General features: G+C 49.2%; 7 protein-coding genes and 1 long non-coding RNA gene across 32 annotated transcripts; 7 read left to right on the top strand and 1 right to left on the bottom strand.

Moving 5' to 3' along the window:
- Positions 1 to 29,348: 29,348 nt before the first annotated feature.
- On the top strand, positions 29,349 to 31,521 carry LOC130594783 (uncharacterized). Its single transcript, XR_008971167.1, has 2 exons — positions 29,349 to 30,225; positions 31,342 to 31,521. It is a non-coding gene; the product is annotated as an uncharacterized LOC130594783 (long non-coding RNA).
- A 6,705-nt stretch (positions 31,522 to 38,226) lies between these two features.
- MYT1 (myelin transcription factor 1) lies at positions 38,227 to 97,531 on the top strand. Of its 8 annotated transcripts, none has more exons than XM_057400911.1 (23): positions 38,227 to 38,357; positions 59,178 to 59,278; positions 66,898 to 66,952; positions 68,498 to 68,528; positions 71,632 to 71,694; positions 72,428 to 72,675; positions 73,531 to 74,400; positions 75,022 to 75,156; positions 76,497 to 76,587; positions 78,151 to 78,264; positions 79,652 to 79,866; positions 82,340 to 82,464; positions 83,138 to 83,407; positions 83,799 to 83,953; positions 85,757 to 85,819; positions 86,021 to 86,089; positions 89,035 to 89,097; positions 89,693 to 89,776; positions 93,266 to 93,487; positions 94,418 to 94,509; positions 95,337 to 95,440; positions 95,559 to 95,702; positions 97,372 to 97,531. In XM_057400911.1, the coding sequence occupies exons 1-23, from the start codon at positions 38,333 to 38,335 to the stop codon at positions 97,510 to 97,512; spliced, it is 3,480 nt and encodes a 1,159-aa protein (XP_057256894.1). In that variant the 5' UTR covers positions 38,227 to 38,332; the 3' UTR covers positions 97,513 to 97,531. The 8 variants fall into 8 exon arrangements, with proteins under 8 accessions (XP_057256894.1, XP_057256892.1, XP_057256893.1 ...); XM_057400909.1 differs by having other exon boundaries at positions 82,259 to 82,464; XM_057400912.1 differs by lacking the exon at positions 38,227 to 38,357 and adding an exon at positions 42,479 to 42,733 and having other exon boundaries at positions 82,259 to 82,464.
- Positions 97,532 to 111,518: 13,987 nt separating this feature from the next.
- On the top strand, positions 111,519 to 120,985 carry PCMTD2 (protein-L-isoaspartate (D-aspartate) O-methyltransferase domain containing 2). Its single transcript, XM_057400942.1, has 7 exons — positions 111,519 to 111,567; positions 112,261 to 112,455; positions 114,564 to 114,887; positions 116,120 to 116,222; positions 117,900 to 118,071; positions 118,919 to 119,042; positions 120,537 to 120,985. Exons 3-7 carry the CDS (start codon positions 114,581 to 114,583, stop codon positions 120,917 to 120,919), a joined length of 1,089 nt encoding a protein of 362 aa, XP_057256925.1. The 5' UTR covers positions 111,519 to 111,567; positions 112,261 to 112,455; positions 114,564 to 114,580; the 3' UTR covers positions 120,920 to 120,985.
- Positions 120,986 to 126,888: 5,903 nt separating this feature from the next.
- LOC130594773 (peroxidasin homolog) lies at positions 126,889 to 168,311 on the top strand. 3 transcript variants are annotated; one of them, XM_057400908.1, is made up of 23 exons: positions 126,889 to 127,255; positions 136,929 to 137,000; positions 144,248 to 144,319; positions 144,574 to 144,645; positions 146,703 to 146,774; positions 148,261 to 148,332; positions 149,817 to 149,989; positions 151,638 to 151,755; positions 153,313 to 153,482; positions 153,959 to 154,231; positions 154,382 to 154,498; positions 156,019 to 156,177; positions 156,346 to 156,458; positions 157,692 to 157,848; positions 159,407 to 159,515; positions 160,270 to 160,427; positions 161,414 to 162,917; positions 163,377 to 163,511; positions 164,145 to 164,353; positions 165,156 to 165,270; positions 165,600 to 165,693; positions 166,056 to 166,173; positions 167,499 to 167,701. In XM_057400908.1, the coding sequence occupies exons 1-22, from the start codon at positions 127,092 to 127,094 to the stop codon at positions 166,149 to 166,151; spliced, it is 4,224 nt and encodes a 1,407-aa protein (XP_057256891.1). In that variant the 5' UTR covers positions 126,889 to 127,091; the 3' UTR covers positions 166,152 to 166,173; positions 167,499 to 167,701. The 3 variants fall into 3 exon arrangements, with proteins under 3 accessions (XP_057256891.1, XP_057256888.1, XP_057256889.1); XM_057400905.1 differs by lacking the exons at positions 126,889 to 127,255; positions 136,929 to 137,000; positions 144,248 to 144,319; positions 144,574 to 144,645; positions 167,499 to 167,701 and adding an exon at positions 167,770 to 168,311 and having other exon boundaries at positions 146,545 to 146,774; XM_057400906.1 differs by lacking the exons at positions 126,889 to 127,255; positions 136,929 to 137,000; positions 144,248 to 144,319; positions 144,574 to 144,645; positions 167,499 to 167,701 and having other exon boundaries at positions 146,545 to 146,774; positions 165,136 to 165,270; positions 166,056 to 166,175.
- A 2,476-nt stretch (positions 168,312 to 170,787) lies between these two features.
- LOC130594777 (tyrosine-protein kinase Srms-like) lies at positions 170,788 to 179,340 on the top strand. The gene is made up of 8 exons (XM_057400935.1): positions 170,788 to 171,548; positions 173,778 to 173,899; positions 175,053 to 175,219; positions 176,103 to 176,241; positions 176,834 to 176,992; positions 177,948 to 178,129; positions 178,299 to 178,455; positions 178,802 to 179,340. Exons 1-8 carry the CDS (start codon positions 171,193 to 171,195, stop codon positions 178,993 to 178,995), a joined length of 1,476 nt encoding a protein of 491 aa, XP_057256918.1. The 5' UTR covers positions 170,788 to 171,192; the 3' UTR covers positions 178,996 to 179,340.
- Positions 179,341 to 182,963: 3,623 nt separating this feature from the next.
- Positions 182,964 to 185,748, bottom strand: PPDPF (pancreatic progenitor cell differentiation and proliferation factor). Its single transcript, XM_057400943.1, has 5 exons — positions 185,597 to 185,748; positions 184,630 to 184,712; positions 183,980 to 184,057; positions 183,513 to 183,609; positions 182,964 to 183,323 (listed from the first exon to the last, which is right to left on the bottom strand). The coding sequence occupies exons 2-5, from the start codon at positions 184,682 to 184,684 to the stop codon at positions 183,212 to 183,214; spliced, it is 342 nt and encodes a 113-aa protein (XP_057256926.1). The 5' UTR covers positions 184,685 to 184,712; positions 185,597 to 185,748; the 3' UTR covers positions 182,964 to 183,211.
- A 5,717-nt stretch (positions 185,749 to 191,465) lies between these two features.
- Positions 191,466 to 204,218, top strand: EEF1A2 (eukaryotic translation elongation factor 1 alpha 2). Its single transcript, XM_057400936.1, has 8 exons — positions 191,466 to 191,622; positions 192,901 to 193,111; positions 196,697 to 196,876; positions 197,738 to 198,034; positions 201,361 to 201,511; positions 202,442 to 202,698; positions 202,775 to 203,009; positions 203,871 to 204,218. The coding sequence occupies exons 2-8, from the start codon at positions 192,968 to 192,970 to the stop codon at positions 203,996 to 203,998; spliced, it is 1,392 nt and encodes a 463-aa protein (XP_057256919.1). The 5' UTR covers positions 191,466 to 191,622; positions 192,901 to 192,967; the 3' UTR covers positions 203,999 to 204,218.
- Positions 204,219 to 215,122: 10,904 nt separating this feature from the next.
- Positions 215,123 to 279,387, top strand: KCNQ2 (potassium voltage-gated channel subfamily Q member 2). 16 transcript variants are annotated; one of them, XM_057400930.1, is made up of 18 exons: positions 215,123 to 215,501; positions 236,818 to 236,908; positions 238,090 to 238,216; positions 239,399 to 239,574; positions 240,604 to 240,729; positions 243,347 to 243,457; positions 243,896 to 243,991; positions 244,664 to 244,758; positions 247,801 to 247,824; positions 252,068 to 252,136; positions 254,006 to 254,035; positions 259,314 to 259,367; positions 266,503 to 266,726; positions 267,250 to 267,358; positions 267,861 to 267,992; positions 270,686 to 270,793; positions 275,769 to 275,892; positions 276,554 to 279,387. In XM_057400930.1, exons 1-18 carry the CDS (start codon positions 215,206 to 215,208, stop codon positions 277,256 to 277,258), a joined length of 2,697 nt encoding a protein of 898 aa, XP_057256913.1. In that variant the 5' UTR covers positions 215,123 to 215,205; the 3' UTR covers positions 277,259 to 279,387. The 16 variants fall into 16 exon arrangements, 15 of the variants coding, with proteins under 15 accessions (XP_057256913.1, XP_057256900.1, XP_057256915.1 ...); XM_057400917.1 differs by lacking the exon at positions 270,686 to 270,793; XM_057400932.1 differs by lacking the exons at positions 247,801 to 247,824; positions 259,314 to 259,367 and having other exon boundaries at positions 266,539 to 266,726.
- Positions 279,388 to 280,311: the final 924 nt, after the last annotated feature.

Genomic DNA, 280,311 nt, shown 5'->3' with positions numbered 1-280,311 from the left:
AAGACCAAGTAAAAATAACCCTTCCTATCAAAGAACATGTTTCTGATCCCCGCTGCCTTCTGCCTTTGGGACTTGGAGGGGAATTAACTCCTACGGATTTGATTTGCTTTGAAAGACCATAGTTGCTAGATTGGGAAGCAAGAAATCTGCTTTAGTGTTGTTTAGGTGGTTGCTATTGTTTGCTCTGCTCTTTCGGAGAGGGTTGAGTCACCGCCTGGAATCTGCTCTGTTCCAATGGGGCTAAAAAGTCAACAGAACTGATTTCCATCCAACTAGAAGCAATTTGTGAAATCAAGTCTCATTTGTGGCAGTATGGAATAGAAATCACCCCCCCCACACACACAATGCCCCTCTCACCAGAGGGAGTTGTGATTCTGAAAGGAAAGAAAGCAAACAAGGGAGCTCGAGCGAACACCACCAAACTGTGGGATAATCTCCAGGATTATCCTTTAGGTATCGATCCCAAGGAAAAAGAGGAGCAGCTGCAGAATCCTCTCAGGGCACAATAATTGTCTGAAAGCTTGTTTGCCAACTGATCTGTATCTGGAGCAAAGGAATGGGTTTGCCCTTTGGAAGGGGGGTAAATGTCAGACATGATAATTTAAGATGATGCTGGGAAAGCCTTGCAGCCCGCTGAGCTCTGCCTACCTGGGGCTGCTGAGTTTGCTCTCAAATAACCCTTATTCCTTTTACTTTTTAGCCCTTGGAAAAGCCCTATTGTCCTGTTCCCTTCTTAGCTGTTTGTGGAGGGAGCCGATTTCACTCTGCCAAGTCCTGGCACCGCAGGAAATGATGGTGCTCGCACCCCTCTTGGGTCCCTGGGTGACCAGTAGTCTCTGTGGAGCATGAAGGATGCTCCAGGTTTGGGCTCGGAGCAGTCAGGGCAGAGCGCACATGTGGGTGATGGTGGCTGTTGGGCTAAACTAAGCTGGTATTAGGGCTGAAACTGGGGACTTGGTGGTTGTCTGTAACTGGAGGGAGGAGAAGCAGGACGGTGCTGCAAGAGGGGCAGCTGGAGGAGGGCTGCACATCTGGGGGAGATGCTGTGTGCTCCCTTTGTGCCAGCCAACAAACCTGGCTCTGTTGATGCAGCTCCGGGGCTGGAGGAAGAGGGAGCAGGAAGGAATATTGCCTGTCCTGGAAGTGGGAGCGCCACAAAGGCTGCATTGAGGGAGGGGGCTGAGCTCACAGGGTCTTTTTTTTTGTCCTTGGAAACTTTCCCAAGCAAGTTCGAGGCACTTTGAAGTTGTCTTTGCTTGCTAAGGAACCATTCACGGAGCCTGACCTCATTTCCCCCATAGCACGCACCAGTGTGCATCCTCTCTGCTTTATTTATCCTAAAGCATCATCACTCATGTTTGTTTGAACAGTGTCGTTCCCCGCCCCGATCTTTCCCAGGCAGGGGCTCTACTGCTTTTTCCTTGTGTGTCCCCAAAATAAACCAGCTCAAAATTAACTTGGAGCCATTTATTACTGTTCTGTTCCAACCTCCCTTGGGTTAGAAGTTCAGGTTAGATTAGATGCTTGCTCTGTCTCCTGCTGCATCCCTGGTCACGCAAGGTCTGTGTGACTCCTTGTCATCTCATCGTGGCTGGAACAGCTCTGCCGTGCCCTTTCAGTGTGGTTTGAATTCCTCTCTCCATCCATCCCACCACCCCGGGAGCACAAGGAAGGAGGAACAGGAGATGCAAATCAAAAAGCTCTCTGGAAAGGGCGAATATGAAACTACGCAGAGGAAACCAAAGCGACGGAGAACAGGATTCTTTGATTCCAAGCCATGTGGTTACTCAGCCATCTTCCTCCTCCTCTCTTTCCTGCTGCGAAAGCTTCTGGTGGTGCCCAAGGAGCCGCAGATGTAGGGATTCATCCCTTTGCCATCAGCTAGTCCTGGAAGAGGACGTGCGTGAGGCTAAAAATGTCAGTGTTCCTGGAGCAGGAACAGGCTTAGAATCCCATCTGGAGTTTGTAAAGCAGCGTTCACAGCTGAGGTGGTGCCATGGGGAGGACGCTGTCCCCTCGTGCCCTCACACCTCTCCAGAACACCAGAGGAGATAGAGACCGATCTGGCTCCAAAATCACGGTGAGAGAATGGGCTTGTAGCTTTAAGGAGGAAAGGGGAAAGGCAGGTGACTACCCCTGAACCTGTGCAGGGTCTTGTCTCTGGCGCATTGGCACAGCAGAGCTCTCTTCACCTTCTGCAGCGACAGGGTAACGCTGGAGAATCCAGCCCAGAGCAGTGCCTGAGGGTGCTGCAGACGCTGCCCTTTCCCTTCAGCCAGAGGAGAAGCCACCGAGCAGGACGTGCTTTGCACCGCATCATGCTCAAGGCCAGCTTTGGGGCCCTTTTAAGAGCAAAGCTTTTTAAAGCAGGGACCAAACCGCGTGTCCCAGTTACCTCGGGCCTGTGCAGCTCATCCCACCTCATAGGCACTGAAGTTATCTTCATCCCTGCAGCCGGGCTGCTGCCGAGAGCATCCCTAAGCCTGGCCCTGCGTCCCTTGCATCAATAGATGGCAGCACATCCCCGGGTGCTGGTGAAGGAGCCTGAGCTTGCGAGAGCTTTAACGTTATCGGGGGTTGAGCCTTTCTCTTGCTGCCTTGCCCCTGGTTCCCAGCCTCCTGCCGCAGCCCAAACTGCAGATGGCAGCAGGGAAAAAGGTATTCCTATTCCTTTGCGATTGGATAGTGTGTTCCTGCTGCTGGTCCCATTGGCTCTGGTGTTTCTGGACACTCGCAGCCCGGTCCTGACTTCAGGCCAGTTTGCTGGATGGGATTAAAAGAGCTTTCTGTGTGTGATCTGTGCGAGGTGTGCACGGGAGACGCCAGTAGGTGAGGAGGGGGATGCTCCCACCGAACTGCACATCAGAGCAGTCTAAAAGTTAGGTACCAACTGGGGCACCCCAGCCAGGAGGGAAAAGTGGCTCCTGCCTCCTGTGAAAGGGGGCAGTTTAAGCAACAGTCGTGCTGGCAGAAAGGTTGTGGCATCTCCATCCTTTACAAAGCTTGACTGGACAAGGCTCTGACATCCTGACTTCATGCTGAACTTAGGCCTGGTTGGAGCAGGAGGTTGGATCAGGGATATCCAGGGGTGTTCAGTGCTTGTCAGCCTGATTTGGCTGGACAGGGTGCTGGGACATCTCCCCTAGGTCATGCTTTGCCTAGAAAGGCTGGACCAGATGATCCTTGAAGTCGCTTCCAACCTGGGATTCTCTGATCTCTGACCCTCTGGTCTGCCTGTGCTCTTCATACTCATCTGGGTTAATGTAACATGGTTTTTCTCTGCATTAGAACTGACTGCACAGAGCCTGTTACCTCTTGAGCTGGGATGGATGAGTCTTCAGAAGCATCATCCAGGCTGTTTGACACCTTCTAAATAGCTGTCAGTGTGTCCTAGATGTGTCAGTGTGTCCCAGAGCCTGCATCTGTATGTGTTTCACAGGTACAGCCCTGCCCAGGCTTCCTAAAGAAGCAAAGAGGAGACTTTTAACGTGATAGATGCCAACTAGGGAAAAAAAACCCAAATTAAGGTGAATCATAGAAAAAACTGACTCAAAACGAGAGCTATTAGCTATTAGAGTAACTCGTGGGGACAGAATATTTAGGCTATTTAATGCACCATAAATTACATAGGGAATTCTCATGCTTGAGCTCAGTAGTCACTTGATTTAAATCTGCTTCTTTCCTCAGCTTCCTATAATTACAGCGTAGCTGTCAGCCACATCCCAGCCACCTGCAGCGCCTGTTCCCGGTGAAAGGCACTCCCAGATGTTCTCCACCTCTCCGTGCTGCATCCCACATCCATGGGGTCTCTGTGGCAGAGCTGCTGATCCCCGTTCCCAGCTCTCAAACCTCCCGGCTGCTTTTCACACTGCCGCTCTCTTTGTGGAGCTGGGAAAGGATCCAGAGCAGCTGTGTTAGGACCTGTCAATCTCAAACTGCAAAGTCATAAGGAGGGAAAATAATCATCGCCGTAATAATAATAATAAAGCCATCAACTTGTCTCACCCTCCAGCAGAAAAAAGGTTTTGGTTGGAGGGTTTGCATTAGTTATAATTCTCTCCGAGCTGATGTCTCCCGTGATGCCACCATACAGCCTATAAAGGATGCTCAGGCAAAATCTCCTCTGACATTCTTCTCTGTTAACAGAGCTCATCCAAAAAGCAAGAGGCCTTTTCTTCACTTTGCTCAGCATCACCACGACTCGGTGGCCGAGGTGTCAGCCTTTGATTCCTTTGGCTCTAACCGGGGATGCCCAACACCTCCCGATCACCAGAGCCATCCCAGCGCCCATCCTGCAGGTGAGCAGCACCGTGTCCCCACGATGGGCCACCACTGCCCTTCTTGGGTCTGATATTGGGACCTGCTATTTTGTCAAGGGCAAAATGCAGGTGGAAGAAACTCTGGCAAAAGGATGCTTTATCAGAGCTTGTGCGATCAAAATCACCTTCATTCTCCCTGCTGAATGGAAAAGGCTTCTCATGAAGGACCTGGAGCAAGGGGTCATGAAGCCCTTGATGGGTTAACAGCAAAGCTGAGGCTCTTGTTAGCTCTCTTGCCTGTTCACTCTCCCATACACCACCTTCATTCAGCTGAAGGTCAATGAAGGTGATGTGTGAGAGCCTCTGCTCCAATACCCATGTCTTTTAGCCAAGCAACTTCTACTTGCAAAGCCCACTGCCCTGGGTCAATCAGCTGCATGAGGTCCGAGCTGTGCTCAGATGAGAGCTCTGTTAACAGCCCCTCCTAAGACTCCTGCCCATGCATTGCTGCTAAAGCTGCCAACATTTGTTAATAGCCCCAAACCTGACTGTGACAAATGGAAAAGATGTTTCTCCTTTTCCGGTTTTCCACCCAAAAAAGAAACCTCATTGGAGCTGTGCAGCATACTGAGGGAAAGGAGTGAGGTGAGGCGAGCTCGGTAGGGGACTGACAACGCATCTTGATGCCTTTAAGTCACTCAGATGAAGTTCATTTCTCCTTGTCTGTACAAGGTTGGACTCTTTGCATTTTCATGGTAAATTTGTTTACCGAGCCGTTGTTGAAATTCTGGAAGCAGAGAAAATGCATTTGCTCCATAACCTTTCCGGATCTGACAAGTCCTATAAAATCTATTAAAGCCTTTAATGAAATCCCCGCTCAGAGCCAGCTCCCATGAATGAATGTGGAATCAGAATTTAAATTAAAATGTTGTTTTTGTAGTCTGTGGGCTTCAGCCTTGACAGGAATTAAAGGGACAGTTCACATTTGGGGGGTTGCTGCTTTCTCCCTTTCTGTTTTGTATCACCACCCATGCAGGGGCTGGGTATTTAAATCTCTGCCTCTCACTGAGAGTGAGGCCAGTTGGGAGCACTCAGCTGCAAGCACAAAACCTGGAGTACTGGATAATTTCAATTAGAAAGGAGTAAATTGCTTAATAAGCAGCACTGTCCTTTAAATAGGATGCAGAAGTCTCATTAGCAAATGGAGGGATGTTGGGTCCAATCTCCCCCTCTGAGGTGCGGAGCTGGCCAGGCACAACGTGCTCTTGCTGCAGGGGTAACCACAGTGCCAAGGGCACCATGGTCAAGGGCATCTTCAAACACTTCCCTGTCCCTTTGCCATCAGGCACCTGGGGGCACGCTGTGGCTCAGCCCCCAAGTCTTGGGGCTGTGAAGACACTTCCAAGCAAGCTTTGGTAAGGAGCCTGCTGTAAATCCATTGGATGTGCTTGGCTTTGCATAGCCAAGGATTTCATTTCCATATGTAAATACAGGTCTGCATGTGCAGGGGGTGTGCAAGCAATTCATTAGTTTTGATCTCTTCTGCACTGAGCAAAGTGCAATATCCCACAGTGAAACATGCGTGTCTGAGCCGCCGGGAGAAAAGGCTGCTCGAGGCTTTGATGGCCTATTCCTAAGCCTGGACCCTGTGCCAGACTAATGCAGCACAGCTCAGGGATGTGCCAGGGTTATGTGAGTCCCTGATACCTCCTTCCCTCAGTAAAAGCTTGCCAGGATTCACTGGGTTTGGCTCCCCATGGCGTGCTGCCTCCTTGGGTGTGTGTTTTCCAGCAAGAATTGACAGTCTGCTTTTGTTTCCTCACGCAGGTTTGCTGCTTTTTGGCTTGTTTTGGCTTTTCCTGTTTGCTCACAATGGCTTCAGCTCCTAACCTGGGAGAAGAGAGTCATCCATCCTCCTGTCCTGGGAGCCAAAAGCTGCCCCAGCTCCAATCCCTTCAGCTGCACCACTCATCCCTGGGCTTAGAGGCGACAAGAGGAGCCTGCAAAAGGTACCTGACTCCTTCCATTTGGGGAATTTGAGCTTTCCGTTCCTCTTTTCCCAGCTTGCAACTCTTTCTGTTTGTGTTTCTCCCTTTTGCAAGGGTTTTATTTACCCAGAGAGGCCCTTAGCATCTGTGCTTCAGCCTGGATTTATGCCATGCAATGGGCTCCCCTTGCCACGTGGCAGGTTGAGGAGTCCTACCCCATGTCCAAAAGCACATTGAGGAGCCCTCAGCTGGGGTTGAGGGTTAATCAGATGCTTCCTTTTTTCCCCTTTCATGAGGGCTGCTTCCAGAAATGCATCCCTAGCTCCCTGAACCCATTTGATGTCAGGCTACAGAATAGTAACTATTATGAACGAGGCATTACAAGCAGGGCTGCAGATCACAAATAAGTGCATAATAAACACATGTAAACAGCCATTTGGTTCATGGCTGATAAACTTTCATGGTCCATTTTATCACTGTCTGGGCAGGGGTGGAGGGCTCAGGAGGCTGGATGCTGCTGGTTGGCTGTGGACCAAACTTCTCCCCTCTGCCCTGCCACCAAAGAGGTTTGGGTGTGATGCTGAACTGTGGTCTCTTTGGGTTCATGCACCGCTTCCTCCCAGCACTGCCTCTAAAGCCTGGCAGGAGACCAAGGGAAAGGGTGATTTCTGGCACGGGTGATGCTATAGGGAAAGGTTTCATTCTGCAGGATGCTCAGCACACAGCAATAGAGAATGAGGCTCCTCTCCCAAGGAAGGGAAAGCAGTTGCTGCTTGTATTAAAACCTTTTTGGGCTGGGAGATGCAGCAGGCTGAGCCCTGGACACAGGGATTTATCCCAGCTATTGTGGCAAGGCCAAACTTGGGAAGAGCGTCTCTAGAAGGGAGGATCTTGGAAGCCGGGTGAAGGCGAGAGTCTGTTTTCAAGGCAGAAAAGGAGGGGAACTCATTAGTGCAATGTGAATTGAAACAGAAAACACTTAAATTTGCTGGCAAAATGGCAGCAGGAGGGAAGGAAATGCTCTTTCCATGTCAACGCATTGCTGGAAGGATGGGGAAAAGTTTGTTTTGTTTCGGTGGCCGTCAAGCCTTTGCATTTCTCTCCTCCTTTTTTTTGTCCCCCCCTAAGTTGGGTTATTACAAAGCGATCCATGCTGTTGCGAAGCAAAATACCATTAAGTTGCATTTTGATAATGTCAAAACAAAATGTTTTGGCATTTCCGAAGTGAAACATTTCATTAAAAATGCTGCATCTGAGTGTTTTGACATTTTTTACATCCGTTCTCCTCCTCCTCCCCTTTCCTCAACCTAAATTTGCTCATATTTTTAGTCCTCCTAAAACTTCATTTTCCAGCGAGCGCAGTACTACTTCCAGTCGCTGCCTGGTGTAGTTTGAAAGCGATGAGCAATGGGAGACCTGGGTAGCTGAGGTCGCCGCTGTCTTACAACCTCAGTTGTCATTTCCATGTGCAAAGGGAAGGTGAAATCAAGTCATTTTCTAGTAAGAGCTTGATTTGCTTTTTATTCACTTAGAATCATAGTGGTTAGAATATTCCAAATGCAAACATTGACCTGGTGGAGGGGAGCAAAGCAGGAGCAATTTGGGAGCTGGGTGAGGATGCTGATGTCGCTTTGCCTTCCTCCTATTCCCTTGCTGCACCCTTAGTTCAAGTCTGGCTGCATCAGAGCACCCAAAGGACTGCAGGGAATTGCCTTGGTTGTTCCAAGGATGCCAGCATCCACCAGCACACTTCAAACCCCCTGGGCATGCACTGGGGTCCCTCCAGCCAGAGCAAACTGCTGCTGCTCGGAGACTGTTCATAGATCAGCCAACTCAAACGCAATCAAAAGCTGCTTTTAAAGTGGTGCTTTCTGTGCAGCAGAGGGAATAGCTGGCGGGGCACATCCCTTGTGGCAGAGTGTGATAGTCACCTACAAAGGCTGGAGGTGTTTGTCAGAGGGGATGGGGAAGCTTCTGAAGCCAAGAGATGCTTTCAAGAGGAGAGTGAGTGAGCGCGCGCTCCGCTCTGCGCCCCATCACTTGGAGATGAAAGGATGCGAAGGCTCTGCTGTAGTGCATGCTTGTTGCCACAGCTCTGGTGTGCAGCGACTACAACTACACACCCTTGCCCTGCCAAAGCCTTTAGACTGCCTAAATTAGGATGAAAAAGATAAGAGAACATGGAGTCTTTATATTTGCTTTCAAATCGCCTGACCTCAGGGGTTTGGGTCTTGATGAGCATGGTCAGTATGGGCTCAGAATAGCACTGGTAGCTTGGCTGGTGTCACTGGATAAGGGAGAAATCAAGTTTACACCCGTTTACTTTCTTGCTGCAGCACCTCCCAGTAATCTGCTGGTGGATGAAACAGCAGCCCCACCAGCTTAAACCAGCAAATACCAGTTACAGGTGGGAGTGATGGAATAAGTCGGTTTTGCTGCGGAAACGCAGAGGCAGGCTGGGTCCTGTGTCTTGAGCTCTGCCTTTGCCATTCCCTGCTTAGTTTGGTGCTGTTTCAAGGATTTGGATGAACCACGTAAAGCTGAGCAGGTTCAATTTGTGAGCATTAATTTCCTGGAAAAAGATATCCTCTGGCCTTACAAATGTCTATCTGGAGGCTTTCCCAGGGCTTCAGTGAGACCCAGAAGCTGCCTCAGCACTATGAAATATTGACAATAATCCTAATCTGCTAAAGAAAGTTCCAGGTTTGATTTTAAATCAAGTTCAGCCAGTCGTCTTCATGCAAAAAAAAACCCAAGCTTGTGCTTGCTGGGAAAACTGCTGATGGTCTGGCTGGCTTCAGCACTGCGGTCCCAGCCACTGCTTCAGCAGCCTCCAGACAGGCTGGGCAAGCAGAGCACCCTTTCAGTGCTGGCAAAGGGGGAAAACTCCTTTTGGGTTTGGAAAAGCACCCTTTTCCCCCTCTCCTATTAGCTGCATGTTTAATTTCCACATGGTGGGAGCGGATCTGGCTCTTAACACTAGCAGGCTTCCCAAAATCACCCCACACTTCTGCTTTGGGGGATGCAGTCATGCTCAAGGGTGGATTTTCCCAGCAAGCACGAACTGCACCATGATAACCACCTTGCTGTAGTGATGTCCAACTGAAACACATGTAGAGATGAGACACCAGCAGCTTTTATAGGGGTGAACTCAGGTGTGGGGACAGATCCAGGCTTGGGCAGCCTGAAAGATGGGGTCTGTTAAGGGGAAAAGGGGGCAAATTGCCTCTGGTCTCCTCATCCCTTGGGTAATTGCAATTCAGTCACTCTTCCAGCCTCTTTGGGATTAGTTGCCTTCTCAGGGCATCACTCCAGCCCAGACCTCTGGATAGATGACCTTGAAAGGTCCCTTCCAACCTGAACCATTCTTTAGCTGCGTATCCTGAGCTCGCACATCCCAGAAACCCTACAATTCTCCTCTTTTCTAACCAACCATTAAGAGGAAAGGGCAGAAGGGAGGTGGTGGAGGTGGTGGTTCAGGAACATAAAGACCCACAAAGAAAATGGTCTTCCTTTCACTCGAGTTTATCTGAAAGCTGCTGGGTTGCAAAGGCAGTTCTGTTGATGGCACTTTCGGTCCCTGATTATGCAGTAATGGAAGCATCAGCTTCCTTCCTCAATTTGAGTTTGCTCTTCATCCCGTGGTTTCAGGCTAAGGAGAAAATGGTCATTTGGAAGAGGAAGAGGGGAAGAAAACACACAATGTTGTTTATCACCCTTTCTTTGCCATCCTGTTTTATAGCTTGGCCATTGGAAAGCTCACTTAGCTACTACTGCCTCATACACGAGCAATAAAACCTGTCACAGGGTAAACTTTTCCTGGGGCTGAAAAGTACCTTTTTGTCTTTCTTACAGAAAGAAGAATGCTCACGTGGTTCCTCACACCAGGAATCCCAGGTAAGAAGATGACATGGGCTCTGAAGGGGTTTTCGGATGGGTTTTCAGACCCCACTCAGTGGGTGCTGTAATGAGGGTTGGCGTCACAAGAGATCAGAAGGGATCAATGGGAAGTTTTGGTGATTGAGGTGACCTTGTCCATCCTCTTCCGTTCAATGCTCATCCTGCAATAGCTGGGATCACTTAGGAGGGGATTGAGCATTTAAACCAACTGCTTTAGGTTTATTCTCTCTGCGGGAAAAGTAGAGTCCCTATTTTAAAGCTTTATCATACGCGTGCACATCTATATACCCACCAGGATTTATAGTGATTTGTATAGGTATGACTGATACAAACATCACAAAATGGGCAAAATAACTGCAAACTGCATTTTTTAGGGCATCACAGATGAGTAAAGCCTGAGAATTTGGGGTATTGGAGCTGTGAGGGTGCCTCTGCCTCCCTGGCACTTCATTGCTGGGGGGAAGGCAAAGCTTTGGCCATCCTAACGTGCTTGGGACGCTGCTCCTGCTCTCCCTGGTGCACCTCTCGCAAGGGCTACGCACTTTTCCCTCTCATTCCTTTCTTTTTTAGGACTCCAATCTGTTGGCACTTCTCCCCCCCCCCCCCCCCCCCCCCCCCATTGCCATCCCTTAGGCCTTCTGAGGAAAGAAAGAAGCAGCCTCTCTGGTTTTAATCAACCTAATTAGTGTATCTTTAATACAATTAGAGGGAAATCTTACCGCTCGCCCCCTCCCCGTGTATCAATTAAAGCCCCACAGTTGGAGGGTAAATTTTTAATCCATTTAGGACCATCTCCCCTAGTCTCACATCATCCCCCCCATCCTCCTCCTCCTCCTCCTCTTCCTCCCGCCTGGCAGAGCTCTGCTTCCTCCTCCGTTTTCTTTAGGAGTCTGTTCAAACAGCACATTGTAAGGAGTAAATAAATTACTCTCTGCCCCCTTGCCCTCTCCTCCACGGCAGCCGGCCCCGTTCCAGGCAGCTGCCCTGATTGTACAGGCAGGAGTTAGGGGGGAAGGGGCTTGCACAAAGCCAGGGCTGCACGCTCCGGGTCAGGGGGGGTCATGCTGTTCATCCTCCTTTCTTCTATTTTTCATCCCCTCTTCTTCATCTTGCTGGGGTTTGGTGGGGTTTGCTCCAGCTCTGGGGGTGTTTGGAGGGTGTTCTTATGGCTATGGTCAACCCCCCCCCCCCCAATGGGTTTTTCTCCCCTTTGGGGTCAGGATGGCTTGGTAGGTTATAGCCCTGGGATGCTGCTTTGCTCCAGCTTCCACTGGACTTGAGCACCCATCCCAGAGATCTGCTTAATTAGCGCATGAGAAGAATTAATGGCTTAGGACTGGGATACCCAGCGCGTGGCATCCCAAGGGAAATCACAGCTGGGAGGGAGCAGGAAGGATGAGGCAGGACCTGGCTTTCTCCCCCTCCTTTCGCACATGGGTGAAAAGCAAAGTGATGGGTGCTGTGGTGCTGACCGTGCGTGGTGCCTGGCCAGTGCCCCAGCATGGGGGTGATGGCCAGGGCACCCCACTGCAGCCGGTGACTGAGCTGTACTGCACAAAGTCCTGCCAGTGGCTCGTTATCATCAGGGCAAACACAATTAGTAGCTTTGTTGCTGCCTTTTCAGGGTAGATGGGTGAGACTTCCCCTCTCTGCATCTCTCTCTGGCTGCCCCATGACTACAAGGTCCTGCCTTTATGGATCACTGAGTCCCGGCGCTTTCTTAATGAACCTGCTTTTAATGCTTGACTTCTCTGTGTCATGTTTAATTACAGCAGCTGTAACTTCCTCGTTGGTTGGCTTGAAATAATATCTAAGTGCTTCTGAGCTTTAGAGCCTTGTTATTCTTCTATAATTAGAGTTTTAAGGCTGGTGTGAGCCATCTCTATAAAATAGGCAGCTTATTGCAAGGCTGCGGGTTTCCCATAGAAGGGAAAGAGATGCCGTGGGAGAAAGGTGGGTCTGGGGTGCAAAAGGTGGCAGATGTGCTCTGTGCATTGATGTCAACGGAGCAGCTTGCTGAGCATTTCAAAACTCAAATATCATTGAGGGATAGATACAAATAAGTTCCTCGGGGTGTATCTGATGCAGTAGTGTGGTCTTTCCTCTACTTAAGGTTGAGTTTGCCTCCTTTCATCTCTGTGCTGCTTTTGCTCTGGGAAGGGTTGAGGTTGGAAGGATTTGGCTGCCCCTTTGTGTGCACTGTGCTTTGGTTATGGCTGGTGTCCCCCAGGTAACAGGGGACAGGAGTGAGATGGGGACAGGGATGAGCATCAGCCAGTGTGGAGGGTCTCAGAGACCTGAGGTGACCCTGCTGCCCTGGGAGACGATGGGTGACACAGCAGCTAACATGCAAAACAAGTGGCCTTTTAGGACCTGCCAACTTGGGAGAGAAGGGGGCTTTGAGAGGGTAGAGATCACCCCATTGATACCACATCTGCACTCCCAGCGGAGGGGCTGGGAATGTTCCCCCCTCTCAATCTCGGCCTCTATATTCGCTGCCTTCTGAAGGAAGGGTTTTATGCCAGCAAAAGTGAAGGAATTGATGCCTTTTGCTTAACTCTGTGTTTAGCTACCTGGGTGCTCAGGCAGCTGCGGTGGGAGATGGAGCCCAGCTGGAGGGGTTTGTTCAGGCCATAGTGGGGAACTGAGCTGCAGTGACCCCCTGGCTGTGTTCTTGCTCTGCTTGGGGGAATCTGGGGGGGGGGGGGGGGACGGGACAGGGATGTCTCAGCTTTGGGACAGCTCCAGTCTATGTTTGTATGGTGGGTTCCCACTCGATGGCATTGCAGAGCTGGTGGAACCCCCAGAGACAAGATAAGAAGAACAATAACAATTCTAGGTTTTATTAAACTCATCCACTTCTTAAGTTCCCTACACCTGAAGGGTCTCATTGCCCCCAAATTAGGCAGAAAAAGCCACAGCTTAAGCAACCTGCTCTAGTGGAAGGTGTCCCTGCCCATGGCAGGGGGTTGGAACTGCATGAACTTTAAGGTCCTTTCCAACCCAAACCGTTGTGATTCTATGGACTTTGAGCCACCAATGGGGTACGGTCTCAGCTGTGGGTACGTGTGACATCTGAGCTCCAAGGCAGCCAAGTTCCCCACGGAATGGGACAAGAACCTGGAATTAGACTGGGCTGGAGATGTCAGGGTAGCACTGGGCTTACCGGGGCTGGGGCAGCTGGAGACAGGGCACCCCATGGGCCAAAATACAGCAACTCCCTTTGGAAAGCAGTTCCTTAAGAAGAAAAGGGCAGCCTGCTGATCCATCCCTAAACTGGGATTAGTCAAAACAGGCAAGGACAAAGCGCCTGGATACATCAATTTACGCTGCAAACTCTTCCCTGAAGCATCTGCCACTGGCCACGTTTGGAGGCAAGATCCCAAATCGAACAGGATTGTGTTCCTGTTCAAGCACGACAGGATGAGACCAGAGAGCAGGACCTGGCACTGGTGGCTGTGGAGAAGCTCATCTTGGGCGATCCCCACTATAGTACTTGTGTGGAGCATTAAGAGGGTTTTTTTTTCCAGCGAGAAGGGGATGGTGAGGAGTGACAGTCTCTGAATTGCAATTTGAAACGTTTACAGCCCAGTCAATCCTAATTCATTATTAGCTGTAATTGTTTCAAAGAAAGTGTCCACTGTTATGTAAAATGCAGCCCCAGATGCTCCTAATGGTTCAGGCTCTCTGATTGCTGTAATTTGCAAAGCTTTTGCCTTCTTTCCCCCCCCCTTCCCTCTGTAGTTATGATGTGCCTTTTATGAGCCAGCCAGGAAGAAAGGGAGAAAAGCAGCCATTAGAGGAAAATAATAATGTTGTACCTGAAAGGCCATTAGTGAGTCTTATATGAAAGTATGCATCTGGTCTGTGCCCAGCCTGGCCTGCCTGCTCCAGCCACTGCTTGGGGGCACGTGGAGCCTGTGGATGGGGACACAGGGACAGGTCTGCAACTGGATGTGCAGCCCAGAGTGATGCTGCACTAACCCGAGCATCAAGATATGTAAATATCCAGTGCACTTCACAATTGATTTTTCACAATTAGGCTCTACACGGGCAGGGAATCAGCTGGAGTGAAGCAGCTTTTGGCTGGTAAATGGACTGGGGGGTGATTTTGCTTACGGGGGGGTTTGTCTCTTTCTTTGACAAGAAGGAGACATCCCTTTCCCACTTCCATCCTCTGATGTTGCTTTGTATCAAGGCAGAACTGCAGGGATGTCTCTCACCAGGATACCCAAGCTGCGCACTATGGGGCATTTCAAAGCTCCTATTGCTTGCTGTCTTTTGCCTCCACCTCTGTTTTCAGCTCAGGTATTTGTTTCAGCCTGTCTGTGTTGATCCTGTCACCAGGAGCTTCTTAAGTCCATAATATCAACCTAATTTAAAGAAGGCTTTACTTGATGAGACAGGTTTCAGCCCCTGCTGTGTGCAGAGGGAAGAAATGAAGGCTGGCTCGCTGTTTCCATCATGTCCTGCCCAAGCCTGAGCTCTCACGGGATGAGGTGTGATCCTTGGGCTGAGTTTCTCAGTGCAGTTTGCCTGGGTGAACTGTGCTAGATTGGTGTCAGACAAAGCGAGGTACTTTTAGTGCTTTTTGGAGTACTTTTAGGGGGAAAAACATAAATCAGAATGTTTCAGTTGGGAACAGACCTACAATGATCGTCTGGGCCTGAATAATACCCAAACTTACGATGAAAGAGGCTAGAGGACTGGATGCTGAGATTAAGTACAGTGTCCCCCGTGTCCGGCAGATGCTGCATCCGTAAATTATCCGGGAGTGAAAAACTCCATGAATTACATTGGTTTCTCCTTCTTTCTGAGGCCAGGCTGGGGGGGAGCAGCGGGATCGGGAAGCAAAGGCCAGGAGGAGTGCGTGAGGGCAGTGGGGAGGGAGGGCTGCCCTTTCACCTCTGCTCTCCCGCATCTCCAAACCTATCCCTGTGTGACCCAGCCTCACCGCTTCCCACCAGACAGCCCTGCCCCGGCCCCCTCCCCAGGGCCTGCTCCCCCAAGACAGCCTTTGTCTGGGGAAGATTGAGAGGGCTGGTGGAGCAGGGTGGATGCTTTACCATTCACCTCCGAGGAGGGTGGTCCTGCAGGGTCATTGCCGGGGGCACAAGGGGCAGTGCGATGGTATTGTCTGCTTAGGAGCTTCAGGATGGGCTTTAAACAGGGCAGAAAGGCACATAGCACCCATCCCAACACCTTGCATTTAGCAGCACCCATCCCAACACCTTGCATTTAGCAGCACCCATCCCAACACCTTGCATTTCACAGCACCCATCCCAACACCTTGCATTTAGCAGCACCCATCCCAACACCTTGCATTTAGCAGCACCCATCCCAACACCTTGCGTTTAGCAGCGTCCATCCCAACACCTTGCATTTTGCAGCATCCATCCCAACACCTTGCATTTCTTAGCACCCATCCCAACACCTTGCATTTCACAGCACCCATCCCAACACCTTGCATTTAGCAGCACCCATCCCAACACCTTGCATTTCTTAGCACCCATCCCAACACCTTGCATTTCACAGCACCCATCCCAACACCTTGCATTTAGCAGCACCCATCCCAACACCTTGCATTTCACAGCATCCATCCCAACACCTTGCATTTAGCAGCACCCATCCCAACACCTTGCTTTTCACAGCACCCATCCCAACACCTTGCATTTTGCAGCACTCATCCCAGCCCTTTGCATTTTGCAGCACCTTTCCCAGCCACTTGTATTTCTTCCCCTGTCCTAGTGCTGGAGAGTTCCTGGTGTTGGGAATAGAGGGAATAACTTATTCATAGGAAGGATTTACTTTGTGTTAACTCAGGGGCTGTGGGTTCAGCTCTGGCAATTAGCAACGTGCATGGGCTTGGAAGTGTCAATTAGGCTCTTGAGCTGTTGTTTACTCATTAACACAAGGTCTCTAATTACCCTGACCTGATGCTATGGGGGTGCTGAGGTTGGCTAATCAAACATGTACATCCTTTAAAAGGAAGCTAGGGCTCAGCACTGAGTGAAAATCCCCTTTCCATGGCTGAGACCACGTTGTTTGGGGATTTACATCAACATCCCACTCTCCATCCCTGCAGGGGGATGGGAAGGAGGGAGAAGCCAGCGGGACTGACATTGCTTTATTGCCTCTCATGTCCGTGGCTCCATGGACACGGCAGCCCTGGCTCCTATGGGATGTGTTAATGCAGGTCGTGGCGCGGCCAGACACACCAGCTCCAGTAGGAACGAGGACGGATGTGGTGACAGCGGCCAGACAGCTCACTGCATCAGGCAGGGGATGGACGGGGAAGGTAAGGAGCTCTGGTTTGCCATCCACCAAAATGATGGTTTTGGGGGCTAATTGAAACACATTGAGCTCCCCAAATCAGAGCTAGGGAAAGGATGCTAAGAGCGTGAGCACAATGGTCACACAGGAACCAAAGCAGCCTTTCTCGTTCGATTATTTTGTTTCCCTCCATCTCAATTAACTCACTTTATTATTTCATCGCGGAAATAGTTTGTGCCTTTAACGGATGGGAGGAACACTTGCAAATGCTTTTTTGTCTGAAGGCAAAGCTGTTTGGTGTTGCTGAACTTCAAGGGATCCTCCCCTGTTTCCGCTCCTCTCCCTTTCTCCGCTGAGGCAGAACACGCCGTAACTTAAAAGTCAGTGATTCAGACTGCAATTATAACCTAAAAGCACAAATAAAAGATAAGCCGGCATCCTACTGTTCCCCATTTGCATCCGTGTCACATGGGATGAAGGGAAAAATAAAATCTGCTTTTAGAAAGTGTTGAGCCAAAGAATCTGGTCCAGCAGAAAGAAGGAAATAAACAGATCCCCTGAGGCACCGGCTGTTTGAGTTGCAAATGACAACGCGGTTGGAAGACGGCACCAGAGAGGCCCAAGGAGTTTGCACACAGGTTTCCCACCCCAGCTGGCCATGTGTGGAGCTGAACCATCAGCCTGACACTGGTAAAAAGCCACCTTATGGTGGTTTTTGCTTGTCCTGTGAGCACCGTGCATCTCAATGCGAGGGTTGCCTATTGCTCCCCAAAACACTGGCACAGAGGAGCTGTGGCTGCCCTGTCTGTGTCAGTGTTCAAGGCCAGGCTGGATGGAGTTGGAGCAACCTGCTCTAGTGGAAGGTGTCCCCGGGTTGGAAGGTTGGAAGTGGATGGGCTTTAAGGTCCCTTCCAACCCAAACCAGGCTGGGATTCTATGATTTCCAGTGGTGAGAAGGGGAGGTGGTGCCATGGGGTGGCTGTGGTTTGCCCACCCCATCAGACAACCATCCCATGTAGGTCCTCAGGGCCAGCACCTCTAACATAATACTCTATTTTGGGGAGCAATGGCTCATTTTAGCATCGGCAGAGATTTCCAGTGCTCTTCTCTTGGGAGACTGAAAAATCACCTCCCAGGGTGTTTCAGGTTGCTGTGTTTGCAGAGGCTGTTGGGAACTCGCTGGGGCTCTGTAAATGCTTCTTGCTGAAAACAAACAGGTTTTTGAGACAATGGGCTTTATATTGAGACCGTGGTGGGTTTCTAACAGAAAAAGATTACCCGAGGAGAAGGCAGAAGGAGGGGGGTTTTTGGCTGAGATACAGAAGAAAAGCAAAGCTATCGTATGTAGGAGCAGGGAGGGAGCTGTGCTTTGTGTCTCTTGGGCTGGAAGGAACTGAAGTCCTGCCACCAAGTCTCAGCTGCAAGAATCTGTGTTCCAGGCTGGGAGCAGATTGTTCCCCAGCCAGGCACTGAGCTGGACACGAGGAGCCACATCAATACGTTTGGTTCCCCAAACTTGGCTCTGTCGTTTGCTTCTCCCTGCCTGTGGGGTTGGAGCTGGATCATCTTTAAGGTCCCTTTCAACTCTAACTATTCTATAATTCTACCTCCCTCTTCCCTTATTCGAACGCTTCATAGAAGCAGGTTTTATTTTCCCTTGCCCATATCCAAGACCTTTAGCACCGCATTTACCACGGCTGTGGGATGGATCATTCCCTAACATCATGAAATGTTTTACTTGGTGTTTCCATATCCCAAGCCCCGCAGTGCAGGCAGCCGGAGCGGCTCCTGCCCGGCCCCGGGAAGCAGAGCAGCTGTGCCAGGGATGCTCTGAACAAAGTCCCTCTCCTGGTGCTGGCAGCCTGTGATTTGCATACAGATGCGTAGGAAATCCTGGCGGATCTCAGCATCAAGGGGGAAGGGGATCGCTGGTGAAGGCGAAGAGGTAAGGATGCACAATGTGCACCCCCAACAATCTCCACCTTATTGTGGCAGGCTGGGGGACCCATCAGCAAAGCGGTCGCCACATCCACCCTGGTGTGTGTGGGATCAGGAGCAGCCTCCAGCCAAGCAAGAAAGGAGGTGCAGGATGGTCCCCCAAAGGCAACATTGTCCTTGCCTCTCTGTTCCTCCTTCTTCCCTTTCCTGCCTCTTCTCTTGCTCCTCCTCTTCTCTTCTTCATCAGCCTGTTCTCATGCTTTTCCCCTCCTGGTGTCTTCTGTTGGAGATCCAGGGTAATGCTTTAAAATGGTGTTTAGATCCTGCTCACTGGCTGTCCAGCAGCTCTGGGTGCTCTGCGCTGCCTTACCCGGAGCACAATCCCACCTGAGTGTGCAAACAGTGTGAAACCCCATCCCCACCACCTTGAGTCCCTATCCTATGCCAAAGGTGGGTATTCACCAGAAGCAGCGCCCCATCCCTGGCAGTGTTCAAGGCCAGGTTGGATGGGGCTTGGAGCAAGCTGCTCTAGTGAAAGGTGTCCCTGCCTGTGGCCGGGGGTTGGAACTGAATGAGCTTTAAGGTCCCTTCCAACCCAAACCATTCTGGGATTCTATGATGTTGCAGCCTAAGGAGGGTTGAACAAAACCTCCATCAACAAGCAGAGAAAAACTACAGCCTGCAATCGCTTCACCCCCACTCAGGAGGGTTGGAGGAACTCCAACTGGAGACTGCTGCGGTCCATAAACAGTCTGTTTGCTTTATTTTAAAGAAAGGTTATCTATCAATTGTGTTTGAACAGCAAATAAAGGCAGAGGAGCTGTGAGCGGCCATGAAGGGTCCTTGGGCAGAAGGGGAGGATGACTTTGTCAAACCCTCTGTTTGCACAGCTGGATCTCTGGGTGTTTTGCAGCATGGAGAACGCTGAGGTTGCATATGGATAAAACACTGAGCTCACCACCTACTTTTTCATGTCCTTCCCCAGGTGCTGTTGGCTCCACGTTGCCTTTGCTGCTGGACTCCAAACCCCACTTGACATGAGGCTGGCAATGGAAGGACCGGCAATGGAGGAAGGGCACATGGCGATGTGGGGACACACACATCGACTTCCCAAGTGTTGTGAAGGTAAACCACTCAAACCACAAAGCACTGCATCTCAATGAGCAGCCCAGCAACCTCCTCCCCTTCCAGTGTGCAATTAGAGAGAACAAAACCCCAGCACCATGGAAGCACTGGAACCGAGGCAGCTTCCTCACCATCCGTGTAGCTCCCGTTATCCAAGATTGTCCACGGCATCCCAATTGCATGACCTTGGCAAATGGCAAATTGAGTCTGTCTGTCACGTGGCTCCTTAAGAGGTGCTTGCCTGGTGAATGGCCTTGGCATACATTAAGTGAATAAACCGCCCCATTGTTGGGCTCCTTCAGCCGCCCTGCTCCGTTGACCCATTCAATAACTGTTTGTTTGCACAGATTTCCCTGTACAAGTGCAACAAGCTGAACCCTGGATCTGAGCAGATGTGTTTGGAGTAGGCTCTCTCTCGCTGCTTCCTTCCCATCAAGGTGTATTGTTGTGTCTTTTGAGAGCCTCATTCAGGCAAGATTTCTGTGCTGCTTTCAGGGGCCCTCCGGGGTTTCCAGGTGTGATTTACCTCTTCTGGGGCCATATTTTGTGTCAAACTAACCCAAAACTTCCTCTTACGTGATTTCTTTATGTTTTATAGCAGCATATCTGTGCATGATGAAACGGGAAATGAAATGCGGCATGGGAAAGGTGTGCAGCCACTGTTTGAAGCCAGAATTGAATCAGGTGTGTCAGCATCTCCTCTCCGAGGCTGCTGGGCTCTGGAGAAGGTGCCCTGAGCAACTCTGGGACTGTGTCTATTGCAGGCATCCTTTGCCTTGACCTCACTGCACTGCACATCCCAGCCCTTCCCAGCAGCCTGGAGCTCTGCCTGGGCTTACAGGTAGGAAATCCCCAACTTGATCTTCTGGGATACTGTGAGGCCAAACTGTTCTTGTAGTCTGAACCCTTGTGCTAAGGCAGATGCCTGCAAGTGCCTTTGTTTCAGGAATTCCATTTCCCAGACATGGGATATGGAGGATTTTCCCAAAGAAAACACCTCTCCATTTTAAAGACATGGTTTGGCCCCTAAGTTGTCTGGTATGCATAACCCACTGCTGGTAGCTCATGTGTTCTACCCAGGAGTAGCAAAGGGCTGTGTAAATACCATGAGTTCAGGCTGCTCAGGCACAATCTGCCTTGATGCAGAGACCCAACGGCTGAAAGGCTGATGGAAATACACTCTTTAGCAGTAAAAGTGAAGGGATGACCCCACGTGTTTTAAAAACGCGGGTATGGAGTAAAGGCACATCCGTCAGCACAAAGAAACTGTGGCAAGCTCTGGAGTTTGCGGTGCTGCTGCCTGAAATCAAAGTCAGCTCGAGGTGAGCTAAAAATACAGCAGGCACGTTCTGCGGGGCTGCGGATGCCAAGACCCCATACGCTATTAAAGTTCTGGAGATGTTCAAACCCTTTTTCCCCATTGATGTGTCGCATGCATCGCAAATACCCTCAAACGAGCCATGTGTGCGTCTTCCTCCAGACGGAGCCGACAGAGTGGGGGGATAAACTAAACGCATGCAAACATGATTTCAGGGCAGGCTGAGATTGGGTGGGGGTGAAAGAGAGAAGTTAAACACAGAAGCATATTTATTTCTGCATAATTTTGTCAGCTTTCTGCTGGCAGCGAGAGACTAAACCTGGGAGGAGCCTGACCTCCGGATTAGCCGAGGGAAGACATGTGCTCGCTGTTTCGGAGTCACCATCTGTGAGGGAGATACCGGCGAGCGAAGACGCGTGGCAGGGAGACGGCTGCAGCAGGAGGGGGACCGCCGAGACCCTCAATTCCTGAGCATCCTCCTAGCCCCGCCTGTGCATTTATCACTGCAACGAGTTTCTTCGTGACAACGGGGGCTCTTCAAGCTCTTCTGTGTCTTCCCCACCTCCAGGGGAACTTTTCCCCCTTTCTCCCGCAATCAGCCCCGGCGGGTCCATTTGCTTTTGTCTCCCGTTAATTGCTTGCTACTTTTCGGCGCCTGCTCCTCCCCCTCGGAAAGAGAGATTTTAAAGCCGGAGCGGGGTGGAGAATGGCTGAGCCCGCTGTTATTTTTGACATTCGCCCCAGTGACAGCTGGACCTTGCAAGGCTGGGGCCGTTCGCACACAAAGCCTATTAGCTGTGCCCACTCACTTAATGAGGCCTGAAGTCTGGAAGGAAAATTTCCTCCCCGAAGTGTGGCGGAGCCCCTTTGTCATTGTAAACAGGCGCTGCTCGCCCAGCCCTTGCCTCGCCTTTCTCCTTCCTGCCACCGTGGCTTTTCTATTTACTCAGGAAACAAAAGCGGAGCCGTGTCAGCGTGCGGGGAGGAAAATGCACCCAGCCCCTCGGGTTCACATGAGCGCCGGCCTCTGCCACCCACCCACCTCGGACAGGGCTCCCCGGTGTCACCGACACCATGGGATACCCAGGGAATGGGCTGCGGGATGGGGAAGGAGGGATGTGCTTGGGCTTGATAGATCCATAGGAGCTGCTCCCTATAGGAACAGGCTGTACAGGTCAGAATGGCAGTGGGAATAAGAGCAAGATGCTTCCTCTAAAATCCTTTACCTAATCACAGTGATTTGGAGCTCCAGCATTTCCTGTGCTATCCACAAAGTTGCTTTTGAGGGATATTTTGTTCCATGAATTTGCATCATTTTCTTTCTTGTGCAAGGAACTTCCTTCCCAGCTCTGCAAATAATTCCCAAAGGAATATTTCCTTCTGCCTCTTTTGAGCTTGAAACCTGCCCAGGTTGGGAGCACTATAACCCCAACATGTCCCATTTACATTGGGAGTCACTAGCCCACAGTATAAAACCTTAATTTCCTATAAAGCATTTTAGGAATGGGAAAACTCTTGGTGTAATTGGTAGCACAAGTTATTGAGGTTATTAACAATATACAAGCAAAGAAAGTGGATCCCCCCCAACTGCTTTCCCCCAAGTGAGACCACTTTGCAGATGGTCCTTTCTTGGGTTAAGGGTGACCAGTCACTTGACATAGACCTTGTTGTCAAGGGCAAGCAAAGTTACTGGAATGAAAGCTTCGGAATATAGGTGTTGGTTTGATTAAAGAGATGAAATCTGCAGGTCTCATGATTTGGAACATAACCTTCAATGCCAGCCAGGTGTAAAACAGAGCTGGAATATCTGCCTGGTCTTCATCCAGGCTGGGATAGAGGTGAGAGGTGTGGGCTGTCCCTTCTTTGGGGTGTTGCTACCAAAGCCTAAGGAGCATTTGAATACCCTGCTTCGAGTGGTGCGAGGGCAGGCTGAGGCTTCTGCCCACATCACAGCCTGCACGGGAGCGATCTGCTTTGGTGGTTCAAGTGGGTATAGGATGCTTTGGGAGCTGGACCTCGGAGCATGTCCCCCAGGCATTGTTTTCCTGGGCTGACCCTGGAGAAAACTTCTTGGAGGCTTCAGAAAAGCAGCCCCCAGCCTGCAGTGTCTGTATCTGCAGACACCCCTTCCTCCTCTTCCTTTTTGTTCCTTCTTCTCCAGGGTTTTGCTTGCTGGTTTTTAAATATTTGCATATTTCAGTGCTTGCTTTCTGTTGGTAACTAAGGCTGTTTGGGGAAAGCTGAGCCGTTCTCTAAATGGGAGTCAGGCAGAAATTACCTTTTTTGTGTGCCTTGCAATTATCACAGCAAAGCGATTCCTTTCTTCCTCCCGGAGCCAGTAATTTATTTCTTAACAGAAAAAAACCTGCAACGTTACTTGAAGAAAGCCGGGTTAATGCTGGCCTTGTTTTCCCTGTGAAGTTAAGCTGGCTTTGTGACTGAAGTGTTTGGCTTCAATTTACCAAATTGCTTGTGGGTATGTCCCACTTTGGGAAGACACAAGAGGCATTCAGGAGCGCGAAAATCTCAGGTTCCAAATTGACTGTTTAGTAACAAAGGGAGGGAAAAGACCAATCTTTACCCTGCGTTTCAAACTTGCCTTTGCCAGTGTTTCTCCAGTGGCTTTTCCTTGTTCCCTTCATAAATCCTAAGGTGTAAAACTGACTGTCAGGAAACTTGCAGTGATCTTTGATCATCAATCTCAGCATCTCCTGCTCACTCCTTCAGTTCCTTGCCAGCCCATGAGTGGAAGGACTCCTGCACTCACCTGATACGGCCTCCCCTGAGCAATGCTGCATCAAGGGATGATGGAGGAGGAAGTGGAATAACTAATATTGATGAGAAGTCAGCAGGTCTTTCCCTTCCCACAAGCCCTTTTGACCCATTTGAATTTCAGCCTGTTTTGGAGATCAGGGAAAGAGATTTTCTGCTTGCCCTTGGCTTTGTGTGAACTGCTCAGACTGCAGCAGCTTTGGTAGAGCTTCTCATTGACCATCCCAACGCCTGCTGGCTTGGGCCAACACCACTTCTTTGCAGCAGTTTAGTCTATCCATCTGATGGGTAGTCAGGTCTTGGTTGACAGTGATGATTTGGCAACCCAAGTCTCCCAGTTTAATGAGCATCCAGGTTAGGGAAATGTGTGTAAATGCTGAGTGCAGGGTAGGAATGCGAAAGTTTGGGCTGTAAGAGTGATGCTAAAGCACAGCTTTACTGTCTGCTTACCTGAAAGCCTTTCAGCCACATTTCTCCATAAATCCTCTGGTATTTTCCCTAACGGCAATGGGAAACTTCCTGTTGCACAGTCACCTTGCATAGGGCTGCTCTGGAGAGCAAGGAGCCTGCTGTGATCCCCTTTTCTTCTTGAGGTTCTGTGTAATTTCTGTGTAAATTGACACAGACAAGTCTGCAGAAGCCCCTCTTCCCACTGACATCCCCTTGTCTGTGTGCAAGGGGATTAGGACATGGCAAAGGAACCACCGAGATCAGGGAGGAGGTTGTGCTATGCACTAAGGTGGGGGCGAGGAGCCTTTCTCCATCACTGCGGCCTCTTCATCTCGGTGTCCTTCTAATATCTGCTAATCGGCTTTTCATTTGTAGGCTCCGTTTTAATTCACCGGTGTTCATACCTCCGACATTAAGTTGGCAAAGCTCGTGCTTGTGTAAAGCAGGAAGTCAGGACTGGGCAAACGGCTCCAGGAGTGCCTGCGAGCTTGGCGTGTGTCAAGGGGATTTGCATTTTGAAGACAGAGCTAATCCCTTTTCTATGGTCTGCACTTGTAGGCAGCTGCCCCAGAAGCGTTTTGCCTGTCCTCTCCTTCACCCTCCCTGTTGATGGGGATTTCAGAACAAAGAGGGTGGTGGGTAGGGCTGGGAGCACCAACCTGACGTGCAGGAGTCCTGGCTCCAGCCCTCTGCTCTCATGCAGCCTCCTAAGGTGACCCCGGATACGTCCTGCAGCCTACACTGGGCTTACACATGCGAGCACCCAACCCATCCGTGAAGCTGGCCTATAGCCCAGTGCGGGTGGCCAGCCCAGGTAAGGAAACCTGCTGGGGGGCACAGCTGGAAATGGGTAAATGCATGAACACCACACCAGCGCTTCCAACCAGCCTTTTAAAATGCAGACTGCGTCTACTCGGCATTGCTGGGGCTGTATTTTGAGAGCTCTGTGAAAATCTGGACACGTGTTTCTGTTCCTGTGGTCTGCAGTGCCTTCTAAATAGCTGGTATTGAGCGAGGGTTAGATTTCATATCATCTCGGCTTAAAGATGCACAGGCAGCAGGAGCCGCTCTGAGGCCAGCAGCTGACGGGGGAGATGTCGGAGATGTCCAGAGGCCCTGGATCAGACCACGGTTTCCAAAGCCAGCTGCAGGATGTAGATACTCAGCACTCACTGAACTGAAAAGCAATGTTAAATCTAACTATTCAGCTGGCTTTGCCAAGTGAATTCTTGTGAACATCCCTTTTGCCACTATCTCATTAGGAGTATTAACCTGGAGATCTGGCCTGAAGGTAGGAGGATTGAATGCCAAGAAATTTGTCCGGATTTGACTTTTGTGCTTCGTTTTCAGAGTCCAGGATGATCTTTCCACAGTACTGGTGATTATTTGCACCAACCCTGCTCAATGACTGTCTTTTACGCAGTTGTGACGAGGAGTTTGGAAGCTGAGGAGGAGTTTTTGGACCATTTCCAGTCCCTTCTGTGTGAGTCTGCAGTGACCTGACAAGATACTTTAAGCCTCAAAGAGGCCAAGCTCCCTGTTAGCTATTGTAGAAGAAGGAAGATTTACAACCCCAACTATGGTCCATTCCCTTTCCACCAAATCAATATTTTCCAGTGATGGGGGAAAATCTCCCACCAACTTTACAGCTACAGACCACACCAAGTCCATCAGTAAGTATGCGATGGAGGTGTTTGCAAGTGTTTGGTCTCTGATTTCTCCTCTTAGAGTGGGAAGATTTGCCCCAGAGCAAGCAGCCCTCACCTCCATCTTAGTCCTGGGGATGAAAGCCCAGCGCTGGCAATCTTTGATGTGATGATTTCATATCATGAGGTTGGTTGGGCAGGTGGATGCTGCCAGAGCAAGGAGCACAGCTCGGTCAGGTGCTCTTGTTGGCCATGCAGGAATGCAGATTCCCCCTAAGCAGGGAAGAAAACAGAGTTGGGTTGCATTTGAAATAAGGCTCGTGCAAAAATTTGCATAATAACACGTAGAAAAAAAGTGATGTGAAACTAAATATAGTGCAGTGCTGTTTTACCAACCTCTGGTTAATCAAAGTTAACTGCATCCTAATGTAATGCATGTTGCCTCACTGCACATCAAATTGCCATTCTTCCAAACCACCGGCACGTTTCTGTAAAGCAGCTCTATAGAAAAGTACAGTGGAAAGTAAAATCCCAGCTATCCTATGCTTCAAATTGCTGCTAAACTTGGTTTTATCAAGTTTTGATGGTTTACTTTAAGCCTCACCACATCTTACGAAGCAAACCTGAGTGCGAGCATCACTGCCTCGGTGAATCCCCAACTCCATATGGGAGGTAGCGGTGGTGTCGGATGCTCCGCTGGGCTCTGTGGTGTTATGTCCCAAACAGACACGTGTGGGAAGCACGTGGGTGCCTGTGTGCTGAGTGGAGCTCTCCCCTTTTTGAGCCAACAGCTGATCGATCGCCCTCACCCGGGGTTTTAAGCCACGAGGAACGCCGGCGTTCGGCACGTTCCTGGAAACACCCTGCTCTCCCCATTCAAAGCCCCTGTGGGTTGAGCTCCTCCACGGCTGCTGTTAATAGGTTAATGAGACCCTCGTCTGGCAGAGTTAGAGTGCCTGGCTTTCTAAGATAAAACTATCCAGCGCCATGAGGAGGTTGGGCCTCTTTATGACTGCACGCCATTCATCCTGAGTACACAAGAGCTCGCAAATTTAATAAGCAGAATCCATTTCAGCCCCGTGGCCTGCCATGGCAACAGGAGAGAGGGGCTCCAGCCTTCGCTGCTCAGGCATCATTATCTCCAGGGCCATCTGCTCCAGAGAAGCACAATCCCAAACTCATTTAAATAGAGCCAGCCTGAAATATGTGATGATTTTTCCCAGTCTCCCCCCCTCCCCGCCGGCTTCCCCCCGCTACACCTCGGCACACAAGCGGGAGGAGATGTAATATTCAAAGGGTGAGGAGAGGGTGCAGGAGATAAGATTATAGCGATAATGAACGGGGGGAGGGAGGAACTTTCCTCCTTTGGCTGCCGTTCCCCGGGAACGCGAGAGGTTGTGATAAATTATAAATGTATTTTTCAAGTCATCTTCTTGGAAGAAATATTTCACAAACAATGATTCATCGCCCTCCCCAGAACTCAGCCTCTCAGGAACAATTAAGCAGTGAAGAAAACTAACGCAGCTAATTCGTTTCTTCCTCTGCTTTCTGACTGACAGCACGCTGTCCTCGTCACAAATGGGTGCAATAAATTACCCTGCCCCTAAATGCGTTCACCCCTTGTAACCGGGGACGGTTTGGAAGGGTTAAGGGGAAGAGGACTCAGTCGTTGCCCTGTGGGGCTCAGATGATTTGTACTCATGGACGTGCTGCCTTGTATTTAGGGGCTTCCAAGACGGGGTTTAAACAGGGACCCATAGCAGCTAGCTGAGATGTGCATCCCCAATGGGGATGGGGGGCTTTGACAGACGGACGTAAACAAGAGCGTGCAAGGTTGCACCGTGCCTCTGCTTCTGGGCAAAGTCATTTCTAATGCATCTGTTTTATTTCAGACGTAACTCACTGCTCAGCTGCGGGAGCTGTAAGGAGCACCGTGAACCGACGCAGGGGTAATGGGGGATGCCGGCGTCTTTACTCCAACAGCGTGTAAAGTTTGAGGAGCACTTTGGGTCGTAGCTGGGAGGAGATGGCCAAGAGCAAGCACCAAGGTGAGTAAGGGTGTTTCTCTGCCCAGCCCCTCCACTGTGGCTCTGTGTGTGATAGGAGAGGTGTCAGAGCCAGAGGGGAAAAGAGGTTACTGCAGGAATTCCTGGAAGATGACATTTCTCATTTGTTTTCTGTCAGGGTCTCCTGACCTCCACTTGCTGGGTCACGGGAATAAATCCATCATGGGCTGAAGGATGGGTTTCCTCTGCTGAACTGAATGCAGCACCCATCCCCTGAGCATCCCTGTCCCTCCCGTGAGCCTGTAACGTGTGTGGAAACACCTGCCTTGCTCTGACGTACCTAGGTCTGCAGCGCACGTGCCCCACACAGCACATGTGGACTGGGGCTGCAGATGGGATAGGATGGAACAGGATGGGATGGGAAGCTGCAGCCCCCGTGGCTTTCAGGGCAGGTATGCAGTGGGACGTGGGACTTTGCCAGCTCCCGGTTCATGCATGCGTGGGGCTGGGGTCTCCTTCACCTGAAGCTCCAACCTGCCAAGTTTCCCAGCTCCACTCCGTGGCATATGGAGTTTGTGTAGATTATACAGAGCGAGGCTGCAGTACATCAGCGAGATCAAATGAAAGTGTAGAAATGCGTCTGGGGTAGGAGGGAAATGAAATCATATATATTCATTACATTTATTTAGTGTGTTAAGCCTCCCAGTGCCCATAACACCCTGTGTACTCTGTCATCCTTCACCTCCAGCAGAGGCAGCCACCTCTGGGAGAGGTGCCAGGAAACAAAAGCAGCATCACCGAGGCAGGGATGTGATGAATGCTTGCAAGGATGGACATCACCCCTGGCCCCATGGAGAGCTGAAGGAGGCAGAATGGGATTATACACCTTGGAATCCAGAGTTTTCCACCATCAGCTGAGTCCTGGGATATTTCTGTCTGCTCCTGTGGGTTTCTGTAGGAGTAATGCTTACTCAGGTGAGGAAATCATGGTTTTATTGCTGCTGCCACCCCGGGGCAACGCAACCACATATGCACAAGATATCTTGGGTGACCAAAGTGCCCAGTGTCCTCTCCTGGAGGCCAAACCTGCTTTAGCCACATCCCTTACTTTGCACGGATATCATCTTTAAGTGTTCCCTAACTCAGGTTGTCAAGTCATTGATTAGGAATGCAGACTCAGCAAACCCCAGGTGATAAATAGCCTATGACATATTAACTTGCACAGAAAGTCTCTATTGCTCGGAAATCTTTTTAGGTTGATAAATTGGAGGATCTACCACAAAATCCATAATAATGTGTTTTTCTCTGTAGCTCAGTTAGAAATAATAAGGTACCAAGTGTTATCAGAGATGAATAAGCTCCAAAGTATTTGCAGAAGTATTTTAATTTATTAAACCTGCAGAATAGTTGAAATATTCATAAGAATGGTTTTGCTGCAAGTTTCTCAGCTTTTTTGTCTCCTGGACTGGATAATGCTACATAAAGACCTGAAGCTAACCAGGCCTTTGAATTCTCATCACAGACACATTTGGCATACAAAAAGACAAACAAATCCCCTTTTTGAAGACAGAAGTTCAGCTCCTGTTCTCTTATTTAGAAGAAAACGTATTTCCTTTAAAGATATTTCAGACCTTTGCATCTCCTCATGTAAATCCTTGTCGGAAATGTCCCAGGAACATGCAGCATCCACTCCAGATGACAGAAGACCCAGATGTCTTCACAGACAGGCTGATGCTGCACACTCCATCTGATCCTCTGTGAAATCTCAGCCTGGAGTTCCACGGGCCCCCTTTCAGCAGCCAGCCTCGACTCTTGCCTTAAGCGCACACATTCAATTATTTAGCAAGGAAAATGGGCTCCTGTAACTAATAAAACATCTGATTTAGCCCCTTAATCCCATTCTAACATCTTTAAACCAGTGCCAACACAGGTGAGACCTCTGGGAGAGGAAAGCTAAATATTGCTCTCTGCCTCGTGGCTTGCTTTCAAACGTACATTTCATTCCCCCTCTGTTGCTCAGAATTAATGTTGCAAGGAGAGCAGCAGAGAGCTTTTCTAGGAAAGCATGGCAAATGCCCAGCTCCAGCAGAACCCAGCCTACCGCTGTGCGGATCCGCTGTACCACGGGTAATTCATCCCGCATGGCAAAGACCTGCTCTTCTGAAATGCTCAGCTGTTAGCAAGCTGAGGAAACCGACCCACGGGTCAAAGCTCTCGGAGCAAACCTTCCTGCCTTGTTTGTCAGGTTTTTAAGAGCTAAAACCCAGCAGGTGGGAAGCAAGAGATTGAAGGGGGCAATTTTTCATTCTTCCATAAGCAAATTCCTGGCCGCAATCTCTGCAGCTCCTGGTGGGGTGGCCTAACGGAACTAGACAGCACAGCCCAAAATCTTGCCTGCGTAATTGTGTGCTTCACTGGACTGACACCGGGAATGAATTTAGCTCACTTGAGGCTCAGCTGGAGATGGGGTGGCTTTGGAGAAGCTTACGCTTTGTCCCCCTGCATCACCCCTCCTTGACTGAGCACCTTCTCTGCAGGCTCTGACAAGAGGTATGGAATTATCATTAAAGGTGCCCCTCAGAAAGGCTCTAAGACATATTCTATCAGATTTATACCTGGGAGTATAAATCTATCAGATTTATATGAGGAGTGAGGCGATAAGCATCTCCTATTGCACCCCATGGGCTGATTCTGCAGGGGCTGGGGCTAAAGGGATAATGGTGTGGGGGCAGCTTTGGGCTGGGAACCTGTGCCTGGGAGACCAGCAAATCCCAATGTTTTGGCCTTAGTCTGATACAACTCAGCTTTAATTCTGATCACATTATCAAGAATTCAAAAAAAACAAAAAATAAGGAGGAAATTTGACATTTTCTGACCAAATAAAAAATAGCATTTGAATTGTGCGTAGTGACGACGCATTGAGTGAGGAGTCCAGGAAGATTTGGGGCAGGCAATAGCTATAATTGTACCTAACATCCTTCCTGGCTTCTATTTCACACGCAGCCTTGTTTTCTCTCCTATTTGCTATTTTTGTGTTCTGTCATGGGTTTGAGCCGTGGTATTTTGAAAAGCTCTTCCCTGCGCACAGCAGCAGCTGCCGCCGCGCCACCGGCCCTGTTGCCATGGCTGAGCCACAGGGCTTGTGCCAGGATCTTGTTGGTCAACAAGCCTCTGTCAGCGCTGCCGGGCTGCGTGTTTCCATAGCTATCCCTGGAGAGGGGCATCCTCAGGTGAAGTGATGCTGCATCTCCCTTCTGAAGGACTCATCCTCAATGCGCTCTAGGCTTGTAGTCCTTCAAGTGACTATTTAGCACCCTACCAGCTGAGCTCTTGCCAAATGAGCTCGAAAAGCAAGAGGAATGGTTTTTAACATAGAGCAGCTCGTTTGTGCTCATCAAAAGGGAGCGTTCAGCTTGAAAATGTCCCCTCTTCATGTAATACATGGGCTTCAAAAAATCAGTTTCCTCAGACGCAGGTGCCTTGAGAACATCCGTTTTTAACACATTTGAAGGAGTGAATTCCTCTCACTGGACTTAATTAAGGACAGGTACCAAAGCAAATGGAGGAAGAAGATCTTAGGAGGAAAGTGGGTCTATTAGGGAAGGACTGTAGGGCTTTTTAATTAATGCCAGAACAGCTGTCCTTAAACTGTTTCTCTCCTAGGAGCAGATTATCCCAGCGAAGGCTAAGAGGTCATGGAAAACAAGGAGCAAGTTCTGTTCAGAGCTTCTGCTTCCCATTTGCATCACTGTCAGCGGCAACTGCAGAGCATTTGTCTGGTCCTCCCTTGGATTGCAGCGTATTTCTGTTTTCTTACAGTATAGACTCATCCCAGTTTGTTTCTAACTGAATTGCTTTTTTGTTCGTGTTGCCTATTCCCTAAACAGTTGTATTAGTGGTGGCAGCATGTCATTTTGATGGTGTTATGACAGTGTGACGCCAAACTCGTATTAACATAACATTCCTTTTTAAAGCTTGTCTGAAAACATATTGTTCTCCCTTGCCAGCACTCCTCTGCTTCTCTCACCCTTTACCATGGGTTGCCTTTTTTGGTTTAACTCCATTGCGAACAGGCTGATACACAGCATCTATGGAGGCGGTTTGCTGATCATTCAGGTGATGAGACCGAGGGAGAGAAGAATAAACCCCAGGGCTGAACAGAAGGAAAACCCCAAGCCCACATTTCTCTGACACCCTCCCTTTTCTTATGCTTCACCTCACTCAGATTTATTGAGTTTTGATTTATGATGTTTAGGTTTCAAGCTCCCCATTGCTACCATGGAATTCTTTATATTTCTTCCACCTTTCCTTCTCCAACCTCAGTTAAAAGGTGGACTCTGATGTCCCCCAAATGGTGAAATCAGTATTAAATTGAGAAAGCTTTGAAGAGGGGAAAACTATAACTCAGGGTACGAGGAGCTCTCTGTGTGCACAAAGGGGGATGAGTAGATGCTCTGACTTGTTTGGATATCCCGCTTTTCTGGTGTGAGGTCTGTGGGATGCTCACTCAGGGATGGAGTTGGTTTGGGCTGGAGATCAAAGCTGTTTGCTAAATACCACACATAGCTTTTAGACAGAAAATGGAATAGTGATGGTCTCCCAGGGAAGAGTTTTATGTTAGAAGTGAACATTAGGAGAGCAAAACTCACCTCCAGTCCTTGTGACACACACAGGCAGCAAGATGCACGCAGAAGCCTGGCTGGCAAACGCTGGCCAATCCAGGACCCACCATGCGAAGAGCTTTTCCATTGTTGGTTGAGAGGACACTGGGGACTTCACCCAACTCCTCTCAGCTCCCCAGTGGGGCAAATATGGTCCAGATTGGCTTGGTGTGTTGCTGGCTGCAGGGTTTTCCTGTCCCTTAGTGCTGAAGGAGGATGGGACTGGGTTCTGTGATACAATGCAGAGTAAAGCTCCCCAACATCGCACCCACGGGTGTGAAACACTAGCTTTCCAAGAGCACAGACCCCATTCCCATGGCCCTGGATACCTGCACCTCACCGCTCCTCCTTCCTGCCCCTTGTCCCCAGCCCCTTCCTCACAGCAAACCTTTGCTCGGGATTTATCTTTGCCTGTTTGTTTTCCCATCCCTCCTCCTGCTCCCTGACCTGACAAGCGCTCCTTTTAGCAGGGTATTAATTATCATCGCAGTGCTGGGACTAGTAATTATCCCTCCCTTGTGCTTTATGGGCTTCCCAGCACGGCTTGCAACAAGGACAGGGTGAAATGGCTCAGCTGGCAAGGGGCTTGTGGTGTGTGTCTGGGAGCCGTGGTAATTGTCCTGTGCCAGAGACGAGGGAATGAGGGGAAGAAGAAGGAAAAGGAGAAATCAATGGTGAATTGGAGAATTCAGCTTGTAGCCTTTAACCAGGGTGGTTTGGCTCACAGTTTATGGTGGAAAAGAAACATAGGAGGAACCTGAGGCTGTCCGCCTGGAGATGGAGAATCCTGTGAGGGCTGAGAGGATGATAACCACGTTTGTCAGTGCTGAGAAACTCCCTTGCAACAAGAAGCATTGGGAAGTCCCAATAGAGACATACAGAGTGACCACAGGGAGAAGATTCCAAGGATGCAGCACAACTGGGCGCAGTAGCACCCATCCAGTTCTCTCACTGTATTGAGTACCATGGTGAGCCCAGCAAGGAGGCATCGTGCGGGACAGCCACACTGGAGCGCATGGAGGTTGGAGCCTTGGTGCCTTCCAAGGCACAGCGCTACCAGGAACACAAGAGCTCCTTGTCAGGAATAGGGTAAAAAAAACCCAAATTATCCTCTCTGGCCAAAACTGTTGATTTTTTTCTTCAGCAAAATGACAACAATCTGCTGGTGAAAATTGCATTTCATTACAGTAGGGAAGGGAAAGGGAGATAAAAATGAAATAAGCTGTGCTTTTCTTCCCTTTATGTCCTTTTTGCAAACTATAAGGATTCTTTCTGTCTTCCCCCCCCCCACCCCGTTCCTGCAGGAGTGTGAAGTTTTATTACAATTTACTGTGTATTTGTCTAGGAATTTAGGGCTCTCAAGAAATGACCACTCCAGCGTGGCAAACACTGCTGATGGACGTAGTGAGAGGCATGGTGAACTCTGAGCACCTCTTACTCAAAATACAGAAGCCAAATGTCAGAGGGAAAACGGATGAAGACATTTCCCCGTGGGCACCCTAAAAAACCAGTGCCAGGAACAGAAATGAAATCCAGCTCTCCCATTTCCTTGTGAGAACCTGCCTCGTGGCATTAAAGATTAATTGTGGCAATGGGATGCTGGAGTGATAAGCTAGAAAGCAGCATCCTGTCCTGGCTGCTGCTCTGCCCCATGCCTAACACTTAGACAAGTGGGATGGGTGAGACCTAAGCCGTGCAGGTGTGCACTGACCCAAAGGACATTCCCATGTGCAGCATCTTGGATATTGTGGGACCAAGCCCTGCAGCTTCTCCCTGTGCTGGTGCAGAACTTGAGAGGTGCTCGACTTTGGGTAAGCTTTGGAGGCCACATTCCACAGAGGTGAATTGTGCAAGTAAATCCTCAGCCTATCCAGGCTGGAAACTTTGACCCTGGAGAATTAGGCACAGTCATTTGCCCATCATTAATGGCCACTAATTTTGGGATCATCCTTACAAATATAGTTGTCCTGAGAAACTCAATCCTCAAACATGTAAGCGCTGCATCTCTGCCTGTGCAGCAAGGGAACTCTGAGCATCTCTGATACACTGGGGCCAGCTGGGCTTTGGGACCCTGGGCTAAGGAAGGTGATGCTTAGCTCTTCACTCTGCTGGTCTCTGTAACCTTGGTCAAACCGCTTGCCATTCTGAAGAGGGTGGAAGACGATTCCGTGCAGCAGCTCCCGAGGGCGGGCAGCCCCAGCTTTCCATGGGCTGCAATGAGCTGCAGCACCCAAACCGAGCTGCTGAGAGTGCTGGAGGGCTTCACCCTCCTCCCACCTTGTGGCTGGGGCGCAGCGCTGAGTGATGGGCAGTCAGCACTGACTCTCCCTTTCTTGGCCGCTCCGTGTCTGGCTCAGCAAAACCAGCCCAAGCATGGTCCTGAGTCACCCCGTGCCTCAGTTTCCCCATCTGCTATGGGAGGTTGATCGTCGCGTTTAGTTTTGCATTGACAGCATCGCGCTGCCGTACAGAACCGAACGGGAAAAGGCTTTTTCAATGAAGGAGAGCAACACCCTGGAGCTGAGCGGCTCCCGCGGTCGGGCTGATTTTGGGCATGTGCACATCCCTCCTGCACAGCAGCCAACGAAGCGGCTCAGGAACCCGCATCCATCCTCCGTCTCGTTGGAGGCAGATTGCTCACGGGTGGAGGGAATCTCCTGGAGAGTGAACCTCGTCAGCAAAAATGCAAATATTTGGAGCCGGAGCGTTCATTACCGCAGAACTCGATTTCAGGGTCAGCCCCCTTCGCAGCAAATTGTTAGCCAGCGAAAATGTTTATTGTCACCACACTCCGGCAGTTTTGACAGTACCTATCAAGTTGAGCTTGACAATATCTGCATACTGCTTCGCTGGCTTCCCCTGGTGCAGCCATGAGAGAGGTGCTGCAGGGAAGAGACTGGAGGCAGATTCCAGTCATCAGATGACTGGAACTATCCCCTTTGTGAAAAAGGCAGGGCTGTTATTGGGGGGGGGAAGTATAGCACAGGCTGTTGGGAAGATGGTGTTTGAAGACAAATGTCTTGGTGATTTTATTTTATTTATTTTTTATTTTAGTTCTTATCACTTTATTTTACTTTATTTTATTTTATTTTACTTTATTTTTTATTTTACTTTTTATAGTTTTATTTATTTTTGATTTTGGTTTTTATTACTTTATTTTACTTTATTTTATTTTACTTTACTTTTTATAATTTTATTTGATTTATTTTAATTTTTAGTTTAGTTTTCATTATTTTTTTTACTTTTTTTTAGTTTAGTTTTCATTATTTTATATTTTATTTTATTATTTTCAGATACAAAACTACACACATGGAACATCAAACTCCCTCCCCCCCCCAGCCTGCACAGGACTAAGGCTGGTGAGAAAAGCATCACACTGCTGGCAATGCCAGAGGAATAAGCTCCCATGTCTTTGCACTGTGCACCAAGACCAGGGGATGGAGGGGGCCAGGACCAGCTCTGCCTCACCAGTGAAGGGGGTGAGGAGGCAGTGCATGAATATGAGGGGAAAGAAGAACCAGGATGAGATGCTGGTGAAAACACCAAGGAGGGGACAAGGCAGCTGCAGCCTGATAATGACATCTGGGGGCTCCCTTTGCTTAACGAATGTGCTTTCAGCTCAAGGATGGACTAATTTCGCTCTGCTTTTTGCTCCTCCACAGCTTCACTTTTTCTCCCGTTAATGCACAGGGAAGGTGGGCCAGGCTGGAGCTGCTGTGAATGAGTTTTATTTCCTTGCTTGCGGGAGCTGAGCGAAGGCTGTTTCATCTCAACAGGCTGCTCCCAACACCCCTTAATTTGAGATCTCCTGCATGCAGGAAGCGATGGAGTTGAGTGACCTTGCTGAATCCCGGCTGCTGCAGCTGCAGGAGAACAGGAGAGGAAAAGAAAGAGGGGAGGAGGAAGAGGCACTTTGCTGTCTCCCATTGAAGCCCCAAGAGGCTGAAGATAAGAGAGTGAAAGTTTCAAATTGCCAGAACACCATTCTGAAAGGCATTTTCCAAGTGCGGAGCTCTCTGCAATGTCACCTCTCATCTTCCAAAGTGGGGATTGAAGGGACAATAAAGCACAGGATATTCTGCAAAGACAGAGTTGTTAATTCAAAGATGGAAGAGGTGGCAGTCCCCAAACAGGCTTTGGTGTACCCCCTTTGGTACAGAGACTTCTTCAGGCAGATGTAGCTGTACAGGGGGCTGGCTCCAGCTCCTTTCCTGAGCCGTATCCCACCTGGATGAGTGATCTGGCTGAAGTAAGCATGGCTTATCCATGTCCTGCTAAGAGCAGAAGCCCACATATTCCACAGTTACACTTTTAATTTGACTCCAATTCCTGACTTTCAATTAAATCCAATGATGATCGTAAAAAGAAGGGGGGGAGTGAGTGAACGAGTTACCTGACTGGGTTTAAACCACGACAATTATTTCCTTTGACATTGCTGACACCAGCAGAAGACCTTGATGGATGTGCAGAAGAGAAGGTGCACTTTGATATTGCCCCAGCCAAGCTGTTCCTCCCCAATCCCTCTTCCATCTCTCTGCCTTCAAAGAAATCTGGGTTAAGGAATTGGATGTATTCAACAAAGAGCTCTGGATCTTGCACCAAAGAGTGAATTAGCCTCTTGCTCTACATTCTTTGCTGACCTTTATTCCAACTGCATCCCCCCTTATGTTTATAAGATAATAAAACCCCCCAAATACACAGGCTTGTCCTGCTGAGATAAATTGCATTCAACTCTCCTTAGTTAATATCAGCTTTGTTCTGGGCTCCTTATTACTGGTGCCACCTGTCCCTCCAAGCACAGGCTTCCCCCCCTTTCCCAAATTACCCGAGCTGAGGCTTGGGTGGGCTTTCTCCCTGCAAATGCACTTATTTGCCCACCCGGGTCACAATGCTGAGATTGACACTGATGATCCAGCTTTTTGCCAGGCAATCCCTCCTCTCCATTACTTTCAGAACGGGAACTTTCCTCTCTCTGCAGGCCAAGGCTGACCACAGAAAGAGCTGGGCTTGGTTTTATCCAGGGCAATGAGCAGAGCACGGTGGGTCACACAACCTGGGAGGGCGCTTTGTCAATGAGGTAACAAAGTTCACTGCTATCATACATGTTAATCACAATCTTGGTTATATTATTATTATTATTATTATTATTATTATTATTATTATTATTATTATTATTATTATTTCCTGGTAACTATTTCCCTGCTTTTCCATCTGGAAGGCCAGTGAGAGTGTTCTTCACTGGCCTGTAGCCAGTTTTGTCCAGCTGGGATCAATTCAGTCCAATGTTGCCATCTGTCCTTTGAGGCAGAGGGACATCTTCTTCCATTTCAGATCTCTCCCAGAACCAATTCCCCCTTTTCCTTTCCCCATGCACCCTGGACTCAACCAAAGCCTCAAATGTGTGGCTAGAATTGGACTTTTGTGTTTCTAAGAAGACATTTGCATGTGAGAGGTCCAGTGTCCTGACTGCTGGCTGCTCAGAGCCACACGGTAGCTCAGCCTAGGGTCAGCTGGGGAGGATTCTCACTCCACAAGCACATAGAATGCTTTTTGGGGTCTCACTGACATAGTGGATGTAGATCAGGCTCCCTGGGGCTGCTTTGCCTGGATAGGGGGTCCTACCCCCTCCGGGATGTGCATGTTATCACTTCACCTCTCTCCCAATGAAAGGCAGTAGTGAGCCCCTCACACTGCTGAGGATGGGTGCGCTTCCCCATTTCCCTGCCCATCCAGGGGGGATAGCGGGGAGGGGAGGGGGTCAAACACACACCCACACACCCACCCACACCCCCCAGGGCCATTGTGCGGGGCCCCCGCGGATTGGCCGCCGAGTGCGCCGCAGTGATTTTGCGGCGAGGTCCCATTGGCCGCCGCTGCACATAAGTTTTTGCTCCGGACGCAACTTTTCCCAGGGCGGATGGAGTAACCCCACGGCGGCAGCGGCCCCGCTCCCGCCCGGACCCCCGGGCCACGGCTCCCGCCGCCTCCCGGCAAGGATGAAGCTCTGCGGGACCTTCCTCGGTTCGTAGCCGTTCGCCGGCAGAGTGGGGAGGGGGGGGTGAGAGTGTGGATGTGTGCTCCTGAGCGGTTCCCTCCCCTGTTTCCCCTCTAAATCACTCCAGCAGCTTAATTCTGCTCAAGCCACCCAAAAAGGGGGGGGGGGTGCGGACGCAAAAAGTCCTCCGTTCCCCCTTGTTTTATGGTGTTTTATCCCCGGTGGAAAGAGGTTTCGGAGCGTGTTTGCCGGTACCGGGCTCAGCTGTGAAGGGCTGGGGGGGTGTGGGGGGGTGGATGCTGCCGCTCCGGGGCACCGGCGGGGCTTTGTCTCCGCTGCTGTGGGTTTCACCTAACTACAAAGGACTGTGTGGGGAGGAGGGAGCAAATCCTGTTTTCTGCCGCTTCTGGTCACACTTCTGGGGGTGGTGGTGTTCGGTTTGCTTTTGCGTGTTAGTTTATTTTTATGCCCCACTTGCATATTGCTGGATAATGAAAGGGTGAGGAGGATGCCATTAAGTACCAAGTTGTTTGCTGCCTGCTCAGCTGAATGTGTTTTGGTGCCTGAATTAACCCGGGAACAAAGGAGTAAGTTTAGGGATAATGCGAGCAAAAAGACGGTGATTGCTCCAATTGTTCTTCGGGGAGAAAAAGAGCTCAAGGTTTGGGTGAGACAAAGGCGTTGCCTCTTCGGGAAGGAGCCGCCCAGATCGGGGGGAAGGGGCGCTCTGGAGAACGAGCAAAGGGTTATTAGAAGTTTTTTTTTGTGCCTGTGCATGTTGTTCCATCTGCCAGGGGCCTGTAGTGGGCAGGTTTCTTCGCAACCCTTCAGCTGTTCCATATACAATATTAATGCTGGCCATTTCTATTCGGCATACAACAGCACTAATTGTAGTCTGAGGCATTAAGGCAGTCAGCCCATCTGCATAGAAGCTTTCAGAAAGAAACAAGGAAGGGGGGGGGAAAAAGGAAGAGAAATCTTTCACCCCCAGCTGGTAACCGGAGAAGTTGGTGCCAATTACAAATGCATAAAGTTTGAGATCTAATTTGCTTTGAAACGGCCTCAAAGAAGCCAGCGAAATGCAATGTGGTGGGTTTATGCCTGTATTTACACAAGCAAAAGCAGCTTTATTTTGAATAATCTCAAACTTGAAACGCTTAATCTGAAAACAGGAGCAGAGCAGGATTATTATTATGTTTGTTAATAAATTGCACGGGGATGTGTGTGCGAAGTTAATCTACTTTTACAAACCCTTCTGGCATTCGCTTCTGCAGGGGACAGGCAGGCAGCGACCCTCTTGCTCCTGCCTCAAACAACGCGAAAACATGAATATGTATTAAATACCTCTCTGCTGTGCGGCTCCCATAGGGAAGCGGCAGCTCTTCCCGACCTGGGACCACACAGTAATTATTTCCTCCCTGGAAACTGCTGTAAAGTGACTCTGGAGAGGTCAAAAAACCCCCAAATCCCCCCCCAAAAAGGTTGCAAGAGGGGGATGAGCGGTGGGGTGGTGGGAGCTGTCCGCGGCCGTGGTGCTGACCCGCATCCCACACTTGGCCTTGCTTCCCCTTCGGGCTCCTCCAGCGTGGGGATGGTGTATGTGTGCCCGGAGACATTCGGGCATTGAGGAGGGATCTGGGGGCTGTGAGATGGGAATTTCTGCCGGCCGATGAAGTTGGAGGTGATTGGAAACGGTGGGTCCGGTGCTGGGTGTTTGCAGTGTTTTGGAAGGGTTTGAGGGGAAGGGGAAGTCTGAGTTTGGGGACAAAGAAACACCAAACACTCTCTTGCAACCCAGAGCTTAGGTGAATGGTATCAATGCCGTCAGCTGCCTTAGGGATCCTTGGTGAGTTGCATGGTAATAAATGCAATGACAGTGATAAAAATTAATATGTACTAACAGCTGGAGAGGCACAGGTATAGAGCCATAGAATCCTAGGTTGGAAGGAACCTCGTGGATCATCTGATCCAGCCTTTCTTGGCGAAGCATGACCTAGACTAGATGTCCCAGCACCCCATCAAGCTGAGTCTTAAAAGTGGAATCCACCACTTCCCTGGATGTTATTCCAATGGCTGATTGTGAAAAATTTTCCTCCTGTGTCCAGATGGAATGTCCCCAGGAGATGTGCATATTCACACGCATGCAGTGTGTGTGTGCACATAAATATGTGTGGAAGCACGCAAGTAAACATGCTTCTCTCCTGCCTTCTATCCTGTCTATTGTGCTTTTGTTTCTCAAGTTTTAGCATTGTGTCTCGAAATGAAGTAGTGGTGGAGGGGACCAGGCAGCATTGTGAGCAGAGAGGAGCTGAGTCCACCCAGCCCTCCCTTTGATTCTATCGTGGGTGCAGAACAATGGAGATGCGGTGTAGCACCAGGCCTGCTGCCTGCAGATAAGAGTTTAATAGAATTTCTGAATGCCAAAGGTTTAGGATGTAAAATATCCCTGTCTTTCGTGGTGTGTCCAAAGGAGATAGAAAGCGGCTTTTCAGGAGTACTCTCTGCTGAATGCTTCCTTTATGTTAATGGTCTAGGAGCACATCAGGCTCACAAGGCATGGAAAAAAGGCATCCTAAGAGTCTCCAATGCTGCCTCAACAGTTTAAAACTAGTACTTCTGTCACCTTCTCCTCAATAAAACACCTGAGATGGGGAATTGACTCGCTCCCCCCTGTTGTGCACCCCAGAATGGTCTGTGGGTGAGATGGGCTACACGCAGCTCTTCCAACGGCCCACACTGCCAGGCAGAAAGCTCCTAACACATGGCCTGAAAGCTCAGGCAGCTTGAGAGGTTTTTTTCCCCCTCCCGACTGTGCTTCACGTGGCCTGGGCAGGGGTGACCTGGAAAGGGGTGGTTGGAGCTCTCCTGCAGCTCTGGAGCTGGAGTTCCCTGCAGGAGAGCCCATCCCCGGCAGGATTCAACTCTATGCCAGGCTCTGCCTCTGCTCTCTGAGCTCTCTAAAGGCTCCTGGGGTTTCTATCCATTTGTGCGCTCCTGCACCTTTTTGGAAGCCTTTATTAAGATGACGGTAAAGTCTTAATCATCCCAGTGATGCTGGGGATGGTGTGAGGGTGCAGGGAAAAGCACTGGGTAGAAAGGTGATCACCCCCTGCCCCCCCCATATCCAATGGGGCTGCCTGTGTGTTCCCTGCTGCTTCCAAAAAGTTGTAATCCAAGTGCTAATGCTCCTGTCTGGCAGGGGACAGGCAGGCAGAGGGGATGTGCTAATGCCCTTCCTGCTGCATGGGGCCGGGGTCTGTCCCCAGAGCATCCCTCCAGCTTGGTGAGGGCTTTCTCCTCCTGGGTGGCCAGCTCTCCACTGAACAAAAGCATAATAGTAGCTCCTGGAAAGTGATGTAATGGGAGAACACACACTTCACTTGCTCAGAACCAATCCCCAAACTATTTTAGTCACAGTTTTCTTTTAGGACTTCTCCCTGTGTTATTCTCCTTCCCATCACAAAGTCCAAAACGTAACCACCTGATCCTCAATCCATCTTTCGTGGGGTGAGGTGATGTCTGCTGGGGATATAGTCTGACATTTCTTATTTAATTTTAAGGGGAGGAGGAAAAAACCCTATTTATATACCTTTTAACCACTTGCTTTTGAATATGTATATCAGCTAATAGGCAATACTTCCAGGTTCGTAGAGGCGATAAATTTCCCAGTCTGTTCTTTATGGTGATAGGTCATCTTCCTAACCACCAATAAATATTGTAAAGTACTTTCGCTGGAGCTATGCTAACCCAGGGCATCTGTCACTCGCTGCTTGCTGCTATTAGGAATTATTGGGCCGTACCACGCGCTGGGATGCGCGGAGGGGGGGACACACACGCCACGGTGCTTGTCGCCGTCCTTTTGTGTGCCTGCTATCAAAGGAGCCCCGAGCCTTGTGCATATTAATTATGAATCAGCTCGGGTAAAATCCTTCACCTTCTGCTGGGGCTCGGGGAGGGGGAGCAGGAGGCAAAAGGGGCCGGGAGAGCCCCAACTCTCGGCGCGCTCCAGTCCGCGGCTCCATCTCTCTCTGCCTCTCTCTTTGATGCTATACTGTAAATTTATTTCACCTCGGAGAGTAAACAGATATATTGCAACCCCAAGGGTTCATGGGTAGTGTATTTACAAAGGGAAGGCGCAGCAAGCCCCCTCTGTGCCATTTCCATTAATGAGAGCGGTCATTAAGTAAATGAGACATTGCCTTTAGCAGGCTTAAGAGTTCACACACTAAGGAGTATCAGATATTTAATTGACACCAACAACCCGTCTTACACGCGTGTTACTGGTGTAGGGAAGTGGGCTGCCCTCCAAGAACTCTCCCCCCACAACCTCCCCCATGTAAATTTCATGATTGGTTTCCGTGATGTCATTTTGTAAAGGGGCAGACAATAGCTGTGGGGAAAGGTAAGTCAATATTATGTTCTTTCGCTGACAAAGGCAGATAACGCTGGCTTTTTTCTTTCCCTTTTTTTTCCCACCCCTCTTCTTCCCCCCCCCCCCCTTCCCTCCCCTCCCTTGGATGGAGACCGAGGGGAAAGGCTTTTGGAGCGCGCAGTCGATGTAAACAGACGCAGGCATTTCTCCTTTAGAGCACGGAGCCTGGCTTGTTGTTTGGAAAACTGCACCGGAGAACCGAGGGGGATTTTCCTTTTATACCATGATCATCACGCTCCCAGGTCCATCTTTGCTCGCTCGCTGCGAGACGCGAGTGGACAGGATCCGCTTCTGACTGGAAAGAGGTTGAATAAGATGAGAAAGGAGATTTGTTAAAGGGGGGGGGGTGGTGTTGTTGGGGGGGGGGGGAAGGAGAAAAAGGAAAGGAGAGGAAAAAAAAAAAGCACAACATTGCCTTCAGCCGGGAAACTTTGTGAATCCCCCTGGAAGAGGATGCTTGCCGGGTGTGTGGACCGCGAGCTCGGTGGATGCTCGGCCGGAGGGAAGCGTGCGCGGGGTTAGCAGAAGACGCTCCGGCGGAGCTCTCGGAGGTGCTGATGGCGGTGTGGGGCCGGGGCTCCGCGTGTCCCTCTCTCCCCCCCACCCCTTCCCCTTCTCCCAACCCCTTTACTACGGAAACTCCAACCCCAGGCTGCTGTTTCCCACTCCTCGGGCTTTGGGGAGCTCTGGATGCATGTGCGGGGCGCTGGTGGTGCCCGTTGGGTCTCCTGCTTGGGGTTTGCTCCTGTCCCTGGCAGACTCCTCTTTATTCCTCCTTTTATTTATCTTTCTTTTTCCCCTTTTCCCCAGTACCACTTCAGAGTTCTCTATTTATAGCAGCGAGGACCAAGGGCCGTGTGCCATGTTGGTGGATTTCTCTCTATACATTGACCACGACTGAAATCTGTGGGTTCTTATTTTTAGCTGGGAAGAGGCTTTGCTTGGCTAATCTCATTATCAATTTGAGCAAAGTTTTTGTTGTTGCTGCTGCTGTTCTGTGGGTGATTTTTGGGGGGAGCATGGAGGGAACTGGGGTCCTGAGGAGGTGTTTGCGCTGTGATTGACCCTGCTGAGTTTGGCTGAGTTTGGGGTGCAGTTTGCCGGTGGGTAGGACAGACCCTCCCTGGGGGGGGGGGGGGGGTATCAGTACCCTAGGGGGCTCAACCCATACAAAGGGGTGGGTTGAGGGGTTCAGTCCCTTTGGAGCAGGGGCTTGCAGCACGCCAGTCCCACCTGGAGCAGCTGTAGGGCAGGGGAAGGGGCAGGCTGCCCTCTGCCCCCTGCCATCCCGGCTCCCCCCAGTGCTGTTGAGTCCCTTTGCCTTGAGCAGCCACTGAAAACAAGTGCAAACCCTCAGTTAAATCCTCACCATCGCCCTGCCGCTACTTTGAGTTATTTATTTCTTCTTTCTTTCCCTTTCCCTCTCTCTCGTTGCCTCATCTGCTGTTATTATCAGCCTTTTCCATATGGCCACTTTAATTAATGGCAGACAAAAGGGGGTTGGGGGGGGGGGAGAGAGAGAGAAACCCAGGAATTAGAGTTTATAGTTGGTTTGTCTCTGATGCTGTCATAGAAACCAGAAGCAAAGATGCCGCCTTTCCACTTCTTTGTATGATCCTGTTTATTGTTCCCGAGCGGCGCAGATTGGAGCAGGCGCGTGTTGTGCAAAGCGCAAACCATCGCCCGCTGCTGCGGCCCGGGCACAACTTGTCCCCTTCTCCCCTTCCCTTCCTGCTTTCTCCTCCCAAATGGGCAGACAGAGGAAAACTCACTTTTGCTCATTGTATTCCCTTCCTGTGAGTGCTGCAGGGGGCTCTGTGGGGTCCCCACCGCACAAAGGCGAGAAGAGTAGGAAAACTCCACAAAGTTGGGTTTATCCCTTCCCTGAGAGCAGGCGGGAGCTGCCTCTTGTCTCCCGGTGGATTTAGGGTCTGTGTATCCCAGAGCAGCAGGTCCGGGTCTGCAGCACAAGGGGACCAACCCTGGCTGTGGGTGGCAACTCCCCGGGGGTCCCATCCGAGCAGGCAGCTTCTGCTTGTCCCCTGCACATCCCTGAGTAAGGGGCTGTGATTTCCCACCCCAACAGCAGTGCTTGGGGGGAGCGGGAGCATCTCGAGCTGTAGGAAAGCCAGGAATACAGCTCTCAACCCCTGCGAGGAGGGGGGGTCTCTGGGGCTTGGCACGACTTGAGGGGTGTCCCGCAGTGGGACAGTGCTTCAGGTCAATGCCAAGGATGGCGTTGGTGGCTCTGGGACAGGGGTGACCCCTCTGCTTTGGGCTGGGAGTGAGCAAGAATCCAAACCTCCCCCTTCCTTCTCTCCCCCCGTGGTTCCCGGCAGTCGGATGCTGAGGGCAGGGCTGACTTTGCAAGACGTAGTTCAGCGTCAGAGCAGCTGCCATCTTAGCAGACAGTGATAAAGTCCCGTGTCCCCCCCACCCCGTTCCCCTCCCGGACATGTGGGCTTTGGGGTGATGCTTCCAAACTTGGCTTCTCCATGGGGCACGCTGCTGCTCTTGGGCTGTGGGGGAGCAGCGCATCCTGAACTGGGCTGAATTGAACAGCTTTGGAGACTGGGAATACAAACTTCTCCCTTCCCCAAAATCCCACGTTGATTCTGCATCAGTGCTTGGGGGTAGGGGGGTGGGCAAGTGGGTTTATACTCCTGAGCCCCCCAGAATCAGTGCAATGCAAAATGGTCCCTATCTAGTGAGGGATGGAGCAACCTGGGGATGCTTGGTTTGCAAGGGGTGCCGGTGTCTGCCTCACTTGAAAGCCTGGGGGACCCTGTGCCCCCCAAGAGCAGGGCGAGGAGGGGGAAGCAGCAGGTTTACAGTAAAGGTTGGAGTGTGTGTGGGGGAGTTGCCACGGCTGGGCCGGGCTTCCCAGAAGAGATGAAATGAGCCATGTGAAGGGGGGCAGCTGGGGAAGCATTGCTGTACTGCTAGGAGGTCAGGTGGGAGAGTTTAATGGCAAAGAGGGGGCAAGGCCCCATCTCCCCTTTGCTTTGTGTGCGTGTGTTGGGCTGTAAATGGAAGGACTTCTTTTTGCACTTGTGACTTGTGTAGCTTAGTTGCTAGAGCTCTTTCCTTCATGACAAAGAACATCTCCTGTCGTCACTTTACAGCCGTTCCCCCTATACATGGGAGCTGAGGGTGGAGAATCCACGCTGTAAACTTCCAGAGCTGAGAAGCCATGGAGTGTTGTTATTCTTCCCCCAATAAATCCCTTCTTTGAGCTGTTTACTTACGCCGGTTACTCCCTGGCTGTGCAGAGGAGGATGCTGACAGCAGCAGGGAGGCTCAGGTGGTCCCGCATTCCAGGTTTATTTGTCTTTTTAGGACATAACCCCTTTCACACAGCCACTGTAGGGTTATCAGGCTGGGATTAATTCCCACCCATGCTCTCAGTTCCCAGGTGTTTTTCCAGCTTGGACAGGGAGAAGTTGCTGTCAGGAAAACTCACTCTTTCCGCATCTTTTCTCCTGTCCATCTTTTCCATCTTCCTCGCCTTAAAATATTCCTTTCCTCTGCAAATATTCTCTATTGCTTCTGAGGCTGCTTCTGTTTGCAAAGCAGAAACTTGATCCTGCACCTAGTCCTTAGAGAGAAGATCATGGTGTGAATGGAGAATAGGGATGATATGGATATGCCGTGGAGTTTCTGGGGTGGGAGAGATGCCATAAAATACCTTGCTCCTGAGGTGGAATGAGATTTCTGCTCCGGGATCTGGGAGCCAGGAGTAGTGGCAAAAAGCAGGGCTGGAACGTCCCTTCTGCTTCCTTCAGAGATGGGAGGGAATTCTGTCACCCCATCTCCCTGCAAATCTGTTCGCCAAGGAGAAAAGGAGTTTGTGTCTGTCTGGAAGAAGGAAGTTTCCCCTCTTGGCAGGTTAATCCATTGAAGGGAATTCCTGGAGGTTCAGCAGGGCTGAGTTGGATTGGCTCTTTGGGATGGGGCTGGGACATGGAAGGTGAAGAGCAGACTCCTCCGGGTTCAGGTTCCATGTGTTTCCCCTGCAGGGCAGCAGCAGTGTAGGGTGGCTTCTCATGGCTTCTCAGAGCTGCTTTGCTGCAGCATCCTGTGTGTGTGTTTTAGTGCTATGGGAAGCGCTGGAGGTGGGTCCTGAGATGAGGACATCTCGGGCATGAACATGTATTGAATACTTATGTCTAAAGACTGTAAATATGAGAAAAACACCTGAATAGAGGAGCTCCTCAACATGTTTTGTGGATTTTCTGTGGACTCTTTTATAGGAGGCAGAAGCTGGAGTTTTAAGGAAAAAAAAGAGCTAAAAGAACTAAAAATACAGCACAAAACTAGTGTTTTTCTGTTGTTGAGGTTGTTCATCCCCACAACAGTTCTGGGAGGCCTTGCTGTGGTTTTGCAGGTGGGGATGGGGAGGCAGAGCAAGTTTCTGGGCCAGGAAGGTCCAGACTAACAGCCTGGGATCTCAGTGTGAAAAGTTGGTCCCTTAGAGCAGGACTTTACCATTGGAGCGCCTGTATTTTGAACATCACTGCCTGCTTTTTAAAGTGATGCCTCTGTGCTGTGTGAGTCTTTGGTGAGGCAGAGCCTGTGTGAAACTGGTCCAGCAGTGCCCAGAGAGACTCAGCACTGGGAGCTGTGGCTGTTTTCAGGCAGACCCAAGAGGGTGAAGGCACACGTGGCTCTGGCTGGGTTACACATAAGAGCAGGGAGAGAATAAGGGGTGTGAGTGTGGCTGGGGCTCCATCCCACCTCCCTGATACAATCAGAGCATCCTGGTCTGTCGAGGTTCATATGCGACTCAAATGTCCCATGTGTTTTATAGCAGTGAGGAAATGAAGTGAGCTGCGAAAGCTTGTCCAGGGAAGGGTGCGAAGGGATGTCAGGAAAGGGGAACAGTGAGTTTCCAGGCACAGCTTGGTTGACGATAGGGTGGTTGGGATTCCCTTGTCCTCCCCAGCAAGTGTCAGTCTTGGAGCAGAATAAACTGCGATGCTCTGCAATGCTCTGCTTTTCATTTTGTTTTGGTTTAAAAGCCCCGCAAAAGATAAAAAATAGAATTTTCACCTGAATTAAAATACTTTTGATCTTTGTCTTTCCTTGAACTTTTTGCTTCAGAGAGAATAGATTAATAAACACTTTCAAATGGAAAAAAACCATCGTTTGGAAAGGACCCCCTTTTATCTTTAACACAGCTTTAACGCTAACCTGGCTATAAGCTGGCTGTCCCTCGGTTCCTTTTGTCTTGCTGGTTTTTATCTTAACGCCAATAAATGCGCTTTTATTGTGATCATTCTGGTCTTTCCTGGTCACTTTTTATTCTTTCCCTCTTATTTTGAAGTCGGAGCATGGAGGGGAAAAAAAAAAAAAGAAATAAAATAAATAATTGCAATGTTATTTTAATCAGCCCAAATGAAAGAGCAAATCAGAGCGAGCATTTTAATCTGCCCCAAGCAAAACTGCCTTGTACATCTGTCATGTCGGGATTAGTGGAACTCTTTAAAGAAGCTGAAGACTTTTGAAACAAAGTATTAAACATTTGTGACCTGATTTCCATTCTTACAATATTCTCATTAAGAAGGGTGCAGGCTGGAAGACATCTGTTGCCTCCTATTTGTTTTAAGAATATTAAAGAATAATAAGAATATGGGATGAGGGGGTGGGTGCAGGAAACGTAAATGTTAATATTTGGAGCTAAATCTCTAAGCTGCAGTTTGTCAAAGTGATTCTGTATCTCACTATGGGCAGGGTAGGGGGAAAACGCAAGTCTTGGTGATGCCCCTCAAGGGGGATGCCCTGTGTTGCTGGACTTGGTCACTTTAGGCCGTTGGTGCTTTAGGCTTTGCTGTGGCTGTGAGCTTTGGTGCATTGATAGTGGAGATTCCTGGCAGAAAATCTAGTCTTAAATGAAACCCCGGCGGAGACGCAGCCTTAAATTGTACATAAATACAACTTCTATGTGTGTGGCACCTGCATGCGTTCAGTGCTGCCTTGGATCAGCCGGAAAACAGAGTAGGAAGGGAGAGAAAACGTCCTTCCTGGGTGTGCAGCTTGTGTTTTGTTTGATGCTAAGGCAGTTAAAGTAAATGGCTCAGCTTGGATCCCTAAGGAAGAGAAAAAAGCCAGGCATGTGGTCGGTAAAGTACTTGCTGAAAGAAGCCTTCCCCTGTAACGTGGGTATATGGTGGAAGAGAAGGTTGCTGTCGACTGCAATCTTTGCATCTTGTTTATGCTTGCTGGGTAAAATATTAACTAAAGCATCTGAACATAAAGTTCTGGTGTGAAAGAATATCAGCAGGGGAGAGCCATATGGTGCCAGCCTGCTAACAAAATACCAAACGCTGGAGATTCCTTTTTGCAGAAGACTGAAAACTCTCGTTTCCCATACATAATACATGAGTTCGTGCCTTTGATTACTCTAAACATTAGTCCAAGCGGCACAGGCGTCTCTTTGGAGCTAACACAACTTAGGGCACGCAGTTCTCTCCCCCCCCCCCCCCCTCCCCTTTCTTTACATAAAAGAAATCGATGTTGAGCTGTTAAGATACAAATATCCAATACGCTGTAAGACAATATGTTTCTGAAACTGCTGCGTAAGCTGCCTTTCCTCTAGTTAAATATAAGCTGCTGTAGAGACTCGGGTTTCTTCGTTCTTCCATTTGAAACCATTTGGCAAGTGCGTGGCTCTCCCTAGGATGGCACCTGCAAGCCGGGGCCGTGCCTGGTTTAGGGAAGCCTTTTGCTCCTTGTGGATCAGACCCGTTTGGTGCTGAGGACCGTAATCGTGTCTGAGCAGCAGCTCGTGGGCGCGCTTACCTGAAGGCTCTCTGTGAGCCAAGCAGTCGGGTGCATTCCACAGCAATGGGTTCAAACCCCGCGTTAGGAGGATCCCCTGGTGAATGTTCTTATAAGGTACAAGAGGAGGCTCTGGGGGAGCTTTCATGCACACGGTGTTTAAACCCCACGGTACTGCTGGCAGAGCGGGCAGGTGACACTGAGCGCTTTGCATTTCTTTTCTCTTCAACAATCCCTTGAAGCCCACAGTTTGATGGTGAATAACCCTGCCCTGCGCTTGTCGCCGGGCTCCCCAGGAGCAGCTTGTTAAGGTCTGTGATGAGTACCCAATTACCTGTGTGTCAAAACACCCACCTTGTGCAGAGAAACCACCCCAACAGCTGCCTTGCCTCAACCTATGTTTCAGAGTCGGAGTTGCTCCCTGCTCCTGGTGCTCTCCAGCTTGGAAGAGGCAGCTCTGAGGGGTGGAAAGGGATGTCTGTCAGGCAGCCATGGGCTTGGGGCCGAAGCTTGACTTTGAGTCGCCTGTTTTAGCTCTTGGACATCCAAACCTTCTTGGAAGAACATCAGGTTTAGCATTTAAATGCAGAATTGGGCTTTCCTCTTCTGGCACTGGCTCTTCCCATTCTGGCTGTACCGGTGATGGGATGGAAATGAAGTTGGCTGAATGTCTGGTGGACGTTTTGGGGCAGGGAAGGGTCATGTCTAAAGGGGAGGCTGCTGGGACAAGCGAAGGTGTTGGACGGGCTTTGAGAGAAGCTGCCTAATTTCAGTAAAGTGCTTTGAAAACCCTCTTGGAAACGGGGCTTGATGCCTAAGCAAGAGGCTTCCTGTAGCATGTGTTTCTAGGCATCATAAGATGGTTTGGGTTGGAAGGGGCCTTAAAGCTCCAGTTCCAACCCCCCTGGCATGGGCAGGGACACCTTTCACTAGACCAAGTTGCTCAAAGCCCCATCCAATCCCCAAAACCCAAGTGTCTATGCACGAACGAGAAGACAAATCAATTCCTTTCCCTGGTAAAGGCAAAACATCTTTCTTTGTGAGAAATCCAAGGCCTTGGGTGGGTGATATTCTGGCTGAAGTTATCTTGGGCGAAGTTAGCCCAACTCGAATGGCTTTGCAGAGGGGAAAGAAACTCCATGCCTCTGAAAGCTGATGTGGCCATGAGCGCGCCTGCAGCCCCGGCTTCTCCTTCTGTTGCATACATCTCTCCTCCATAACTGTGAAGCTTTGCATCTAGCAAGCTTCTGGCAAGTGGAGTTAAAGGTTTGTTTGTTGCCCTCAATATTTTGATGTAATTAGTCAGCAAGCAACTTGCTGCTTTTGCCCAGAGAAACGCTCTCTCCAAGAATGGAAGAGGCAGAGGAGGATTAATGGCCTTCTGGAGAGAGCTGCTCCGTTTTATTTGTACTTAAAACAACAAGTAAAAATAGTGCCTGGGAGCAATGTGGTTGCTTTAAAAATACATGACAGTCTATACAGTTAACTTTGCCTGCAGTGTCTGAGGAGCACGGAGTTGTCAGCTCTTCTCCTGTATCCCCTTAGTAACTTTGGGCTCCCTCCCATTGCTGGGGTGGCAGGTCACTGTGGAGCAAGCAAAGTGGCTCTGGCAGGTTGGCTGCCTCCCTGCTGTGCAGGGAGCATTGTGAGGAGAGCCAGGACACCCCTGGAAATGGGAGGATTGGGAAAAGAAGGATTTGGAGTAGAAACTTCCAGCTTATGGGAGAGGAGCTAATCCTTGGCTGTGGGCTCCAGGGAGTGAGCGCATCACTGTGGGGGGAACTTGGCTTTCCTGGCTTGGTACTGGGACAAACCCAATGTGTCTGGAAGTGGGGATGAAGGCTGCTCTGCTCCAAGAGTACTACTCATGGGCACACAGCTTCTGCCTCATCCCTCCTCCTTGTTGTCCCCATTTCATAGTCATAAGCCAGCGCAGGCTGCTGTTGGAAGGACAGGAAGATATCACTTGGCTCTTTAATTTCAGTCACACGGGGTCTGCAGGAGCACTAAAAGCAGTGCTATAAACTTCACATATTTGATGATTCTCCTTTTCAAGCAGGTAGTGCACAGCAGCCACCCCATTCAGTGGTGATAACCCCAGGGTTGGGGGGACGACTGTGACCTTACTGCTGGCAGGGTAGAGGCTCCTTTTGAACAAAGCCATCTGAAGGGTCAGCTAAACTGCCCCACTTCATGGTGGGCAGCGTGGTACCCTATGTGTACCCCTGCTCCGGGAGCCTTGGCATGGCAATGGGCTTCAGTTTGAGCTTGCTGAGCCCATGCTATGTAAGGGGAGGCTGGTGGGGGGCTGAGAGCCAGCAGGCACTGTCTGGTGCTGCCTTTTACCCCAGGGGAGTTGCTGCTGCACGATGATCTCACCTCCTTTTATGCCTTATTGCTTCTGTCTCTCTGACTCCGTGTGACACACGCTTACGTGTCAACTTTTCACTTCTTATACGGCAGCGGAGAGGAAAGGCTTGGTATCGTAAAGACAAGCTGGCAGCTGGGAAGTAGCCCATTTAGTCATCTAACTTTGCGTCACAGTTGCTGCCAGCCTCTTCCATGGCTTTTCCTGGCAGCTTCTCCCTCCTCTGTTTGACCTGGCTTCACACGTGGTAGAAATCCCTATCCAGAAAACCATCTGCTTGAGTAAGCGCTGCTGGACCCTGGTCTATAGGGAAGAAGGGTTTGTGTTGCTCAAACACCCCTGTGTGCCCAGCTTGGCCTTCAGGCAGAAGCAGTGTGGGGTTTGCAGCCTTTGTGGGTTTAGGGTGAGGTCCCAGAGCAGATTCAAATTCACTTGTGCTGGCCAGCTGGAGGTTTACCTTTCTCTCAATGGCTGTGAGATGCAGTGATCTAGGGGGGTATGGGAGCTGAAATTCCCCGAATCATAGAATATTTAGGGTTGGAAAGGGCCTTAAGATCATCTAGTTCCAACTGTCTGCATCATCTTATCGTTGCCCATTCTTCAACCACCCTCCTCATCGCTCATCTTCAGGCCCCAGCATCTTAATGCTGCCCCAGAGTCCCTTTGTACAGCACAGAAACACTGTGCACATACACACACGACCCTAAAGGTCTTCTCCGAGCACCTCGGGTGGGGAAGGGTATCCATGTCCAGCACTGGCAATGCCAGTGGTCACGCTTCTTGTGCTCACCCCAAAACCTCTGGGACTCTCACGGGTTGGTTTCCCTTCCTGAGGGCTTCTGTGTTTCAGCAGGAGCATGGGAAGGGTTTTACAATGCTCTTGTAACCTCACCCAGAGCCACCACCAGGTCATTCCCTTTGGCAGCAAGGAGCTGCTTCCTTCCCACTGGCCAAAGGCATGGTTATCTAAAACCATCTCTGAAAACTCATCTGCCCTGATTTCTCCTGCTGGTGTTTCCACACACGAGCGCCATGGAGGGTTTCGATTTGGTATGAAAAGTAATTATGACTGGGGTGCAGTTTAGCAGTTGTGTTTTACGGTGCTGGTAAGGTTAAAAGAAATAATAATAATAAAAGAAAGCCTCAGCCAGAGTAACTGCCTGCAACGTGCTATTTGCCTTTTTAAGGAAATACTTCTTTGAGACAGCTCGGGTGAAAGGTCGGCATTTGCATATAAATGGAAAAGAAAGTGTGTGATGCTGGAAGTTACATCTATATTATTTTCTCAGCAGTGAGCTGCCTTTGCGGAGATTAAGGGACGCGGTTTGCATTTGGCTCCTATTGAATAGAGAAGGTACCAGGAAAGCCAAATTAGAGCCAAATAATGAGGGGAAATGTGCAAGAAGAAAGAAGCAGCATCCTGTTACTGGGAGATGCTCTTCTGTGTGCCTGGTGTGTTACATGCCTCTTTGCACACTTGCTGGGCGCACGCAGATGAGTGCTGCTGAGCAGGGCTCCCTCTGTGTGCACATAAGGATGGATGCTGGAGATGAAGCCGGTGGCAGGAGTGGTCCATGCTGTGGGTAAGCCTGGCAGAAGGGAGATGCTGGCACTCATCCTTCGGAAGTGATAAACGGAGGCTTGCTTGTATTTTGTTTCTTATTTTTAAAATGTTAATATTATTACTGTTATTATTAATGATTATTTTTGTACAGGTTCAGGTATGTTTGGAGGGGAATTAATCAGCAGCTTGTACGAAGTTTCTATTGCAGTAGGAAAACACACTTTGGGCAGCTCTTAGAGGCTGGCAGTGCAAAGGCAGGAGGCTCTGGGGTCTTGATGTTCTCTTGGAGAGGGTCAGCATAACCTCAGCTGGGGAAAGATGGGATGCTGAACGATGTTCACTCTTTAATCTTTCTGATCAATATACTTAAGAACAGTGCACAGGCAGCAGTACTGCTGTGGGCACACAGCACTTCTTCCTCTCTTAAAGACTGAACAAGTGAAGCAAGGATGGAAGGTGAAAGCCACCTTCTTTTGTCTCTTCTCCTGTGCAGGATGCTTCTGCCACTTTGTAGAGCAAGAAAAAAGACTCTAATAAAACGTCTTGTTAAGTGGCCATGAACACTGGAGCGTGAATATTGCTCTTAATGAGGAGAGACTGTACCCTCATTTGCTTCCTTTGCATTGTAGGTGCACTGAGGGCTTCAGCTCCTTTAGTTCTGGGTGATGGAGAGAAACAGGATGAAATGCTGGTCCTTCCCTAGAGCACTTGGACTCGGGGTGCAGAGCTGCTGGGCAGAGATGGAGAGAGGGACCTGGGGGAAGGATGGCAGAGCCACAGCCACAGGGGAGTGTGGATGCCAAGTCCCATGGCAAGGTGATGTGCATCCCTTAATTCTTGTAGACCTTTAACCTGCTGCTGAACCCCACTTTTGAGGGCTTTGTTCCCTCTCCAAGGGTTCTGGTGCTTCTTCCCTTCCTATTGCAACGTGCTCTCATGCTTGGGAAATCTGACTCTTCTTGTGATTAAACCAGTTGCTCTGTGTCCTGTGCCCAGGGCTGTGGGGAGAAAGGATGATTCCCTTCTCCCAACAAGGACATGGCAAAGTGAGCTTAAAATCATCCCAACGTTTCAGGTATCGCAGGGCAAAGCATGAGCTGGCACGGCTGAGGTGGCCACATGGGCTGACGTGGCTGCTGATGGCGTCAAAAGCAGGATGAGCCAAGAGGGGAGGTGGCATGGGGCTGGGAAGGAGGACATGAGTCACTTGTACCTCATGTGGTGCTGGGAAGGGAGCTGAGGTGGGGGATGCTCCCTGGGCTCACCTCCTCTCCCAAGACATGTGTCCTTGGCCACACAGTGCAGCAAGGCATCACCCAGCTTTTTGCTTTGGCTACAGGGGACATGGCTGGGAATGATGTGGGGATGAGGAGCAGCAAGTCCTGGGATGCAAGAGCAGGATATGCTGGGTTAACATGGTGATGGAGATGGGAAAGGGAGCAGCAGGAGATGGAATACTTGGGTAAACTGCCCTGGAGACCAGCCAAGGGCATATGGACTGGGATATACATATCCCTTGTCAAGGGCAATGGCATTTTCAACTTGCTTCAAATAAAAGGAACCTGGTCTAGTGGAAAGGGTCCCTGCTCGTGGCAGGGGGTTGGAACTGGATGAGCTTTAAGGTCCCTTCCAAACCATTCTATGGTAGTCATGGGGCCAGGTCCCTGCAGCTTCTCCCTAGCTTTATAGGAAGAAACTCGACATGGCTCCCCGATTTCTCCCTTTATAGACTGTAAACTCAGTGGGTCTTGTCAGCATCAGCTCTGCAGCTGAGAGCATCAAAGCTCAACATCTGCTTGGTGATTGCCAAGCTCCTTTCCAAACAAGCTAAGGACAAGTACCTTTAGGTCCGCAAATGAACACCCCGCAATCTAGCTGGCCATGCTACATCTCCCATCCATACATCCCATCCTAAGCGATTATTAAATCAAATTTGCTGATAAGTATGAGATGTAGTATCTATTACACAGCTGTTAAACCTCAATTAATATGTTTTAATGATCAGTCGTTTGCTGTGCAATACACAATTAACATCCAGTATCAGATCTGAAATTAAATGCATGTTTGGGAAGCTAAATCTGAAGCCCTGAATGTCGCTGTGCCACGGTAAACAGTGGTAATTGCGTTGAATAGACAGTATTTCTGTGCCCTGAGAGGGGCTTAAACCAACACTTCTGCCATCAGAAGAGGATGGAGGAGAATACCTAACGTAAAACTAGGTTTTGAGAGGGTTTTGGTCTGGTGTTTGGCTGTTTTAATTCATACGAATGATGGGGTTCAAAGGGTACCCCTGATCCCTGACACTGCTGCTGTATTTGCTCTGAGCCTGTGTTGTCTGGTGGGACACTGAAAGACCCAGCTTGTTCTCAGGCACGTTGTTGCTGCCTTAACACAGAGTTCAGCTTTCCCATGGAAAATGTGCCTGCAAGAAGAGGAAGAGAAATCTCACTCCCTTTTTCTTGCACTTGGGGGAGCAAACGAAGACTGATTTGGTTTCCTTCTAGTCACTTAGTTTAAATACTCGGTGAAATGGAAAGCAAAGCCCACCTGAGTCTGCTTTACACCCTGAGTTGTGCGTGTCCATCCCAGCTTTCCTGTTTGGAGTTGATGAGGGTTTCTGAGGCTTCACAGAACTTGCTGTTTCACGCCAGGGTTCCGCACATCTCAGTGCATCATTCCACCACTGACCTCTCTCTGTAGGCATTTCTGAAGGAGGGAAGGGGACAAATTGATCCAAGGTTTGGGAAAAGAGCCTCATTTGGAAGAGGACGCACTGATGTTGTGGTGGGTTGTCATAAATGTTGATGGGGAAAAACAGCCTGTCTAGTGAGGGTCCTCTGTGTGTGGTCCAGTCCTGGCTAGGTGGTGGGTACAAAGGATGGAGCGGATTTCCTTTGGGATGTGAACATCAGGCAGTGATCCATAGTGACCTAGACCAGCTGAGCATCCAGGTTATTATTCATGGATGCAAGCGCTCCTGACTGTGAGCTTTCGCGTCCCAGCTCTGTGCAAGGAGGGGACCTCAGGATGTGCTGAACTGCTCCCCATGGGGGGAAAAACTTGCATTTAGGGCAATACCCTGCATCTCCTCTTGGGTGGCCCAGGGAGGGGTTAAAAGAAGTGTCCTTCCCATAACCAGTGAGCTTCGTTTCTGCCGAACCCGGGGTGCAAAGGGTACAGCCAGCAGTGCAAACTGATCCTCTCCAGAGACCACATGCATTTAAGCAGCAGGGAGCAGAGGAAACCTGACTCGTGTATTGACGGAGCTGCCTTGGCCATCTGAGCTGGGCTGGGCAGAGGGACAGGAGCAAGCAGGAGGGTGCTGAGCTGGCATGGCCAAAACCCCTTTAGCCTGGCCAAGGCTCCTAACCCCAACACACAGCCCCTTCCCTCCTCTTGCTCACAGGGATGAAGGTGTGGAAGGCTGGGGCTGGCCCCGTGGCAAGGACAAGCCGGCATCTCGAGCCAGATTTACCATGGCAGCATCCAGAACTCACCCTTAGTCTATGACTTAGGTACACGTAAGCTAAACAGGCCCAGAGGATAAATGTGTGTATGTGTTATGCTGTTTTTAACACCTCAGGGTTGAATCTTACCATTTCTCAGCCTTTCAGAAATCTTCTAAGCTATCTTTAGGGTTCTCTTGCATCCAGGATCTATTGTTTCTGCAGTTTAACCCACTCTCTGCTCCTGCCTCCGCTGCATCCCAGAGAGGATGCTCCTGCTTTAAGACGCACCAGAGAAGGATGCTCAGGGAAAGGCTTCAGATAAGCAGGCAGGCTGCGCTGCCCTATGAATATACTATGGAAGCATCTTTATTTCTTCTTATTTGATGCCTTTTCCTCTTCTTTCCTCTTTCCCTTTGTAGCTTCTTCCCCACATTTTGCTTGGTTTCATCAGCTGCCTTGGCCATCTGTCCCTCGCTGCGCCTTTTCCTCAGAGCTTCTCCAGAGCAGAACCATGTTTTGGCATCTCTCGTATTGTTTCACAGCCCTGTGCCTTTTCTTTGGGTCCAGGCTGGAACAAGGTGCTTCAGACAGGGTTAGGAGGGAAGTTTCTAATGCAGAGGTTTCTCCCATAAAACCTGGAAGAGCCCCCCCCAGGTCTCTGAACAGTTCTGCTTTAGGATAAATACACGAAGGTGATTTTCATAGTTACTTATCTTAGGCACTAACTTGGACTGGACATCACCATAGGACTGAATTGTCCCAGACTTTCAATGTACTTATTGCAAGAGCACGCTGGGACATACCGGTTGTTCCTTAATGTCTTGTAGATGGAGAACAGACACAGGCAGGGGAGGAATAAATTCCCTAACTACTCTCTATGTATTGTCCTAAAAGCTGCTTTGCTGCAGAGCAGATGGAAAGTTGCTTGGCTGGTGTCCTACACAGTCAGCAAGTTATCCGTGGCTTAAACACCCATCTTCTCAGGCTTCCTTTAGCATGTGTGAGCCTTCTCCCTGCTTCCCCTGTCTTTGAGATCACCCCAATAAAGAAACATCAAGTCAAGGAACCTGTTCAGCAGTGGAAAGGAAACCTCTGCCCTGAGCTCTTCCCCAGGCTATTAGCAGCCGAGGTGAACGAGCCTGCTGGCATGTGTGTATCCCCTCACGTTGGAGGATGCTCTCCTTTTCCCTTTGCATCAGTGGTAGATGAATGGAGCCGGGCTTGGAGAGCAGGCAGTAAATTATTCAGTGCTCGGTGCCAGAGGGAGCTGCAACGTGAGATGCCAGGGGGAGGCTCGCAGCAGCGGTGCCCGAAGCAGCAAAGATGCTGGGGGCCTGGAGGCCACAGTCTGGAGGCAAATGGTCACTGTGAGAGGTAACTGCGCAGCAGGGAAGCTGTGCCGTGTGCTCCTGTGCCATGGCAGCTCCTCCGTGCTGGTCCAGCTGCTGCAGGGCCAGTATCAGCCCCTTAAAGGGGTTTGGAGTTGTATTAGATGATGCCCCATCCCTGGCAGTGTTCAAGGCCAGGTTGGACACAGGGGCTTGGAGCAAGCTGCTCTAGTGGAAGGTGTCCCTGCCCGCGGCAGGGGTTGGAACTGGGTGAGCTTTAAGGTCCCTTTCAACCCAAACCAGGCTGTGAGTCTGTGAAGGGAAAGAGCCCAAAATCTGCTTGTAAAATATGCATTTCCCACAGTATTTCCCCTTGGATAGAGGTTCCTCTCTGCCTGCTCTCCCTTGCTCCCAAAGCAGCTCTGTGTCTGAGAGTTTTAACTTTGAGAGCCTTGTTTTGCACCTTCAATGCCTATTTCTGTAATGACTCACTCCCAAAATACTGATGTCACACAGGGCTGTTGTGGGGACCTCCCTGTGCTGCCAAGCTAATGTGTCCCATCCACCCCCATAGATGTGCAAATGAGCCTTAAGAGGACAGTGTAAGGGACAAGCCCTTTGCCAGGGGCACAGGAAGTCTCCTTGCCCAGCCCATTGGTGGCACTGTTAATACTCTGGTTTCCAACTGATGACCAAGCTGAGCAGCATTCAGGGCAGGCTCAGGGCGCACAGTCCTCAATGCGTGGGGCTCTTGGCCTTAGCAAGACACCCTGGGGTGCTACTGAGGGCACGGAGACCCTCAGGCAGGATTTGTATGGCCATTAAAGAAAGCAGGCAGGGAATATCTATTGCTCTGGTTGAGGCTGCTGATGGGGTGCTGGGCTCCCGCTGTGTCCTGACCCTGTGCTCCTCTTCCCCTCCCCAGAAAATGAGTTTCGGGGTGAGCTGCTGAACCAGAGGTGGACCTGTGGAGAGAAGATCAGCAGCTGCGAGGGAGCCGCCAGCCTGCACGGCGCACGCATCAAGGTGAGCAGAAAGCATCTGGGTCCCCCCCCAGTGTGTACTTGAGTGGGGTGACCCCCTGCCACAGGATGCGCTGCTCCATCCCTTATGCACCAGGTGGTTCCTGGGGGATGGAGCCTTTCCGGTACCCAAAGTGATGGGCAGGACTTGGAAGTCTCTGTCTCCTTCCTACAGCCAAACCTCCTGTGTGGTGAACTCGGGGCTTCCAGCTGCCAAGATTTGGCTTTGAATCCAGATATTTAAATCCTTGCCTTCCTCTCCGGTCCCATCCTTCAAGGGCGGCTCAGATCTGGGTATTTAGGTCAGTCCCAGGCCTGTTAAAATGGGCCCTTTCTCCAAGGCGCCGGCTGGTCGGAAGGAGCCCCTTGTACACCAGGTGAAGCTGTGATGCCTTTGGAGGAGACAAGGGGGGCATTCATCCCCACCGGGACCCCGGCAGCTCCTGGGGGCTCAACAGAGCTGCTCATTTACTGCTGCAGCTGTGGCTGATGAAAGGGGTCCAGCCAAAGCTGTCAAACCTCCTGGCAGATTCACTGCCAGCAGATTAGGAAGCTTTAATTAAGCATAGAACTGCGCTGCTCGCTACGCAAACAGCACATCCTGTCCCATTTTGGCCTCTCGGTAGTAAGGCACCATCTCGGACCCACCTGGGTGCTGGAAGAAGCCCTCTTTGGGTGACCGATGTTACTGATGCTTCCTGTATCCCTGCATAAACCGAGCGCTGGGAAAACCCCAAACCAGCAAAAATCCATCCTTAAACCTCATCCTTCTTCACTAACAAGCTGTCAGCTGCAAGCAGGTGTTGCCAGGAAAGCCCTCACCTTCTTAGAAAGCAGAGTAAGCAGTTGTTGCTATATTTAAACCCAGCTCAATTAAGGCTTTTCTATTGAACCTGCCAAATAAGCACTTAGATTAGACTTAATGAGATTGTTGTATGTTAATAAAGCAATGATTATAAAAGGTAATATTCCTGGTACCTGGTGCTCATCTAGTGCTCTGCCTCTGCCAGGCACATAGCTAATATTGACTGTTTCTTGCTGCTTATCTGTATTCTAACACAGTGACTGGCCTGGGGCACCAGGAGGAGGTGAGAAGGGGGGTTTGTGAAGTGGGAGGGGAGAGTTTGGGAAGCTGCAGCTTTTGGGGGTGGCAGCGCTGGTCCTGCAAAGCATTCAGAGTCACGTTGTGGGATGCCAAGGGTACACATGGGCCTGATCCTGCGCATCGCTGCCTGCACGGCTGAGGTGCGAGTGAGCAATAGAGGAACTCTGGTCCCTTGTTATAAAAGCAAAATTAAACGTGAAAGGAAGAGGGATGGAGGAGGCTTTGATAAGGCTATTGCCACCCCTGTGAGCAGGTTTCCCCATGCATTGCTTTAAATCCATTTAGGCAAATTAAACAAGATTTCTCTTCAATCAGTGCAGCAACATATTTATTTTCTATGTTTCCCTAAAATCCTGGTAGAAGTTAGGATAGTTTAGACCTGGATACTCTGTGTGTGTGTGTGTGTGTAGCCCTCTTGCCTCATGGGGAGGAAGAGGGTCTCAATCCCTCTCTAACCTTTGGATCTGCACCATGTGTACACGCTTGCACTTAAACACAAAAATACATATTGTATTTAAATACAGCTTCTTCATGGCAGTTACAGCTCGTAATCCACAGGATGAGCAATAGTGAAGGACAAAGGGATGTGGGGCATGGTTACTGATTTATCTTTTGCCTTTAGAGAAGTCCAGGCACGGGATAAAATTTCCCGTGATGGGTTTGAAATGGGATCTCTGGAGAGTGCTGGGGAGAGGCACTCAGCGCACAGAGCCAGCTGAGACCATCCATATGGATGCTCCTGGATCATGGTGGCTGATGGAGGAATGAATCTGCTACCCAGATATTCCCTCTCTGCCATGGTGAGCTAGCTGGGGGGGGTACTGCTAAATAGCAGGCAGGCTGTTGCTGAAGCCTGCCTGCTGTCAGAATGGGGAGGGCTGATGCTGATGGGGCCACCACAGTGTCCTTGCCACGAGCACTGGCTGCTGTGGTCCTTGGGGATACACACGTAGCAATCACCTTGTATCGTGCCACTTGAGGATAATCTTGGGGAAAAGGCAGCTTATTGCTGTGCTTGAAAACAATGAGGCTGAAGAACTGTGATATTTGTATTTCCTACCCCTCCTCTTCTGGCCTGAGAGCTGTTTGCATGTATGGAGCCACTTTAGGCCTCTCTGTGTGTTAAACAGGGTTTGGATTGCGCGTCGTAGCGCTTGCAAACAGTCAAGGGGAAAGTAGATGTCAACTTAAACTACTGCATGTGAAATCACCCCAGCCTAACGCTGCGGAGGCACACGGTGCAGCTGCGGCTGTGTCAAACGTGATGCTGGGGAGCATCTCTTCTGGTCTGCTTCACTCGCGCAGAGGATGCCTCTGCCATCCCTACAGAGCATTACTGCTCGGTAAGCACTTCACTTGGAGCACTGGGCTCTTTTTAGGGTAGGAATTGGACCCTTTCTGCAAACACCAGCTGACAGCACGGCTGCAGGAGGATGTTTGTGACACAGCTGGAGTGCTTAATGTGAGGTGGGCACAAGCTGTGGGTTTGCATCTGAAGAAGCGGAGGCAAAATCCTCCCCCTCTGATTCCAAGCCTGAAAACGCCACATGGGGTGTCCTTTTCTGGAAGCAGCCAAAGCAAAAGGCAGGTTGTGGTTTATTCAGCTGAGGACGGGACTCACAATAGGTGGAATGTCAGAAGGGTTTAAATCAAGCAGCAAGGGAAAAACGTAAAGGAAGAAGGATAAAGAAAAAAACCCTAACCTGAGTGTGGTTATAAAATAGCAGCTGGGAGCTACCATGAGCCTTTGTTATAAGCAGAAGCAAACTCCTGATCAAGGGTATTTCTTCCTCCACCACCCCTTATTTATTGTGCTCTTAAAGGTGGATTCCTCATGGGGTGGGGAAAAAAAGCCTCCAAAAAAGTAAAAGCAGAGGGAGGTGAAATCAGGACAAATTCAAATCCATGGTCACCAGTCAGTGGGTGCTGAGGGGCAGTTGTGCTGCCTGGCTATGATTTGCTCCATAGTCCACTTCCACCTGGGGACTTGCTCCCTTCATTGCCTGTGCTGATAAAGTGATCCTTGGGTAGGGAAGGAGCAGCAGACAAGGGTGCAGATTAATCTTCCCTGGTGAGAACTTGGAGTCTGGGATAAGGTTGGTGATGGTGATGGTGAAGGTTTCTCACACAGCATCCTTCTCCCTTCCCTTCCTTCATCCTGGCTTTGAACCTAGCCCTGAATCAGGGCTGTGGGAGGTGGATGTTCTCACTCTGCCTGGCCAGGATAGAATAGTGCTGGTGGGTCCTGCCTCATTAGGGTGTTCAGCACTGCCTCCTCCTTTAGGAGCTACAGAAAGGGCTCTTTGGACCTGGAAGAGGGGAAGGACCAAGCAGAAAACCACTTCTCAAATATTCTGTAGGAAAAATGCCATTTCTCCTGGCATTTTCCTCCTCCTGCTTTACCTGCTGCGAGGCCAATGTGAGTTTTGCTTTTCTAACTAAAAATAGAGGCTCTGTCTGTCCGTCTGTCCTCTCGAAAGCTCAGATGCAGCTTCCTGCAAATGGCATCTTGCTGATATTCACAAATAAGCACGGATGGAAGCTCTGCTGCTTTAGCTGTACTAAAATAAACATTCCTGCTGATTCCTCACCTCCCTTTGTCCAGCTGAAGGCTTTTTCAGCCTGTTTATCTTCTCTGAGCTCCGTGGTGCTCCTGAATACATATGAAGTATTACTGCTGACCGTGGGGAATTTCAGCATGGCCCTTAATGGTGTATTTGCATAGAGCTATCCAAGCCCGGGCACACCTGGGCATCAGTGCATGGAAGGCTCCAGTGGTTTTATATTAGCACCTCAGTTTTCCATTGGAAATGTGTATTAAGATAAGAAAGAGGAAGAAAATATCAACCCTGTAGGTACTCCATGAAATTAAACTTCAGGTCCGTGCTGCTCTTCTCACACTGTATCGCTGTAGTTGTGGCAGCGGAGCAAGACGTCTGCTGTAGAAGCAGGCTGTTAAAATGCACATTGTGCTCAGGTTAAACTGGGCTTTGAGTTTGTCTGAACCTCACTGGTTTAGATTTGCAGCTCTGGGACGTCATCGGTAGAGTTTGTATTATGGTTGTGTGGGGAAGCTCCTCAGCACAGGGTGAGAAATAGCTCCTGCACCCAGCACCTTTAAAGAGGAAAGGAGAGGAAAAACAGGCACCCAGAGATGAAGCGATGTTCTCAAGGTTACCCTGAGTGTCAGTGGCAGAGCATTGAGCTGAATCCTGAAGCAAGGACTCTAAGACACAGCACAGAGTCCTTTCCCCTGCATCATCCTGTGGTTGACGGGTTAGGAAACCTGGTAGGTGCTTGTTTTGTTTTAGATAACCCAGTGATAAGGTGGAGGAGGAGCAGAATAAATCTGTCTTTTCCTAGCTGAGCTAACCCACTCTGAAGCTGGCATGTGGCAGCAATCATTTCTTTGCAGGTTTCCTTTCAGATTGCTTTGTTTTCCATTCAGAGTTAAAATAATAAGAGTGAAACCCAGATAGCTCCTCAGCCCGGCTATTGTGTGAGCAAGAGAGAGAGAACAAATGAAAATACCCTGTCAGCCTCCGAGACTGCAAACATGCACTGTGTGACCTGAAATTTCGCATTAAAACGATCTGTCTAGAGGGCTCCTCGCTGAGGAGGCAAACAATAAAGGACAGTGGTTTCATGTAACCTTCATGCATCCGAGCCCGATAACCACAGAGGCTCCAGAAGCGCGGTAATGGCCATGTCAGTTAATTTAAGTTGCCTGGGAGGAGCAGGGGCTGAGCTCAGAAATGGATCTTTTTCTTTTTTTTTTTCCCTTGGTATTTGTGCACTTTGGTGGGGAATGGAAGTTTTCTGCCTTTCTTTAAAGGATGCTGTTGGTTTAAGCTGAGGAAAGGAGCCTGATGGTAGGAAACGGAGTCTGGGAGCGCACAGCGCACTCCATCGCTCCGGTGCTGTAAGCATAACATCAGCACACAGTGGTGGGGCTGTGTCAAGTTCTCTAACCAAGTTATGGGGTCTTCCTAAGGGGAAAGCCCCAATAATTAATATTTCTGCTGCTTTTTCTTTAAAGGCTGCTCTAGGCACCCTATTTGGCTTTTCCATCCTCGGGTCCTTGGTAAGGTTGGGTCCATCCCTACTTTAGGTTGTTCCTGTCCCCTTGGCCATGTAGAGACTTGCTTGTGCTCCTGTATTAGAATCATAGAGTTGTCAGGGTTGGAAAGGACCTTAAGATCATCTAGTTCCAACCCCCCTGTCTTCCCGGTGTGCTTGGTGCTGCTTTGAAAGTAGTGCTCAAGGCAATGGAAGGAATTGCTTTATGAGGTGCTGTGGGTTTAGTGAGAAGCCTGGATCCGATACCTAATTCATCTAAAGACAAACATGGCATGAAATGGGCTCTCCCCTATTTATAGGCACGTGCCTTGAGCCCTTCCCACCTTCCAGCCCTGGAGGGGGCAGGTTTAGGTAAGTTTTGCTCTGCTCTGTCCCTGCGGGATCCCAGCATTTCCTCTTTATGTGGCCAGAGCAGGCAGTGCCCATTACACTTCCCGCAGCCTGCCCTCCTCTGCCTCTGAATAACTCCCTGCAGGAACCCCGGATTGCCCAGGCAGCCGCCCAACGTGTGCCAAATTCCCTGGGAAAGCTGTCAAAAGGGAAAGCTTTCTCCCAAACCCCTTCTGGTTGGAGGCAGGCTCCCAGCAATCAAACGGAGCAGTGGGACCGCCGGCGCGCAGCGCTGGCGTTAGCTGCCTCGCTCGGCGCGCGCCGACACTGAAAGGCTCGTAAATGTAATGAAGTCCCTTTGACACCTGCTCCTCTCCACACTTTAAACGTGAGCCATTGGCCCGCAGGGAGCTGGGGCTTTAAAAATACAAATTATAGTAATTGTCTGCTGTGTTATTGGGAGGATTGCAATAAACGTGGAGCACAACAGCGCGGCGCCACGAGCTGAGCGCTGACAGGATGCATAAATTGCTCCAGGTTTTGATACACCCCCCCTCCCTTTTCAGCCCCCCTCTTCAATCTCCCCATCTAACAACTTGCATAAATCACTGTGTGTTAACGCTGCTTTTCTGCAGAGAGGCACCTGGGGCTCTCTTATCCGTCCCCTTTGAGGTGTTTTTGGGGACCTCTGTCTTCTCTCCCTGTTGGCCCAATAGCCTCCTTCCCCCCATTGCTGTCCCCAAACATCGGGGGGGGAAGGTGAGGCCTAAACAAGCACTGCAGGCTTTGAGGGTGAGCAGTGAGGACGCCCAGCCCCTTCTGCTGGGGTCTGTGAACAGCATCCATCAAGTTCTAAGGCACACGTGGGGATGCGATGGCATGTATCGTGTGTGCATCATCCCCATCATCAGCAGAGCAGCATGTGCTCGGCATGTGTGTCCCTTCCTGCTCCTCAGCTGGGGTAGGAGCTTTCTGTGCCTCCTCTCTCTGGGTGCTGGAGGGTCAGCTATGGACCCTCATCAATTGGGGCTGGCACAGGAGGTGGCTGCATCCCTCTCCAGCTCGGCCTTGTAAGGATGCTCCAAAGAGAATTTGTTTATATTATGGCAAATGATCCTTTCTCCCCTTTTCTCCCTCCTTCTTATTATCCCAGGAGGCAATGCCCCAGATGGCAATGCTGCAGTAGAACCCGAATTGTCTTGTTCCCAAACTAACAGGGATCCACCTCCCTGTGCACCCCCTTGGCACTTGCTGCCCAGTTCACCTGCGTGCAGACAGCATCTGCATCAAGGGTGAGACATAAACCCAGCTCTCTGACCACTTCAGCAACTTCAAGGACAACTTTAATGACACCCCATTTCTATTACTTTGCCTTTGGCTTTTGCTCTGCCCTGAAGGTCCCCTGCTTTTGGTGCTCCCACGTCAGGCACAGCCTGATTTCAAAGCTCCTCTGACACCACTGCACCCCAAAGGTGGCTGCACTTCAGCCTTACGCTACCTTGTGGCATATTGTGATGTTTAATTAATATGAAGCACTTTGAAGTCTCTGATGTGACTTATTCATGCCCACGTTCCCTGCAGACCCTCCTGTTTGATGTCCACGTTGCAGGGATTATTTAGATGCAACCTTCTTTGTGTCAGATTTAAGCAGAGAGAAAAGGTTGCTCTTTAGGGCACTACATGAAAAGTTGCCCTTCCTGGGCAGGAGATCAGCTCAGCCTCGTGCTCAGAGGTTTCTGTGTATGTGCTGGCTATTCACCTGGGTGCTGACAGCACTTGGGTGGTATAAATGCAAAGGAATGGGTTCTGCCCTTAAGAAGCGATGTCTCAGACACAGCTGTTTTCCACCACATCCGGGTGGCTGTCCTTTCGTGGTACCCAACAGGCAGTGTGCTCGTGTCCTGGGATGTAAAAGTTAATTTAAGGTTGCTAAATGTGGGCACTGTGGGTCGAACAATGAAATCAGTGCAAGAAACCTGCCTCAAAACCATGGGAAAGCTTTCCCTGCGGCACAGGTATTTACACAGAGCAACAACCACATGTGAGAGTGTCCCTTCATGGTACGTTTCACGTCGTCTTTCAACAGCTATCTTTTCTTTCTGTTCCAGATGAGTTTAGAAAATGATGATAAGAGAGCACGCACGCGATCCAAGTCTATCAGAGGTGAGCAGCTGGGTATCCTGCAGCACGGGGATGTAGGGACCTGAGCTCCCTGCGCTTTGCTTGTTCTAAATAAGCTTTGATTTTTCAAGTCCAGGCTTAATTCTAAGCTATTCTCACTTCCCCCTTTCCAACTCCACCAAAACTTATCTATAAACCCGGAAAACTCCCAACCACAAACCTTTCACAGGTCCTCCTGGTATTTAATCGCCCATCCCCTACACACACAGGTGAAGCAACCACGTTAAAAAAGCCCCTTTGCATGCTGCTCTTTTGGGGGTATTGCAATCACAGGAGCTTCAGATCAGCTCCTGGGGCTTTCATCATGCACACTCTGCCAGCGGCTTTGAAGTTGCACATCTGAGAGCGCCTGGCAGAAGTAGTGCATGCTGGAGGAGGAAACAGGCTGTCCCTGGCAGGGGTGTGAGGACAAACGGCTTGTTAAAGCAAGGCTTGATTGCTCTTCATTTCCCAACTGTAGGAAACGTGCAGGTCTTTCGGTGCTTTCTCTCTGGGAGACGGGGAGATGCTCTGATACAGAGCATGAGGTGGTACCTCGCATGGTTCCATAGCACGTGTGATGGTTACAGACCAGCCTCTCCAGTTTGGTTCCTTTTTGTGGCTCTGGATTCAATGAATTGGAAAAGTGGCTGGAAGAGGGGAATGGATGGGGTTGGCTGCAATTCCTCCTTGCTCTTCTCAGCATCTGCATCTTTTCACAAACAAAACCAAACCCAGATTGCTGCCAATGGTGCTGAATTGAGCTAGGGTATGTGGGTTTCATTGCTTTGCTGCACGTGGCTCAGGTTGCTAATGAGAGTGCTCTGATTCTATTTCTTTTCTTGCACCCTGCATTCCCCACACTTGAATCTGGGTTTCTGGATGTGAAAAGGTGATTTACTGCACTCGCCCTGGGACTTGCTGCTGCCTCCAGTTTGTTGAGGCTTGTGAGTCATCCCACCGGGAGCTGCATCCCAGGAAACCCAATTAGCTCAAACAAATTGAGCAAAAGTGTTATGGTTTTCAGCCTGGGCAAATGTGGACTTGTGTTTTGGGGCTTTTTTTCCTCCTGGTTATTTAGATTCCCGGCTGGATGTAAGGTTTCAGCAGCGATGCGATGATGTTGGATGTTGCTATTGCAAGCAGTGAGAAGTTCTCTTGGGAATAACCCCTAACCCCCCTACAAATTGTTACTTAGCTTAAAAGCCAAGTAACACGACCCCTACCATATGTCTGAGCATAGCCAGGGGCTCCCACATCAGACCAGGGTGACAATTAAAACGTGGCTGTACCTGTTGATGTTTCAGAGGTAAATGAGGCTGTTGCAGTGAAACAGTGGTGAACTACAGGCTGGCATGCAGCAAATGATGGCAGGATAGATTTGTCCTCTCTTTCCCCAGTGGGATGCCTGTGAAGGCAATAGAAACCCAGCTGCAGGCAGGAGAGGATCCCCCAGCAAAGGGCGATGTCTTGGGGCGGAGGGATGCTGGGCACCCCTGTTGTGGTTTTGACCTTGTGTTTGTTTTCCATTGCTGTGTCCTGCCCCAGTGCCCACGGAGCTCATCGGCCAGGAGGTGAGGTAAGGACCCTGCTCCTCCTTGGTGGTGGGAAGGGAGGCCCGTTGCTGGGAACCTGGGTGAGGGCACTGAACCCATAGGACTAAGGGGGTGGAGGTCTTGCTGTGGGGCTGATGTTGGTGGGCACCTCCTTGTGTCTGCGTTCTCAGGGCACCACTTGACAACACCATCAGAGGAGCCACAGGATGAAAACATGAGCTCTGGATGGGTCACATTAAACTGAAGACCCTCCAGCCACTCTCTGTCCCACCCTAGACCTAAACCCCAGCAAAACCTAATGCCCACACTAGGTTGCAGCATCATTAGGGACAGCATCCTACTAACCAGAGTTTCTTTTCTGTGTATTATTTCACATCCTCTAGTTGCCCTCAAACAACATTGAGCCACATCACTTCTCACGCCAGATGCTCCTTCTTTGGCCCTATGTCACCTCTTGAATCACTGAGGTCCTGTTGTCACAGATGTAGCAGCACTGGCACGCCAACAGCAGCAGCCAAAAGAGCAGGAGCAGGTCTCTACAGAGCTTCTCATTAGAAGTAACAGTCTCCTCCACCTCTAAGCTCCTATTAAACCCTGCACAAGGGCTTATGCAAGAGGTGTAGGAGTCTTTAACCTGGACAGGCACTAATAGCAGGGGCTGCCTCTCCATTGTGTCAAAAGTAATTGGACCTTAACCAGCCCAATTTGAGAGCATTTCTGCTGCTCCTCTCTCCTATTACACCGGAGAGACGGGAGGAGCGGGCGGCACACAGCCACTTCTCCAACTTTTATTGCTGAGCACTCGAGTGGAGGTGGTAATTGGAGCAGGTGACATATATAAGGGGCAGGACAGAGGGCTCCACAAAGCCATCTCTGCAGCTGTCACCTAATTGCCTGAATAACTGGACGATTAATCGACTAATTGGAAGCAGGGCATCGTCTGCATGACAATAAGAGGTCCTTTTGTCAGGCTGAGGAGAGGGGGAGAGCAGGTCGGTGTGGTGGCTCTGGTGGGGAAGGAGAGTGGATTTCATAGACCTCAAAGCCCCTTTCCTCTGTTGGGACTCCTGCCAAAACACATGAAACCTCCCCAGTGGAGAACAGGGGCAGGAAAGCCCAGCCCAGTGCATGCAGAGCATCACCTCTGTGCTGGTGCTTTTAAAGGGGTTAAATTGACACTCCGAAGCCACAGACATCCCAAATCACCACCTGCTTCATGAAACCTCGATGCTGAACCCCACTTGGCTCTTTCCTACTTACTTTTCACTGCAGGCTGCATTTCTCCACATCAAATATCTGATCTTCATCAGAGCTGCTCTTGTTTCACGTTGAATAAGGGCCTTTTCAGGCAAGTCGCTGGTAGTATAAACACTGCTCTGTCCTTCGGTGTGCAGTCACTTCAGAGCGTGTCTGGGGCTGCTCAGGACAGAGCAGCTTCAGTCATGACTGAGGGCAATTAGAATTAAATAGATCATCATCAGAGGGAGCAGTGAAGGGGGGAGCTCCCTCTTCCAATTGTGCACTTCAGTGGGATGAGCTGGGAGCCATCCCCAAAGTGACAGTGTTGGAGGATGCCCAGCAGCTTGAGTTGAATTCTGAGCAAAGCAGGGACTTCATCTTCTCCAGGACATGCAGCTCTCACCCATGCCACTTACAGAATGCTGTGTCCCCGTCAGGGATGTGCTGCCATCATTTGCCCTCTTAGCATTAGAATCATAAAATGGTTTGTGTTAGAAAGGACCTTAAAGCTCATCTAGTTCCAGCCACAGGCAGGGGGACCTTCCACTAGACCAGGCTGCTTTGCTAAGCTAAAGCAATCAGGTCTCCTTGAAGGTCAGACTCCTCCTCTCCTGACAGCTCAGCAGCCGTTTCCCATCACAGTTTGGGGCTGAATTCTCTTCTTTGAACGCAGTGATGTGATTTCTGCAGTGTTCTGGGGAGTTGAGTCATTAATAACCCACTGGTGCACCCAGAGCTGCTGCATCCATTAGTGCACTCAGATCCTCCTTATCCATCGCTTTCTGCAAGGGCTGAGCTCCCTGCTGAGAGCAGGAATTCTGCGTCCCTAAAGCCTGACTTGGCACTTGGTCCTATTTAATGCTGTCCTGTGTCTTTTACTCCAGGAATAACAGGCTGGCCAGATCCCCCTCTGGGCTGGCGATGTCTTCTCCCTTTCCACTGTCATCAGAAGATTTCATTACCGCTTACAACTTCCCGGGCCGAGGGTGATACAATGCTAAATGAGGTTATTAATCGTACATGACTCTAGAATCCCTCAGACGTCAGGCAAATCACTTGGGCATCCTATAATCAATGCCATAATCTGGTTTTGCCAGAAAATGTTTGCTTTAATGCTTCTTAGCTGGAGCTCTTATAGCTCCTGGAGCTGGGACTAATTACCCCTGCCAGGGATGTGCTGAGGGATGCAGCTAGTGCTGTATGGCAAAGGCAGCAGCGGCTTCGAGCCCCTGGAAGTCTTTAGCTCACCCTCTCCTGCAGAGCAGCAGGAACAAATGTGGGGGTTTGGGAGACCTGGTCATCTAAACCCCATCCATTCCCCTAAAAGGGAGGCTCTGAGATGCTCCTAAGGGTTTTTGCCCTGGTGAGCCCTACCCAATGTGCCCTGCTTAAAATCTCGCTCCATTCCTAACCTGCTCTTCCCACAAAGCCACCCATTTCTTGCTGCAAGGACCCCCGGTTCCCTGACAAGCCATCAAGCAGGTGAAAAGCCCGTGTTTTCCTCCCGCACCAGAGAGGAAGGAAGCTGAAGAGTAGAAGCGGGGAGGCAGAGTGCAGTGGTTGTCTGCTTTTTAAAAGCTTGCTCTTACACATGCAAATCTTTAATTAAACATACTCATAAAACTATAATGAACCGTTCATTTAATTAAATGGGGTGAGTAATTTCATTAATTTTTAGCAAACAGCAAGGCTGCTCTCCTGCCCTCCTCGCTTGGAATTCAAAGGGCCAAGCTGAATCGTTTGAGGGGAATTATCTTCCCTTTTGTGGGTATTTTGCTCCTTGGGCACAGGATCTGTTTAACTGACCATAGTCTGTAAGGTTCTAATTAAAAATGAATTCTCCAAGTCCTATTGCTGCTCCTGATGGCTCCTTGTTTCCCTCTCAAGCTGTCCAACCCCAGGCTGTAACGGCTCAGGACACATCCGTGGGAAGTATGCAAGACACAGAAGGTGAGCATGGGTTGGAGGTAATGGGGATGGCAAAATGCAAGCAAGAAGCCAATAGAGAGGCACTCACTGGGGAGAGGCTGGTTCACAGAAGCAACCCCATTCACTTGCCCCAAATCTGCCCACCAAAGAGCCTGTTTCAGCCTCTCCATCAGTTTGTGAGAGATCCCGGGGGATCTGCTTCTCCAGGCTGATGGGAACCTTCACACAGACCCCAAACCATGGCAGAAGTACCTGGGTCAGGTGCCTGGGATTGATGGGTGCTATCGACAGGCAGAGATTTTGGTCTGCTTGTCACCTCTGTGAATGGGGAGGGGAAATGAGAGCATGTTGGCTGCCTTGGTCATGCTAGCCTTAACTGAGGGTTGTCATCACCCTAGAATGGTGAAATCAGAGCAGTTGGTAGACATGACCCAGAAACCCAGCCTGGTTTCATAGAGGTGCTGGGAGCTGCTGGTCCTGCTGCTCCCAGGGCACCTGCTCAGGGGCTGGACTGTTGGAGTGAGCCCAGCATCCTTGTGCTGGGAAAAGCTGACATAGCTGCACGAAGTCAAGGTCTGAGAGCAGATCTTCTGGTCATGAAGGGTTAAACCAGGTAAAAACCTGGGCTGCTGAACCATCTGGTATTTTTAGTGTGTGTTTGTCCCACTCGCCTTTGCCTAACTGGTTCTGATGCCATAGCCATGCCCTTCTCACTCGGCCATGCTTCCTCTCTGCTCCTTGATCCCATCTGCAGTTTACAAAGCTGCCCTCTAGCAAAGAAGAGGAAACTTCAGGATGCGGAGGCCGAACATCTGGTGTCCAAGAGAAAATCCCATCCGCTCAAGCTGGCCTTGGATGAGGGCTACAACGTCGACAGCGACGGCAGCGAGGAGGCCGAGGCGAAGGAGGAATCTGGCTCCGATGAGTCGGAGGGGACACTGGAGGAGGATGAGGCAGAGGTGGTGGAGCAGGAGGAGACCCACAGCCCCGAGCCCTCAGAAGGTGGTTTATCATTGCTGATTGCAGGGCTGTGCTCTGCAGATGAATAAGGGGCAGGGAGTGTTAATAACCAGGAGTTACAGCTCCTCTTTATTATGTACATGATGGGTCCTTCAGTTATTATGTTTGGTAGAAGCACAACGGCAAAGCTCTTGTTAACTGAGGGGATATGGTACGCACAGATTGTCCCTAGTGTCTTCAAATGAGAGCTTTTCCATCAGGGATGCTCCGTGGGGAAGGACCTATGGAAAGCACAGAGGGGTTCGCCCCGTGGCTCAGATGCAGCCGGGAAGGCAGCCGGGGTCCTGCATCACTGCCTCAAGGGGCTCAGCTTAGTGAGCAATCCCAATGGATCCGGTTGCTATCCCAGAGGAGGAGTGATAGGCAAATGAGCTGGGCATCCAGCTGGGGTCCCAGTTTGGAGCCTCTGGTTTGGGAAGCACTGGGAGCCAGACGCCTGCCAACAGTGGGGGGGGGGGCTGGGAAGCTGCATGCATCTGAGCTCCACAGAAGCTTCCACATGGAAATCCCTTTCCTACCTGCCATTCCCTAATGCAATAAATTGGGCTGCTCCAGGGGCATAACAGCCAGGCTGTGATTTCAATTAAGCTTAAGTGAGACAAAGAGATGTTTATGAGCTTATACAATTAATTTCTTTTCCTCCTTTTTCCTTTTCCTTTTTTTCTTTTACTTCTTTTTTCTTTCCTTTACTTTTCCTTTCCTCATTTTTCCTTATTTTCTCTTCCTTCTTTTTTCCTTTTTCTATTTTTTTCCTTTCCTTTTCCTCCCTTTTTTCCTTTCCCTTTTCCTCCCTTTTTCTCCTTTCCTTTCCTTCTTTCCTTCCTTCCCCCATCCCAGAGAGAAGCCCAGCAAAACCAACCCATTATGGACAGAACACAGCAACAAGTACGTCTGGGCCCAGCAAGGCCAACTATAGCAGCTATCAAGAAATAATCGCCAACTCTCTCCTAAACCTAGGCCAAATAGCAGAGGAAACCCTCGCCATCGAAGGGCAGCTGCCTGAGGCTGAGCTGCAGGGCTCCAAGCCCCCATCCAACGTTGTGCATCTGGTCGACGAGGATGCGGGAGAGGAGGAGGAGTTAGTGGAGGAAGAGTGCGACAAGGAGATCATCATCCAGACGGAGGATGCGGAGGAAGTCATCGAGGTCACCAGCGAACGCAGCAGCGAGTTGTGTCCGGAGCACCGGGACGATGCGAACTGCGAGGAGTCCTGCAAACTGCAGAAGGGTGAAGCAGAAGAAGAGGATGAGGAGGAGGAGGATGAAGATGAAGAGGAGGAAGAAGAGGATGAAGATGAGGAGGAGGAAGAGGAAGAAGAAGAGGAGGATGAAGAGGAGGAGGAGATGGCTCCGGAAGTGATCTGTGAAGAAGCTCCTCACACTTCTCAGGACACCCAGAAAAGCCACTGTGAAGGGCAGTTCAGCCCGAAGCCCGAGTACTCGGTCATCGTGGAGGTCCGGTCGGATGATGACAAAGATGATGATGCCCGATCCCAGAAGTCAGCGGTGACTGACGAGTCGGAGATGTACGACATGATGACCAGGGGCAACCTGGGGCTGCTGGAACAAGCCATTGCGCTGAAAGCCGAGCAGGTGAAGATCGTGCGGGAGCCCGGCCGGCTGCCGGGGGAGCACGTGAAGCACTTCCCAGTGGATGAGAAGCAGAGCAAACCCCTGGACAGCATCCGGAAGAGCTACTACGGCAAAGGTATGGGGACACGTGCCTCCTTCCTGCCCATGCCCAATGGAAGAGCTGAACTTGCCTGCTTAGCACCCCATCAGAAAGAGACTGCTTGGGGGGTGTTCACAGCCCACAGGGGGGATTTAGCCACAAATCCTCAATGCCCAGAGGGATGGGGATATCCTAGAGGTCAACACTGAATGCACAAAATGAAGGTGTCGTCTGCATCTCAGCAAGGGAATTGCTTGGCTAAATTGGTTGTTGGCCTTAAATCTCAGCCCGAGCAGTAGGGCTGGTTTAAAATCCAAGTGGGTTTTAAAGCAGTGGCAGGGGAACGGCCACAACAACACAGGGGACTTGGCATGGGCTGTTGAGTCCCCTCGGTGCAGAGCTGGGCTGCCTGCGCCATCGCTGTGAACAGCTCCCTGCTCCAAGCCTGGTTAATTACTCAAATTGCTTTGCTGGTGTTAATTTCTGGAGCTTCCAGTGTTGTAAATCCACCTTTGGGAAGAAACCCTCCAAAGGGTTTCTCCCTGTTTCACTGGAAAAGCGGGTGGGAAGCATCCTCAGCAGTTTTCCTCTCCTTTTAACTTCTCCGCCTCCAAATCCCTATCCTGCTCCCCACTGCCTTTCCCCCACATTCCCTAGATCCCTCAAGACCCGAGAAGAGAGAAATCAAATGTCCAACTCCTGGCTGTGATGGGACCGGCCACGTCACGGGACTCTACCCTCACCACCGCAGCCTCTCTGGCTGTCCGCACAAAGACAGGATCCCTCCGGAGAGTGAGTACATGGTGGGATACACGGTGCTTAAATTAGCCTGAAGCCTTATTTCCTAAGGGGAATTTCACACCTGATGGGTAGAGCTGGTTTGAGGACAACAGATGGATTTTATGACTGAGTCTCTAGAGCAAGCATGATGCTAATCCTTGGGGTATAATAGTTTCTGGCATGGGATGGTGCCTTTCCAAGTTGTTCCGGGATGTTTCTATCCACCATATGGGTATGGTTGGTGGCTGTGGAGTTCACTAGGAAGCCTTACCCTTCTTAAAGATTTTTAGCACCATCCTGTGGAGAATGAGATCCCTTCTCTGCATATCCAAGAGGTGCTTTAAAAACGCCTACCCACCTCCAGAGGTGTGTTGAGCAGTTCCCATCCTTACACTGAGTGTCACTTATTTTTCCCTGTTCGGGATATCACGTTGGGAAAAGGGGAAACTGTTCTCTCTCGCTGTCCAACTGTGCTGAAAGTGCTGCTGTATGGCAAAGGAGAGGAGTTGTTCAGGATGTGCAGGAGAGCTGAGTCTCCTCTTACGCTCTCGTCACTGGAATACTCCCAAGGTTCTATACCAAGATTCATCTCTTCCACAGAAAATATTTATCATCATCATAACACCTTTTTATATATACAGATGCATAGAGATTTTATTTTTACCTCTCCACCAGCATCTGAAATAGCTTTCCCTGTGCATGCACATAAAAATCAATGTTGTATGTTTATGATAATGCCATAATAGACAGGAAAAAAAAGGAGCCTTTCCTTATCAGTAATTTCAAAGGTTGCAGACCTGCCATAAACACCCAACTGCAGGAAACGAGGAGGAAGTACAGCTTGAATGCAAGAAAAGGGTATTAATAAACCCCTAACACGAGCTGCGTGCTTTAGAAAAGCTTGCAAATCAAAGCGTTTTCTGTGCTTTTAAGGTCAGTGCTGCAGGAAGCAATAATCCTGAGGATTAAAATTAAACCAGAAAAATAAAGAAATCAGAAAAAAAAGGACAAGTCCTAAGGAGAAAGCAGAGAGACAATTTCAGTCACTCAAAACTACCTGAAACTGGGAGACCCGGCTCCAAAAGGGTGGTGGTGGGATGGGAGAAACCACATTCCAATAGGCAAAGGAGGCCAAGCTGTGTGCCGAGATGCTAATCTAGTGCTGACCTGAGTGCTGCTGCTTTGTAAATCCCTCACTCTTTGCACCGACAAATTCTAATCACAGCATTTCACACTCCCTGGTTTCTAGGAAGTCCAAGACTTGATGATTTTGTCTTTTTCTCTTCCCTCTGATTTTTATCAAGTTGTTTTTGCTTCCCTTCCCCTCTCCCCTTCCCTTTCTCGCCCCCAAGTCTTGGCGATGCACGAGAACGTGTTGAAATGCCCCACGCCAGGCTGCACAGGACAGGGTCACGTCAACAGCAACCGCAACACGCACAGGAGGTACCAGCTTTGACTTCTTCTCCCTAATGGCCAGGGCAAGGATGGCAGCAGGGCAACCACCCCCAAAGCGCTGGCTTCACTCTTGCATTGAGAGACGGGGCAACTAAGACTAGGAAAGCAGGGATGATCCCAAGACAAAGAATAACATGGGGAAGTATGATGGGGTGGTGATTTCTGGCTGGGCAATAGGGCATGGCAATGCTTCCAGGTGGGATTATGAAGGTGGGGGGTTCACGAAAGAGGTGTTTGGCACAGGGTGCCCTGTGCCGCTGATTGCAGGGTGATGTTTGTGTTTAGTGATGTGGCACTGTGCAGGATTTCTAGGCATATCCATACTATTTAGGCTGAACTGACTATTGACCTGGGAATTCAGGTCCTTTTGCTGTAGGACTTCAGCCCAGATGTGGTCAGAAGGGGACAGAGGTGTGCTTTGGGACCTTATAATTATACCCCATGCTCTGGCTTCAGCTAAATTTGAGCACTTCTACAAACAGAAAGGCTGTAAGAGGAGGTGATGGTGCACTTAAAAGCTAGAAACCTTTCAAAGAGCCAGACCAGCTTGTGCTGCAGGGATGCACTCATGAATTTATGATTTACCATTCGCTGCACTTGAGCTTAACTGGCAGAGAGTGACAGCTCCGAGAGGGCTGATGCGTTTGCAGGAGCAAGGTGAGTTTGTGTCATGACTCGTTCAGCTGTGGAGGAAGCTGGAGGATGCTTCACTATAGCTGCTGGAGGAGAACTGAGGAAATCTGCTTGGTTAACTGAGAAGCTGGGTTTGGTGCAGGCAGCAAGTGATCACAGTGAGACTGAGGTGATCCACTGGTGCTAGGGGGTTACGGAGTGAGCTTTGGGGTGAGATCCAGTGGGGTGAGAGCTCTGAATTTCACACAGGGCTGGGTTTGGGTTCTCTCAGTGCTGGCTGCTCCAGTGATAAAGGTGCCTGTGATGGGTTGGGGTTGACTGGGAGTGTGTAAGCTCTGCTTAGGAGGGGTTTTTGCCTTCCCTAAGCAATTGCTGTAAGCCAAACTGTCCCAGAGAGGCAGAGCCTGGCTCACATTTAGGGTGTATGTGAGTAAAAGCCATTACAGCCCCCAACCTCCCCCAGGCACCGATGCGCTGTCAGCCCTGCACATCAGAAGTAAATGCTTCCCTGCAAGTGCCCCTCAGAAGGTTCCCTGCAAAGGATCCACATAAATACGACTGCAAAAATGCCATTTAACTGTTAAAACCACTCAAAGAAACCAGTTCCATCTCCTTCTGTGCTCAGCTCAGGGGAGCTGCTGCCTTAATCTACCTCCGTGCCCTGGGGATGTTTGGCTGCTTTGCTGCTGGCCAAGACTAAAAGCAATAATAATAATTATTTATTATTATACATGTTAATAACAAACATTAATAGAATTATAATAGTTATTAATAATTTTAAAAATAATAATAAAAACCTTTAAATGCAAACACTTTTCTCATGGGCTCAGTGGGTGCCTGAGGTGAAGATTTCCATGCTCATCCCTCATGCTTGGTTTTGTTCTCTCTGTTCCTCTTCCTTTAAAATCCCTGCCACAGTTTATCTGGGTGCCCCATTGCTGCTGCTGAGAAATTAGCCAAATCACATGAAAAGCAACAAACCCAGTCTGGTGATCCTTCAAAGACCAGCTCCAACTCCGACCGGATACTCAGGTAAGTGGGACCACAGCAGGTAACGCTGCCCCAGCCCCCCCTGTGCTGCCACGCTCACAGGAGCATCCGTCACGGCTCCTTCCAGCTGCATCTGGATACTGCTGAGCCCTGTTATTATCATCATAGGTCTTGCCAAGGTGGGGAGATACTTAATTGATGATCCCAGGGAGGGCATTGAGGACAATGAATTGCTTCTGTAGCATCAATTAACGCTGAGGCGACAGGCCAAAGGGTTTCACCAGTGCAGCAGAAGGCATTTGTGCCGATCACTCTGCAATGCAAACTGCCAGAGAATGATGGCTATTATATTAGCATTATAAGTAGGGTGGGCTTAGGGAGTGGGAGGAGGAGATTTAGGCTCCATATAAATCACTCGATGGCAGTTTCACATGAGTCCACTCGCTTTTCTCCCTTAGCCCGCACGGTTCAGAGGAGAGGAGCCTGCCACTCGTTGCCAAACCAGTCACATTTATTCTGTTATTTCACCCATCTCTATCTTCCTGGGAGAAAGGGCTGTCTCACATGAAGGATATCCCTGGTAGCTGCTGGCTTCTGTGGCTGATGTGATTCATGAGCCTACAGATGGAGCGTAATATGGTTAGTTATTTTGCAACGAGAGCAGGATAAAACCCGCAGTACAAGCCCTGAGCAGCACTCCCACAAAGGCTTCAAGGTCTGATTAACTTATTTCTTTGCTCCCCAGGACTGCTGGGCACCCTGGTGCTCCAGCACTCGCTGCTTTGGAAAGGCCATTTAGGGCCATTATTTATTTATTTGCAGCGGAGCCATCACGAGGATGGTCCATGCTCTGAGGAGCTCCTGCTCTGAGGACTCGCTGGTGGAAAGAGGTCATGGGAAGGAGAATAACAATAGGCCATTTATATACAATTTATATGCAAGACAAATTGATTCCTGATAGGCAGCTCAGCAGAAACGGGTCTTTAAGAAGGACTCTGCAGGCAGGGAAGAGACCTTGGTGCCTTTGCAAAGAACCTGCAGCAGGGAGCAGAGGTAAACTGGGGTCCTCAAACCTTCATGTGCTCTCCTGTGCCCTAAATGAGTGATGCTCAAGTGTCTACTGCTGTTGGAAGATGCTGCCACACTATAGCAGCCTTCAAGGATATTGGTTTGGATGAGATTGGCACCTCAGAGTTTTGCTTGAGAAAGAAGGAGAGAAAAAGGGAAAATATGGAAAAAGAAAAGAAGGAATCCAAGAGACCCAAGCTAGATGCACACTAGAGCAAGAAGAATGCCACTGCTCCCCTCTTCCCCAGTAACCCCTCAGGGGCAAGGTGCAGCTACACATTCCCATTGAGACTGGTCCCCTCCTAACAGCCGTCTCCTCAAGGAACAGAGAAATCACTGTTGCTCATTGTTTCATCCGCAGGCCTATGTGCTTTGTGAAGCAACTGGAGATCCCTCAGTACGGAAGCTACCGGCCCAACATGGTCCCTGCAACCCCCCGGGCCAACCTGGCCAAGGAGCTGGAGAAGTACTCCAAGGTCACCTTCGATTATGCAAGTTTTGATGCTCAGGTTTTTGGCAAACGCATGCTTGCCCCAAAGATTCAGACTAGCGAAACCTCACCTAAAGCCTTTAAATGTAAGTCGGGAGCAGGGATGGGCTGGGTTTTGCATATTCTGCCTTTCTCGGTGTATTGCGAAGCTCTTGGGATGCTGGGTTTGGGGTGATGGGAGAGTCTTGGGGCTGGGCTGCTGGATCCCTCCTGCTGTTGCAGAACGGGAGGAGAAATGGTTGGGAATATTAACCTGAGCGATGTGTCTAGGTGGGATAAGTTACACAGTTGTCCTCAGTCTATCCCTGTTGCTTTGCAGTTCATATCTATTGATCTGTCTTTCCTCATCTAGCTAAATGGATTACAGTTTTCTCCTCTTCCATCTTATATATGAGCCACTCCACACATTTGTCTTCTCTGCTGTGCTCCGCTCTCCAGCTCTGCTACCTATCGATCATCCACCTCCTATGTCCCAGCTCTTTCCTATCATAGCCACCCACTTCTGCTCTGTACCGAGGACCTTGCACTGGTTACAGCACTGTGCAAGGAAAGAGTGGGTAATAATGAAATGGCTAAATAAACCCTCAGGGGCTGGGCTGCCAGGAGCAGGAGGGATGCTGCACGGAGAGATAGATGATGCTAAAATCCACCTTCCCTTTGACACCAAATGTGCACCTGAAGACATCTTTTTGAGAGGAAAAGAATTAGATTTAGGAGCCCAGTTTGCAGAAGTCAGCAGCCTCGAGAGGGTTTTCTGTGTCTGGCTAATCCCACTTCCACAATCCTGCTTAATCCTGATGCAGCTGCTCTCTAAAAAGTGCTCGTACTTGAAAGCATCCCGGTTGTTGCACTACAATGGAAGCGCCCTTTATTGCAGTACTAAATCTGTACAGGATCAGACAATGAAATTGGATGGAGGCCAGAGAGCACAACTGCCACTGTCATCCTGGGTTAGGGCTGATGGAAAAGTAATTTGTTTCCCAGCACAAGCGATTCTCTCGCTGAATAGATTGTGTTATTTGCAATATTAGCAAAGAATTTTCAGTGTAATTGTACTGACAAAAATAATTCCAGCAGACCCACTAGGATAATCCTTTCTATTTTTTCTCCTCACTTATTTTACTAATTTGCTGATTGCGAGTCTATTAGTGGTAGAAATACTTACAAAATGGAAAAGCATCGCTGAGCCTCCGGTGTGAAATTGAAATTGGCATCTCACGATCTGGGATATTGTCAGGTTGGGCTGGCAAATACCCACATCCCGCTGCAAAGACATGGATTAAACCGGACTCGAAACCAAGGAGCCATGCACAAGAATAACCATGCGGGCAAAGCTCCAATGAGTTAATCAAAGCGACAAGATGAATATGATTGCCAATCATAGCAGGGAAATCTGTTCCTTTCACTGAGAACTTATTTGAAAGAGATCTTCATCCAGAGGGATTTATATTGCCCTGCATGTGTGTGCATAACTCCCATTAATGTCAATATGCATTATATACGCACACAAGGAGGGAGAAAGCAGGCCTTGGGAAGATTAGCATTTTATAGTGCCTTATATGACTAGTTTGTAATGGGAATAATGAAATTGCTTTGCTCTGTAGCCACATCAACCAGGATTGTCTTGCTGCTTTTGCTGCCATCAAGCCAAAGCTTGAGTCTTTGCTGGGTGAGATTCTGACTGGAAGGGGGAATTTTTTCACCCCCAAATTAAGAATTCGATGATTTTGTTGATGAATTCAAAACACAATCCTGTGAGTGATCAAAATCCGACCATCCCCTGTTTGCACCCACTGAAATCACAGACTTTGCATGGGTCAGGGCCCTCTTAGGACCAGGTTCAGGATTAGGGCAACTCGTATTGTGGGTTGACCCTGGGAAATACTCGCTTTCATTTCATAGGGCGTAAAGAGAAATTGCATCCAGGACTGCACTGTCTTGCACTGTGTTATAGGGCAGCAGAGCAGTGTCGTGGCTGGGTAATAAATCCTGTTATTCAGGCGTACTCTCATGACATGTCAGCTGTCAGAAAGCCCATATTTCAGTGGTGCCATCATTGCGAGCTCGTATTTCATGGCCACGGTTTTGCCATTAATGGAATTCTGTAAATGGTAAGTTTTCAAACGGGCTACAAGAAATCTCCCCGTACGTCAGCTCCGCAGATAAGTTATGAACACAGAGAGAACAATGAAGAAAGAGCCAGGAAGCTTCTCTAAGCTTTCTCCTTTAACCACTTGCACTGAGGAGCAGCTTTGATGAAGGCAAGCACTCATGTTTTGGGGACTTGGGCGCAGTGTCATTAATGAATTAGGTTTTCGCATCATTCCTAAAGCAACAGAATAGCCCGTGGATCAGTAATAACCACAGGCCGCCCTGGATCTGCTCATACAGGGGCTGGGTCAACCTGACTTAAGCTCTCACCGCTCTCCGTGCTGGTTATACATTAACCTTGTGTTGTTCCTTCTGCTTTCATTCCAGCCAAACCTTTTCCAAAGGCCTCTTCCCCCAGCCACAGCCCCTCCAGCAGTTACGTGAAGAGCACTTCATCTTCCTCCACAGGCTTCGACTACTCGCAGGATGCTGAGGCTGCGCACATGGCTGCCACGGCCATCCTCAACCTCTCCACCCGCTGCTGGGAGATGCCAGAGAATCTCAGCACCAAGCAGCAAGAGGCCCCTGGCAAGGTGAGCTGAGCGTGAGCGCGGCTCCAGCTGCCACAGAGTGGGTTAAAGCTTGAAGTTTGGGATGGGAGAAATACCCTTTTTTAACCCTTCCTTTCATTTCAATGTTTAAATATAGAGGGGATGCAGAAACTCATCACGTCACCCTCTAGCTCCCTGCTTGGGGTGATGCAGTTTGGAGGAGGTAATCTTGGCTCTTTGTGTGTTATGGAGATGTATCATGGTTCAAATGACTCGTCTGAGATGAGCATCATTCCCAGCCAGAGTCTGAGCTGGTTTCAGTTGCTCACTGCTCTGTGTCTGATGCCATTTGAGATCCCCCAGTTGTGTCCAGGCTGATCTCCAGCTATTTTTCAGAGGGATGCAGGTTTTCCACAAGTCCTGGGTTGCACTCCCAGCCTTGGGCAGATGTCTCAGATACCATGGGGCATCTTAAATGGCACTAGATGCCTGCGTTCAACAACTGAGCCATAAAACCACATTGCTGGTCGTACAGGGCACGTTTCTGAACTATTTATGAAAGAGCATCCTTTTTCATTCAGTTCCTTCTAACTGACTGTGGAGAGGATGGGACATGAATAACCTGCCCCCTGCACTGCAAAAGACAAACGGGGGCAAGATGCCCACTGGGAATTGCTGGCAGCTGCTAACGTTGGGCATGTTTCCAACCTTTCAGTCCATGGACATTGAGGTGGATGAAAACGGGACTCTGGATTTGAGTATGAACAAGCACCGCAAGCGGGAGAGCACCTTTCCCAGCAGCAGCAGCTGCAGCAGTAGTCCCAGCATGAAGTCCCCAGACGTGTCCCAGCGCCAAAACAGCACCAGTGCCACAAGCAGCACCATGACCTCCCCCCAGTCCAGCCAGACCTCCCGCCAGGATGAATGGGATGGGCCCATTGACTACACTAAACCAAACCGTCAGCGGGAAGAGGAGCCAGAAGAGGTGAGAGGTGACTTTTGATACTTGAATAATGCCTCTTGTGGGACTGAATGCCATGGTCGCTTGTGCAGTTGTCCTGTTTTCCCCCAGAACCCCTAATTTGTCCCTTGAGCTAGGTGCTGCTGAGGATGAGTGCGGGGGGATTGCACTCATCTTCATCCCTCCAAAACCTTGTGAAAAACCAGGTGTAAACCCCTGTACAGACATGGTTTCCACATTTTTCCTCTAAAACAGTGAAATTAGAGACTATTGGATCTCTGGTTTGGGTACCACAGAGGGTGTTGGTAATGCTGCGCTAACTCACAACTGGGATGAACCTGGGATTCCACCTTTTCCCATTGCTCAGCAGCAATGACCACCACGACAACCACTTTTCCCATCTGTTTTCCTGCAGTCAGAGCCTGCTGCCCACTCTTTTGCCTCCTCGGAAGCTGATGAGCAAGAAGTGTCAGAGGAAAACTTTGAAGAACGAAAATACCCAGGGGAGGTGACTTTAACCAACTTCAAGCTTAAATTCCTCTCCAAGGACATCAAGAAAGAGCTGCTCACGTAAGTCCTGCCCCCAAGACCTATCAAATATGTACCCAGCACAGCCAGGCTGGTGGGAGACAAAATGTGTTCTTGCAGGATACATGGATGGGGGCTGTCACGGCGCATCTCACATTGGAGAACCTTGCTCATGTCTATGTAGTTATGGCACTGGGTGGGTGGAAGCACAGACCCAGGTCTGTTCTGTTAGATGGGGTATTGCTCTGCATCCAAAATGATCTCGAAATTAGTGGTTAATGTTCAGAGCCTGACCCAAGTGCTGCAGCTTGGACCTGGCTCTGACCTAATGGCAGGTTGGGATCAGTCTGCAGGTTGTGACCAGGATGTCCCAGCAGATCTGCTGTTCTTGGCTTTTCCTGTGCATTTGACTTTCCTATATGTTAAACAGGGCATGGTTTTGCTGACCCTATACAACACAGATTGTTATCTGGTGATGCAGCAGGAGGCTGAAGGAACAGGCAGGCAGGGAAGAGATCCATGGGGGCAGAGCAGCAGCAGCTTCTTCCCTAAATGAGCCAAGCACAGAGCAGCTGCCCTGTGCAAAGCTCTAAAGGCTTTTTAAAACCCAGCAGTGATATGAACAGCAATTTCTGAGGTAGAGCCTTGAAATCCTCCTGTGCTTTAATTGAATTACAAGGATAGAGAAATTTCCTAAATATAAATAGCCTTGGAATAAATAAATGGTGTTATGGGCAGCCCTGAGACTTCTCTCCCTGTTTAGCATCCTTGCTCCTTTCTGGCCCAAGGGCTGTAATGAATTAGCTGTAGTTAACACAGGAGCAGACTTGCCCACTGTGTCTGTTTGATGCTCCAGGGCTGGGTGTAGCTGATGGCAGTTGCTGTGAAGATGCTCCTCACCTCTGTCACCCTCCTGTTGGTGCACGAGTGGGTACCATGTACATCACTGCTGCTTGAGCATCTTCGTATCAGCGCTGGCTCTAGGGCTTGCTGTGTTTGTGAGGGTGTTGTGGCTGTGAAGAGGATGCAGGGGTAAGCCCCTTGAGTCCTCTTCTCCTCCCAGCTTGGGCTGAACTGTCCCAGGATATCCCTGTGGTGTCCCGGGACATCCCCACTCTTGCATACCTTGGGCAGGCAGGGCATGACTGGGCCAGAGACCCACTGCTCAGGCACAGACTGGGTTTTATTCCCTGGACACCCACAAGGAATGGCACCTTTTTCCATCACTGCACAAGGGCAATTCACAGGGAAGGCAGCAGAAAGGGAAGGGGGGAAATGTAGCAGACGGGATGTGGCAGCTTCTGCCCATCCTCACTTTAGGATCCCTCAGGCGCATCAATCGGAGATTACTTTCATTCCCTTTGTGGAGTGAACAGTATTTCCAAGCTTTTATTTGCAGATACAAGGGCTGGAAGAAAGAAAACCATTTCATAAAGCTGAAATCTGAGGCTTTCAAGGAATAAGCTGATTCCTGCAGCTTCAGTATTGCAAATATCATCCACATTGGCAGCACCCAGACATGGAGCTCATGCCCGTTTGTCCATGCCACCCAACCAGCTGCTTCAGTTCTCCCACTGCCATCGAGCAAACCAAGCAGTTCCATATTCCAAATGTTTTCTCCACATTTCCTACAGTTTTTTCCATTTTTTTGTAGTTTTTTTTTTCAGGATCTTTGTGATCTTTTGGGGGATAAAAGAGGAGGAAGGGCAGCTGATGGGGAAAGAGCTGGTTTACTTGCATGCAAACATTAGACACACACTGAGATCTGATGGAAGGAGACAGCTTTGCAGATCCATAGCTCTCGGATGAATCCATTCACTTATCCTCCTTCTTCTTCTTATCCAGTTGCCCAACCCCAGGCTGTGATGGCAGTGGACACATAACAGGAAACTATGCCTCTCACCGCAGGTGGGTCAACCTTTGGCTCATGGTTTGGGCTCCAAAGACATCTTGATTTTTGCCCTTTAGTTTGGTTCTGGTTCCTCCCCCTTCTGTTGCCCCTCTCCCTCCCCAGCCCTTTTTCTTTTTCCTTTTTTCCCTTTTTTTTTTCCCCCTTTTTCCCTTTTTTTTTTTTTGGCTTATCCAGATATTCCATCTCTTCTCTTTCAGCCTTTCTGGTTGTCCTCTTGCTGACAAGAGCCTCAGAAACCTCATGGCTGCCCACTCTGCTGACCTCAAGTATGTTTGCGCTCAACTTGAAACTCCTTTTTTTTCTTTATTTCCACCCTTTTTTCTCTCTTCCTCCCATCCTTCCCCCCGTCCTCTTGCTCTGCTTTTGCTTTTCCATCCCTTCCCTTCTCCTTTCAAAGAGCCGATCAAAATCCACCTGTGGGGAGCAGTGATGGGGTCTAACCTCCAGTACTGCATTGAAGAGAGGCAGTGGCATGGAGAAAGGCTTATTTTTGGGAGGGGGGATCAGGGCAGTGATAAGAAATAAGCTGGATCCCAGGCAGATTTCCTTTGGGAATTCCTTCCCACAAGGAAAACGTCCTTCTTTTTCATTTGGCTTCTTTTCCCTAGTTTGTGCCTTTTCAGTCAGTGTTTTTGTATGCCTTTCAAATAATCCAAAGCCCAGATAAAGACACATACTTTATGTTGGGGAAGAGGCACAGCTGGGAAAATACCCTCAATTTTAGGGGCCATTCAGGATATAGTGACAGTCGGTTCCTATTAATTTCCATGGGAATTTGATTTGTGAGAGATCATGGACACACTCAGTGAGGCTGGACCCAGAGCCAGGGGTAAAGGGCTCATGGGCACCCGAATCCCTGTGTTCCCACTTCTGATCCTGAAGGGAGGAATCTGGTTTTGCCACTTTCATTCAAATATATTCCTTGGAATCCCATTTGCAGCTTTGTTTCTGTCTTCCCCAAACTCATTTTCAGTAGGAGCTTATTCTTCACAAGAGGGTTTCCCAAATGCTCTCTTTGGTTGCTTCCCCTAAAGAGAGGTTTAATAGAAATAGTATTTAAAGTGATGGAGACACTGGTGGGACCCTAAATCTCCTCCACCCAACCTGCACCTTTGGGGGAAACCTCATTTAAATCTGTTTTCAACATCTCTCCCATGGATCCAGGTTATCTTTGGAGGCCGATTCTCCTCTGAGCTCCCTGCTTTGAATCCAGTTTCAGGATTATTTAGACACTGAAATCTATAACTGAAGAACCTCTACAGAGAGGAAAACCTCATGGAGGACTCCACATTGCATAGGCTTATAATGAAAACCAGTAATGCCCTGTGTCCTGTGTGCTGGCAGTGATGTTGAAGCCATACTAGAGTCAGGCAGGAGCCCCTTTGGACATTAAGGTGATTGGTAAAGTCCCAAATCCCTGTTTGGTGCCCTGTAGGGCAGTGTGGGGCTGGGACTGCTCCATACTCCACCACCAATGCGAATCCTTGTGTTAGGAAAAATGCTTGTTAAAAGCCTGCTCCTTATCACAAAGGTGGAAAAGTAGCTGGATTAGTTGATATTAATAGAATATGCAAGTGGATGAAAAGGACTCGCATGATTAGCACTAAGTACACTTAATCATGCATTATAGACAATATACACTTTGAAAAGGACCTCTTAAGAGAGCTTTGCTGAACTGGTGTTTCTCCAACAGCCTTAAAGAATAGCCAGTGATCAGGCAATTAGTGTTACAGATATTAAAAGCTCTCAGGAACAGTGACCATTTCTAGTAAGGACCTGGAGATAAAGCAAACTGGGTTGGTCCTCAGAGAGCATCACTCCAAGCCTTGGTGGGCAGCATCCCCCACTCCCCTTGGGTACCCAGTGTCAGTGCTTTGTATCAAAATACTGTGTAAAACAGAGGAATTCTGGACAAATCAAAGCTTTTAAATGTTATTTCCCAAAGACTATTATGTCCTAGTGAGGATGGGAGCAGAGGAAGGAGGAAGGGAAAGAGGATTTGGAGATATTACAGATAGTGCAGACAGAGCTTTTTACAACTTCAGATAAGGCCATGTCAGTGTTTCTATTATAAATTCTATTTCAGGGGTTAATATACCTGGTATAAAAAAAAAATAGCTCCAGGCTGGAACATGCAATAAAAGGTCTCTGTCGGTATGATTTGTCTCCAGATAATTAAAAATGAAAATCAAATTACTTCTCTTCCCCTCTTTAAAAGTCCTGCAAGGCAAAAGGAGTGGGTTTATAATTCCATCCCGCCCTGAAGCAAGAACAACAAAGGAAGAGTTTTGCTTTCTACTTTAATAGCACATAATAGGGAGATGTCACTGCCATCTCCTCAACCTGTACTTCCAGATGCGCTAGGGAGCGTGCATCCTCACTGAGGTCCTGCTGGATGCGTCCCTTCTCTTAGTGCACCAGCCCTGTGTGTATTTATGTTTTCCTGGGTCTGAGCATGCTGAGCTTGGCTCCTGACTTAGTCTCCCTGACACCCTTCTAGGACCAGGACATGTCCCTGCTCTCCCACCTTAGATAAGGTGCTCCACCAATGGAGACAATTCATTGCCCTACAAATGCCAAACCCTTCCCAGAGCTGGTGCAAAAAAGAGAATTTTGGTATTTTGTGACCAAAAAAAAACAAACCCAAAAGGACTTTTATAAAAGGCTCTTTCCAAGCTGCAAAGCTAAGGGCATCTGTGGAAATCACTGCTCCAGTCACTCTTAGGGGCCAGAGCTGAGACCTTCAGTTGGGCTTCCTTTTGGTGGTGGCCGAGGTGTCCAGAGCTGTAGGCTATTGTTCTGGGTTTTGCCTAGGCTTATGCCCAGCCCAATGGCCATGGATGGCATCTGCTGTCTCTTTATGGCTTCAGGATGACATCCATTGTCCTGAAGGTCTCTTATTTGGTTTATTGTCATCTCCTGAGCTGTCCCCTTTGTGAGGATGGGGGACAGAAGCTGGGAGCCACCATCCACTGTGCTCCCAACATCCCACTCTTCCCACCGATGCTCCTCTCCAACACCCCCATCATGCAGTGATACATTGACTCCGGTGGATATTCCAGGCCTTGTTCTTATGGAGGGAGAAGGGGCAGGATGAAAAACCTGCTTCTGTGCTGACAGCCCCTCAGTTTCTCTTTGCAATGAGCTGCTGCAAAGCACCGATCCCCTGCTCCCATCCCCAGGCTAATCTGAGCCTCCCTTTCCTCTGCAGGTGCCCTACTCCTGGTTGTGATGGCTCTGGTCACATAACAGGAAATTATGCATCGCATAGAAGGTAAGATCTCCCTTCAATTAGTTTTTCTGTAGCTTCTTTCTGTTTTGTTTTGATTTGGGGGGTGGGGGGTGCTTCTTCCCCCTGCAGTGGGCAGAGTTGTAAAGTTCTGAATAAAACATTAATGTTACTGACAACTGAAGCCTATTTTCATCTCTTTAATCTGACTTCTCTTTTTTTTTTTTTCTGATGTTGCCAGCATCTGATTAGAAGCTCCTTTCAACAGCATAAAAGACAAAGGGTCAGATTTTAGCTGATGCAATGTTCCTGTTAATAATGCTACCTATTTATGACTTCTATTATCACTTTAGAGCATTAATAGCAGAGATCTGAGCCTTCTGTTTCAACAATTCCATTAAACATCGCAGGCTGTTAGCAGAGATCTTCTTATCTAGACACCATTAATTACTGTCCATCTCCCTCAATTTCTGATTATCTTTTTTTTTTCCTCCTGACTTCTCCTCGTGATGTGAAGCTGCAAAGCGAGGGAGATCAAAAACACTGTGCCAAATGCAAGGGAAAGCTGACTGAAGCGGGGGAATAGCAAATGCAGTGATTCTGCCAGTGAGACAGGCCTTTCTTCTCTTTTTAACCACAGTCTGTCAGGCTGCCCTCGTGCCAAGAAAAGTGGGATCAAGATCACCCCGACAAAGGATGACAAAGAAGACCCAGAGCTGATGAAGTAAGTCTGGAGATACCTCCCGAGTGGAGCCTTTCGCTCTATCCCCCTTTGCCTCGCACAGATTTACGTGGAGCAGCACAATGATGCTCAAAGCATCATCTGCCCACGCTAGAGCCAAAGCTCGTCTGTTGGTTTGGGGAGGAATTTTTCCCTAATCCCCAAAATGGTGTTGTGATGTTGGAATGTGATTGGGCAGTGGGGAGGTAATGGTGTATTTGGCTTTGCGGATGTGAAAGGTAAGCTGGTAGGGTGCAAGCTGTTCCTCTCCTACCTGTGCTTTATATAATTCCTAAAGGGTTGTAAATGAGGGTAAAACCCCACAGGCAAGCAGAACGTTGCAGGTTTTTCGGCATCAGTGGGGAGGTGAGGGGTGCTGGTGGTGCTTATCTCCTAGGAATGCAGCAGAAACAGGAACTGAGTGCAACTAGGATCCAGTAACCTGGACTTACATGTGTTTTGTAGGGTCTTTGCTATGGCTGAATACCCAAAGCAAACAAAAAGCCTTTCTCTCTGCCTCAGGCTGAATTTTTCTAAACATCCCAGGGGATTTATTCCTAGTGGGAATGGAGATTTTAAATCCCTCAGCTTTCGTTTGCTGTGAAATCCATTTGTCCTGACTTTTAGCAAGGCTGAGCATCACGGGCTCAGCATCCAGAGCCTGATGTGAGGTTCAGGGTCTGCGTCTTGACCTCTCATGCTGCTACAGGACATCAAAGCTTTTACAGCAATGCTGGGGCTAACACTGACTCCAAGATCCTAATCCAGAGCATTCCCAGCTTTTCCAGGGCCTGTCCACTCACCCAGCAAGTGCAGGCGGAGAGGGATAAAGAAAACCCTGTTAACCCCATCCGAGCTTCCATTTGCTAGGAGCACCGGTGTATCTGCCCAAACCCCTTTGGCTCAGCAGCCTGTCCCCAGATGCATCTATTTTGGCTCATTTTAGCCCTAGGGCAGGTCTTGCCCTTGCAGAACACAGTGAATACCTCTGTGTATGTGGGGTTTGCCCTGGACCAGAGGCTGAGCCGGAGCGGGAGGCTGGGGGAGCGGAAGAGCCCTGCGGGAAACGGGGATGCGCCAGCCGGGGGAAGGACCTTTAGGAAGAAGATGGTATTTGAGCCATCTGCTGTGTTCTCGGCATACAGGAAGGAAAGCTCCCGGTTAAATGAGCCGTGTGGTAATTAGCAGGAGTTAGCCGAGTTTATTAAAAATTAAGCAACTTCCTCAAGAATCTGTGGGATAAAAACTCCGCTTTTGGCTCCAGTACGTTGCTGCTGGTGGTGGAATGCTGTGCCATTAACCACCGACACAAAGGAGGAAAGGGCAGCAAATGCTGTTGCGCGACTCCCAGCTGCTGCACTGTTCACATTTGCTTCTTTTACTGCAGCCAGAGCCCCTGGTTGGGTGGTTGTTCCTCCCTATGTCTTCACCCAGGGATGTGTGCCCTGTGGGATGGGGAAGTCAGGGCTTTGCTCTTTCCTGCCTCACTCAGGGCTGGGACCAGTCAGAAATGAGCCCAGTGGCTCCTCCAGTGTTGGGTTCTTTGCTCATCTCAGTCTTCCTTCTGGCAGGTTAAAGCCTTTCCCCTTGTCCTGTCCCTACAGGTCCTTGTCCAAAGCCCCTCTCCAGGTTTCTTGTAGCCCCTTTAAGCACTGGAGTTGCTCTAAGGTCTCTTCAGAGGCTTCTCTTCTCCAGGCTGAACACCCTGTATACCTTAACCTAGTCCACCCTAAAAATGCAACTGCCAGGAAGGTGAAGTGGCAAGAAATGGGGTTGGGTTTTCTGACTATAAAGCTGGTTCTGGCCTTGGAGGCTCACTGTGGCTCTGCTGCTTGCTGAGTGTGGGTGCAGGTAGTGCCGGGTGGGCTGTGAGGGTCTCAGTGGCATAAGGACGTGAAAGCATTCCCCCTCTACCCCATGGCACAGGCAGGAGCTCCTCTGAGATGCACAAAACAACCCAGCACAATGACCCCTTCCCTGCTGCCTTCCCCCAGCTCAGTGCTCACAGCAAGGTGCGCCCGGTGCGGGTTTGCATTAAGGAGCTTTGGCTCTAATTCCCTCCTCCACCTGCACCGGGAGCCACTTGGAACCCAGCCGAGATTTGCACATCACCACTGAGGGGAAAGTCATCGAGTCCCTGTTGTTTCTGCTGTTCATCCCTCGAGTAATTTCCTACAGACATGACTGAACAGATCACCTCAACCTTCAGCCCAGCCCTGGCATCAAATGGGAGCATCCACAGGTGCCGAACTGATCAGACACTATTGGTGCTTCTCTTAAATAATACTAATAATTAAAGAAATAATCCTAATAGCAAAGCCCCATCCAGCTCTTTTGCATCACGAGGCTCTGGTTTATTTGTTAACAATGAAAGTTAAATTAACAGTGTAAAATATGTAATGGGTGGGCTGTAACGGCTGCGTGCTAAACGCTGGGGTTTGTCTCGTTCTTGCTCTACCTCCACCCCCCTTCCCCATCCTTTTCCTCCTGAGGATTCAGTAATTTGCTCATGATCATATAAAAGCAATGATGTTATGAATTTACTGAGGATCCTGCTGGCAGGGATATTATAAGTGAATTGTGCTGCATTTGCAGCTGATTAAAATCAAGATCAGCAGTTTTCAAATTATCTTGGGAAAGGGCTGCGTGTACAGAGCCCCCCCCCCTTGCTGTCATCTCCCTTTTGTATGAAACACAAACAATCAGGGCAGTGAAATGCAGCTCGTGATTTGCAGGAGCAGCTCAATGGGTGTTTTGCTGGGGAAACTGAGTCCCTAAGTGCTTCCAAAGCCAGGATACAGGGGTTATTTCTGCCATTTCTTAGCTATTTCCACCTTCCCTTCTTTTAGAGCAACCTCCCTTGAGTAATAAACTTTAAGCTGTATTTCTTATTGACCAGTATCTTTACAAACAAATGCAAGCTACAGCAGAAACACTAATAGACACAAAGGGCTTTGTGGAACGGCTGAATTTAGTGAGTATGCCATTAGGTGGGGAGGATGCGAGCAGGAAGGAGATGCGCTTTAGAGAGGTCCTCATCCTCTCGGCAATCAGCACAAGTCGTGTCTGTGCTTCCACAACACCTCTCACACCTCATGTATGCCTGAAACGGTGGCAGAAGCACAAGGATGGGAAGGCTGGTGAGCGTAATTCCCACTGTCATCCCCTTGAGAGCATAGATTTATCTCTCTGTAGCCATGGAGTGTGAACCAAGAAGAGGAGGCAAGTGAGGCTGAGCAGTGCCACAGGGTCTATTTGTCTTGTCTTAACAGATACAGGCTCAGAAACCCTTCAGATACCTCATTGCACAGGTTGCAGCCTGTTGGGCTTCCAGGGCAGGGACTAGTTCATGGGAAGGGTTATGTCCCTGTGAGTACAGGCAGCGCTCCCACATCATATTGACTTACTGTAGGGCTGAACGCTCTGGTTCCTGCTCATCCCCAATCTCCTTACTTCCCTCTTCATTCCTGTGCTGTAATTCCCTGTGCCCAGGTGTCCGGTTCCTGGTTGCGTTGGGCTTGGACACATCAGTGGCAAATACGCCTCCCACCGGAGCGCCTCGGGGTGCCCCCTGGCAGCCCGCAGGCAGAAGGAAGGATCACTCAATGGCTCCTCCTTTTCCTGGAAGTCATTGAAGAACGAAGGCCCGACCTGCCCTACCCCAGGCTGCGACGGCTCTGGCCATGCCAATGGGAGCTTCCTCACTCACAGAAGGTAAATCACAGCGTTGAAATCATTGTGAGTGTGACACTGCCATGGACTAACCCATCAGTGTGCAGATGCTGCTTGAGCATCGGTCAGCTCTACATGCAAGGCTCAATAGCTGGAGCTTTATGTGCTGACCTCACGTTGCTTTGAGGTTGCAATTTTCTACTTAGAAGTAAATGCATAATTGTTTTAATACTGCAATAGTGATAATCGGGGAATCCCAGCCAGGTTTGGGTTGAAGGGACCTTAAAGCTCCTCCAGCTCCAACCCCTTCCACGGGCAGGGACCCCTTCCCCTGGAGCAGCTTGCTCCAAGCCCCTGTGTCCAGCCTGGCCTTGAACACTGCCAGGGATGGGGCAGCCACAGCTCCTCTGGGCACCCTGTGCCAGCGCCTCAGCACCCTCACAGGGAAGAGCTTCTGCCTAAGAGCTCATCTCGGTCTCCCCTCTGGCAGGTTAAAGCCGTTCCCCCTTGTCCTGACCCTATAGGCTCTTGTTCACAGCCCCTCTCCAGCTTTCATATAACCTCTTTAGCTACTGGAAGCTGCTCTGAGGTCTCCCTGGATGGAACTAGATTCAGCAAAATAAAGGAAATTGATAATATAATGTCCTTTCATTAGCATGCCAGACAGGACTTGGGTACCCCAAACAAAGGTTTCATACCACTCACCAGACTCATCTCACCTTCCTGACCTGGCATAGCCCCTCCTCTAGGAAATGGTGTGCTGTTTAATCTTTGCTCGAGAAAATTGCTCTCGCTTTATAAATGAGGAGTTTTGTGGCATTATTCATAAAGCAATTTCCTCTGTGCCATAAAAAGCTTTTACAAGAACCGTCTCACAGCATGAACTCCACCAAATGGTATGAGCTGTTGTTGGGAACATAAGCACCTATAAATACCAAAAGTTCATGAAACCCATTTTTAATTGCTTTTCAGTTTGTCGGGGTGCCCAAGAGCTACTTTTGCTGGGAAGAAAGGAAAACTCTCAGGGGATGAAATTCTCAACACAAAGTTCAAGACCAGCGATGGTAAGGACTTGTACTCCTTTTGCCTTGCGGTGTATAAAGGTCTTGGGTCCATGAACCTTTCTTTGCAGACCAGTGGTGGGGGAATTCAACAACTCAAACCTGGCTGCAGGTTTGCAAGGATGACTTGTGCCATGAGCACCCATTCCTTGGGTTTCTGGGTGTTGGGGGGTGGTACCAGCACCGCTCCTGAACGACACAGTAAAGAAGGAGTTTCCATAGTGAAATTCCAGGCAAGTAAAAAATGATGCTGAAGTAGTAGGTTTTTGTGGGGTTTTTAATCAAATATTCACTGGCATTTTTACAAACCCCTTGCAGTCGTTCAGCAATTTCCACCTATTCAGGGCTTTTAATCCTGAGATATTTCTGGATGTGGAATTTTGTTAGCGATGGCATTTCGCGTTTCCAGTTCTATTACTGAGGTTTCTGTGGTATCTGACAAGGTTCAGGCATTTAACTTGAATACTACTATAGTTTGGAACCTATAAATACTTGCACTCTTCTATAAATACTCCTTTGTTTTATGAACTTCGTAATTTCTAATCGAGACATGCATTAGTTTGTCAAATGGCATCTTCCCAACCTTTGAGTGACCCAATTGACCTTGCAAGGGATGTGCTGGACCCCAACTGCTACACTGTCATTTGCTTTTGCATTTACATATTGACCTATTCAAGTGTCATTGAACTGTGATGATAAAAACCCTTGCTACAGAAAACACACATGTATATAAAGCAGGTGAGATGTGTGTCCTGTTTCAAGGATGCAAAAGCAAAGGTTACTTTGTGAGTAGTGATGTTGGTAACTGCCCATAATCATCTCTCCTGCAGTTCTAGAGAACGATGAAGAGATCAAGCAGCTGAACAAGGAGATCAGTGAGCTGAACGAGTCCAACTCGGAGATGGAAGCAGCCATGGTGAAACTGCAGTCACAGGTTTGTGTGCTTGGATGTGTATCCAAGCCCATAAATGCATGACTAAGCCCCTCGGGTGGATGGTGGTGGGTACCATCGTGTGAGGGTTGGTGACCCTGCCGTGCTCCTTGCTCTGCAGATCTCCAGCATGGAGAAGAACCTGAAGAACATTGAGGAGGAAAACAAAATCATAGAGGAGCAAAACGAAGCCCTGTTCCTGGAGCTCTCAGGGTTGAGCCAGGCTCTAATCCAAAGTCTTGCCAATATCCGCCTTCCGCACATGGTAAGAACCATTGACAGCGCTCACCCCAGCCGGCCCTGATGGAGGCAGCTGTGCCAAACCCAATCCACAGTAAGGGTTATACACAATTAAAGAGTGGAAGAATTTCTCTGCGCACACCTACGTGTCCTTTATAAGATCAGTACTTTTGCCTTATCTCTGAAGCTTGCATTATATCTCCCTTTTGTTGTCATTTTTCTGCTGATCTGCCTTTGTAACTATTGTTCTGTCTCATTACATCTGGGAGCGTTATCGCAAAATAGGAAACTTTATCAAGGGCACCCAGCACCTTTTAGGCTAAGACAGCACAAGCAGAGATCAGGAGGGATTGGATTTCAACGTCAGAAAGATCTTAGAGCTCCTATTATAATGCAGGTAGTTTCAATTCAGTTTTGAATAGCTGGCAGCCAAAGAATAGCATTCTTAAAGAGAGTGTATTTTGCTTAATTTAACAAGGTCTCACAGCCCACAGCATGTTACCATAGAGTTACTGCAAAATGAAAAGCCTGCATTAAAATAGTAAAACCACAAAAGGCTATTAATTACCTTCCCTCTATTCCCAGCAATGTAATTACTGTTGTCAAAACCAGGTGTGTGGAGGGGGGCTCGTGTTGTTGGGAGAAGCTGTCCTCTCACAACTCACGAAGGCCGTGGCAATGATGAGAGGAATGAGCTTTTGATTTCTTTCTTTCTGCCATCTTTTCTCCTCTTTTTTTTTTGTTGGGAATCCTTTTCATTGGGGGTTGTATTTAAATCAGGGCTGGTTGGAGAGAAGCCATCCTCCAGCAGAGCAGTTTTGGATAGCATTCACCCAGCTGCCTAACTGGCAGAAAACCGCTCGCTGAGAGCTATTTTTTTGTCAAGTGTTTGACACATAAAGGTCAAATAAACTGTTCAGCAAATATTTTTTCATGGTTTCAGGCAACTCCAATTAAAGAATGCCCACGAGACTCATCTGCTCATTTTAGTCCTGTTCTTCTTCTTCCTCCCCTGTTTCTTTTCTCCCCATTAACTCAGAGTTAGGCATTTGCAAGGTTACCACCATGCCCCTCAAAAGCAAAAGCTGCAAGCAGCATTCAGCCCAAGGTGACCAGGCTTCTGTCCTAACTTTGCCTTTGATTCCCTCCGTGATGTTTCAGCAGTCCTCCCATCCTCCAGCCCTTCATTTCCATGCCTTAATTCAGCCTCGAGCCTGTCAATCTGCCGGCATGTGCTTAACCTGGTGCTGTTTATAGTTCCATGAGGGCAATGCACATAATTAAGAACCCAGTTAGGATCTGGCTGGAGCAGGGGTTGCACAATGAGATTTCAATACCTGCAGCACCACACGCTAAAAGGCTCCAACGTGGAGACCTTCGGCTGTTGGTACATACACAGATGAGGAGGGGAGATTTAGATTAGATATTAGGAAGAGTTATTTGCTATAAGGGTGCTGAGGTGCAGAGAAGCTGTGGCTGCCCCATCCCTGGCAGTGTTCAAGGCCAGGTTGGACACAGGGGCTTGGAGCAAGCTGCTCCAGTGGAAGGTGTCCCTGCCCATGGAAGGGAGTTGGAACTGGATGCACTTTAAGGTCCCTTCCAACCCAAACCAATGCAAGGATTAATTACAAAGAAACATCTCAGCATCTTCTTGCTCTACTTCTAACACTTTTATTTGGTTTTTTTGGCTGCAGGAGCCAATCAGTGAGCAGAACTTTGATGCATATGTGAACACACTGACTGACATGTACACCAACCAGGAGTGCTACCAGAACCCAGAGAACAAGGACCTGCTGGAGACCATCAAGCAAGCCGTCAAGGGCATCCAGGTTTAGTGGTGCGGGACAGAGATGAGCAAGCACGATGGAAGTATCCCTCCAAATATTCAGGTTTACAAGTTAGAAAACTTGTTTTATGAATGAAAAAAGTCAAAAAGACAAAAAAAAAGGACCAAAATGTAACCAAGAGGCCATTTCTGAGACGTGGAACTGATCAAACTCAATGTTCTCGTTTACTTTAACTTTGGACCTTCTTGAGAAAAGTGGGATTTTTTTCTCTACCTGGATCACGAGGTAGATCAGGATGGAAGGCTGAATTCTCCAGTAGGCTGTGGGGCTTGGTAGCTGGTGAAGAGCAGGCATCTTTCCTGAGTTGCCATGCTCTTGCAGAGTTGATCCAAGGGTTAAAACGTTACAAGAACAGGGTCTTGTCTGATCCAAGACTAGCATCTGACTGGCTTAAACCCTCATGTTGTCTATGGTCCTATGTCCAGATCACCTACTCACACATGAATTATGTTCTGTGTTGCTACAAGTGCTGGAGCTGCAAGCCACCTGTAAATCTGAACCGGTGCTGGGCCTCCCAGCCCCGAAGTGTTCAGATCTCCACTGGGCATGGGAACTCTTTAAGTATTATAAAGTAGCTTATTTTTATTTTCTGAAAGAAATCTGAAGAGCAGTTCTGGATCTCCAGTGGAAAGCGCAATGGAAAAAAGGTTCTCAGGGAAGCTTTTGGAGTTTGCAACTACAGTATTCCTTTGTCTGTCTTAAATATGAGAATAGCTATTATGAATAGGCCAATACCAGATATTTCCTACGGAAGAATTCTTTAATGTGTCATGGTCCGGTGTATATGATTTTTTGGAAGTCTGTTTGGTGACAGTTCTGGTTCTTTTCATTGTTGGGATCACCCTTGCAGTGGCGCAGTACTGCCAGTCCAGAGATCATACATCGAATGCCAGAGAAACGGCTGAGATCGTGATGAACAGCAAAAAAACCCAAGAAACAAAAAACCAACAAGAAGAGAGATGTCAATTAGCGGCCAGCAAAGTGCTTACTACCACCAATCGGTAGTTGATTCCCTACGGGTATCCGCAGGGCAATGGGTATTTTGGGGTTTGGTGTTCTACGCTTGCTGCAAAATCACAGCACAAGCGCTGTAAAAAGGGAGGAAAAAAGAGTATTCAGGTATTGGGTATTCTTCCAAAGAAGCATTCTGTAAGCAGCTCGGTCCACGCAGCCCACTGTGCACTTAAAGAACAACTCAATGAATGTCTCTGCAGCACCCCATGTGCTCTCCCCACGTTCGTTCCCATCTGGAGCTTGCTGTTCCCCTCCTGCAAATGCTTTGGAAACAAAAAGGGGAAAAGCCCCCTGATGGGTCCCAGCGTGGGGCGCATCCTGCATCCCACATCCCTCCCAGCAGCGGGGCGGGCAGAGCTGGGTTGGATTTTGCTGAGCCGTCCTAAAGGCACGACTGTGGTGTCATTTTGAGCCCAATCCTGCAGATATTTGGGGTTTAGGGTGTGATCCATGATTTGGACTTGATGGAAAGCTCCCCAGTGACTGCAGCAGCCACTGGGTCTGTCCTTGGAGCTCACGAGTGACTCAACTCATATTGGCTCCCCTGTTGAGCTCAACAGGGCAGCTGGGGTGGGTGGGTTTGCTCATGTCCGTAAGTGTTTGCAGGATCAGACTTCAGGAGTTCACTTATTTTAGAACCCATTCCAAGTGCAAAAATAGAAAAGAAAGGGGGAAAAAAAAAGAAATAATAATAATTTGAGGTGTTAAAAACACAACGTTCTTAACATGTAAATAGAGTCCAAATTGATTGTGACTGCAATTCAGTTAGTATTTAAAAGTAGAGAAATTGCACTTCCTGGAAGAAAGAGAGGGGAAAAACCCATAAGTAGTTAGTTTAATTATCCTGTAAATTATTTAATTTTGGCAAGATGTATGTAATTTATATTGACAACACCTTCTGTTAACTTTTTTTTTGCTATTTATTTAACTTTTTTTATTTATTAATTTTCTACTGGTTTGAAAAACTGGACACTGCACCATAGGAAAAAAAAAAAAAAGAAAAAGCAAAAAAATAATAAAACCTTAAAATTTAAAACTTTTGACCGTAAAAAAAAACGGATATTCCAAATAAAAAAAAAAAAGGAAAAAAAAAAAAAAAAGAACCCCTATCTCCAACTCCTACTTGGAATTTTGATGCAACCGAGTTATTTTTTATATATTTTGTTATTTATTCTTTTAAGGAAGGGAATTTTTTTAAAGATATTTTATACCTGAGACCTTTTGATAAGTTTTTGGTTTGTTTTTTTGCGGGGGCACTTGAGGGGGGGGAGGGACGGTGGGGCAAAAGAGAGACCTTTTCAGTTCGATCTTTCTTTTCCATTCCTATCGTTTCAGGCACTGATAACAGGAGATGAGAATCATGTATTTATTATTTATTTAATATTTAAGTCGGGGAGGGAGGGGGGGGGGAAAGCATTGACCTGTGCTCTTGTTGTAATTTATTTTGTCGTTTGTGTGTTGGTTACGTGATGACTGAGTACTTGTTTCTGTGAAGGAATACTGTTCCTATTTAAATAATAAAGAGTCACATTGAAAGTTATAGCAGGCTACATGTTATTCTGTGAAAACGAATACTGTGATCTACTTTCCTCAGGAAATGTACTTTGCAGACAGAACTTCCTTATGTACTGGCAGGGTTATTTCGTAATAAAACCCAGTTCTGTTTGTGACTTTAGTTCCTATGGTCTTTCTTCGAGCTGTTGCCAGTGTCCCCAGTGGGTTCCATCCTTCTGCACCGTGGCTTAGAGGGTTGGTGTGTTCCCCCACCTTGGAGCTGTGGACGGGGGCTGCTCACCCCAAACGTGGCTCTCCCCAGTGACTCAATTCCGGGGTTAAAGGGAAATTTAGGCTTGGTTTCTCTGAAGACTTTGAAGAATAAGGAGTTGTCACCATGCAGCCATGCGGGCACCTAAAATCCCACTAGTCCCATGATGGGGAGAATCAAAAGTGCAAGCAAAGGTACGTATTTGTTTACTCATAGACTCATTTAGGTTGGAAAATGCCTTAAGATCATCAAGTTCACCTTTAAACCACGTCCCCAAGCACCACATCTACATGTCCTTTAAATCCCTCTAGGGACAGTGACTCCACCACTGCCCTCGGCTGCTTGTTCCAATGCTTGACAACCATTTGGGGGAAGAAATTATCCCTAATGTCCAGTCTAAACGCCCCTGGAGCAACTTGAGGACTTTTCCCCTTGTTCTATTGCTCGTTACCTGGTAGAAGAGACTGACCCTGACCTTGCTACAACTTGCTTTAAGGTAGTTGTAGAGAGTGGTATGGTCTCCCCTGAGCCTCTTTTCAACAGGTTCCCAACATCCCCAGTTCCTTTGGCTGCTCCTCACAAGACCTGTGCTCCAGAAGGTTGCTGGAGCCCCTTCCCCAAGGCAGGGGGCTGCACCCTGCACCCCTAGCACTCAGCATCCCTCAGATTTCACAGCTTTGTACACCCACAAAGCACGCAAGCAGAGGAGATGCCATCGGGAGCAGTGCAGGAAATGCCAGCACTGGGATGGGACATGGAGACGAATGCTTCCCCCTCCTGGATGTACAAAAAAGCCTCATCAAATTTCTCGCTAAGGTTTAGCTAAAAGGCTGGGAGATGGCTTGGTTTGGTCGACAAGATTTCCTCACTTTTATCCACCTTACTCTAATGTTCACAGATTTCCTTCCTGGAACAACGGAAAGAGTTCATGCCTGGAAGCTGTGGCAATGAAGAGGATTTCTCTCTGGTCTCTGTGTTGGAGATGTCATTACTGGTTGCCGAAACTGCTGTGCTGCAGCTGTAGCGTCCAAGGTGAAATCAGGTAAATCATATTAAAGCCATTCCGAGCTGAGCGAGTTGGGTCAAACGGGAGTTTGAGGCAGGTTCATTGCCAAGAAATTCAATTCTCTGATTAACTAAGCTGAACTTCTCTGACTGTCCCCACACAGAGGCACACGTGCTGCTGGGTTACAGCAGGAGGCGATGCTCACAAATACCCAGAGGTGAAAGGCAGAGTAAAATGGAGCCAAAAGGGTAAAAACTGTAGCCAGAAAAAATTAAAGCAAAGTTTGGGGTAGAAAGATGATTTCTTAAAGCCTTTGCTCAAGCTTGTACATGGCCACGGGTGTTCACTGGAAGGGTTTTGTCTTCATTCGATGTCTGCAAGCTGCCCTGGGGCTGGACAACTGGCAGAGGCTTAAGACAGGCTTATGGGATGACTGAGGAGAGGTCCTCCACGTTCTTCTATCAGCATCTGCCTTTCCTCCCTCTGAGCGGTCAGGTTTAGGACCTGCTTTGCATCCCCAAGCCGTGTGGTCCCAAATGCCTCAGCAGAAACAGCCTTGGGAGCAAGGACTGAGGGTTGAGGAGGTTTTGTCCTCTCCACAGAGGACTGCACAGCTTTAAAGGAGAAAACCCCATGGCTGGCGCACTGTTTCTGAAGGGCATGTAATTGTTTTAGGGGGGGTTCAGCAGACTTTGCACCACCGAGCAGCTCCTTGTGCCAATATTTGCTTATGATGATAGAGCTAATAGACATGCTTGCTTGTCCTTTCTTAACGAATTGCTGTGCTGTATAATAGAGCAGTTAGATTTGTATTAAACTGCAGCTTTGGGAGCCATCACTGTGAGATGTTATCTTCTCTGAACTGGAGTCCTTTATCGCAGGGAAGGGAATTGAATTGGTTTAAGATGGCACACTGTCAGTTTATAGGTGTGCTTAGGAGAGCTCTTAAGCCTCCTCCACCATGCACAGGGTGAGAGCTGGCTGCAGAGGAGAGCAGGTCTTTTGCTTAAAGGATGTAAGTGGAAAGATACTTGTCAGCATATGGTTGTTTCTAAACATGTTGATAAACCATTGACCAACAAGAGCATCATCTGGCCTCACTGATGGCACTGTTAATTGTAGCTGCCAATGACCCATTCCTCCACTCTTCTGCTCAAGTGGTACCTTCCTCTTGTCAACATTTACCGAGTCTCTCCCTGAGAGACTCAGCCTCTGCCAATGGATTTTGGATGTGTGCAGAAAAGGGTTTCTTTCCCAGTCTCATTTTCCCTCAGTTTTGGTCCCCCTGCTCCAGAACTCCTCTGGGTGAAGTCTTAATGTTTGGTCCATCTCACCCTGCTCCCACAAACCTGAGAAACACACAGCTGGCTGGTCAGGAAGGGGTTGCTGGGGAGAGAAGGAAACCTGGCTCTTGAGAGATGCCATTTGGCATCAAATTCACTCCCCTTGGCCTGCAGAAAGATGCTGCTGTGGCTGGGGAGCGATTGGATGGGCTGGAGATGACACTGCAGTCAACAGAGAAGCCCCTGGCTGGAAACTGTTCCCTTCCCAATCAGCACTGAGCACAGCTTGGTTGGATTAAAGGCTCTGGCCAGCACTGGCTAACACACTCACTTCTCCTACTCTTTTATGGGAAGATATATCCTGAAACGACCTTCTCTTTGTACAGAAGGGCTCCTGGGATTGAGGCTGTAGGAAAGCACGTGGATGATGCATCCTTCAGACAAATAGCTCTCGTTATTCCAGATGCCTTCATCCCTGTCTTTCCATGGGATGAATAAATCACCAATTGTAAAAATGGTGAGATCAGATTTAAAGACACTTTCGACTCTGTCAACAGGGAAGTATAAGAACCATTAAAGCCTGCTTTCATTTATATAACTGCAACGCTCTTCTATTTGAATGGCAGCGAGTATCTGTGATGATCTTAAGAAACATGAGCCACGAAAGGATGAAGCAAGGACATCTGCTCTGCCGGAGCTCCAGGACTAGTACAAAGGGCCGGACCACCCCAGGAGGACCTGTCCATGCTAAGATATGATGCCTGACCCTGCAGCATCATGGCTGTGGTTAACTTGGTCATGCCCATATTGAACCCAGCGTATGCCAAAACTTCTCCTTGCCTCTTCCTGGCTCAGGAGTCCCAGAGTCCACCCAAACTGAGCAGGAGGCAGCGGACTCAAACAGGGGCTAACTTGGCCCCAGCACTGCAGAGGAGTTGGCTTTAGCCTGAAGCTCATCAAGTCCAAGATCAAGGATCAGCTCCTCAGGTCTTGCTGTTTGCCAGAGGACTCCTTGTGCTTCAGCATTTAATAACCCAGCCCAACCATGCTGAGGCTGTTCAACAATTAACTAACATAAATCCAGAAGCTAGATTAATAAACAGCCTAGTCTGTCTACAGCAGTCTACAGGGTGGAGAGATAAAACTGTAAACTATTTATTACCAGCTTGGGGATGAAGTCATTAATTTAATAACTACCCATTGCTTTGCTTCTCACACTTGTTAGCAGTCTGAAGGTTACAGAAGATTAGGTGGGAAACTTACTGCCTCCCTGCTGAGAGGAGCCTTTCCCATGAACGCCAGAGCCCAGCTCCCATCTGTCACCCCACGATGCTCCGAGGTGGTGAATCTATTACTGTGCTGCTTATCGAAATGAGACGAAACAGAAGTTCTGCTGGCCACATGGCAACCCTCCATGGAATTTAATGAGGACGCTGCCCTTTGTGCACCAGGCCATTCCCAACAGCTGGAGACATGAAGGCAGGAGGATCTTTGTCGGTGTTCACCATGTGGCTCCCACAGCAAGTCTGAACCCAGCAGCATCACAAGGGCAGGAGCCTTTGGAGACCAGTGCATTGGCTGCCTCCTGTCCTGACAGGTCAGGACCATTGTCAGACCTTCCCTCATCTGTGGTTTCTCAGTGAGTCTTCACACTTCCAGAAGAGGGAACATGGGTGTTAGTTCAGTCCCTGCAGTGATCTGATATCACTGGGGAGCATCCAGGACTTAGATGTACGCATCGTCTTTGCAGTGATTACGGATGGAGTCCCCTGATGAGCGTTCCTCTCCACTGACAACTGCAATTTGCAGCGATGCTGCAGAAGAACTCATGAATAAGGGAAGGTGTCTGTGTGCCCTTAGCATATTTTGTCATCATTTCTTCTAGGGACAGAAAAGAGCTGTCATCTGAACCCAGCGCACAGGGGACAGCGTGAGATTTTAGTGGTACCTTAAGCAAGGTAGGGAGGAGAGGGAAAGAGAGAGACAAAATGCTTATGAACCACAACAGACCTGCAGGATATTTCTGTTGCCACCAAAAAAGCAACCATCGCTGCAGCATGATAACCTCAATTTTTCCCTTGCAACAGATTAATTTGCAACCATCAGCACAAGCATTTTTATCCTGACCATGCTGTACTCCAGCACGCTTCCAGCAAAGGCAGGGATAACGGCAGAGGCCCTACCCCAGTATCATGTCATCACATTACCCTTTCATTTCTCTTATCAATGCCACCATTCAGTTCCGCTCCTTATTGCCAGCCTTATCACAATGAGCCAAGAAAGTGCAGAGCAGCAGCCAGGAGAGAAAGGGAAAAAAGGCCAGACCAGGTGAAATTCTGATGTTGTCAGCTAAAATAGTTTCCAGATGAGCTCTGCCCACAGAGAAGCTGAATCTTGGTGATTTAGTTGCCAAATTTTACATCTGCTCCCTCTTTCCCCATCTCTCCTCTCGGCTGCGAGCTCAAAGTGGAGTCCTGACACTGCAAAGCGTTAATAGAATTAGTCTCCTGCTATGAACTGTTCACTGGGGCTTGTTAGCTCAATTGTTGATGCTAAATTCTTATCAGAGCCACCTAAAAGAGCATGAATCAAGGAAGGCTGAATTCCCTGCCCGAGATTTAATTAAACCCCAAGTAAAACTGGAAAATCACTTTGAAAAGAGAAGAGACGAATGCAAAATGGTTTTCATCGCTTAACTCCGCATCTTCGGCGTTCAAACCCTGAGCCGTGATTTCAAAGGGAGTTTTGCCAGAGCAAAGGCTGAGTGAAACACAGACAAGCCTGCCCTCGGTGCCTCCTTTAACACAAGGCCCTGATGCTCACCCAAGGTAAATGACATATGGAAACCCACTGATTCAAGCCTCCTAAAGAGCAAGACCCACAGATGCAAAGCAGTAGAATGCCCTTGCAAGGGAAAGAGAGATCTCCTTGAGTAAGGTTATGTGATGGTATCGGTTTATGGATTTGTATCTATTTTCCATTTGCTGTGCAAAAAGGCTCATGCATCAAACTATGTATTTAGTAGACAGAGAGAAATAGTAGTACCGGAGTTGGTACGACCTCATGTGGGATATTGTGGGTAGTTCTGGGACTTCTCTTTGGAAAAAGAAAGGATTAATTTCTCCTTGACCAGGTGTGGGACAGACTGACAGGGTGATTAGCAGAAGGAGAACCTATCTTAGGAGAGGAGATTAAAAGAGCTTGGCTTGTTTAGCCTAGAAAAACAAAGGTTAAGAGGGGATATGATTACTCTTCATAAACACCTTCAGGGTGGGAGGAAGGGGAATGATTTAAGTTCAAGGATAATACGGGTGGGAGATCAAATGAGGCACATCTTGGCCAGGAATAAATTTCCATTGGAAATCTGAACGTGTTTCCTTATTGCTGGAGAAGGGAGGTTTTGTCAAGACCTTCTGAGCAGGACAGCCTAGCCCCAGGGACACACATTGAGCCTGGGCAGCCCAAGAGGCAGGTCTGCAGGTAAGGACATGTAGGACCACCACAGCCAAAGCAGCAGCAGGAAAATGGGACGTGGCTGCCGTCTTGTGGTATTTCTATTATTTATGAATCCATAGAATCCATTGATTTTATTTAATCCATGAATCACTTGAAAGATTCAGGAATCATTTTCTGCCCCCATAAATATGCAAAGCTTGATTTTCTTTTTGAGGGTTTTATTCATCAGTCCTCTCCTAAATCATGGCAGATGGGTCACAATGAGATGGAGAGAGACAGGACACTGAACGGGGCTCACTGGGGCTCCTGGCAGCACCGAGAAGGGATGAAGCACCTCGCTGCTCTGTGTCCCCAGCAGCAGGTACCTCCGGTGATGCTTTCTCTCATTCTCAGGCTTAGCAGTCTCCTGGCTACTTTCCTCTGACACTGCAGTTAAGGGAGATGAATCCAGGTCTTTACAAGTCCCTTCTCCAAGTGGCAGTGGTTATGCACAGTGCAATACAGTGGAAATCAAGACATATGTTCTTCCTCTTGCTTCAGCAGTTACTCACAGAGCCCTCTGATGAAGTGAGGCAAGAGGAGCTTTAGGACACACACACATACATCTATATCCTGTGCATGGGCAGGAGGATCTCAAGTGATTTGCTGTCATGTTGAAACTCAAAATCAGATTTGCAGAGCTTAGGTACACAAAACAGCCTTTCAACACCAAACACAGGAGCTTGCACAGTCTGAAACAGAAAACCAAAGAAAGGTATGAAATGTATTTATTTCACTAAATATATAGATGAAATATCATTTATATTATTATATATTATACATTAATATATACATTTCATCTGTATAACAAATGAGGGGATTTATCTATAATTTGAACATCTTATTTTTTCTTTAAGACTAAAACTAGGAGCAGTTCATGCACCAATGAACTTTACTTTTCAATGTTCTCACATATTGATCACAAACTGGTTTTCTATTTCAGTACTTCATAGACTTCAACAGTCAACTATAAATCTAGTAATACCAGTGGAAATGCATTATGTCTGAGTGTATTTACATTGAATCTATGATTCTATGATGCATATATGCATAGGTGTGTGTACACATATATAGTATATGTTTCTGGAACTCTTCAGGAAACGCAATAGAGCATATGTTGGAAAATACTAAAATGAAAAGAAAATGGTGAAAATAGAACCATCTGATTTAAAGCTCCCCCAGGTCGTGATTTATGTGACTCATCCTGTCACTCACAAATTACTCCGTTGACTTAAGCAACCCTCTATCACACAGCTGCAGGTCAAGCTTAGGCTGCTGGGCCCTGACTTGGTGCTAAAATGCCTTTTCATTCTCTGCTCTTTTAAATAAATAAAACCACCCCATTTTAAATGACTGTCACTAAGACAAACTTTGGAAGTTTGGTCATGTCAACGGGTGTTTTCAAATGATGTATAAAAGAAATTGGGTTTAATAAAAGGAGGAAACTGGGAAAAGAGGGAAATAAAGGAAAAGCAAGAAAAATCACAGCTTGCTCTCAGCAATTAAGTATCTCTGTTAAGGAAGGATGGAGACTTAATTCGCACTGGTAAGACAAGAGCTGGAGGTTGCTCAGAGTAGGGCCAAGGTTGCACTGCTCCAGTGAGGGTCCCTGCCCAGGAGAAGATGCTGAGTTGCACTCTCCAACCCAGCAGCAATGCCTGTACTGCTGGAGACACCTTGTGGTATGTGGATGAGAAACAGAATAATGCTGGGATTTATCCGGTGTTGCCAGGCCCTGCTTCCCAACCCTGCTCTGCTGTTTCCTCTCTCAGAGGCTGCTGAGGCTCCTCAAGCCACACACATTTGCAGACAAGGCAGATGGAGGAGTTCCTCATCTATTGCTGACTGTTCCTAATCTACTGCTCATGCATAACAAAGCCCCAGGTGAGATGTAAGGATGAAAGGAAGGTCTTTTTAAAGCGCAGGGATAGAAGTAGCTCAAAGAACCAGCAATCACAAACCCAGGAAGCACCCAACCATTCTGTTTTATTAACTAAGAGTATTTTTGTGACATTATCAGGCATCTTTTGGTTTCCTCCATCACTGGACCCGGGTGCTGTGACGTGCAGGGAGGTGTTTTCAGCACTAACCATGTTTTCAAAGAAACCAAAGGGGAAAAAGCTTTGAGGGGAGCAGAGCCATTGGGTGCCAGTGGGAAGCTGGGGGAGCAGCACCCAAAGCACAGCCTGGCTGCACTGTTCTGTTAGCACACATTTGGGCCGTGCACTCCAGAGATGTGTAACGAGTTAGAGGTGCAGAGAACAACCTGTCCCTTGGGGGAGACAATCTCCCTCCAGCTATCCCTTTCCCATGCCTGTGCCCCCAGATATGTTTGGGGTGCAGGCAAGGAGATGGGGATTTGTAGCGGGCAAGTGTTTTCCCTGTGTGTGTCTCTCAGCTCATTCCTGCAGTTCTCCATCGAGAGATGGAGAGGCTGCCTCATGGCCCCTGCCACTGAAATCCAAGGAATCCTGAGCACAACTTGGTACTCAAGGTATTCAGGAATCCCTAAACCACTCCCCCCTGGCCTTCTCAAGGACTGGCTGCAAGAGCAGCTGCTGCCTCCCCATCTTCCCCTCTGCCTTAGGAGCAGCCTGCAGGGAGGCACAAGCGGTGCCCCCCTCTGCTGCAGCCAGCTCTGCCTGCAGCACAGCTGCTCTAGCAATAATGGGCCACTTTTTGGGCAGCTTTTGTTTCATTTTAACCATTTTAATGCTAAAAATAAACCAAGCGCTATTTTTCCAGCCGCTCCAGCAGCAAGGGGAGCAGATGCTGAATGGCAGCCTTGGAATCACACGTGTGAGGACTCTGTCTGTCCTGCGTTTGCATTGCCATCGCGCCTGGGTGCCTTCCATATTAAACAAGACGAGGCGAGCGCAATCACCGCTTCCTGGTTTGGTTGAATCAGCAAGGAGGAGTTCCAGGGCTCACTCCCCACCAACAATCCCATTCTCCCTGGCAGCTGTCTTGTGCGCTCTCCAAGTGCAGACCTCCACACTATTACCCGTGCCCATTTGCAGAGTCTGCTGTTACCGCTTTAATGAAGGGAGCTGAGATAATCACTTAAAGCATCAATAAATCTCTGCTGCTGATTCACTTTCTCCTCTCCCAGTCTCATTTACCAGGGTAGTTATTTTTTCCACTGTGGGCTTGTTGTGTCTGGAGGGAACAGCTATTTCCTTCTCTCACAATTCACCTCCAGACAAGTTAAATCAAGAAGCCTCCTGTCAAAATGTGGTTGCTCCTTCCCATTTTATAGAAGCAAGTCCTAGGTCTAAGGCCAGCTCAGACCCTCTTGCTCCATCTGCAGCTGCAGGGGTCACACAGATCACTCAGCCTCAGCCAATGCTCTGTGCATCACTTACAGATGAAGAGAGAAGTGTACTTTTAGAAGGTAATTCCCCTCAGTCTGAGATAGGTGACAGGAGCCACCTTTTCCCAATGTCCCTGATTCCCTGCCATCGGATACTTCAAAGATTCAGCCAGACAGGGTGTCGGGACCTTGTCTAGACAAGATGATACTTGAGGTCCCTTCCAACCTGATACAATTCTCTGTCGGTTACAACCAAGAAGCCAAAACAGGTGGGTAAAACCTAAATTAGGTGCCTAACTCTCAGCCAGATCAGGTTAGAGGCCAGGGATCCCTCCACTGCACAAAGGGTAAGCCAGCTATTGGTCAGTCTCCCAATACTCCATGCTTCCTTCCAGCCCCTGCAGTCAGGTGAACACGCAGCTCACGTATTTCCCTCAAGGGGAACTCACAACTGGCATTTCTGGTTGCAGAACTAAAACAATAAAAGCCCAGCACGTGACTCAGGTTGGGCGCTCACGGGCTCAGGATGAGGAACAGCAATCAGCTCCCAGAGTAATGGGTTTTCCCTATGTTCCTATGGTTCCCCCCCCCTCCAAGCCTGACTCATGCTGTCAGAACATCTGGTGCTGGCCACGCTTCACACAGGAGGTTCAGCTACAGCGTTAGGGCTGCGTGTGCCAGCTGGAGACTGGCATCTTCCCAGCTCCCACTGCTGGGCTGCTCCATGCATCCGCTTCCATACCCTGGGAAGCCTTCATCCCACCCACCCAATGCCCCCAATCCTGTCATAGCAGGGGCTGCTGTGGAGGTGTCCTGAAGGGGGTGAGGACTGGGAGAACTGGGTGCTGAGCTGGAAAGGGAGGTGTGGAAATGCAGCCCTGTGTTGGGAACTGGGAATTAGGGCAGGGTGGGGGATACAAGGCTGGGGGGAAACATCCGCACTGGGATGGGGAGATGATCCCAGGAGCTGTGCAATGGGACCGATGAGGGAAGAAGAGAGTCTTGGTCTCTATTTCGTCGTGGTCTCTTGTATCAGGGTTGCATGGCAGAAGCTAAAGGGGTGGCTTCTGTGAGAAGCTTCTAGAAGGTCCCCCCATGTCCTATGAAGCCAATACCAGCAGCTCAAGATGGATCCAACACTGAGCCCATCAGCAACGGCGGCAGCACCTCTGGGATAACACATTAAGGGGTAAAAGTTGCTGCACAAGGGTAACTGCATCATGGAACAGCTTGGGTTGGAAGGGACCTGCAATGAGCAGGGGCATCTTCAGCTATGTCACACTGATCTAGAGAAGAGCCCAGCTTGTGTTTAGAGCCTGATCTGTTGGCTCCATCTGCATTTAGCCCCAGTCTGTAGCTCTGGTCCATATCTAAGCCCAGCCTGCTGACCTAGGCTGTATTTAGCCCTATTCTGTAGCTGTGGTCCATATTAAAGCGCAGCCTGCTGACCTAGGCTGTATTTAGCCCCAGTCTGTAGCTCTGGTCCATATTTAAGCCCAGCCTGCTGACCTAGGCTGTATTTAGCCCCAGTCTGTAGCTCTGGTCCATATTTAAGCCCAGCCTGCTGACCTAGGCTGTATTTAGCCCCAGTCTGTAGCTCTGGTCCATATTTAAGCCCAGCCTGCTGACCTAGGCTGTATTTAGCCCCAGTCTGTAGCTCTGGTCCATATTTAAGCCCAGCCTGCTGACCTAGGCTGTATTTAGCCCCAGTTTATACTGGAGCCGGGCTGTATTTTGCTCTACCCCACAGGCCCAGCACGTTGAGTGCTGTGGTTTGCTTTAAGACCTGCTCTGCAGCACTGTCTGTAGGCCCTATACACAGACCCCTCTGTGAGCAGACCCCATACACTGACTTCAGCCCCAGGGTACCCCGAGCTCCCCCTGTGCCGGCCCCAGTAACAGGCCAAACCCTGCCGTCCCCTCTCCTTCTTTTAGTGGTACAGTCCTCCCCCCCCCCCGCGCCGGGTCTGCGTGGTACAGCGCCGGCAGCAATGGTACGCTCCAGGCCCCCCCCCCATCCCGCAGTAGTGGTACGTGCTGCGCATGCGTGATGCGGCGGCCGGCGCTCAGCTGGGCTCTGTTTACAGCGCTGCGGTGCTGGGAGCGGGGCCGCATCCTGGAGCGGAGCGGGTCGCACTGGGCTGCGCCGAGCCGAGCCGCCGCTCAGGTACGTCCGCGGGGCAAGGAGACCCTGTCCGCTGCCGTGGGGATGGTCCCGGCTCGACCCGACCTCACCGGGCCGCTGCAGTACTCCCCCCCCCTTCCGCACCCCGTTCACCCCGGCCGCCTCCTCAGGCCGCTGCCCCCGTCTTCCTCCGGCAGTGGGGTCCGCTCTCCTTCATGGTCCTTTTGGGGGCCTCACCCTCTCCCCGTTAAGCTGCCGGTCGCTGCCTGGGGCAATGCGGAGAGCTGGGGCACCCGGGTGTAGTTAAACCGGGGCGGGGGTAGCAGCGTCAGGCTTTCCTTCGCTTCATTCCCATCTCTCTATCGCTTTTCTTGTGATAACTCCTGCAGTGATTGAGCTTAGCGGCGTGGGGCTTTTTAATGCGTTGTCTGAGAGGGTTAGAAGGGATCGGATTGGAACCTGTGCCCGCTGTAACTTTGTGTTTTAAGGGGTAAATAGCCTCACTTTTGTTATTCCTTCTGGAGCGTGTTATGTCAGAGCAGGGATTACCCTGCAAAGCTGTTGGGGCGAAGAATTGCATGTTTGTGCCTTGTGTATTGTTCTGAGTGTTCCCCTGTGCATCTGCTGGTGTTTGCCCTGCAAGAAATCGGGTTAATTTCAAGTGTTTTGTTTCAGAGCCTGAATGCAGCTTCTCATGTCGGACTTGTTTGGTTCTCTGCTTTGTTTGTCTTAAAGGGGAAGATGGTAACGTGCAATTAAAGGGATGCTTCAGCACTGAGGGGCTGCTTGGTTTGCCCCCTGCGTTGTGCCCAGTGAAGGATCACCTTGGTCCCTGCTCATATACGTGACGGCGCTTTGCTTAGAAGCGCGAAAAGCGCAACAGGGCTGATTGTGGAAGGAGAGCATCTGGTTTTAAAAAGCTTGTCAAAAGTAAGTCTTACTCATTTATTTCAGCTTCCAGTGGGAGAAGTGAAGGTTAAACAAAGATGAGGAGTTATCCAAGGAGGAATTTAACCATCAGAGTACTATATCCCGCATCTAAAACATGCGTTTTGTTGGATGTAAGCTACTGTTGAGTAAGTGTTTCCAAAGAAGCTGACACTTGGCACAACTTGGATACGTCTTGGTCTCATTAGAAAAATACCTTCCATGTTGTAGAAAATGGAAGAAAAGTTGTTGATCATAAAGCTGAGCCAAAACCAGGTTGGACCAGTTGTTCCAGTGGGGCTTTTGTACAGCAGAAAGTTTGTTGGGGATCTCAAGTGGAACCCTGTTAGAGACACAACTTCTTGTTTATACTTTATAGCTAAAAGTGTAGGTTTTTAACAGCAAAAAGAGCATCAGTGGAAGAAAGAAGTAAGCCTGAGAACAAATAGACAAAGGAAGGTCAAGGGATCAACACCCTGAGGGAACAGAAGGTTTCAGTGCAGAATGTTATAGTAAACAGACTGCCCAAAGAGATGAGCAGTCTTATGTGTGCAGGTGTGAAGAGTTGTGTATGGAAGAGGAGGGAAAAAAGAGAAAGAATTCAAATTGGCTGGTGAACCCGCCTAAGCCTTCAACTTTTGATGCATTTCCACTGTGAAGTAATAAATACAGTCATTTTTTGTAGAGAAAATGAAGGAGTAACTATAGGAAGGAGAGGGGTAGCAATTTCTTTTAAGTTTTATTAATGGTGTGGAAGTGGATTGGTGTGCTTGAGACATGAATGTGTTAAAAAACTGGCTTGAGTTCCCTGCCGAAGTATATCCTTGTTTCTGTGTCCCTACTGGTAATCAGGATGGTGTGTTATATACAATAACTGTGTTATCATACTGTGAAATATATAGAGAGAACTGTGAAATTTCCTTAGACTCCTGTAGCTTTTCCTTGTTTCCTGTGCAAATGAAAGTGTATAATTTGCTCTTGCTGAATGTAACAAATCAACCCAACAATTTAGCCGTAGGCAGATCTTCTGATCCCAGGAATGAACTCGAAAGCTGCTGTTTCTGGGGTTGTTATTGTGAGCAGAGAAAGGCGGAGTAAATAAATGCTTAGCAAAAATCATGTTGTTTATTCTGAAAGGGTTTTATGTTTAAGATACGGGAAGGGAAGAAGAGAGAGATTAATTTTGAGTGGCGAGCAAGTTCTGCATTCTTCTCCCTTGTACCTTTTCCTTTAAAACCTGTAGATACTTTACTGCAAGAAGCATATAAGCATGCTTAGAGTGATGCACAATCAGGGGAGGTGCCTGCTTCTCTCTGCCCCACAGCAACAAGCCTGGATATGTTGCTGGGGATGATCGCATTGGTGAAGTCAGAAGGAAGTGTTTGTAATTCATACATCTGTGTCACTGAAGAGTTTCCAAATGGGGAGTTACCTCCTCTAAGGCCTTAAGAGGACCTCAGAAGTTCCACAGGCTTCAGTGGGAATTCTCTCTGCAGTTGCTGTGTTGTTAAGTGCTTTATTAATGATGGTGGCTCAGGCTATAAGGATGAGTTGTGTGAAAGTGCATTTGCTAAAGTAAGCAAGGCTGTGCTCTAGGTCAGAGGGTTTTTAACATCAGTGAAATCAGCACCCTGAGGCATATTCAAGGAAATGCTGCTTGAGAGTTCTCTGGTTCTTTCTGCTTCTTATTCTCTTAATTTCCCCTTGTTACTATTAGAGATAGAAAGCCTACATGTGGCAAGGATTCCAACATGCAAACCAAACTTGTTGCTGTGGCTTGGATTTGCAATGGAAAATGACCTCAAAGCATAGGAGCCAGAATAATCCTTTGTATGAAAGGTTCAGCAGAAAAGCTGATGTGCTAGTAAAATGTTGGTAGTGTTTGAAGACAGGCAGAGCACATTTGTCTACTGTGATTTTGCCCACTAGTATCAGGTACCAGATGCCAGATCTGCTGCATTTTGGTTTCATTGCTTGACTGAGGTGATGTTTTTCTTGTGCTTGTGGTCTTTAGAGTGCCCAAAGGTGTCTCAAAGTACTTCATATACAGCAGCATGATTCAGTGTGGAAGTGCATGTTTTATAACTCACCTTTCTTTATTACTCTTTTAGTTTTAGTGCCCTTGAATATGGGAGGTGCAGTGAGTGCAGGAGAAGATAATGATGAATTAATTGATAACCTGAAGGAGGCACAATACATCAGGACAGAACTGGTGGAACAGGCATTCCGAGCCATTGATCGAGCAGATTACTACCTGGAAGAGTTCAAAGAAAATGCCTACAAGGACTTGGCATGGAAGCATGGAAATATCCATCTCTCAGCACCGTGCATTTACTCTGAGGTGATGGAAGCTTTGGATCTGCAACCAGGGCTGTCTTTTCTGAATCTTGGCAGTGGCACTGGTTACCTGAGTTCTATGGTTGGACTCATCTTGGGTAAATACCTTTTCAATCATGTTAACTGTTCCTGTTAATGAGTTTGAAGTTGGGAGTGAAGCATTCCTCAAGTAATGAACCTAAAAGGTAGCTGGGAAAGTAAAGAATGCATTATTCCAAGTGGCCAGTTTATGAGGATTCTTGCAATCTTCTCTCTGGAATTGGGTGGGATCTAGATTTCCGTGGCAGTTGAGAACAAGCAAGGATGTAATTGTGCAGATGGCTATGGGATTCCTGCAGGACTGGATACAAACTTGGGTTTGTTGCCCTTTAAATGAGGCACTCCTGCTCCCGAGCTGAGCTGTAGCTATGGCTGCTCTGTGCTTTCTTTGTTTTTACACTGTCCTGCCTACACTGAAACATGTTTGAGATCCTGTTTTAACTCTTGGCAACATACAGGTGGGAATAGTTCTGATGCATTAACTGCTTTCCAGAGACTGACTTTGTGGCCACATAGGCACAAGGCAAAGCATCAAAGTGCAATTACACAATTGCAATTCACCCTTAAGTATTGCAGCCAGCAGTTGTGCTGCTGGGATAGATGATAGCAAATGACTGTTGGGTACATATTCTCCTCTTGTAGGAGTGTCAGGAATTTTAACTGCTGAAATATTTGTTGTCAGGATAGAGCCTTGCTCCCAGTCTCCCCGCTGTGGCTTTCTGCTGGTCTGTTGAGATTACCTGGAATGCTGATATCTAACTCCAAGACTTTTATGTTTCTGGAAAAGTTATCAAGTCAGTTCTGAATAAAAAGCATGAGGGCTGCACAATTCTGTATTTTCCAGTGTATTTTTGCTGTTAAATGAGGTACAGTGGTGACTGTTCCTGACTCCTTTGAGGAGATTTTTAGCCTATCAGCAAGGAGGTATAAAAATAACATAATAAATTCCTCGGGAAGAAAAACCCTTTAAAGCATGCAGGCTGTTGTTCTGCACTGGCACTTTTTCCAGGTGATCAGTTTTACAGCAGTAGGATCAGTGTTTCTCTCCCACAGAGGAATTTCCTGCAGAGTTAAGAGCAAATGATTCAAAAATCAGTTGTGCAAAGCAGCCTCATTTGCTGCCAGAAAGTGCAGGTATAGGGTTGCAATTCCCACTGTAGTGCTAAGGTAGCTGACCTTACATGAGCACTGGCTGACCCTCGAGGAGCAATCTGTTGTAGGAAGTAACCAAGACTCTATTTAATCCTGCTATTGTTGCCTGTTACATTGTCCTGGTGTTTTAAACTTACAGGTCCTTTTGGTGTTAACCACGGTGTGGAGCTTCATTCCGACGTGATCGAATATGCCAAGCAGAAATTGGACTTCTTCATTAAAACAAGTGACAGCTTTGACAAGTAAGAATGTGGAATGCCTGTTTGGATTCATTCTGTGTGTTTGGCTTTAGTCATGGCAGTTCTTGCTCCTGTGTGGCAGCTCTGCATGAGAGTAATCTGAGGATTCTGGCTCCTTAGGCTAGCTGAGCTGCAGTGTGTGACCTTCGAAGCTGATGTGTGTTGGGGGGGGAGTGTTAGGACTTTTTGCAGTGCTGCTGTTGCAGAGCTTAGAGGGAGCCAATGAAGGTTGCTTTAAAGTAATACTCTTACAGGTGTGACTTGAAACTTGCAGATAACAGTAATAGTTATGTTTGTGATCTGAGAGCATGCGTCAGAGAAATATGAACTGATTTCTGTGATGGCCTAATAGGTTTTATCTGAGGAGAAAAATGATGCTTTAAAATATGATGGTAGTTTTAGTGGTTCTAAAAGTGCCTGGAAGTTGATTTATGTTCCTCCTTAGAATCTCAGTTTTGCTGCTGTCAAATAATACCTCTCCAGCAAGATAACCATTGCCAATAGTAACCTCGGCAATAAAAGTTGTACCTGTCATATTTTGGAATCGTTCTCACAGTTGGTTCAGACAGGGAAGTAAAGCATCTCTGGGTACCTGATAGCCCTCCTCTCCTAGGAGGAAGAGAATGAAAGTCATTACATGCTGGAGTTTAAACTACTCAGCCTTGTGCTGTTACTGCTGGACTGGAAAGCTGGTGATGAGAGAGCTGTATTTTCTTGATGTTGGCAGCAGGCACAGTTTTCAGCATGGATGGTGCTTGCACATGGGTTTTTTCAGTCACATTACTGCCGTTTGAATAGGTGTGTTAAGGAATACTTATTTTTCCTCCCTCCAGACAGATACAGCTATGGAACAAAAGTGAGCTGAATCCGGGAATCAACATGATTAGAAAAATTGGCATTGCTGAGAGCAGTGTCTGCTGGGTGATGCTGTTAGAACACCGTGTGCAGGCACTGTTAGCTGCCTGCTCTGAATGTGTGGCACGCTTTGGAAAAGCAGAAAGCTTCAGCAAGTGTTTAGGAATAGACAGGTGCTATATTGAGCTGCCTCTCAAGATAGCAAGAGAAGAATGGATCTGTTCTTCAACTTTTATAAAATCAGCCCTTAAATGTAGGGCTTAAACCTTATGTAGTTTTGGAGCATGTAAAAAAAACCAGAAGCATCATAGAATCATTCATTTTTCTACTAAACTGCATCAGAAATGCTATAGGCAGAAATTCTTCTTATGAAGGGTGAAATCACGGTTTTTGAAGCTAATGGCAGAACTTCCATTGGCTTCAGCAAAGCAACTTTCAGAAGCATCAGCTGCTAGCTCCCCACAACATCTGAAAGCCGTTTCAAAGCTTTTGAAAATGCCAAACCCACCCTGGTGCGATGCTTTAAAAGGCTTGAACACTTGGAACTGCAGGTCTTGTATTTGTATTTGCATGTTATAACTGAGTCAGCATTGGGTGACTGAAAACAGCCCTTCTGAAGCTACATGCAAGTCAAGTATGAAATCGTACATCATTATCCTTTGAAGGGTTCCATCTAGGTATTTTTACTTCATTGTTCTGTGGTTTTGAGTCTTGTCCCTGTGGTCTAGAGTATATGGGCTTCAGAGGAGAAATGCTGTGAAACTGGGGGTTTCATTGCTGACTTGTGATGCTCTTGTGTGCTGCACATCTTTATTTCCTTTTCAGGTTTGAATTTTGTGAGCCATCTTTTGTAATTGGCAATTGCTTGGAGATCTCTCCAGACTGCACTCAGTATGACCGTGTTTACTGTGGGGCCGGAGTACAGAAGGAACATGAAGACTACATGAAGAACCTGTTGAAAGTCGGGGGAATTCTTGTCATGCCTCTAGAAGAGAAGGTTGAGTGCTCTTCTACTTGTGTTTCTCTTTCAATTCTTATTGATCTCTCTTCAGTCAATAGCTGTTCCTTCAGTTTGCCCTTCTTGGGGCAGGTTGAAGAAACATTAAGGGCACCACTTTTCACCATGAGTGGAAACTGAACTGTGCACATTTCATAATACCCAAGAAACTCATAGTTCTACAGGTCTCCCACATATTCCAATCTATTGTTAATTGCAAGCTTACTTTCATGCTGCAGAAAAATGTTTGCAAGTCTTTGCTTGAGTCATATAAACTAGTGTTGTACTTAATGGCAAATACAAAATACTACACCCTGACTGGCTATGAAGGACCAAGTTGTCCCCATTTACTAGTGTCAATGGATTTCTTTTAGTGAAAGGTGGGTAACTGCCCTGTGTGTGAGCTCAGGATGGTAATTCAGATTATCTGTTCAGTGTAAAGGTGTATTCTAATGGACGTGAGTGGCTGAGGTGTAGGTATCAAACCTTCTGCCTCTGTCAGGATAGTTTTGATGAGCAGAGTTTTTTTTCCCAGTAAGATACTGTACAGTGAGTTAGTGTAAGAGATTTGAACTGGAACAGAAACCCAGTGATCTGCAGACTCCCTTCAAGAGCGGATGTTTCAGTGACTGACAGTTTCTAAGTGGTCAGGTGTAGCAGTTCTAGTTCAGAATTGAGGATGATCTGGGAGAGCAGGGTGACGCAAACTGCCCATGCTCATTGCAACGGATGAAATCGCTTGGGGCTAATCCTTTAAGGAGTTCTAAGTCGTTTGTTCATATTGGTTTTGTTCAGAAATCTTGCTGCAGTTCACACAATGGACAGTAATCTCTTTGTTTTGGTTTAGTTGACAAAGATAACTCGCACTGGTCCTTCTGCCTGGGAAACCAAGAAGATTCTTGCTGTTTCTTTTGCTCCTTTGATTCAGCCTAACCACGCAGATTCAGGAAAATCAAGGCTTGTTCACTTGCGTGAGTACACACATTCTTGGGTATGGGGGAGGATTCTCCTGTTGTTTGGCTATAAGCTGCACCTTAGATGTAACATCTCTGTGAATCCTTCCAAGGCAAATTACTCCAACTGCTTCCTTCTTTGAACAGTTGCTTAAGTCTTGTGTTTCATCGCAGTTCATCTTTGAGGGTATCCGTGAGGCCTGGTGCAAGGATCAGAATTGCATAAAATAGATTGCAAATACCAATTATTTCTTGTGAAAATACACCTGAACTTTGTGGGATGTTTGGTAATTTGTTTTTGCTCATGCAGACAGCCTGAATTACGTACTGTTATGGTTCCCAGGCATGGTGCCATAGTGATGGCAAATACACCAGCAGTACCTGTGACCAAACCTATCTACTCAAAGGCTCTCACCACCCAGCAATTCAGAATTATCCTGAGCCTGGAATGCTTGAGGGATAAAGTTGTGCAATTTTTGGTTGGCTCTTTGAAACACACATTGTACACAGTGGCCTCAATCTTTAGATTAATCCTTGAGTGTAGAGAGGCCTCTTAAGAGCATATGAAGACAGAGATACTTCCATGAGGAGATTAGTTGGGCTTTGTTCTTATTCTGGAAAGGTGTCTGCATGACAAAAAGCAGCTCAATAACACTATGTACAGTGCTATGAAGTCCATCAAGCACATTTCAGCATGTGGTGGCTTTGTAGTGAGACGTGTATATATATTACGTGTAACTTTTTCCCTAGTTCCTTCATTCAGGTCACAGGACTTGTCAGTAGAAGACAGGGGGTTCTATTTCAGTTTTAATTCATTTCAGTACATGGATCTGTGTGCATCAATAAATTTTGTTCTTTATGCTGCATGAATTGTGTTGTACATTTATGGGCTGGCAGCAAGTAAGTGCAGAGGACAGAACAGTCTTCCAACCCATTAATGTGGGAGGTATTTTAATACAATAACTTATTGTGTGCTTCTGTAATTACTTTTACCAAATGGTTTCCAGCCTGTTTTCACCACTAAGGCCAAAGCAGCTTTTGAAGAGCATAAATAACACTCATGTTTTATAAGTGAGGAACTTGGCAAAGCTGAAGGAACTTCACAATGGAAAAATGATTTTATGGAGGAGTTAAATAGACTTTAGGTCTAGTTACATACAGGAGGAAAATACCTTTATTCAACAGTCACAGTTTCACTCACTAAGTCGGCATGCTTATAACCTATAAGATGTTATATGTTAAAAATAATTGTGGGGACTTGACATGAAAATAGCAAACTTCTTTCATCCCATTCTTTTTCTTCGGTTAATGAGAGAAATGCATGATTAAATTTTGGTTGGGAAGTTACAATCCAGTTGATCTGAGTTGACAGGGATTGAATAGAGCTGGTTCTGTAATCACAGCAGGGAATTCAAGTGGCCTGATTTAGCTTGAACAAATACAACTTTTTCCTGCGAGTATTTTGGAAGGGGATTGTCTCCATATCTGCTCATGGCTTTCCTTTTGTTGCAGCCCCGGTGGCTGTTCGCAGCCTGCAGGACCTGGCTCGCATTGCCATCCGAGGAACCATCAAGAAACTCATACATCAAGAAACAATGGGCAAGAGTGGCAACGGGCTCAAGAGCCCCTCAAAGTTCAAACGGAGACGTGTGCGGCGCCGGCGCATGGAAACCATTGTTTTCTTGGACAAAGAGGTCTTTGCTAGTCGGATCTCCAACCCATCAGATGATAACAACAACAGTGAGGATATCGAGGATGACACGCAAGAAGAGGAAGAAACTAAACCCTCTGAACTAAAGCCAGATCCCCCTGTAAACTTTCTGAGGGAAAAGGTCTTGAGTCTGCCTTTGCCTGATCCCTTGAAGTATTACCTGCTTTATTACAGGGAGAAGTAATTTCCTCCTTCTAGAAAGCTGGAAGTAGGCAGAAAATAAAGTACTACTTAGGGCTTGACAAATGTATACCACTTGGCTTGCCTGCTAATACGACCACCCAAGGCAGTAGGCTAGCTGGGGGATGCAGCTGCTGTATACTTAAACATTATAGCTTTTACTTGAGTTTCTTCTTTCTTCTCAGTTGTGTGCTATAGTTTTATCCTACAGCAGGGATTACTGAGGCAGCAAGTTGGTGAAATGCTCAACTGCTTATGGAAAGCAGGATTTAAGTCCCTGGAACTAACTGCACGGAGATACTCTCAATCTCATGGCTGCTCTACTGAATTGCAGCTTTTAATATTCTTAGCAGTTCCCCAAAGACCTTTGCTGTCTGTGCTCTCTCCCACTAAACCTGCCATGTGTTTTCCATGGTGTATGTTTAATGGAGAAGGAGGATTATTAGTAAAAACTGACCTGGCAAATCTTAGTTCTTCCAGTAATCTGAAAAAGCACAACAGAATTCTTGGCATTACCCTTGGGGCATCCAGGTTTTGAATGAGAAAGAAGGCATCGGCTCCCCTTTGGTTGGTCTCAGTTTTGCTTAGAAACAATACTTGGTTTTTCAGTAAAAGGTAGAAATGTTTTACAGAATACTGATTTTATCAATGGGAGACTCTTGTTCCGATGAATTAGTCTGGGATGCAAAGTTGTTGGGTTTTATCTGGCTTTTCTCATAGCAGTGGAGGCAAGTGAAGAATTGCAAAGCTGGTTGGCTGTGACAGGATGCTGGGGTAGGCAGGGTTGTGACTGTTGTCTCTGGGAGTGTTTGCAGAGTAATCCTGAATAGGGAAGAGGGTAGAGGGGTGATGCAGAGCAGTGGCTTTGTGAGAACCGACTGTCAAATCAGCATCAGTGGATTTTGCTGTTGTGTGAGATGATAATTTCTGTCTGCTGAGCTGAGCAGTGAAGTGCAGAGTGCCGCCCTGAGCAGAGTCGTTTGCATCCTGGTGCATCAGCCGAATGTAGTTGTTTGAGGAACCTGAAAACGGTCTAGAAAGCCAAACTGATGCGGTTCTTGGGTGTTCATGTGTGTGGCTTTGCTGTAGCAAGGTGGCCTGAGCACAACTTGAGCACACACGGTCCGTGTACTGCAGGTGGAATGGAGCTGATTGACTTGGTAGGTTATTTTATTCCTGCAGCTGTTAAGTAGATGCTTCAACAGGCTTGTATAGGAGGATTTTACGCTATGCAATTCTGTGGATGTGAACTCTCATTTTTATTACTAAGTCTTCCTGGGATGGTGGTGGAAGAAGTATTCATGTTTACAAGGGGAAGTTTTACTTGGTTCAGCCTGTCTTGAAAACAATCTACCTAAACTACTAAGGGCTAGAGAGAAAACCCTTGGGCTTGTAGTGATGTGAAGTACTCCTAAACCTGGGGGAAGTTGTGAAAACCTGCTCTCAGTAGGTAATGAAGCTATGTTAAGGTGTTGCCCCATCAGAAGCACTTAAGTTGGTATCACTTGGATATCTTTTATTGGTTTTATGCTGTCTCCTCATTTTCGGAGGGGGAATGAATTAAAACTGTCTTCCCAAAAACACGCTGGGTTTTCGGTTCATGGTACTGAGTTGCACAACTTGCTTAATGATAAACAGTGTTCCCGTGTGGCTTTGGAAATAAAGGAATAACTTGTATGTCTAAGGTGGAGAACTCTTCCTTGATTAATAGGCTTTTTGTGTGTGCTTGAGAACATCATCTGCTAATGTGGCGTTTTGTGGCTGCTGGCACATAACACATAGGCTTTGGTTTGCCTCTGGTTTTCTAAGTCTCTCCTGGTTCAAATGGTACCCAAGCTATTGTGCTCCCTCATATATTAACTTCTTTCTGGGGCAGTTCTGTGGCCGCTGAGTTGATGGTTTCCTGTAAACATGCAAGCAGGCACCTTGTAATTCTGGCAACTGCAATGGATTTCTTTCTCCAGATGAAAATCCTGACTATGGTGGTAAATAGAGGTTTAATATGATCCATGTGTGATACATCTCTGTGCTTCCCCAAAGGCTCTGGCCTTTGTTAGTCGTTTCTGCTGAACGGCCATCATACCAGGTATGTGCCTTTGTGTATTGCGGCACAGTTTCCATACCCCTACAAAGTAGAGGGTTGTCCTTCAGTTTAATTACAACACTTTGGAAGAAGGTGCTTTGAAAATGACATTAAACTCCAGGTTTGTATTGATGAGCCATGCTGAGGTGGTTGCTGAAGCTGGCCAGTTGGGGGAGAATTCCCTTTCGTTTATCCTTGTTTGGTTTTTATCCCTTAATTCTAAGAGATACTTTTGAGTTTTTATCACCAGATTTGCCTTTTTTTATTACATTTGCTAGATTTTTGTAGCATTCTAGAAGATATATAAAATACTGCTATTTTTCCTGCATAAGGTTGGATAAATATACATGCAATAAATCTATGTTCCAGCTTGTCAAATTGACCCCTTGTCCAAAACCACGCAAATCCAAACAAACACGATAGAGATTTTGTGTAATATAATTGTGAAATAGCATTTGCTTATAGCCTGTAAATAAAGGGGACCTGTAAATACATCTTCCCTGTGCACAAGCACTTGCACTGTAGTTTTGTATGCATCCATAGAGTAACTGCAGCATAACTGTTCTTGTATAGTCCGTAAGCTGTCTGGGAACTTTACCTGCTCTGTTTCCCTTTGTGTTCCAAGTTGTCTTCACTTGAATTGTATTTGACTCTTTAGGTTTCAGTAGAGCAGCAAATCTGCAAAGAGAAATGAACTTCAAGCTGCTTTCATCATTAGGGGAAGAATCTCTGTGTAGAAACTAGAGATGAATTGGCCTGAGGCATGCAGAAGTGTTACGCAATTGAACCTTTATTCCCAGGTGTTTCTGTATCAATAAATGCAGTAAAGACTTTTTAGCCTTCTTAACATGGATTTGCATCATGTTGTGATTGGAATACTTTGTACATAGGTGCTTATTTCCTTAAGTGAAGGCTAAGATGCTAGAGAAAGCACTTAATAACATGATGCAGGCGCATAGTTTTAGATGAACTCCTCAGAATATAATCTCTCAAAAGAAACCTGCCCATAAACCTTCATGTAATGGAGTTGTGCAAGATGTGTTTTGGGATTAGCCACGTAGAACTGATCCAGACTTTACATATCAAGATGGTTAAAGAGTGAGTTCACTTACCTGGCTGTTAGACCTGGGGACAGCAGATACCAAGAGCTCACTTAGTCCATTTCTGTCCCTCAAGGAACTGTTGAACGTGTCAGGAGTTTAATGCATTCTGTATCAATGCAGAATGCATTAAACTTGTCTCCTGTGCTCTGTTTCAGTGCTTAGTTAATGCAGATTTAGTGTTCAAAGCTTCCATTTCACTAGCATTGAGAATAATGCTTCAGCTGTAATAGCAAACTGATCATGATACATTTAATTGGCAGCAGTGGTACTTGTATCTGACCACCTCTATTGCACAAGATAACTGCCTGTAGGATGTGTTCTCTGCTCTCACCTGTGTGTATGATGTCCTCTTACCAAGCATAAGATGGGGTAGTTCTGTGTTAATGTTTTCCTTGACGTGCTGCTGGATAAGAAAACTCTTCTGCTTTGGGAAGCGATGGATGTGTCATGCAAAGGGTCTCAAGTAAGTTAAATCGGTCAGATAAGGTTTATGTTCACTCCATGGTAAAATATGGAAGGTTAATTCCCTGGGAAGTAGTGATGAGCTCCTCAGGGGACCTGCTCCAGTGAAGGGGAATTTAAAGGTAAAACAAAGAGGGGCTGGGGAGGGAAAATCCCCACACCTGAAGAACAACCCCAAAGTCTCCTTGCATTCTCTGGGTGTGAAAGGGTCGGTCTAGCAGAGGCTGGAGCTCTTTAACAACACAAGCGTGAGCTTTCATTCCTATTGCTTAGGAGTTAACTGCTGGTTCCTGCTCAGAGCTGCACACCCCTTTCTAAACAGTTCATCATGTTGATGGAAAATAAGATGAATGTGAGGGGAAGGGTGCAGTGGTTGCCGTGTGCTGTAACATCTCACAAGCATCCCATTCATCATGTGGGGAGAGCAGGTAGGAGACGTGGTTCAAGTTCACGTGAAGATCTGCTCCTGAGTCAGTGTGTCGGTTGCAGAACTTGCCTTTTTGCACTTGAGCTATTCCCTGTGTGGCCACTGTTGAATCTGCTTCCATTTAGCAGAGCTCCAATGCAGTCAACAGATACCCATCAATCCTTCCAGGCACTGGAGAGAGATTCCAAAGACAGTACGTATAGAACGGTGCCTGCTGCCTAGCCCAGCTCTCCTGCTAGCAGCATAAATAAACCTGGGAGGGATTATTACTCTGCAGATGGTTTAGAGCTTGGAGTTTACGCACAGGGATGTAATTGGAGGCAGAAGGCAAAAGCCTTGTGTTTGTGAGGTAGCCAGATGTACTGGGGAAGGTGTTGATGACCTTCCTAAACGTTGGAACATGGCTTGAAGAGAGCGGTTTTGTTTCTTTTCCTATGAATACTTCTTTACAAAGCAGCTCCTAAGTAGCTGTGTTGCCCCATCCGAAGAGTTCCATGTGGCTGGGGAAGAGGTGAGCGACCTGAGGAGCAACCAGGAAGATGGGGCTAAAGTCTGGAAGACTTCGCCATAATCCACGTTGTCTTCCGTGATGAACACGAAGGATGCGCTTCTGATGCACTTCGCTTCTCAAGCTGGAGTGAAAAGGTGTCAGTCACTGGGGGCAATGTGCTCTCAGCCGGCAGTCGTCAGGTGAAGGCTGAAGCGTTAATTCAGCCTTACACAGCCTGTGTTTGTGGGAGGGTTGCGATGGCCACTAGAGGACTCTCTGCCCCAAACCTTGAGTTGGGTCCTTAGGGGAGGAGTTTGCTGCGATTTCAAATCGATGTCGCGACAAAACCGCAGCGGTTTGCCTGAGGGTGAGATGCAGGAAGCCAGCAGTGCAAAGCGCTTTTATAGCGTGGGGGAAATGGAGTTGTTTTATCATCTAATGCTATGAAATCTGTAATTGAAACCCTAAAACTCAGTGCTTCCCGAACGCTGAAATGACAATCTGAAGGGGGAGCTGGGGAAGTTTAAATGCCGTTCTTGCTGTTTTGTCATGTTATGGTTTACAGTATGTGGGGTTGATGGGATGCTTTGATTTAATCTTCCAGGTAACGTGGAATGGTGCCATGTTTGGGATTCCTCAGGTGCCTTTATATCCTAGTGAGCACTAATGCCTCACTCCTAAACCCACACGTTGAGGATCTTGTGTAGTGATAACTTCAAACCTAACGCAAGCTGGTTTCCCTCTGAGCTTCTTTATACCAGCAGAATGTGATTAATGTACCTGGAAATAAGTGCTCCCTTTCGTGTCTCGATTTTATAACCCCATGGGAGGAACAGACTGAGGTCTGCATTTCCTAGAATTCAAACTCAGTTGATTTCATTATTTCCCCCCCTTCACCCCTCAATTGCCTTTAACTTCTCCAAAATCCTGATGTTTTTCCAAATGACCTCCTGGTAGGAAGAAATTCTACCAGCCAAAAGGTGTTTGAAATGAATCAGGCTTTTCTCTGCATGAGAAGCTTTATGCAATGTGTAAGATCAGTGAGAGGTTTGTCTTTATTCGCAGGTTATTTATCCCTTTTAAAATCACTTCTGTAGCATTCCACATCCCATCAATGGCTGGAAACCTATTTTTGCCAGATGCTACAACCACATGTAATAAGAGACAGCCTCTATCCTAAAGCTCTCCCTACCCTGTGTGTTTGACAGGCTGTTAGGTAAGATGCTACCCTTAGTTTGCAGTGTGCATAAAACACCTTGACCCATCCATGTCCTAGCCCAGCGCTGGAAGCAGGGTGTCACTTGTCCATGAAGGTGCATTCCAGTATGCCTGAGGAGATAGTGAGGAGTTAGAAATAAGGAAGGAGGTCAGAATAAATCAAAGCCTAGAGTTTGTATTTCAGCGCCTCAATTCCAGAGGGGTGGGATCAGCCTGATCTCCGGTGCTGTACATCATGGCACAGAGAGGGTGGGCGGTTGGTCTGTCAAACTGCCTTGCTTTAATTGCAAACACATGCTGATGAGTCCCCTCCTCCTGGACCTCGGGCTGGGAAACTTCTTTTATCAGCTCCCTGCAGCTCAGAATTGAGGCAAATACTCTCCAGCACACACCATGCTGCTCAGACCTGCTGCTCTGCCAGGCTTGCTGTGCCTTCTCCTCCTGCCCAGGTTCTCCTGCTCCTGTCCTAGTCGCTGCCTCTGCTTCAGGACCACAGTGAGATGCATGCATCTGATGTTGGAAACCATCCCCGATATCCCACCCCAGACAAGCATCCTGTGAGTAAATCCTTTCATTTTACTGCCTTGCTTGCCTGCTTGGTCTTTAGAAAGACCCAGAGGTGTGCATTTTATCCTCCTTTTTTCCTGAGTTGTCATCTGTATCGCAAACTGTTTAATGCTTTTAAAGCACAAACCAGAAACTGCTTCTTTTGCCACCAGTTAATGGTTAATAGGATAGCCAAGGGAATTGAAAAATCCAATAGGAATAATGCCAGGGTGATCATTGGAAGCCACTTGTGGAGAATTAAAGGTCACCAATGTTAAACTGAGCTTATAGAAAGGTACACAGTTTATGTTTGAGAGGGGTTTGGATATGAGCCTAGGGGGGAGAGAGGAAACCCAGCAGTTCAGGCTTTAGTCTCCACTGAAACAAGCACTTCTCTAACACATACAGCACCATTGGTTCCCTAAGCTTTAAGTACTGGTTTTCCAGGTTCTGTCTGAGCTGTGCAAACCAGACTTCAGCTTTCTTTGGAAAGCAGCAATGGGGATAACCCACAGGTTCCTTGAGAAATGAAGTACCTGCTGGTGAGGGAGCTGCTGACCGAGCCCATTCCAACGGAGAAGGGGAAGGAAAAGGACATGGAACACTTGGAAGACTGGGCAGCTCTTACTGATAGGTCCAGGAGAACACTTCCCTGTGATTCTAAATGAACCCTGGACTTAAAGGTAGCTTTAAAATGCAGTGGTATGTGACAAAACCCTGCCCTGTGTGCTACTCTCAGCTGGTCCTTTGGGCTCGCAAGCTTGCCTTTGGAAGCAGTAGGAAGGACTGGTTGCATAGCGACCTTTGCACTCATCCTCCTTAAACTGCTGTAACGTAAAACTATTTCAACACTAGTTTGAGAGGCTTTTCCCTGTGCCTGTAACAAACCACATCTTGATCAGAGTCTGGATGTGCTCTCTCCCTAAGCTAGTGATGGAGTGGTTGTTCTACAGTGTGGAACTGGGTAGTACTCTGTAGCTCGTTGGGATACAGTAGTGGTTTCTGCTCTTAGAGCAGCATGCAGACTCTGACTCTCCAAACTGTCACCAAACTTTTCTCTCCCATTATTCCCCTGCATCGTGGAATACTGAAGTGTTTCAAGGACGTTTCCACTGTTTGAGTTTAGCAAAAGGTCTTGTTTCTCCTTGGTTCAACATAGGTTTTTATGGGGAGGAAAAGTTTGTTTCCTTGGCTTGAACCGAGATAGTTCTGAGCTCAGTAAAGCTTCATTTCTGTTCTCTGCTTGACATGAGGCAGCATTTATTGTCACGCCCGAGAGCCCGAGCGTGCTTCCTGTCGAGGCTCTTTGAGTGCAGCAGGAGGGAAACCTCCTGTGGTCACCTCTCAGTACCAGCTGGGTGTATTTCCAAATGCCCTCTGGCTACAGCAGCTTCATTCTCTGGGCTGCAGGGGGCAAATCCCAGCTCTGCTCCATGGCTTCTCCTTGCAGCTTCAGTCGAATTCCAGGTAGTTTCTTGCTGCAATGCGAGTGGCACTGACTTATGTCTAAAGCTCAGTCTAGAAAGGTGACCAGATATTCCAGTGCAGTGTATACAGTCACCCTAATTCCCTCTCCCCTGCTCTAACTAGTCTGCATGAACACTGCTTGTAAATAGTCCATGTTTTCCTGATAATCCATTTGGAAATCTGGTTTATTTAGTTTAACACGATAGCCACAGCCTCCAATGGGAAACTGGGCTTTAAACATTAACTAAATGGTGTAGGTGTGAGATATAGAAGTAGGAATATTCCAAATATTATGACTACCCTTAGGGACCAGTGTTTTTAAGGAGATTTATCTGGTTCATTCTCTTCTAATACTCTCTGCATAATTATAAGCAAACCCATACTGATGAGCACAGATCCTGATAGATAACATAAGCCTGGGAAGCATTCTCTGTTGGCAGATCTTGTGCCTTTGTATGGTGTGTGGCAAGTGAAACTCCCGACTTTCTGGCTATCTTGAAGATCTCCTGTATGTAAATGCATTTGCCAGCCAGCATCCCATTGTATCTATATAAATAGCATGTGAATAATTCAACTTTTAATTGTGAAAGATCAAAGAATGCTTCTTAACCAAGCCCCTATCTAGGCCAACTTTTTGGTATGCTAATCTTCCTCCTGGGAGCATCGTTGTGGCAGTGAACATTCCCAGTTATAGCAAGAATAGTCTTGATCCTGGAGTTTCTCTGAGTAGAAGATGTGGGATTGCGATGCTTTCCACATTCACCCTTTGGTATGAACAGGACTGAGTGTGTGACTGCAGCTCCAAACACCCATCCCAGGCTCCAGCTCAGCTCCTTCGCAGCTGCAGTATCCAGATGCAGTTTGCTCCCATTTGGAGATGGGAGTTTGGGACTCTCTGACCTCTGTGACTCCGTGCCACCCTCTCTCTAGCAATCCTTGGAGAGTGGGGAGCTCTTGTAGCCGGCACATGCTGGGCTTCAACAAGCCCTGTTGGCAGGATCCCCTTGGGGCTGCAGCCAGCTGGCGTCCCTTGGAGCAGCCCATGGCCTTCCTGGAGCGATGCTGGGGTTGGCATGGAACCAGTTCCAGGATTGATGAGCTGTTATTGGCTCCTCTTCGGTCACCGTTTCCCTCCTCCCTTCCCGATCCCAGCTGGGTGCAGCTGAGGATGTGGCCCAATGTCTGCTTATAGCAATAGACTGTTTATCTCTGGTAATGAAGTTTTATCCTGAGCGGAGACTAGGATGGCAGGAACACGCGTACAGATAAGTCAGCTATAAAAATTCATGATGTATAACGGCAAACGTAGTTTGGCTGCTGTCTCTTTGACTGGAACATGATTATCCAGATGTGATCTGCTGCTTGCCGCTGGGACTCAAGCAGTTCTTTCAGCCAGCAGCCCTAAGAAGGGAACAGCTGTGTAACATACACCCAGAACATTTCAATAGGGCTTTAACCTTCAAAGCGATTTGTTCTGCAGTGTGACATTCGAAACAATGAACTCTGCAATGTGTGGGCATGAGCAGAAGAAATTCATGGAAAGAAGTTCCCCTCTGGCTGGCAGCTAATGGATTGCAACCCAATTATCCATGGGGTTATTCTCCTCTGTGCATTCTGCAGAGCACGTAATGAATGAGGGCTTCTAGAGCAGCACAGCTGAGGGCACAAGCAAAGCCAGCGCAGTGTCTGGGATCTGAAATCATCGCTGGCACGAACTGAAGGTGACCCAGTTGTTCACAGACCTGGTTGCTAATGGGGCAGTGGAAGCGCAGCCAGCCTGATGAGTTTTGTTCCCCCTCATCCTTGTGCTGCTTGTTTGGTGGCTGCTCGGTTCCTTTCTCCCTCCCGCAGGCCATTACAATAGCATAGGACACGGAGCAGTCTCTGTCTTAAGGAGCAGAGCTTAGAGAAAGAATCCTATACATTTGTTGGGGTTTTCTGAGCAAAGGAGTTCTTGGAAATGCTGCTCCCTTTGTGGTCTCTGTCGCGTGTTTCGGGTTAAAGAATGGATTACTCATTTCCTCGGCCTGTGATAATCTTAGATGCAGCCATTAAATGCACACCCACACATTCTGCATGTGCCAGGTGGGATCTCCACTTCTTTGGCTGTAATATTTAATCCTCATTAAACCTTTCAGGGGTGAAACAAGATCTTCTCTATGGTCTCTTCAGAGAAGTCCCTTTGTTGGCAGGAAGACGCAGAAGGAAGGCGTTTAAACCTGTTTTTCTTCCATTCTAACATCTTTTGATGAAAGCATCCAAACTCTTGTAGCTACCTGCAGGGTTTATAAATCCTGCTTTCACTGATCTTCACAGTGCTCCATCACCTGGTTCCCATCGGAGTATTTGCATTTTCACTGACCTCAACATATCCTTCTCCCCATAGGCATGCCAGGATTCTTTTCCTATGCACCTTAAGGAGAAGTCAGTGTGTTTTGGTGAAGGAATGTGTGTGTATTCTGGGTAAAGGCCCAAACGGTCATGCTCTCAAGAAAGAAAAAAGCTGACACCTATGGTACATGAGCCTTGCTATTAAAGAAGGCCCTAGCACTTCATTTCAGCTGCCGTGGTGTGGCTGCTTCTTGGACTTCATTGCCAAGGTAAATACATCTTTATACCTGGAACTTTGCTTTTGCTTCCTTTGGCTCAGAGCACACTTCAGGAGGAGGGAACACTGTCTTCATCTGATGCGGGCAGTATCTTCAATAGATAGTGCAAAGGAAGTATACATTAAGAGGGTCCTGTTCCTTGTTAACATGAATGTCCAAGAATAGACTTAGCTGGTTTGAGTAGGATCACACCCTGCTCTCCATGCCCATTGCTAATACAGAATAGCTCAAAGAAACTATCTAAGATTGAGTTCAACAGGGTTTTTGTGTGATCTCCCTATTTGAATGTGTCCAGGGCCAAAACTGTGTTTTGGAGGTGTTCCTCTGAGATGAATCCTCAAAGGATTCGTGTGGCAGTTGATGAAAAGATTCCAGCAGTGATGATGCACCAGCAGATCCCTTCTGCCCTGGCACTGCCTTCAGGTGGGATCAAGCCAGGCTGGGATGCTGGCTGCTGAATCACTGTTGAGTTCATGCCCCAGCTGATGCAGGAGGGACCCCTTTGAAACTCTGACTCTTGTTTGTGTGAGCTGAAATCCTCTCTCAGGAATGCCTGTGGTGGTTCCTTAGTTAAAATCAGCGTGCACATCCCTAAGGCTTCAAAATGTGCTCAGTGTGGCAGAGAGCATCAGCGTGTGTGCTCATCACCTCGCTCTTCAGTGTTTCAACCATGATCGTATCATCTCCTTTACTGGTGTTCCATATTTTCCATCCTCTTCACTCTTTGAACAGTCAAATCTTGGCATCCTCAACTGGAACCCCCCAAAATAGACAAGCCTTGGAAAATAACCCAGCCCTGAGCATCCCTGCGGTCTCCTCATCTGTGTAGCAGCGATGGCAGTGCTCCGCTGTCCATGTAGGGATTCCACGAAGGCTGTCATTTATTATAAGCCATTTGGGGAACTGGTGTGTGAAAGGGACATTCCTGAGTTGGGGAGGTGGTGACAGTGAGTCTGGAAGGCTTCATTTCCATCTCAGCAAGGCTGTGTTCCCTCCTGCCAGGACCGGAGCTTGTTTGGCAGGATGGGAGAACCTGCAGGGCTGACTCTGATGGTCTGTGGGCAAGTAAAAGGAATGATCCTCTTTCTGATAAGTGTTGTGGCTCTTCTTATATATGGGAAACGTGACTTAAAAATGGTGTTATTTTGTCTTTCACACCCTCCCTTTCCCAGAAAACACTGTAGGAGCCTCAATGTCTTTGTAAAACCACCTTCACTCTGTGTCTTTGCTGATAATGATGGGGTGGCTGCCACTTACTCAATCAGCTCTGAGTGAAATGGTCCAGAACTGTCAGCATCGTTGCTGCGCACAACCTTTGGAACACAAAAGATGCTTCAGTGGAACAAACCCTGTAATTTCCATGGAACTGCAGTAAAATACCTCTTGTAGCTAATTATCTGCTTAGTTAACATGGTAATAGATGATTCTTCAAGAGTCTAAATACATTAAACAGAAGTGGAAGTTACTTGTAAAACCCATTGATTCCTTTATAGAGTAATCACTGATAATTATTTACCACAATGCTTTTAGGACTGATTGTTCTGTAGCAGCTGAGAGAATTGGGAAGGTTCAAGTGCCATTCTGTGAAGATGTGTTTCCCCCTCCATGTGCAGATTCTGTGTTCTCAGTAAGCCTCTGCCATGGGGTTTGGAAAAGATGAGTTGTTTCAATAGCAGATCCTAGATTATCCGTGTATTCAGCCCAGTTTCCTGCCAGTTATGGCTTCTGTGTGCACTCTGTGTGTGAAAGTAGAAGAGGTTCTTAGGGGGTAGATTGAGATGAGCTCTGAGGCAGAAGTTCTTCCCTGGGAGGGTGCTGAGGCGCTGGCACAGGGTGCCCAGAGAAGCTGTGGCTGCCCCATCCCTGGCAGTGCTCAAGGCCAGGTTGGACACAGGGGCTTGGAGCAAGCTGCTCCAGTGGAAGGGGTCCCTGGCAGGGATTGGAACTGGATGAGCTTGAAGGTCCATTCCACCTCAGACCCCTCTGTGACTCTATGATCTGGGATCCTTTAGCAGCAGCCATCCCATTCGTTTCTGGTGGAAAGGTATCACATAATCCCAGACTTCCAGCCATGAAACTGTGTGTGTGTGTGTGTGTGTGTGTGTGAGCTAAACCACAAGGCATCTATTTTCATTATTTTCCCCCATTTTGCAAATTCCAAGGTGGAAGAAGGAGGGACAGAGGGAGCTCAGCTGCTGGTGCACACAGCAGCTGGAAGGGGCTGGCATGGGGGATGCTGGTCCTTGTATAAAGCACACTTGTTCATGGAAAGAAACCCAAAGTTTCCAGACTGAGTGCCCTGGGAATAGAGAGAAACAAGAGTTTCTGTGTAAGAGGGACAAACTCTGTAGGGAATGTGCTCAATCAAACACACGCAAGCCAGGAATTTCCCTCTGCAGCCCTATGAGCCATTCATTACCAGCTTCAGGCTAAGGCAAGGTCTGGAATAAAAACATTATGAATGAGCCTAAGTATTGTTTGGGGGATATTAATGCGTTGGTACAGAGGAAGAAGTGGGTTCTTCTGTCTCTTCAGGGGCTTTGCTGTGTAGGAACATCCACACTGGTGTCTTTTTGCTGCTGTTTTGGTCTAGTCCACCCTGCTGCCTCCAGGGCAGGATCCACGTACCTGAACCCTATGTGGGTAATGCTTGTCTTGCCTGCAGTCTACCTGAGTGCTTTATCAGCCTCACCGTTTAAGGTATTTTAAATGGACCCCATAATCTATAGTGTCAGTTGGTGCCTCTTTGCCCTTTTCTATGTGTAGCCAAGGTCTGATGCAATTACTGTATCTGTGGCTAAATAAGCCATCACAGTTCTTCTCATTATCACATTTCCCAGACTTCACATCATTCCCATTGCTTTCCTCTGGATTCTCTCCAGTTAATTCACATCATTTCTTCAAATGAAGTGCTTGGAGTAGATGTGCTCCTCCAGTTCCCTTTTTTGTCTGTGGGGAAAGCTGTTGCCTTTGCACAATGGAGGGCAAACCGAAGAGTGAGCTTTCCAAAGGATTGCAAGCAGCCGGGGTCCAGGGAATCATGTGAAGGTCTCATCTGGAACAGAAAACAAGGAAAATCAAGTTATTTCATTACAATCACAAGCTAAGGTTTATTGCATGCTCCTTGGGGTGGTGTAAGTGAGAAGATCCTGCATGAAACCAGCCCCGTGTTGCTCACTCAGTGGTGGGAGCTATCAGGAGGCATCTCTCTATCCATGTGCTTGTCAGCAGTAGAAGCACTGCTAAGAGATGGTCCAGCCAAGCAATAGCCACGAGCATTTCCAAGGAGTTATTGGAAACAGTGAGAGCTATTGTGGTTTTAGTGAAAACAACCATTAATAAGAACAACCCTGAGCCTGTAGCTATGTTCAGAGGTGGTTTCAGTCGCCATGCTTCTTGCTTGGAAGCCATGCACTTCGATGTGAATGCTTGTGTGTGCAGGATTGCAGTTATCTCTGTTCATTAAAGCAGTCTGATGGTTTTCTTCCCCCACCTGCAGCCTGGGACCCGAAGTGGTGTTTTACACTTCACTGCCTGTTTCTTGCTGACTTCCATGAGCATCGACAGCTTCAGCCCTGACCCCTGTGTATTGCTTCCATGTATTTGTGGTGTTCCCTATTACCTGTAGCCAGCTGCTTGGACTAATTACACAGCTCTTTACAGCCCCCCGGGGCAGCGGGGTTGATGTCTGTGTGGTAGTGTATAAATCAGGTTTGCATTTCTCCACCTTTTTTCATGGTCTAGTCTTTCCTCATCTCCTTTTAACGAGGCCATGGAGAGCAGTCAGCACCTCGTGCTGTCCCCTTTGTTTAATTGTATTTGGCTTTATGGTGTCAGCTATTGTCTTGAGAAATCCATGCAGATAGCTAGCTTCAGATTCACATCGGCAGGGAGGAGGGACGTGCAACACCTTCCAATAAGACGAGCAAGAAATGTGCATATGGAGCAATGTGTGTAAAGCCAAACGCACCAGAAAATGTCGAGGGTAAAGTTACTGTTAAACACTGGGATTGCAAAGGGTGATCCTTTGGGACTGCCCTTTGTGGCAGACAAATGGTGCTTGTAAATGGCAATTCCAGCTCTTTTTTTCTGACATACTGAAGCTGTGTTCTTTCCTGCCCTCCAACTCTTCTCTGTGCAGTACTTTGCACTAAAAGGGGAGAGATTTATCCTACTTTGGTCTTCTCATTCCTTTGTTCAAAGTTGCATCGTTATAAAGGAAGAAGCACAATAGAGCGCATTGAGTGATAACAAAGGGGGTAACAAGGCAGAGATTCAATATTTCAGTTTGATTTGCAATGTATTTTCTGCCTAAACTGTAAGAAAATTTAGTGAGGAAGTAAATGAAGTAAAATCAGCTTTACTTACTGTGTATCCTCTTCTCAAGTGGTTGCTCAGAGGTGTTTCAGCCCCTTTGGCTACTCACTGTCAGCTCACTTGCAGCTCCCCGCAATTAATTCATCTCTTTCTAAGCTTAATCTTATGAAGGCCGTGATTCTTGTTCTAAAAATAAGTGTTGAACCTGTAGCTCTGTGTGGAATTCTAGTTTCAACCCCTGCCTCCAAACGCTCTGTCACTCACCAACAGAATGATGGGCAGCTCAGCGCGTTCATGTGTGATTTCCCCTTAAAGCAAATGCCCTTAAAAGGCTGCCTTAAACCAAGAAATAGCTGTGTGCTCTCTAAAGGGGAGAGATTAAGCAGTGTAAGAGGGGAAGAAAATCAACTTCGTTGTTGTGCCTTGGATAGAAACTAGCAGCAAAATCCATTTGTCAGTGTGTTGTGATTTGTTATAATGCGCTGGACCACGCGAGGTGCCAAATGGATGCACATTCCCTATAGAAGTGTTTCTACTCGGTTAACCAGGTTAAACCACTTAGCTCTTATTTTCTTATCTCATTAGCAATCAAACCCCTCTGTTTTAGGGTTCCAAGCTGATGCAGTTACATGGGCAGCCCTTGAAATTTGCCAGAATCCCCTGGACTCCACTAATTCTAATTGAAGTTGGCACACGTTTGAAACGCAGGCAGCGATAAGCTGTGCTGAGTCTTGGAGCACTGCAGAGCAGAATGTGAAATGCTTATTATATGAGGTTATTTGATCAGATTTAACCATTTTAGGGCAAGGATAATTTTGCGAAGGAGCTAAAAAATGGCTCCATGTGGTGATGTGCATTCCTTTACAAGTCAGTATGAGGTGCAAGTGTAATTAGAATAGTTAGGGTTGGAAAGGACCTTAAGATCATGTAGGTCCTTACGATCATCTAATTGCATGTGAACTTGGGGTGCTGAGGTGCAGACCTTGTCTGGTGCTCATGGAAGTGATCACTTGAGTCCTTTCAGCCTTCAGTTTTCTATGATATTAATCTGAATTTTGTAAATGTCACTTTGTCCTGGCTATTGGCTGAGTTTACAGACAAGAGGAGACCCCAGCCACCATCCCCATTCCTTCTCCACTCCCTTCCCAATCTTTGTCTCTGTTTCTCCAGTCCATAGACCTGGCATGATAGCGTCTCCCATCAGCCCTCCTCCCTTTCCTCCCACGGATGATGCTCATTGCTAAAGGCTTATTTATATCCCAAGTGCACTGATTGTGTTTTCTGCTTTTAGAGATTTACGCTTCAACCACATCAAGGAGATCCGACCGGGTGCCTTCAGAAGACTGAAGAACCTCAACACGCTGTAAGTTCCTCTCAGTGATCCTGCAGTGAGGCTATCCATTCACTGTTTGTGTCTGTACTGTCCTCTGTGATGTCTTAAAGATGGCCTTGGTCCTTTAGTTGTTGCGGCCAAGCTGTGCATATCCATTTAAAGCTTTTCAATTCTCTCTGTTCTACCCTGGATTGTATTTCTTACCTTTTATACTAAATGTGCCTTTTAATTACATTCATTTCTCACAATTAACTTGTCCTTTCAGAAGTCCTGATGCATCCAATTACTGACTGAGGATTTTTGAGCAGGTTTGGCCTAGGATTAAGGTAGTGGAGGGATGCATTAACAGCTTCTCCTTTTCATGGCCTCCTCAAAGGCATCAACTACATGAGTTGCTCTACATGAGTTTGGCTGAAGTGCGAGCTCATCCTTTCGAATGCCATCGTATCCTGTGCCTTGCCTGAGGATAAACCCCTACACCTACCCTACAACAGATAGGAATGGGAGTAGAAAGCAGTTCCTTCAGTGTTGCATCCCAGCCATAGCCAGCACTCTCGCATCAGTGTGATGTACTCACACGTTTCTCACACTGCTCAAAGGAAACCCTGGGAGCCTTTGCTGCTTCTTGCCGCCGCAAGGCTGAGGGTTTGAAGTTAGATATGAGGACATCTGCGCCGTGTAGCCAAGAAGTTGAATACAAACCAGCTCCCAAATCAGAAACAGAAGCTGTGTCAGCGCAGCGCTGTGCTGGATGTAATTGGCCCGTTGGGATTCAGATCTGATTACTCTAGCTGTGACGTGGTGCTAACAGCTATAAGATACCAGGCCTAAGCTCCAATGTCTTGGTGAGGCAAGCCAGCAGCTTGGGAACCTGCACTGCATGACAGACATCTGTATCTCTTGGGTTTGTTCATTCATGGTCCCATAAGAGAAAGTCCAGGTTGCTTATTCTGTCTGACCTTGAAAGACCTGAAGCCCCTGATCCTTTAGGGATGACAGTGCTGGAAGAAGGGAGATCTTGGCAATAAGGCATTCAGTCAGCTGTGAGAAGTTGTTGGGAAAGTGGGAATACAGCAGGACTTTATCATAGGGACCTGTTCAACAGCTATGCTTTAAAAATCAATATTGGCTAAAGATGCTTCCACTGTGTGTGGGGGATTGATTGGCCAAACCATGACCTCAAAGAGCCCTGGTCATGACCTAGGCCCTTGTTCACAGGATGATGGGTGGTCAACTAGTAAACTGATAGAAAACCTTATTGCCAATGATGCTGTTCATCCAGAGCACAAGAACTGCCTATGTTAGTCTCTGGAACAGCACCATGTGGTACTTCATTATCAAGAATAACAGAGAGAAAGGAGACTTTGGATGGATTTCTGTCATTTGAGATAGGGTGATAAATGTGACTGAAGTATCTAGAGAGAAAATAGAGCCTGAGTCCATAGGGTTTTACCTTATCACAAAGCTCTGCGCAGGCATCTTGATCTCCAGACCTGCTCTTCCACCCCTGAGTCGAGCAGAGGAACTGTTCCAAATGAGGTCATCGCTGTGTGAATGCAGACAGATGTTTGGCAGGCAGCCCGGCAGGACCACCAGCCTCGCCTCAGCTGAGCCCTAGGGAAAAGCGGGATGCTGGCAGGTCTTCACTGGAGAGATGCTCCACCCGACCTGCTTTGTAGGAGATCCCAGTTCCTGCCCTGGCAGTGCCTTGGTCTAGGCAGGTCCTTGGCATGTGCAAGACTTCTGTCTTTGCAGCTCTGCTTAAAGGTGGATGTAGGTGGGGAGACCTGTCTCTCTATGATGCCCCATGCATTTGTCCCATTCTTTTTGCTTTGTCTCCACATCCTCCTGGACAGGGACATCAAGGGCAGCAAGTCCATGAACAGATACTAATGGGAATAGGCATGAATGTACCTCCAAACATCCCTATCTCATGATTATGGATGTCAGGGCAGTAAGAGGAACAGATTGTGGGGTAGGCTCTCCTGCTTTCCCTAAATAATGTCCTACAGCCATCAGCAGGGCTGGAATACTGAGCTAGGTGAAACTGCTCTAACAAAATGTGGCATTTTTATATCTGAATTCTGAAAATCAACTGCTTTTGCACTAAAACTTTTCCCTTTAGACAGCGCTTTGTATGCTTTGTGCTTCCTGGCCTGGCCAGCAAACTGGAAACATCAGTGATTCTCACACTCGTGGTAGTGAACTCCCATGGGTGAGGAGCTAAATAACTGGAGGAGAGAACGTCAGACCTTGCACTCCTGCAGCAAATCTCTCTCCAGGAACTTATGTTTGTCCAATTCCCACATCAAAACTGACAAGAGCCGTAGAATTTGCTGATGTTTCTACATGGCAAACTCCAGCCTGAGGACTCCTATAGGTCCGTGAGTGATAAAGAGAATAAGTCCTTCCAAATCCCTGAGAGGCTTGCTGGGGAAGTTTGGCCAGGATGTTTGAAGTGAGAGGTTTGGAGGACGGAGTCGCTCAGGTTCCATGTGCAGAGCTCTGAGCTTGCAGCTTTCTGCCATAGGACTTAAAGAAACGTCCCTTAAGCAAATAAATGCTTCTAAAAGGGCTTTTCCCCCCCGGTGCTTTGGCCTGGCAGAGGAAGGGCAGCAGGTTTGTGGGGAAGCTTCTGTTCTGCATCTCCTTTGGGGGAGGATGGCTGTGCTATGTCCAAGTTTGACAGTTTATAAACCACCCTGATAAGGAAACCTTTGTGGCCTCTGTTGGCTGCAGGGAGGTGGGCTATGAGACCAACAGAAGAAGAGCCTGCCATGAGCATCCCGTGGGACTCTTCAACAGTTCAAACCTTCCTCTGACTCTTTCCTCCGTTCTTCTCTCCCTGGTTTGGGAGATTGGATAAATTCCAGAGTGCCACTTGAAAATTAGAACCAGGAGCCCTATTTGTCTATGGAAGAGATCCAGTCAATGTGTGCTTCTGGCTGGGGACTCCTGGTGCAGCACCACAGGTAGTAACAATTATCCTAAATGCTGCACCACTGGCAGCTTGCTTGTTGGCTGTCTGCAGTGGTGTGTGCATTGCAGAGGTCCTCTTTGGCTAAAGGCCTTGAGAGTTGTAAGGTTTCCTCATCCCTTCCCATTGTCTCTTCCCCGTTCCAGTGCAGAGGTTGGTGTCAGGATGTCCTTTGTGTATTTTTAAGCTCTCAATATGTCCCCTTGGTTAAAAAAAGAGGGGAGAGGGAGGCAACAAACCCTCCTGTATGCCATTCAGAATGCTCCTCAGCAGCTATTTGACTGGTGTTTGTCAATGCTTAACTGCATCTCTTAACCTAATGCTAGCTCACAGCAGGAGGTGGACCATGGAAGAGAACACATTTCGAGCCCGTGGTGAGGCATAGCATCTCCTCGCTTCCTTCCCAGTTCTTGCTCCTTTTAGGTCATCTTTGGGTGGGGATGGATGAGGACACCCCTGCATAATTGTCCCCTTAAGTGTTTCCATAGGACGACAGCACCCTGCCACATTGACCCAAGTGGTGATCATAGTCTCTCTCTGCTTAGGTGAGAGCAAAAGGCACTCCTGGTGAGCTCTGCATCTCTCCTTCACATGAGGCTCTGTCTTAAACCTCTGTCAGCTCTTGAAAGAACATGTTGCTGCTGGCAAAGAGGAGATGTCAGAGCCTGCTTGGGTCTCAGAAAAAAACATTTCTCCCTCAAATATGGGAAATGGCTATTCCAGATCATTCTGTGAACAAGGGCAAACGCACAGCTGAGCATTAAACTCACTTTTTTCCCCCCTTTAAATACACTGCATGATGATTTCTATTAATGGTGGGAGGGAAAAAAAATAGCTGTTATGTCATCGTAACTGTAGGATGTGGTTTGTCAAAAGGGAAGAGGAAAGAGTCGATGGTTTGAGCCCGAATCCTGTACTGTCACATCGATGAATGCAGTCTTCAATACAGAAAACAACTCATTTAATGCAGCTTAAGCCTGTGCTTGGCAACCCAGAGAGAGGGTGGGGAAGGAGAAGGGAGGGGCAGCCAGGACATAAAACCTAAAGGCAACTGAATGCAAAATGTTCTCGTAGTGAATCTGGGCCAGATCTCCTGGTGCTTGTGTATCTTAAACCTCCCAGAAGAGCTCTGTAGGAATAAAGGCTGTGATTGAGTCCACCTCTTCATTTGGAGCCCAGTTCATCAGCTGGCACGAAGGGGAATGCCACATCATTCTGCTAGGAAACGTACTGCTGCTACTTTTAATTGGGCTTGTTTTGCTGCAGGGTATACTTAAGACATGCGTTGATAATGATCTTTCCAGCTTCTGTCTGCCAGAGCTTCTATTCCCAGCGGATTCGGTTAGCAGCAGATCTTAGCTGTGAATCCTCTTTAATGTCAGCAGGAATTCGGGCATTTCTGCTGTTGATTGCACTGGGATCCATACCCAGGTCATGCCAGGATTTTGCACACTTCCTTGCCTGGGGAATTGCATGGGAGTCAAGGCGCAGACAGTTGTGCAGAAGCCATCTCCAGTCTTTCTAGGAGCCAGATGTGCTGTCTTGTCTATGGATTTCTCAGAAAGCAGCAGTTTGGAATATGTGGACTATGCTCGACTTCATAAATTATCTCACTTTTGAGCTTTTTCCAGGACACATCCTTCCATTACAATGGGGAATCCTGAGACAGGAAACAGAGATGGCTTCTTCCATACGCTTTGTAACCTTTAATGGGACAATGAACAAATTGTTAAGTGTCAGACGATGAGATAAGAGGCCTCCACGCTGCATGCCATCTCTGCTTCCAGAATTCATCTTGTTTGGCTTGGAGCACTGATTACACCCCCTAGAACCGTCCTAGATAGCCAAGACAACAAAACAAACTAGGTTAAGGCTTTTAAATAGCATCAAAATGCAGTCAGATGGCATGTTGCAATTTGAGATACCCCCCCTGGACTTCAGTCCTGGTCCAACTCATGGCATTAAAGATAAAGGGTCAGTGATGGAGTCCAGACCATCGTGGTGTGTGGGGCTGTTGGATGTTCCCCTGCCTCCAGGAGCTGCTCACCTGGTTGTTGTCTCATGTCCCCAGTGAGCCAAGCGGATGATGCCAGTTGTAAAGCAGGAGACAGGTGGGTTCCCATCCCATGGGAATAATGTTGGAACTGGAGCCCATCTATCAGCTCATCTTTTGTCCTCAGATGTGGGGCCAAGGATCAGATAATAGAGAACAAGCTGCCTTCATCCTCCTCTGGCTGAGGATGAAAGCACACTGATAGAGGGCAGGGAAGGAAGCGTGCACGGCTGGTGCCTGTGTTGTCTTTGTCCTGTGGGTAAATAGACCAAAGCCCTCCCCAGTGCTGCTCTCGAGCAGTTATTTCCAGTCCTTGGGTGCTCAATCATCAAATAAACCTTTGAGTTGGTGTTGGGGCTCTATTTCCACTCAGCGTATCTGGCTGTCAGAGCAGGATCCTGTGTTCCAAGGGCTTGACATCATTCTTGCAGCCTTATGAGCGAAGTCGGGTTGTTTAACCTCAGTATTGAGCCATCACCTCCAGCTGTGAAGCAACTTTCCAGCAGCTCTCTGCCTTAACCTCTTCAAGCTGCTTGTCCACAGCCCTGGCAGTGTGCAGTTGGGTACCGGTACCCGCATCCATGGTAGCAGGAGCTAAGCAAGGGAGGATGCTCAGATCAAGGATACTGAGCTTTCCCTCAAACCTTTATTGCCTTGAATTCCAAAAGCTTCTTTGCACTTGAGTTTCTCACGTGCATTTTGGACCCTTAATGTAATGCTCCACCTGAGAGCAAGCCGGTGTGACTCAGCTGCCTGGCAGTAACTTGTGAAGCTGCCACAACTCGTGTGTTTCTGACACCTTTTATCTTCGCATCCCTGAGGCATTTGATTTTATCTTCATCATCTTTTCCCACATGTTTTCCTCTGGTTTTCCCCATCTCTTTATCTTTTCTCTCCATCCTTCACCTGCATAAACTGCTCCTCCAAGAAAGGGAGCTTTGCTTGCAGTGCCAGAGGCTGGCTGATGCTCTGCCTACCCTATTTTTTCCAGCAAAGTTGGGAAGAAGATTGGGTTTTCCCACTGGAAAGCACTGACCTGTCTTCTCACCTGCTGCCTGGTGGCAGATCATTCCTGAGGAGCACGGCTATCACGAGCAGGAGCTTGTAAAGTAGAAAATGCACATCCAATACATGTGTTGAATTTGACCCAATGCTGTAAGCTCTGCTCCTTGCAGAGGGAATAGCAGCTTTTCCTACAGAACTAGAAAAGCAAATCTGCGCCGTGCACAGTTGCAGCTCTCCTCTCCGTCCACATCTCTGGTTAGGAATCATTAGAGTAAGTGTGGTTTGCTCTGAGCTCCATGAGCTTATAGCAGCGTTGCCAGACCTGAACATCAGTGAGATACCACAGCAAAAGACCCACAGGAGTGCAGTTGGGCAGCCACGATGAGTAGTTCAATGTGAGGTATTCAAGAGCTATTTATAAGTGATTTATTCCATTTTCTCTGTGTTGGGCTTGGCAGTGGTTGCAGCAGAGGGTTTTGTGGTGTTCAGCTGCGTGGTTACTGCTGGTGGTGCTTATTCCAAGGTCAAGCTGTGTTTCTGGTCGTTGGCACCAGCCATCATTTGCATGCTCCGTCATGGCAACTGTGCATACAAGTCGGAGACGGCTTGCCAATGTGGTGTTGTCCATGGGCTTTGGATTAAAATCAGGCTCTCTAGATGGAGGGAGGCTGCCTCTGAAGAGCCTCAGGAGTCAGATCTGGATGTAGTTCTCTTTCATTGCAGATACTTGCACACAAAGTGATTAAAACAAAGAGTTACCATTTTATAACTCCACTGTGAACTGGTATTTGAAGCTGTGTTTGGCCTCTTAAAACCTGGTTCTGCACACCCCTGCTCACACGTTGGTGAATGCAGCCATGCACCTTCAGAAACTCTTGTGGTTGTACAAGGGCGGCAGCAATGGTTTAGTATCTCCTTCCCCTCCGCTTCCTTTTACCTGTCTTCCTTCTTCTCATCCCTTTCTTGGCCAAAATTGTAACTTTGGGGTGAAAACCGCTGTGGCAGAATGTAAAGAAAGGTTTTTGACCATTGGAAGCACTTGGTACCTCTGGGCAAGAAACCTTCTCATTGGCTTAGCTGGCGTGAGTCTCCAAACCTTGATCTTCGAACCCCATTTAATGTTAAAGCTGTGTTGCAAGACAGAGGCTCGGGGTTTTCCAGTGGACAGCCAGGAGCAGAAGTGCCACGAGTCTCACACGTGCTCGACTCACCAGTTGTGGTTTTCTTTCTTGATTTGAACAGGCTGCTGAACAATAATCACATAAAGCACATTGTGAGAAGATCCTTTGAAGATCTGGAGAACCTGAAATACCTGTGAGTCAGTAACTCAGTGATTCCTTCTCCTCTTTGTAATGTAACAACCCACTTCTAAGGTTTGCCAGTCAAGGATGTATTTTTCTGTGCTTGGAATTTCTGGCTGTTCATGTCATAGCTATAAAACATCACCCCTGAATCCAATCAACAAGCTCTGCTTTGGGTTGAGGCTCATAACTGTTTCCTGTGTCTTTTAAAAGCACAAATGCTGATAAATCAGCCTCATGCTTTTTTTCCATCTCTCCTTTTGCAAGCTACCTGTACAAAAATGAGATCCAGAGCATCCAGCAACATGCCTTCAATGGGCTGCGCTCTCTGGAGCAGCTGTAAGTACAAACGAGCCTTGTTTGCTGCTGAACGTGATGCGTGTTTGCTGCTGATGTGATGTCTGATTTACTGGTTCCTTGAACACATGTGTTGTGTTTCCAGTAGGGGAGAGTATCAGACACTTTGCAAGGTGTAGGATGGGGTTTCTACTGTTTTATCATCCAACTCTGCAAGACTACACTGACTTCGTTTGAAAACAGCTGGTCCCACTGTTGGTTTTGGTTTGTTAATACTGTGGTCTCTCCCTATTGATGTCCCATATGTTTTCTTCCTGACCCTAAAGCTCTGGAGCACAGGCAGAGCCCAGCTGTGCTTCTGATTCCCTTAATGACCAAGGACCTTACAATGGGAGGAAACAGGGGTCTGTAGGGGTCTGCTGACAGCAAAAGTGGAAAGAGTATAAGAGGAAAGCTTAATAATAGGTGTGCTACCAACCTTGCATACGGTCTAGCTTTCCATCAGCCAGCTCAGCAAAGATGCCTGGGAGAAAGCGTAGGAAACAGACACTGGCTCAGCTGTGCTCAAGAGGGGATGATGCTGGCCATGGTGATATTTTACCAATGAGCATTCCAGACTTGATGTCACGAATGAAGCTAAAAAACCCCAGCAAAGCCACAAAACCAACAAACATCCCGCTGCAAGTCCCATCTGTTTCCAATCTCGGGCAGGCACCGCTCCAAAGGAATTAGCTTTGCTCAAATCCTACCCCGTTTTCCTGCACCCCAAAGCCAGCTTTTCAAGGAAAGCCATAACCCGGCTGATGGACAGTATCAGATGCTTTCCTCAAGGTCCAAAGCAATGACAGCAGACATTCGAGACGTATTGGAGCATGTATTTCTCTCCCCACTGCTGCCCTCCGCTGCAGAATCTGAGCCTGTGCTCTGATAGGGGACCATTTATCATTAATCTTTCCATTACAAATCAAAGAGCCATGTGGCAGCTTAGGCAGTTATTTCTCGGTGCAGTCAGCTACAATAGCAGAATGAGTATTTGTAGGTCCGGGATTAACCAGTGTCCGCTGTGAAACTGATGCCTGTGTAAAATAAATGGGAAGGGTTTAGTCAATGTTGAAGTCGTTCCAACAACAGTCAGTTGGTGCATGACACAGGGAGTCTGAGGTGTTGCAGTGGTGCTGCTCTGCAGACCCCAGGTTTTCTTTGCTGATGGCCTGTGGCAGTGCAGAAGGTCTCCCAGGCCTCTGGAACAGGAGGTCACGCTTGAGATTTTAGCGGCATTAAAACCACTAACCTCTATTAGCAAGAATTGGGCTGTTGATGTCAATGTGCCGTTTAGACCCCAGTGTTCCACTGGGTGCTGACTCCATCTTTGGAGGCTGTGCCTGCCCTCTGCAGAAACAGAAGAGCCCCATGGCAGCTGTTCCAAGGTGTTTCTGTCCTTGCTGGGTGGGTGCATGTGCTGGGAGCTCCTATTAGAATCACAGACGTGCAGGTTGGAAGACACCTTTTGGGATGTCTCCAGTCCCACCTTCAGCCACAAGCAGGACCCATTTCCAAGTCGTATCAAGCTGTTCAGGGCCTTTTTCTACAACTTAATTATCAGCAAACTCATGGTCCCTCTCGGAAATATTGCAGTTCATAGACTGGGGACAAGAGCCTTGTAGTAAGGCTGTTTCTTCCTCCCTGATAATCCAAGGGTGTGTTGGTGTGCTGGGGAATGCAAAAGCATTCCCATACGGTGATCAGATGGAAGCAGCTGCGGCTGGCACTCCATGGGCAGGGGATTCATCCTGACCCTTAACAGTGCAACAGTCAATTCAGCGTGATGGTGATGGTCTTAGGCTTCAGGGAAGAGCAAATCTGTCCTCCTTTTGTGTATGGTTTAGTTTCTTAAGAGAGAGTAAATAATTGACAGGAAAGGGAAAAGCCAGTGCTGGTTCTGTGTTTGCATGTGGACAATGGAGATGCTGAAGTGGATGCTGGCTTCTCGACATCTGCACTGAGATGGGTGGTGACCGGTTGGAGGATGACCTGGAAAGATCTTCTGTTTTTTAGGCTGCAATCTGTATACCTGCCCCTTGTGATTTTCTGTGTGACAGGTACCTGCATTTCAACAACCTGGAAAGCTTGGAGCCGGAGACTTTTAGTGACCTGCCTAAACTTGAAAGGCTGTAAGTAAAGATGGAACCTTCCTTGTGAATAGGGGGTTGAGGAGAAGAGGGAAAACCCTTCTTTTTGTGTAACAGTTTTGGTAGGGTGAAGTGTGATCTTTAAATTGGAGGAGAAATCCTTGAAGAAGGAGATTTAATGTACTTGCCAAGTAGAGTGTTATAAGAGACTATGAAGGGAATTTCCCATGCTGTGTTATGCTCACATTTCCCACCTAAGCAGGGGTAAATCTGCCCTACAGCTGCCCAAGCCAGCTGAAACGTTCCTCTTGACCATAAGGTCAACGTGAGTCACTGTTGGGCAGTGTACAAGAAAAAGGGGGTGGAAAAGGGGAAGTCTAAGCAGAAAAACATGCATCCTGCTTGGAAGCAGTTAGAGACAGAGGTCCTGTGTCTTCTGCTCCCAGGACTGCTTCTAGCAGAAGCTCATCTGGTGTTTCCCACTCCGTGGTGGAACCAACAGACCCTTGTGTGCTGGGTGGAAACGTGCCTTACATCCATAAATGCTAGGGAACTAAAATCATGGGATGCAAACACCCTCAGGGAAGTTGAGACCTGGATCAGCACAGCATGGCTGACCTCAGTCACTGTATTGGATCCAACAACAATTCTGGAGGGTTTGTCGGCATCCAAGCTGGGCAAGTAGGCTGAGCTTGGGTGTGCATGCGTGTATGCAGAAACTGGAACACTGCCCTTGCATCTCTTGTTCCACCATCTACTAAAATTGCTTCCTAACTTTGATCAGTGTCCTCTTGGAAGTTGTAGATGTCACCAAGATAACTAAATTTCCTGCTTCATCAAGGGAATGGAGAGTTGACAATCCCATCTTGGTCCCCACTAATGTATTTTAGTGCAATCAGGGGGTTTTAGTAACAACTAGGGAGGCTTAACCTGTGTGCAGTGAGAATTTGCCTCAGCTTTGTTCAGAGATAAGCTCAGCTTAGGCTGCTCCTGTCTGAATTAGATTTACTCATGGAATTGGATTATTAATTACATTGAGTGTAGGGCATGAGCTGTCTGGAGCCTCATTTCAATGGCTGCCCTTGTAGAATTGCCATCTCTTCTGCAGGGGGAGAAAGAGAAGGTCCCTTCTAAACTGGAGCTGACCCAGGCACAGAAAGCATAGGGTGGGTCCAGTCCATGGGGATTTTGTGCCCTTTCTCCTCCCTTTGCAGAGCATGAAGTGGATTAACTTTAAGGTTCCAGTCTAAACCTGTTACATCACGTCTTGAGTCACCGTTTCCAATCCACACCCGCTCTCACTCTGGTGTATTGCATTGCACTCCCGAATGAATGAAACCCCTATAGCTCATGGAAAGAAACACAATGCGTTTAAAAACTCCATTTTGATGGAGTATTCATATTACAACTGAGTTTTTCTTCTGAGTTTTTCTATTATTTGCATTTCAAGTGGGTTTTGACCCGGGATGTTGTTATCCGCGTGGTGCAAATACTGAATCATGTCTTGGCCTGGCTTCTCCCATTGCAGATTCTTGCACAACAACAAGATTTCCAGGATTCATCCAGGGACATTCTCTCAACTGGAATCCCTCAAGCGGCTGTAAGTGGAAAACATTGCCTGCAAAGAGCAGTTGTTTATCTTTGATTAGATGGCCAAGACCTGAGGAAAAATGTGCCTGCTTGGCAAAGCTTTTAATTGTTGCACCTCTAAGGCCAGTGCTAGGTTTATAAAACAGTTTTGATTGGACCTGAGAGCTCATTTAACCAGTTAGTAGTTTGTTCAAGCTAGTGCCTAATTGTAATCTAACTATAATCCGCTTCCAGCTCAGTAATGCCACAGGAAGGAACATGCTTGGAAAGTCGTCACAACAGTTTGAACCCATAAAACATCCTTCAACACTGTAGAGAGTCCAGGTCTCAGATAGGACCTTGATCATGTCTTCAGTATCTAAGATGGAAGGAAAAATCAGTCACAAAAGAAAAGGCTTTCTTTCTCGAGATGATAATACTCAGAAGGATGCCAATATGCAGGATTGTTCTCCTATGCTTGAGTGCCTGGTGTGTTATTCCACATAACCTGGCTGTCTCTTAAGCTCACTTCTTGCTTAAACCCCCCAGAGCTTTGCTCCATTTGTCTTTTATGATCTCTGGAAAGAAAATGATGCATTTTGGGGGGGGCGAAAAAAGCAAAACCTAAAGAATTCTGATGTTTTGCCATGATTTCCAACTACAAGAAAATAACGTTTCCCACTGCAGCCTGCTGTGAGTTCTACAAGCAGGTAAAAGGCTTCACTTTAGCAGGAAATAACTCGTGAAATGGTGCCTGTATGTGTCAAAGGAGAAGGTGGGGTGTGTATAAAATGCTCTATCGTGGCCTCATGTGAAATCTCACATTCTCAAATGTTTGTCCCTGAAAACATTAGACCTTTTTTCCAATGGCCCAGACCCATCTACAGTAAAACTGTCAGTCGGGAAGGAGGAATAAACTAATCCCTTGATAGTCTTTTACTTCTCCTTGTGCATAGCACGGCACATAGGAATGAAGTGAGTGGAGGGAGAAGTGTGGGTGCATTGGGAGGTCACTGGTCTCCATTCAGCCTGGTTCAGGCCTGTGTTGCAATAATAAAAGCCCTTAGAGCTGTGCAGAAATGCTACAACCTCGAGCATCTGGTCGCAGGAAGATTGATCCGATGCTCGCTAGAATCAAGGGGGAGGTTTTTGGAGCTAAAAGGGAATGGAAAGCTCCAACAGAGGCAGTGTTATGTACTGTTCTTATAGAACTTAGTTACGGTTTAGATCTCCATCCTGAGGGAAAACCCAACATTTAGTGTGTCTCTGCCTCAAATTAAGCCAGAAATGCATAACCAGAATGATTTGCATTTGAAAACTATGGGTAACGTTGGTGTTTAATGCAACCCTTCTGACTGGGTTAGACATTGTGGGAATGGAATATCTCCAAGTTTCATCCAGGATATAACCAAAAGCAGGGAAAACCATCCAAGTCCTCCGTTCTGGAGGCCTGTTCCCTCCTGCGTGCTGGAGGAGGAAGCTATGAAATGAAGCACCTTTCCCTTGGTCCCGCAGGCGCCTGGACTCCAACGCCTTGCTCTGTGACTGCGACCTGATGTGGCTGGCCGAGCTGCTGAAGAACTACGCAGAGCAGGGCAGCAGCATCCAGACTGCAGCTACGTGCGAGGCACCACGCGAGCTGCACGGCCGCTCCATCATCACCCTCACCGCCCAGGAGTTCAACTGCGGTGAGTGAAAGCAAAGCCCTCCATGGAGCTGGGGTTTGGTCTGGGAATGGCCTCTTCCACCCCTTTTTCTCCCTCTTCCCTGTGCTGCCATCCTGCTTGTGCCTTCTTTTTATAGCTGAAATGGGGAAGTCATGCAGGTTATCAGGATAACACCGACAGTTGCGCAGTGATTGAAGGCAGCTCTGGTTTTAGCTTGCTTCTTGATGTTTTTGGGTAGAATAAGGCCAGTAAAGGACCTGCTGTTGTCGGTGGCTAAACCAGCAACCAGAAGAAAAGTCTCTAACAGAATGAACAGAAGGGCAATGCTGGGAGAACTGTAATGGCTGGGAGCACAGCTGAGCAGCTATGCAAGCACATCATAGGTAGCTGGATGCTTTGTGTGGTTGTGGTGGTGCACTGAGTTTGTTAAGCTGTTGTTCTGTCAATGTAGATAATTGCTCATGGAAAGATGCCAGTTTGAAATGAAAGAGGTTGTTCTGAAGGATTCCAAAGTTAAATATTTCATACAGAAAAAGACAGAACTCTGATGTTCAAGCACAAGCATCAGTGCAGGATGGCACAAGCATTGTTCACTGATACTTTGCTGCTGGTAGAGTCAGCCTGAGATGCTCCCATTCACACAGGCCAGCTATTAGCATCCCTCCTGGATGTGCCAGTCCAGCTGTGTGCTTGGCTGTGCTATGAGCCAGATGTATGAGATCAGCTCTCCCTTGAATTCAGCTTTTCTCCTATGATTTTGTTATTTCTTCTTTAAATCTTGACCATTTCACAGCTTAATTTGAGGCACAGCCATGCAAACAATTGGACTGGCACAAATGGGTCTGTGGCCTCAAGGGAGAGGGGAATAAGAAGGGTTTAGAGAAAGCAGCTTGGGACACATGGAGTGGATGTGCTGCACCATGAGCTGTCACCAGTATACACCCAGTGCCACGGTACAGCTGTTAATGTAAGTTTGTTCTGCTTTAGGCCTGGGTACACAGTGGGATGTATGTGTGTCAAATCAGCCAGAGCACCTGGTGGGAAGATTTTGCTGGCATTAGGCATTTTACACTGGTATTGTGCCAGCTGGGAAAGACAAACGATGCATAATTCAGCGTAGTGGTGCAGGCAGCTGATATCTGAGTCAGTCCGAAGCCTGCTGCCATCGAGTTAACCCACTGCTTTTTAGCAGATGTGGAGCAAATCTGCCCTGGATCAGCATTTTGTACCATGGGGCTGTGGTGGGTTTGGTCCCACACTGGTGCTGCTACTGGGGATAAGTTAATCTCCTGAATAATCCAGCTGGTTTTCCTGGTGATCAGACAGGTTATTAGATGAGTAAGTGTTGCGCTGCATCCAGATCAAGTGCTCCAGACAGTGCACATAAACTCCTTCATGTTCTAGCACATCCCTTAAAGGTTTAATTTGTTTAGTGCTGGAGAACATCTCCAAGTGGAGCACATTGTGAAAGGCTTGGCTGAATAAGGATAGGCTGATAAACCTTCACCATTACGAAGCCCTGGGGTGGCTCTGAGGAGATGCTGCTGTTCCAAGGGCTGTGCTGGTGCCTGCTTGCTGGGGGGGGCTGCAGGATGGGTGTTGTGTCGATGGGGCTGGAGGTGATTTTGTGCTGCTCTGGACTGGGTTGTGTTAAAACGGTGTTTTGCAGAGAGGCCTCGAATAACCTCAGAGCCCCACGATGTCGACGTCCTCTTGGGAAACACAGTTTATTTCACCTGCAGGGCAGAAGGCAACCCAAAGCCTGCGATTATTTGGCTGCACAACAAGTAAGTCGCACACAGGGAGCCCTGGGGTAGCAAATGGTTTCAAGCACCGAGTTCTTCGGTGACTGGTTGTGATTACAAAAGCTGTTTCATGCAACATTAAAAAGGAAAAGAGAAATGAGTGTTCCATGGCTTGTATTTACCTTCCTTTTAACAGCATTCTCTGCTAACCATGTAATCCAAGTGGTGTTTTATCTGTATTTGAAATATTTCTTCTGCATTTGTGATGGATTCCAAGAGCTTACAGCATTCCCATAAACATACTCCGCAGGCTGAAAGGAATTGTCTTTTGATCAGGAAAAGAAAAATTTAGCATTTCATGTTGTTCTGAGCTACCACGCCATTCCCTACCTCCTGAAATGCTTCTGGTCTCTAGGTTTGTCTCACTAAAGGCCTAACATGCTGGGAGAACAGCTTTTATTTCCAAAAGAAAAATCACTGCGCTCCACTGAAAGTCACTGCAGATCAGTGCATTGATTATCGCCCTGTACAGCAACACTGAAACCCAACTGGCTGTGCTAAATGCCAAGAGTATTTCTGGGAAGTGCAGAGCAATTAAATACTCTGTGCTCAAGCAGTTGCCCACTGTGGAAGCAAAGTTACGCTGCTGCTTTACAAGCTCCTTGGTTGCGGGAGCTTGAACAGGGCTCGGTTGTTAATAACCATGATCAATGTTTGCTTCTTCAACTAACTCCCCACCAGGCAGAGCTTCAGCACAGAGCAAAAGTTTATGGCTGAGTTAAGTCCCTCTGGAAGGAAGGTTTTGTTAGGGAAACGCTGGCAGGCTCCCAAAGACAGCATTGGAAGAGGGGTAATGATAATAAATGTTCCGCAAGCGAGATATGACTAGGGTAAGGAGGCATCAGGGGAATTAAACAAATGCCCAGCAAGCATATTAGTTTGCTTATTGGATTCAGCCTTTGTCCTGTGGGGAGAGAGGTCTCTTCTCCCTTTTCAATCATCTGCAGCCATCCAAGATTCCTTCACAATGGGACAAATGGGAGGCAGCAGTGGGACCTTGTGCTGTGGGCTGGGATCCAGGAGCTGCAGGTCATTGTGGAAAGAAGGAAGATGTTTCATAGCTTTCAGGTTGGGTTGGTGCCCAAGATGTGTTGGGGTCCCATGGTGACTTAGAGCTTTTTGCTCCCCTGCCCCGAGGCCTTTAGAGCTCATTCAAATAGAAATGGCTGCACACAATAATATTAACTCATTATTATATTTGCACTTAGGCAATAATGAGAACAAGCTTTCTGGGCCTAGATGCCCTGACAATAGCAGCGCTGCTCTTGCATGGGAACACTCTGCTCTCTGTAAATGTTGTGTGTAATCAGTGGTGAGAGAAAAAGTAGCTCACCCAGGGAGTAAGTCAGAGCTGGAGCTGAAGTTCAGTGCTGTAAATCAGAACTGCTGCTATAAATCCCATGATTTCTCAGAATAGCTCCAAGGAACAGCAGCTTACTGCAACGCATGCAGGGCCCCTCAACTCCCTCAGCAGCTCAGGGGGAGACCCAAAAGAGTCTTCACTCCTTTCAGATTTTGCCTTTTCTGGCTCTTTTTCAGTAACGAGATTGACATGAAAGATGACAACCGCCTGAACCTGTTGCAAGATGGTACCTTGATGATCCAGAATACCAAGGAGTCAGACAAAGGCGTCTACCAGTGCATGGCCAAGAACGTGGCTGGGGAGGTCAAGACACAAGAAGTTGTGCTGCGCTATTCTGGCACCCCATGTAAGTGAGCCTTGTGCAACCCTTGAAGGTCCAGCTCGGGTTGGGAGCTGAGTCAGAGCCAGTCCCAGTTTTGTATGTGCCAAGACGTTGTGGTGTGCTGGGCAAGAGAGTGTGGATAGCAGCATAGCATGGTTTGAGCTTTAGGGCTCCTTCATGGAAGTGGGGAACTGAGATTTAGAGATTGAAGGTGCTTTGGGGCTGGGGAGGGAGATTGGGATGAATTCTGCAGCACAGAGGTATCGAGGGAGAAGCGGACACGGAGTGGGGATGTTCCAGCACTCTTAGTGCCTGGGAGGGAGCACATGGTAGGAAGAAGTAGCACTTCTTGACTTGGGGAGCTGCTCATAGCAAGGATGCAGAGGTCAGGGAAGAGCCAGATGACTTCTCACAGGGTTGCATGAGGAGTCCAAGCAACTTCTGCCCATAACCCATCAGCAGCAGAGCTCCTGGTTCCTGAAGCTCCCGTTTCCTTCCAGCCAAGCCCACTTTTGTGATCCAGCCGCAGAACACTGAAGTGCTGATCGGGGAAAGCGTCACCTTGGAGTGTGGGGTCTCCGGGCACCCAAACCCTCGCATCAGCTGGACCCTGGGCACGGGCTCTCCTTTACCGCAGGATTCCCGCTTCGCCATCACCAGCTCTGGAGGCCTCTTCATTCAGAACGTCACCTTCTTGGACCAGGGGCAGTACAACTGCAATGCCAGCAACACCGAGGGATCCATTCAGGCCACAGCAAGGATCATAGTGCAAGGTGAGGCTCCCAAACTGACATTTCTGGGAAGCAGTGTCTTTAAGGGGGTGTATCTAAACCCTGTGACTGGTTCTGCTCCCATGAAATGAGAATTAACCCAACCTTGCTGCCTGAGATTTTCCTGCTTTCAGTCATTGCTTTCCCCTGCAGATTCTCCCAGGTTTCTCCTCATTCCCCATGATCAGACAGTAACTGAGGGACAAAGTGTGGATTTCCCCTGCTCTGCTGAGGGTCACCCTCCACCTGTGATTGCCTGGACGAGGGCAGGTACTGCTCGTTTGACTCATGCTTTCTTTCTCTCCCGAGCCATCATCCATGGTGAGAACAGTGGAGCTGATGGTCCAGGGCTATGACTTGCAGTGGTGGCACAGGAGAGATGGTGGTCAGCACAGACCTAGTCAGCTAGGAGGCTTGTGGTGGATCACCAAGGATGATGTTAAGCACTGAGGTCTTTGACACACTAAATCATGGTGTCAGAAGGAAGGAGCGTGCTGGTTTTCATCAGTATGAAACCTATGGAAAACCTCAAACTTCCTCCTGTAGTGGCTTCCGACCTCCTTTGAAGAGGCTCCAAGTCAGTGGGTATCCCCATGTACCAGCTCTCCATCACTGCATTGATTTGCTCCTCTTGGGGAGCACCGTTCACTGCTGGCACCCCTCTGAGGTTTCTTTTAGCTCTGGGAAATCCACTTTGGGCCAGCAGGTAGTGGTGAACTTCTGAAGTCTCAGATGATTGTCAGCACTGGCTCCACTGAGCTGATCCCATCCAACACTTTCTGGGACAGAAGCCAGCAACACTTGGCCCAGAGGCCCTCCAACTTTTCCTTATGCTTCGCAAGCCATAATTAATGGTTTATACTGTGGAGAATTCATGGCTATTGTATTCCAGCTTCCACAGCAATAGCCCTGACATGCAGTTAAGAAAGACCAACTGAGATTCTCCTCCACCAGCATGTTCTCCATCTCCTTTAACCTTACTTCCTCTACTGCCCAGATATAAGATGGTATCTCTTAGAGATGTGGGAAGCACAGTGTCAAGAAGGAAAGTTCATAACTGCTTTGTAACCAGGTTTGCTAGGCCACTCAGTGATTCAAGGTCAACCAGGCTTTACAGTGCTTCCACAGGGGGCATGCTAAGGACAAGGCAAGAGGAGGACAAGGGATGGAGCACTGCTCATCTCCAAGCCACTTTTGACAGTGTGGGGAGGATTCAGATTCCTTTGGGTATTTGGGATGAATAAATAATGCCCTTATTTGGAGGAAAATGGAATATTAAAACCAGTAAAGTCACTAAACTGGGAAGTTATGATCATTTTGTTTGGGTTTGGTAAAGCATTTCAATTTTCAACTTTTTCTCCTTAAATAGAGAAAAAATATCAGAACAACATAGTTTCCAAACCAAAGCAAATCAAAATAATGAATTAAAAAAGAAGACAATGCTCAATGTTTTTGTTTATTTGATTAAACAGCTAGTTTGGATAATGGACCGCAGATTTGCTATCCATCTGGGGTCATTAAATCTGCAGTTTGCACTAAGGAAAGGCTTAGGAGGAAAGGAAAAGGAGGGTACCAGCTTCTTTCCAGTTGCTTAGGCAAGACAACACAGTCATGATCCTAGGTGTAGGAAAAGCAGCATCTGTCCTGTCCCTCACTTAACAAGATGCAGGTGCTGTCATCAGGGTGACTGATGGCATGTTGGGAAGGGAATGAGTTTTTAGCTATCACACAGATACCTCCAGTGATGGGACTAGAAACTCATGGACAATGTGCACTGCTTGTCTGATCAGGTGGGCCGCTGCCGAGTGACCGGAGGCATAGCATCCTCTCCACGGGTACCCTGCGGGTGATGAGGGTGGCTCTGCATGACCAAGGCCAGTATGAGTGCCATGCCATCAGTGCCATCGGTGTGAGGACCCTCCCAGTGCAGCTGTCAGTGACCCCCCGAGGTAAGCTGTGAGGGAAGAAGGGCTGAATGTGTGTCATTCGTTGCAAGCTATAGGAAAACAACACTACCTGACAGGGAATTGCCCTGTGTCCTGTGGGATGGGATTTTGCTTTTGCCTCGTGCAGATGTTAAGCTGTGAGAGATCTGATGTTTTTACCTGTATTCACAGTGATACCCGTGTTCCTCCATCCCCCCCAGGATGTGATAGCAGAGACAGGCCAGGATGTGTCCATTGCCTGTGCTGCTCAAGGAGATCCACGTCCCACCATAACCTGGGTGAAGGTAAGTACCATGTACTCCACAGCCACTGGGAAGCACGATGGCTCCTGATTAAACACCTCTCCCAGCTCAACTAGTTAGGTCAGTTCGTGCAATGCACATGGAATAAATTGCATTTGAAGATTTAAGGACCAACATTTCCACTGATTTGAGGTTTTTAATGGTCTAAAAGAATGTTGCTTTTTCTCAGGGTCAAAGCCTTGCAACGCACATTCCTGTTTTCTTTTGTTTTTCCTTCCAAATGAGTAACTTGAAGCCAGTGACCTTCTAGGATGCTGGAAACGCTTGATTGACTATTCCTGGAAAAACCTGAAAATGGACTCTTTTCTTTTTCTGAGTATTTTGTCCTTATTTCCAGGATTCCCACTGGTGGAACTGGATTGATGCTGGTTGGCTCCAGCTTTCATGGGGCAAAGCCACGAGTCCTCAGAATCATGCTGCCACCTGGCTGCTCCTTTCAAGAGTTCATTAGATGAAGCTCTCCAGCCTTCTTCGTGCTGTGCTGTAGAGTAACACTTGTGACCTTCCCTGGGACGTGCCTTTGAGTGCAATCAGGCAGAGAACAAATTAGAGGGGAAATGCCTGAACCTCAGTTATCCTGCAGAGATCTCATGGGAGGTGACCTTGTAGCTTGATTTGGGCTCCAGCCAACAGTGGGAGCAGAAGAAAAGAGCCTGGGGGAGCAGCAGAGGAAGCATTACATTGGGGGAAGGCAGCAGAAACAGGTTAAGAAACAGGAGAATAAACCCAGTAAAACATGAAGCTACTTCTGCCACCAGCCAGGTTGAGAGGTAGGGTTTGAGCTTGCTGCTGCTCTCAGTGCTATGACCAGTGATGCTGTCCAGAGCCCGCAGAGCTAGTATCTGCAGTTCAGGGCCAGCATAAATCCAGCAGTTTCAGGTTGTCCCAAAACTGAAGACATTTAGTCTTATTTATGTGACAGCATCAGGGCACAGCACCCGCTCCAATCAGCCCATCTGGAGAAGCGCAGAGAAATGGGGTGCCTGGAGCTGGACCAGGGTGAAGGGGCTGAGCAAGGGACCTCGGCACAGTGGGTGCTGGCAGGAGCGGATGTCCTTGGACGGGCTTTCTGGCTTCTCTGCAAGAGCAATGCTAACATCTGGTGGCCACATGGGTTCATCGCATCCATCTGCGGTTTGTGGAACAGGCTGAAGGCTGGATGATGGGAAGCTTCCCAAACCCTGACATGTTTTCTGTCTTTTCGTGGTGCAACAGGAGGGCATCCAGATCACAGAGAGTGGCAAGTTCCATATAAGCCAAGATGGGACCCTTTCCATTCAAGATCTCGGCGTGGCTGACCAGGGCAGATACGAGTGCATAGCACGAAACCCCTTTGGCTTCACCTCCAGTGCTATGCAGCTCACCATCACTGGTAGGGTACCTTCTGTGGTCCTCTTGAGTCTTCTCTTGCTTTTGGATAAGGTTTGCTGTGTTGGCATAAATTCACAGAATGTTTTGAGTTAGAAGGGACCTTAAAGCTCCTCCAGCTCCAACCCCTGCCACAGGCAGGGACCCCTTCCACTAGGGCAGCTTGCTCCAAGCCCCTGTGTCCAACCTGGCCTTGAGCACTGCCAGGGATGGGGCAGCCACAGCTTCTCTGGGCACCCTGTGCCAGCGCCTCAGCACCCTCACAGGGAAGAGCTTCTGCTTCAGAGCTCAGCTCAGTCTCCCCTCTGGCAGGTTCAAGCCATTCCCCTTGGCCTGTCCCTACATCCCTTGTCCCAAGCCCCTCTCCAGCTTTCCTGCAGCCCCTTTAGGCACTGGAGCTGCTCTAAGGTCTCCCCTTAAGGAGCCTCCTCTTCTCCAGGCTAAACCAGCCCAGCTCTCTCAGCCTGGCTCCAAGAGCAGAGCTGCTTGGAGCATCTTCACTTTGAACAAGGATCTGTCTTATTCCTTTAGCTTCTTTGCAGGCAGATCCCTCACAGACGTGATGGGGCCGCTCAGCTGTAAAGCCCATGCACCTCCCAGCTTCTCCTTGCTGCTGTTTCTCCCTGCAGAGCCAAAGATGTTGGCTTAAACCACCTCCTGCAAGCTGAGCTGTCGGTGTCAGTGTAGTTATTGCCTCTGTTGGGAGGGAGAAACTGATTAAAATGTGCCACCACGCTCTCAAGGCATCGTCTGACCGTAACCTCGCACATCAGGGGAGGCAGGAGGAGAACAACGTTGTCGCTGCACATACAGGCTTTAGATGTTTGCTCAATCCCTGGGGAATGGGAAATAAGTCTCTTGTTCTCCAGCTACTGCTCTGTGCATTAGGGAAGCTGTAATGAATAAAGAAGAGCAGCTAGTCAAACCAGAGGTCAAGAGTGGGAATTGTGCTGCTTAGAGGGTAAGGAAGAACTGACAAGGAAAAAAGATCCAAGGTGAAAAATATAAGTTAAAGGGCTAATCCTCAAGCACGCAGGGATATCCAACACGGAAAGGGAGTAGTTTATAAGATTAATTCAGTATCACTTTCTATCCAGGGTTTGCATGCAAGGAGCTGAGACTAATCTGAAACGTCTTTGTTGTTTGAAATTACTCCTCAGATAATTTCAGTGATTTATTCATGGCTGGTACCTCATTTTCCAGCTGGCTCTTGCATACACTGGGAGCCAAATGGGAACCGGTTTGTTCAGCTGGGACAGAGGCCCTGGCTTATAAAATGCAGTGATTTTTAAGAATTCATGTATTTACTTCTGAAGGTTTTCAGACAGCAGCTTGCTTTTTTGATTGAAAGTGATGTGCCTGATGTGTTGACACTGAGCTTGAACTGGATTGTTCCACAAATGGAAAATTAACATATAAGCAATACCTTCGACTGAATTTCATCACTTTTACAAGTTTCCTTTATGAGAAGTAAGGGTTAACCCACTGTGATTTTTTTATATTTTCCCACTTTAACCAAAGTATATTTAGGATGTTTTGTTCTTGCTTTCTGCTCTGGAAAGCCACGGATGTCGGTCGGAGTGGCGACACGTTTGTAGCCACATCAATACGAGAAGCCATCAGCAGCGTGGACCACGCCATCAATTCAACACGCACGGAGCTGTTTAGCAAGTAAGTGTGTGAAGTGCCATGGTCTGAGACTTGAAACAGAAGAGAGATCAAAAAAGCTTTCCAAAACCTCGTTTTACCGTTGACAATCCACAAATGAAAGCTACAGTATTGTTTCAAGTGTTGGAGATGGAAACCGCGCCGTGTAGATGAAGGATGTGACAACTTCATACAGGCATTTGGGGTTCTGATGGACAAATATCACCCTTTATGTCACTTATATCTACAACATAGGTTTTGTCAGCTGGACAGTGCATAGAAAATGATCAGCATAGTCATTTTATAAAGGCCACTGACTTTGTGCAGGGAGAGCAGAAGTAATGATATAATAATTCCAACTGTTTCAGTAATGATACAATAATTCCAACTGTTTCCTCAATGAAATATGACTTCTCAAGGGAATGGTAACTCCCTCCTCTTTCACCCCCATGCCTGTTTTTATTGAAAAGATAGATAGCTTGTATTAAGCCCAAAACCCCAGGGTTTCAGCTGTTGAAAAGTGAAAAAAATGAATTACTATAGCAGAAATAAAGCAGAGATGCTGAGGAAATTAAATAAATGTATTTTCCTGGGGAGAAATAGCCTTTCTTTAATCATCTGTAATACTCAGTGAAGCCACATTGATCTTGTGCAGTAGCTGTGGGCTCAAACACCAGACTGGGCTTAGAGCCTGACTCCTGCTGCCTGTAGAGACTCATTGCTCAGAGCAGTCCATTCATTTTCATGTTCCTGCCTCACTTCTAACTCCTTAAAACAGGCGCCCCAAGACACCCAACGACTTGCTGGCTCTCTTCCGTTACCCCCGGGACCCCTACACCATTGAAACAGCCAGGGCAGGCGAGATCTTCGAAAGGACCTTGCAGCTGATACAGGAACACGTGCAACAAGGGCTGATTGTGGATATGAATGTCACAGGTAGGAGAGGTTTTATTTCCCATCTTAACTTTGTGCATAGGATGAAATTACACCACCTTCCACTAAACCAGGCTGCTCCGAGCCCCATCCAACCTTGATGCTTCCTTCCTTCCAAGTGGCAATGAGAAAACCACTTCAATTTCTGCAGTATTTGGGTGCTGTAGCAGAAGAAGGGGGGGATGTCATTCCTCTGTCTCTCTACTACTCAGCTACAAACTCAGGTGGATTCTTCTTGTCAAGGCAGAAGAGCAGCCAACAAAGCAATGCAGCACCAAAAATACTTAGTGAGGTCCAAGCATCCAGCAGTTAGACTCTAAATCTCTCTAGTTGGCACTTGCTTTCCATACAACAGGCTTTCCCCTAAGCTGCATGTTTCTACCCCTACGTGTGAATCGGCATGCAGCAGGCATTTACGTTTGGGGCCCATAAGTATTTTTTTCCTGCCTGGATGGATTCCAGGGTGTGAGGAGTCTCTGTGCAGACTGCAGGTCTCGTCTGGGCTGGTTGGACCGCCAGCCTCTCCTCCTTGTTGCACTGTCAGCATCCACACAGTGCAGCATTATTCAGTGCGGAGCGCCCTGGCAGTCACCCACAGCTTCCCTGCTGCTCAGCACGTAGGGTTTGGATGCTTGATGCTGCTTGGGGTTGTAGTAATACCCATATAACCCATGTAAAATAAACCTAGGATGGAGACCAAGACCACCTCCACGGTTTGGTCTATAGGTCACAGCATTTCTGATATCTGCCTCTGCGCGGTTCAATGTAAACTCTTTCACCTTCTTTTCTTCTTTGTGGGGCTGATATGATCCTGTGCTTCGTTTGCCTCCTATAAACTACACTGCATCACCATGTCAGAGACCTGGCCTACCTGTGCCCACCTTGACAACCCCGCTGTGTGTTTTGCACGGAGCTCTTAAATGGGATGAGAGGAGCCTGATGGCTACAGCACCCACCATCTGACCTGGTGCTCTCCTTTCCCTTCACAGGCTATCGGTACAATGACTTGGTGTCCCCTCACTACCTGAACATGATTGCCAACCTGTCGGGCTGCTCTGCCCACCGCCGCACACCGAACTGCTCAGATATCTGCTTCCACAAGAAGTACAGGACCCATGATGGCTCTTGCAACAACCTCCAGCACCCAATGTGGGGTGCATCCCTCACAGCCTTCCAAAGGCTCCTCAAACCCGCCTATCAGAATGGATTTAACCTCCCCCGGGGTTTTTCCTTGGCAGAAGATGCCAGGGACCTTCCCCTTCCTCTACCTCGCCTTGTCTCCACCACCATGATCGGGACTGAGACCATCACCCCCGATGACCAGTTCACACACATGCTCATGCAGTGGGGCCAGTTTCTGGACCATGACATGGATCAGACGGTGGCAGCCATTAGCATGTCCCGCTTCTCAGATGGAGCACCCTGCAGCGAGGTGTGCACCAATGACCCACCTTGCTTCTCCGTCATGGTCCCCGCCAACGACCCCCGTGTGAGGAATGGGCGCTGCATGTTCTTTGTCCGCTCGAGCCCTGTATGTGGCAGTGGGATGACCTCCCTACTGATGAACTCTGTCTATGCCAGGGAGCAGATCAACCACTTGACGTCTTACATTGATGCTTCCAATGTTTACGGCAGCACAGAGCAGGAATCGCAGGAGCTGCGGGATCTGAGCAACCAAAAGGGGCTGCTGAAGCAAGGCCAAGTTGTGCCCAGCTCGGGGAAGCATCTCCTTCCCTTTGCTGTGGGGCCACCCACTGAATGCATGAGAGATGAGAACGAGAGCCCCGTGCCATGCTTCCTGGCAGGAGACCACCGTGCCAATGAGCAGCTGGGTCTCACGGCCATGCACACGCTGTGGTTCAGGGAGCACAACCGCATTGCCAAGGAGCTGTCGGCCCTCAATCCCCACTGGGATGGGGACCTCCTGTATCACGAGGCACGGAAGATTGTGGGTGCCCAGATGCAGCATATCACCTATGCCCAGTGGCTCCCCAAGGTCCTTGGGGAAGCTGGGATGAAGATGCTGGGTGAGTACAAAGGCTACGACCCCAGTGTCAATGCAGGGATTCTCAACGCCTTTGCCACTGCTGCCTTCCGCTTCGGGCACACCTTGATCAACCCCATCCTGTACCGGCTGAATGAAAGCTTCCAGCCCATCCGCCAAGGCCACATCCCCCTGCACAAGGCCTTCTTCTCCCCTTTCAGGATCACGCAGGAGGGTGGGATTGACCCGCTCCTCCGCGGGCTCTTTGGGGTTCCTGGGAAGATGCGGGTACCCTCTGAGCTCCTCAACATGGAGCTGACGGAGAAACTCTTCTCTATGGCACACTCCGTCTCATTGGACTTGGCTGCTATCAACATCCAGAGAGGGCGAGACCATGGTATCCCACCTTACAATGACTTCAGGGTCTTCTGCAACCTCTCATCTGCACAGGAGTTTGAGGACCTCAGGAATGAGATAAAGAACCTGGAGATCAGAGAAAAGCTCAGGAGGTACTGTACTGGGCTTGGAAGCATCAGAATCCCTGGAGATCAGGCAGTGAAAAGTTTCTGCCCCTGCCAGGACACTCATCAAATAACCTCCCCAGATATTGCTACCCACAGATGCTGAGATAGGGTAATAGTCGTGGTTTAAGAACAGGCTAAGACAAATGAGGTCTCTCCAAATGATCAGTCTGGTTCTGAGGGGAATGTCATCAGGAGCTGCTGAGGTGTAGTTTGGGAGCAGATTGAGCCTTGGAGCTATTTTCCAAAGAGACTAAACTGCATCCTATCTGCACTGGCTGCCTCTTTCCAAAGCAGGCCTTTATCCCATTGTCTTTTAGATAAGACCTTATAAATATTGTTTAGATAAGTTCCTTGCATAGAAGTTCCTGTGATGGGATCAGTTTTCTATTATCTCCACTCCTTGATAGCCTTTTAACTTTTCATTTAATACCTGTTATCCTGCAGTTTATATGGAACTACCAAAAACATCGACCTGTTTCCAGCACTGATGGTGGAGGATCTTGTCCCTGGTACCAGAGTTGGACCAACGCTCATGTGCCTGTTAACAACGCAGTTCAGAAGGCTGAGGGATGGAGACAGGTATCGTCATTGGGGTCATCCCAAAGTCTTTGGTATTCCCTTTGGGGGGATTTTCTCCTTACTGGGGGGATCAGAACACGTAATTTTGTATTATCTCTTGTCTGATGGTACGAGGAACATTCATCTCTCCAGTGCATTTCCAAAGGGACCCTGATGTCATGATTCCCATTTCACCACAGGACACTGGGCACCATTGAGGATGTGCCAAATGTCTCCTGAAAATGCCAGAAAATGTCCTCAGGAGCCTCCTCCTAATTCCTATTTGCTGCTTGTGTGAATGAGACATGGCTTTGCCTGGATGAATGAGACACTTTTTGCTTGGTGATGCCCTTAGGGCAGGAGCATTGTTCACACAGGGCCCAACCTGCTACAGCAGAGCTGAGCTGTCTGAGCCTTGGGATTCCCCTGCTAGGGGCTGTACCTGCAGGCCATGGCACCCTATAGCTCCAGCCAGCAGCTCATGGGGGTTCCTGGGTTCAGGAAAGGGCAGTCTGGGTTTTCAGCCACCAAAAGCTCCATTTTGAGGTGTGTGGTGCTGCCAACAGATGTAGGGGAACTCTCCTCCCTCTCCCAGCCTCACTCCCCATCCTGTTCTCCTGTTCTGAGTCATGCTGTGATTGCAACCTGCTGCAGGTTCTGGTATGAGAATCCTGGAGTCTTCACGCCAGCGCAGCTGACTCAGATCAGACAGACATCCCTTGCTCGTGTCATCTGTGACAACAGCGACCACATCCAACAGCTCCAGAGGGATGTCTTCCGGGTGGCATCGTACCTGCAGGGCATGGTCAGCTGTGAAGAGATTCCTGCGGTGGACCTCCGCTTGTGGCAGGACTGTTGTGAGGGTGAGGAAGGAGGCTGCTCTAGCACTGAGTGATGTGGGGATGGCCCTGGGTGGCATTTGTCACCTGCCATTGGGAGCTGGTTTCATGCTACACCATGAGAGCTGTGTGTCAGGAAATGGATGAAAAGAGCACAATAGACTAGAAGAGAGCACAATAGACTAGAAGAGAGCACAATAGAATAAAAGAGTCCAGAACAGACTAGAAAAGAGCACAATAGAAAGGTCCAGAACAGACTAGGAGGATCTAGAACAGACTAGACGGGAGCACAGTATAATAGGCTAGAATATTTCAGTTGGAAGGAACCTATTGTAATAATCCAGTCCAGCTGCCTGACCAGTTCAGGGCTGACCAAAAGTTAAAGCAAATGAAGGGCTTTGTCCAAGTGCCTCTTACATGCAGAAAGGGCATCGACCAGGAAGCCTGTTAGCTTCATTGAATCTGGTTGAAGGTCCACCTAGCTCATGCCTAAGGGAGAGACTGAAACAGGACACAGGCATGGTGATCTCCACTTTGTATTGCTTTCCAGGTTCACTTGGAGTGCGTAAAACCCTTCTGTTAATGCATAGTTTCTGCCGTGGTCCCTTTGTGTTGTCTGTCTGGGTACAGGCATGCAGTTGAGACATGGGAATCCATGCATGATGCATGCTCTGTTACACGCCTTTGTTGTCTCCTCGCCTCTGGCATGAAAGATGTGTCAAGGGTGGATGGTGAAGGAGGGCAGCTCTGCCTTGGGCTGCCTGCAATCCGTAGTGCTCTGCTTTAAACACAAGTGCTTACTGCAGGTTTTCCCTTCCTTCCCAAGACTGCCAGACACGGGGGCAATTCAGGGCTCTTTCTCAGCGCTTCCGAAGCAAGAGGTCTCCTGGCTTCAGCTACCCAGAGGAGAACCCTGCCAAGCAGAAGCCTGCCTTGCCCAGGTACAGTGTCACCGCTCCTCTTACCTCCATTTTATGAAGCATAAGAATAGCTTTAATAACTCAGTCCCTTTGGACCTTTGAAATCATCATTCTGCAGAGGTCGGGGATCAGGGGTGCTGCAGTCGATAGATGCTGAGCTCAAAGTCCTCCTACACTTAGTGCAGAGCCCAACTCTGCTGTTGAAATACCTGGGCTGAGTGGCTGTTTGGTTGGCGTCCCTTGGCAGTTGGGCCCTTCAATTGCTGCTTACTTGGAGAAGGCAGCATGATTCTGTCCTCCAGGAAGCTGATGTTAGCATAATCCCTTTCACTTTTTATCCCTGACCCCAGAAATGAAGCATCTTCTCCAGGCCCTTCCTCCAGAGGGAATCTCGAGTCCCTTGTGGCTGAACTGGAGAAGACAGTCGCCTCCCTACGGAAACAGGTAAAACTTTGATCCCCAATATCTGTCTTCAATGGAGTCACCCCAGGAGGAGGGTTTATCTTTATGCTATGGGCAGCCTCTGTGACTTCTATGTCCTCCAAAGAGCAGCCATGAAATCAAAGGGAACTGATGGCAAGTAGAGAAGAGGTAGAGTAGGGAGAGAAGAGATGAAGCTGAGCTCTACAAGCTCTACACCCATAGAGTAAAATGTTTAAGCCTTAGAGAGCCATAGAGAGGCAAGTTTAAGCCTCAATGAGGGTAGCTTGAGCCAGTGCTTTCTCCTTGTGTATGGGGCAGGTTAAAGATTATCTATGCAATATGGAAAACTCCTCTTAGAGCTGCTTCTTCCTCATTCCCATCAGGTGAACGCACTGGAGAGCCAGCTGAGGTGGCACCATGGGAACACCAGCACACATGGATGGGGGAAGAAGACTGGAGATAAATGGAGAAGAAGATGACCATGTTGCCTGTTTGTATGAGGTCAGTGTGTTTGTTGTGGGCTGGGGTCAATGTGGTGCCGCTGAGAGTGCAGTGGGGCACCTCCGTAACCTTCACATGAGGAAGAGACTGTTGCAGGAGGGAATGGAGCAACCTGGTGATGAATGGGACAAGATGTAATAGGCTCAAATGCATCAGGTTAGGCACTCATTTTTACCAGTAATGATTAGTGACTCACTGGAATGGGCTGTCTGGGGACGTGGTGGCGTTATCCATTCCTGGAAGTCTTTCAAGAACTGGTTTGGCAAAGATGGGGAAAGACATAAGTATAGGATGGACCAGGTGGACTGGGCGAGGTCTCTCAGGCCTGTTCTCCTGGGACTCTGGGTTGGTTTCCTCTAACAACACTTAATATCCCAAACCCCAAATCCAGCAGCCTCCAAAGGACCTTTGTGGGGAGGGAGATATCAGGGAGCTCAGTGATGGAGTTGATGGACTGGTTCCTCCTCAGGGTAATAAGGACATCTGGGGAGATGGAGCAATCCATCATTTGCTTACATGCTGGCAGATTTCCCCCTCAACATCTGAGTCATTGTGCACCACTCTTGTGAAGGCACCACTTGTTGGCTCAGCTTGAGCCAAGGGAGCAAGGCTGTTTAAAGTCACTGTCAGCACCCTGCCAGCCTTGGGGCTCCTGCTGCTGCTCAGCAGTGCCATGGCACTACCAGATCTCTGGCCCTCGGTGTTTAGGGGCACACAGAGCACAGACTGAGCTCCCTTAGCCCGCTTCCCATGGAGATGCAGCCTTGAAAGAGAGGATGAACAACTCGCTGGCACCTGCCAGTCTGGAGGAGGTGTGTGATGGATTTCATGTGTTGAAATGATTACTCCAGGGATGGGAACAGAGGAGAAGTGTTGTTCTGCCAGGCAGTCTGTCCTAGAGGGAGCATCCTCTGAAAGTTAGATTACAGGATAGGGCAAGCAAAGGCTGGTGTGTGCTGATAATCTCAACAGAAGGCAGGATGGGAAGCCTGTGGGCTGGCCACAGTGATTTCCAGTCTAATTTGGTCTGTTGTTGGTCCTTATAGATTTTCCAGTCAAATAGCAATTCCCCTTCAGAAACGCAACATAAATTGCAGTGTAACACATGAGTTGGCTTTTTCTTGCCATCATCTCAGGTCCATGAAGAGCACTCTAGGGTTTACAGGGTCTCTGAAAAGCATCTCTGTGGGTTTAAAGGGCTGTGGTTATGGTTGCTTTCATGCTGTGGTCACACACGCCCCAGACCTGCCAGGCACTGTACAAAGAGCTCACTCTGACTCTTGCTGCCTCCCATAGAGATTATCTGCTTGGTTGTGCCATTTCAGGTGCCCTGTGACCTGCACTCCTGCTCTCCACCACCCGGTCCAACACACTCCTACAGGGCTCAGAAACAGCAGCGTGAGACCCCACGATGCTCTGCCTCCTCTCACACCTCCTGTACCACTGCCTGTCCCAGGACAGCCATACTCCTGCCTGTATTGAACCCTCTGCACTGACTGCCTAGAAGCCCCTCACTCCTTGGACCTTGTACTCCAACTGCCCTTTGGATGAGCTCTGCCCTATTCGGGGGTGATTTGATGCCACTTCCTTCTACAGTTCCCAGGAAATGGAGAACAACCGGAGCTGCTTTAGCGCTGTTCTGCTCTCCTCATCCCACGCAATGCTGTCGTCATCCACCGCTCCTTGCCTGAAGTGTCCCACGGGCACCCAACTGAAACAATTCATTAAGAAGCAAAACCTTTCTCTGTGGTGCCAGGAAGCGTCTGGAGAAGCCTAGAGAAAACAAATAGAATTAAATGAAGATGAAAGCCAAAGCAAACCCGCAGCCATCTCCTCAAGCCAATGGAAAGAGCAAGAGGAACCTCAGGGCCGTGGCAAGCACCGCTTGGGCAGTCCCTGTCAGCAGCAGTGAGGTGAACCCAAGGTCTGGGAAGTCTCCTGGGTGTTTGAGTGCTCCAGGATGGGATGGAAGAACCAGCAGACCACGGACACCCACTATAAGCCATGGCACATCACCAGCCACTGGGTGATGAGTGACACATCCTCGGTTATATGACCCTGCAAGTGACCTGCCATTAAATGCCCAAAAGCATTCTCCTGGGCATGAGCCACATTCTCCAACTTTCTGCCCCATTCGGGATTTATGTTGTATTTATGGGGTGTCCCCCCCCCCCCCCCCCCAAAAAAAAAAAGTCTCTTTGCTGGAAGATGTATTTTGAGTGTAAATGTAACAGGACCTGGAGCAGAACCTCCAATAATTCCATGTAATGGGCACTCTCCTTAGTGGAGGAGAGCTGCTGGTTTCTGTCAGTGCAGGGGAACACGATGTGCAGTGCGTGACACACAGATGAATGCAAAGTGCTGTTTGTGTTTAGCACTCCCAGGAGCTCTGCAACTAAGCCAGGACTATGTCACCAGCTCCTCTGAACAGGTCCTCTGGTTCTCTGTTGCTCTTTGAAGGTGCTTTTTAGTGGTGCTAGAACTAAAGTCCCTGTGTAACCACCAGAGCCCCACATCTGTGGGCAGGGTGGGTTTAACACATCCTTATAAGCTGGTTACAGGGGCTAAAGGGAAAATACTTGATCCATGAGATATCTGTGCCACCCTTATCCTTCTCACTTTTGCATCCTCCTACCTACCTTCCCACACTGCAAGGACCAGAAACTGTTATGAACATGCTTTTTCTTTTCTTCTGTTTTATTTTTAGGTGTTTTATAGTACCAAAGGGCTACAAAGCAGCAGGGATGCTCCTGGAACTGAATAGGAAATAAAAAGGAATAGAAAATAAAGAAGGTTGTGATTTATCAGCTATTTCCTGGTGTGGGGCTCTCAGCTCTGTGTGTTCTATGCAAGACATAGGCTTGCAGTGATGAGCGTGTGTTCTGCATGTCTGGGAAGTTCAGCTCAGAGGCAGTATTTAGTCCTCAGGGATGTTTGTCATTTTGAAGTACTCTTTCATTTAGGTGCAAATCAAGACCTGAAGCTTTGCGTGTTCTAAATCAGCTGCACTTGTCTATCGCTTGTGCCACTAGAGAACCTGGCAAAGGTCAGTAAAGGTAAATCAGGCTCCAATCTCCTCCTGCAAACCAGAAGTTTACCAAGTCCTCATTCAAAGCAGTAAGGCGTAAATGTTCGGTGCTTGATCTGATCAGATAATCTCTAAACGCAAACCAAGCAGCCCTGCTTGGTTTGCCTCCTGATGGAGCATGACGTGAAGAGCAGACCTGTTGGAAGCGCTGCACAAGGACAGCAGTTGGGATGTCCCTTCCCCATCTATGAAGATGGGCTGAGAAAGCTGGGGCTGTTCAGCTTGGAGAAGGGAAGGCTGCATGGAGACCTCAGAGCAGCTTCCAGTATCTGAAGGGGGCCTATACGGTTCAAACTGAAACAGGGGAAGTTTAGACTGGATCTAAGGAGGAAATTCTTTCCTGTGAGGGTGGTGAGGCACTGGAATGGGTTGCCCAGGGAGGTTGTGAATGCTCCATCCCTGGCAGTGTTCAAGGCCAGGTTGGACAGAGCCTTGGGTGAGATGGTTTAGTGTGAGGGGTTGGAAGGGGTTGGAACTGGATGATCTTAAGGTCCTTTCCAACCCTAACTATTCTATGATCCTATGTGTTGTAAAACCCTTCTGTGCTCCATCCTCTGTTCCCCTCCCCATGCTGAAGTAGGAAAAACACCCAGAGAAATTGCAGGATGTTCCCCCCCAGGTGGGGGAAGACCTGGGTGGAATTATCCTATGGATAATCCAGGTGTGATTTGGTAAGTAAGGAGGTGTTTCATTGAAGATTCCCTTTCTCCCTAGCTCCCATCTGTGCAGCAATGTGTGGGGCATGTCCATGGAGCGCTGTGTGCTCCTGCCCTCTGCCTGAAAGAGCTGATCCCAAACTCCCTATTGAAATCCAGCTTTTGCAGGTTGTTTGGGCATCGTGGGGCACATCGAGCTGCTGACCCAGGGATGGGTCCAGGTTTGCTCTTCAATCTGCAGCTTAGATCTTTACCATTGATTTTCCATTACCTTCCTTTTTAAGCAGCCTCGTTGAAAACCCAACTGCACACCCAAAATGAGGCACCCAGACCAGTTATAACCAGAGGAGGATGGAAACAACGGGCTCAAGGCCAGGAGCGGGGTTGCCAGGCACAGAACTCCCTCTAATTAGATAGAACAGTTAAATGACAAAACCCAGGTGGGGCTGGGGGGGCTGGAGCTGGGATTGCTCACCAGAGCAGCATCTTCAGGTGACTTAAAGTGCATGTGTGAGGTGGAAATCTCCATCCTTTGATTGATCAAAGGGCCTCCTAATGCTGAGAGGGGCACATCTTTGCTGGAGGCTGAGCAAGCGCCAGATGCTGTTGGATCTGGGAAGTGGGTTCTTGCAAGGGTAACGCTGCAGGGTAAGTGTTCAAGCAGGGTAACATTGCAGACCAAAAAGGAAAAGGATTCTGTTACAAGCCCCACACGATCCACCCAACAACGATCCAAACCACCTCTTTTCTAAGGTTATTCCCTCACTTCCGTTTGAACTCTCGCACACTTGGGGATGCAGTTATTTTCCTATGGAAAATAAAACCAACCCAAACCCTCCCACACAAGTGAGATCAAGACTATTAACTTGTCACAAGAGCTGCTTGAAGAGCAGAGAGCTGTGTTTACCAGCACTGCGGTAACAAGCAGGAGAGCTTCACAGCAGTGATTAAAGAGCAAGCAAAAGCCTTCTTGCTCCCTCTTGGAGAGCAGCGAGTGCGGCTCCAGCTGTGCCCGGCTCCCAGATGTGCCCGTGGGTCTGAGCGTGGGCCTCCTGCCTGCAGACTCGTCCCACGGCCAGACTCGTCCCACCAGAACAACCAGTTTCACTTTCAGGAATAGGAAGTTCTTTGGGAAGTGCCGGCAAGCGCCCAGACACGCGCCAGGGACGGCGGCAATGAGCTGCCCGGCCGGCAGCATGAGCCCGGGATCGCCCCTTCCAACGGCCTCGGGAAGCTCGGTGGCGTAGACCACCGCATCCACTGCCTCCTCCAGGGATGGAGCAGTTTGTCCGGAAGCGTTTGACCTTCCTGACGTCCTTCTGGAACAAGCTCCGTCCCCGCTCCGTGTCGGAGAGCTGCTCGCTGGGGTATCTCGGTTCTGATTCCGTTTCACTGCACTCGGAGGCAAATTCCATTCCCTTCATCCCCAAGTCCTCTCTTTTCATCGCTTTATACGCTTTCACAGCCCGGAGTGAGGAGGAACTGAGTGTAAGCGCAGGGGACAAACTGCGTGTCCTCAGAGAAGAAGGAGAGTATGTGTTTGCCCGGCGGCTGCTGGGGGAGCCGGCCATGGGCTACGTCCCCGCTGCCTACGTGGCCAATCTCAGCCAGGGCACCTCTGCTCATCGACCGTAAGTATCCGATGCTCTGGAACTGCACGGGGATGGAGGCTGGACCATGGTAGCGTGTTCCTGCCCAGGGAATGTTGTGCTCACCCTCTGTGACAGGAGGAGCATGAGCTCCTTGTCCCTGGCTCTTGCCATCAGTGGTGGTGGGGCTGAGTGGGAATCTGCTCCTGCAGCTCATAGCAGTGGGGTGGAGGCATTCAGCACAACAAGCAAGGGTTGGGGGTGCACCAAGGGGCAGAGATGCTGATACTCATCCCTGGGTGTATCACCCTACCATAGGATGGGGTAGCTCTGTGCTGGGATGCAGTGTGATGCTGTGTACGGGTGCAGCTGCAGTGCTGAATACATGGGCCCCTGCTTGCCGTGACTCCCTTTTGCGGTGCGTTAAAGGAGGAGAAGCCCTGCCAGCTCTCAAGGGCCTAGGAGTGCAGGGAGAAGCAGTTTGGGTTGGGACCTGCTGGGAAGCTCTGTAGGACCGAGCCATGGTGGTGCTGCTGCCCGGCTCCAGCTTATCCAGGGCCGGGGGTTCCCCTGTTGGTGCCTCCCATGGGACACGGAGCTCGGGTTGACGTGTCAGCCCGCCCTCCGCTGGGGAAAGCCCAGGTTCGTGGTTGCATAAGGCAGCCTGGTCCTGACACGCTAGAGAAAGCGCCCCAAGATACGGCTGCTCCCTGTGCTCCAGGCCCTGAGTCATGCAAGGGATGGGATGGGGCGGGTGTAATCACCCTGCAGAGCCATCCCGGTGCTCGCCCTGTGCTTCCCGGGAGCAGGGGTGAAGGAAAGGAATAGGAGGAGCCTGGAAAAGGGCCCTGATGTGCAGGGGCAGTAACTGCAGCCAGTGGGATGGGAGAGACCCTCCCTCCCTCCCCTCCCTGCATGTGCTTTGGGAAAAGGCAGATCCGGTCCGGTTTGGACTACGCTGGGATCGCAATAGCGAGGATCATGGAGTTAGCTCGCTGCTTTCATCCCATTGCACAGAGCAATTGGGCAGGCTATGGCTGAGTGTGTGTGCCTATGCGTGCACACATACGTGTGCATAACCCAGCCCCATCCCGAGGACAGGTCAAGGGCAATGCCGTGGTGCAGGGCAGCAAACGTTCGGCTCCGCAGCCGGAGGGACCCGGGAGCACACAGACTGCGCGGAGCCGCAGGTCGGAGCTGGGTGCTAATTTGTTCGGCTGCTCTAACCCCGTCACCGTGTAATTTCCTGCTCGGCTTCTCAGACGCTGGTGATCCCAGGGAGTGATGAAACCTCCAGCTGCTCGTGTCCTGGCTGGGCTTAGGCTGGATGAAGGGACAGGCCAAGGGGAATGGCTTGAACCTGCCAGAGGGGAGACTGAGATGAGCTCTGAGGCAGAAGCTCTTCCCTGTGAGGGTGCTGAGGCGCTGGCACAGGGTGCCCAGAGAAGCTGTGGCTGCCCCATCCCTGGCAGTGCTCAAGGCCAGGTTGGACACAGGGGCTTGGAGCAAGCTGCCCTAGTGGAAGGGGTCCCTGCCTGTGGCAGGGGTTGGGGCTGGAGGAGCTTTAAGGTCCCTTCCAACCCAAACCAGGCTGGGAATTCTGTAAAGCAGCCTCTTCCCAGTGTTCCTATGAATCCTGCTGAGTCAGGACCCATCCTGCCTTTTCATGCTGGAGATTCAGTGACAAATCTCAGAGCTGATGAGGCACAGGAGAGGGTCTTGGCTGGGTCCTCTCTCCTGGCTTGGTGCTGCTGAGGTCCCCACCAGCACTGCCACATCTGGAGCAGCAAAGGGCAGCTCCCAGTGATGTTTTCATTGCTCCTGGGCTCTGAGAGCTGGTTGTGTCCAGGAGCTGCAGGTCAAGAAGGACACAGCATAGCTGTTGCTCTTGTGGCACGACACAAGTGGGTGCAACCCCACTGGAGCATCCTCTATGCAGCAGTTGGTGGTCGGTGTTTCCATTACGGGCAGGCTGTCAGCCCAGGTTTTGGGATGTCAGCACTGGTTTTGGGGTGCAGCTGAGACCTGGCCAGCTCCATACAGTGGTGAGCAGACCCAGCTGGAGGAAATCAATTGCAGGTAACAAGCTGCAATAAAATGCCACAAGGACCTACTAAACCCATTCCAACCAAGCAGGCATGAGCAAATGGTGGTAGGGAGCTGCTCCCTCCCATCCCTGGTTCAGAAGATGCTGGAGCCCTTAATGTGGATGCAGCCCTGCCCATGCACTATCTCTTTGCCCCACACTAAGCCCTCTACTCTTGCCCTTAGCTGGTACTTCAGCAAGATCAGCCGAAACGAAGCGGAGCAGCTCCTCCTTTCACCTCCCAACCAGCACGGCTCCTTCCTCGTCCGGGACAGCGAGAGCAGCAAGGGCGAATACTCTCTCTCAGGTAATTTTATGACAATTATCCAGAGCGAATTAGCACAAGAAAAAAGGAAGCAGCTGTTCCTTAGGGCAGCTCCTGGCTTGGTCAGCGCGGGGTGAAAAACACGGAAATATGCTCAAAGCACTTTACAGCATCTTGTTAAAGCGACCTGACAGCTTGTTAAAAGCGTGGGGAAAGCTAAGGGATGCAGGTATGGGTTGCTGAATTACTGCGGCCGAGGAAAGTCCATTGCTCCCGTCCAGGGCAGGAAAGCCATAAACAAATCACAGCGGCTTAGCGATGGTTTCGTGGCACCAACTCCCAGGATTTCATTCCAGCGGCTTTTGTCAGCTGAGAGTTGTCTGAAAATATGCTGTGACTGCAGAATGCCAGGGCTGGGCTGCTCCCACACACACATCTGAACTCAGGGGGCTCAGACCAGGCAGCGCTGTTGCAGTCTGGTTTGATCCATGTCCGTGTTCACAGAGAACCCCACATCCATGCATCAGTCCCCAGGGCGGTGGAGGTCCACCCCAACCAGCAATACAGGGTCTGTCTACTAGGGATTAGCTCCATTAGTAAAGCATCATCTCTCACAGCATCTTTCTCATAGCAGCCTTCCAGTATCTGAAGGGGGCCTATAGGATGCTGGGGAGGGACTCATCATTAGGGACTGTAGTGACAGGACAAGGGGTAACGGGTTCAAACTGAAACAGGGGAAGTTTAGATTGGATCTAAGGAGGAAATTCTTTCCTGTGAGGGTGCTGAGGCACTGAAATGGGTTGCCCAGGGAGGTTGTGAATGCTCCATCCCTGGCAGTGTTCAAGGCCAGGTTGGACAGAGCCTTGGGTGAGATGGTTTAGTGTGAGGTGTCCCTGCCCATGGGAGGGGGCTTGGAACTGGATGATCTTAAGGTCCTTTCCAACCCGAACTATTCTATGATTCTTTGGGACAAACAAGCCCTGCTCGCCTATGGACAGGAGTCTCCTGAGCCAGGAGTTGGGAGCAAACGGGATGGTGTGGAGTGGGATGTAACACACCAAGGGTAAGTTGTGTTGCTTTAGAGTGAATTAATAGAGTAGGTGCCTGGAAAGGAGAGGGGTGAGGGTCAGCAGGGAGCTGGGAATGGACTGGAGATGGCACGAGGTGATTTTCCCCTTCCTGGGCTTCCCCGCAGTGCGCAACCACACGAAGGTCAGCCACTTCCGAATCTGCAAGAGCCCGGGGGGCAGCCTTTACATCCAGAAGGGACATCCCTTCCCGGACATGGAGGAGCTCCTCGCCTTCTACACGGAGCACTGGAAGGTCATCCAGAGCCCCTTGCTGCAGCCCTGCAGCCCCGCGGTGCGTACGACAACAAGGGCCCCAGGATGGAAATAGGGGAGCTCAGGGAAAAATAGATATAATCAGCCTATCCGTTTGGGATTTGAGCTTTATGAAGCCACATTTAAACTATACCCTTAGTATAGCTGCCAGCTTCACCTTTTGTTAGCCATGTTAAATCCGGGCATGGCATTTATATGTGTTTCTGACCAGCCAAAAGGCAACGCCTTCTCCATCTCAAAGACTAGAAACCACGTCGTTACAAATCCCTTTAATACTGAATCTGGACATACCCACACTTCCAATTCTTTTTCCTAGACTATAATAAGACCACATTGCTTTTATATAGCTTTCATGTCAATTAGCATGGCACTCATAAGTCCGATGAGAGTATTAATCCCAAATTGCTGACTCGTTTCCTGATTAGAACTCCATCCACCGATTATTACTCTGAAATAACAGTTAAACATGTGAATAATGCAAGAGGGAAATGGAAAGGTGTAAGATAAAAGAAATGCTTAATGAGCTGGAGTCTAAATCAGCCATAACGTGCAGTAATATTCATTTACTCATTATTATTTATTGGTGGAAATGGAGAAAAGCCATATTTGAGGTCTAATGAGGGGTGAATTATGACTTGAATTGCTGATGTTTCATTAGGCTCTGAAGATCTCCCCCCTTGCAGACTTTGGCTGAGAGCAGAGCTAATGCAGAGGGTGCCCCACATCCTTTGTGCCCCCAATGAACATTTAAGAGAGGGAAAAGCAGTCCCAGTGCAGTGCAGGTGGTGGAGCACCGTGTCCTGCTCGCCCCTCAATGCCACCATGGGCACCAGAAGCTGGTGAGGCTCCAGCAGCAGGTCCTAGTGCTGGCTGGTCCGAGCACCCGATGTCCATGTTTGCAGACCCCCCCCGAGAGGGATGGCTGGGAGCGCCCACGCTGGGAGTTCACCCTGCGGAGGAAGCTGGGAGAGGGATACTTCGGAGAGGTGTGGGAAGGGCTGTGGAGGAACACGGTGCCGGTGGCCATCAAGATCATTAAAGGTAGGTGGAGGAGGAGATGTCAACAGCGACCAAACGGGGCTCTTGTTCACTGACCCATTGGTCACTCCTTTTGTTTCCCAGTCTTCTTGGTCCCCATGTCTTGTCTTACCAAGTGAACTGTGGTAGGACCTGGCACGTAGCCACTGGACCCACCTAAGCTTGGGCTACACCTTGGACACCAGCTTGGATGGAGCTTTGAGCAAGCTGCTCTAGTGGAAGGTGTCCCTGTCCGTGGCAGGGAGTTGGAGCTGGATGAGCTTTAAGGTCCCTTCCAACCCAAATCAGTCTGGGGTTCTATGACTCTGTTTATAAAATGGCTTAATCCAGTGGGTCTGTGATAAGTCATGTCAAGTCAAATGGTTTGTGCCAAGTCAAGTCCTGATGGGACAGTGATCCTGAAAATGGGATCCTGATGGGAAAACATCTCTTAGGTGTCGGATCTGAGACACAGGATGTGCAGACATCAACTTTGGAAGCAGTGGTGGGCTATAAGGAGGAAAAAGGTCCTCATACCTCCTAGTCGGACATGGTGAGCTCCTATCATCCACCTGAGAAAGCAGCTCACAACAGTGATATTGGCTTTCTCCCGCAGCTGACATGAAGGCAGAAGACTTCACTAAGGAGATCCAGAACCTGAAGCGCCTGCGGCATGAGAAGCTGATCCAGCTGCACGCTGTGTGCTCGCTGGATGAGCCCGTGTACATCATCACTGAGCTCATGCGGAAAGGCAACCTCCACACCTACCTCAACAGTGAGTACCCACACCATGGGGAGCAGGGTCTTGGGGCAGTGCTGCTGTGTGGGTGCTTTCCATGTCCCACATTAACCCTACAAACCCAAGGGTGAGCCTAAGAGTAAGCCTTGTTTCAGTCCTGTGTGGTAATGCAGAGCAATCCATGGGTGCTTGGTGGAGATGGTCTTGGGTGACTTTAACACCCAAAGACCCAGTCTGGTGTGATCCTTTTGGTGGCTGTGTGGGGTGGGTCTGTATCAGGAACCAACCCTTGGGAACCAAGCAGGTTGATAAGGACCTTCGTCCCTCCTTCTCCATCCACCCATGGCCTGCCAGCTCTCACCAGTGCACAGAGACCCCTCTGCTGTGCTTGGGCAACTCTTGCCTTTGTTATGACTGAAAAGGCCAAACCTGAGCTGGCATCCTGGTGGTGTTCATTATGCAGAGCTAGTACCAGGCCATGGTCCACTCAGGCATCAGTTTATTTTGCTTGGCCTTTCTTTTCCTGACCCAGTAATCAGTCTTGAAGGGAAACAAGACAAACCGCTTCCCACCAAGACCTGTTTTTCGACTGGTACCCTCCTCCTTCACACTGACCTTGTTTTTGGTTGGGGCTCCAGCAGCATCTGGTGCTGGAAGAGCTGGAGCTCACAGGTAGGACAAGTTGAGTGGCTTGGCTGGAGATTTGCATGGCAGAAGGTCACCTTTAGCTGTGAACAAGCAATGGACATCTGCATCGTCATTGCAGCACAGGGTGCTCTTCAGAGCTCACATCAGTCCCACTCCTTAGGAGCGCATGGCTGTGTTGAACTTCCCATGCTGGACCACCATGATGTTTAGGCACAACCTCCAGGTCGAGGTTTTACATGTTCCCCTGGGATGGTGACATGGGAGCAGGTCTCCTTCCAAACCAGGACACCCAAAATAGATGTTGCTTCATTGCTACCAGTGCTTGGTTCATCTCTGTTAACAGGTCCTGAAGGGAAGTCCCTGGGCACCTCCCACCTGCTCAACATCGCCTGCCAAGTGGCGGATGGGATGAGGTACCTGGAGGAGAAGCACATTGTCCACCGGGATCTGGCAGCCAGAAACATCCTGGTGGGAGAGGAGCTCACCTGCAAGATTGCTGATTTTGGACTTGCCCGGCTCCTCAAGGTCAGTCAGTGGGATGCTGTGCTCCCTCCTGTCACCAACAGGCCACCAAGCTGACCCATCCATGGGACATCCCGTTCCGCCACCATCCCCTGACCCAGTTCAAAGCCGCAAAAGCAGAGGCTGTGTTCATTACACCATCCCTCGTGACCCGTCTCTGGTTGCTTTTCAGGATGACATTTATTCCACCAGCAGCAGCACTAAGATCCCGGTGAAATGGACAGCCCCGGAGGCAGCCAACTACCGCACCTACTCCCTCAAATCCGATGTCTGGTCCTATGGGATTCTGCTCTATGAAGTCTTCACGTATGGACAGATTCCGTATGAAGGTAGGGTTCCAGTGCCACTCCATCCACATGCTGGGCAGCTTGCCCATGGTCCCTGAAAGCCAACATGTCATGAGCTGCTCTATTGTCCTTTCCACAAGGGATGTGGAAGCAGCTCCTAGACCATAAGCAACTTCTTGTCCTCTTTGGGGATGGCTAAGATGGATTTTCAGTGCTTGCAGGAAGGAGGCATGGGCTGGATGATCTCCCATAGCCTCTCCTCTATCAGCCTCGTGGCAGAGACCACGTCACAGCAGCACAAGCTGACACCTTGGCCCACTGTAGTTGTACCTTCAGAGCATCCTTTGGGGACCTCCGATTCAGAGGCATCTTCTCCTTTTCCTTGCAGGGATGACAAACCAAGAAACGGTGCGGCAAATCACCAGGGGCTACCGCCTGCCCCGGCCCAGCTCCTGCCCTCCCGAGATCTACAGCATCATGCTGGAATGCTGGAGCGGCAACACGGAGGAGCGGCCCACCTTCCTGGCCCTGCGGGAGAAGCTGGGCTTCATCTACAGACGGCTGCTCAGCTCCCTCTCCTGAGGGACCCTTTCCCACCATCCTTCCTGCACAAAGCTCCTCCAGGCCAGCTCTTGCCAAGAAGCTCCTTCCTTCTGGTTTGCCCTCAAACAGGGCTCCAAGGAAAGCATGTTCCACCCCCAGAACCGTGGTCTCTCTCGGTCAGGATGCAGGGAGGTGGCCAAGGCGAAAGGCAACGAGAGGTGGAGAACCCATTGCTAGTGCTTGGCTGTGTAGCAGCCTGGAAAAGCCCCGTGGTAGTGAAGGCATCACCCAGAGTTTACATGGTCATTCAGGCAGTAGGGTGGGAGGTCCCTGCTGCTCCCCGTGCCAACGTGAAGGTTTGCAGTTTGTGTTCAGTTGTGGCTCTGCTTCACGTAGTGTGTTTGGTGTGTTCATCAATAAATGTGTGTGCATCACCCGCTCTGCCCTCACCGTGCTGCTCCTCTCCCTGCCCGCAAAGCAGTGGTTTGCCACCAGTCCCACTTCTGCGAGCACAGGTAGAACCACCCTTGTGTCTCTTTGGCTCATTCTGGAGTGCATTAAACCTCTGTGTGTGTCTGAACAAGGGACAGGCCAAGGGGAATGGCTTTAACCTGCCCGAAGGGAGATGGAGATGAGCTCTTAGGCAGAAGCTCTTCCCTGTGAGGGTGCTGAGGTGCTGGCACAGGGTGCCCAGAGAAGCTGTGGCTGCCCCATCCCTGGCAGTGCTCAGGGCCAGGTTGGACACAGGGGCTTGGAGCAAGCTGCTCCAGTGGAAGGGGTCCCTGCCCATGGCAGGGGTTGGAGCTGGAGGAGCTTTAAGGGCCCTTCCAACCCCTGTGATTCTATGAACCGTTGCTTCACCATGCTTTGCTCTTTACCACTCTTACAGTACAAAGCCAAGTGATGCTCGAGTGGCAGGGAACACGATGTGCTGGGGGTGAAAGGCAGCCTGGCACAGCTTGGATGCTGATTTCCTACTAACAAGCCTATTTGGCCTGAAGACCAAAGCCATGTCCAGAAGGTGATGGGCTTGCTGCAGCCATAAACGTATTAAATTTGCAGGTCTGGCTGCCACCAGATGGAGCTAAGAATTAAGCAGGAGGCGAAGGGGTAGTGTGGGGTGATGGGGTGGTCCATGGCTGGGGACCCTCAGCAGCTGCACCAGCCCCATCAGACGTGAGATCCCAAAGCATCTCGCTCTGCTGTAGCAATACCATGATAGGTGGTGTGGAGAGGGGACATGGTGCTGCCCACAGCAGTGTTTTCCTTCCTCCTCTGCTGCATTAAAAGCTGGTGTGCTGCTTGGGTTTGCCATCCAGCACGGTCTGCCGGGCTCTGGCATTCCTCTAAGCCAGAAGTTGCTTACTAAAAGTAGATGGATTTGGGGTGGGGGCACAGATTTTCTCATCTTCTCCCAGGATCCCAGCCTGGGGAGGACACTGCAGCTTCCCCCATAACCAGAGCTGATATGGGGAAATTCATCCCACAAAGGCAGAGCCCCGATTCCTTCCAAACCCCTCTGGAATGGGTACTGCAAATGCTGTTGGTAGAGGCATTCGCCTGCTCTGGTTTCAGGCTGGCATTTGAAATCGGTGCCAGGCTAAGGCAATGCATTTGTGCTGCACAGTTTGTTTCTATTTATAAGGGCCCACGATGGCCTTTGAAAGGGTGAGGGGGAAGCAAAATGCTGGAGGGTGGGGGGAAAAAGGCCCCAAGCAGCAAAACCAGGCAATGAAAGGGAATATTTCTTGGAGGGGGCAGCAGGGTGGCACCAGGGGCTGAAAGCGAGCGGAATGCACCGGCTGCTTTAATCCCAAATATGTGAGTTACTCAACAGGGAAAACATGGGATCTCATGGAGCAGAGAGGGGGAAGTCGGTCCCTATGGGCTGGGGCTATGGGAGGCGGGTGCTTGCCCCTCCGGCAGCAAGGCTGATGGAAAGGGGGGATGCTTAGGGAGGGGTATGGTGAATAAAGCTGGTGGCATCACAGCCAAGAGCCGGAGCAGGTCCTCCAGGAAAGAGCCAGGGATGCAGGATTAGTGCCTTTGCCCTGCTATAGCCTTCCCAGGGTGCCTGAGGACAGTTTGCCTCTGATCACGAGACCGACAAGCAAACAGAGCACTATTGACTTTACCTTTGTGTGCCCACACTTTAATCTGCAGCCCGTGAGGCTGACGGCTTGCAGGGAATACATTTGTCTCTCTAAACCCTAGTGCTGCCGCTGGGAATCGGCAGCGGATGAGAGCCAACTGCTTCCCTGGGGGATCCTAGGGCTTTGGGACATGGACAAGGTGTTTGCTGGTACAGCCAATGCCCCCTCTTGTCTTACTCAGAAAGTGGGGTTTTTTGCTTGATTTTCATGTGTTTTGTGACATTTTAAAGGCTGCCATGTGCTTCCTGCAATATAGAACCATGCATACCCCAGCACCCACCACTACCAGATCCAACCATAGATCCAACCCATGTGTCTAAGGCTGCTGGCCCTGGGGACCCCCACAGAGCCATTCCCTTTGGATGCACAGTGGGAGCAGAGGTTCCAGTGCTGCCCTGGCTGCTCCTAAGGACAGGGGGGACACAGAGGACAAGGACAGCAACCTGGAGACACAGGGCAAAGCTAACACAACACTTTTCCTTACCAGAAGCAAGGAGCGAAGCTGGATGTGACCCCGGATGCCTCTGGAGCACGGGTGTAAAGTGGAGCAGCCACGTTTCCTGCAGCTGCCTGAGCACAGCCTTGCCCTTTGCCCCTGCCCACGCAGGTACAAAGTCAAAGTCATCACTTGGAGATCGTGGAATCCCAGCCTGGTTTGGGTTGAAGGGATCTTACAGCTCCTCCAGCTCCAACCCCTGCCACGGGCAGGGACCCCTTCCACTGGAGCAGCTTGCTCCAAGCCCCTGTGTCCAACCTGGCCTTGAACACTGCCAGGGATGGGGCAGCCACAGCTTCTCTGGGCACCCTGTGCCAGCGCCTCAGCACCCTCACAGGGAAGAGCTTCTGCCTAAGAGCTCATCTCAGTCTCCCCTCTGGCAGGTTCAAGCCATTCCCCTTGGCCTGTCCCTACATCCCTTGTCCCAAGCCCCTCTCCAGCTTTCCTGCAGCCCCTTTAGGCACTGGAGCTGCTCTAAGGTCTCCCCTTGAGGAGCCTTCTCTTGTCCAGGCTGACCCAGCCCAGCTCTCTCAGGCTGTAACCCATCAGGGCTGCAGCACCAGTGCACGCAGTCACCATCCCGTGTCTCAGGCTGGGGCTGAAAGCAGACCAGAGCAGGAGATCTGGCACCTTTAAATCAGCCCCTGCCAGGATTTTGTTTGCCTCGGGCAGGAATTCGGGACCTTGCCCCCTTCCAGGCAGGAACTTGCAGGCTCTTGTTTTCCCTGTGCTTTATCAAGCAGCCCTCCCCAGCTATCAGGCTAATCACAGCAGGGTCAAACAGGCAAGCTGACTAATTCCAGGCAAAAATCAACCAAAACACCACTGAGGGCGTTGCAGGACATTGCCCTGCTGGGCTCTGGCACTGCCATCCGCACCGTGAGCTCCAGGCTCCCATCAGAGCCATGAAACGAGCCTTAGCTCTCCCCTCATTATTGAGGGCTCCTTTGGTAGCCCCAGCTCCATTGTATCAGCTGGAGATGGGTCTTGCAATCTCCTTCCTGTGTTATTCTGCACCCAAATCCTTCCCACAGCCCTGACCAGACCCAGCTCTGTCCCAGACACTCATTCCAACCCCACAAGGCATCGCAGCAGGGCTGCAATGTGCTTGAGGAGCAAAACAAGGGCAGTGCCAGCAGGAACAGGCTGTGCAGCCAAGTAAGGAGGCAATGGTGGGGGGGAGGCATCCACAGCATCACCACAGGCCAGCCGGAGCTTGCTCGCATGCCAACACACACGCACCAGCGCATCACACGGGCACCACTGACATTACCAGACCCTGCCGCTGCGGGTCCAACCCCACCAGCATCGACAGCATCACCCTGCTCTCCCACCCCGGGTGAAGAACAACCCACACCGGTTTAAAAGGCTGCTCAAGTTTATTAGTTGCCATTGTGTGAGTGCAAGGTAAGTAAAACAAGTTACCACATCTGTGTGGGAAAGGGCATCATGTTGAGGAGTAGAAAGGCTGGTGTGGGAATCCTCGGGGGGTTGTTGCGTTTTACCATCACAAAGCAGCACCTTTGCCTTGCAGAAGCCATCCTACTCTATGGGGGGAAAGGGGATGTGCCCGCCGGTGTGGGGGCAGCACCCAGCACCGACCCGCTCACGCCGAGGGTCCGGAGCTGGGCTCACTCATGTGGCGCCTCCGTCCTGCTTCTGGGGCTGGCCCCAGGCCACAAGCCACCGGTCCTGTTGTCACCCGCAGTGCTCCCAGGCTGTAGGAGAGCACAAGAGAGGGTCAGGGCAATGCGTTTTGGTGCTCTGTGTTTGTGCAGCAAAGGAATAGGTGCTCTGGGCATGAAGAAAGCACCCATTGGGTGAGGATGCACCTTAGGGATGTTCCCAGCCGCCCTGGGTTGCTGCACTGTTGCTCCCATGTTATTCCATCCTAGGAAAGCACTCACCTCTCTGGGGACTCCGACACGGTTGTCATGGCTGGGTGAGTCACCTTCCCAAAGAAGAAGCTGGCCCACCAGTGACCGGGATCAGATTTGGGCAGACCTGGGGGACAGTGCAAGGGAAAGTCCAGGTCAGGGCAGCCCCACCACCTACCCCAGTGTCACCCTGAGGCCTCTTGCTGTGAGGCTCCCAATGTAAGAAGGATGGGGAGCTGTTGGAGTGAGTCCAGAGAAGGCCATAGAGATGCTCTGAGGATGCTCCAAGGAGACCTCAGAGCAGCTCCAGTGCCTGAAGGGGCTACAAGAAACCTGGAGAGGGGCTTCGGACAAGGGCCTGTAGGGAGAGGCCAAGGGGGAATGGCTTTAACCTGATGGAGCTTTAAGGTCCCTTCAACCCAAACCATCCTGGGATTCTGCCATCCCATAGGAGAGGCTCAGTGGGGTTTGCATGGGCCTGGGACGGTGGCACTCACCTGGGGGGTGGGGGATGACCTCCCCTGAGTACTCAGAGCTGCTGCAGGAGCTGTTGCTGGATGTGGAGCTCAGGCGCCCTGTGGAGCAAGCACAGCCATCAGAGCCAGCACCGACCCTCAGCCTTGACATGAGAAGCAAAGCACGGCCTTGGTGTGGCCATTCCTGTCTCATCACCGCCTGGATCCAGCACTCCTGCAGCTTTAGTGCAAGTGCTACGAGCCTTGATCCTTGAGGTCCCTTCCAACCCGGTATTCTGTGCTTCCATGAATCCTGTTACTATTTCAGCTCAAGGGGAATACTTTAATGCCCTCTGGTTTAGGCAATCCATTAAACCAGAAAGTCTCTCCCCTGGAGAGGTACCATTGCCCAGGCTGGTTTTGCAGCTCATTCCCATACACATTTGAAGACATCACCTCCCCTCACCTACAACCTTAATGACAAGGGAAGGAGACTGCAAGCCCCATCTCCAACTGGTACGATGGGGCAGGAGCCCCCGAAGGAGGGTCCCAGTACAGGGGGGTGGCTTCTGGTGCCCCCCTTCCGCAGCAAGGAGCGCTTATGGGATGTCACCTGAAGGCTTCATCCCTGCTGGAGCCACATCACCCTGAGCCTGCCCGAGCACCCAGCCCACGCCAGCACCCATCCTTACTTCTGTAGTAGTTGTGTGTGGCCATGAGCGAGCCGCTCGACGGGATGGATGCCATGGTCCCGGATCTTGGATCTTGTGCAGATCTAAAAGCAGGGAGCAAAGGGGCAGCCGTTACTACAGAGTTTAAACGGTACCAGTATGACTTCTTGGGATGTGCACAGCAGCACTGCACTGCAGGTGTTCTGTTTCCTCGCAGAAATCCACTTCTCTTCCTTGTATCAACAGTTGGGAGTTACGAAATCTCAGGCTGGGATTGCGTAAGGAGCAAGGGAGTGTTTAGCCCGGGGCACATCGTGAGGGTTCTCATGTGAGCGATTCCAGCCCCAGCCTGTCCCCAGCAGCACCTCACCACCCCGAACTGGGGCAAACCCGCCTGTCCTGCACCACCAAGCACAACGCAGGCCTCCTCCAGCAAAGGAAAGAACATTCTCTCCCTGGCCTAGTTCCGAGGTGGGGAAGTGCTTTCCCCCTCCTGGTACAAAGCACCCTCCTGCCAAGATGCTGACCCTTCCCATGCCCCATGAGCTGGTTCATTCCTCTCCAAACAAGCTCCAAGGCTCAGCCAGCCAAAGGGAGCATCTGCCAGGAGAAGTCCTGGACCTACAGGACACGGAGCCCCATCGCCATCCGGACACACCGACATGGGCTCTGATCCGGATGCGGGGGGCACCCAGCACCCTCACCAACATCAGCTCCTCCCCGGCTCCTGCTAAGGCTTCCCCTGCTCTCATGATGCACCCACTTATTAGGTATCCTACTACAGAATCATCTCCACGCATCCGCGTCTCCATTAATACAGTGATCCTTAGTGGGGAAACTGAGGCACGGAGCCATCTCCCATAAATTTCACCCCACAACGACTCGGTACATCCTTGCAGTTGATCCCTCCCAAACTTCCCACCCCAAAATTGCTTCAGGGCGCCCCGTCCCGTCCCCCACTGAGGTTACAGTACCGATCGCAGCGTACCTGGGCTGGGGCGGCGGCGGGGTCCGGCGGGCGGGCACTAGGGCCGCGGGGGCCGCTTGGCAGCGGCGGCTGCGTCCGCTCCGCACCGCACGGCCTGAGCCGCGGCGCTGCAGGCCCCGCCCCCTGAACAATCCTTATATGGCTTCTGGCCACGCCCCCTAGGCGCGCTCCACCAATCGGGACGTGGAGGCGGGGCCGGGCACGCTCTTTTCCCGCGGGAAACGGGATTTGCGCGGCAGCGTGTGGGTAGCGCCGAGCACCGGAGGGGAGGACGCGGTGGTACTGGGGGCGGGATGCGGGATGCGGGATGCGGGATGCGGGATGCGGGATGCGGGATGCGGGATCCCCTGTCCTGCCACGGACACCCTCCATGATACTTGGGTAAGAGCTGATTCGAGCACCTTTAAAATTAGGGTAAAAGGGAATAAATAAATAAATACCGATGTATTTGTAGGGGGTCTGGGCTGTAGCGATCTGGGAGAAAATACTTTACTTTAGAGGGGAAAAGCCTGTAGCAAGGCTACAGGATGCGGGGTTACCTCAACAAGGGCATCACCAACAGAGAAAGAGATGTCATCATCCCTCTCTACTCAGTGCTTCTCCAGCCATCCCTGGAATACTGGGTTCAGTTTTGGTCCCTGTTCCACAGAAAAGATGTGGATAGGATGGAGAGGGTCTACAGAAGGACCACAAGGGTGATGCAAGGACTGAGCAGCTGTGTGAGGAAAGGCTGAGCCTGGTTTTCCCAAGACAAAGCTTATCCTGGATGTGTTGAAGAAAGGAAAATGCATTTCAGCTGTATTGATCAGGAATCAGTAGTTTGAAAAGCCAGCAGGTGACAAGGTTTGGATAGATTTTCTTTTTGATTTTCCTCTATTTAGAGCCTCTGAGTTGTCTGTAACTCTCCTTAATTTACTGTTGAGTTTCTGATTTCTGCCTTTTCCTTTTTGTTTTAAATCCAGTTCTCTGGGCTCCATATCACAGCTGGCACCTGGCTTTTGTTTCCTGCTGGTTGCATGTGCTGTGGGAAATAACCTTTTGTGTTAATGTATTTGGCAGAAACATCTGGAAGCCTTCAAAGGCCCAGAGCTGAACAACCTGCAGCCTCTGGACTCCACCAGCCCTCACAGGACATCACAGATTGGTGTTAGTGAATCTTGGGGATGCTGGGGCACCCCAATGCCCAGCCAACAAGGCTTAATGCTGCCACAGGATTCCATGTGGGGATGTGACATCCCAGTGGCTTCAGGAATTGGCTCAGTGGTGAGAAAGTTGCCCAACAGCCCCACTTGAGTTCCCCATAGTGCTGCAGAGCCTGGTCCTGCACCACTGGGGGGGTTCCTGAATTCCCGCTGTGTGGAGGAGCTCTCTGTGCAGAGGAAGGAGCAGGCACAACCTGTGCTCAGCCTTCCTGCTCCTCCTGGGCTGCGTGCTCCTGGCTGTTCCTGTGTTGCTCAGGGCTAGGTTTGGGATGTGGAAGCATCCATCCAGTGCAGGCAGCTGCTGCCACCTATGGATGAAGAATAGCCCAGATGTTCACCCTAGGTCCTTCATTAGGACCATCTCCTCCTCCTTGCCCAGTGCCTTTGCAGCCTCAGAGGACACAGCAAGAGCAACTGTGAAACCAAACCCATGGTTGTGTTGTGACCCAACACAGGTACCTGAGCATCTTCCATTGTCTAGTCATGTTTAAACAGGAAAAGGGGATGTCCTGGAAATGCAAGGGGAGGCTTTCCTTAAGCACAATGCTTGAGGAGCATATTTTACCTCCCTGCCTGGGGTATATGCAGTGAAGTGACCCGAATGCCACCTTGGTAGGAGAATAAACCAAAGTCAGCTAAGCCTTAGCAACGTCCTCTGCTCCTATGTGGTATTTTAATAAAGGATGGTGAGTTATTAAAGCCACTGAGTTACCACGAGAAGAGGAATTTCATCCCATGTCTGGTTGTTATTAAGTCATCTAAAAGGAGAAGCTGTCCTGCTCTGCTCCCAGAGGAATGTGGGTACCGGGAGCTGCCTTTGAACCCATGGCACCAAAGGTTGAGCTGAGGTTTAGGGGTTGACAGACACCAGGGATGGGTTGTGGCTGTTCTTTAGAAGAGAGGTTTCCTTGTCTTGACCCCATAACTCAGCCATTTGGTAGAAAAAGGGTTTCTGGAGGAGCATCCCCATGGCACATCTGGAGCCGTGCACCATGGTGGGTCCTTGGGTGCAGCCTGCCCTGTATGAGGTATACTGCTGTCCCATCAGGGGTGACACCAGACACCGTCCCCAGCTGGCCAAGTGGATGGAGGGCTTGGACATCTTGTTATCCCTTCCAAAGCTTATTTTTAACCCCCTGGCTCCAATTTAAAGGTATCAGCAGCATGTGCTGAGCACAGGCCCTCAAAATACTCCCTTCCTCCTCTTTCCCCTGGCTTTTGCTCCCATCATTTCTGCCTTCATCTCTCCTCTTCAGGTCTGCAGTGTGAAAATGAGTTGGAAAACCTGCTGCCATTAAAAGCTTCATGAGAGAGCTGGCCTTGTTCACCCTGGAGAAGAGAAGGCTTCAGGGAGTACCTTACAGCATCTCCAGGGCCTAAAGGGGTTACAAGAAACCTGGAGAGGGGCTTGGGACAAGGGCCTGTAGGGACAGGCCAAGGGGAATGGCTTGAACCTGCCCGAGGGGAGACTGAGATGAGCTCTGAGGCAGAAGCTCTTCCCTGTGAGGGTGCTGAGGCGCTGGCACAGGGTGCCCAGAGAAGCTGTGGCTGCCCCATCCCTGGCAGTGTTCAAGGCCAGGTTGGACACAGGGGCTTGGAGCAAGCTGCTCCAGTGGAAGGGGTCCCTGCCCATGGGTGAGCTTTGAGGTCCCTTCTAACCCAAACCATTCTGATGGATGAGGAGAGGATGCTCAGCATCTTGGTGTGGGTGCAAAGTCTCTACAAAGCCTCCAAAGCTGGTGTGGAAGGAGCTGACAGCCTAACAGCATTCCCCTGCTTCCATAAAGCTGCCCTTTAGAGGACCACTGCCCTACATGCCTCTGATCTGCTTTTCCAATGACTATGGCATGAGGAGCTGCATTTCCTCCTTTCAAGGAAAATACTTCTATTGTTTTGCATGGGAAGGAGGGGATAAAAATACCAATTTACAGCTATTCCTATGTCCATCCCCACCTTATCCCCGGTGAGAGCAGGGCTTTGGGAGCAGCATCAAGGCAGGCATCCTTCGGGAAGTGTTCTTTGCCCAAACCCCCACCTCCAGAGCAGACCTGCTGCATTTTATAGTGACAAGCCACGAGTGCTTCAGCTGAACATGTTACTCGCGGGAGGAAACACCCCCGGTGTGAAGGCAAATCCAGGCAGACAGCCTGGGGTGTTCATATCCCAGATACATACAAATTACCGGCACTGCGGATTCCTCTCTCCCAGTCTCCCTGTGCAGGGCCTCTTTGGGGGGAAAAAATAGAAATCCCTATTATTATGGCTGGGAAAAGGGAATTTTTAGCTTGAAGCATCAGATCTTAACCTTGGGGCTGTGGGGCTGGATGGGGTTGAAGTGACGGTCAAAGGGGTATGAGGTACCTGCTCTGCGTGCATCCTGCCCATCTCTTTGGTGGGGGATTCTGTTTTCTTAAGTGACCTCAAACCATTTGATGATGGTTTTTGGAATGGGGGAATGAAGCCTAAATAGGATGCACAGGAATCGTTTCAGCTAGGACCTGAAGCCAGATGGATGAGGATGAGGCGCTAAAATTCAGCCGCCTTCAGATGCTGCCTGCTCAGGTCTCTTCTTTTACATAGCTGAACGTTTAAGGACAGATTCCCACTGTTTTCCAAGAGGAAAGATGGTTCCACTCGGGTGTGAAAATTGATCCTGATGGTCCATAGGGATCACATGCGTTTGGTGGGACCCTTTTCTCTGGGCACACCACTGTGGCTTTAAGCTTCTTGGAGGCTGGGAATAAAGTGGCTTAACAGAGCCAGGATTAGCCAGGTCTGTCAGCCCCCTCTGCTACTCGTGTCCATACTATTTATAGTCCCGTGGGCCATCGGGCTCTGTTTCGTTGTACAAGTAAAGCATGGTGCACTGCCTGTTTCTCTTATCCCTGCCTGGGAAAAGGGTGAGAGTTCACATTCCCTTTGCTGCAGAGAGGAGAGCTCCATCACATGCTCACATAGGTCAAACACGGAGGGATCTGGGATTTACTCCCTCTCCACTAAGGCTGAAGCCTTCATTAGCAAATGCAGCCCTGCTGAGGGCAGTTCCCAGGCTGCTTGTATAAAAATGGGACATTATTTCTTGGCAAAACACTGAAATATGGATAGAAAGAATAAGGGATTCCTATACCCATCCCTCCTCTGTGTTACCGCGCTTAGTGCCTGTCCCCAGCCCATCCAGACCTGGGGTAACACCACTGCTCCTACCCCAACACAAGGCTGGGTCAATCCCTTTAAATTCTTAAAAGCCTTCCTCTTGGAAGTTTGTTTTTCCTGGTACTCAGTGCATTCATGTTGCACAAGGAATGCTGCATAGAAGGAAAAGATATCTTCCCTAAGGTCTCCTTTTAAGTGTTAATGAGAGGTCAGGGGCATTTACATCATGGGTAAGTTTTTAACCCTTGGATTATGAAGGTAAGTCCCTTCATAAGAGCACCTAAGAGTACCTGATTGAGCTGTTGTATGCACTGGAAGGATGGTCTGGGCCATAAAATTACACAGCTTGATGCAGAATTGGCTTTCTCCTGACCTGTATTTTGGGACACAGAAGATCTTGCATTAGCCTTGTGATTGTGCAGCTGACACTGGGATAAATATCCTGACCACTACGTGTCATCTGGTTTTATGCAAAGAAAGTTTCATGGTATTACTGAAGGAGATTGCTTATGGTTTCCTGGTCCTCCAAGGGCTTGAAGCACATTAAATTAGATGCTGTTAATAAACCTTGAGCCTTGAGCAGTGAATGTATGTGTTGCAAGTGTGTTTGCCCTGAGCACCGTGCGGGGACCCCTCTTTTCCTCACAGTGCATGTGGGAAACCAGCCCTTTTGCACCATTGGTCCCAGGAGGGCGGAGCAAGGGCTGGATACTCGGTGGTCCTAGGCCTCCATCCAATCCCAGCCCTATTCCTTCACCCCCAGGCTGCCAGAGAGGGTCCAGGCCCCACTTAGCCTCCATCTGTGCCACTCCCCCTGGACCGGCACTTCCATCATATCTCCTGTCTTCCAAAAAGACCTTCCTTCCATCTCCCTCTATTCCTCCATCTTTCTCCCATCCCTGTATCTCCAGCCTCTCCATCTCCCTCTCATGCCTTTCTCTTCCACCTCTGTCATCTCTCCATCTTTGATCCTTCCACCTTCCTCCCATTCCTCTGTCCTCCATCCTGCTATCTCGCTCTGACCTCTGTCTTCCATCCTTTCATCTTGCCATCCCTCCATCTTCTACCCCTCCATCTCTTCCCCACCTCTCAATTTCTCTCATTTCTACATTTTCCCCATCCCTCCATCTTCCTCCATCCCTTTATCTCCCATCCTTCAACCTCCTTCCCATCCTTCTCCATCTTCCTATCTTTATCACCCATCCCTCCATTTTTCCCATCCCTCCATCTTCTTCCCATCCCTTTACCACCTATCCTTCCTCCTGCTTCCCATCCCTTCATTTTCCACCCCTCCATTTCTCCCGTCCTTCTGTTCTTCCCATCCCTCCATCCTCCACCCTTCCATCTCTCCCCCACCTATTCATTTCTCCCATCCCTCCATCTTCCTCCATCCCTTCATTACCCATCCTTCCACCTCCTTCCCATCCCTCCACCTTCCCTCCCATCCCCATCCTCCGTCTCTCTCCCCGCCTAGCCCCGCTCCCTCCCTTCCTCCTCCTCCTCCCCCCGGCGCGCCTCCTCCTCCTCCTCCTCCCCCGCCCGGTACCGCATTGCCGTAGTGTGGGGGGGCCGCTGCATTGCGCTGCCGCCGTCAATAGGTGGGCCCCTCCCGGGGAGATAAAGCCGCCGGAGCCCAAGCTGGCAGCCTCTGCTGCCCCGACCGCCGCTCCGGTAAGAGCTCCGGGCCCCCGGCGGGGATCGGGCCCCTCCGCACCGAGGGGGGGGACACTGGGTGGTGATGATGGTGGGGGTCCTGCCCCAGGGTGTTCGATGCGCATCCCCCCCTGTGTGCTATATGGGGTGCTGCTGTATGGGGTGGGGGTACCCCCGGGTAGGGAGGGAGAGAGGATGGGGCCGGGCCGTTCCTTCATCCCGCAGGTGCCGCTTCCCGCAGGTGGGAATTACCCTGCTCCCCCTCGCCCAGCCATTAGCGCCTTGGGGAGGAGGAGGAAAACAACAATAATAGAGTAAAATGAAACCCCGCTCCCCAGAGCGGTCCCGTATCTCCCACCCTGGGTGCTGGGATGTGCCCGGGGCAGAGGCACCCGGATCCGGGGTGCGGGTATCCCTGCGGAGCTGCAAAATGGCCAGATCCAGGCGGGAGCCGCTCAAGGGCAGCGCAGGGACGGAGCTCTCGCTGCCCAGGGAGGCTTCTCGCAGCGGGGTATCATTGCCCGCATGACTGAATCGCCGCTAGAGCAGCAAACTCCTCCTGACCTCCTTTAGTTCTAAGGGCTGATTCGTGAAATGGGATTTGATTAGACCCCAAACGAAAGCTCCTGATCGCGCCGGCTTTGCGCAGCAGCCGCAGAGCCATGGGAACGCGGGGAGATGCCACAACAGCTCCTTGGATTTGTGTTCCCATCCTTTTCCCTCTCTTTCGTCCTGATTCATGGCAGCAAAATACAACAAACCCCCCCCTCTGCAGGCTCAGCCCTGCTCTGGGGACCAGGCGAGGGCTATTTTTGTCCATCCCATTTTGCGGTCACCATGTTGTCACCCGAACCGTGCATGGGTTGGGAATGGTGAGGGCAGCTCATAGGGCCGGGCACCCACAGCTCCTCCCAGGGGTACCTACAACATGGAGGAGATGCCCTCGGGTTTGGAAAGACCGAGAAGGCAGCAGCAGCAGGCAAAGGAAGGTTTTCCAGGGAGGAAGGGCACCTTCGAGGCACCGATGACGTAGCCCTGGGGGTCTCCATGGAGGGCAGGACGTTGACAGAAGAGGCATCTTGCTGAGGCTTGGAGGATGTGCACGGTGGCCAGAAATAGCCCGGCTGGCTCCATCCCAGCACGGGCAGAGCTGCCAGACAAGGCTGGGCACCCCCAGCCGGGATGGGGCACATGGTCCAGCGGGAAGGTGGGGCGAGGGGAGGAGAGCTGCCCTCGATGGGTTGGGAAGGGGCTGTCACAGGGGCTCTTCTGACGCGCCTGCCTCTTCCCCTGCAGCCTCCCAAACCCCACAACTGCATTCCCATCGCCGCCCGCCCCAGCCAGCCCCACGTAGCCCAGCAGCATGGGGAAGGAGAAGACGCACATCAACATCGTCGTCATTGGGCATGTGGACTCTGGGAAATCCACCACCACCGGGCACCTCATCTACAAATGCGGGGGCATTGACAAAAGGACCATTGAGAAATTCGAGAAGGAAGCTGCTGAGGTGAGGAGCCCATCCTGCAGCATTCCCCCCATCCCACAGCCCCATCCGCAGGGATGCTCCACACTGACACCCCCACATGTGCCCCTTTTTCCCGTTATCCTGGTGCTGCCCTTCTCTTTCTCCCTTTGTTCCCATCTATTTTTCTCCCTCTGCACCCCTGGGTCTTCCTGACTTTTCTCTGGCCTTGGGAAAATAGGGCATTTGGGTGCTTGCCACCCTCTTCTCCAGAGCTGGGATACTCCATGCTGCAGGCTGGTAATGAGGGCATGGACATGGTGAAGTCTGCGAGATGGGTTAGGGAACCGGTGGTCATCAATAGGGTTCTGGAAGGGCCACAGACCAGGGCATGAAATTCCTTCTAAATATTGCACATAAGGAGGAAAACCGGATAATCCCTCATTGCCCAGTGCAGAGCTCTCTGAATTTCACTCTGAAGCATGTCCTGCCAGTGCCTGCTGGGCACAAGGTCCTGCATCAGCTGGACCACTCCTTTGATCCAGTTTAAAAGCCCCATTCCCATTTTCCTCGGGCAGGGGGCCTGACATGTTGCAGTATTGGTGGCCTTTAATACAGAAAAGCTGGCATGAAGCAGGAGCATTTAAATTAAGTTCTTTTGTTTAGTGGTGGCATTTATAGCCATTTAATAGTGGATGCTGTCACTCATAAAGCACCACCCAATGCCTATAATGTGGCAAACGCAGAGATGAAAGAGGAAGAAATAATGCTGGGAATCAAAACGTGAACTGGAAGCTCTCGGAAATTAATGATGGTAAATTCTAGAGAGGTGGGTGAGCCGGGAAAAGCCCGGCTGTTATTGATAGGGCAGATCTGCTCTCTCAGAAGATGACTTGTCGTCATCATTCCAGGAATCTTTAATGCAGATAGCCCTCCATATTTTTGCTGGATCAGATCCCACATTCACAGGGAAAAGAGGAGGTTTGCAGAGCTGCCACCCTTATTTAAGCGTTTTGGTGTCTGTCTTAACCCTTTAAATCTGCTGATAGCATCCGAGCTAAACCGCCCATTTTCCTGCCTCACTGCCAGCCCTTTTCCCCAGCCTTTAAGCAAAGATCTTCCTCAGACAAAATGACCCCTCTCCCCCCTATTCCAAAATGATCCCCCCATAGATTCCCCCTCCCTTTACCTATAGATTGGCTATGGCTTGATGAGGTTCTTGTGGATGCGATTGCGGCTATTTGGATGGAACAGACACTTCCACTGACTTGCTGGAATATGCGGGGACTGGGAGCTGCTATTAATAGCCTATTGACTGAGCTTTCCGACTCCATTTTCTGGTGCAGGGCTGGGGAAGGGTTTTCTTCCATTAGGTGGCATTCATAGGAAATGGAAGCCTGCCTGCACCCAAAAAGCCAGCAAAAAACCCCAGGGGCTGATGGGGGGGAGGTTATATAAAAGAGAAAGGATTTTTCCTCTTGTCTTTTGACTCCAAGGTAATGGAATCTCCCAAAGACGAGTTGTGCTATGAAAAAATAAAGGAAGAGATCCGTATTTGTGGTCTCCAGCTAGAAAGCTGTCCCTGTGCTGGAGTTCAGGCAAGGAAAAGCAGGCTCTTTCTGGCCCTGAACAGGGAAGGTATTGTGCAAAGCTAGATAATACCCTGGTTTTTGCAACAACAGCTCTGGGTAACTGAATCCACCCCGTGAAAGGAGGGAAACAGTTTGCTAAATAAAAGATCTCATTTGTCTTCAAGTTCCGTGCGATGCCCAGTTCTGGGGGGGGTTCACATGATGAGAGGCTGTTTGTGTGTGTGGATGTGGTCCCTGTGATCAGGTGCTGATTCCCACTCAGTTCCTATGGGAGAGCTGGGGGGGGCTCTGCTCTGTGCCTCAGTTTCCCCATGCAGAAGGGAAGGAATAGGCTGCTGATGGGTGGGAGGCTGTGGGATGTGCTGGTTGAGCTCCTGCCCAAGATCTGCCTATTATAAAGGACAAAATCCTTGGTGCATCTCCACCTTTTCCAGCAATAAATGAGCACACTCGAATGCCCCCCTCCCTTTCTTCCTTGGCAAGAGAGGGATTTGATGTGCATGCTGGAAAGGGTTAACCCCCACGCTCCTGCTCTTCCCCCTCACTAAGCCAGATGCCAGGAGGATGCTTAGGAGCAGGGATTTGATTCTGGATTTTTCCATGCCTGGAATGCCCTTCCTGCAGGCTCGAGAGCTCCCAGCTGCCCATCAGAGATGGGGCATCACCCTCTTGACCGGCATCCCCTCTGAGGACGAGGAGGTTTGCTCCTGGCTCGAGGATTTTGCCAGTAATCCTCCAGAGCAAGCTGCAAAGTCATCGCAGCGCTCGGCTCTTACGTAAACCAGGCGGCACCATTAACTGAGCACCTTAATTCCTTGTGCTGAATTGTGCGGCCGTGGGGCTGGAGTGTGGGAGCCAGGGCCGTGGGGTGGGCAGGGTGGGTTGGGATGTGATGCTGCATTAGGCTTCTCGGCGAGGCTCATCGCTGACGCTGCCCGCAGTCGGGAAGCGCTTCCCTCTGGAGCAGTGATTTATAATTGGCCAGGATGCATTGATCCTCCAGAAGGAGCTGCGGCTGCAGAGGACACTGGGATGGGTGGGTGGGAGTGGGGTACTGCAGCTCTGTCCTTGCACAGTGGTGGGAGCCCATTAAATCATCTGCAAATGACCTAAATTCCATTTTCCATCTTAAAAAAAACCCTTGCATCCGAGGCCAAGAGCTGATGGTTGATGCCCATTAATCCTTTGCTTCAGCCAGGCTCCCCAGGCTGCCCCAGCACACAGCATGGTCACCAAGGGGGAGGTCTTGTCCTGCCTCATCTCCCTGTTGACAGGATCCCAGCTCAGATTGGGAGCATCACTCCAATGCTGGGGGGGGGAATTCAACCTCTCCATGATGTCAAAGAACACTGACCCAAAGGTGAAAGGGCTTCAGAAGTAGCGCTGTGGTTTTACCAAGGAATGTGCTTTATCACAGGATGGATTTACTGTAGCTAATCCCCCCCAGCAGCGTTTTATGCATTACAATGTTGGCTGAGATTTTGGCCATTTGGCAACGACAGTTGGTCTGGCTGCAGCTCGCAGGAGCTCGTCGTGTGAATTTGCACACTCTGTGGCAAGAATCAGTCCCGGTTCTGCTCTGCTCATAGCAACCATCTCGCATTTTAATTCCCTTTTAACCCCTTCTCCTCCTCCACGCCACCAGTTCTAGGCTCATCCATGCAGCAATCCCCTTTCCCACAAAGCAGCTGCCTCACAGCATCAGTTAAGAGATTAAAATACAATGAGAAGCTTCCATCACTGCTGTAGAGTGCTGTAGCATCATCATTTCCCAGCAGCAGTGCATGACCATGGAGGAGACCTCATGGGTCACTGGCTCCAGATCTTGCCCGTCAAGCCCCTTTCAAATTCACTTCACAGCTCTTCTGGTTGAGAAACACATTGAGAATAATATCTCCTGTATTTGTTGTAAATGGATCACGGATGCCATTGAGTTTAGGGAAATTTGCCTTCAATGTCTGCATTGTGACCCTCTGGTACTTGAGCCTGGGATATGGGCTTGGGTTTTCTCACTGGTTCTTGCTTTCATGTTGGCCAGATGGGGAAGGGGTCCTTCAAATACGCCTGGGTGCTGGACAAGCTGAAGGCTGAGCGTGAGCGTGGCATCACCATTGACATCTCGCTGTGGAAGTTCGAGACCACCAAGTACTACATCACCATCATTGATGCGCCTGGCCACAGGGACTTCATCAAGAACATGATCACCGGCACCTCCCAGGTGAGGAATGGTGGCCAGGAGTTGGGGGGCTGCTGGAGATGGGAAGCTGAGAGTTGCTGACAAGCCCAGGGTCATGTAGGTGCTGTTGGAGTCCTTTTGGAGGAGGTGGGGATGAATACGGCCTCTCTGGCCGGTGGGATGCTGTGATCTACAGGCTTTTGTGTGAGGATACCTCCACATTATTTTAGCCGACAAAACTTCCAACAGTCCATTAGGTTTTATTGGCTAAAGGAAACTCCATGGATCTTTTCTCCTTCCTTTTACTTGAAACGTCTATTTTTGTCCCATAAACCACATCATATTGCCAAACTCAATGGTCTACCTATCCAGAGCAGAGTAATTTCTCCTCACCACACTGCAGAATATTCCTGAATCTCCCAGTCATTGATGGGTGCTGGATGAGCCCCATTGCATGCCCAATAAGATTCCCATTGCAACGCCAGTTGTGCTGGGCATGACTTTCTGTCAAACCCAGGCATGTTCTGCTGTGGGCTCTGGGTACAGGAGTATCCTGGGTTGCCATGGTTGGAGTCTCACCCATCACCCAGGGAGATTATTTGCAAGGCTTCAGTAATTTTAGATACCACCTAGTCTGAGCACCTCTGCATGATCAAGATGAGGTCCTGGTTAGAGTGACGCACTCTGATTTCCAGCCCACGTTGCAAACCCATGCCTAGTGGGCAAGTCTGAGGTAGCACAGTTAGGTCAGTTTTGAGGTAGATCTGCAGGGTTATGGGTAGCAACTGGTGGGAATCTGGTCCAAGCCATGAGTAGGAGTCATCAAGGACTCACTCAGGGAATTACTCACCAGGAGCATCGTTCTCCGGGAGCAGAAGCCATTCATTAGCTCTCTCCTCCCAGGCTGACTGCGCTGTCCTGATTGTCGCTGCCGGCGTTGGTGAGTTTGAAGCTGGTATCTCCAAGAACGGGCAGACCCGTGAGCACGCTCTGCTGGCCTACACGCTGGGGGTGAAGCAGCTCATCGTGGGCATCAACAAGATGGATTCCACGGAGCCCCCGTACAGCGAGAAGCGCTACGATGAGATCGTCAAGGAGGTCAGCGCCTACATCAAGAAGATCGGCTACAACCCAGCCACAGTTCCCTTCGTGCCCATCTCGGGCTGGCATGGAGACAACATGCTGGAGCCTTCTCCCAATGTAAGTGTGGGTTGTGTTAGACTTCTCCCCCGTATCCAGAGTATCCTGGTCCAGGTTGAAGCTGACGTCCATGCTCTGAAAGCCACAGGCACGTTTCATGTACCCATCATGGTAATGGCCCATGTTGCCAGCATAGATGTGTTTGTCACGTAGCTCCGATTGCACCAAGCTGGGATGAATGGGTGCACTGCTGATGGGCACACTGGTTGCTGTACCGGGGCCTAAACATGAGCATCTTCAGGAGATGATCTCCATGGCTCTGCCGCTGGGATGCGATTTGAAGGTTTCGCATCATCAGACCCATGGTAACATTAGAACCATCCGCAGCAATTGTCACTCTCAGCAGGAACATCGTGTGTGGTTTTAGGACATTGTTTTCTGAGGGAAAGAACACGATGTGGTCACAGGCTTGGAATGGCTCCCACCACGCAGCAGGGCTCTGTCGTGTTGGGTTTTGGGTACCCTTTCCCTTCGGAGCTGTACACCACTACAGTGGCTGCACCTCCAGTCCCAGTGCTGACATCTCGCTTCTTAAGGTGGCTTTTTCTTGAGGAGGTACCAGGTTTCCCATGCCAAACCCATGGCTTCCTGGAGCATCCATTTGGTGCTGCTCCTTGCCCAGTCCATTTTTACAGTGCATCAGTGATGCTGCTGGTGGGGATACAAAAGCAGGGTGGGCCCTTGCCATTATTTCATATGACAGCAGGGAAGAAAGAAGAGCTTAGAGAAGGATGTGGGGTTCTCGGTGACAGGCTGCCAATAACATTTGTTACTCAGACACCGGTTCTTTGGAGGAAAAGCTACCCCAGCTTTAGTCTCCTAAAACATAATGGGCTGGAAAGTTGTGGCCAGAGGAAGGTCCCTGCTCTCTTGCTGCTTCTGGGTGACCTTGAAGTTGCTTCGACCAGAAATCCTTAGCAATCTCTGGTGAAGCTAATGGGAAATTTGATGCTTAAGGGGAATTTAGGGCTTCACTTACGGATTATGGGTCAGGGCTCTGTGACAAGGCACAGAGGCAATGTATGTGTAGAGCAGTGACTGAGGGAGGTCAGGGATCATGAGCCTGTGCTAGAGTGCTGCAATGTAAACTCACACTGTCCTGAAACACAGCTTCTGGGAAGGGCAGCTCGCTTGGGGCTGATTGGAAGGAAGGGATTTTTGGGGTGCTTGGGAGGTTCCCTGCGGAGCAGAGCTGGGATAAAGGTCAGCCACGGCCATGCCAAACCCAGCCACATAGCTCCGGGGTGCCTCAAATCAGACAGGCTCCAAATGTCAGCAGCTGCTGGGCCGGGAAGATGATCCCAAACAGCTCTATTAATAGAGGGGAGGCACAGAACAGGATGGGGCTCAGTGGTCTCCTTCCTCTCGGAGCATGTCCTCAATGCGATGCGCTGCCCAAGAGAAGACGGGAGCTGAAATAACTCAGCCCTTTGCTTGTGTGCTCATCAAGGGACTTATCAGAAAGTGGGGATTAGAGCTGTGACGTCCCTACAGCTCCCGTCACCTCCGGACGAGGGGGATGTGGTGGCACGTCAGGCTGGAGCCAGCTCTGCGTGGGACACTGCAGCCCACGTCCCTGCTGCACATCAGCCTAAGGCCAACTGCTCAAAATGGTGCCTGGGCTGCAACAGCATCAAAGATTCACATTTGGGGGCTTTTTGGGGAGTGGGATTTTATGGGAAGCAGTTTGCTGTTGGTGCAGCTGACAGAACACGGCCGTTTGATGGGGTTCGGGAGACTTTTATCCCATGGGATGCTGCAGCCCAAATGCACCTGATGTGTAGCGCAAAGGAGCGTGGTGGCTGGGAGTGAAGTCTTGATGCTGGGGTGGGTGTGTTGGGATGTTCATGGCCTGGGTAAAATCAGAGAAGGGGAATTGCTTTATAAAATGCACTTGGGGTGCAAGAGAGTTGGAGCTCAGCTGTTATTTATGGGAGCTTGAGCCTGCGGTTTATCCTGACTGGCTGCAGGTTTTGGCCAGATCCTGCTTTTGCCATAGGAATGGTGAACAGGAATTGCTCTTTGGGAAGCAGATCTGGGGAATGGATAAGAGAGGTTTCACTTGGGCGGCCCTAGGAGGCAGCACAAAGCAGGTTTTGCAGATGCTTCTCAACCTGGGGCCATGCAGAGGTTTCCCAGAGTAGATTTGGTCCCAGGAAGTGTCAAAGTGGGAATTTGTCTGATTCTTGAGAAATCAGAAGTTTCCTGGATAAAGCATGGAAAGGAAAGGAAGCTGACCTGGACATGCTTGATGCAGGCTGAATTCCGTGGCTGGACCCATCTCTTTTCCTTGGTCCTTCCCAAAAGCAATGTGGATTGCAGGATAGGAAACCATCCTTGGCATAGCCGTGTCCTCCAACAATAGCTGTGAAACTGGGGGCACTTTGGGGGTCCTATTTCACATTGTGCTACTGGTGCTGGTGCCTAAGGAAAAAGCCACATCCATAACATGTGTGATGGAGTTGCAAATGGGCAGTGTTTTACAGCTGAGTGGGAAAATACTGTCTAAACCTCCCTGTTCAGAGGCAGGGGAATGACCTTGCATTGGCTGATCCATGTTTGTTGTATTGGGATACAACAGAGACCGTTCAGACCCAGGACTGGATTTGTCTTGCTGGCAAGCAACTGGTGTTGGTACAGCTTCCAGCTGTGCAGCATCACCCCAAGAAAGCACTGGGGTTCCCTGCATCAAACCATGGCCTCTGCTGAGCACATTTCCATACCTCTCTGCCCCTTTTCTGGCCAATTTTAGCTTCAAGGCTCCAATTTAGAGCAGGAGCAGAGAGCACCTGTGCTAAAGGACCCTGCCCCTCTGCAGCCTTGGTGCAAGCAGCAGGTTTCCAGCATCCTCCCAAGCCAGGGTTTAAAATCCAGACTCTGGAGTGGTGATGGCAGGAGGGAGTGGGGGGAAGCATCTGCCTGGGGCTTGCCTTGAGGAAACTTCATTCCCAGGTCTGAAGGTTGGCTGCTCTGTAGCTGGGATATGGCTGGAGACGCTGTAGTCCCTATGCTGGAGGCATCACTGCTGGGGAGCAGGATCCAGGCAGCTGGCACAGCACCATGGGTTGGTGTTGGAAAAGGGGGCTCTGAGTTTGCTGGTTTTAACCAATTCCATCCCTTTTCTCCTGTTAATGGATGTTTTGCACGTTTCTGGAAAGGGGGGAAATTGAGCAGAAATGTTCAAGGCTGGGTTGGATGGGGCTTGGAGTAACCTGCTCTAGTGGAAGGGGTCCCTGCCCATGGCAGGGGTTGGAACTGGATGAACTTAAAGGTCCCTTCATCCCAAAGCAGTCTGGGATTCTATATTGTTGCTGCTCTGTTTGCAGATGCCTTGGTTCAAAGGCTGGAAGGTGGAGCGCAAGGAAGGCAATGCCAGTGGGGTGTCCCTCTTGGAGGCCCTGGACACCATCCTGCCCCCAACCCGCCCCACAGATAAACCCCTGCGTCTGCCCCTCCAGGATGTCTACAAGATTGGAGGTGAGCAACAGCCTTGCCACTGCTTTAACCGGAGTCTTTGTTCCATGGGAATTTAGGAATGACATTTCCAGGCATTGGGAACCTGGAGGGATTGAGCTCTGAAACTCTTCTGGGGAGAAGGGTGGCTGGTGCCTGATGGCTTGGCCACGGTCTGCTGTTGCTTCCCAAATGCTGGTGTCCATCATCAGCACCTCCATGTGCTGAGCTGGAACCCACTGCCAGCCATGTAGGGAGCACAGTGGCCGGCGCGTCTGCCTGTCCCTCTGGAGCAGTGATGGGGACACTCTTCTGAGCTATAAATACCCCATGAGCTCTCTGCCCTGCTGACTCCCTGGCACGGCCATTTCCAGCCCTTTTCCACACTTTTCCAAGGACACGTGCGCTGCGGAAACCAGGCAGGGATTGAACATGGGTGAACATGGGCTTTTTAAGACAGTATTGTGCTTGCAATGGAGATGAAAGGTGGTGAGAAGGTCTGTGTCCTCCTCTAGCTCGGCTGGGACAAAGAGAGATGGTTTCACTGTGAGGCAGGTCCTTAGAGAGCAGAGACACCATGGGAAGATGGGAGGTAGCAGCATCACGGTGGATGTAGAGGAGCAGATGGGTCCACCCGAACTCCTCAGTCTCTTTTCAAGGAGGAGATGCCACTACTTATACAAAGGAAGAGCTTTCAGGACACATGGGTTGCTCAGGGCCTTCTGATGACGGTGTTACTTGTTTTTTACAAAACACTGGGTAGAAAGGATGGATTTCAGGTATTTTTGGAGACCCTAATGTTGTTCTTGCAGCTAAAAACTGGGGGGGTTCGGGGACAAGAAGCGAACATGATGAAAAGCCCTGGAGATGTCTTGCTTTTGCTGCAGTCAGGCATTGGTCCAGGGGTGTTCCAAGCAGCTTCCATCTTGCTCTGCTCTGTCCTTGTCTCTGAAGGTATTGGCACAGTCCCCGTTGGCCGAGTGGAGACCGGCATCCTGCGGCCCGGCATGGTGGTCACCTTCGCGCCCGTGAACATCACCACCGAGGTGAAGTCGGTGGAGATGCACCACGAGGCCCTGAGCGAGGCTCTGCCTGGGGACAACGTTGGCTTTAACGTGAAGAACGTCTCCGTCAAGGACATCCGCCGCGGGAACGTGTGTGGGGACAGCAAGTCGGACCCCCCGCAGGAGGCTGCGCAGTTCACGTCTCAGGTCAGCACAGCACCGTGCGTGCTTTATCCCTGTCCCCCTGCTCCCAGCCTTGTCCTGACGCCCCTCTGCCCCCCAGGTGATCATCCTGAACCACCCCGGCCAGATCAGCGCCGGGTACTCGCCCGTCATTGACTGCCACACCGCTCACATCGCCTGCAAGTTCGCCGAGCTGAAGGAGAAGATCGACCGGCGCTCGGGCAAGAAGCTGGAGGACAACCCCAAGTCCCTGAAATCGGGTGATGCGGCCATTGTGGAGATGATTCCCGGCAAGCCGATGTGTGTGGAGAGCTTCTCCCAGTACCCACCCCTTGGTAAGGGAATGGCTCTTTGGAGGTGTCCTGTGGAGGAGGAGGGAGGGTCTGCGGGTGTAGAGCTCACACCAGATGTGCTGAGCCTGCCCCAGTATCCCCAACAGTTAGACTGGGGATGGAGCTGAGGAGGTTTTGTTGCTCCCTCATGACCTGAGGGTGCAAAACTGATGCATGAACTGTCTTAGGGCTGGTGGGATGGAACAGGCTCAGTGCTGAGCTGGGTTTCTGAAGGCAAGGCTGGGATTTTCCCTCTGGGAGCAACAGGACCTTTCCTTCAAGGTTATTAAACCCTGCTCATTTCTGGATGCAAAACCATTTTCCAGCTTCCCCATCTCTGCCCTAAAACACAACTGGTCTGGGGAAGAAAGAGAGAAGTTTGCTCAGAGAGGTCACCTCCGAATGCAAGGAGGTTCTTGGATGATGTTGCACGTCTGGAAGCTTTAGCAAAGGCAGGAAGAGTTGGGGCTGTTCAGCCTGGAGAAGAGAGCCTGCATGGAGACGTCAGAGCAGCTTCTGATATTTGAAGGGGGTTAAAAGGATGCTAGGGAGGGACTCTTCATCAGGGACTGGAGTGACAGGACAAGGGGTGGTGGGTTCAAATGGAAACGGGAAGTTCAGGCTGGAGATAAGGCAGAAGCTCTTCCCTGTGAGGGTGCTGAGGCACTGGCACAGGGTGCCCAGAGAAGCTGTGGCTGCCCCATCCCTGGCAGTGTTCAAGGCCAGGTTGGACACAGGGGCTTGGAGCAAGCTGCTCCAGTGGAGGGGGTCCCTGCCCGTGGCAGTGATTGGAGCTGGAGGAGCTTTAAGGTCCCTTCAACCCAAACCATTCCATGATGCTATGTTCCCCGCTCCTCCCCACAGGCCGCTTCGCTGTCCGTGACATGCGGCAGACCGTGGCTGTGGGCGTCATCAAGAACGTGGAGAAGAAGAGCGGTGGGGCCGGGAAAGTCACCAAGTCTGCCCAGAAGGCCCAGAAGGCTGGAAAATGAATCGTGGGCTCCCAGTGCATCGCGCAGAAACCATCCCTGACACCAGGACGCTGCCACCGTCTCCCCCGGGCGCACGTGTGCACATCAGCTTGTAAGAGTTTATATGTCAACGACTGGATGCTCACCATTAAGGTCCAGTGGAAATTCTTTAAAAGGAAAAGCATGTTCCAGCGTTTGTGAGGCTTCATGTTAATTTTACCAATAAAACTGGTACAACATCCACAGTGGAAAAAAAAAACAAACAACCCAAATAATCACCCCCCTTTTCCCCAAAAATACCCCAAACCAGACCAACCAACCCAAAAGGCATTGAGCTCTGTGTGTGCGTCTGTCATTGACAGGGGATGGATTTGGTGGGGCTTATGTGCCCATCCCACTTAGAGTAGAAGGTGCGGATGGGCACAGGAAGGGCTGGGGTAGAAATGCAGAGGAAGGAAGAGAATTGGGCACCCATATTCCAGGTGGCACCAAGGTCTCTCACCCTGACCAGTGGAGGTATCTGGGCTGATTCCCCCAGCCTAGAGCAGAGGCTGCTCTTACAGCAGTTCTGATGCTCTCCTTCACCTGCTCAACCCTCGAATATCGATTATCAGGGCCTTCATTTCTCCATGCAAAAGAAGCTTAAGTTACCTCCTGAAGTTACGCCATTTAGAGAAAGAAAACATCATACCCATCCTCATGGAAGGGCTAGACCATTCCTTTGGTGTTTTATAAAACCCCATCATTCTGGGAGAAGTGGCCAAAGCTGCCTTCTCCCTACACACTCCTCACCTCACACATGCTGGATCCCCTCAGCCCTTTCCAAACACCACAACAGGAAGGTTTCTCCCTGCCTGAAGCCATGTGCTGGAGCCCAGATGTGACTCAGGGCTCCCAAGGAGCCCCAAAGCTCGTGGTCTTCACCCAAGATGGTGTTACTGGCTCCCATTGCAAACTTGCAGCCCCGGGTGAGGTGTGCACCTCTCCCTGCTCTCCTTAGTGCAACTGGCCCTGTCCAAAGGGTTGTGGCTGCCAAGTGGCTGGGACTGACCAAATGCAATAGGAGCTGTGCGGGGGGAAAGGGTGGAAGTGGGATGTGGTACAGCAGGGCTGGGAGATGGAGGGAGGAAGTGTGATGACGCTGCTCCTTCCCCCGCCACAGCACCCTAGGGACACTTCCAAGGGCCATCTCTTCCCTGAAGGTGGGGTGAGCAGCATGCTGGGGCATCCTGAGGTTGTCCATGCTCCTGACTTTGCTTTTAGGAGGAGCCACAGCGCTGGGAGTGGATGCCCATGGAACCATGGCATCATGCATCTTCCCAGGGGAGCTCCGTAGCTCAAGTATCAGCACTGTTTTGTTGCAGGAGCCCTTAATGATCCTCATTAACACCTGATGCTCTGCAGCACTAAGTGTCCCCAGGCAGAGCCTCAAGGAGCAGACAACAAGCTGAACTACAGAGAGCTCTGCATGAAGTCACCCACTGCTGCCCACTCCCCCAGCACCATCCCTATCCCATGTCCTCGTCTGACAGCAGATGGACATGTACCAAGCCACATTCCCCAAAGCTCTAAGCACAGGATACTGAGGCTCTCCATCCCTCTTCACATTCCCAGCATCAACCAGCTTCTTCCTAAGAAACCCATTTGATGCCCAAGGTCTTTGCAGTATTTGGGCTCTAGGAAGTGCCATGTTCTTGGCATGCCACAAATTGAAAGGGACCTTGGGATCCCTATAGGCACAGCACAACAGCAGGAGAAGGCTGGTTTTCCCACTGATAGTTTACTCTCATTTTCCAGCTCCTCCTGCATTTCCTAGCTCCCAAAGGCATGTTGTCCTTGACCCAGCCCAGCAGACTTGTGCCCCTTCCTGGGTACTTCCAAGCAGGGCAGGAGAACATCATCATGTGCATGCTTTATCTCCATCCTTCAAAGCAGCAGGAACAGGAGCTCCTGTGGGAGCATCCCTCTTGTGCTGTTGAGGAACCTCTAGCTCTCTGGTCCCCAGTGGCAGCCGGTCCCTGGCACAGCAGGAGTGGGCACAGCCTTGGGGTGAGGTGAGGGATGGAGAACAGCAGGTACAAAGTTTACACCTGGTCCTTTGCAACTATTTCAAAAGCAAACCCAGGTCTGACAAAACCACAGCTCCATTTCCATAGAAACCTGCTGGGAGCTGGGGAGGATGCTCAGGGAGCAATGCACAAGCGGTGCCGTAATCACCGGTGTAACTGCAGAAGAGGGAAACGGGAACCCCAGAGGATCGAACTCAAACCTGCTGATGGCTCACAGCAGGTCCACGTTTTCAGCTTGATTTCAGTACGGTAAATACCCCAGGTAATCCACAGGGTCAGAAAGGAGAGTTAGGGCCTGCAGTGAGATGTCTGCATCAGCAGCATCTCCTGTTTTGGGAGGTTTGGGTCAAGCTCTGTAGAGAGACAGGATTAGCAGGAATATTCTGATTTAGACTCATTGCAAATGAGGAGGCTCAAATCAGAAAATCAAGGATGCCGAATGCTGGGGCTCTCAAATGAATCCTGGACTTGCCTCCACCCAAACCTCGCATCTGAAGACTCATTGTAAGTCTGTGTTTTGCCATTAGAACAATGACCCATCATGTGCAGATCACTGCCTGACCCCACCAGGCTTGCAGGCACAGAGGGGATGATGCTTTGCTTGGCATAGATGACCCACTTTGGGGTTCTACTTCAAGGATAAGCAACCCTCATTTACCCTGAAGTGGGTCACAGATGGCTTCTGGCAAACCTTGCAGCAAACTCAAGTGGATTCGTGAGCCATCAGCACCATGTGGGAGCAGGTGGGTGCTGTGTGGTCCATGGCTGGTGATATACAGGTGATACATAGGGCAGTGATGGCGAGATGCGTTTTAAAGCACTGATTTCTCCTCCAATTCCCCTCTGCCATGGCCAGGAGAGCCAGGACCTCATAGCTGAGAACTTGGAAGCATTTTTCCTAGCAGCTTGGTTGCTTTTGGAGGCATTTTCTATCACTCTCCTCCCTGCAGGCGAGGATGCTTCCTCTCCGTAGCAGCCTCAGCGATGCCATCTCGTGGAAACAGGGACAAAGTCCTTCTGGAGCAGCTGCCAAGGAGAGGAAATCCAGTCCCACGTCCCACCTCTGCAAAACGTGGTCCTGGCAGGCAGCGCATCCATAGCGACGCAAAGGGAGCTGCAAAGTGCTTGTTGTCATTTCTGTGGGGACCAGAGCTTGCAAATGTGATTGTGTTACCTGAAACTTAAAGCTTGCGAAGGGGAAAGTTACTAGAGGTTGTGGGAAAGCCAAGAAGCACCAGGGCTGGCTCTGCTGTCCTCCTGCGGATCAGCTCGAGAGGTTGGTTGAGAAACCAATGGAGCTGGAAGGAAAAGGAAGGAGAGGAGTGTGCAGTGGGGCTGGATGTGAATCAGCATCCAGCTTCCAAAAGGCACATCATCTCCATAATGCAAGCGCTGACAGCTCATTGGGGTTTCCTGACGGAGAATGAAAGACCCCACGAATGGGACCATCCACCAAAGCATGAGCAGACACCTCTGCTTATCCTTAGCCTGGTTCTGGATGCTCTCATGGTACCCACTGGAGAAGGAGCAATGAGTAACTTCCCCTTCTTCCCTACCTCTACCCCTGTAGCTGTGTGCTGTTAATAATTTAAGGCAGGTTTCCTTCACCCACCGGAGCTGATTGGCCAACTCAGCAGACGCTTGGGATGCTCTGAAACATTTATAAGGCTTTTGCAAGGCTGCAAGTGGAATCCGTGCTGCGGATGCTGAGCTGGAGGAATTCGAGCCGCCCGCTGCCCTCCTTCTGCACTTGGAGGCGAGTTATAGCATCAGCTGCAACCCCGGGGCACAGCCCTGCATAAACCCAGCGCAGGCAGCATGTCACCAGGCATGCATGGCAGCTTGGCCACGCAAGAAAGCCGTTTCAGTTAAGGATTTCATTTCCCAATGCTCCCTTCATCTGTCATCAGTCACCCAGTGTGTTTTGCTGAACCTTAACCCCACTTTGGCAGTGAGGTCCTGCCTTTCTCGTGTTGAGTTTAAAGTCTTGATGACATCTGGAGCATCTCAAAAGCATTTGAAAACACATATGGGGGAAGACTAAACGGAGCTCTCCTGACCTTCCATTCCTTTCCTACTACCTTGGAAGCTGATGCCACTGGCTCCAGGGAGGCCAAGGTTCACTCTAGCCCCCTCAACACCAGCATCACCAGAGGACATCACCCAAGTGAGTCCTGCCATCACCTGCTGCTGACGGAGGTGCTGAATCATCTATGGCAGAGGTGGAAATGATGCGGATGCAGCCTGAAGTCCATGATTACGTGACCTCAGAAAGTGAGTTCATCACTGACCAACATCTTTTCCTATGGCTGTGTCCCAGCAGCAGCCACTTGCCTTCTCCTTGGGCAGTTTCACAGCATGTTTCACATTACTAAGCTGCTTTGCCAGTGGGTAGCTCTCCGTCCATCCAGCATGGACATAAATCACTGCTGCTCGTGTTGCTGGGCTTGGCCTCTGTTCTGGATCAGACCTGCATGGTGCTGAGCCCCTGTGTCTGAGCAAATGGAGTTGGGGCACTCACACTGACCTGGGTAGGAGTTTTGCTCTCCCTGGGCTTTTCATCCTTGGGACTGGCTTTCTATACACTAAGCAGGAGTAAGCAGGACTGGGGGAAAAGACTGATGGGGGCAGAGGAGAACCTCAAACTTCTGCATCCCCCCATATAAGACTCACATTCTCAGTGGGAGCCTCATTTGGCAGCCAGGGGAGCACAAAGCAGCAGCTCTGGCCAGGGCAATGCACCATGCCCCATCCTCTTCTTGGCTTGTACCTTCAGCCCAGCACAAAGATATTGCTGATCTCAAGGAGAAACCTGAGCTATAACACAGCTCGGGCAGCAGCTTCCAGCCAGACCTCCTTGTGGGGTATCATTTAACCATAACTCCATCAGAGAGGTACTGCAGCATCTTCAAATGATTAATTCTAGCTCGTTCACAAGCACTCCTTTGCTACCTGTACATTTAGGGTGGTCTGATGATGCCCAGTATAAATGATCCCTAATCACCCCTTCCTGCCTGGCACTATTTCCATGCCTTATATCTGCTAAATGCTTTTGGCAACCCCAGCCAGCTGCAGCGAGCGCCTGCCCTGCGAGCACTTAGGAGTGATGAGTCTGGAAGCAGCCAGCTTTTGGGATGGGGAATGAAAGAAAGGGGAATAGGGGAGGATGACCTCCACATATCACCTCTGCAGGGTGATGATGGTGTGACAGCAGCCACTGGGCAAAGGCTGCTGGTTTCTGAGCCTGTGTTTTGGCATGGAGTGGGAGTACAGAGGGGTTTGTAGCCTGTGACAGCCCCTGCTCACGCATCAGTGTGACGGGAAAGGAAGATCCTCTCCGCTGTGTGCCAGCTCCAAGGACACAGCACTCATTTCTTCCCCGGCACAGACCTGAAGGACCATGGTAACAAGTGAGGGCAGCCCGTGCCAGGCAGGAGGTGGCTGTGATTAATGGAGCTGCACTGACCTCTTGGATGCTTTGAGCAATTCCCATTAGAGCAATTGCTGGGAAGGAAGCGTGCTGCTGCAGGTCAATGGTGCTTTGGTGCCTCAGGACACCTCCAGCCATAGATCTTCATGAGGATCAGGGAATGGGAACAGGGAGGGATGGCTGAAACTGGCCACATCTTGAGGGGGAGCTAACTCCCTCTTGCAGGGTGGCCTGGGCAGCTGAGCCATTGCCAGCAGCTTGCCACCAGGCTACAACCACAGCTCTCTTCTAACACCACCTCCCCTGCTCTGCACGCTGGCTGCGGGCACAAGCGAGCACACGGTGATGCTGAACGAGAGGTTTTGCAGGCACAGCCTGAGTGTCCGGATGCCCAGAGGACAGGAACATCCTTTGGAGCAGTGTGAGCAAGACAAAGTTGGGAGAACAAAACAGGAGCTGCATGAAAATTAGGCTGGGAGTGAGGAATGTCATCCTGCGGACACAGCATCCCCTCACCCCAGCTCAGCCCTGCCTGCCGTGGCAAGCACTCAGGCACTGGGATGCTTAGCAAAGCCTTGCTGTTAGTCTGGTGCTCCCCACATGGGATCCAAAGGGAGCCCACAAAGAACCAGTTCCAGGAGCAGCAGAACCAGTTTCCAATGGATTCGTGGTTTGAAAAGTCGTAGGTGAGTTCTCTGATGTCCAATACAGCTGTGTGCATGCATCAGCAGCTTCCTCAGTGGGGAGATGCCAGGGTTTCTGTCCTCCCTCTGATCCCATATCCTCAACTTGTAGCAAGCTGAAGTGGCCTCCCTGCATTTAATAAACTAAGATAAACATTGCCCTTAAGCTCTGCAGTTATTAAAGGTGGGAAGAGAGAGGCAGATGCACGCACCAGCCTCCCTCAGGACCTCGGGCTAAAGATAACTAAACCATAAACCCTCGCCCCTCCATGTTCCCTTGATTTCCCAGGTGCCCAGGCTGGAAGAGTGAAGCGAGCCTGCAGCAAAACTCGTGGTGCAGAGGAGCTATGGATGTAGTTACTTCAGGAGTTTTCCTGCATACGACACGCTCTGCACTGTGACAGGAGCTTGGGGACAGCCACATCTCCCTGGCACTTTCCTAACTTGCAGTTTTGAACCTGGGTCAAAAGCAACCCCCTTAATTAAACCCAAACCCTAATCCTCCCTCTAACATCTTTTAAAAGGGAAAAAGTTACGTAAAAGACTTAAAAAGCAGACTTTTATATTTAGAAGGTCTTTTACATCTTTCTTTCAATCACGAAGTTTGGAAGGTGCCTCCCCTCCTAAGCCAGGACACCTGGGACCATTTGGAGCCTATTCATTAAGTACAGATTAAAGCACAGCTGTGCTCCGCATCTCTCACATAAGAGGTGTCAGGGTTGTTAGCTATTTCAGGATGGGCTTTTTTCTTCCCGATGACAACCTTCAGGCCCTAAATATTCATATAGGTTCCAATTCAGCTTTGAAGTTGGTGGGAGGTGGGTGCTTGAGTGGGAACAATGCACCTAATGGGCTTTGTGGAACTGGGTCCCAGCCAGGATGCGGTCATGGTCCTTGGAGGTGTCTTACTGCAGAGCAGAGTCACGCAGAGCCGAACCCCAAGCTTCTGAGAGTTGGAAGAGCTCCCATCTAAAACCAGGTTAGTTTTATTGCCTTAAAGATCTATGTTGTGAAGAGCAAAGCACTGGTTTGGAGAAACTGAAAGGGGGTTACTGATGGGAAGCCTTCCAAGTCAATCCACATCCCTGAGGGTCACCTCAAGGAGTTCACGTTGGCCTACAGGTGGAGGGACACGGTCCTGGAGCCACCTTGTCTCAAGGAATGATGTATAAGAGCACAGAGGACAGCAATTGGTGTCACCCAAGCTTGTGGTCCTTGTAGGTGCAGGAGGAGGCAGCAAACTAAGGGGGTCAGGAGGAAGAATGTGAGTGCTGAAGACATGAGGAATGACTGAGAGAGCTGAATTTATGGAGTCTGGGAAAAGGAAGGCTCAGGGGCAACATGGTCACAGGATAAAAATGCCTTCAAGGTAGCACCATAAATGAAGAGAGGGAATTGTGCGTGGTCTCGAAGGAGGCTGGGCAAGAGGCAGAGCTGGAGGTAACGAAGGAAGCGTGTGGTGTAGAGATGGGGAAGGAGACCTGATCCATGGGGATTTTGCCAGGGGAAGGGTCTGCGGAAGGGTGAGCAGTGCAGAAGCAAAGTGGTCCCAAGGTGCTTGGGGAAATGGGGTGGATGCTGGCCTTTGTGTGACCAAAGGGTTTGTTTTCAGCTCTATGGATGCTCTGGGTGTAAAGCTGTTTAACTCTGCAGAATTCACTCTGATTTTGCTTTTTCCCTCTTGCTTCTCTTTCCACCTGCCCAGTCAAGCAGTTCCCCATAGAAAAAGTTAACTTCAGTAACTTTAATCACTTTTAGAGAGGAGAAACAAACTTACTAGTGGAGAAGGGGATGCATGTGTGTTTTCCTTTGGGGTTAATTCAGTGTAACTTGGGGAGATTGCTGTGGGCTCAAACCTTAATGCTGGAGAAGCATCACCTTCCAGGTTGAGTTTATGGAGCCGACCTCTCTCTTGGGTCAGGGCTCTTGGTTTCAAGACCAAAAATGGTTTGGTACATGTTGGAAAGAGCCCCTGGTAGCCAAGCAATGAATGCACACATCTGGTCAATGAATATGGGTTCCTGGGGTCTTTTTGCTGCTCAGAGAAGAGGATGGGGAGGTGAGGGGTGGCTGAAGCAGAGGAGGGAGCTTGGTGGGCAGGAAGATGGGGCTGTTCATGCCTTTCCACTTAGCAGGTTAGTCTTGCTGGGATGGTGTAACCTCGTGTACAAGGGGAGGCAAACCCATCTGCCTTAGGCTTTGAAAAGAGCTCTGGGGGAAAGCTGAGCGTGATAAAACCCAGGCTTGGGTAGCACAATTCACACAAACCAGCTGGTTGGGCATGGAGGAAGGGCTCTGGTTCAGTGCTTCAAACAGAAATCCATCCCCTGGAGTCATTCTGCATGCTTCACACCAGTCGTTTCTTACTACAGCTCACAAGCTGCCAAGGGACAGAACCTCGACTTGCTGTATCTTAACAGAGCTTGATTTCATCTTACCTTCAGGGTCTAAGCTGTCTGCCATGGTGCTTGTGTTTTAAAACCATCAGTGGTGCTGAAAGCAAAGAACTGACTCAGTAATTCTGGATTGTGGAGACATAATGTCCTTGGATCAGATAAAAGCACCTTCCCAGTAGTGCTGTTATATACCTCATTAATTCCAAGGGTGTTGGTGGCTGTGCCTTTTCTTCCACACCCAGCAGAAGCAGCAATACAACCAGCTTCATCTTTGAAATACCTCCACGGAATACTGTCTGTAGAGAAGGAGTTAGAGATGCCCTGAGGGCCTGAGGTGAGGAGAATGAGGGGGTGAGGTTAGAGTGGATCTTAATCTGCAATTTCAGACCTTTTCATAGCTTCCCAGCCTGGCTTGTGTTGGAAGGGACCTTAAAGCTCCTCCAGCTCCAACCCCTGCCACGGGCAGGGACCCCTTCCACTAGAGCAGCTTGCTCCAAGCCCCTGTGTCCAACCTGGCCTTGAGCACTGCCAGGGATGGGGCAGCCACAGCTTCTCTGGGCACCCTGTGCCAGCGCCTCAGCACCCTCCCAGGGAAGAGCTTCTGCCTAAGAGCTCATCTCAGTCTCCCCTCTGGCAGGTTCAAGCCGTTCCCCTTGGCCTGTCCCTACAGGCCCTTGTCCAAAGCCCCCTCTCCAGCTTTCCTGAATCCTATCCCCTCCCTTGTCCCACTCCTGCTTTTTGATGGGCTTGGAGATAGATGATACCCAAAGCTGTGCTGCAGTGTGACACTGCAAATGACCAACTAATTAGGCAAAGAGGAGTGCACTGAATTGAGATTCCTCTTTAGGGCTCTCAGACTGTTGGTAATCTTGAATTTGTTAATTGAAAATTGCTTTCTCTGTTTGTTGTTGGCCTTTTTTGCGCAAGGGGGATGTTTCCCGCTGCTGGATCGGTATTAATGCACTTTGTGCATTAGCGCCAGGCACATTTGTAATCGGCTGCCCTATTAACGAACACTAATGATCTTACAAGTGCTCACAAATAATGAATAGAACGGCCTCTCATTGAGTGGAGGAATTTATTCACTGCCACACTTGCAGATCCGGTTTTGCAGGCTTTAACACAGCTTTAGTTTCCCGCTTGCCTTTGCCTTTCCTTTTCCTTCTCTTCCAGCCTTGTGTTGGGGAGAATATGGGTCACAGGAAACACGCTGTCCATAAATACGTAGGGCTGCTCCACACTGGCTTTTCCCTTATCATATGTGATAGGATTTGGCAGCAGGCTTAGTCTCAATGCTCCTCTTGTCTGTTAGCTGTTGGAGTTCTCCTAAGGTGTAAGGAGAGAACCAAGCTGGTTTTCTTTTGTATCTTATAATTCTTATATTTAAATATATATAGATAGATAAAGATATTTAAACAATTCAGAGCGGCAGGAGCTGTTTTCCAAGCGCTGCCCCTCACTAGAGAGGGAACTAAAGCACATCCCTTTGTGCGCTTTGCTCTTTTGCTGCTTCCCTCCGAACAGCCCGGTGGGGAGGTACTTTGTGGTGAAAGCAGCAGCTCATTGGAGCTTGCAAGTTTCTCTACATACAAAAAGCCTTGTCCTAAAGCCTTGTTTACTTACAACAGAAGCAGCAGCTCACAGCTCATCCATGGGTTTAAGGAACAGAAGATTCAGTGCAGTAGGAGCTGGTGGACCTGAATTTGATGTAGTTTGGTTGCAGATCTTCCCATCGCATTACAATGGCCCTTTTCCATATGTGGGGCAGGTACCTCCAGCTTATCTCAGGCTTCTGCAGCCTGTGAGTCTTGTGAAGGTTTGTCAAGAGGAAATATTCCTTGGGGCAGAAGCCAGCCGTGGTTTATGGGGGGCAATGGTAATGCTGGGCCATAACCAAGAGGGTGTGTTAAAGAGCTGATCTGGGCCAACACATCTGGAGATGGACTTCCTAAAATAAGAGCTCGGTCGCCCAGGAAGCTTGGTGACCACAACCCAGTGGAGTTTTGGTGCATGAAGTAAGCTGAGTTTGGGCTTCTGAATCTTAAGAGGGCAGGTTGGACCTTGAGGAAGTGTGGATGAAGGAGGTGGTGTTGCAGAGGGGGGGTTGTAGTGAGGTTAAGCAAATCTGCTGCCTAAGTGGGCATGTGGAGTTGGGGCATGGGCACCCTGGCTTGCGGGTGGGAAAAGGTGTCAGACCTTGAGTTTAGAGGGGAATGCTGGAGCTTGCTTTTAGAGGGAGGACTATGATGCTGGAGCCTGCTCTGGGGGAGATGTGACGCTGGAGCCTGCTTTTGGGGTGGGGATACTGTGCCGGAGCCTGCTCTTTGGGTAGGTAAGATGCTGGAGCCTGCTTTTAGGGGAATAGGATGCTGAAGCCTGCCCTTTAGGGAGGGATGCAGGAATCCGCTCCGCGGGTGCGACGCCAGATCCTGGCTTTTGGTGGGCGAGGCCAGCTCCGGCTGCCTCCCCGTTGGCCGGGGGGTGTCAACCCGCGTTTTCCGGGGCGGGGGAACGCCAAGGGTTAACGGGGCGGGCTGCGGGCGGGGCGGGCCGGGCTGCAGCCGCCTCCTGCGGCTTCGCCTGCGCCGGGCGCGGAGCAGCGGCGGGGAGCGCGGGCGAACGCCCCCCCCGCCGCCCTCCGGCCGCCACCATGGTGCAGAAATCCCGCAACGGAGGCGTTTACCCGGGGCCGGCCGCTGAGAAGAAGCTCAAGGTGGGCTTCGTAGGGCTGGACCCGGGAGCTCCGGACTCCAGCCGGGACGGAGCGCTGCTCATCGCCGGCTCCGAGAGCAGCAAGAGGGGCAGCATCCTCAGCAAGCCCCGCTCCGGGGTGTCGGGCAGCGGGAAGCCCCCGAAAAGGAATGCCTTTTACCGCAAGCTGCAGAATTTCCTCTACAATGTGCTGGAGAGACCGCGAGGCTGGGCTTTCATTTACCACGCATACGTGTGAGTAAAAGGGTGGGGGGTTAAAGCCGGCCGGGCGGGGGGACCCCCGATCCGGTTCGCATCTGCCTCTGCTTTCCCTTTGCCAAATGAATGCTGAAGAGGAGAGATGCTGCGGGTGCAGGGAGGGGGTGCTGGGGTTTGATGGGTAGGCTGACCGCCCCCCCCCCTCCTCCCCGCCCAGGGAGCAGCCCATCCGCTGCATCCCTGCTCCAGGTCCGGTCGGTGCCGGGGATGCACCGGGTGTGGAGGCAATCCGGGGAGAGGGGGATAAGGGAGGTGGATCTTCCGGAGGGATGCAATGCACCGGGCCCCTGCTTCCCCCCCCCATGCCCGCTCCTGCTTGCGGGGGAAGGGGCTGCTCATGCGGTCGGTGCAGCGGGAGCGATGGGTAGGGACTGTTCCTCCGTCTCGCTTGAAATCACCATAGCAATGCTGCGAGCAGAGGAACAAAAAGCTCTGCTCAGGCACCGTCTCTCCTTCCCTTCCGCCCCCCCCCCCCCCCTTCCATCGCTCCTTCTCCCTTTTCTCCCCCCACTTCCAGCCCCATTGTGGCTGCTGTGGGGCCGGTGCTGTGGGTGTGCACCGGGGTCTGGAGGTATTCCTTATATCCCCCTGTGGGAAGCGGCTGAATTGGAGATGTGTCTAGAAAGAAATGCTAATCAGCGTCTGGGGCTTCCTGGCCGCGCAGCGATGGAGCGGTAAACAAAGGAGCATCCCGGGGTGCACATTTCCCTTCCACCACCCCGCGTTTTGAAGGCAGAAATGGCCACCTCTCGGCCGCCGTTTGGCAGAAGGATGCTCACCTCTGAAGGCATTGCTGCAGAGGGAGAGCAGATGACTTCCCGTTGTTCGGAGGATTGCAAAGGGAGGGTCAGGATAAATCGCTGTGTTACTGCAACTCCCTTCCCTCTGGGACTTTCCACAGTCCCACCAGGCTCCTCGGCAGGGCTGGGCTCAGGCTGGGGTGCTCCTTCCTTTGGTGCTGAGGGGTTTGTTTTGTCTGTGGGCTTTTCACCATGGCTAAGGCCGCTGTCAGCCCCAGCAAGAGGATTTTGAGGGCCTTTTGTGGTTTTTTTCCTCCCCCCATCTTTTTGCTGTTTGTGGGGAAGGTGCTGGGATGTGCTTTCTGGTCCTCAGCCATTTTATACATTGAGGTCTTCCGGGGAGGTGTTGGAGAGTCCAGTTGGAGAGGTGGAATGCTGGATGGATAGAATGGGGGGATTTGCTGTGGGCTGCAGCAAGTTGGGGTCCTTCACATCATCATAGAATCATGGAATGGTTTGGGTTGGAAGGGACCTTAAAGCTCCTCCAGCTCCAACCCCTGCCACGGGCAGGGACCCCTTCCACTGGAGCAGCTTGCTCCAAGCCCCTGTGTCCAACCTGGCCTTGAGCACTGCCAGGGATGGGGCAGCCACAGCTTCTCTGGGCACCCTGTGCCAGCGCCTCAGCACCCTCACAGGGAAGAGCTTCTGCCTCAGAGCTCAGCTCAGTCTCCCCTCTGCAGGTTCAAGCCATTCCCCTTGGCCTGTCCCTACAGGCCCTTGCCGCCTCCCCCCCACCAGGTTTCTTGTAGCCCCTTTAGGTACTGAAGGCTACTGTAAGCAAATATAATGCAAGGAAACAGGAGAGGAGGGAGCATCTATGGAGCTCAGTCGCAGCTACAAAGGAGCGTGAAGTCCAGTGCTTGTAGTTGGTTTGTGTCATGGAATCCTCCAGCCTCATGTGGAGGGGCCAAGTGCTCACATCATGAGCTGGGCACTCGCTTGCGTGTGCATGAGGATGGGGATGTTGTGTGCAATGTGCACTGCATGCTGTTAAATACAGGTGAGAGCCCAGCCTCAGGACCCTGGGGTGGCAATGACGGTGATGGAAGGGGCTGAAAGGCAAGTGGCAGGGGTAGCCCTGACTGTGAGGGCTATATAAGCATCTTTGGCTTCTTCTTCTGAAGCCCCTTAGATCACCTTGGTGGGGATGCTCCAGTCTTCTGAGCTATACATATCATAGGTTTAGCCTTGGTGGTTTGCTCTTATTTTATTTAAAGAACTGAGGGATATGGTAAACATCATAGAGAGTCACCAGATATAAGCTTGTGGACCAGTTACTGCCCTGTGCCTGGGTGAGCCTGGCATGGTGCTGCCAGATCTGTGTGTGCCTTAATGGGGCAGGAAGGGAACCAGAGGTCTGCACTCCAAACAGACAGGACACATGAAATCTTAGTGGCCGCTCATCCAAAGATGCGGGTGAAGATACTGGCTTAAGGTCATAAAGTTTGTGCAGGAGAGCTGGAGCTGATGTCCCAATGGCTGGGGCAATGTCTTATCTGTGCTGCTGGGCTCCCGCTGCCTCCTCCTGCCCCAAACCCCCTTTAGTGCCAAAGCCTTGAGCAGAAAAGCACCTTTAGCCTTCGTACTGCAGGAGTGCGAGTCCTGAGGAAGACTGTGGATGAGGGAGCCCTGTGCTGCTGCTGTTTCGGCCCCTCCAACCTGACCCTATCTACCAGAACTCCTGTTTCTTGTCTCCTTTTAGTCACAGGGTCTTCCTTGCATGAAGTTTTAGGACCTATTTCCAGTGTGAATGACTGTGAGCGTGCAAGGTTGGGTTTTACCTTGTAGAGATGCTTGTAAGCTGCATTTCTAGGTGCGGAGCTGCTGTGCTGCTGCTCAAGCAGCCTTTCTGCACCTGAACTCCAAGACACAAACCATGGCGATGCTTCCAGCATGGGGATGTGGTAATAAATGAGAGGTACCTCTGACAAATGCCTGTCTGCAGAGGCCCATCTCCAGGCTGGCTCTGCACTGAGTGATTGATGCGCTGCCTGGAGATGTTTGTGCAAGTTGCATTTGTTTCCAGTGCTGCCTCCTAGATCCAATCCATCTGATTTCGATCCCCACCTCTTCCTGTTGTCATTCGTTCCCCTTTGCACCGTTTCATGCATAAACCAGGGAAATTGAGAGCAACTCCCACCCCTCCACACCCATTACCATGGTCTCATCTCAGATGCTGCCGCTGTAAAAGCTCCGTGAGCGGCAGTGTTTTCTACCTCTGTGTTGTGATTCATGTTCCTACTGAATAGCTCTTCCTACACTGACACAACTGGGTGACCTGCTCATGGGAGCTCTGTGTGTATGCACATGGTATATATGTATTTTGTACAACCCCATGGGCAACAGAGCCTGGTGGGTTCCATGTTTGAGGCTGGCTCCCAGAGGTCTGAGCTTTCCCTATCTCTCATTCTTGCCCAGTTGGTCTCTCTGCACCTTTCTTCTCTGTTCTCCTACCTTTTGTTTGATAGAGGCTGAGCAATGCAGCACGTGGCCTCGTTCTGCTCAAGGTTGAGCTGAAACTTGGGGAGTTGAGCCCTGTCGAAAGAGCAGGCGAGGCTTTTGTGAGGGATGCAGCAGCACTTGGATCTTGAGGTAGTTCTCTGCACAGGGAGGCCTTTTGCTTCCAAAATGCTTCCATTTGATTTCTTCCAATCATTTAAGTTATCGCTTATCTTTCCAGTCCTTTTACCTGGGTTATTGTAACCCGTCCTGTGCTCAGCGGTGCTGAGTTTGAAGTGCTGGGATACTTGAAAGTGATTTGTGTCCCTACTACCATCTTATTCCTGGAGATGAAGATGGCACACTGCGTTCTGTGCCAGCCCAAGGTACTTGCACTGGGCACCCCCCTAGCCCAGTGCATCTGGAGGCGCATTTGCTCATCCCCTGAGTGAGCTGCTCGGGTTTGGTCCCCGAGCTGAAGCTGGGGGTGATGGATTTGGGGCAGTAGCAAGAAAACAGCCTTCATGGAGGCACTTTCAAAGCTGTGTGCTATGGAGCAGCACGATTCCTGCATTTCCTACTTGGAATTTACAACCCCAATGCGTCTTTTTAACTGCGTTAAAAATAGTTTGGGTGCATTTTTCATCTGCATTCGGTGCACTGTACATCCAGTTAATTAAGCAAGTGCACGGAATTAAATTATAATAAGGAAGGACATTTCCTCTGTGTCTAATTCTATTAAAATTTTCCTTGTGCCATCCCCATCCCATTTGTTCCTCCCTTTTAACCCAGCCAGAAGCCACCTCTCTCTCCAGGACATCTCTCTGCACTGCCCGCATCCTGGTGTGGCCATGGCGGCAGGAGGATGGGGAGTTGATGCAATTGCATCTCTGACGGTCCAGGGTTTCTCAATGGCTCTCTAGGGCGACCTTCCACTTGTCAGGGACTGATTAAAACCATGGTTATCTCATGTAGATCCATTCCTGGATAATCTTTTGCATCAGATTGAGCAGCTCTGGGAACCTTCAGCCTTTTTTCTGCTGCTTTGGTTGGGTTTTTAAGCAGCTCTTGTGTTTTGTTTTGTTTTCCACTTGTGTTTTTGTACTCGTTTCATGGCATTTGCTCATTAGGGGTAAACTTAGTTTGTCAGTGTCATTTATCCATCCCTCAGCACTGAGGGGTGATGGTTCATGGCAAGCCCTTGCTTACAGACAGGGATGCTGCTGGCAAGAACAATGCCACCCAACTCAGCCCATGCAGCACTGACATGTAGGAACCTCCTGGTTGAGTGTACAGGATGAAAGGGCTGATACAGGTATCCCATGCTGGGCTTTAACCTGGTGGCTGTGTCTGCCCTGGGGACCAGGGACACCTTCACAGTGGGATGCCTCACGAGCTCCTTCCTCTCCAGCTGCTTAGTCAGAGCTTGGTGGGAGCAACCTCATTTCAGTCGCTTTAATGTGTCACGTTCCAGTCGCCACATTCACCCCACGTGGACATTAAGGAAATGAAAAACAAGTTGACCTCCTTTTTGTGCTGCAACACACCTCAACCAGATGAGTCTTGCTATGGCTCTGTTTATTGTAAGAGGGAATAACCCCCAAATTGCATCTTTTTAAGCAAAAAATCAGATTTCTTGATGTTGTTTTTTCATTGCAGCAGAGGGAGCGGACATCAGCAGGGTGACACACTGGGATTTATTTGGTGGGGCAGAGGGTTTGCCTGTCGGTTGCACAGCAGTGGGGCTTACCAGGATAAAAAGCCCTGAAGTTTGGTATTTGGCTTCTGGAGTTTAAGCAGCAAACTCTTAGCCTTGCATAATCTCTTTTAAGGTAGCCCAAATGCTTAGCTAGTTTCTTAGTTCTTGGGGGACAGATTCCTCTTTACATTGTGGTGGGGTGGAGATGTGCTGGTGCCTTTTTCTCCTATACAACTCCTGTAGAGAGCTGGGAAAGATGGAGAGTGGTGCCGTCAAACCAGTAGTCACTGGGACTGCTGAGTGCAGCAGCAGCCTTGGCTCTGCAAGCCCTGTGACTGAGCAGTCGCTTGGTTTGTTCTGGGACATACAGTGTCCAGATGTTGGTTTCAGCTTGAATGTGGCGATGCTCATATACCTGCTGGGGTCCTCACACAAGTCCCATAGGAGCTTCAGTGCAGGTCTGCCTTCTGGAGATCCCTGTTTCTGTTGATGACCAAGGGAGTCCAAGTTCCCTTGGCTTAAAGCTGGGTGGGATGAATCCAGACAACACAAAATCAGAGCCTGGAGCAATTTCCAACTGAAAACTTTAGTGAATTGAGGCATCTCCTGCCACAGCCTGGGATGTTCAGAGCCAGAATTACACTGCCAGGTCGGGATAGATGGGGCCGATCCGCACTGGAATGGGATGACCAGGTTCCAAGGTCCACATTGACTCAGCCATGACTGAGAAACAGTTTTGAGAAAAACCTTTACAGCCAGCCCTCATCAACTCTTGCAGACCTGCAGCCCAAGACCCACGGGAAATCAGAAGGTAATCAAGCCTCATTAATACTGATTATAGCTCCTAAGCAGCAGCAGTGGTGTTTAGGCTCTCAGAGGGGAGTTCCTGTGGTCAATCTTCGTTCAGAGTTCCTCCTGTTTTTTAATGCCTCCCCTGGGAGGGTGGAACTGAGCAAAAGAAACAAGAGGACAAGCAAGGTGAAAGGGAATGATTGCCTCTGCTGGGGTTAGGAGGTGGCCGCTGTCCCTCTGAGCATCCTGGCAGCCCATTGTGTCTGCCACTTGGTCTCTTCAGGACGCGATTGAAAGAGGCAGAGATTTTGCCTTTAAGAGGGTCTTTTCCCAGGGATTCAGTGATTCCTCATTTGTAAACAAGCCCTGATGTGTTTGGGAGTCCTGCTTGCTGGTTTAGAGCTCTGCCAGCCGGAGGAGGTGACGGTGTCAAAGCAAAATACATCTGAGCGCAGCGGGGCAGGCAATCCCGATGCAGCTTCCACACGTGTACTGTCATTCTCTGTGAAGTTATGATGCCTGGGACAAAAAACCCCAGCAGAAACCCTGACTCAAAGGTGTGATTCATGTACTCCTCTATCTCTTGTGTGAGTGCCCTCTCTTGTGTGAGTGCCATACCTTACCCGCAAGGGTACCTGCTGTGTGTGTTTGGTGCGACTTCGGTTTGATGCGGTGGGGAAAACTAACGTGGGGTACAAACGAAACGGGAAAAGCCTCAGTCGAGTAGCAGGTAAAATGAATACCAAGGGGAAAGCAAGTCTCTGTTAATACTACAGCAGTGTGCAAGCACCCCTAATGGAAGCAGAAGTCTACAAGCTTGTTCTGTACATCAAGCCAGGAAGAGCCAGTCCTGCTGCAAGACTATTGAACAGAGGAGATGGATGAAAGGCTGATAGATGGATGAAGGATGATAGTTGTCAGGGGACTGCTGGTAAATGTCATCTTTGCTCCATTTTTCTTTCTTAGCAGTATTTTCTCAGCTTTTTCCTTGCCTTTGGATTGGTGGGATGGTTTCTTTTGTGCTTCTTGGATTTGCTCAAGAAAAGGGGGTTGGTTTTGGCTGGAGCAGACTCAGAGGCATGGGCCCAGCCTATCTTATTCTGGGCACTTCAGCAGGGTGAACGTTGGGCTGGGAGGATGAAGGCACGTCTTCCCTGGGATGGGGATCAGCCACACCGGGGCAGTTTGCTGGGATCTTGCTTTTCATTACAAATGCAGTATGTAGAGGGCTGTGTATTGGGCTTAGCAGCTTTCTTGTGTGTGTTGTACGTGGCAGTGAAATGACAGCACTGGGAGTCTGCAAGTCGGTCACAAAGTGGCCATTAATTGAGTTTATGCTTACTTAGGTTTTTTTTACCTGATCTGAAGAACATAATAAATTCTTCACCTTGTACTCAAGAGGAGGGTGAAGGAGTTAAATAAATACCTGAACGTTATAGCTGGACAAACAGGGAGTGAAGGCTCTATTGCCTCCTGCTGCTTCAAGCCATATGGTGGTTAGACCTGAGTGCTTCCAGAAGGAGCAGTGAAGACCAAAACCTCTCCCCAATAACAAGGACTACTCATTGCTCTTGGCGCAGGTAGACTGCACCAAGGGCTTAGGCTGGTGTAGTCATTGCTTCAGTGTTGGACACTGGTTTAATCCTGTGGTTGTGCATCCTTCCTCTATGCCTGGCAAGGCTGGGAATGCCAGGTCTTGTCCAGTTGACCTCTCCTTGGGCTCTCCTCCAAGTTTCCTGGGGTTTATTAGCAGGGATTCGTGCTTTAAGGACTAGTGAAATTCCTGAGTCATCTCCTGAGGCAGGGAGCTATTTATTTCAGTGTGTGTGTGTTACACTCCCTGGGAGTGGGTGTCTCTTCCGCTTTTGGATCCTGCCCTGACTCTATATAAAGGCTCCAGGCTTGAATGAGCAGCAAAACCAACCCTCAAACTGGTGCCATCGTTTGGAAGATCCGTGCTGCTGATCCCATCTCTCTGCCTGAAGGACCATGGCTGGTAGGAGCTTGCATGGGGTGTTTGGCCATCTCGGGGTTGCACTGCTGCTGTAACAGCTCGTAGGGACACAGCGTACTGCATGCCCATGTCCAGGAGCAGTTCTTGCTCTATAGAGGCTCATGACTAAGGGGAAAGCACGGTTTGTACCTCTTTTTCTCCCCTGAGCTTGGTTTCTTGATGCTGTTGGGTGTTTGCTCAGTGGGATGTTTCTTCTTTAGGGGAGATGAGAGAGTTCTGAGTGGCTGTAGTTCTCTGTAGGTATCAGACAGTGTCTGGAGGTGCCATGGGCAAATGAGACTGGCTCCTCTGAGACCCTGCCAGTGCAGGAGGTGCCAGCTTTGGAGTCATTTCAATGTGGTTTCTCCTGGGATAGCCCTTTTGAGAGCCATCCCACTCCTGCTTGGTGGCCTTGCAGGAAGCTGCCTCCCTGCATGTGATTTTGGGGGGTGCAAGGAGCGCCCCTCACCTAACGGCTCTCGGGGGAGCTGCAGAGAAGCCAGCGTGCTAATGGCAGTGTTGATCCAAAAGCTGACTTCACACCCAATTAAGCATCACTCTGAGCCAGAGGGACAAGTCCTCATGTCATTATGTCTCGAACTAAATCGCTGGCACTTCATGAAGGCTCTGTCTCCATAGCCCGAGGGGCCGATGCATTTAATCCGTATCAGCACTAAAGAAACTTTGTTAGCTTGACCTCGTGGTTCGGTCCTTGTGGCTCCTGGATGCCCATCACTGTGGTTGTCTTTTTCTTGGTTGTGGCTATTCCTATAAGGAAGGAAAAAGACCTGGAGAAAGGAGAAATTCCGGAGCTTTGTCATTTGTCAGGCATGACATGAGTCACGGAATTGTGCATTCCATTTTTCTGCTTTTCCATGTTTTCTCCTTTATCATCTGATGTTTTTAATGCTGTTCCTAATTAGCAGCTTCTCTCTTTGTCATTCCAGCTAATGAGGGGTAGAAAGAATTCTGCATTGACCTTTTGCTGCTGCTGCTGTTTTTCTTTCCCTGCAATAGAAATCAGATAGAATTTGGAACCTTTTCTATGCTGTCCCTCTAAGCCTGCACTCCCCTGGATGCTTGTTTGTGGGTGGTGGGAGCATCTTGGATCATGTTAAATGGCACAGAGTGAGCTGCTGAGGGTCAGTCTGTGGATCTTTAGATCTCCCACCTAAGTCTGGGATAAATAACCCCCTGTAGGCCTGAAACTTGGGTTTAAGTTGGTCATGAAGTAACCTGACTTGGTATGGGGGGAATGAGTTGAGGGTGTGAGTATGGGGAAAGGTGATGGAAGTACCTGAATAAGACAAGTGAATGGGACTCCAGATGTGTCTGTCCTACTGTTTCTACTGGGAGATGGGGAACAAAGAAGCTGTGGCTGCCCCATCCCTGACAGTGTTCAAGGCCAGGTTGGATGGGTCTTGGAGCAAGCTGCTCCAGTGGAAGGTGTCCCTGCCTATGACAGGGGTTGGAGCTGGATGAGCTTTAAGGTCCCTGCAACCTAAACCAGTCTGTTATTCTTTATGGTAGAGTAAGTAAGGGAGACATATCCTAATGTTGGGTGTCTACCCTGTGCTTTACAACACCCGAATCTGGGAGACCTGCTAGCAGGACAGGGCACATTGCCTGGGGTTGACCCATTCATATGCAATAACTTGGGCAAGTGGGGAGCAACTCCATTGAGCTCCATAAGCCTGCCATAGGTGTGTGTGTGTGTGTGGCATAGAGCCCAAACCTCAGCTCCCTGCAGAGAAAGGGGCTGAACCTCCAAGATGAGTCCCAGTCCTACCTAACCTTGTTCTCTTGGCCCTTCTCCACATGAGAGCAGATGGCTATTAAAAACCCCAGAGAAATTCATTAAGCTAATGGCTTACCAGCCCCCATCTGTGGCTGGGGAGACCCATCTACCCTGCAGCCACATCCCCATGGGATGCAAGTTGGGAACAGTGGCTGGAGCCAAGCCTGACCCTGCAGTGGCATTCCCTGCCAGCTGCAGAGGGCCAGTGGGATGAGGACCTGTGTGTGAAACAGGCTGGTAGAGCAGCCCAGGGAGGTAGCACAGACCTGATGGGGCTGCATTGCTTATTTTAGCTTCGCTAACAGAGCAGCAGAAATTAAATGAAGATTAATTAAACCTCTTTTCTCCTCTCCCTCCTGCTTCCTCTTGCTCTTTGCTGTTTCTAGGGAAGACTGCAAAAATGTGCTAAAGAGAGGAAGCCAGGCTCTGAGCATCCTTTCTTGAATGCAGCATATTGGTCCCATGGGACTGCAGGGAAAGGCCCTGTAATTACTGGGAACGTCCTGTGAGGCTGGGTTACACAACCAGGACAGAGCCGCTTTTGGTTTAGCAGCAATGATGCTGTAACTCCAAATACTACCTGGCTATTATCCATTCATTGCTTCTGATCACTGCCGGTGTCCTCCGCGCGCGGCGTGGACCGCTCCTGAGGCTCCGAGCCAAGAGGGAGGGAGGAGAGCGAGGATCATAACAGGGCCAGTTGATATCCACAGTGCCTGGTGACATAATTCCCAGACAGCCCGAGCACATCTCGGAGCCACGGACGAGTCGCCAGGGAGATCTTGCTACGGTGCCACCAAGTGAAGGTGACTCCTTCCCAGCGCCGGCAGGAGCAGGATGCCCTGATGGAGAGTTCGTGCTGCGGCATCTGCTCCGCACCGGCTGCCGCCGCCTGGGTTAGGAGCCAAGTTAACAGCCAGGAAAAGGGGGTTAGGACTGTTGCAACTGCCTCGAGACGGCCTCTAGGGGAGGATTAACGTGTTGGGCATGTCCTGGTGTTGCGTGCTGGAGGACTTTGCTCCTACGTGGCTTGGTGCTGTCGTGTGGGATGCTGCTGTTGGCTCTGGTCCATGGTGTGCTTTGTGGTGTTTGTGCTAGGATTCATTCTACCCTAGAAGGATTTATGGTGGTTGAGGGCCATGGGTGGGTCTTGAGCTGTGTGTGGGTTTAACCTCAGCTGGGCCCCTTCTTTATTATCCCCATTTTCCCATTTGGGAGCTCTTGGTGACACAGGATGCCTGTGGAGTAATCCAGCATCTCTGCTCGCTCTGCTGTAACCCTGGCCTCTCCCTTCAGCAGTAATCATTTCCCATACAGAGGTGACTTCAGCATGTATCCTTGTCCAGTCAGGCCTTCCTATGCTTTGAATTATTAAATACTGTTTCTGATGTCCATTATAAGGTAGCACAGCTACTTATCAGAATAGAAAATACTCCGTTTCCATACTTTAACAACTGGCTTTGTTGGCTTGTGGGATTTACAATAAATGAGAAGAGTTAAAAAAAGGGCAAAGTAAACCTCATGAGAGGCTGAGGTTGGATGTGAACACAGAGCAGTGACATCTTTGTAAGAGGATGCCCAGTTTTCTATGTCGCTGGTCTGTATCTTCTCTCTAAAGCAAAATCACATGCAAATTCATTAGCATTAATAGGCTGGAGAGTGCTTGCTGCTGTGACATCCACAGTGCTGGATTAGGGACTGTGCTTTCCTCCCCCCTTATCCCCTTCTCCATCAGCTGCCAGGGACCCCTCAGAGCAGCCAGACCATGTTTGAGCAGTGATGGCACATTTGGCTTAGCGGGAGCAGCAAGAAGGTGCGGATGCAGAGGAGGAGACCCGTGGCCAGCTGCTGAGCTCAGCGATGGGCTCATCAGTTCTGTGAGCCTGGAGCCCTGCCTGCAGCTCCTCTCATTTCCAAGGTCAGAGTTTTGCTTCCTATTCATAAGCAGTCGGGTGGTACCTGCTGCTTTGCAAGAGGCTGGATTTGAGCAGTAACCCAGGCCACGGTGCTGCTGTTAGTGCCTTGCCCCACAGCTGGGCACATCTGTGCCAGCTCAGGCACCGTCTGTACCATGCAGCTGCAGCATCCCCGAGCAGAGCTGCTTGATGTGACCTATGCAGGTGATGTCTTGTTTTTCCCTATGGGATAAACCATGGAAACTGGCTTGAGAGGGAGCTAGGAGTGGGAAGCAGGGTCTCGCTGCTGTCAGGCTGGTCTGATTCCCTCTGGACCCCATGGGAGAGGCACCCATCCCCTTCTCACGCTCCCGAGTTAAGCACTGACAGCAGTGGTAGCAGCATGGCAGGATGCTGAGGGAGCTGCTGCGGGACTTGGATCGTGCCTGGGAAAAGGGAGTTAAAAGCAGGGTTTTTTGCAAGCTTTTGCCTGCCATTTTAAATGGGAAGGATGTTTCCCTGGCAACGAGATGGATGCTTCCCAGCAGAGCATATGGCTTCCATCGACTTTGATTTACCAGCGTGTTGAAATGGCAGCTAGATAATCTCTCTTCAGCTTTTGTGTGCCCATGGCCTGTGTCCCTGTTACTCAGGAGCTTTAAAAAAGCATGGGTCCAGCCCCTGCAGCACTGGCCTTGCTCCTGTCCCATCCTGGGTCTGGAGCTGGTGAGGTCCCACATCAGGACTGGATCTGGGGACCTTTGCAAAGAGGGATCTGAGCATCTTCTGGAGCTTGAAGCTGCAGGGTGGGCAGGAAAAACCTTCCCTGCCTCTGCTGCCTTCCACCAGCCAAACAGCTCCTCCTCCTCCTCAGCGAGCACAATCCGCAGCCCTCTCTTCCTGTTCTCCTGCCTGCTTTAAATCATTTTTAGATGTTTTGCACCTTTCACCACACAATCATCTGCCTTCTGCAGCTTGCTATTTATTGTTGTGTTTACTGGCGCAGGGAAAACAGGAGAGGGAACAAACCTGTCATTTGCTGAGCAGGGGACCTCGGGGGAGCTGGTTTCTGTGGCTCTCCCTGCTGTGTGCTGCCCCATTGAGCTCACACAGCAGCCTCCTTCAAGGGGCAAAACCAGGGTGTGCTTCTCCTCCTTGCTGCCCATCACTTTTGGGCATCTCAATTCTACAGCAAATTGGGTGAAAATGGCAAATTGGGTTAAAATCCTTCCCTGTGAGGGTGCTGAGGCGCTGGCACAGGGTGCCCAGAGAAGCTGTGGCTGCCCCATCCCTGGCAGTGCTCAAGGCCAGGTTGGACACAGGGGCTTGGAGCAAGCTGCTCCAGTGGAAGTTTGGAGCTGGATGAGCTTCAAGGTCCCTTCCAACCCAAACCATTCTATGATGAGATGCTTGCAGGAGGATGCCCCCATGACTCCTGGGGAGCAGTTTGGCTGGGACAAATCTGGCTACAGCTCAGGGAAACTCTACTGCTGTAAAGGGGAGAGTGGTGGAGAAGGACTTTGAGTTCAGAGTGGCAGCTCCTGGAGGAGCCCAGATAGTTCTGTTAGTGGTGAAGTTAACCAGAGCTTGACTGGCAGCAGTTGTGATGCTCTCCCCTCCCTGCGGCACCGCTGCCTGTTTCAGCGGTTGTTTAGGGCTAAAGAGCACTGCCTTTTGCAGCCTGAGCTCTCTGCAGAGCTGGGGTTGTTTTGCATCCCTTTGCCCTGAGCAACTCCTCTGGGCCTGCCTGTCTGTACATCCAGGCGCTGCTCCCAGCACAACCAATCCCATCCCAACAGGAGCAGCTTCATGGATGTGAGAAGCATCAGGGCTGTATTCTGCTGTGGAGGGAGCATGCTGCCCTGCTGATGTGGGGAAAGGATGCAGAGCTCCCAAACTGGCCACTGGCCTTTTTGTTCTGGCTGTTGGACCTGTGTTTTTCCTGCATCCCAAACTTGGGTGTCCTTCAAGCATCGCAGGGTCCGGACCTGGATGAGCTGGACACCCCTTCCATGACAGTGCAGCCATTTGGGTTTACCAGGCTGTGAACCAGCTCTCCCATATCTTGGCTCTGAGCTCCTTCCTAATCACAAGCTGGGACAAGAGAAGTGAAATTAAACAGATGGTGAAATTACCAGCTCTAAGACGCATTATACGGGCAGTTTGCAAATACTTCTTTCTTCTCCCCAAGCCTCAGTTAATTAAACTGATGAGCAAATGAAATCAGCAGCGCTTCGGGAATGCTGTGCTTTCCATTTCCATGTTAGCCATTACCCTCTGGCACCGAGCAGCCACATTCTTGTCTTCTGATAATCAAGGCATGAAGCTGGGGATGGATCCTGAGACGTGGTCAGGCATCCGTGTGCCTCTGGCAGGTGCTGGAATCTTGCTTGTCCTTTGCTGTTGGCTGGGAGGAAGCCCGAGAGCAAAGCTCTGGGGTCCTGCCTTTACAGGAGCATAACCCATGGGCTGAGGCATAGGGACAGTGAGTGTTTTGAAGTGGACACAAGGATTCTGAGCTGTTTAGATGCCCGCTGTGGATATGAGATGGTTCATGCGGCTGCTGATCCTGTGTCGGCAGCTCCTTGGAGATGCTCTCAGTGAGGATGCTCATTTTTGAGGTGCTGTGATTGTTGGTGCTGTGCAAAGTCAGGGAAGTGAAGGTAAAGGAGCTCGGAGAGATGGAGCTTGTCATCTATGGGCAGGAAAACCTCAGGCTGGATCGTTGCTTCTGGGACAGACCTTTGGAAACAGGGCTGCTATTCCTGTCTGCAGCAGGACCCAGCCCTGTGCATTTGGAGGCAATCTCCCTGTCTGCAATTAGACCAGAGCCTATTTTTGTCTATCCCATTCCCTCGAGGAGTGTTTAGATGAGATTCAGCATTATGTTTTACAGGGACATCTTGCTTTTAACCCAGTTTTCGAGCTCAGTTAAGTCGGGTCAAGTGACTTACCCAGGTAAGTCCAAGGAGTTTGACACCTCAGGATGAGGACTTTTTATGTCTGTGTGCTCCAACCGTGCAGCAGAGCCCTTGGCTTCTTCAGTTCATTTTTCTCATTGCAGAAAAGCCCTTAAGAAGCTGAAATAACTTGCTCTTTGTATACAGGTAAAGGTTAGATGAGGAAGGTTTGTATTCCTGCACTCACTAGTTATGATCTCTCAGAGGCAAGGAGGAAGCCGAGGCTCTTTTGGGGGAATACCCAGCGGCAGTGCTCACATTTCAACCTGAATAATCCGGGTGTTGCATGAGACAGCAACTTTCCCTCACGTTGAAATCAATGAACACGCTCTGAGTGAATGCCTGCGCAGATGCTTGTGAGAATTACTTAAACGTCCAATATTTCATACTCCTAATTTACCTCCCAATGCTCCGCAATCGCACCGTGGTCTTTAGGGTTCCCTCCCATGCCCCGTTCCAGTGCAGCTGCAGGAATATATTCCTGCCCACCAAGGTTTTAAGAGCCTGATAGTGCTGGGTATGGCAAGTGCATGGGCTTGATGAATACTCTGCCTTTGCCTCCAGACATCTGGCTCCTCCGAGGCTGCGTGTGCAGGGCCAGAACGCTCAGACAAGTGTTTTGCAGTGGTTCACGGTAATGGGGACAAAGAGGAACATTGCAGCCAGAACTTTGTATGCAGTGATTATTATTAATAAGGCTCTTATTCTGAGTTGAGTTAAATGTCTGTAAAAGAACACCCAACCCATTCCTTAAATTTAACCCCTTTTCCCACTGTAAATGATCAGATCTTGGTCTCCATTCCCAGACAGCTTTTGTTCTGCGAGGCTTCAATCCAGAAAAGCTCTTAAGCTTCTAAGTGTGGAGATAAGCAATCCTTTGCTGGAGCAGGGACAAGATATGTCATGCAAAACCCATTTCTGCTCAAATTCCTCTGGTTCATGTGCTCAGGTCTGGGCACTCGGGGCAGATGATGCAGCTTCTGCTCCCTGATGCTGTTCTAAGCAAGAGGGAAAGGCTGGAGCAGCTGTTGGAGTGGGAACTGATTTCCAAGGTGGTGAATGTCGAAGGAAACAATATATGTGAAGCCATATCCTGTTCTTTTTTCTAACTGAGAAATGCACTACCTAAATAGAAGGAAGGCTGGGGAAGAGAAGATATTTTTGTGGCTTGGTTGTGCCACTTTACCACGCTGACACAGTAAAGCTGTGACCAGCTCTTCTTTATTCCTTAGCTTGCATGATGGAGTTGTGAATGCTCCTTATCTGCCCATAAAGCTGAAAACTGCCTTCCCCCTCCGCCCCAGAACCTGATGCAAAGGAGATCTCATTCCCTCTGCTCCCCTGGGATGGAAGTGTGCTGGTGTGTTTCAATAGCTGCAAGGGGAGCTGAAGCACGGATGCAGGCACGGTGCTGAGCCAATGGTGCTCCTGCTTCCAGCCACGTGGCTGGGAAAGACCCCAGAGAATGAATACCTGGGAAGCCACCTCCTGTTTTTTGGCACACAACAAGGGGAGAACGTTTGCTGCATCCATAAACGGGGCTAGAGGGCATGTCCTGGGTGCTTGTGGGTGCTGGTAGCGCTGATGAGGAAAGGAAATTGTCTCATTTTCCTTCCCATCTCAGTGCCACCCCTGTAACATGGTTGGGATCTCTAAGATCTGCTCCTCTGTATCCTCATTAATTCCCACTTCCCGAAGCACTGTTTAATGTAGTTTTGCCATCCGCAGCACAGCTTCCTCTGGGACACTGCTTTGGTCCTCTGGGGATGCTCCATTTACAGCATCATCCTTAGCACACTTTTGGCTTTGTACAAAGTGCTGTTGCTTGTAGCTGTTCAGCTGTCATCTCGGTGCACTGAGAAGGCACAGGACCTATTAATGTTGTCCCAAAGAGACCTTTATTAAAGATGTATTAAAAGGTTTATAAACCATGAGAATCCCTGCCTTGGAGCCAGCTTGTGTGTTGCCCATAAGCAATGTTATTCCCCTGCATGGCTGCTCTAGGAGCCTCCAGGCTCCTCTAAGGAGCAAGATCTTAGGTGAGAGGACACAGCTGGGCATGGCCAAACCTGCAGGGACCGAGACACCCTCGGGAGCTGGTTTTGGAAGGGAGAGCTTGCATTAAGGCACAGGACCAAAAGGCAGGACTCCCTGCTTCTGTTCCAGCTCTGCTAGTGACAGAAGTTGCCTTGTGAGATGCTTTTGGCTGAGTCTGAGGCATGTGGAAACTCAGAGCGAGGCATTTGGGCTCATGTTTAGCCTTGTAAATGAAGAGCTGGGTGGCAAATCACAGCAGGATTGCTGACATGAATAAAGATGAGGGATGCTCCTGGCTAAGGGTAGGTGTGATACCCCTGGAAAAGTCATGGTATTATCAGTTTTGCTTATGATTCACCAGAGATTTAAATTGAGCTGTAAATACTCCCATTCTGCTTATGAGGCTCTGAGTGGTAAAAGGCATTTGGCAGTCTCCGTTCCTCTTTGATACGGATGTTTTTTCACCTTGGTTTATTGCCGTTGCTGCATTTTCATGGCCTTTGATTTACCTTGAAGTTTTAGGTACTTAAACACTGGTGTTCTACAGAGACCACAGCAAATAGATTGCGGGGATTACAGATGCCCATGAGCATTTTGGGTTTACTTTAGCACAGTCATCAATGCCTTGTTCACATCCTCAAAGTAATTTAAGTGTGTTAAATGTTTTAAGTTGTTTTCCACTGTGCAGCTCTCCAATGCCTGTAATAAATGCTCCTTCCATTCCAGCTCTTTCTAATTAAACCAATCCTTAATGCCCCTTCCCAATTCCAGGGAAAGCCAGGGAGCACAGTGCCTTCTTACTTGTGCCACCTCTTTGTATTGTATCCATCTCCATCACATCCAGGAATCCAGTTGCTAATTACTGGTGTTCCCTCGCAGGAAGCCCAATGGTTTTGCATGTCAGGGAATATGAGTTGAATACAACTATTTCAGGAATAAATTTAAAGGTCTTTTTACAATTCTTATGTAAATGGGTGTGTAGAATCCAGGGGGGTTTCTTTTGGAAGGCAAATGAGATGATTAACCTGAAAAGCTTTATGATGATTCCATCATGTGCTTTTACTGAGGTGGAAAAAAAAGGACAATTTTACCTTTTTCAAGTCATTTTAAGTATTTCTTTTCTTCCAAGGGGGAGTTCAGTGATTGCTTTTGCTGTTCCTAACCCAAAGCACAGTGCACATGAACTGCAGATAGGCAGATTTTGAGCTGGGGTTTATAAATTGCCATAAGAAGCTTGCACGGGTGTTTAAAGTCAACATAACCTTTGGATGTAAAGCCAGACTTTGGATTTATCAGTATTAGCAGCAGTCACATTTGCACAGCTGAGTCTTGGCTGAGCTTAAAGGTCTAAGCAACAGGCAAGAGGGATGCTGGAGCCTCCGAAGGTGCTGGGTTGCCCATAGGAGTGGGTGGTGGGTGAGAAGATGCAGTGACATGAGGAATCGGCTTTCCCTATGCCATCGCTCTATGGAGGACACAGTGGTCCAAAACCACTCGCTGCCCTCTGCATCCATCCAGCTGTGCACCAGGTAGGACCCAGCTCTTGTCTGCTCAGGAGGAGGACACGGTCTTCTCCAAAGCTCTAAGCAGAATTGGCATCTTTAATGTAAAAATCATTAGATGGGGTATAATTAATGCTCCTTATTGCACATTAACATTATCCAGGGTCAGGCTGCAGGCGTAATTTGCTTTGATTGGATATGTGGCTTTAAAAATTAGATTTATCCCAACCTCTACACTATTTATTGGCCTGGTTCCCCTTCCCTAGCTGTCCATTATCATACGGAGCCCTTTTCTGTGCTGTCTGGTTAGATTAGGTGAAATTAAAGCAGAGTTAACCTTCCTGTTCCCCACTGCCCTTCCTCTGTGTCAGCTCGGAGGATACACACTTCTCCAGTGTGGACATACCTCTGAGCTTTCTTATGCCAATCCTTTATCCATAGTGGTTCTGCAGATCCTTCAAAGCTTCCCATGAGCCATACAGGCCCCAATCCCTGAATTCAGATTCTTTGCAGGAAGGTTTTATTCTCATAGTCTCCTTTTGCAGCCTCCCAAAGGTTTGTGGACCAAGCAGAGTATCTGTGCATCGCTATGGGTTTATTTTGGGATGCTTGTGCAGCTCACCCTGTAATGAGCCAGTGCCTGCATCCCTTGCTGGCAGGACCATTCCTTACCCAGTGGCTGAACTTCCCCATTAGGAGTGAGATGAGGAGATTTGGTCCACGTGGGATTTGGCCATGGAGCTCCTATGCTTCCTTGGAGAAGCTGGTGCCTTCCCCATTGCCTCCCATGCTTGGCAGTGCTGTAATTAATGCTGACCCTGCAAGTGTGACCTGCATCAGGTCTCCCTGGCAATGAGAGCCCTGAGGAGTGCAGAGCTGGAATTACAGCAGCACTGAGCTGACCCTGGGGACATGAGGGGAGTAGGGATGAGGCTGCAGCCATATGCTGGGATAAGGAAGAAGCAGCACCAGGAGCTTCCCTGGCTCTCCCCGCATAACCACTGCTGCCACAATCCAGCCTTGGGGTTTGAAGTGATAAAGCCATTCCTTTTCCTTTTCTCTGTTCCATCAATATATGTCGAGTGACAAACTTAATGCACAGGAATCCTCTTTCTTGTGATGTTGTCCCTGCCAGGACTTGTTGTTTGAGTGTGGCTTTATTCTAGACCCATCCAAGGTGCTCACCTTGGCAAACAGTGTGCAAGTCTGTATTGATGCTGATGCTTTCAGCACCTCCTCAGGCACAAAAATACAGTCCGTGTTCTACTTCTTTAACCAGAATATGCAGGATTTCCTTTCCCACTGATCCCTTTCCCTTATAATTGCTGTTTGTTTTCCTCTTCTCTTTCTTCTTCCATTGATTATTCGTTTCTCACTCCAGCATCGGAGTTTGCAGCGCAATCTGGGCCACCCTGGATCAGGGCTGCCTCACCCAGCCATAGCTCCTTCCCCCCTGTCACTGCATGGGCAGTAGCTCCCAGAGCCCGGCCCAGGCAACCTGGAGAATGTAGGAATGGATGGAGCTCATTTAGGTGCAGGGCAGGTTGCTGTCTTATGGCAAGGGTTTTAAAGACCAGCTTGGGGAGAAAAAGCATTCTAAGACCCACAGAAGACAGCAAGGGACATAATGAATGGGATCGCAAGGGGTGTTTTCTTACTCTCTTGAGGTTGTTTCAAGTCTGTGGGTACCAGACCTGGTGTGAGAAGAGGAAATTTACAGCGAGAAATCAGTCAATTGTCCTTATCTGGTTTGTGCTGAATTCATCCTGCTGCTGACAAAGCTCAGCCTTTCGGGAGATGGCTCTGAAGGTCTCTTACCTACAACAGGGAGGGATGTTTCAGCTTGTGGTTCGAATAAATACTCCAAATCCCCCTATTTTTACTCATTACTGTGACATTAATGGTCATTGCAAACCACAAGCACGACCTGGGTGGCGTGAAACTCCCTTTCCTTCCTACGACAGAAAGGAGCAGCACCCACCAACCGTGCCTTATAAATATTCAGAATGCAGTTTGTAGGACTGTGAGACAAAGCCAGACAGATGAATTATTTAATGCTTTTAGAGAATGCAGCTTGCAGTTTCTCCTTGCACTGGCCTCCTTTAGGGTATCAGTAAATTGATCTTTACTAAATTAATTTCCCCCCCTTCATTGGAGTGAGCAGTGGGCATCACCAGTGGAAACCTTCTCCATCCATGAGGCTCCTCTCCATCAGGGCTCCTCTGGAATTGGGTGTTGAGCGCTGAGGGTCGGGTTCCTGTCATTCATCTGGTGCCTTTTGGTTTGCATTAGTACATCCAGCCCTTTGGGGGGCACAGAGCTGGCTGTTGCAATGGGCAGTCTGGGAATGGTGGTGGTGCGGCGCTTCTGAGCCTGCTTTTGGGATTAGGCCATGGAAGCGGATGCCAGTGAGGCCCGGATGCGTGCTGTAAGGGGGTTTTGAGAACCTTCCCTGTTTCATGGTAAATAAGAGGCTGAGAGAGCTGATATCAAAGCTGGGTCCCCTCTGGCTTCAGGCTAAGACATCAACAACATCAAGATCCCATCCCTTGGACTAGATCAAACCCCAGCCATGTCCCATGTCTGGCCACAGAAAAGCAGAGTGACAACGATCCACCTCCCAGCGATACTACAACAAGTCTGAAAGTCAACAGCCATTCCAGGCTGTAAGGGGTTAATCTGGAGCACCTGCCTAAGAAAAGAACACTAAATCCACCCCAAAATACCCTGCTATGGATAGGAAATGCAGTCCCATTCCAAGGGGAACAAAAGGGAATGGCTTTAACCTGTCAGAGGGCAGATTGAGATGAGCTCTGGGGCAGAAGCTCTTCCCTGTGAGGGTGCTGAGGCGCTGGCACAGGGTGCCCAGAGAAGCTGTGGCTGCCCCATCCCTGGATAATGCTGGATGAGCATTAAGGTCCCTTCCACTCTATGACCCTGTAATCCCTATGTAAGCATTGGTGGAGGCAAATGCATCCACAGAGCACCAGTGGAGTTTGGTTTGAGCCTGTGCTCCTGTTCATCAGGCAGTCGAGTCGGCTGTTATCCCATTAAATATCCCTGCTTGTTTGCACGCTGCAGGAAGAGCTGATGGTTCCTTGGGGAAATAACATCGGATGCCATCAGAGCTGCCAGCTGGGAGGCGAACTGGATTGGAACCTGCCAAACTGGGAGCAGTCCAGTGGGTCCATCCGCACTGAACCCTTCCAGATAGCAAACCCAGGGACTTTCCCATTTTACATAGCGTTGTAGCAGCATCACAGTAAATACCCTTAGAGAAATATGTCCATAAATGCTCTCTGGACTGGTCTGAAGTATGAGAAGTTCCTGCCCTGAAGGCTGATGGTCTCTCTCTGTCTTTCTCTTGTATTATGTAGTTTTCTACTAGTGTTCTCCTGCCTGGTGCTGTCAGTCTTTTCGACCATTGATGAGTACCAGAACAGCTCAGAAGGGGCCCTTTACATCCTGGTAAGTGCGAGGTGGCAAGTGAAGCTTTCAGTGAGGCATTAAAACCAACTCAAAAGAGCACAAAAACCTGAGGTTTGGGGTGTTTGAGGCAAGAATTTAAACTGTTGCTTGTGAGAAGGGGACCACTGATACTTGTAGGGAAGCGATAGGAAGAATGTGAAAAGGAGGAACCGGGAATAAACTAAAGATATTCTTCAGGAGCCCTTAAACCCTTCTTCCTAAGCTTTTTCTTTTAATCTGCATTTATCTACAATGGCAAAATACTGATCCCAACCGAAAAGCACTTTGATGTCAAGCGGCTTCCAGTATTAAAGCTGCGGATGCTCTCCTTTGGGAGCAGCTTGTGTAGCTGCCTCCTCTCCCACACTACAGCATCCCTGCAACTATTTGATCCTCAAGCTGCAGAGTTTAGTTCCTTAAATAGCCTGGCATCCCTCACACTGGCAACGTGGCTCCTGCCATTGGGAGCCAGCAGAGCTCCTGCACACACCGCCAGGCTGCCAGATCCACGTGTCCCCTTTGCTTTTGTCTGTCTTCCTCTTCCTCAGCCCCTGCCCTACATCCACATCAAAAGGGGCTGCAGACTAGTTAGGGCTTTGTCAGGTTTGACACATGAAAGCTGGGGCAGGAGCTGCTATAAAGAAGCTGGAGGGAAGGAAGCATACAGAGGGTGTTCGGATGGTGATAGAAGGAGCTGTGATGCACAGCATCAATGTGCTTGCTGGGCATTGAGGAGTAGAGGATCTACACACTCCTGCACCAGACAGGCCAGCACACAGGGACAACCAGGTTTAATTTATAGGGAGAAAGCCCAAATCCCATGCCAAGAGTCTTAGGATGGAGCAGTCAGTGATTCCCATCTCTGGTCTTCTGTGCTGCTCAGCATTAACCCAGTCAAGTCCTGGAGATTAATGGTGAGAGGATACCAGGTACTCCTCAAACAATATGGGAAGGTGTAAAGCTCTAGCTCGTGGCTACAACATGCAGTACCTCTCACCACCCTAGGGGAGGGTGACGGGGAGGCACAACAGCAAAGATCTGACAGTGATTCAAGCCTGGGCTCTCTAACGGCACAGACAGCTCTGTGATGTGTTTTGAGGCTTTTGGAGGTCTGTGCTCGATTCTGGAGCCTGCTCCTCATGGGGCATCTTTCTCCACTAACAGCACTGTCTCCCTTGCAGGAAATCGTCACCATCGTGGTGTTTGGGGTGGAATACTTCGTGAGGATCTGGGCCGCCGGCTGCTGCTGCCGATACCGGGGCTGGAGGGGGAGGTTAAAGTTTGCCCGCAAGCCTTTCTGTGTCATCGGTAAGAGAAACTGGGAATATTCTGAAGGAGCCTTTAAAACCTTTCTTCCCAAACTTTTCCTTCTTCCCAAACTTTTCCTTCTTCCCAAACTTTTCCTTCTTCCCAAACTTTTCCTTCTTCCCAAACTTTTCCTTCTTCCCAAACTTTTCCTTTTATCTGCGTTTATTTTCAATGGCAAAACACTGATCCCAACTGAAAAGCACATTGATGTCAAGCAGCATCCAATATTAAAGCTGTGGATGCTCTGCTGTGCACCAGGCATCGCTGGCAACTGCCCACAGCCATGGGGAGGGGGTTCACCCAGGAGAAGCTGAGTGTAGGAGCTGAGATCCTGCATCCAACCTCACCATTGGATCTCTCACAAGCCATTGATATCTGTGTGCATCTCACTTTGCCTTCCCTGGTGCTGATGAGCTGCCCCACAAGGGAGTTATGAGACTTAATTAATTCTTGTTTGGAATGTACTTGGTGATCCTCTTGTGAGAGGGGCCATCTGTGCACAGCAGTTCTTTGTAATGGGGTAAGGAATGGGCAGGGAGGCTGTGCCATTCCCTGTGGAGCTTGCTTTTGGATGTCCAGAGCTGGCAGTGGTCATAAGCATGATTTTAGTTTATTCCACACAAAAGCACTGTTATGAAACTTGCACAGAAAAGTAGGAAAAGAGGGAGTTTACGGGATCTTTTTGAATTTAAGATATATAAAGGCTTTTTTTCTTCGACTTCCTTTGTCCTTGAACACCCTCTGATGCTATAGTGGACCTCTAGATTTTAATTCCCAATTTAGATGTGGGAATTCCCATCTCTGGACAGCTCTGAAGCTGATAAAAATGAGTATGCATTTTGCAAGGATTTAATCCAGTTTAACAGTGTTAACACTGAATCATGTAAAGATTCAGGCTTTGCAGTATTTGACATTCATAATTCCCATTTTTTATGGAATAAACAATCATTATATGGAATGATGACCATGGAGAAGGAAACTAGAATGTCCATAATGTGTGCAGTGGCTCCTTTCACATCCAGGTTAAGACTGATGCTACGTCCTTCCAGCACAAGTTATAACTGACACGAGATCACGTCGATGCAGAGCCTCCAGCTGCCAGTGGCAGTAGGAGTCGCCATCCCATTTGGTAGGGGGATTCAGCAGCATTCCTTCAGCTTTCAGTGCCCTCTCTTTGTGCAGACATCATGGTGCTGATCGCATCCATCGCCGTGCTGGCGGCAGGGTCCCAAGGGAACGTCTTTGCCACCTCAGCACTCAGGAGTTTGAGGTTCCTGCAGATCCTGCGCATGATCCGCATGGACCGGCGGGGCGGCACGTGGAAGCTCTTGGGCTCTGTGGTCTACGCACACAGCAAGGTGAGTCCCCAGCGAGGACACTGAGTTGCCATTCATGTTTTTCCCCCACCAAAGACATTGCTTTGGTTCACTTCTTCACCCCAAACATCTCCCAGGCCTGGGGGGATTGGAGAGATGCTGTAGGTAACATGGGGAGCAATGCAAAGTCAGATACATAAGGTTTGATGGAGCTTATGTAAAGGAGAGAAGGGAGAGATGTCGAGTTGTTTGCAGGGAGTATCTTGAATGTAGAGACCACCTGCACACTGATAGAGCTCATTTCAGAGTCAGCAATTAGCAGCAGCCTCATTAAGCACATATGGTGTTGTGAGCTCTTTGTCCAGGATGCACTTCAAAGTGGATGAGTATCTGAAAGGCCATCCTGCGAGCAGCAGCCTCTCACAGACACACTGAGTGCCTCTTCCCAGTGTAAGGCACCTTGGCCTTTCTTTGCACGGGAAGAGTTTGTTGATTGTTTCGTTTCCTGCTGCCAAATGTAGGAATTTAACATTTCTCCTGGTTCCTGCACTTTTCCCCCTGAAAAACTTTGCCAGCTCATCCAGAACTATGTAAAAATCACAGGGAATTTGTGGGTGTTTTTTGCTCATCCTTGCATTAACTTCATCCTAAAATCCTGTGAATTCTGCTTAAAGCTTCCCTGAAATTGGGGATATATTGTACCCAGATCCCAGCTTTGCACTTTCTCCCTAGTTAGTGGGAGGGACCTGCCCTAAGCAGAGTCCTGAGGGATTTGGGGGTTCCCACTTCAGTTTTAACCCCTCTTCCTTGGGTGAAGTGGAGAAACTGGATTATTTTTTGTTTAGCTTCAGTTCCACATCTTGAAATAATGAAGCTGTCACCACTCCCTTTCCTTCTCTGTTTGCTGTATGCGTTTAGATGATGGGGATTGTCCCCTTTGTGTTAGCATCTCCAACCAAAGCCTAAAGTAATGCAGGGAAGGTTCAGATCCAACCACAAGCAACGCAGCGTTTGGAGATAGATGCACACCAAGACTGCAGTTATTCTTTTCTATCCTTAATGTTCTTGCAGGAGCTGATTACTGCCTGGTATATTGGCTTCCTGTGCCTCATTCTGGCCTCTTTCCTGGTATATTTGGCTGAGAAAGGAGAAAATGAGCACTTTGATACATACGCAGATGCACTCTGGTGGGGTCTGGTAAGTGATTTTCATAGAGCAGCTGCTGGTTATTAAATGTCCATTAACCCTCCATCTTCTATCACTTATGTGAGGAGTCAACTTAGGGATTAGTTAACATTTCTATTAAATGGCTTCAGGCTGCTTCAGTTAGCTCCTTTCTTAAATAAACCTCATAGAAAATGTTAAGAGATCCCATTCCTTGAATTGCCTGGAGCTGCAAGGAAGCTGGGAACTCGTGTGCTCCCAGTCGTGGGGTTTAGCTCTGTCGTGACAGTAGAGACAGGTGGGATAAAGACCCCACAGGTGCTTTGATCATCATTTTGACATGTATTTAAAATCAAATCATTTAAAACGATCCTTGGGTAACACGCTGCTAAAGACACTGCAATAAATGTGATAAAATTAATAGGATCTAAGTACCAGACAGGCTTCAGCACTGAAAGCTCTTCCCTTTCACATCTTTGCTGACAAAGGAGGAAAGGGCAACGCTTCTGGTTTGCTCTGGGGGTGCGTGCGCATGTGGATTATTGGATTACCCGATTAACAAGGAGAATTAATGACGCTCTAATCTTCTTGTGTTATTGTTCTTCTGCTCCGACACTGTGGCGCTGGTTTGGCCTTGATTACAAAGCATGGAGCGCAAAGCCCAGATCTGATCAAATCCCAATAACAGGCTTGGGGTGGAATCGGCTGATCAAGCAGCTCCTCTGCTCCTACAAAGGGAATGAAGCAGTAAATTGCTTTTCAAGGCCCTTGGTGATGACAAATATAAAAACAAAGCCTGATTTGACATAACTAGAGAATAAACAGGGAGGAAAAAGCAGCAGCCCAGATTAGAGCTCTGTCCTGGGAGAACCATGCGCAGATTTATCCCTCCTGCTTCCCTGTCCCTGCGAGCCTTTGGCATAGGATCACTGCTCCCTGTTTCAGGATGCAGAGGTGATTGTGTTGCTGTTGAGAAACTCAGAGTAAACTTGGAGATCCATTAAGATAAAGAGGGTTTGTCATTGTCCAGCACCTGCATGCAGTACAGGCAGGTGTTGAGAGATGAGCAACCTAAATTGAATTGCAGGTTCAGGAACTCATCCCTTGGTCTGCTCTTGGTGGATCCAATCCTTGTACTTGTCTCTATATATCAGAAAGAGTTTTTAAACTGACTTTGCAGTGATTATGGAGAGAGCATTGCTTTGACTTTGTGTTTCAGTCAGGAGTAGCCATGTAGCTGCATTTTCTAACCACTTTGTCAAGCTGGCATCTAATTGATAGGGCTTTTAGTGGGTCCAATTAAACAGCGCTTTGGGATCGTTCTTCCATTTGTGTAAAAGTGATTTTATCCAGAGCTGAATGCATGAGGTTTCCAGAGCTACATCAGCACAGTGTCAGCTCCCATCCCTGGGGCTGGCTCTGTCAGTGGAGGTTAGGAGATAGGGACAACTTCCCACTTGGCACAGTGGGGGCCAGTTGGGGCAGAAGTGTCCAAGATGTTCCTGATCAGACCATCTCTCCCTGCCTTCCCCTGCCAATCCCAGGCTCTCCAAATCCTCTCAGAAGCCCTGGGGAATACCCAGCATAAGCATCATAGGCTGATTTGTGTTGGAAGGGACCTTAAAGCTCACCCAGCTCCAACCCCTGCCACGGGCAGGGACCCCTTCCACTGGAGCAGCTTGCTCCAAGCCCCTGTGTCCAACCTGGCCTTGAACACTGCCAGGGATGGGGCAGCCACAGCTTCTCTGGGCACCCTGTGCCAGCACCTCAGCACCCTCCCAGGGAAGAGCTTCTGCCTAAGAGCTCATCTCAGTCTCCCCTCTGGCAGGTTCAAGCCATTCCCCTTGGCCTGTCCCTACAGGCCCTTGTCCAAAGCCCCTCTCCAGGTTTTGTGTCAGTCCATAGAAATGGGAAAATGCATCTTTTCCTGCAGTTTGAATTTCAGAGGATTCTTTGTCTCCAGCAAATCTCTCTGCTTCTTCCCCAAAACACACAGCAACTTGCCAGCATTCTTTTGGTGCATCGCAATAATACTTAGGAGGGGGGAAAAACCCATCCCTAAATTAGGTTTCATGAAGCAGCCATAATTCATCCTGTCAGCATAATACGCTGTTTTAACATAGGGAGACCAGCTAATAGGCACTGCTGGGAAAATCGGGGATAAACAGCAGCAGATCTTTCTGCATGCAGTCAGCTCTGCCTTCCTCCGGGAGGTGCCAAAAGGGAATTTGGGGGAACGGTGCCGGTTTGCTTCCCCTGCCGAAGGCACAGCCCCATCTCCCGGGGGAGGCTCCGAGCTGCCGCAAGCCTCTGCACCAGCTGGCAGCTCTCTGTGTCCGCTGAAGGCAAGAAAATGCTCCCAACTGGTGTGAAAACTCAGTGCATTGAGGAGGAAGGCGGCAGCGCTGTCCTGGGCATTGGGAAATCACTGCTTCCCACAGAGGTGCCCATCATAGACTGGCTTGGGTGGGAAGGGACCCTAAAGCTCATCCAGCTCCAACCCCCTGCCATGGGCAGGGACACCTTCTACTAGAGCAGCTTGCTCCAAGCCCCATCCAACCTGGCCTTGAACACTCTGATGCTGCAAGAAGTTTGTGTGGGTTCAGTTCTAAATCTGACCAAGGGCCTTGTGGTGTTCTCCTCCCTGCAGATCACTCTCACCACCATCGGCTATGGGGACAAGTACCCGCAGACCTGGAATGGGCGGCTGCTGGCGGCTACGTTCACCCTCATTGGCGTCTCCTTCTTCGCCCTTCCTGCTGTAAGTGGGGGCTGCAGCATCTTGCTGGGAGGGTGCTGAGCTCGGCCCATGTTGTCCCCAGCCCCTGGAGCTGGTGGCAATGCAACAGCCGCATCCAGTGGCACGATGTATTCAGAGATCTCCTGTCTGCAGCAGCTCTGTGGCTTTTGAGTCAAGGAAAGAGGGAGAAAAGGGGAAACCCTGTCTGAGTACCCACAGATTGGGCACTTTGTGTATGAGCAAAAGAGATGGAAACTCCAGATTTGGCTCTGCACAAGTATTTATTGAAGCAAAACCAAAACTCCTGCAAAGGCTGTTCTTAGGGGTGATGTCCTTCTCCTGGCTATCAGAAGCAAGAAGTAACACAGAACAAACCTTTAGAGGGAAAGCTGGCTGCAGTGTTTAAGTAAAAGCTTAGCAAACACCCTGCTAACTGCAAATGTTTGTTCTCTTCCCCAGGGCATCTTGGGTTCAGGGTTTGCTCTGAAGGTTCAAGAGCAGCATCGGCAAAAGCACTTTGAGAAGAGGCGAAACCCAGCGGCGGGCCTGATTCAGGTGAGGATCACCTGATGGGTACCACGTTTTTGGGGGGGTTTCATAGTCTTTTAGGTGTTGGGGAGGAGACAGGCAGGTGAAGAATGGGGCTGTATGCGTAAGGTGTGAGACAGCAGCTGGTGACTAGTCTTGTGTGGGAATAAATGCCAGGAAATCAGCCGTGGAGAAATAACATACGTGGTAGGAAACAGAACAAAATCCAGCCCAGCACAGCGAGACAAATGCATTCAGAGAGTCTGGTTTTACCCCTCTCCCTCCCCACCAAAGAGAGTACTTGTACTGATAGAAAGTTACAATTGGGAGCATTTTCTTCGTGGTAACAGATGTCTGCGCAGAAGGTTGGTCTTGGTGTGTATCCTGGAGACGTGAAATTAGTCATTTTACATTCCCCTGCTCCTTTCTCTCCACGTTTTTTAACTCCCTGATGGGCAGCGAAACCAATTCGCTGCCTAACTCCAACCCGACAGTGGGTGCCTGATACCTACAGCACTTCTCGCTGGGCTCTTGTAGTACCATGGTACCACCCCCGATTTGGCATGTATTAAACCAAGGAAAACGAAGGTCAGACCCATCCCATAGCAGAAGGAGGACTCAGTGTTGGCCAAAGGCTATAAAACCAAGGGCAGTGCTGCCCGTACCGGGTTCACAGTCCCACTATGATCCCCTCCATAGGCGGCTTGGAGATTTTATGCCACCAACCTGTCCCGGACGGACCTGCACTCCACTTGGCAGTACTACGAACGCACCGTCACCGTCCCCATGTACAGGTACCTCCTTCTCCCTCTTCCACCGCCTTCCTCATGACACCACTGTCTCCATATTTAGTTTTGTTATCTGGTTTTTACGGTTTCATTTATTACCTATTTTTTGGTCCAAAAAGTTGATTTCTAGAGCTGGTATATGCTTTTTCTTTTGGAGTTTCTTTTTTTTGCTTTGTGGTTGGTTTTGTCTATTTCTTTTTGACTTGATTTTAATTTCCCTGTTGGTTTTTTTTTCTTTCCATGTCTGTGTGTGTGTACATGCTCTTCTTTTCACCTTTATTTCTCCACGGCCGCTGGTAGTTGCGTTGTGTTGTGACAGTTGCTGTGCCCAAGGGTGAAGATCTCCCTTCCGAGCTGCTCTGGATCATAGGTAAACGCTGTCCTCGCCCTGTGTGCAGCTCCTCTCACCCACTCGGGCTCTCCTTGTGGCTCCAGCTGGTTTCTTATGGTCCTTCTGCCTTTTGGCAAACTTCTGTCCCAGCACTTTCCCTGGGTGCATTTGCCCTGGGTCCCCCTTTCCTTTCCTTATTATTTTTCTAAGAGAAAGAGAACCAAATCAGGATTCAATGAGCATTTTCCCATGTCTTGCATTTCATTTATCCATCATGAGAAAGGCCGGGTTGGATGGAGCTTGGAGCAAGCTGCCCTAGTGGAAGGTGTCCCTGCCCGTGGCAGGGGGTTGCAACTGGATGAGCTTTAAGGTCCCTTCCAACCCGTGGTTTTATGATCTGTTGACACAAGTAGAGAAGGACTGTGGCTGTGATGGATGATGCTGGTAAAGCACCGCTGTGTTTTAGCAGCGTCCATCTGCCTTGCTTTAAGGAGAGGTAACTCATCATCATCCCCAGGCAGCTTTTTCAGCTGATACAACACAAGTTAGAGCAGTGCTCTGGGAATTCACAGCCTCTTGGGATTTGGAGCTTCATGGAGATGAGGACAGTCTCCTGCCATGCCTCACTGCTCCCTGGGATGCGGGGAAGCATTGCATCCCCCGGCTCATTCTCATGGTTGATGGCATTGAGGCAGAGGCTTCTCCAGGAGCTAAAATGCAAAACGTTGTTGTTCATTTTGTACTCCATGCTGTCTGCATCCCCTTCTGGCGTGTTTTTAGGAGCTAGTCACGTTGTTGTGGTCAGTGAGTTTTCATTGGATTCATTCCCAGTGTGTGTCTGATTGCTTTTTTTTTTTTCCCCTAGAGATTTATGAACCAGCTTCAAGATTTTGCCTAAAAAAAAACCACCCCAAAACCAAACAACCACCCAACAAACCAGAACAAAGCTGTTTTCCGACAGCATTAATCTCACCCATTGAAACTCCCCCATCTCACTCTCCATTAGCAGCACTGGCTGTGATCAGCTGTTGGAGAGGATGAGGATGGTGCCTGGTCCAAAGTCCACTACAAACTGCGGGAAGCCAGGGGCTGATTTCAGTGGACTTTGCTGGGTTTTACTGCTCTTTGAAAGACTGAACTTATCACGCAGCCAGACATACAGTGACACCTTTTGCATGAGGATACCCTGGGGTAATTACCTGATGCTTAATCCACTTGTTAGAACCTGTATTTCCCATGGAGCTAGGACACAGGAACAAAAGCTGAAGGGCTGCAGGAGAGCCTAAATAAAAGCTTTAAGGAGGAAAAAGGACAGGAATGCAGCTTGATGAAAAGCCCAGCTGTCCTGAATGAAAAGCTAGGACCAAGCTGTAGCAGGGTGGCAGCAGTGTTACTGGTTGGGTGCTGCTCCAGGGTCAGTCCCAAGCAGCAGCATCACCCTGGGCTTCCCTAGGCACAGGTTACTCTGCTCTCCCAGTTTCACCTTTAAATCCCAACTCCTGTGTGTGTGCAGGTAAAGCGAGCATCACCTGGGAGAGTGAGTCATGGATGCAGTGATGGATTCAGCTCTTTGGCCAAATTGGGTATTTTTACCAAGAAAGCAGTGAGCTTCTGTTGAATATATTTTGGATGCAGTCAGATTAATTAGGGAAAGCATTAAAAATGGGGTAACTGTATGTTCTGGCTGCAGCTTCCATCAGTCACACTGTGCATCTATCCTTGCCTACCCACTTCACTAAGCCAGCTCTGCACTGCTGCAGCCAGAGCAGCACATCAAGCCCAGTGCCGCATTAAAGCGATGGCTGCAGACATGTGGCTGCAACACAAAGCATGATTAGGAAGTGGATTGGAGGAACACAGTATCCCCATGTCCCTCCAGAGTGCCAGGGGGTGATCTGCAGTCATCACTACCTTGGCACCCTTTCTGCTCAACATCGGGCTGCTTATTCCTCACAGCAGGAGCCCTGTGACTTGAGCTTACTTGTTTTCCCAAGGCATCTCCAAAATGACTGGCTGCTCGATATGAGAAAATCATTGTACATGCCTTGGAGGAGCTCACGTGCCTCCAGAACATCACTCAAATCACTGCAGTAGAGTTAGTCTCGCTCGTGTGGGGAAAATAAGGTGGCCCCTTGAGAGGAGCTCAGATTTCATCTCAAAATTCAAAATGTAGTAGAACCGAATCTGAAATAGGCACAAAGCCACTTTATGTACAGGTACGGTTTGAGCTCGTAATGCTGCCAGACACCATGACCTGTTCTGCATCGGCCACTGGATTTGCTGGATAAAATAGTGCTGTTTCTTATCACTACTGAGAACAGGGCCTTGATCTCAACTACGTTCATATATTGGCCTTCACTAAAATACTGGCACATCCAAGCCATCATCTCAGCTCCAGGTGTCCCTGGCTGATGGGACCGAGGGCTTTGGATGTCCCATGAAAGGCCTCTTGGTGGCTTCCCTATTTTCCCTGCTCTTTGGTGCTCATTTGCTTTCAGAGTGAGGTGCCAACTGCCTGTCCCCAAGGGTGACATGAGGGTGACACGGGCGCTTCTGAGCAGGCTCAGCCCACGCTCCGTGCTCACCTCTAAGCCTGGTTCATATGCTAATTTTCTTTATTCTGTTTCTTTTCCCCTTTCCTCCACCCCACCTTCCCCTCATCCCTCTTTTTCTTTCTCTTATCCCTTTGGTTTTCTTGGGTGAAAACACTTGAAAAGCACGCAAACGTACGGTGCCTCCAGGTATGAAGTGCATGTGAGCCTGAAACTGTGTGTCATGTCACTCCTTGTTCTTCGTTTGGGACTGTAACGTGCAAAGCTTTTAATTGCAAAAACAAATGAAGGAAAGGAAAATAAACCTCCGAAGATCAGTTTATTCAAAGGAATGAGTGAACGCCCAACCCAGACTCCCCATCCTGCTGCCTACAGACTAACCCTATGCACCTCCGTGTATGTTTTAGCTGCTGGTACACACACGTGTTGGGAAACCATCTGCCAAAATGATGATTTAAGGAAGGAGAATGGGAGAGTGCTTGATAAGCTTGGTGTTTTAAGGTTATTTCGTGGTGGTCTTACCAACCTCCTCTGATTCATACAATGTTTAACGAGAAAACTTCCCTGTTCATACTCCCATTTTCCCTCTGCCATCACTCCTGCGTGTTCCCCTTTCTCCAGCCCTCTGCTCCCATCCTTCATTGTGTCATTTGTCTCACTCCATGCTGTAAGAGCTGTTTCCACCAGGCAATGCTTGGTTTGCTGAGTTTGCTGCGTGGTGGCACCATGGGATGCAGCAGTGGTAGAATGGAATGAAATCACAGTAGTAGCTGTGTGTGATTTGAGGACAACATCTGGAGGAGAGATTGGACCAGATGTTCCACTCCATTCCTAGGTTGGACCAGGTGATCCTTGAGGTCCCTTCCAACGTGGTATTCTACGAATACAAACTGGAACAATCATTAATTTCTTTCAATAATCCAACCTGATTTTTGGGAAAGGGATGTCCCATTTCAGCAGGACTTCTCCATTTCAGTTTTTTTTCTTCCCAGACTGACCTAGAGCAAGCCCCAGTTATTCAATTTGGGACTTAACCTTTTGGGGGTCAATCCAAATGCAAAGATCTGTATATGGCTGTGTAAGAGTTATGATAAATAATATTATCTTTGGTTCTGCAGAAAGGAGTTGATTTGAAAATCAGGGGCATATTTTAGATGAGGTTGGTGTCTGAAGGTGTAGTCAAGTCAGTGTATCAAGATGGGGAATAAATGGCTTGCATTTCAAGACTGGGGGCCAACCTCTGTTCTTAGAGCAATTTAAACTCTCACTAGATGTATTAACGCTCTTAAAACTGATGTGATTTAGCACCTGATTTCCAAACCTGATTCCAGTTTTCACAGATGCAAGTTTTACAGCCTTAGTAAATCACACTTAACCACTTTATGGGGTTAATTTACAGCAAATTGCATCAATGAATTGCATTTGTAATATTTTGAATGCACTTTCCTGTTGTGCTGAGCAGCGGCCTGTTGGGAGAATTGGACATTTTAATGCTGCAGGGAGTGAAGTAAGAATGTGCCACTTCCATCCCATTTCTTATAATAAAGTAGTTTATAAGTTTCATAAATGTCCTTAGTTATGAAAAATAGCTTAGGTTGGAGACATAAAGACATTGTTAGGGTAAAAATTGGCTCCTCATAGGAACTCCAACACAGCATGGAGACTCATTTAAGTCACCATTCCATTCCAGCATCCATCTCCTTGTCACCGTCTTCCTAACTGTTCATACTGGGACTGTTCAAAGTCGTCATCATCGTTTCTGTGTATGTCGTGGTGTGTGTGTGTGGTTCTGTGTATACTCCTACCCTCTGTTGTGTGCTGCTCCCTCCTCGTGTTGTGGGGTTTGGATGATGTCCTGGCCGGAGGCATGGTATCCCTACTGTCCCCAAGTGCTTGAGCCTTATCTGTGCTACCAGGAATAGCGATTTTGCCTTCCCTTTGGATAGGGGAGCTGGAGGTAGTGTGGTGTTTGTGCTGTCCTGGGAGGGGTGATGGAAGCCGACGACTTGGAAGCGTTGCTGTGGTGTGTAGCATGAGCTGTGTGTGTTCCTGTGGCCCGCAGATCTTCTCACCTAGCTCCCCTTTAACCAAAACTTGCTTCCCTTGCTAACAAGTGACACATGGACCAGGAGGAGAGAGAGAAAACATGAGATGCCCCAGCCCAAAGGTCCATTCTCTATGTCTCTGGAGGACACAGTGACACACAGGGGTGCAGGGTGCCCTCCATCAGTGTTTCATAGCAAAGCTCAGCCAAAGCACTGAGCAGAGCCCTGCCTGTTCTCCGAGGTTCTGGTGAAATGGTGCAATGCAGTAGCTGTTCCCCAAGCTGCTATCTTGTAATGACAGGTTAGGCTGAGCATTCGATTCAAATCGAATTTCAGGTCAAGTACATGGATGAGTTGACATCTATTTTTAATCATTGTTTCAATACAATATCGGGCTTTTTTTCCACCCATCACCCTACCACAGAAACAGTGAATTTCTGTGTTTCCTTGTGTGTCTTTTTACCTTTGCATGGAAGCATCTATGGTGGCCCAAGAGATGCCCACCTTCAGCACAGTGTAGACCTGTGTTATGCAAAGGGAAGAGCTCCTTTTGGGATCCTGAGTCCTTCAATCCAGTGAGTTAATGAGCTCTGAGACTTGTACCAGTGGGAGCCCTGGATGTGTGATCCTGGCCAGAGAAAGTGGGGCTGTTATCCTGGGTATGGCCATCCATGAGAAGCTAATGCACCAAAGAACAGTTGTCCACCCTTCATTAGCTGCTAAGTACACTTTGTGCTTGATTTTATTCACCCATCTTGGAAGGAGCCTGCCAACCCCGAGGTGGGTTTGAAGGGAGGAGATAGCTCAGCACTCGTGTGCTGCTCCACTGCACCAAGGTCAGCTTCCTCCTGACTTCTTGAGTGAAGAGAATCATTAATTCATCAGATCAGGATGTGCTCTCTGGATGGCAGCAAACAGAGCTGGCCTGGGGAGCCGAGCCAACATTTTCAGGCCTATTTTTACTCTTTTCTCCATTCTTAGGATTGAAAGATGTTCTGATTGCCTCAATCTTGTGAGCACCAAGTCTGTTCTGCTGAACAACTGGGGGGTTTTCTGAGGATGAGTTTCATGATGCAGAGGAAAAGTTTTTCCAGTTGGGTTTTCTCTTCACTTAGAGGAAAACTATGAAACTATGGGTCTCATAACGGCTGAAAAAACATGGGCATGAATATCTCTGCCTTTACTTTACAGTAAGCAACAGCACCTCGGCCAAGACCAGTCTGCCAGCACTTGTGCTCCTTTCCTTCCAGTCCAAAGTTTCCGGTTTGGGTCATTCTTCCTCTAATTAAAACCTTGGTGGCTCATTTTCCAGCAGAGCCATATGTATACACTGCCTCGGGGTTGTGGCTCCTTGGGCTGTGGTCCCAACTGCAGGGACCTTAGTTTGACAAGGGCACACTGGTGGCCTAGAGAGGATTTTGCAGCAAGTCATGGGATGAGCCCCATTGGCCTTAAGCCTGAATGCGGAGTCCCCAGGTGAGCTTTTAAGTAGGCGCTGCTCTTCCCAACCATGTGCAGCGTTCTCCATCCTCCCCCCAACACCTCCAGCTCACATCTCTCCTGGTTGGGAACCTGTGAATATCAATGTTAAATATTCATGGAGCAAGCCCCAGTCTCTCAGGGCCTGAAGGAAGAATCTGAAGTGGATGTGGGAGCTAATTCAATGGCACAAAATCACTATAGGAGACAGGCTGTTCATTTATTTTACTTTTTAATTAACCAGGATTCCTATTTTCAGGTCCTTCCTAAGAAAAGAAGGAAACCCATCCTTCCTAGAAGGCAATGATACATGGTTTTGCCTTATTTCAGGGAAAAAGCCTGGCATGGACTGTCGGGAATTGGTTGAACTTGACCCCCGGAGCACGCTGCTCCCAACCTCAGTTCCCTGTTTTCTCTGCCCCATAAAGTGCTCCTTCCTATGCCTCCCGGCATTGCCAGGAGCAGCAGGGTTGAGTTCTCCTGTTTGCCTCCGAAACTGGAGATTCTCTCCAGTTAATAAGAGCCAAAGCGCTGACCTCCACACAGAGCAGTGCCAACCGATAGACTGCACGTGGTGAACCAGCTCTCCTGCCAAAACACCATGATGCTGCTCAGAACCCCTGGCAGCCGCTTGTTGCTTTGGGAGGTTCCAAATCCAATGGTGCAGACAAGTTTCTCTCTCTCTTTGCTGTCACCCTTTCTCTCTTTCCCCACCGCTCTGCCTTAGGACACTGTTGGAAGTAGCAGTCAAACCCCTCTCCATCCTTCCCGAGCTGTCTCCCAGTTGCGCTTGGTGGCACTAAGCTGGTTCTAGCTGAAAGGATGGGGCAGCAGGGGAAGGCTCCAAGATGGGAGGCTCTGAAGTGAGCTCTGTGTGGATATTAATGGTCTTCATTTTCTCCCTCTAGACTAATCCCTCCTCTGAACCAGCTGGAGCTCCTGAGGAACCTGAAGAGCAAATCGGGACTGACATTCAGGTTAGCAGCAGAGTTGAGAGTTTGGAAAGCACCCACTTTGCAACCTTTTCCTTTTGTTTTCCTTTTGTTTTCTTTTTTATTTAGTTTATTTTTCCTCCCTGCCTTTTGCATACGGACAGCCTTGAAGATGTGAGAGGTTTTGGCAGTTGGTCCCCCATAGGTTGTTCAGTGACCTCCTCCCCATCCCTCTCCCATGCTGTACATGAATTTCTTCAGCCTAACTTGGCTCTGGAGTAATGCTGCAGTGCTTGACTGAAAGCACTAAGTTGTATTTACAAAGGGTCTGATCGAGGTAGAGTTCCCAGTTTTCCTCTGACCTTTATATTCTTCACCACCCTCAGAGAAGACTCAGGCCCACGGTGCGTTACTTCATTCTCCATCCCCAGAAGCAGGCAAGGTTGTAGTGGTTAGAAGTATTTGCTGTGGCAAGGTATCTGTGATGGTCCCGGAAGGTCAGGAGTCCTGCAGCTTCAACCTGTGCTTGGGAGGGGTGATTCTTGGGGCTTTTAAGCAGGCAAGGCTGCCCATTTGGAGAATAGGGAATCTTCTGGGAGACCCAAGGAGGGATGGAGAGGTGCTGGCCATGCCTGGTGAGCATCAGGGCCAGCTGGGGAGGTGTGGGATGGGACCTGCCCTGGGCTGTGTGTCTGCAGAGGGTAGAGATCTGTAGACCCACGGCAGTATGTGAGTATTGGAGCTAGTGACTGAGGTTGGGTTTCCAAGCTTGTCTGAGCAAGGAGCAGATGGTGGAGGGTTATTTTGGTTTAGCCTCTGCACACTGCTGCATTCAGCTTAAGGAAGAGGGGATGGGGTCTGTGCAGGTCTCAGTGGTCACTGATGGATGGAGGCAGGGCCAGGGCTGGTGCAGCATCACTCTGAGAGTGAATCAAGCTCCTCCTGCCCAGGTCTTCCCGCAGTCCAGTTTGTCCCTTATTCTGTCTGGGGAGAAGCAGCCTGCTCTCTCCCATGGGGCTGCAGGGGCAAGGCTGCTCGAGGACCCAGATTAAATGCAATTTCCCAGTGTGACAAAGCTGTGAATCAGAGCAGTTGGAGGCAGAGCAGGTTCTCCTTGTTGCTAAAGGGAAATGCCAACAAGATGCCTGGTCATTGAAGGTGAGGTATTTACTTCAGTGTGGCCTTAGCCTGGCTTGCAGTGTGATTGATGCCTACCCTTTCACAGGCGTTCAGCTCATTTTGTCCTCAGTGTCAATCAGGTGGTTTGGGATCTCAGTAGGAAATAATGTACAGAACTGGGGCATCCCGCTCCCTCCATCTAGCCTTTGGCAAAGTAGCTGCCAAGGGCTATGGAGGCAGAAACCCCACCTGGGGTGTCTGGATGCCAGGGCAGAGATCCATGCTGACGTTCCCCTCCCAGCACCATGTGTTAGCACTGCTGCATGAAGCCGTGCATCAAGAGATGTGAGATGAGCTCCGTTCCAATGGCCAGGGAGGAAAAGCACCAGGGTCCCAGGAGCTGTTCAAGTCCTTCCCTATGTGCAGAAACACCTCAGGGAGGTGCATTCCCAAAGGAAGGGGGCCTCTGTCTGAGCCCACAGAAGTCCTCCTGTGCTCACACAAATCACACAACCGTCGGGTGTCTCAGTCATGCGTAGGCACGAGGATGGGTTGGGGTAAACTCTTCAACCCTGTGCGTTGTATGTGTCTTCTCTGAGGTTGTGTGAGTCTCTAGTGATCTTCTGTCTGGGCCAGAAGCTCCAGGAATTAAGTGCTCCTTTCCCTTTCTTCTGTCCACAGCTTTCACTCTAGTTGTATTGTTTGGTATTGTCCTTTCGTTATGTTTTAACAGTGAAGCAGCAACGTCTTTTGCCACCTGACACCATGCTAATGTACTATTGCTTCTGTTTAAAGGAAAGAGCAGCAGCCTGAACCATCGCCAAGGTCTGTATCACTGCCAACAAGCCATCCCCATGCATTACCCGTAGATATCTATGTACGTGTGTGCGTGTGTGTACCATGTTGTGGTGCCATCGAGGGAAGCATTCTAGGTATTAACGTGCTTTTTCTGTGCTGTGGCAGTCCAATGTATCTCTGTGTTTGCTGGACCTTAAATCATATCTTCCTTCCAGTCTGCCTTGGGCTGTAGCTGAGAGGATAGTGAGGCTATGGGGGCTAGAGAGAGCTCTGGGCAGCACGGGCAGAGCTGGCAGACACTATCTGGGGTGATGGCAGGGCTTTGGTTTATGCTGCTTTATTTCTGTTTCGTTGCTGGAGTCGTAGCTGAAGCAGTACAACGAGGCTCGATGGGCACCCGTGGCTGGGTGATGCTTTGCCTGTGTCTCCATCACCCGACGCCGTGATGGATGGAAGTGACATGGGACCACGAAGCCATCGCCATGTCACCGAGTTAGCAACTTCTCCTGAGCTCTTCTTGCTGCAGGGCACTGCACGGGGCTGCGTGGACCTGCTGCTCCGTGGGACACAGGAGGGCTCTCTGACACGGCACGACGTTGCATGGCAGAGATTCCCTTTTCTCCAACCCCGTTCCCTTTGGCCTCACAGCCTCTGGATGAAGCACGGTCCCTGCTCCGTCTTCCCTCCACGCCTGGAGTCCATGGTGCAGAGCGTGCTCAGGCGGGCGCCCTCTGAGACGTGGCGAGCACCTTCCAAGGCCAGCCATAAACCTCACCTACGGGAGAGCTTTTCTCTATTCACATGTCCCAGGGAAAGCAGCAGGGCTGGTATTTGGGGGACTCATCAGATACTTTCCATCCCCTTAGAACTCCCTAATTCTGGTATTTTGTGTCCTATATTTTCCAGTTCTTTTAAGAAGTAATTCTGAGACTGAATCTCAGTTTTCATCTCGGGAGGCAGGATGTGGAACTGATGATCTGTGGAGATCATCTCCTTGCCTTTCAGATCTTCTATTTCATATCTCAAAACATAGCTTACAGCCTAAATATTGTAAATAATATGTTTTTCAGAAGCATAACTGGAGCCTGGCATTTTGCAGATGAAACTTTCTGCTGTGCCTTTTAGCTTATAAGAGGCCAGAAACTTAATTTTGCCCTGGCATAAAATCCAACCAAAGATATCTGGGTTGATACGGTGCTGACTAAAGGAAGGCAGATTTCATCCTTCCTTCCTTTCCCCTGGCCCCCACCCATTTTTCTGCCTTTCATTTGAGCTTTTCCTTTGCAAGCAGAACCTCTGCAGTTCTCCAACCGCTTTCCTGCCAAAGAAACCAAATCTCCAAGATCATGTTTCAACTATCCAGATTATGTTATTTTTCCCCCCATGCAGCCTCATAGCTAGAGCAAAGGCAGGGTCCATCCAGCTTTATTAAAGCAGGGAGCATTGCATATACAATGAGACAAAACCTCTGTTCAACACAATCAGCTCTATAGCTGAGGAAGTCTGAGGACCAATGTTAGGGTCACAGCATCCCTGCAATCACAGGCGCTACTCTTATTTCTTACTTTCGAATCTCAGTCCGGTCTTGCAGTGTTCATTTTGACCAGTTACAACACTAGGTTTGATATAGTATTTCTTTATAGGTGTTGCAGGTTTTTCCCTGATCATTTCTCACGTTGCTTTCTTGATCTTATGCCACAGAAAGAAGTAAAAAATAGCTTTTCACTGTCCTTTTTCAGAGTATTCTTTACTATGCATAGCTCCTTCATCAGGGTCATTCCCAAACGCTACTTTCCTGCTCCTGTGGTGTATCTGTCTCTTGTGGCACTGGTGGGTTTTGTTGCCCTCTGTTGTAAGATGCTAACCCTGAGCTTGCCCAAGCTGAGGGTCTGCAGTTGCTGTGTATATGGCATTAGAGTACTTTCCACATTGCATAGTTCAGCTGCCAAAGCAGAACCAAAGCTCTTTCCTTCTGTTTTGTTATTGCAATATCAGTTCTACCTGCTCCCCCTGCCCTGTTCCATCTGATAATGTCTTAGAGTTCAGGAAGGAATTTTGCACCTCCATGTACAGGGCTCCCCAAATCACTTGTTTTCCCAAATGAATGTTTCTGGCTCTTCTACATTCGTATCCCAAATCTCCCACCCACTTTTAGTTCCCAGCAGCCTCCCAGTGATGCTCAGTGTGTCATCCTGCCCTTGGAAGAGAAAACTCCTGTTTCTCAGCCCACCCGCCAGTTAATCATCCAGCTGATGCCCGTCTGTCGCTGATGACTGTTCCACTTAGGAGACTCCTTGGGATGAGCTGTCTCTCATAGCAGACCCCAGCACCACACTTCAGCTGGCAAAGCATTTGTCACTTTCCATCAGTGTAAGGAAACAGTCTTGGATCTGGAGATAGCTGGATCTTCCTCCTGTTCTAGCGATGTGTAGGGAGTGGCTGATTTCCTATGTCCCTCTTTCCGTAACTGATGCACCACAAATTCCTCACAGCACACAGAGTAGAAACAGCTCTTTCCCTCTTTTGCATCTTCATCTATTTTAAGTTAGAGAAGGGATGCTAGCACAGCTCATGGAGCGTGCTGTGCAAGACAAGCATTGCTTTGCAAGGTCAGGGCACATCCCAAATACCCCACAGCCATCAGGGTCGTGCCCGTGCGCCAGCAGTGATGCTGCCCTCTGACTCTGGTGCTGCTGTAGCTGTGCTCATTTCTGCCCAGACAGCACTCAGGGAGCTGCTGCCCAGGATGGGAGGAAGAGAGGAGGTGATGGGGTTAGCATGGTGGAGGCTTGGGGTCACCTGGAATCACTGGGGTGGCTTTAGATTTGGCGTTGTAAAATGGGACAGCCAATCTGAGAGACAAGTTACGTCCTTTCTCTATCGATGCTGCTTTGTTTTCCACCATGAGCTTGTCTGCATCCATCTAGGGCTAGGAAAGCTCTGTGCTGACCTGCTCGGGGTGGGCAGGAGCTCACCTCCCCAAGGCATGGAGCCCGGGCTCTGATGAGCAGAAAAGATGCTGGCTTTTTTTCTACATGCTACCAACCTCTTCCTCCTGTTTATTTCCCTCCCTCCTTCTGCTTACAAAGCCTCCTCTGTTGCCTGTCACTTTGGGTGCTGTGTCCACCCTGCCATCTGAAGTGGTCCCTGCCCTTCCCTGGGCTGGTTGCTGCTCTCATGAACCGTCCGAGTCCGCTTTGCCCCATAACCCCAAGGAAGGAGGGCTGCTCCATGGTTTTCTCACCCCTCCTGCTGCAGAAAGCCAGCAGATCAGAGTGATAACGGGGTTTGATTACTTCTATGTTAATCTGGCTGGAAATTTGCCGTGGCATCTCATTTCTGTTTATGTTGTCTCCTGGTTGTAATGTCAAAAAGACAAACATATGGTTAGCCAGGCCTACGGAGGCTCCTTTGTGAAATGTGTGCTTCGGATGCTCTTTAGCAGATGGTCTGATAAACATCTGAAGGTATCCATGACCACATTTCTTCCTCTTGCATTTTCCAAAGTATGATTTGATGAAAAGCTAAAAATTACTGAGCCAAATGATCAGAATAATACATTTAGAACAGAGAAAAAGAAACAGAAGGGTTCCAGGGAACTGGGAAGCCAAACCTCAGATTACTTTGTCCAGCATGAGGTCAGTCCTGTAGGCACAGAGAGGAACCTCTTTGCAAGGTTGTCCTCAGCTGTGGTTTGTCCATGCCCTGAATGAACTCCGCAAGACCTTGGCCATTGAGTGAGTGCTGGGCTGGGCTACCTTGTAATGTGTCTGTGTATCTGTGCGTATATCTCAGTTTCAGTGTTTGTGTATGTCTGTCCGAGATACACACAACATGAATATCTCTTTTCAGGGGTGTGATTAAGGCTTTTGTATGCACTGGAGGATGCCTTTGGTTGACTCAGTGGGCCCCTACTCATCCAGCCTAGGGTGTCTGAGGTGTTACTAACCACTACTGCCCATGGAGAACGGTATCAACCACAGGAGCCCCATGGGCCATGTTAGCCTGGGCTGGCGTTTGACCATCTAACCCATTAAACTGGTGTCAGAGACTCATGCTGGGACTGACAGTAATCTGGAAATAATCAGTTGCCTTCAGGGGAGCAGATTATTTGCACAGAAGGGACTGCAGCTTTCCATAGGGACTGCAGAGGACAGTAAGAAGAGAGTGATCCCCGTGTCTCCCTCAGGCTCTGCATGCTGAACATCCCGCTCCCACACTGCGATGCTCAGACCCCAGCTCCAGAACAGCCCTGGTAGCACCAGTGGTCCCCAGGGGGTCCTGGTGACTGTGGGGTCCCATTGTGGGCACCTGAGGAGTCCCCAGGATGCTGAGGGCGGTGTCGGCTGAGCTTGCTTGGGATGCTGCGAAGCAGAAGGAATTCCTGCCAATTCCTTCTCTGCGTGCCCATGAGCTCCTCCGATTGCCGAGTTCAAGTGTAAAATGAGGTTGGGTTTTTATGCCCTTCAGCCTTTTCAGTCTGACCATGAACTCAGCAAGTGATGCCACATGGGGTGATGGGGGCCACGTCATTCCCCTTGAGCAGGTAGAGGGCTGCTCCATGGCGTGGAGGACCCTGGTCGTGGTGGCGATCCCCAGGCAGGGCAGTGCCTGAGCAGTGATTTGGGAAGGGCTCACAGGAGCTGTGGTGGAACCTCAGCAAAGCCAGTGACTCCCCAGAAGTGGTAGGGCCCATGTAAAAAGCGCTATGAGAAACAGATGTGTGAACATGCATATTCAAATCCCTTCCCATAAGGGACTGCACCACACTCTGGCTTGATCTCCTTTCATGTTTTTAAATGCCAGGCTTAATATAATGCTGTTTCTTGTGTGAGAAGTGCAAATAATTCACAGATTAACTAGCTCTTTGTGATTTTTTTTTTTTTTTTTATGAAGAAAATTGAACCTTTTAGATGTTGTGGGACAAAACAAGGTAAAGTTTTGGCTCTCCATGGCTTAGCCAAGTTTAAAATTGTCTTTTTTTATATCTATTTAGAGGAAGAAGAATACTTTTTGTTTTCCCAATGCAGATGATCTCCCTGCAGTCAATTGTAGGTAAACTGACGCCACCAATTCGATGCAGAATGTGTCATTTCGAATAGTGACATTTATTGACCACAGCGAGACAAATTTCAGAAGCCCTCTTGATTTTCCTTCTTTAAATTCACTTAACACTCAAACAGATAAATCCTGTCATGAACCCGGCCCTCAGAACGCCTGTCTTTTAAACCTAGAGTCAGTAATCAAAAGTTTCCTGTCTGGCATTTGCTTCCAGGTCTAATTTTTACTCTCCCCTCATTTCCAGTAAAAGCAAACCGTGCAGAGAGTCACTATGCGGATGCTGCTCAGGAAACTCTAGGTACCACGGGAAATGCGTCGCACGAAACTAATCAAAAGCTGCACGGCTCATTCTCCCTCTACCCTGCTACCACCCGTTCTGATCACTTCTCTGCTTAATAGAGGTACTAGATGAGTAAAAAACAAAAGGTGCAAAGAGCCTCCCCATTGCCTGCTCAGAAATGAGCTGCTTCCTTGTCTGCTTGTCATGCAGAACGTGTGAATCAAAGAGACGAGGATGGGGAATTTGGTCTGGGTTGAGCAAGCCAGTGTCTGCTCAGCAAGGAAGGAGGCCAGGAGCTGAAGTTTAACAAATGATGGAAAATTACAAATAAAAACTATAAAAATTTTAATTATTTTCTTCTTAGACCCCTTCCTCCCTATCCCATCCCTTCTCAAGGTCCAGGGAATCCTTGTGAATTGAATTGCGCTGTACGGCAACATCAAATCAGTAGCATGAGAAATACCAGCTTCCTACCTCTGCTCAGTCACCGTTCCTTTGGCTCTCTGAACACTACAAATTGACCTTTCCTAGTCTTGTGGCCTTTGGAAGCCATGGCTTGCCTATCTAGCACCTCTACTACGCAGCTAGAGAAGGACTAATCTCAGCCTGTCCCAGCAGATGAGGGGATATGGGTTCCCCTTAGCATTGACATTGGCATTGTGAATGGTTCTGTTTCTAGATCCCGTGGGAACAGATAGCTAGAGCAGAGGGTTTCGTAGGAGCAGTGTTTTCATCTTTTTCATCAAGTTGTCAATTGTTAGGTAGCTTCAAGAATTCCCGTTGAGCATCCCTTAGTGCACCCATCTAAGGGTACCTAGATACGTATATCTTATTTTCCTTATGCATAAATACATCTACTTCCATGCCTGCACTGGAAGAGTCTCTTCCCCCACCCCAGACACTGCTTCTCAGCAGCAAACATGCACCTTCTTGAATTACCAAGCCCGGAGTTTGCATGCTGTGAATGCTGGCAGGAGAACCCCATCAGCTCGTCCCCTAGAGCCAGGCAGGTGGAAAGCAAGCCCAGGAGTGGCAGGACACTGAGTGATGCCGCATGTTTGTGAAGTCGGATTTTTGCATGCTCTTCTTTCTGGAGTCCGTTTTAATTCTCAAAATCACCAGTCTCTCTATCCCTCAGAAAGCCAACAAACTACAGATTGAAAACTATATGTACCTCTGATTTTCTCCATTAACTGTTCCAACCTGTATCTTTTCTTTTCTTGCTCTTTTATTTCCCTGCTGGCAATTTTTACTCTCTGTCAGTCTAAAGGCTGGGACTTATGCCTGAGACTTGTGTGTCCCAGAAGCAGTGTGGTAAATCCCATTTCTGAATGGGTAACAAAGAGGAACGGGGCATGACCTAGGCTTCATAATAAGTAGATCTCCATAGTAGGGAATCCTTTCTACCTGGATAAATAGCCTGTATCTTTGAGTTATCCTCCTGCTGTGTGTTTTGACAGTACTATGGCCTTCCTTGAAGTTTATCCTTGGAAGTTCTGGTTTAAAATATACACAGGCAGCATTCAATACAAATGGCAAAGATTTGATCAATAATGGACAACATTATCATGACTTGTGTAGTGTTTCCATTTGCAAGGTTGAGGTTGTTTTATCCATGGAGTTGTAGTGCAAGCAGGGTTTCCTCTGTGGAAGAAGGCTCCTTTCAATTGCTTAATGCTGAGGTTGGTTTGGGCAGAGATTTAACCAAGCAGTGGTATTTGTAATGCTGTCCTCTCACCTGTCCGTGTCCAGTTCTGTTCTCTGGAAAATCAGCCACCCTGATCTTAATGTCTTCCTTGCATGTCTTCCTAGGCATGAGTTTATAATTGGTAAAGCCACTATAATGTTTTTCTATTTTCTACTGGATTCCTTCTCACTGTGGTTGTCATGTCATCTCCTCAGTCTTAAGTTCTGCAAGGGAAAGAGAGGGTGGTACAAATGATTGTCTCAAGATCTTCTTAAGCCATTGGAGACCCTGAGAAGGAGGATTACAGATTGTGGTTCTTCCAGTCTTGAGCTTTGGAGTAGCTACAAGGGCATCTTCGTTACCTGCATCCATCCTGAACCTAGTGTTACACGCTCTGTGCTTTAGTAAAGCTATAGGTTAACTGTGAATGGACATAAGAACAGTCCAAACATCTTGCTTCCTGGACCCTTGGGCTCCCTGCCTGCAGTCCCCCACTGCACACACTGAGGGACACATGCCAGCACTTTGATGCATCTAAGGCTGAGTGCTAGAAGCCTTCACCTAGGATGCATATTGCAAAAGAACAGGAAACGATGAGTCAATCATAGAAAACTCAATGTAAGTAAATTAATAGAAAGCTCCTTAGAAGCCGTGGTTTCTTAATGCACTAAACCAATGATGTCTTGTCAATAAATGCAATAATGCAAGCATTTTGAGCCAATAATGTAACTGTACCAAGCCAGCTTAGCAGGTCTATCATATTCTGCTTTGTAAGAGACTTTCCTGGTGTCTGATGAAGGCACCACAGAGACCTGACAGTGGGAAGAAATGGCACAGAGGGCAGCAAAGGAAGGGTGTTTGCAGAGCTCTTGCCTGGCCTGCAGGTCTGGGTGTAGCGTGTTTATCTTAAAGTCTTGCTTAGGAATGATCAGCCAGCTCGAAGATGTGCAATTTGGCTGTTTTGCTTTGCTCCTGGAATGCAAACCAGCTGAGCTGGCAAACAGCGAAAGGTTGTGAGATGCAGGATGCATCTGATGTGGTTTTTGGCAGCGCTCAGCATCAGTTTGGGAGGAAAAGGCTGTGTGCTAGGAAGAGGGGAGAGATTATAACAGAACACTGCAAAATACCAAAGGCCAAGGTTAAAGACATGTTTGGCTCCCCTGTCCCTTCACTCACCCAAGGCCCCATGCTTGGCTAGGCTGGCATGGTGGCTGCAGGGATGGTGCAACTCTCTTCTTTCCCATTAGGATTTCAGCGCGTCCCTTCAACCCAAGTCCAACCACCACAGTGGTTCTGGATGAGGAGAAGAGGGATTACACACCATGATATTGACTGTTGGCTGACCTTCAGTTTTCCTTATGCCCAGGTTCTGCTTCTACAAGCTCCATCTCTGGGCTGAATTCGCCTTTGTAATGGCTTTCCTGAAATCACTGGAGACAAACCAGGCTTAGTCCTGTTCCTCTCTTAGTTTTGCATTAGTCATGGCAAGTTTTGCACATACAGGTGTATCTTCCTTGCCTTCATGTCTCCAGTAATTGGTTTCTGCCTCTTCTTCACACCAATGACCAGTGGAGCCCAGTGATAGCCCCCAAGGCTGTCATTGACTCCTGGCACTCCTGCCTAGTTTCAACAAGCATTTCTCACATGCCATGAGCTCAGCACAAACTCTGAGTTAAAAACCAGCTTCATTTCCCAGCAGGAGATAACCTCTTCCTCCTTTCTATAGCTTCTTGGAAGAGTGAATGCTGTTACTGGTTGAGTTCATGTGCAGAGATGGATCCGAGTCCATTGTAGTCCTACTCTAATTCTTGCTGCCTACAAAATGAAAGGAGAAAATGAAATAATGGCTCAACCATAGTTTAAAATCAATGTCAAGATGTTACAACTGATACTTTTTATTGATCCAAAATTACTGCTAATGTAATGAGTCCATATTCTTGAAAAGTGCTGATTTAATACTGTAGAGGACTGTGAAATCAACCCCAACCCAGAGGGTTTCAAAGAGGAGCTCGAACCCCCAGCATCCTCATGGCAGCTCACACGAAGGTTGGTTCTTCTGCATTTTGCTGCTGAGTCCTGGGTTGTTGGGCCTAAATGAACGTAAATGCAAAGCCCACTAAAGCAGTGAGCATCTTCCTATCAGCTGTGGGTCCACACATTGGTCCTTGTGTGTTCATCTGGCGTGGGCTCTCAGTTTTTGACTGGCTGCAGAGAAAAATTAGCTCAGGTTCTATCCTGTGTTAAATTCAAGTCAAAAGGTGAAGGTTTTTTAAACCTTCCCCAGGGTCAGCCTGGAAACATTGGTTTTTTGGTTATTGAATATATGCTTTTAATAGATGCCAAGTAGAATTGGTTATGAAGACCTAGGAACTAAAGCACTCCCTGTTTTACACTGTTATGGCTTCCCATAATCTTCATCTCTGGTTGCAAAGTCACAGTTTTCTTTCCCTTCCCATCCCCTGGCACAAGCAGGGCACCTGCCCTGTGCTCGTGCCACTCTTGGCTATCACGACTGAAAGCTTCAGTTCATGTTGTGTGTGGTTGTATTACTGCTTTCTTCATGGTCATGTCACCAGTGCATACATCTTCCACTGAGCTGAGGCTCATTTACCATCTACTTGAGTGAGAGCTAAGACACTCCACTCTGCATGACTTTCTGGTTGAATGAGAACATGATCTTGGATTTCCTGACAACATATATCTCTATATATGTCTATATTTCTTTTAGACTCTTTCCTACCAGCTCCTGCAGACCCCGACAGCATTCTCCTCTGCAGGGACTGTACTTGCACGTCATTCCAGATGTCATTTCCAATGAGAGAATTGCATGGCAGAAGGAAAAAATCCAATTAATTGTTCATATTGTCTCATGTTGTCTATGTTAAAACAGAGATGTTACATCAGGTGCTGGGTTTTTTTCTGAGTAGTGAGTATTCAGGAACAAAACTCACCCAGAACTTAAGCGTTCACCAAATTTCTATGAGGTTTTTTAATGTGTAAATAGCAGGAGGTGCAGCACTATCAGGCTTGAAGCTCTTTGCTCATATTCCCCACTGAGTTCAATGCTTTCTTTTTTGCCTTGCAAACATCTGCAGCACGTTTATTGTGGGAATGGAAAAGGGCCCCCAAAGAAAAGGCCCTGCTTTACTAGGTTGATAGGGGATTGCTTTTATGCTGAGATCGGTGATGGGAGCAACTCAGCAGAGGATGAGGCACAAAGAGATTGCTCTGAATTCTGAATCCTGGTGTGTTGCTGATTCAGTTTTATACAACTGATGTTTAAAAGATACCAGGTAGTTCAAAGCATTGATACTACTGAAATGCAGTAGATTCCAGGAATATTCCTCTGTAAAATCAGCTAAAATAAAGACAAACCAATCCAATTGGCCTATTTTGGATCAAATGACAGCATTTCTATCTGGTTTTAAATCTAAGAAACAGAGCAAGAATTGCTTTTAAACCTTTGGCTCATTATATATGATGATTTTGGTAGCATCAGTGACTAAGGCTTGTACCCAGAAAGGTATTTGGGCACCTGCTTGTTCCTAGATACCTGTGTGGATTTGCACCTCTGATTTTCAGCTCTGCTGATCTGTTGGTCCCATGGCTTTCAGACAGACGCTGCAGGTGGGCAGCACACTGGGTATGAATATCCAGTGTTTATCCGAGCTACAATACAGCATTAATTGGAATAATTCTGCCTTTTCTAACTTGGTCACGAGCAAGTTTTATCCCAAGTGTATTTTCCAACGCGAAGCTGTTGCCCAGCCAATGGGCACGGATAACCCTGCCCTGCATTCCTGGGATGCTGCATCCAGGCATCACCCAGCATCACGCTGCGCAACTGGAAAACGCTGCCTCAGCACCTTTCCCTCCCTGTAAACGTTCAACATCCCGCAATGTAAAGTGATTTTGTAAAAATAGCACCTTCTTACTCGACAGATCTGCTCCCTGTGTGTCTTCGAGTCACGTCTTCTTCCCTTACTGACACAACCAAATGTCTGTTCCTGTCAGCAGAGTACAGCTGGGGAAAAGGGAGGTGGATTTTGCTTTGCTTCAAATATCAGCCAAGTTCTGATTGAAGAACCTTATGCTGGCTTTGAAGGCAAAGCAGGACTGTTTGGCTGTAAGTTTTCAGGTGGCATTGCTGAGAGACAGAAAACCACAGTTCTTTGGTTGGTGACCTGGAAATTTGATGTGGAAATCAAAATCCCTGCAATGTTCTTCCTGTAAATTGAGTCAGAGCATTTGCAGCAAACCAATAAGTGGCCATGGCAATGGAGCAGAGTATTGGGAATTAAATCCATGGGTTTACTCACTTTTGAGGTACCTATATATAATACTGGCTGTATGTGCCGGTGCCTTGTGCTGGTTGTCTAACCTCTTATCAGTGTAGTTCAATAATCAATTGCTATTCAGAAAACAGCAAACGATCCAATACTGTTTGCAGTTGGGTTTCCCCGGTGATGTCTCTGTAACATTTGCCCTTTCATGAAGATTCACAAAATCTTTCAGTTTTCCAATTTTCCTGTGAAAATTCAGCATCTTTCTTAGGGTGAAAGTTTCTAATTACAAATTTCAGGATTTGGGAAGTAACCAGAGCTGGGCTGTCACCAGGCTGCTGCTCACTGAGACCATCTCTGATTCTGGAGAGATCTTTTCAAACCAGAATTGCAAGGTGTTTGTTAAAGAAATGGGATTCTAATAGAAAACAACAGCAATAACATGCCATATTCTGAAGCTGTCGAATTTGGCTTTGCACATTTGTGACACCCATAGCAGACCTGCAGATTGATGTTAGCTGATGGATTGAATCGTTACAGGAGACGAAGGAGTTGCACACTGAAGTGTTTGTGTTTAAGCATCTAAATATGTAACTGGAAAAAGTGAATTCTTTAGAATATCTCAAAAGGGCAGATCATGATTTAAGTGGGAGGAGATAGAGAAGCTGGAGAAAGGGGCAGGACAGGCGCTGAGCATCAGAAGTGTTTGCAAGTTCAGAGTTTAAGGTTAAAAGCTCTTCTGAATTGGTGTTTTCTTACTAGATACAGGGCTGTGGAAGGCAGTTGTGAAAGAAAAGCTTCCTCGCTCGTGATTGGAGCCAATCAGTGATTTAAGGACTCATAACCTCATTGTTTAACGTCATTCTGTCCCGCCAGCCCTGGCATCCCACGAGGGGCTTCTGTTCAAGTCCTCATTATTTTCTCTCTCTTAATAACCATTCTCATTTCACTCATTATGGCGGAAACATTTCTACGATGCTTGTGAAAATTCATTCAAATACATATATTTGGAAAAAAACCCAAACCAAACCAAATTAAAAAGCCAACAGCAAAACTACATCTCACTGCTGCTTGGAAGTGCTCTTGGTTTCTAATGGCTGGTGGGGAAGGACTGCGTGGTTTCCAGAATGACTCCTCCTGCTGTCTCCTTTTTGTCTTTGTTTCAACGTGTTTCTCTGAACAGTCAGAAGGTCAGTTTGAAAGATCGTGTCTTCTCCAGTCCCCGCGGTGCTGGCACCAAAGGGAAAGGCTCTCCACAGGCTCAGGGCATCAGGAGGTCACCCAGCGCTGACCAGAGCATCGAGGACAGCCCAAGCAAAGTGCCCAAGAGCTGGAGCTTCGGAGACCGCAGCCGAGCCCGGCAAGCGTTCCGCATCAAGGGAGCGGCGTCACGGCAGAACTCGGAAGGTAAGGGCTTGGGGTGCCATTCCAGACCCCAAATCCTCTCCGTCCCCACCCATGATGAGCAGAGCTGTCAGCAAGGGTGCTTACATGGGTCTCCTTCCACTTCTTATATATAGGAAGTATAATAAGAGATAAGAAAACCTTTACTGACATATGGTGATCATGTATGTAGCTGTGGCTGCCCCATCCCTGGCAGTGCTCAAGGCCAGGGTGGACAGGGCTTGGTGCAACCTGCTCTAATGGAAGGTATCCCTGCCTGTGGCAAGGGGTTAGAGCTGGATGAGCTTTAAGCTCCCTTCCAACCCAAATCATTCTGTGATTCTGTAATCTAGAGGTGGATGAGCTGCACTTGGCATTGTTGGACGTCACCTTGACACATTGATGGAAACGCTCTTATTTGGATGCTTAGCAAAGATACCTCTGGTGCTTCCCCTGGGGTTGCTGTTTGTGATCTGACTCATCTTTCCTAGCATGGCACCAGGAAATAGTAATGGGTTGTCTTTATTCCTCCCTCTCCTAAACCCAGAAGCAAGCCTCCCCGGGGAAGACATTCCTGATGAGAATAAAAGCTGCAACTGCGAGTTTGTGACGGAAGATTTGACACCAGGGCTGAAAGTCAGCATCAGGGCAGTGTGGTAAGAGAGGGAGAGGGGGGAAGCGGCCTGGAAAACCAAATCATAGGGGAAAAAAGAGGAATTTCAAGTCCAAGCAGAGGTGGAAATGCTGAGATGGCTGTGCTGCAGGCTGCTTTCCCCTGGGTGGCCTGCCCTCCTTTGCAGAAAACGCTGCCAGAAAGGGCAGTTTTTGCTGAGGGAAGGAATAAATAGAGAAACAGGAAAATCCCCTGCGGGGATGCATCCAAATGATCATTCTCACCAGCTTTGAGGTTTAATGCTGACATTCACAGAAGCAGTGCAGAGAGATGTACTGCTGATGGTCCAAGCAGCATCGCAGGACCACAAACCCCTGCATCCCCTTCACCTCTCCTATTGCCGCATCCTCTCCCAGACCCACAGGGTTGTGATTTATTCCGTTTTTCTTCCAACGCAGCTCCCTGTGGTGTATTTTATCTGCCACTAAGCAGGTCAGGCTGAAGCCCAGGGACTATATTTTGCCTTTCCTCCCCATCTCCTGCAGCATTATGAGATTCCTGGTCTCCAAGCGCAAGTTTAAGGAGAGCCTTCGGCCCTACGACGTGATGGACGTCATCGAGCAGTACTCAGCTGGTCACCTGGACATGCTCTCCCGGATTAAAAACCTTCAGGCCAGGCAAGAGACCCCTCTCTTTGCTTCAGTTTTTCACTGTTTTTTGGTCATTGTGGAGGTATTGCCAGGAGAGGGATGCTTTCCTTTGCAGCTACAACTTATTCTTTTTCTTCCTAAGAGGAAACAGCAAGGAAAACATCAATGCTTGTGGCTGGAACCCACAGGAACAAGCAGGGCAGGGACTGCAAATAGTGATGCTATGCCACTAAAAGGGCCTTAGTGCCCACCCCAGCATATACACACAGCTTGTCATAGAATCATAGAATGGTTTGGGTTGGAGGGGACCTTCAAAGGTCATCTAGTCCAACCCCCTGCTATTAGCAGGGACATCATCCTGTTACTTTGCTTCAGGAGTTTCTATCATTGTAGTATGTCTCATAGGTAAGGCTGGTGCTGTATTCTAACTTCTGTGCTCAAACTGTAGGCGAAGATGAGTTAGTTTTAATTGGGGAAAAAATGTGGAAAAGGGACAAAGGGAACCCAAAAACGCATTTAAAATTTCAATTTCTCCTAAAAGCCACCCCCAAACCAGATCAGCTCTGTCCTCTGACCAGGGGATCTGAGCTAAGCTTTTTTGTCTGACCGCTCAGATGATGTCCCACATTGAAAAGGAGACCCCAAACCCCCAGCATCCCCCAGCTCTGTCAGCTCAGCAGAAGTAGCCCCAGTTGTGCTGAGCTCGAAGGATGCTCAGAATAGAGGCAGGGCTTGGCCATAGGCTATCTCCAGTCAAAGCAATACACCATTTACTTTTACACTTGGGGAAAGGAATTATTTCCCTTGATGGCTGTGGTAGCTTAGCTTCCTCTGGAAACCACGGGGGAAGCTTTCCTTTCATTTCAAACCCATCTAGGGCCCTGGTAGGACAGGAAAATGGTGCTAGGAAAAAGAGGAATCTCTCTTCTGCCGTGAATCTCTCAGGGACCATTTTAACTCTGCTATTTTTGATGTTCAAGCAGCAGAGAGAACTTTCTCGGCATTGCTTCATGCTGTGCAGTTCCCAGAAGGTAGATTCTCCCTCCCGGTGGAGACTAAAATATCCTGGAGAATTTCCTCTCTTTCAGCCTCTCACCCCCGTTCCATAAAAACTCAGTGATTATAGACCCAAGACATGGAGCTGAATCTGGAGGGGGAAGAGAAGGAGGAAGGGCTTGATATTTCCTGACTTTAATAAGCTGATTGGATCTAAGGAGGAAATTCTTTCCTGTTAGGGTGGTGAGGCACTGAAATGGGTTGCCCAGGGAGGTTGTGAATGCTCCATCCCTGGCAGTGTTCAAGACCAGGTTGGACAGAGCCTTGGGTGAGATGGTTTAGTGCGAGGTGTCCCTGCCCATGGCAGGGGGGTTGGAACTGCATGATCTTAAGGTCCTTTCCAACCCAAACCATTCTATGATTCTATGAGATGAGAAGACTCCAGGCTGCCTTTGCAGTAGGGAGTGAGCCATTGGGGTTGTCATCTCCACAGGCTCTAGCTGGGACACGAGTTTTCAACACCCAAGTCTCCCATTACCTATCCTTTGCTGCAAAGACAAAGTTGGCTGTTTAACTGGGGAGGTTGAGGTAAGGAACTGGCGCTTTCAAAGACCAAACTGAATTCTCCCTTTAGCTGTATCTATGGGACTGCAAGACTAAGGTTGGACTAGGCTAGGGTTGCCATCCACCCCATTGCAGGGAAATCAGGAGGACTAGGAGCTGCTTCAAAAGAACTTGGATTTGGGATCCAGGGGTACCAGGCAGCTCACAGGTTTCAGTATCCCCTGAGCAGATCAATGATGGGAGCAGATCCCCTTTTGGGTCATCCTTCAGAGCACTCACCAGATGGGCATTAAGAGGTCCCATGGCTGGTCACCTGCCCAGTGAAACTGGAAGGGTCACCCTCTCGATAAGGCGACCAAGACCAAATGGCCTAGAACAGTGCACCCATATGGGGGAGCCCAGGGAGGTTGTCATGGGGCACCTTGGAGAAGAGATATCCTTATTGCCCTTTCCTTCAGCAATCAAAGCAGTGTGTTCTCCCTGCCAGCTCAGCTCAGCTCAGCAGGGCTGGCTGGGATCTCCCATAGCCAGGACTTTAGTGGATTAAAGCTGCATTCAAGCAGCTTGCTGGGGTGTTTACATGCACTTTCCTCTTTAATCATTAATGCCTTTGTCACTGTCTGTAATGTGCTCTTTTCAGTGTTGTGTTCACACTGTCTCGTGTCTCATCCTGACACCTTGCCAACCATGGATGTCTCCCATTCATTGAGTGTACAATCCTGCAGTGTACCTCACCGACTCCCAGCAGCTCGTGCTTTTCTGGCCTAGCTGAGGATGCATTATCTAGCACCGGAACTGAAAGGAGAACGAATATATGTTGTTTCATATCCAGCTGCCTCAATGGGATATCGCTACACACATGCAAATATATTCCAGAGGGTATCTGGGGTGGGGGGACCTCCTGATGATGTTTCAGTGGTGCCTGCATCCCCAAGTCTTACCCAGAAGAGGGAAGACTGTGGCTTTCACTGAGAGCCAAGTGGTAGGAGAGAGCCTTCTGTTTCCAGTGGGGTCTGTGTTCAATTTCTCCCTCTTTCTCTCTCTATCGTTCTGTTTTGCAGTTGTTTCTTCCTGCAACTTTTTCTGACCAACTTTTCTCTCCATGTTGCTTCATTATGCGTTTTTGCTGGTGTCTTTCTTTTTCTTATTTGCTTTGCCAGGATAGATATGATTGTGGGTCCCCCACCCCCTTCAACTCCCCGGCATAAGAAGTATCCAACCAAAGGACCCATGTATTCTTCCAAAGAATCTCCCCAATACTCGCCTAGGTTAGGATTCATCAAAATGCCGCTTTCTCTGGATTTTTCATTTGCTTTATGTCAAACCCCTTTCATGCCAGTTATAGGACGGCATTTATCACATGGATATTTATTAGCAGCTTGCTAAATCATGACTCGGAAGGGGTTGCTACTCTGGGTGTGCTCTGATTTACTCTCAGGAATGAGATTTCACGTGAAGCAAGCCAAAGGGGAAAAAGAAAAAGGGCATTCACAGAGCCATCAGTAACCATCAGTTTCTTCAAGTGTGTTTTCTATTTGCGGTCTTCTGGGTGTTAGAAAGCAAAATTATATCTTTTAAAATCTCTTGTTAGGCTATCTTCAAATGTAAAAGGTGGAATATTTACCCACAAAGCCAATCTAAACTCAGCAGTCTGCTTCCTAAAAGGCAAACCACTCCACACACAAGCAAAGGAGCCTCTGCTGCTCTTTGTACTTTGGAAGGAGTTTAATTCAGTGGGCAAAGTAAGAATGAAGTGTTTCATATCCAATGAACACAGTGGTCTCTTCCTTGCTGATGTAACTCTACTGACCATGGGAGGGAAAATGTGTTAAAATATTAGAACCATGGACTCATATAAAATTAGTAATAATAACAAGTGTAATAATAATAATAAAAATCCCGATTTTTTGCAAGCAAAAAGAGCAGGAGTCAAACCCAGCCCTCAGTCACACAGCGAGACTTTTCTCATTGCCTTCATGAAAGTCTCTCCTTAGGTAAAACCTTACCTGAAGCTGATGCCACAAGGAACATATCCTCACTGAATTACCTGGTTTTAGGGCATTCTGAAGTCTGATCAGCAGGGCCATGTGCTGAGCTCTCTTTTCACCTTGTATTGAGACCACTGGAGCCCAAGGCCAGTATAAATACTTGCCAGAAAGTAATTTTCCATGCACAAATAGTAGGTGATTTTTAAATGCAGCAAGCTTAGTCTCAGATATTCTTTTCTAAATATACTTGCCCTTCCTAAGAGCTAATATGTGACAAAGCTCTTGATTTTGATTTAAGCTGCTCTGAGTAATCTTCACTAGAGGAATGTGAGGAGAAGGAGCATTGAAAGCTTACCTTTCCCCACAGAGCCTGCTCAAAGATTAAAAGAGAGGGAATTTTCCAGAAGCCCCAAGCTTTATGCTTGGAACATAGATGCTTTCAGGAAAGCATTTTTCCTATTTCTCATTCCTGCCAAAGGATGAGGCCCAAAAGTAGTCTGTAAAAGGGAAACCACTTTCTTACCTCCAGAAAAACTTGATTTTAAGATGACAATGCATATTCCAACGATTTTGTTGTATTTAACCTATGAGATTAAGTGTGCAACCAGCTCATGTCCCATGAGCTATGTCACCCCCATGGATTGCGTGGTGGGGCTCTAGCGACAAGGGCTCAGTTCAGCCAGAAGGTTTCGGCAAAAGCAGCTGGATGCTGGGGGATGTCCATTGTGGTTTGGCTGAAGGTGTTTGCTCCCTGCTCTACACACAGACAATTGGGGTTAAATTCCCTTGATTTGCAATAGAAGAGGTGCAACCTCTTGATTTTTAAGCGACAGGTATTAGTCAAAGTATGTCTAGAGCTTTATTGCCAACTGAAGAGGTCAGCCGCCAGTCCTGTGACGTGGATGAAGGGGGTTTGGCTTCAATGCCTGGATTGTGCACAAAAAATTATAAAAAAAAAAGAAAAAAAAAAAGAATTGAATATCTATTCCCAAACACTTCATTTTTATCTCATTTGAGCCGTTTGACCTTTTTGATGTCTGCTTCTGGCCCGAGGGTGACATATTACACCTCTTTGCATGCACTGTTAGCATGAAGCATAATGAAGCATGAGAAAACCTGCACTGTGGCTGATGCAAGACCTTGCATTTTTTTTGTACCATTAGAAAGAAGGAAAAGTACCAAAGTTTGCTGTAAGGAGCAGCCCCCTTTTCTCTCTCCCTCCCAGGCTAAGGCCCGCAGAGCCTATCGAGGACAGCAGATGGCACAGTTTGTCGTGTCAATGCAGAAACCTCTGCATCTTCTACCACGAAGGGTAAAACGTGAGGCTGGCTCTTCCAAGGCCTCAGCTGATTTCTTCCCTCTGCTCTGTATTTGACACAGCCAGAGTTAGCGTTGGGAAGACGCAAGGGATGTAGTGCGGAAGTGGGGTCTGGCATCTCAGGAGATACATGGTCCTTTGTCTCTATCCCCCTCTGCTTGCAAAGGTGGAATATGTTCTCTCTTCTTCATCTTTTGAGCTTTGCTGCTCAATCTGGACAAAACCTCAAACTCTTTTATAATGGCTAAAAGGACCTCTTGCTCTTTTCAGTGCTCAGCGAGGTATGGATGGGGTAGGAGCACAGAGGAAATCCCTCTCTTGTATCAGATAAGGCACAGATGAAATCTCTGCACTCTGCTGAGGGTAGGAGCACTCTCCTCTGGTCTAAATATTGCCATGGGAAGCAAAGGGCTGGGAGACGTGAGCCTAGTTTCTCCTATCAAAAGAGAAGGACTTGGTTCACCTTCTTCTCTCCTCTCTGCAGTGAAGTCAGTGGCCCACAGGTGCCCCCCACACCATCCTCAGTGCAGAGCCTGCCTCCAGGGCGAGATCTGGCTCCCAGGTTTCTCAGAGGTGTGGAAGATGACCACCTCAGGAGTCAGAACTGTGTTAAAGTATAGACACGAAGGGAATGAATGAAGCAGGAACTCTCCTGGGCTCTGGTGTCAATGGTGTATGGACGCGGGCTTCTGAATACTTTATAGTGAGCCCTGTGAAGGGCTTCAATCCTGCTTTTAAATCACAGCAGGTTCACAGGCAAGTAGTGTCTAGCCTGAAAGTGATTTAAGAAGCTGGTGCTCTTCTATGTGATGCTAGTGATCATCTGGCCTCCTGTGCTTGACTTGCGTCAAGTGAGGTTCACCTCATGGATACCTCTTCTCTTAAGGACATGGAAGAGACTAGAAGTCCTTCCTTAGTTCCTGCAAGATTAGCAGTAGGGTTGCACAAGACTCTCTCTGCTGTTATGATGCACCATAGCATGACAGTTTTCCTCTGTGTTAGTCTGTCCTGCCTCCCTGCTCTACTCAGCAACTGTTGAAGGACATCTCATTTACATCAGTGGGAACATTTCAGTGTTAGTGCTGTGCTAGACGGGACACAAGGACCCCCCGATTGGTCTTGACCTCATGCAATATTCAGTAGTGTTTAGACTTTGGGCCTCCTTAAACTCATGATCATTGTTTTACTAGTCTACTTGCTTGTGCATACAGGAGAGGAGTTCGTACAGTGGCTGTACTACGCCTTGACTTGTGATTCCAAACCAAGGTAGTCGGAGGTATCCAATTTAATACCTCTTTGCTTACACGGTAACAACATTGTCATAGGGTTTCTTGTGCTGTATGTAATGTCAATAATTGCATCCCTTGTGGGGAGTTCCTGTACATGTCAATGATTTCCTTCTCCCATTACAAGAGAGAAATAAGGCATGCGTATTCCTCACACTTGTAATTGTAGCACTCGGTGCTCCTTGTACTCCTGTGCTTATATTGCTAAGCAAAGGATCAAACATAACTTCTTAAACGGAGTGGCATTCTGTCACATCCCTGCCCAAATGAAGTACCTTCTGGGATCAAAGATAAACTCCACAATAATTGTTGGCTTGTATTTCCTGTCTTTGGTGTAATGTGCTCATCCGCTTCATCTCTTTGAGCCAGATCTTCTGGTGCTGTAAGCTGCTGTTGCTCTAATATAAGCTAAGGGAGCCACGCTGGTCCGTACCCACTGATATCTGTCCCTTAATGTCAACAGCCAACATATGTATGAAGTCCCTGTCCAATGTAAAGAAAACAGGTAGCTCTTGTGTTGGAAATAGCCTCACATCTCATTCCTTTCCTTGGTTTTTGTTTGTCCATTTTCCCCTGTCTGTCTGTATTCAGCTTCTTCCTTTTCCTCCTCCTGGTGCATGGACCCATGGCCCACACGGCAGAACTGCGTAAGGAGCATTTTGAGTTTCCTGCTCAAGAATCCTCAACTTGGTTTCAGTCAGATGAATTAACCCTTCTTTTCCCCTGCCACCCTTACGTTCGGTGCATTATGCAAGGGTAAAGTTTGCCTGGCATAGAATTAGGTTATAAACTGGGCTGCCATTAAGAAGCTATTCCAAAACTGACTTTTGAAGGATCAAGAAGCTCTGGTGTTTACTCTAGAAAACTTATAGTTAATGCCTCATACAATTGACTTCCAGCTTCCAAAGTGGCTCTGCCCTCCTTCGTCCTCTGAATACAGAGCTGTATCTATGCTGTGTTTCTGTACTGGGGATTTGCAAATGTAATGTGTGTAAAGAAGCGTGTGCCAAACAGCACGCTACTGGCAGGAGTGTCCTCTGCTTTTACCAGCTTGGAGGCCTGCTAATAGAAAACGCCTAATGATACAGGTATGAATTGCAGTAGCATTTAGATGAAGGCAATTTGGTAAAGTTTGGTGAGTTGTAACCAAATTCAGCCCTGATGTAATTCCACTAAAACAACACTTCACCTCTTTGTATCTTAGGGCAAGTGGCTCATTTTCATGGGCATGAGAATTCCACACTTACATTTGCATTGAGGAGAGGAAACTGCTGCAAAGACTGAAATAATATCCCATTGACATATGCTACACAGACAACTTGGTCTTCCCCAATGAGAGACAAACAAGAAGTGAATTGATTTGGAAGAAATTCTTTGCAGTGGGTAAACTTTCTATGCATAATGTGCCAGGTTTGATCTGTACAAACAGAACTGGGTAATTCCAAACTCTGCTAATACCGCTCTGAATTGTGCATCTGAATTAACACTTCAGTGCCACTGCGTGTCTGTGAGTGATCTGGAGTGTTGGTTGGGAGAGAGGCTGTTGCTTTGTCCCATGGAGGCGCCGCGAGCAGAGCCCTCCTCGCCTGCTGCCTCCAACTGACTCCAGGTCCTTTTCCGGGGCTGGGGGGGGATTTTCTGATCCCGGTAGAGTTGACCAGATCGTTGGGAGAGGATCCTCCATGACCGACAAGGATCGGACCAAAGGGCCAGCGGAAGGGGAGCTGCCTGAAGACCCCAGCATGATGGGCAGGCTTGGGAAAGTGGAGAAACAGGTAAATTGGGTCAGGAAAGGGTTCTTATCAGAGGGTGGTGCATGCTTTATGTTGCACGCTTTCTGTTGGTTTCTTCTTGCCTTAATTTCCCCCAGTGGGACGTTACCATTTAGAAGAAGTAAGAGCTAAGACTGTTTTGGAAATGAAACAAGGTGGATGTTATGAAAGGGTACTTAGAAGCTTAAGTACTACTTTCAGAACAGGTATTTTGGAATCTCCTCATGTAGTCTACCAAAAGTCAACATTACTTTTGAAAATGGGCCATTGGTTTCTTTGCCACCGCACTAGACATGTTTCAGGTGAGGCCATGAGCCTGGCTGCTGTAGCTGCTGTCTTTACTGAAGATTAAAGTCTCCCTAGAGGATCAGAAATCCCCATGGCATCTGAGTCCAGAAAGTGTCAAAAGCAGTAAGGAGCAGAAGGGATGAGAGGCTGCTCCAGCTTTCCTGGAATTTGGTGCCTGTCAAAAAGTTTATAGGAGTTTAAGGAAAACCCTGCAACAAGGTGGAGAATTAAATGCTTTAGAGCAGGACAATTAATTATTTACTAAATGTTTCAGTGTGATGTGGGTCAGTGTAGGCATCTACGAAGTTGTGCTCAGGATATTAATGTGCTTCCACCCACGTGCAGCGTGTAGCACTGAAACTGTGGTGTTTTGCAGGTTCAGTCAATGGAGAAGAAGCTGGACTTCCTGGTGAACATTTACATGCAGCGGATGGGCATCCCACCAACGGAGACGGAGGCTTATTTTGGGTCCAAAGAACCAGACCCAGCGCCTCCCTACCACAGCCCCGAAGGCAGCAGGGAGCACATTGACAAGAACGGCTGCATCATCAAGATCATCAGGTCCACCAGCTCCATGGGTCAGAAGAACTTCTCTGCCCCACCAGTCCCGACCAACACATGCCCGCCCTCGACATCATGCCAGCGGCAGAGCCACGGCTCCTCTCCCGTCGGAGACCCCGGCTCGCTGGTCCGCATCCCACCTCCGCCTTCCCACGAGCGCTCCTTGTCAGCGTACAGCGGCGGGCACAGGGCGAGCGCCGAGTACCTGAGGAACGAAGACATTACAACCAAACACCATGAGAGTGCCATGAGAGACAGCGACACGTCCATCTCCATCCCCTCGGTAGACCACGAGGAACTGGAGCGCTCTTTCAGCGGCTTTAGCATCTCCCAGTCCAAAGAGAATTTGGACATCCTTAACAACGGTTGCTATGCAGCCGTGGCCAAAATCAGACCCTACATTGCAGAAGGGGAGTCAGACACCGATTCTGACCTCTGCACGCCCTGCGGTCCTCCTCCCAGGTCGGCCACGGGTGAGGGACCCTTTAGTGACATGGGCTGGTCAGCCTCCAGGCAGTGAAGCCTTCTTGCCACCGAGCCACATCCGAGCGCTGGCAGCTGCCCATGCATCGAACTTCTCAAGGAGATCGACAGCTAAGGTTTTCCTCCTTCTAGGACATCCTTAGCTGGCAGATACTTTCTTACTCTGGGGTGGGGGAATGAGCAGGTCGGAGCCTGCCCTTGTGGAAGAGGTCATAGTGGTGAGCAAACTGGAGCCGTGAAGTCCAGATTTCTTTCATACTCTCTTTCTAAGATCACTGGGTGAGATTATTTCATGGTGCAGGGTAGGCAACTTGCATTTCTTGGGAACCTTCAGAAGCGCGGGGCAGGAATAAACCAGCCAGGCAGGGCTTTTGGAGGTCACAGTTACAAGTGGGAGGTGGGAATTGCCGTGTCGTGGCACCGGTGATTCCACCTTTAGGGATTTTGGAGTTGCGAAATGAACACGTGTCTGTTCCTGTCTTAGATTTCAGGTCATGGGTAATTACAGGGGGGGTGTTACTCTGTGGCTCCTCATTAACAGTCAGGTAGGTGGCATAATTCCAGTATAATACATGGAAGTGTTGCGTAGGCCCCTGGAGGAGAGGGATGGTGGTTGGAATATTTGCACGAGCAGAAGACATGGCCTTAAAGTGGGACAGGTTAGAATACTGCTCTAAACCAGAATGGTTCGGAAATTATCCCATCTTAGAACACTGAAAGAAGAGACACAACTCAGAGGGCAGAAAAATGAGGCAGAGGAGGAACAGAGACTGTGGGGCTGGAATGTTATGTTTTAAACCATGTATTATATTTAATTCTCTCTCCTCCCATTGACAACGGACCTGGAGGTGCTTTGGAAGCAAAGGCAAACCAAAGGCAACCCATCGCCATGGCAGGGCTGCCATGGTGTGAAGCCATTCTCGTGGCCAGCAGTGCTATTGTGGAGGCACCAGAGCCACCAGGCCGATGGGAGAGGGTGCATATGCAAGATGCAGTGGTCCTTGCGTTGCTGTGAGTTAAGTGCTGAGCTCCATCCTTTTGAAGCCCTGTTGGTCAGAGGGGGCACTTTTCCTACAGTTTGCATTGTGCCTGAACACTTTTGCACACACTATGCCCTGTGATAAACCTTCCCTTTCTTCTTCTGCCCTGCCAAGAATCTCACACCCATGTCCTCGGGACATCCTTTGGTTTTGTTTGGACCCCTTGAGCTGAGTTAAGAGGTACTTCTTCATTTCTTCATGGTCTTTCAGAAGCCTCTTACCTGTGCTTGCCCACAAGTTGTGCCAATCCAAGTCTGCCCCGTTTCGTTGTGGTTAAAGTAGTTTCTCTTTGAAAGGTGGTTGTATCATTGCCAAGAACCTCAGCAGTGCATTCAGCTGGGGGAAGGTGAGGGGAAAAGTGATGCTCAGAGTTTCTTTTGGGACCAAAATGAAGTCACTTTACATGGATAGGTGGAAAGGGGTTTTTTGCAAGGGGGTTAAATCAGGAAAAGTGGGGTTTGGGATCCATCTCCAGGGCTGGGACACCATGGCTGGCACTGTGCCTCTGAATCCTCCCATGCACCTATGGCCCAAATCCCATATGGGTTTTCTGCTGGTGCTGTGCTTGTGGTTTCAGACCCCATCTCCACATTTTCTCTGTGTTATAGCAAGAGCTTGTGAAGGATATTTACGTGGCAGCTTCATTTCTGTGTGGCCTTTGAGAGGCTGAACATTGGCTTGCTTGGGGTGAAGGGAGAATCACAGCCTTTTTGTCTCCTCTTTGCTTGTGTAGAGGCAGCAACCAGGGGAGACTCAGGACTATTTGGGCCTTAGAGAGGATGTGGGTGCAGACAGGAAATAAACCCATCCTTTTGCTAGTGCTCAGGACCAACACACAGGTCTTCACATAGGACTGAGGTGTGGGGAAAGGCTCTACACAGTTTTTCCTGCCATTTTTCACCATTTAGGAGGGGAGAACATTTTCCTCAGAGGGAACCCAGGCTTCCAGCTATGATCATTCCTTTCCTTCCCATTTGATCCATTTTGTCTCCTGCAGTTTTTCCCTCTCTGCTTTGCTCCCAAACTCCTTTTGGCTCCAGATTTCTTCGTGCAAAGGGAACCCAGTGATGCCCTTGAATTCCATACAGAGAAATCTTTGAGTGCAAAAAGGCTGTAAATGGTGCAGGTTTGCATGCTGCTAAATGAGTTGGCTTTTGTTAAGAGCAAGAAGTGTCAGCAGGTCCCTGATCGGACTTGGTGGCATGGTTTTTGTAGTGACCACAGAATGGAAATGGTGTTGGGTGAGGCAAAAGTCAATGTTGCTCCAGCCAGCTGCTCCCTGCAGCTCTTGTCCAAGTCAGAGATAACACTGATTTATTACCTTATTTGTTTGCAGTTGCACTTGGAGGGAGGCCTACTGGAAATCTGGCACAAAAGAGTCTGATATAAAGGCAGAACACCAGGTGGGGATGAGGTCATGCAGTATTAAAGATGAGGCCTTTACTATAGGCGGCGAAGTCAACAGGACTTTGAGGCACAATTGCTGTGGGATGTAATTTTTCTCTTGTCCTAATGTAGAAGCCCTATTGGCTCCATTTTAAATATCCATTTCTTATTGCAAAATCCCCTTCTCCTTCCCAGATGATGTTAGACCCTTGAGAGCAGATGCTGAAGGTGCCCTCTTGAGTTTTCCATCACCTGAAATCCCAGCAGTCTCACCTCCTTTAGGGACTGCATGGGAAGAGTTGTTTTCCCTCTTCAAATTGCTACACCAGGGTTTATAAAGCTCTTTTGACTTGTAGCTTTAAAAGGGGTTGGATTTGTCCCACAATCACTGATTATGGAAAACTGGTTTTATATAAAGGCAGCACAGATTGTGTCTTACTGCTACAAATTCCACGTGGAATTTTTTTGCAAAGTGTAAGAAATATCCCACCTTTATCTGTGTCACCATTTCCAAGGACTTCTGACACATGCCTCCAACCCACAGCCATGCCATAAATCATCACTTCTCATTCATCCAGGCAAAATGACCTGGATTTTTGGGTTAGCCTACATCAGAATTAACTCTTAAGTTATGCTCCTTATTTCTGTGAAATGAGTTGTGCCT

This window comes from Pezoporus wallicus, unplaced genomic scaffold (assembly GCF_028554395.1).
Source record: "Pezoporus wallicus isolate ANWC-B61680 ecotype Strahan unplaced genomic scaffold, APGP_CSIRO_Pwel_v1 contig_11133, whole genome shotgun sequence".
Lineage (NCBI taxonomy): Eukaryota > Metazoa > Chordata > Aves > Psittaciformes > Psittacidae > Pezoporus > Pezoporus wallicus.
This window is presented reverse-complemented; position numbering and strand designations above follow the sequence as displayed.

What these genes read in the sequence shown, in the direction of transcription:
- MYT1 (XM_057400909.1), top strand. Translation starts at nt 38,333, where the DNA reads ATGAAGCTCTGCGGGACCTTCCTCG. An exon ending in CTCATCGGCCAGGAGGTGAG is followed by an intron (nt 68,529 to 71,631) that starts GTAAGGACCCTG and finishes TTCCCTCTCAAG; the next exon opens with CTGTCCAACCCCAGGCTGTA. An exon ending in AACCGCAACACGCACAGGAG is followed by an intron (nt 76,588 to 78,150) that starts GTACCAGCTTTG and finishes TCCCTGCCACAG; the next exon opens with TTTATCTGGGTGCCCCATTG.
- PCMTD2 (XM_057400942.1), top strand. Translation starts at nt 114,581, where the DNA reads ATGGGAGGTGCAGTGAGTGCAGGAGAAGATAATGATGAATTAATTGAT. An exon ending in ACAAGTGACAGCTTTGACAA is followed by an intron (nt 116,223 to 117,899) that starts GTAAGAATGTGG and finishes TTTCCTTTTCAG; the next exon opens with GTTTGAATTTTGTGAGCCAT. An exon ending in TCATGCCTCTAGAAGAGAAG is followed by an intron (nt 118,072 to 118,918) that starts GTTGAGTGCTCT and finishes GTTTTGGTTTAG; the next exon opens with TTGACAAAGATAACTCGCAC.
- LOC130594773 (XM_057400908.1), top strand. Translation starts at nt 127,092, where the DNA reads ATGCTGCTCAGACCTGCTGCTCTGCCAGGCTTGCTGTGCCTTCTCCTC. An exon ending in CTGCGCTCTCTGGAGCAGCT is followed by an intron (nt 144,646 to 146,702) that starts GTAAGTACAAAC and finishes TCTGTGTGACAG; the next exon opens with GTACCTGCATTTCAACAACC. An exon ending in CGCACGGAGCTGTTTAGCAA is followed by an intron (nt 159,516 to 160,269) that starts GTAAGTGTGTGA and finishes TCCTTAAAACAG; the next exon opens with GCGCCCCAAGACACCCAACG.
- LOC130594777 (XM_057400935.1), top strand. Translation starts at nt 171,193, where the DNA reads ATGGAGCAGTTTGTCCGGAAGCGTTTGACCTTCCTGACGTCCTTCTGG. An exon ending in GGCACCTCTGCTCATCGACC is followed by an intron (nt 171,549 to 173,777) that starts GTAAGTATCCGA and finishes TCTTGCCCTTAG; the next exon opens with CTGGTACTTCAGCAAGATCA. An exon ending in TGGACAGATTCCGTATGAAG is followed by an intron (nt 178,456 to 178,801) that starts GTAGGGTTCCAG and finishes TTTTCCTTGCAG; the next exon opens with GGATGACAAACCAAGAAACG.
- PPDPF (XM_057400943.1), bottom strand. Translation starts at nt 184,684, where the DNA reads ATGGCATCCATCCCGTCGAGCGGCTCGCTCATGGCCACACACAACTAC. An exon ending in CACACACAACTACTACAGAA is followed by an intron (nt 184,058 to 184,629) that starts GTAAGGATGGGT and finishes CTTGCTCCACAG; the next exon opens with GGCGCCTGAGCTCCACATCC. An exon ending in GGTCATCCCCCACCCCCCAG is followed by an intron (nt 183,610 to 183,979) that starts GTGAGTGCCACC and finishes ACTGTCCCCCAG; the next exon opens with GTCTGCCCAAATCTGATCCC.
- EEF1A2 (XM_057400936.1), top strand. Translation starts at nt 192,968, where the DNA reads ATGGGGAAGGAGAAGACGCACATCAACATCGTCGTCATTGGGCATGTG. An exon ending in TCGAGAAGGAAGCTGCTGAG is followed by an intron (nt 193,112 to 196,696) that starts GTGAGGAGCCCA and finishes CATGTTGGCCAG; the next exon opens with ATGGGGAAGGGGTCCTTCAA. An exon ending in CTGCGCAGTTCACGTCTCAG is followed by an intron (nt 202,699 to 202,774) that starts GTCAGCACAGCA and finishes TCTGCCCCCCAG; the next exon opens with GTGATCATCCTGAACCACCC.
- KCNQ2 (XM_057400930.1), top strand. Translation starts at nt 215,206, where the DNA reads ATGGTGCAGAAATCCCGCAACGGAGGCGTTTACCCGGGGCCGGCCGCT. An exon ending in TTCATTTACCACGCATACGT is followed by an intron (nt 215,502 to 236,817) that starts GTGAGTAAAAGG and finishes TGTATTATGTAG; the next exon opens with TTTTCTACTAGTGTTCTCCT. An exon ending in TGGTCTACGCACACAGCAAG is followed by an intron (nt 239,575 to 240,603) that starts GTGAGTCCCCAG and finishes ATGTTCTTGCAG; the next exon opens with GAGCTGATTACTGCCTGGTA.